At 45.7% G+C, this 266413-nt stretch overlaps 10 protein-coding genes and 4 long non-coding RNA genes across 23 annotated transcripts; 6 read left to right on the top strand and 8 right to left on the bottom strand.

Annotated features, from left to right (window-relative positions):
* The first annotated feature begins 4456 nt into the window (after positions 1-4456).
* SLC22A4 (solute carrier family 22 member 4) lies at positions 4457-28980 on the top strand. Its single transcript, XM_053956417.1, has 10 exons — positions 4457-4863; positions 10960-11063; positions 12701-12855; positions 16467-16638; positions 18540-18666; positions 20601-20701; positions 21692-21906; positions 22572-22754; positions 25178-25313; positions 26543-28980. Exons 1-10 carry the CDS (start codon positions 4471-4473, stop codon positions 26616-26618), a joined length of 1662 nt encoding a protein of 553 aa, XP_053812392.1. The 5' UTR covers positions 4457-4470; the 3' UTR covers positions 26619-28980.
* LOC128795558 (uncharacterized) lies at positions 21825-25158 on the bottom strand. The gene is made up of 3 exons (XR_008433585.1): positions 23905-25158; positions 22751-23800; positions 21825-21900 (listed from the first exon to the last, which is right to left on the bottom strand). It is a non-coding gene; the product is annotated as an uncharacterized LOC128795558 (long non-coding RNA).
* A 1433-nt stretch (positions 28981-30413) lies between the features above and the next one.
* LOC128795637 (organic cation/carnitine transporter 2-like) lies at positions 30414-56399 on the top strand. The gene is made up of 10 exons (XM_053956611.1): positions 30414-30916; positions 39366-39469; positions 42025-42179; positions 43556-43727; positions 44665-44791; positions 49200-49300; positions 52125-52339; positions 53597-53779; positions 54266-54401; positions 54955-56399. Exons 1-10 carry the CDS (start codon positions 30524-30526, stop codon positions 55040-55042), a joined length of 1674 nt encoding a protein of 557 aa, XP_053812586.1. The 5' UTR covers positions 30414-30523; the 3' UTR covers positions 55043-56399.
* Positions 56400-87422: 31023 nt separating this feature from the next.
* On the bottom strand, positions 87423-94224 carry IRF1 (interferon regulatory factor 1). The gene is made up of 10 exons (XM_053956814.1): positions 94125-94224; positions 92910-93001; positions 91838-91937; positions 91471-91647; positions 91098-91147; positions 90840-90975; positions 90546-90671; positions 89905-89948; positions 88930-89065; positions 87423-88483 (listed from the first exon to the last, which is right to left on the bottom strand). The coding sequence occupies exons 2-10, from the start codon at positions 92994-92996 to the stop codon at positions 88392-88394; spliced, it is 948 nt and encodes a 315-aa protein (XP_053812789.1). The 5' UTR covers positions 92997-93001; positions 94125-94224; the 3' UTR covers positions 87423-88391.
* An 8396-nt stretch (positions 94225-102620) lies between these two features.
* Positions 102621-106742, bottom strand: LOC128795688 (uncharacterized). The gene is made up of 4 exons (XR_008433605.1): positions 106617-106742; positions 106412-106444; positions 104180-104314; positions 102621-103846 (listed from the first exon to the last, which is right to left on the bottom strand). It is a non-coding gene; the product is annotated as an uncharacterized LOC128795688 (long non-coding RNA).
* A 6947-nt stretch (positions 106743-113689) lies between these two features.
* Positions 113690-117598, bottom strand: LOC128795687 (uncharacterized). Of its 2 annotated transcripts, XR_008433604.1 has the most exons (6): positions 117371-117598; positions 116078-116395; positions 115919-115963; positions 115751-115783; positions 114627-114767; positions 113690-113998 (listed from the first exon to the last, which is right to left on the bottom strand). It is a non-coding gene; the product is annotated as an uncharacterized LOC128795687 (long non-coding RNA). The 2 variants fall into 2 exon arrangements; XR_008433603.1 differs by having other exon boundaries at positions 115751-115963.
* Positions 117599-120927: 3329 nt separating this feature from the next.
* RAD50 (RAD50 double strand break repair protein) lies at positions 120928-139247 on the top strand. The gene is made up of 25 exons (XM_053956804.1): positions 120928-121205; positions 121609-121692; positions 121926-122077; positions 122892-123077; positions 123223-123427; positions 123842-123970; positions 124190-124355; positions 125036-125229; positions 125775-125981; positions 126833-127015; positions 127219-127376; positions 128049-128224; positions 128326-128563; positions 129055-129244; positions 130084-130210; positions 130436-130629; positions 130939-131049; positions 131588-131680; positions 131767-131880; positions 132678-132805; positions 133589-133813; positions 136083-136168; positions 136567-136709; positions 138046-138179; positions 138503-139247. Exons 1-25 carry the CDS (start codon positions 121077-121079, stop codon positions 138687-138689), a joined length of 3939 nt encoding a protein of 1312 aa, XP_053812779.1. The 5' UTR covers positions 120928-121076; the 3' UTR covers positions 138690-139247.
* A 13260-nt stretch (positions 139248-152507) lies between these two features.
* LOC128795849 (interleukin-4-like) lies at positions 152508-154773 on the top strand. Its single transcript, XM_053956916.1, has 4 exons — positions 152508-152800; positions 153016-153063; positions 154412-154543; positions 154675-154773. The coding sequence occupies exons 1-4, from the start codon at positions 152657-152659 to the stop codon at positions 154771-154773; spliced, it is 423 nt and encodes a 140-aa protein (XP_053812891.1). The 5' UTR covers positions 152508-152656.
* An 819-nt stretch (positions 154774-155592) lies between these two features.
* KIF3A (kinesin family member 3A) lies at positions 155593-174820 on the bottom strand. Of its 2 annotated transcripts, XM_053956627.1 has the most exons (19): positions 174707-174820; positions 173118-173400; positions 172319-172463; positions 171963-172047; positions 171397-171502; positions 170507-170646; positions 169644-169841; positions 169090-169264; positions 168008-168097; positions 166346-166417; positions 164486-164494; positions 162739-162895; positions 161750-161930; positions 161347-161457; positions 160456-160581; positions 159759-159812; positions 159541-159609; positions 159208-159332; positions 155593-158680 (listed from the first exon to the last, which is right to left on the bottom strand). In XM_053956627.1, the coding sequence occupies exons 1-19, from the start codon at positions 174710-174712 to the stop codon at positions 158632-158634; spliced, it is 2181 nt and encodes a 726-aa protein (XP_053812602.1). In that variant the 5' UTR covers positions 174713-174820; the 3' UTR covers positions 155593-158631. The 2 variants fall into 2 exon arrangements, with proteins under 2 accessions (XP_053812602.1, XP_053812601.1); XM_053956626.1 differs by lacking the exons at positions 164486-164494; positions 166346-166417.
* Positions 174821-178107: 3287 nt separating this feature from the next.
* Positions 178108-185125, top strand: CCNI2 (cyclin I family member 2; the record flags this gene model as incomplete). The annotated part of the gene is given in 8 exon segments (XM_053956915.1): positions 178108-178179; positions 179498-179632; positions 180574-180627; positions 180629-180646; positions 181771-181911; positions 182941-183171; positions 184008-184157; positions 184159-185125. Coding segments are annotated over 8 exon segments (1035 nt in total), but the record flags the coding sequence as incomplete, so codon positions are not given.
* Positions 185126-188885: 3760 nt separating this feature from the next.
* SEPTIN8 (septin 8) lies at positions 188886-223697 on the bottom strand. Of its 2 annotated transcripts, none has more exons than XM_053956402.1 (10): positions 223593-223697; positions 207394-207508; positions 205914-206109; positions 205066-205252; positions 199684-199845; positions 198136-198232; positions 197639-197807; positions 197255-197387; positions 196392-196582; positions 188886-190071 (listed from the first exon to the last, which is right to left on the bottom strand). In XM_053956402.1, the coding sequence occupies exons 1-10, from the start codon at positions 223620-223622 to the stop codon at positions 190017-190019; spliced, it is 1335 nt and encodes a 444-aa protein (XP_053812377.1). In that variant the 5' UTR covers positions 223623-223697; the 3' UTR covers positions 188886-190016. The 2 variants fall into 2 exon arrangements, with proteins under 2 accessions (XP_053812377.1, XP_053812378.1); XM_053956403.1 differs by lacking the exon at positions 188886-190071 and adding an exon at positions 191665-194540.
* A 12536-nt stretch (positions 223698-236233) lies between these two features.
* Positions 236234-241699, top strand: SOWAHA (sosondowah ankyrin repeat domain family member A). 4 transcript variants are annotated; one of them, XM_053957028.1, is made up of 2 exons: positions 236234-240342; positions 240544-241699. In XM_053957028.1, the coding sequence occupies exon 1, from the start codon at positions 236324-236326 to the stop codon at positions 237671-237673; it is 1350 nt and encodes a 449-aa protein (XP_053813003.1). In that variant the 5' UTR covers positions 236234-236323; the 3' UTR covers positions 237674-240342; positions 240544-241699. The 4 variants fall into 4 exon arrangements, with proteins under 4 accessions (XP_053813003.1, XP_053813007.1, XP_053813005.1 ...); XM_053957032.1 differs by having other exon boundaries at positions 236234-240751; positions 241398-241699; XM_053957030.1 differs by having other exon boundaries at positions 236234-240751; positions 241388-241699.
* A 590-nt stretch (positions 241700-242289) lies between these two features.
* Positions 242290-242549, bottom strand: LOC128795536 (uncharacterized). Its single transcript, XR_008433579.1, has 2 exons — positions 242499-242549; positions 242290-242413 (listed from the first exon to the last, which is right to left on the bottom strand). It is a non-coding gene; the product is annotated as an uncharacterized LOC128795536 (long non-coding RNA).
* Positions 242550-246202: 3653 nt separating this feature from the next.
* On the bottom strand, positions 246203-265725 carry LOC128795880 (protein Shroom1-like). Of its 4 annotated transcripts, none has more exons than XM_053956967.1 (7): positions 265387-265725; positions 253332-256136; positions 252489-252559; positions 251198-251776; positions 250667-250817; positions 249250-249522; positions 246203-246805 (listed from the first exon to the last, which is right to left on the bottom strand). In XM_053956967.1, exons 2-7 carry the CDS (start codon positions 256029-256031, stop codon positions 246551-246553), a joined length of 4029 nt encoding a protein of 1342 aa, XP_053812942.1. In that variant the 5' UTR covers positions 256032-256136; positions 265387-265725; the 3' UTR covers positions 246203-246550. The 4 variants fall into 4 exon arrangements, 3 of the variants coding, with proteins under 3 accessions (XP_053812942.1, XP_053812944.1, XP_053812943.1); XM_053956969.1 differs by having other exon boundaries at positions 250667-250814; XM_053956968.1 differs by lacking the exon at positions 265387-265725 and adding an exon at positions 265322-265336.
* Positions 265726-266413: the final 688 nt, after the last annotated feature.

The following is a 266413-nucleotide window of genomic DNA, read 5'->3' as shown; positions in this document are numbered from 1 at the left end:
TGCCCCTGTCCCCAGGCAGCACCAGCCACCATGACCCTCCCAAGAGGTGTCTAATCTGTCCTTGGAATGGAGAATCCCAGCTGCCCAGGCAGCATGTCCCAGGGCTTTTCCCAACACCTGGGGGAGTGCAGGGGATGTAAAGGAGGGCATTGGATGCATGATGTGCAGAGGAATGTATGGGATCTGTAGGGGAGATGGTGGTAAATGGGTGTGCCTGGGCGGCAGGGGGCTATAAGGGATGTGTGGGGGCAGATGAGGGGCAGAGGACTGCAGGGGGCTATAAGGGATGTGTGGGGGCAGATGAGGGGCAGAGGACTGCAGGGGGCTATAAGGGATGTGTGGGGGCAGATGAGGGGCAGAGGACTGCAGGGGCTATAAGGGATGTGGAAGTGGATGAGGGGCAGAGGAGCTGTCTCGGTGCAGGGCCATGGGGCAAGGCAGAGCTCCATCCGGGCGCTGTGCTGTCTCCTGCTCCATCTAGTGATGAAAACTGAAATATCCAGCGGCTTCGAGCAGGATGGGACAAGAGCCAGCTCTGTGAGGAGTCCCGGCATGGTGGGGAGGTTCCCGAGCGAGACCATCCAAATCCACCCAGAGGGCAGCGCTTCGGGAAACTTCTGGCAATGATCTCTCCAGGAGAGGTCGTTTTACACCGTAGTGATGGGCTTGAGCATCTCGCCTCTGGCGGTTCCTTGCTCTGGTGCAGCCCTGACCCCGGTCACTGAGCTCTGACCCGAAGGCTGGGGCCAGGGAAGCAGAACGTGCTCCTGCTGCACAGGAAGCGTGTGCTGGTCCCCACCAGGGCCAAAGCAATGTCTCTTGCCCAGCTGGAGTGACTTGCACTAGGCAAAATCGCTGAAGTCCTTCCTGAGTGGTGGATAGCTGTGGGAAAGCTGACTGCCCTTGAGTAGGTGGGCTCTGGGAGTGTTTATCCCAAATCCTCACACATGTGCTAAAGACAGGCATCCTTACTCCATCTCTTTTACAGGAGTCCTACCACAAATAAGATGAAAATTCATTCACACCAAATGCTTGTCTGCTGGGCTCTGCTTAGGAGAAGTTCATTCACCACTCCAGGAACTGGGAAGCGATGGCCATAATGCAACTAAGAGCTCCAAATCCCACAAGCTGGATTCAAGTGAGCATCAGGCAACTCTTGGCACTGCTGCAAGGGGTACCTGCACTGTATTGCTGAGAGAGCAGAAAGGCTGAGATGAGTCAAGAGCCTTTTTAAAGGCTGCCAAAGATAAGTTTTTCCCAAGTGCTCTTGGTCCAGGGGGATGTGACCCTGATGGCTGTGATCACCAACTCCAGGGTGGGCAGCAGGTAGGCAGGAGGGCAAGGCCAGGGCTTTGGCCAGAGCAGGGCTGTGCCACACTCCAGCAGGGTGGCACAGAGCCCCTCGCAGGACACACTGCAGGCTCACATACAAAATAGGTCTTGCTTTGCCCTGTTGATGAGCAAGTTTCCACGTGATCCAAAAGCTATGCAATCCACATAACTATAAATTATCATGTGCTTTCTTAATTCCTAGTTCTCAAGGGAGAACTAGGGTGACACTGGCAGTGTTCTCAAGGGAGAACAAGGGAGAACTGGGAGGGTGGCACAGCTGTCCCACCACAGCATAGGATCCTTTGAAAGGGGCTTTGCCCTAGCAGAAAGAGCAGAGCTCCTGTGGGCAGCACCACCCCACTCTGGAGCAGAGCAGGAGCTCTGATGCCAGCAGGGGCACAGTGGCACACTGGGTGAGGGTAATGTGACTGCACATGAGCAGGAGCTGGGCTCCTCCAGAGCTGGGGGCAGCTTGTGGCATCCAGCAGCCACTGGAGCAGCTTCCTGCTTCCACAAGAACCAAGTCCATGCACTAGAGGTGGTGTCTCAGCCATTCAAAGATTTGTTCCATCTCCCCCTATAATGAAGTACTCTTCCTTTGCTCTGCTGGCTCCTTGGTGTCTGACTTCAGTTTAAAGGAATCTCCCTCAGCTCATTTCCCACACACTGCTCTTCATCTAATAGCTCAAAGTGTGTTTTATAAGGCTGTGGTAAAATCATGGGATTGTTTTGGTGAAAAAAGCCCCCAGCACTACCAAGCCCACCACTAAACCATGTCACCAAGTGCCATATCTTCATGTGTGTTAAATCCCTCCAGGGATGGTGACTACACCACTGCCAGTGTCACGAACAAACTTTCTCTAATATCCAACCTAAACCTCCCCTGGTACAACTTGAGGCCATTTCTTCTCATCCTATTGCTTGTTCCTTGGGAGAAGAGACCAACCCCCACCTCACTGCCTCCTCTTTTCAGAGAGCAAGAGCCTCCCATACTCCAGAGCCCCTCCTGCTCCCTCAGCTGCTCCTCATCAGAATTGTGCTCCAGCTCCTTCCCCAGCTCTTTTGTTCTCTGGACTGACCTCTTTAAGAAGGGTCAGTTGCAAGAACTAGGACTGGTCCTTCCCTTACAGTGAATTTGCTCCACAACAGTCCAAGCCATTCACTGGTCACCGTTTTCAGGTGGTTTTCATAATCTTCATGCTTGGGTTGAAGAACCCCTGATGTTGGATCACAAGTGGGTTTTGCAAGCTGGGGAAGCACCCAGCAAAAACTCTGGGCTACGGTGATTGGAGCAAGAGCTTGTGGTGCTGTGGCAGAGCTGGCTAGAACACAAGGGATTTCTTTAACTGCTAATTTATGCAGGTTCACAATATAAGAGAAAAACCTGTGGTGTTCTCATGGCAGACACGTGAAGTTTTAATATGTGAAGCATGCATCTGCAAACCAGATAAACCTAAGCACATCATCTACCACTTACTGTGTCTAGCACTTTTGATATGCTGTTTGCAGCCTAACCACAGTTATTTCTGAGCTCTGCAAATTAATCCTCTGTAATAAATTACTGTCGACTGAATAATTACTAAGATTGCATTAACATTAATGCTTAAGATGATACACTCCACATCCCTAATTTCCTCATGGGAGCAGGCATACATTGCATTTTACTATGGTTCTTGCACAGCCTCAGGGCAGGGCAGGTGGAGGGCTGCTGCCTGGGAACCCCTGATCCGTCCCAACGGGCCCCACCCTGCTCTTATCACCGGGGACAGCTTAGACTGCTCAGTAGCCCAGGCCCGGCATGAGGATGTCCTCTCCAAACAGGAGATATCTGAAGCTTCCCATGACATGAGTTCTTTGCCCACATCCACAGCAGCAGCAGATCGCTGCCTGGCCAGATAAATGTTGCTACATGCTTTCCTCCCCCGGCACCGCCGAGCCATCGCTTGCACTCCGTGCTTCCTTCCCACAGTCCCCCGTCGTCCTCTGTGATCTCTGCTGGAGCGCTGCTTTCCAGCCTGCCCTCGCACATCGCCGGCACGGGCATCCTCGTCTGGGCACACCCTGCTCACACCTCCAGGGAGCCGCACTGTCCGAGCAGAACACTGTGCTTGTTTTAGACACCAGCGAGTTTCTGAGTGCTCCCTGAGTTATTTCAGAAGATGACAGCGTTGTTCTGATTTCTGAAATGGCTTTGACAGCTATCCACGTATGCGACTGCGGGCAAAGCCTGAGTCACGTGTGGAGCAGGAATAGTAAATGGATAGGAGATGGGAATATGAAAAGCTCGTCTCTCGAGGCCAGAGCTGCTACAGGCACCTTGAGCAGCCACTGCTGACCTTGTCTGTTGCCGAGAGTAAACGCTGCTGGGAAAAAGCACTGGGCTGCATTAGGAACGGGATTTCAGGGGCTGTGAGAACGTTTGATTCCTAAAGCAGTGTCTGGTCCTTGTTTTCCTCTGTGCCAGTGTGTAGGAGGGCTCCCATTATTGGCGTCGCTACCTTTCCTGGGATGAGCCAGGGAGAGAGACCCCGGCGGCCCCGCAGCTCCCAGCTGATGGCTCGCTGGTCCGGTTCCCTGTCCATTAGCTGTTCTCGTGATGACCGGCTGTGCTCCGCTCCCGCGGGGATGGTGCGACGCTGTGCCTCCATCTTGCAGCAGCAATAGAGGGGATAGCCTGTTTTGGGTCCCCGAAGGGAGGCATTCAGGGCTCGGGGAAGGCTGGGGACGGCGGAGCCACCGCCGCCCTCCCACCAGGCGCTGATCACACACCGGCAGCTGCTGTCTCACACCGAGACAGCCGCCCGGTCCCGCCGTACGGATAACAACACCGCCCGCTCCGCTCCGGCTGCGGCTGCCCAGGGAAATAAATGGAAAATAACCGGACACGCCTCCTAAGGAAAGCTCCGGAGCCGGCGGCGGAGCAGAAGCGGTGCCCGGGGGAAGGCTCCGGGGATGCCGCGGGGAGGCGGGGTCGGCAGAGCCCGGGGCTGGCCGAGCCGCCCCGGTCCCCCCCGGGCGGGAGCGCCGGGCCGGGCCGCACCGCCCCGCGGGGGCCGGGCCGGGCCGGGGCGGAGCCGCCAGCGCCGCCTCCGCGGAGCGCGCGGCTCCGGGGGAGACCCGCGGAGCTCCGCGCTCGTCATGCGCGACTACGACGCGGCCACCGCCTTCCTGGGCGAGTGGGGCCGCTTCCAGCGCCTCGTCTTCTTTCTGCTCAGCGCCAGCATCATTCCCAATGGCTTCAACGGGATGTCGGTCGTGTTCCTGGCCGGCACGCCCGAGCACCGGTGCGTCGTGCCCCGCGGGGCCAACCTGAGCGGCGAGTGGCGCAACGCCAGCATCCCGCTGGAGCTGCGGGGCGGGCAGGAGGTGCCGAGCCGCTGCCGCCGCTACCGCCTGGCCGCGCTCGCCAACTTCTCGGCGCTGGGGCTGCGACCCGGCTCCGACGTGGAGCTGGAGGCGCTGGAGCAGGAGCCGTGCCTGGACGGCTGGGAGTACAGCCGCGATGTCTATCGCTCCACCATCGTCACCGAGGTGCGCGGCCGCGGTGACACCCCTGCCCCGGGCCGTGCTGGGGCCGAGGCCTGTCATTCTGCCTGGGGGAGGGCGAACACGGAGCAGGAACCATCGGGTGAAGTGCCTGCGGGAAGGGGTCCCGGTGGGCACGATGCTGCGAGGAGCGGGAGGGATGCGAGAGGTAAAGGTTGACGAAGGAGCTGCGCTACCTCGCCCTTCCAGCTGTGTTTGCCAGCTGGTTTTACTCTGAAACAGGTTTGTGTGGAGGGGGAGGCAGAGGCTGAAAATTGAAGCCCGGTAGTTTCCTCCTGCCGCACGCTGACCATTCCGGTAAATTTTCTGTGTGATGGAATTGCTCGTCCTCAGTGCAGCGTTGAATGAGGACATGGATACGTTCAGATAAGCACGCACCCAGCCTGCCGGGGCTAGAGCAGAGTGGGCTCCCGCTGGCCCCGCGCCCTGGAATGCCAGTGGCTTCCGTGGCCGCCAGCGCTGGGATTGGTGGGAGGCAGGTGCCGTGGTCACTCTGCGGGAGCCTGACCTGGCTGCAGCCCGGCTGTCCGCTCGGTGTGTAAGGCTCTGCAGTGGCATCACCGGTACAGAGTGTCATGGGGGAACATCAGCGGTGCCGGGCAATGTAAGCGCTTGTTTGGGTCTTCTGGCCGTGCCGTGGTGTGGTGGCAGAGCCGCGCTGTTCCGTAAGGCTGGCACGGAGTGTGGAGCTCCGTTAGAGAAGGAAAATGATTCCTCTGAAGCTGCAGGAGTGCTGTTGCTGATCTTTGTTGTGTAAGGGGTTTCAGGGAATAACAGGCTCACCCGCATGCCAGGCAGTGGCAGCTGGCAGGCTCCGCGGTCCTTCAGCCCAGAGTGCCCCAAGCAGCCCAGGGCCACCCTCCTCATGCACTGATGGCTCACCCTCGGGGAGTGTGAGAGAGAATGGGTGGGGAACCCTCCTCACGAGTCCTGTGACTCAGCAGCAACATCTGCCACCAAAAAAACATCGAAGGATGGCACAGCCACAAAGGTTCTGATGCTGAGGCAAGGAGTCTGTGCCCTGAGGACACAGCAGAAGGGTCTGTGCTAAAGGTGTGCAGACATAGGCTCAGCCACGTGCCAGGCAGGCAGGATGAGGGCAGGAGGTGTCAGCCTCCTGTCACCTGCTCAAAGGGAGCAGGCACATGTGACACTTGCCATTTGTGCTGGCAGTTGTACTCAGTCGTTGGACATCCCTCACAATATCAGGTCAAGGCAGGGGTCCATGGGAAGCTTGTCCTGCTCCTGGCCATGGGCGAAATGAGGCAGCAGCTGCCTGGCTGCTGCCCACATGCCCGGCTGGCACAGCTGCTGCCCACATAACCCACAGGCTGGCACGGCTGCATGGCAGGTGCCTGATGGCCACCACTGGCATAGACAATGCCACTCTCACTGCCAGAGGGAGGTCAGTTTATCCTGGTGTGTCTATGAACTTGTTATCTCTGTTTTAGAGTCAGTGCGTGCTCTGGGAGAAGCAGTAAATGAAGCAAAAAGAGGAGAAATGTGGTTCTTCTTAATGGACAGTAAATAATTTATGTTGGAAGATGCCAAACAAGAGCAATCTGTGCAGTATTTGGATGGAACATAGCTGTGGGGTTTGCCATGGGGCATGCCAGAGAGGCAATAGCACATTCAGAGATGGAAACCAAGTGCCAGGTTGCCATCTGTAAGCCAGATGGAAAAGAAAGACACTTGTTTTGTTTCAAAATTGTCATGGACATTTGGAAAAAATGGAATTTGGTTTCAAAACAAGGAAATCAGGCACTGATTAAATGCTGGAAAGAGGCAGTTTAGACAAATTTGAGATGCTTATTTTTGTACCCAACATTTTTCTCTGTATTAGGGAAGACAAGCCAGGACATGCCATCAGAAAACCTCAGTGAAGAAACAGCTTCAGAACTCAGTTGAAGAACAGAACTTGATGGTACAGGATTAAGTGCTGGAGACTTCGTTTGATTCGTTGAGTTGCATTTAATCCAGTTATTAGTGTTGCTTGAAGGGAAGTGGGAGATGCCAGCTCAGCACCTGTGTTACTTGGTCTGTGAGGACATGCTAAGTAAACCCTGGGAGCAGAGAATCCCAGACTGAGTCATTTTCGTGGTGTTAAAATGGAGATGATGGGGAAAGGTGAATATGTCCACAGGTGATCTTTGGGCCAGGATGATGTAAGAAAGGGGCTGTAAGAGTAATGGGGAGCAAGTGGAAATGTGAGTCATTGTGGGATCAAGAGTGATCCTTTTGCTGAGAGGAATGGGCTGCAGGGTTTCCTTTTCCTATTGGCAGGCTCCTGGGGTCTGTTACATTAGTATTCTTTTCTGGAATATAATCCACTTTTTTTTTACTTCCAGATAATGATGTTCAGATCAAACATTAATTAGAGTCTCAAGGACAAGCACCAATTTTGCCCTTCAGAGTGGGCATTAGGATCCAGTTAGTTCCCTTGAGCCAGGCTGTCACCCATCACTGCTCCCTGGGGACACACTGAGCTGCTCTCCACTGATGGGGCATGGCATGTACCCCAGACACCACTTTGAGGTTCCTGCAAAGGGCAGAGTGAATGCCAGAGGTTCTACTGGGGCTACTGGTCTGTCACCTGTGTCATCCTGCTCAGTTCCTGTCCCAGCCCTGGCCCTAATGTTAGTGAAGGCAAAAACTAGAAGCTTTTGGGACTGGCAGAGGCAAGAGACTGGATAGGAATTGCTGTGGTTTGAAGGCATCTGAAGGTCTTTTCTATTCTGTTACGGCTTTTTTTCCATCAGTGGAGAGCAGCGCTGCCCAGCCCTGGAAGCCCCCCCTGTGCTCGGGCATGGAGGTGCTTGTGCATTGTCACTTGTGCAGTGAGCAGAGCTGGTCTCATTGCTGGACCTGGTACCCAGGGAGCAGGATGGGGCCATCTGTGAATAATTAACACTTCTTGAGTTATTCATCGTCAGCTTTACTCTTGGAAGCAAGTTCAGATTTTCCCTGATTTGCAGCCCCACCCATTTACATAAGGTTCCACTAGTGTTTTCTCCTCTGATGTGAATGGGCTGTACTGGGGGGGGTAATTAGTGATTTCTGATTGGCAGGGGGGGCACTTTGGGCAGTCAAGGCACCTTCTCCAGCATTTTCAGTTTTTCAGAAAGCTCGTCCATCTGTAGTGTTCCTACCAGCAGCACCTCGCAGAATTGGCTCTTCCAGTAGCTGGGAGCTTGTGAGAAAGGGTTGTGGGGATTTGATGGGAATAAAGTGGTTTGATTACAGCATTCTTGAGCAGCTCCTATTCCTAGCATTCAGAGGCCTTGCCTGGAATCTTACATGAACTTTGCTCCCCAGTTTGCTTTGCTAGGGACGTTACAGAATTACTTATTTTCTGGTTAATGTATAATTAGCCCAGTAGAGACATTTTGGAAGTTCTAGCTGTAGGCAGTTTTGCTGTGGCTGGGCTGTAGCTCCTGTAGCCATGGTGTGCTTGGTGCTGTCTGTGATGGATGCAGCCTCTGAGGAAGGGGTCAAACAAGCTACATTTCACTTTTCCCTATACATTGAAGCACTGCTGAAACCTTACCGTGCTGATATGTGGCTGACCACTGTGCATGAGCCTCAGTCAGAGTGAGTGCCTGTGGGGATGGGAAGCTGGAATTTGGGAAATGAGGTGTAGCTGTAGGGTAGGGCTGTATTGCTCAGGGACCATGTGATATTAGAGCTAAAATAGGTGGATTGTTCACTCAGCAGCCACAGGTATACTTAAAATCAGATGGATTTCATGTGTTTGTGTGTTTTCTGGTCAAATGCAGTGAGTTCTGTAAACAGTAACCCCTCTTTGGACAGCCAGCTGCTGTGTGTTGTTTACACATCCCCCCAAATCTGAAAGACTTGACCCTGTACAGTGAATTTTTGCTGGGTATGCAGTATGTCATGGGAAGAAGTGGAGCAAACACCTGGATAGGAGGCATTTGGCACCAAAGAGGTAATGCAATTTCATGGGCAAGTTATTATTTAGCTGGGTTTATTTTACAGCCCAAGTGCCTTTGGCACCATTGAGACATTTTGAAAACACTGATCCTTAACCTCGAGCAACTCAAGTCTGAAGGTCCAGGTACTGTGCTGGTGGCCCCAGACCAAGGTGCTCAGTACCCAGATAATTAACAGTAGTTTGTATGAGCTGCAGATTCTGCCATGCTGTCAGTCAACAGCTTTCCCTGAGTGGGGCAAGGAAGCTGCAGCAGGATGTGGTGAAGGACCTCTACAGTGTACTTTGAATGCCATGTTTTATGTAGCTGAATTTTGCTTTGTTTTAAATGCTGGACTTGTTTTCTACTGACTTTCTTTACAGAAATCTGTTTTCTTTCACAGATGAAGCAGATCCCTGCATCTATTTATCACAGCTAGCATCCTTCAGTTCACCAGAGCCCCACTGACCCACATGCTAACCTCCACCTTCTCAAAACACTGTAGATAAGTGCAGGTGTGTGCCCAGACAGGCCCACACTTCACCACCTTTCCCTTCCCAGCAGGGACAAGAAAATACCTTACAGAAAATTCTGCCACAGGGTTCTTTTTGTTCTTAATCAGATTTAAGTCTTGGAGGTACATTTTAGTCTGCAAGTCTCTTTGTTCCTGCATTGAAGACATGTGTGTTCCTCAGGAAGAGGCATGGGCCGTGTATTTAACCTCAGCTTCTTTTTCTGTCATGTAGCTGGTGTTACTTTGCAGGCTGGGCAAAGGGCAGAGGTACTTGACTCCCCTCTGCTGGCAGTGTACTTCTGTCTGAAAATAGGCATTAATTGCATCTCTTTCCTAAATTATAGTCCAAAGCAAACTGCATCAAACCACACCACCTTCCCCCTTGTTTTGGGGTTTGCCTGCCTGTTCTGCAGCAGCTGTGAAGCTCATCCACCAATCCACCTGTGGTTTGTTTTTGGCAGGGCTTGTGGTGCCATCAGGCAGGGCCTGGGTGTCTCTGTAACACAAGAGTTGCTCCTGGTTGCCTGCAGCTGAGTGAGGAGCCTGAGCAGCTCTGGTGGCAGGTTTCTGCTCCATCACCAAGCCTTTGCCTGTGCTTGGCCCATCCATTCTCCGAGCAAAGGGTGCAGGTGATGGCCCCGCTCTCTGATAGCATGGCTAATTATTACAATTATGCCATACTTTAATCTGTGATCTAACTAGCTTACCATTGTGGTAGAATTATCTGATCTGAGAGTGACATGTTTGAAGCCTCTCCCTAAGTACTCTTGGCAGGCATGCCATAACCAGGAGATTAGTCACCAGGAAGGGAGCAAGCCTTGGCAGAGACATGCTTAGCTGTAACTTCGGTGGACAGAGGCTCATGATGCAGTTTTTATTTTTTTTAAACCTTGTCTGAGGTTATGAGTAGTTTTAGGTGGAAGTTTCCACACTGGCTCCTGTCCTAAGTCTGCAGCCACAGCCAGCTGCAGTCATGAGGCTGTGAGTGATGGGTGGCAAGTCAGTGGTGCAGGTTGTGGGGTGGAACAGAATTTGGTAACACATCAGTGAAAGAAAAGAGATTTCATTTCGTGCATCTTCTTACATATGTTTTGTCAGCCCCAGAAGTTACAGAGCTGCAGCAGGTTTTGTGCTGGCAGAGGTAAATTGGGAGCTATCCTTAGCTGGGATGGTTCTTTACCCTTCTCCATTGCTCTGTTTCACTGGTGGAAGCATCTTGGACCATGGGGAGCCAGGTCCAGGGGTCTGGTGGGTACATGATGGGAGGATTGTACTGGAAACAGGTCCAGGACAGCCCCTGAGCTGTGCACATGGGCTCCCATCAGATTTGGTGTTGCTGGCTGCTTATCCCCTTCAGAGGCAATGGGGCTGTGTCAGACAGCTGCTGGTGTTTTGGCCTCATGGAGTTGCCTGGGGAGGCAGTCACTTTCCCTTCTTTTTCTTGTGCTTTAAGCAGGGTGTTCCAACAGTGACCTTGACCAAGAAAACAGTGCCAGTGGCGGGTGGAAGTGTGGATATGGGGAAACAGAATTCCATTGCATGGAAATGTCTGTGTCTCCAACCAGCAGCCCCTGTGCTGGACGAGGCTCAGCACAGCATTGGGGCTGTGTCTGAGTACAGGACTTTCTCTTGCAGTGGAACCTGGTGTGTGAGGACGACTGGAAAACCCCACTGACCAGCTCCCTCTTCTTTGTGGGGGTCCTCATCGGCTCCTTCATCTCGGGGCAGCTCTCAGACAGGTAATGCCATGGGCAGAGCACAGCAGACCTGGGGCACTTGTTTTAAGAGATTGTAAGGCATTTGTTTCACATAAAAGGAGTGAAATGTCCAGTACTTTGAGTCCTGATCAAAATTAGGTAACTGGTCTGGCTTCTTCAAAAATCCCATCCTGGTCTACCCCAGGTGAAGGATTTCTCTCTCTTGTGCACTTCAGAGCCCAGGGACTGATCTCCACAAGGAGCCCATGTGGCTGCTCTGTAGATTGATGCAGTGGGTTTCCCTTCACAACCCACTTCCCATTTGTTTCTTTATCCAGACATTTTAGTAAGTTAAAAGACACTAGGTTTTGATGCACATTAACTGATAATCCCTTGTTAGAGCTGCAAGATAGAAACTTGCCCTTTGAATGGAATCTCTGCATAGGAGAGATGGTTTGGTGAAAACAGAGTAAGGACATATGAGAGGAAGGAAAAAAAGATAACCTGAAAATGATAGCAATTGTCATAGCATCTCACTAGATAAAAATGTAAACTAGTCATTACAGGCATTTGATAATTGTCTCAGCAGTGCTGAGGTTTTGGCCTTACAAGTTGAATGCAGAATATACATTCCCTGTGCATATCTCTGCTGCATACAGCCCTCAGCCCTGCATCCATATGGTGGGATCTCTGATCCTGCTCTGACTGCTGTCTGGGAATGAGGATGTCATAAGGTAGCAGTGTTCTCTGGGTGCTTAGTGGAGGGGTTTCAAAACTCATTGGGAGTCTTAATCCCAAAGCCTCCAGCATTAAATTCCATGTGATCTGAATTTAATCGCCTGACTCCTGCCCCAGTGCAGAAGTCAGTTGGTGTTACTGTTTGAAAGGGAGATGAGATAATCACTAAATCCCAGTGGTGCCATTTCCCAGTGGGAGCATTTGAGGAAGTGTGTGTGCCCTGGTGGCAGCACAGCCACTGAGAGCCTGGCTCATGCCTTCCCACATGAGCTTCCTTGGATTATTTGGGGGTTTTGTCAGTAAAGGGTTATGATCTGAGCCTGTCCCGAAGCAATTTCCCCATGCCTGCTACAGAAGCTTTCCAAGTGAAGGGTTGCTGCAGGCAGCAGGTGATGCAGCCCATGCAGCATCTGTGCCCACAGGTGTGAAAACCTGTACTGAGCTTGTCCTGCCTCTCCAGGACAATATGCCACAAAATCCTAATGCAGAGAAACAGGTGAGAGAAAGGGGGCAGGCAGTATGTCTGGCAACTCAGACCAAAACCAGTTGACAAAGCTATTTAGCACACTAAAAGCATAATGGTGTTGCAAAGTATAGATGCCAGTAGCCTGAAATCCATAATTTCCTCACTTACAGGTGTGTAGCTTGCAGTCTGCACGTGTCTCCCTATTGTACTGTTGCCTCGTCTTCTTAATCTCTGTCTAGTGGCTTTCTGAAGTTTCTGCTCATAGCTTTTCTTCTCTGTTTGTCTTATGGGCCTTGGAAATGTTAATATTTTTTAGTTCATATGAAAATAGTAAAATTCTTCAAGATGAACAGAATTTCAGGTTGTGCTAAGAAGCATAACTTGAGATTGGATATTTGTTCTCCCTTGTGCCCTCTTACATATCCCCCACTATAAATACATGCTGTTTCAGTAATAATCTTTTTCTTTACCAAAGGTTTGGCAGGAAGAATATCCTTTTTTTGACAATGGCTGTGCAGACTGGCTTCAGCTTCCTACAGATCTTTTCCACCAGCTGGGAGATGTTCACAGTGCTCTTTCTCATTGTGGGGATGGGACAGATATCTAACTACGTGGTGGCCTTCATTTTGGGTATGAATATATTTGCATTATATTAAATGTTTGCTTAATGTACTGTTACTTTTTTTTCCCCTCTGAACCTGAATAATTTAATTAGACAGTGGTAAATCTGCACTGGTAATTCCTACTTTAAGTCTGTATGATTTTTTTTTTTTTTTTTTTTTTTTTTTTGCTCTGTGATTCTTCAAGCCTATACTTTTTGTAGGTTTAGAGAAAAAGAAGAGAGCAGGAAGAGTCTAAATAAACATCCATTTCATTCCTCTTTGGAGAAGACATTCAAGGCAGCATTCAGGGTTTAGCAGCAGATCTGAGATACAGAAGGCATTTGGGTTCATCCCTGCCTCCCTCTGCACCCTTTGCAGAGAGGTCAGTGCATACCTGAGTGCAGAGTGGAGCAAACCAGCAATTTCCAGGCACAATGAGTGTCAGGGGGACCAGAGCAGAGGAGCTGGCTGGGTGCCAAAGCCCCATTAGCCATAAAGACATTGCTCTCAGTGTTGAGATCAGTGATAATGTCCTAAGTTTTGGAAGATAAGGTTTGCTTTCTTTTCTATGGGGAGTGTAGGAAGAATGACCCAGCAGCTGCATGGCTGCAGTTGCTGCCTGGGGACCCTGCAGGGAACAAGGGACCCCATGGGGAAAGGAGACCCCACAGAGGCTCCCACTGGACACGGGGGTTTCAGGAAAGGCAACTGCATGGGCAAATTATGGGGATGAGTGATGCAGGTCTCAGGGGGGAAGCTGGGATTTCTGTCTTTAACATCTGTACAAATACATATTTATGGCCATCTATAAACCCCTGGTGTCAACATTAGAATTTGTAGATCGTAATGGGAGCTAGATTAAAATTGTACATTACTAGTTAATGCTGGTCTTTCCTACCCCATGAGGTTTAAAATGAGGGGATAAAATAGTTCAGAAGAGCATCATATGAAGTCAGTGCTATGAAGAGGATGCAGCATTGTGTCCCCAAGCAGCCACGAGTCACTGCTGCCTGTGGCACAGGGAGGATTAAGGGCAGGCTGTCAGCAGGCAGATCCCTTGTTGCCATCACCACTGTAACTGTTCCTGCCATTGCTGTCACAATTGCCACTGCTCCCACTGTCCTGGTAGTTTAATTCTTCTGTGGAGCTGATGGAGCAGGAGCAAATGCCTGCCATGGGAAGGCTGGGGGGTACAGCACTGGGTAAAGCTGAAAATCCGTGTGGAAACACATGGGTGCTGTGTAGCACAAAGGTGCAGGTTCTGATCAGGCAGGAATTTAGCTGCCAGCTCCCCTGGGAATGTGGGGCACAGCTGGATGTGGATTGGGATGCTGTCTCAGTGCTCAGCAGAAGCAAAGCTGGAAGGGAGGGCCAGGAACACCCCACTGGGCAAATGGTCCTTCTGTTGAGAGAGGAGATTGGGTTTCCCCCGGTTTCACTAGCCTTGTTTAATGGGTTAGCTGTTGTTTGCTGGCCCCATTGTGCTGTCTTTTCTGCCATCCTCTCCTCTGTAAAGTTGCCACAGCAGCGATGGCTCCCAGGGAGCAGAGAGGCAGATTCCTGGGGCACTTGTCAGCAGTGCTGGCCGTTCCCCAGCAGCCTTGAGGCTGGTTCTGAGGGCAGGGTTAAGCTGAACTAACTTAGACCTTAGCTTCCCCATTTAAGTGAGCCATCAGCTGACTGTCATGGGCAAGGAGGGAGGTACTTACAGAGGGTGGTCCTTCCCACCCTACACTCCACAGCATTTCCCCATAGGCACTGTGACTTCTGCCTGTGGCAAGGCAAACCCAGGAGCTTCCAGGAAGCTGCACATGATAGAGGTACTCAATAGGAGAAGATACTTATAAAAAGAAAAGTAACTCCTTAAGAAAACCCATCCTGATTACAGGATGTGCTGGAGATGCTCCCCTTGTTTCATCCAAGAGCAGGCAGGGCTGACCTGTGCTTGGGAGGGGAGCAGTGACACCAGCACCTCTAAAGGCCCTGTTGACCCTGGCTGTGCTGCAGCCCTGGCACCCTCCATCCCCAAGTACAGTGAGTTTTTTTCCAAGTTCAGCACAGATTTCTCTTGTCACTCAAACTCTCAACATCCAAACCTCTGTTGCCTCCCCATGTGTAGCTCAGACCCTGTTTCAATATCCTTAGCCACCCAGGCTCATGCTGCCCTTTGCACTATTGCCCACCTTCATGGAAATAGTTGCCCCTGAGCTGTTGGTGAACTTCTGTAGTCAATGTTAGAGTTTTTTCAGCCACATGCTGTGAAATTTCTCTCTTAGCTTTAGGTTTCAGTTGTTCTCTGTGCTCAAAACTGTTGTGTTCAGGTTCTGGGACTGTAAAATACTACAGAGGTTTGTGAAGGCATGTTGATATTGCCCAAGAACTGTTACTCCATGGCTACGAGAATGAGGGAAGAGGAAAGGCAGGAGAGACATCATCTCATACTGTCTTTGAATTGACACAAATTATAATGTAACATTTAACAGGCTTAAACCAGTGTTTCAAGTATCAGACCTCTCTCAAGAAAGCCCCTCTAAACAAGAGCAAGTCAAGAGGAAGATGGTAACATGTATCTCCACACACTCATTTTAGCCCAGCAAATTCTTATTTTCACGTTTTTTTACTGTGACTTTATTAAGTTACTCCAGGTTTCTGAAATGAGAATTCATGTAACTATCAAAGAGGAGGGTTTTCCAGTCTTGGGTATTTTTTTCCATCTTCTCTGCAATAATAAATGTTGGAGTTCTTGCCATGATACACAACCCAAGTACACTCTCCACACTTTGTGGCCCTCAGTTCGCTCAGTGTCGTTTGTGTTTTAATTGAGCCCAGATCAAACTGTGGCACTTATGGCCCTTGCAGTGCTGCTAACGTGAAGGAGAGCTCTGCAGACCAGGGGCTGAGAGATCAGGGAAAAGTGAGGTGGACCTTAGGGCTTCACTGGATTCTATTAAGCAGTGTCTGGGTGTTTTATTGTGAAAGAATTTAGGTGCTGTGGAAGGCTTAGAACTGTCTCAGTTTTCATTACTCAGTATTAGGTTGCTGCATGGTGCAATGGCTGTAGGGTGCTTTCCCTGACTGCTGCCTGGCTACTGGAACAATAACATTACTAGAGGATGGCATCTTCCCTGGTTCTGTCCTTCAGCCCCTAATGTGCTGATCCAACATTCCAACCTTTCTTCTGTTCCCAAAAATAGGTGGGAAATTTGTTTCCACCTCACCTTACTGTAAATTCACATCCTTCCATCCCATGCCAGTCTGCTGTGCTCAGACCTTTGCTCTTTCAGAAGTGCCCAGCAGTGAATTGCATCTTAAATCCGGATGGGTTAAGTGGGGGAGCAGGATGTGTCCAAGGGGAGCATGTGAGGAAGGCTCCTGGAAGTCTGCCAGCCATCCCCCATGCCTGTCCTTATCTGTGTCTGCCAATGCATTAATCAAAGCAAACAGAAGTAGCTTCTTTATCTGAAGGTTCCCAATACTCCCAGCAGCTTTTCTGTACAGGCCTGTCTGTACTGTGCTGCTCTTTTCTAAGATTGTTTAGCTTTTTTTTTTTTTTTTTTTGTTTGTAAATGCAATAAAGTATTTATCATGCTTGAAAACAAAGAGTTAAAATGCTAATCCAACCTCCCTTGTTTTAAACAGGCACAGAAATTCTTGGCAAATCAGTTCGTATTCTATTCTCTACATTAGGAGTTTGCATATTTTTTGCAATTGGCTACATGTTGCTGCCACTGTTTGCTTACTTCATCAGAGACTGGCGGATGCTGCTGCTGGCGCTCACTGTCCCGGGGCTGTTCTGCATCCCGCTCTGGTGGTGAGTCCATGCCGAGGCCACGCTTCCCACCTCTCCTCCCGCCTGATGCTCTTGGTGCTGGGTAATGGCAGAGGGTCAGGGAGGAGGGGCTCTCTTCTATTCACCACGTGAGAAGGCTTTGCCTTGAGGGGGCACTTTTTGTTTGGGTTTTTTCTTGCCAATTTTAAGTCGAGTAACTACCTAGAGAGCCTCGTTGGTGCTGTGTACTTGAAGCCCTGCTCTTTTTAGCTGGACAGAAGCACTGAAGAAGGGCAGATAGCCCTATCTGGTTGCTGCCTTGGGCATCTGCTGTTTTCTGAAGGGACAGGTGTTTGAAAATAGGAAAGGAAAAGCAAGGTATCACTCACACTCTTAAATTAAGAATAATTCACAAGAGGAAGAGTTCTTTCATATTATTCAGGGAACTCCTTTTTGCTACCTTGAAAAAGTTATATCTCTAAGTGAGCAATTAGCATCTTTATAACAGTTGAGTGATTTAGACACACTCTTCTATAGCCTAAAACACCTCCTGCATGTCCCAGTCTTGTTAGAAGTATCTGCTGATGGTTTGTTGGTTAGTTGGGGGTTTTTTTAGCCTGTCTTCATACCAAACCTTTAAAATGGTTTTCAGCTCCACCTCTGCTGTCACTGGATTTTAAAGACAGTCTGAATCTGTTTAAGGGTCAGTTTGCTTATTCCACTTGAAGTGTTTCAAATTCCTTCATCACAGCAGCATTTCCCTCTGCACCAAGCAGCTGTTCTCTGGGGAGGATGGTTCTGGGTGGGAGCCTCTCAGAACGGCACTGTGAGGCACAGGAAATTTGTCCCCAGTGCATGGCTTCAGAGTTCAGCTTTGAAATCTATGGGCTGGGAATTGCCAGGCCTTTTAAAAGCTTACATTTAAAAATGCCAGAAACTTCCTCTGAGACACTTTGTCTGGGGCCTGTATGGGGGTAGGTGGGGGTCAAGGTGCCCTGGCAAAGCTCTGCCAAGGCAGGTTGGTGTTAGCTGGCATTTTGGCATGTGGACCCACTGCTTCCACGGGCCATGTGACTTGCACAACCCTCTGCTCTGTACAGTTCTTGCTCTTCATCATTTCCCTTCCAAATTCTCCAGAAGGTTCCCTGCATTATTTCTACAGCCTCAAGATCCTCAGCTTTCCCAGTAAGAAGAGCAGTGGAGGCAGCTCATCTTACAGAAAGTCCCATTAGTGATTAATGATCAGATATAAATCATCTGATGTTTGTAATTATTGACCTGGCTTTGAGTCAGTCTTTAGGGCTCATCAGAAAAGGAGTGCTGACCTGCTTTTTTCCAAAGAGAGGAAGAAGTGCTGCTGGCTAAAGGAGCAAGATAGCATCTGTTAAGACCAAACGATTTAGTTAAGGAAAGTTGAAGTTTTCTGTGCTGTGTTTGGTGTTAATTCATTCAACATGTGCCTGTAATTGATTAGAAAATGTCATCAACTCTGCATGGGGACACTGCCCCTGCCCTCTGCCTGGGAGAATCTGCCTCAGAGCTGTGGTGACATGGTGAGGTTTGTATATAAGATTCCTATGACACAGAACCTGTAAATACATGCTGTGCATATTTAAAGCATTTCCACATTGAGTGCAGCTTCCTAAGAATATTTTTGATTCACACTGGCTAAGCCACCCCCATACTTTCTGTCTATCTGGTGACATCTGGTGGACATTAATTATTCCTTAAAAAACAACCACTAAGGACAAAGCATCTACTTTAGCGTGACAATAGGTCCCATGTATTTGAATTGCATTGCCCACATGCTTCTGTGCTGGGCTGTCTCCTGCTGCAAACAATCTGTGAGATCTGAGTGTAACTCCTAGGCACAATAAATATGTTATTTATAACTTGTTACTTTTGGGAAAACATTGAATCATTTATTCTGAAACTTATTATAGGATCATTCCTGAGTCTCCTCGGTGGCTGATCTCCCAGGGAAGATATAAGGAGGCAGAAGTTATTATCCAAAAGGCTGCAAAAATGAATGGCATTCCAGCCCCAGCTGTGCTTTTCGATACTGCAGAGGTATGTTCCATACATCCTGGTACTTTACCTCGCTGGCACTTCCCCGTTTGGCCGCTTGACTTGTTGGGAAATGCCAGCAAAGAGCTGGTTTGCACCAGCAGCTCTTGGGCTGGCAGTGACTGTTGGCCTGCGGTAAGTGCTGGGTTAGCGAGATCAAAGTGAGAACCCAGAGGGAGGTTTTATTTGTTTGCTTTTCACAGTGTAATTCTCTTCCTCAGCAATGTTTATTGTGATTTTCAAAGCAAGGGTGACCCAGATTGCTTCATCCTTTGGGTGCTGCAAAGACCCAAGGAGAATGTGTTTGTGCCCATTTCAGTTTGGTGCATTTTTAGCAGTTTGCAGTTTAGCAAGAGCCCTTTGCAGGGGGGCTGTGTGGGGGCCCTGAATCAGCACCCACATGAGCTGGGTCTGCGTGGAGCCTGAGGGACTCCTCAGGTTGCCCAAACCAGCCAAAGCACCTGAGTGCTACAAGGGGACTTGAAAACCATGATGTGAATGAAGACAGTGAAGAACATCAAGCTCTTCTTCAAAATTGTGGTTTTTCTGTATTTCATATCTACTGGTTAAAAGAAGAAAGTCTAGTGCAAACTTGGCAGCCCAGCAAGGCAGGGAGCAGCACAGCCACTGTGGGACGGCTGGTTCCTGTGCTCATCTCCCCCTCTACTGGCTCTGCCCTCACTGGAGCTCCTCACAGAGGCACGTTTTTGTTGTGCAAAGACTCCTCCAGCCCTGTGTCAGCAAAGACTGCCTGTCTGTCGGCTGGATCTTCCTCTACTGCCTTATACTGCCACCTGCTTTTTGTGTCTCCTGAGAGAGCAGAAAGCAAAGCACCACGTCCTCCTCTGCAGTGTCTGCAGGACAAGGATGCTGCGAGTGACCCCTCCCCCGGGCAGGATCTGTCACTTGACTGTCACACTTATATTTTGGCTGAAGATCTCTTTCCCAAGTGGAAGTTTTAGTGTGAATTGAAGTGTGTGTTCCAATTATGGGAAGCTCATTCTACACCAGCCATGGAAAACCACTTCCCTTACTTCACGGCCAGGCCTCAGATGTCTTTCAAACAGGGGATGACTTTTTTGGATTGAAGCATTTTATCATTCCTGCATATTTTCTTAAACCAAGGAGGCACTCGCCTGCTTCGTGGAAATTTTGTGTGCCAAAGTGTCTGTACAAAAAAACCTGAGAAAGATGTCTGCAAGCTAAGTCTATGTTGAAAATATTTTTCAAACATTAATAGAAAACCATCATCCTTGAAAACCATCATCTATTCCTAGGAAAGGGCATCTCCTGGGTAGTCCTGTAGGGAGAGGCAGGGTGACTTGTTCTTTGGGCCTGGGGGAAGCCTGGCCACGAGTTCTGGCTTTGCCCTAGCAAGGGCAAAGTGTGCAGGCAGAAAGGCACTCTAATGCCACTCAGAAGATTCCTGCTTCAAGCCTCAAACTAGACCCTCCATCTCCAATCTGAGGTGATGGATGCTCCTAAGATGTGCCCTGGCCTCACCAACCTTTCTCATCTGTTCCTCTCCCTGTCAGGGTTCTGGCAGGCACCAAAACTGGCTGATTTCCTATATTCACTTCACAAACCTTATGAAGGTTTAAGAGAGTTGAATGGACAGAAAAATGCCTCTGGAACTGAGGTTACTTCTGGAAGTACTGTGTGAGATCCTCAAGGAAACCTTAACTCGTCTGTCTGGTCAGCTGACACTCCTTTCTAATTAGTCTTCGTGGTGCAGTGGAAGCTCCCATGAGTACAGCTGGGTGCAAAGACAAGCTCTTCCTAAGGACTGTGCTCCCTGGTGCAGAAGTGGCCCTTGGGCTGACCACTTTTCCCCTGATAGTCATAACTTCGTAACTGCCTGCACTCTGGGTAGCAGAGGTTGTTATGCTCTTAGGTGTGTGGGAATTTTTTTGGTTTTGTTTTCCTTTTTCCTTCAGATGCAGGATTCGAAGCCTCAGCAGCAGCAGAAGGCTATCCTTCTGGACCTATTTCGAACCCGAAACATTGCAACTATTACTATTATGTCATTACTTTTGTGGTAAGGAAATGTGTATTCCTAAAGTACCCAGGCAATAGAACAGTTTCTGATTTGAGGGCACATGCCACAGGTTTAGATAATAAGTCTGAGCCTCGGAGCCCAGCTCCAGTGGTCCTTGGCTGGTACATGGCCCTCAGTGTCCTCACACCCACACTGCATTAATACACAAGAATATGGAGACAGTAGCCTTGACTCAGATGTAAAACAGTTAGAAAACTATATGTAACAACTTCTGTATTTTTAAGTATGTTTAAGTAAATTGCTTTTTTTTTTTTTTTTTTTTTTTTAATGCTCCCCATCTTTGTAATCTCTATTTGAAGAGAAATGTTCTTCTTGAAGCAAAGGCAGCAACTCAGTAACATAACAAGAGCCAGACTCATGGCCAGCATTTTTGTTCTGTTCTGTACTGTGCCCATCTCAGTGAGATCCTGGTCCCTGCCTGGGCAGCCACGAGAAATGAGGACCCAATAATGCCCTATAGAAAAACCAGAACTCTTTTCTGTCCATATTCACTCCAGCAGAAAGGAATTGGGTAGTACATTTGGTAAGGCACTCCTGAGATCTGAAACCTGAACATCCAGCTCTCTGTGAAGATTAAATAAGATATAACGCAACTGCTGAGGGTGGGAGATCTTGACACTAGCTACAAGTAGGAATGTACTTGGCTTGGGAAGCTTGCAAGAGTTTCATTGTGTTGTTGAGTCCATTGCAGTGATAAGACTTTGTGAACAACTTCCACAAAGCTTTTTACTTGGTGTAGTGTATGCAGGAAGGACAGAGAAATCTGAGGTGTCTTCAAGCTGCTGTGGATATGATCACTGAATGGGATGACAGAATTAGAAAGAGGGGGTTGCCAGTGAGACTTTTTAAGCCACAGTGCCTGTGGCAGTGCTTTGCGATATCCTATTTTTGTAACGACATCTGAGGCAACACTGGAGGCGTTCAGAGACTGCTGTTTCGGAAATAATTTGTTTTTATTGCTTTTCTCAGGTTTTTCACATCAGTTGGTTACTTTGGCCTGTCCCTCAGCACTCCAGACTGGCATGGAAATGCCTATGTCAACTGTTTCCTCTCAGCTGTTATTGAAGTTCCAGCGTATGTGATCGCCTGGCTTCTCCTCCGCTCCCTCCCACGGCGCTACTCCATATCTGGCACCTTGTTTTTAGGGGGAAGTGTTGTCCTCTTCATTCAGCTGGTTCCTGCAGGTACAAAATTAAATATGTGACTTAAGTATATGAAACATTCAAAATACGTTACGGTACTGTATAACAGTTCTGCAAAATTACTGGAAACCAGGATCAAATTTAGAATTTGAGGTCGAGTTTATGCTGATCCCTTGCAGCCTTAGGTTGGTTTTTTTTTGCATTTGTACATGCTGAGTCACACTCGACTCTCATTTATTGTATCAAATTGCTGAGCTTTATATAGTTCAGGGGGAACCAACTTCTAAAATGAAAGCCAAAAGTGTACTGTGATTTATCTGGTTGTGCTTCCAGGCTACAAAAACCTGCATCCGGATTTCACTGTGTGTATATCTCCACAGGATTTTGTGAAAAAGGGGTGGGTTCAAGCTTGTAGTTTATTGCTGTGTAATTCAGAGTTTTGTTAAATTTCAGTAATGCTGTTTTACTTGAAGACAACCAAAATCTGAAAAATACAAAATAACCTGAGCGTCTACATTATGCTTAGTGGAGAGTTTGGAGTCATCTAGGGATGGGATTAATACTTTGTATAATTAAAAAATCCCAAAGTGCCAAACTTATGACCTTTTGGAAAAACACAGCAATACAGTTTTTTGGATGTAGAAGTAATACAGGTAATAAGCACAAGGTGTTGTTTATTCACCTTGATTTTATTTTTTCTCCTCCAGAACTCAATGTCCTCTCTGTTGGACTGGTGATGCTTGGGAAGTTTGGCATCACAGCTGCGTTTTCAATGCTTTATGTCTACAACGTGGAGCTGTACCCAACGCTAGTGCGGAACATGGCAGTGGGAGCGACTTCCACAGCCTCCAGGCTGGGCAGCATCATTGCTCCTTACTTTGTTTACCTGGGTGAGATCTCGTTCTTCGTGCCTTGCACCACACACCTGCCCAGAGAAGTTGTCTGAGCTTCTGCAGTGCAGGCTCGCCTTTAAGCCCCTTCACTTGTTGTCTTTTCAGTTCCTTCTCTCAGCTTGGGTGTGAGTTCACTGTCACATGTGGTAGAAATTAAGTGGAGCTCCCTGGGCTTCACAGAAGGATCAGGCACTTCATTCCTTTAGGGACCATTCAGATATCCCTGAAGTGGGTTAGAGCTGGCCCAATACAATGATGATGTTTATAAACTGTGCAAGCAGAGTGGCTGAAATAATAATCAGATCTCAGGATGCCAGTTAGTTTCCCAGGACAGTGTGACAAGAAGTGGTCTTGCAAGTAAGGAAATGTAGCAGTAGGAAATTCATTGCATGGTACTGTCCCTGGGCATCCTGAGATGGATATGTTGCAGGTGGGATTCCAAACATTCCCAGGATTTGTGGTCTCTAAAGTAATAAATGGAAAACATACAGGTTAAGTGGCACGAAAGTGTGTTTACTTGAAGTGTTTGTTTTTTTTTTTAATTTTTTCTTGTTTTAGTTTCTAAGCCAGTCATCTCAGCATTCATTCATTTGCTTTTTCTTATTGCTTCTTATTGCTCAATACTTCTGTAAGCAGTATTATTAATTTCCTCATAGGCTTTTCTTGACACTCAATGCCATCACATTCTGAGTGCTGTGCATATATTAACTGACAAATATTTTTTGGTTTGATTTGGTTTTTTGTTTAATACGTAAAATACATGTTCCTCATGTTGCAGACAGGAAAGAGTGATAGAGGTTAGGGGACTAAGGGTGAAAGTATCTGTGAATACCTACTGTTCAGTCTGGGGTGCTCAATCTCCTCTTTCCTTCATTCACACATTATTTATTTCCTTCTGCCATCACTGGACCTATGTCAACTCTCTCTGCCCCTAATGAGTGTTGTTTCCTGCTGAGATCTTTCATACAACATGAGCTCGACTTTGCTGGCTTTGACAAAACATTGCTGGTGTACTGCTGAGGGGTTAGTGCTGATTCTCCATGCTAGGAAAGTGGAGAAGAGCTGACTATCTGTAACTAATCAGTGTTGACTCACCTCTGCATTCTAGTATAACTAGAACACATTGTACCAAAAACTATGAAAATACCTTGTCTGAGGTATTTGCAAATGTGAAGTAAAAGGGTAAGCAGGACTGTGACTCTCCTTAAGGTCTTCAGTCTCCATTGCAGCACTAAGAGAGAAATGTAGACAAAATAACATTTTTACTGATTGTTTTTTGTGGGTTTGTGGGGTTTTTTTCTCCCAGGTATCCACGGGCTCAGTCTTTAAAAAATCTTGTTCCAGACATCAAAATAGTTTCTAAAACTTTAAGAGGTTTGACGAGAAACTTGTCAGCTGCTGCTATTTGCTACAGCTAAATTAGGACCTTGCAGTTCATCCAGCTCAAAAACACAGAGGAGATCAGATCACAAACTTCGGCTCTGTGAGACATACCCAGAGGTCCTCTCTTTAATCTGAGTTTGTTCCATATGCTATAAAGCATATTGCTCTATCCCAGCTATAAAATAAAACTGTCAAGTCCAATTTGGTACTTTCTCTATCTTCAATACTTTCACTCCTAGCTAATCCCTTTTCTGAAAGACCTTTTCATTGCTGTGCTGTTGTGACTTGAGGATCTTGCATCCTGCCTAAAGAGTTGTGTGCCAGCTTGAGGCTGCTGGCAGAGGCTGCTGCCTTCAAGTCCAAAATAATTTTCTGAGTAGACTAAGGCCAGAGCCTCATGTGTGTCTCGGGAAGCCTGATGCTCTCTCCCTTTGCAGTAAGGAAGGCTTTAAAGCATTTCCCTACCAATGAGCTGTTAGTCTGTAACTAACCTGTTCAGCTGACTTAGTCTCTTCCCATTTGCATCAGCCCAGTAGGATCCATGATCTCAGGCAGTGATTAGTGCTTCACTGCTTACAAGCAATTTTATTCCCTCATATTATATTATTTAACAGAGGATTTGGTTCTTGATGACAGTGTAGTAGTAAAGGCTACAGCAGAGATACTGCCTTGCAAAGATGATGATTATCCCAGCTGAAAATATAAAAAAAACCACAAACAAACAAAAAACCCCAAACAAACAAACAAAAAAAATTACCCAAACTTTTAGCTGCTACACAAATGTGGGGGTTGGCATGAAATTATGGTAGGTTGTGGCCATCCAAGAGCACATGTTGAAGCTTTAAAAATTGAAAAGTCCCTTTGCTGGCAGGTAATTGATGTAATTCAGCTTTGGATTCACCTTTGATATTGATGAATCTGTCAGCTAATTATTCCAATTACTTCTGCATTACAGCAATGTCTGGAATATAAACTTTACAAGTGAGTTTGATAATTGTGGACATTAAGTACTGTTGGAATGTTCTGTGTTCTGCCAGGTGCCTATGACAGATTCCTACCATATATCCTGATGGGAAGCCTGACTGTGCTGATTGGGATCCTGACCCTGTTTCTCCCAGAGAGCTACGGCAATCCACTGCCCGAGAGCTTTGAGCAGATGCTGAAGGTGAAATGGTAAGGCAGCTTTCATTCATCCCACTGAGTTTAGAACACAGTTCCTTTTCACAATCAGGAAACGTGTTTCTTCAGGTCCACTGCAAAACTTCAAAGCTCTCAAAGTGAGTGCCCTTCAGATTGTTTTCTTTCAGGTTGTTAATTTGACAGACAATACAATTTCTCCAGAATGTCTAAACCTGAGAGTTGATGTGTGCTGGCAAAGCAAAGCTGACTTTCACAGCACCTCGAGGCTGTTGCTTCAGATGTCCAGACATTTTCCATCCTATTATATCATTTACTCTTCTAAACTCTTTATTTAAATTATTCCTTTAAATTATTTATTTAGTAGGATTATATTATTATTTATTATATTATTTATTTAGTAGGATTATATTACTATTTATTATATTATTTATTTAGTAGGATTATATTATATTATGAGACCCTGCATTCTTCCACTGTAAGTTCTTCAGGTACTATTCTAAATTAAATGTAGGATTTCAACATTCTAGCCTCTTCTTGGGCAGCCAGCGACAGGCCAGGACAGCTTTTGCTCTGGTTTATGTGATTTACCTGTAAGCAATGACAGTTCTCTTGTCCCAACAACATTGCTATTTAGGGTACCCCGAGCAAACATTTCTGTTCAAATCTATGCACATCCACTACAGTATGAGAAAAATTCTTAGAGCAGCAGAGGGAAACTGAATTAACCAAAGAGCAGCTGCATAGCCACCATTCAGCTCAGTGAGAACTGGTATTGGAACAGAATTTGCCCCTGTAAGCAATAATAGCTTGAAAAAGCTAGAATTCCCTGCATCTAATTCCTGGTCAGTATAAGGAGCTGTCATTATGCTTTCAGAATAAGAAAAATTCCTAGGCCAGGTTCCTGGAGAAAGTACATGTTGCTCTTTATCACAATTAGGGACTTCTTACACGTCTCACACGTGGCTTTTCTGCTTTGCAGTTGACAAACTATAGCTAGAAATCTTAGACTCAAACCAGATTCCCCTCGGAGGTTTCTTGGATCAACAGCCTGAAGTAACTGAATTATAGTTGCTGAATGATGTTCAATTTCCAAGCTGTTTGCTGCACTGCTGCTGCCATCCAGCAAGGCACACTGTAGAGAATGTTATATTTCATCTCATGTTTTTTTTAGCAGTGTAACATGGCTATTGTAGTGGTGCTTGTAGGAGAGGGAAGTGTCTGATGACACCTTGGAAAATGTTCTTTCTTTTACTTGCTTTCAGTTTCAGAAATGAGCAACAAACCACTGGCATTAGGAGTTCCAAGGAGAGTCCTAAAAGTCTGATAACACCTTTGTGAAGAAAGACACACCTCTCAGAGGGGCTGAAAGAAGAACAAAATCATCTCAAAATGCATTTGCTGCCAGAGGAAAATGAACAAAAGCCAACAGCTACTGCACCATAGTTGTTACCCCTGTGCTGCTGTCCCCAAATTATGCAGTATAGTGACCAGAAGCTGTCTGCTCCTGTAGGACTGTTAGTCTGTCATTGTGTCCTGTTCCCTGGCCTTTGTCAGCAGACACAGTCCCTGTTGAGAAACGGGGGCCTGTCTGTGCTGAGCACAAGTCAAGGAGTAAGCTGGAAGTGAGCCTTAGAAATAATACAGCAGTGACTCCAGGCAGTCAGGTACTCGATAAAAGCTGTTGGAAGGGAAAAAAAAAATAGCAAAGCTAATGCTGGTGTTTTTTCTCACTTTGTGTGTTGACTGGAGGAAGGGGAGCTGTGTGTCTGCCTTTCAAAACCTGAAAGAAAGATCCTGGCCTCCTTTGAAATCTGTGACCAAAGCCCATAGACTAAGTGGAGTCAAAATTCATTTGTAGCAGAGCAGACACAGACTTCCTTGTAAGGACATGGGTTTTAAACATACCATCAGAGTGGCTTTAGATGTCACTTGCTTTTCCCAGGACCTGGGATCCCCCTGTTCCTGTAAAAGCTGCTGTTCTTTCATAAAGCCTGAGCCCACCCAAAACCCTCAGCTTTGTGAATCTTCAGTGTCTTTGGGGAAAATCTTGAGCACTGAGTAAGGACTAGAATTTGCTGACTTTCTGGTGGGTCACACCCACTTTTAACAGAAAAGTCAGCTGTAGCAAGTCCGTGATCCTGTCCCAACGTGCCATGCTTTATAGCTTTCAGTTTTTCATGGTATATGGGCATAAGCAGTTTTTTAGCTCTCTTGGGGTGTTGTTTTTTCTTTTTCCCAAAGTATTTAATTTCTCCTTTGAATATATACCACTTTGTTCTACACCTTCAGAGAACCCTCACTGCAGTTTCAAAAGCTTTCACAAAACCTTTGTAGAATTTACAAACTTAAAGGCAATTTGATGCTCACAAAAATCTGATTTTCTGTACTGGAGATGTTAACCTGCAGCTATAAAAAATTCAAAATTACTAATTTGGGACCACAGGGATTTTTATTAAAAAAAAAACCCAAACACCAACAAAACCAGTGTTTTGTTTTTCAAATCCTACAGATTATGTATGGGTTTTTTTTTTGTTTGGTTTTTGTTTGGTTTTTTTTTTTTTTTTTTTGAGTTCAGCAAAACTAGATTGGATGAAGATAAATGTAGAACTCGGAGTTGTGCTACTACTGTTTTATGAACACTACATTGTCTGAAGAGTGTAATTCCTCTTATTTTTGTATTTATTGGCTGTATGTGCACTTCTTGGTCACTTAAAGTCTATCAGACCTGGTAGACCTGATTTTTATCCTCTATAAATAACAATTAGCCCTGATTCACCTTCTGTAAGGGCTAACAAAAGCACAGTGTCTCATCTCTAATGCCTGAGTTCAGGGCGGATTGTCTTGTGCTGGCTCTTGGCACAAGAATGAACTCCCTGAAGTTCAAGCACAAATATTAAGCTTTATAACAAATGCAAGGAACTTGTGCAATTAACTCAAGCTGCTTTTGGGAGTTGAAATACTATTTTTAATTTCCTGCAGTTATGCTTTTGCCATAAATGTAACATGGCATAAGGGAACCTGTGACTCCTGATCTTCTCATCCCTTCTCAGTCAATTTCTCTAATAACAGCAGTATTTAATCTTGCTTTTACATTTACAGACTTAATCTAAAGAAGTACTGTTTAGATGTAAGTAAATTTCTCAAGAAAGCCTTTTTATCAGCATAGGACAGGTTTGAGGACTTGAGTTAAATATAGGTGGCCATATTTTTATGAAGATTGTTGTTTTGAGACTTATTTTATGTGATTGTAGGCTTGGGTGTTTCTAAAAGGTAAATATTTTTGTACTCTTGAACCTTTCAGTATCTTAAAACCTGTTTTTCCTTTTTTAAATAAGAAAAAGTACAGTGTTTTTTAAAATACCATGTTTTAACCAGTCTCATTTTTCTTACTTAAACCATTTATCTCAAGCTAGCATCACATTTTAGTATTTTTTGCAGCAGATTTAATAATCTTTCAGGGGAGTGGAATGTCCTTATTAAAATTATGTGATGTTGTTATAAGGCCTTATGGAGTCTGAGCATAGTGGAAATGAGAGAAGCCCCAGCTGGATTGTTCTCACTGACCCTGTGCCTCATCTGTAACCTCTGTCACCTTTACTGGGGTCTCTCTGTGCAACCTTGGATCCTCAGCTGACTTGCTGGATCTGCTCATAATTTCTGTTTTCATTGCAATAAAAATGTGCACTGACATTGTTTCAAACTGTTTCCTGTGTGGATTCTATTTGAAGAGCAGGTCTCCGAACATAAACACTCAGTGCCAAGAATTTTAAATAAATAAATAATAAAATGTATTTAGTGTGGATCGGGCATGAAAAAAAAAAATCCTGAAATAAGCTCTTTCACCAATTAAGTTCTTCCACACATGAAGATTATGATGGTGTGGTACAGTTTTTCTGCCTTTCAGGTGCAAATCCCTGGAAGCTGACCCTGGCCAGGCTCAAGGATTATTTTGTGATTTAACTCCTATTATGTCATTCATTTTTCACCTTTGAGATTTTTCACAGCTATGTGATTCCAACCTGGGATAAAAGATAATTTTAAATGCAAGTGTTCAAAAAATGCTGTAAAAGGTACACTATTTTTTTTGTCAGTTAGAGGTTGGAAAAAAATAGCCATAAAAAGCCACTTGGAAGTGTGAATTAGCCTTATGAAGAGCAGGACCAAATTTCTGCAGTGATACAATTCAGCTTTTGAACTGACTTCTGTGGGACTCTGTGAACTTCCTGCCAGTACCACTAGGTACTGAGCTGGGATTTTGGGCCTAGGATTATAATATTATTTATTAAATTTATTATTTGTCAAGCATGTAGTATGCATTGCCTGAGAAAATAGTACCAGGGTCAGGAAAGGCTTTTTACAGCTTTAGCTGAGCCTGCTGAAGGGACAACGGCAGCTGTGGGAAGGTGCTACAGAGTGCCATGAGGAACCCTTTAACTCCTGAACTTGCAGCAACTGCCCTGCTTTGATGAGCAGAACGATCCATGAGGACTCCTGGCTCACACATGGTACTGACCCCAGAGAAGGTGTTACCGAAGAAGCCCCCGCAGGTTCACACGTGTGCCTTGGGGGCTGCGGGCAGCCCAGTCACCACTGGGGGAACGGGCTGCCCGGGGAGCTGGTGCAGTCCCGGTCCCTGCAGGTGTTTAAGGGAAGGCTGGACGTGGCACACGATGCAAGTTACAAGATGCTGTTCGGTCATAGGTTGGACGCGATGATCTGCGGGGTCCTTTCCAACCTCCCTGACTGTAATTCATCTGCACTTTGGTTTTTGAATGCTTTGGGCAGTAAATACGAGATCCGACGCCTGTATTAATGGCCGTTCCTGACCACAAGGCACGAAGGGCAGGGGACTTGTCCCGCAGCCCTGGGCCGGGCGGGAGCTGGAAAGCGGCCCGGAGCGGAGCCCCGCGTGGAGGGCCGGGAGCAGCGGCCGGAGCGGGCAGGCCCCGGCGCCGCCGACCGCAGCCCGCGTGCGGCACAGCCGCCGCGGAGCAGGGCCCGGCCCGCCCGAGGCGGCTCCGCCTGCCCCGGCCCGGCCCGGCCCGGCCCGGCCCGGCCGAGCCCCCGCCGCGCCCCCGGGCGGAGCGCCCCGGGCCCGCCTCCGCCGGGCCGGCCCTACCCGCGCGGCCTCCCCCGAGCCCGCCCCCGGGCCGGCCCGCAGCGCGGGGCTGTGCGGCTGAGCGGGGCCGGGCCGCTTCCTGCCCGCGCCACACTGAGCCCCGGCACCGCAGCTCGGCCGCGCCATGCGCGACTACGACGCGGCCACCGCCTTCCTGGGCGAGTGGGGCCGCTTCCAGCGCCTCGTCTTCTTTCTGCTCAGCGCCAGCATCATTCCCAATGGCTTCAACGGCCTCTCCATCGTGTTCCTGGCCGGCACGCCCGAGCACCGGTGCGTCGTGCCCCGCGGGGCCAACCTGAGCGGCGAGTGGCGCAACGCCAGCATCCCGCTGGAGCTGCGGGGCGGGCAGGAGGTGCCGAGCCGCTGCCGCCGCTACCGCCTGGCCGCGCTCGCCAACTTCTCGGCGCTGGGGCTGCGACCCGGCTCCGACGTGGAGCTGGAGGCGCTGGAACAGGAGCCGTGCCTGGACGGCTGGGAGTACAGCCGCGATGTCTATCGCTCCACCATCGTCACCGAGGTGCGCGGCCGCGGGAGCGGGAGGGGAATCCCGGGCAGCCCCGGGGTGCCGCGGAGAGCCGTGGGGTTATCGCAGCGCCGGTGCAGCTCCGCCGCCTTCTGGGCTCTCTGCCGGCACATTGATCTGCTGCTAAACTGCCATGCCGAGTTTATTTTGGGGTCTTCTGTTCACTGTCATTTGCATAAGAACGAGGAAGGAAACTTTTATAGTGAGGGTGGTGAGACACTGGAACAGGTTGTCCAGGGAGGTTGTGGATCTCCAATGTTCAAGGCCAGGTTGGATAAGGCCTTGAGCAACCTGGTCTAGTGGGAAGTGTCCCTGTCCGTGGCAGGGACTAGGTGATCTTTATACGGTCCATTCCAATCCCTTAACATTGTTTGTTTCTATAATGAGCTTCCAAGTGCAGCCTGTATCCTTACCCAGCGAAACTGGTCACACTGCAAATCTTCTTGGTTCATCAGGTATCTGTGCAAGGGGCTGGAGCAGGGTCAGCACTGGGTTCAGCTGGCTTGGTGTGACAGAGATGACTCTTTGAACATCAAGTTTTGTGTTTGTTTTCTTTCTTTAAAAAAATAAAGGTAGTAGAACTCATAGGATCACAGGGTGGTTTGTGTTGGAAGGGGCCTTAAGGAACATCTAGTTCCAACCCCCTGGCAGGAACACCTTCCACTAGACCTGGTTGTTCCAAGCCCTGTTCAACCTTGCCTTGAACACTTGTAGGGATGGGGCATTCATAGCTTCTCTGGGGAGCCTGTGCCAATGTGTCACCACTCTCACAGTTTAGAGTCATCCTGAGTTGTGCAAGATGCATGGGTTGGGAAGGCCTGGTTTGACGCTTTATTCAAAGGACCCTGAACTTTGCTGTGTGCCCACAGTGCCTCTGCTTTGGTCTCTGTGCTCACGTGCTGGGACAGGTCATGTTTGCGTCTGTGCAGGTACACCGCTTGCGTCAAGTCTGGGATGTGGGCAACCTACCAAAGGTGAAGCTGTGCTGATTGTCACTCTGCTTTCAGAAGAAAGCTGTCCAGACCCACAGGGACAGGTTAAGAAGCAAGGAAATGGATTTTGAGAAGTACTTTCGAGGAATACTTGAATTTCAATCCAAGAATAGGCCTTTTTCAGAAGGCTTACAAAGTTTGTACAGTCCCATTTATGGAGCTGGAGCTCCTTAAAAAACCTGCCATGATTTCTTGTTTTGCAAATTGGGCTGTGTTCAGATAGTGATGGGTGTGAGTACTAAATGACCATAAGCTGATCTGGGCACTAAGGTGTCTTGGGGAACATGGAAGAGGAGCCATGGCAGCACAAGGGAGGATTAGAAATGGGGACACAGGAGTCGTAGGAAACTCAGTCAAGGGTTTGAATGATTCTGACAAGTGCAAGGCATTGCCTCATCTGTTGCTAAAGAATTGCTGTCTTACTGGAGAGGAAAGCTGCTCGGAATGTCTCAGCTCCAGTCTTTGCTGAAATGCACTGTTGTGAGAGGCTCAGTACTCTCAGGGCAGTGTAAGGCAGTTGGCATCTTCTGGGGCAGGCCTTTCACAGGCAGGCACACGGGTGTTGTTCTCACTGCTGTGCTGTGGTGGTTATCCTGGCTTAGACCTGGTGCTTTCTCTTTAGAGCTTCACTCAGCTTTGGCTTGATGTCAATTAAAATGTCTTGAGCTATTGGAGTATCATCCAGGAGTTTTACAGTCTATAAGAAAAGGGCACTGCTCACATAGTGCTGAGACTCCCCAGCCCTGGCTCCTCGTCTGTGTGACTTGGCAGATGTCCCGTGCCCGTGGGAGGCAATGTTTGTCTGCCCAGGCATCATGCACTGAGGCAGTATTTTTTTCTCCTCTAATATTTATGCTTCTGAGAGAGTTTTGCAAGAGCTGTGGCCTTTCACACACTTACAGGTTTTCAGTGTTTACCTTGTTTAATTTCTTGGCTTGGTGGTGCTGCTTTTATGATTAACTAATCTTGTGTTTAGTTGCATATCTCTAACTTGTTGAATAATCATGAGGACCTTTGTCCCAGATTTCCATAGCTGACACTGGGAGGGGGAAGGGGGATTTTTTTTTTTTAAGAAAGGTTTTTGCTGAATCTTTCATGACTTTAGAGAAACCTTGTTTATAGTTCTGCTTTTCAGGGGAGACTTAAAACTTTCAGTTCTCTCCCACTTGAAGAGAGACTTTCTTTTCTCACAGACTAACAACAGAAGGTTGTTATTAGCCCGCCTGCAGTATTTAACCAGCTCCAGCATAACAAAATCCCTTTCTGTCTTTTACTTTTTGAAATGCTGTAGCTCGGGGCATAAGAAGGGCTTTATTTTGGCTCAAGAAACCAACTGTGTCATTCTAATTCCTCCATAAGTCCTGTAAAAAATGAATGTAGGAGTAGTAAAAGTTCATACATGGTAGTAAAAGGACTAAACCAGGAGTAATTAAGGGAAAATATTAACTTCTACCAGTCATAGTTGTTATGGGGCTATTCCAGGAGTAGAATTGAGCAATGGAGTTAAGGGCAGGAGTGCACTAGAAATATGATATAATGAGGTGTTAGATGATACATCAGTCAGAACATTTTAGTTCACACAAGAGTAATTCTTAGACAGTGAACCATAAACAGATGCTGAATTTTGGATACACTTATTCATCCTTAGCTTCTGAAAAGGTGTTGTATTGTTCATCAACTTGAAATCAGTGCAGGTGGTGTATGCCAGATTTGCATGCTTTGTGTCTGTTTTGCTATTGGCAAACTTTAGGGCCTGTTGGCTTTTGCAGAGGAAGGATGCACATGGTGGGAATTGCCAGGTGTCTAGAGGCTGGTTGGGTGCAGGGCTGGTGCTCCATTCTGTCTGGGTGTCCAGAGAAAGTTCTGGGCAGAGATAAGGGCCCAGAGGTTTCCATTCTGTACACCCCAGGGATTCAAATGCCCTGCTGTGCTGTCAGACCACAGTCCCTGGAGATGAGTGGGTTATGCCAGGGCTTCAGGAAGCCAGGGAGACTGCAGCAGTGACGTGTGCAGGACACAAATGGGCTCTGGGGCACAGCTGGATATCCAGAGGTTTCGATGTTCACCCTATTGGAAGACAGAGGGATGTATTGTTTCACTTTGCCAAAATAAAAACACAGGCTTATGCTAGATGTTGTAATTTATAGAGTCATAGAATCATAGACTGTTTTTTTGGGTTGGGAGGGACCTTAAATATCATCTACTTCCAACTCCCCTGGCATGGGCAGGGACACCTTCCTCTAGACCAGGCTGTTGCAGGAGTGGGGCCAGCAGCTGAATTGTAAATCAACCCTGTGTCATCCACGTTCAGCTCTCACCCATCTGTTCATTAATGTTAGTCACCTCCATTACTTATCATCTGTTAAAACAGGTACTTCTTTTTTATTGTTGTACGTTAATATCCGCTTATCACTGTGGCTGAAGTTCATACTTATAACTTTGCAGCCCCGGGAACTGAACAAGCTGTTTGCAGCTTTGCAAAAGCTTAGTATTGCTAGTGTTGTCAGAAGAAGGAAGAGAAAGTCTGGTTTTCATTTAATAAGTAAATACAAATGTCTGACAGATAAACAGAGGTGTTTGTAAAATGCTGGCTTTTTCAAGGTGTGATTTAAAAATCACATCATGCAGTAGTGCTTGGAATTGTAAAAAGTACAGCTATTTCTGACATCTCAACATAAAGTAAGATTAGTATTGTTAAAGAATAATAAGCCTGCAGTTGATATTGTTAAATGGAAACAGTGCTCTTTTAGAGGAAGTGGACAGTTAGTGACAAGGTAAAATTCACTTTATGTTGCCTTTACTTTTAAATTCAAACTTACCTCAGGTGATGGCAGTGCCCTGTTTCCTTTCTCTCCAGCCATCTCAAAAATGTGATGTATGGGGAACAGTTCCATTTCTGCACTGGAATTGTAAAATATTTGGCAATTTCCTTCCTGTTCTATGCAAGCTTTATCTCTGTAAAAAATGTAAAACAACTAGGGAAAATGAAACAGAATGTGTATTTTGTAGACACAGACTTCTGTTTGCTTTAGATGATAAGTTTCAATGTAACATCTAGATCTTTTAAGTATTTGGAATATACAAGTGTGCTTTTAGAGGAAATGGTGTTTAATAACACTCACAGCTCTCAAGTAAGCAGAGAATACTTGTATGGATATAAACAAAATCAGATTCAGCATCAAAGGCTGTCAGTACTTGGCTGTGAGACAGATTTTTTGAAGAACCTGCCTATACTTGCTGAGAGAAGCAGTGGAAGGAGGGAATACAGGGTACTGGGCCAGCTTCAAAAAGTCTTGATTTTTAAAAAGAAAATATTAATACATGGAACTAGTCACTTAATTTTTCAATTATACATGTTATTCTGAGCAAGACAGCAAAAGAGTTTTAAAAAATAAAGGAATGTGAAGACACAGTATCTTGTAGCTGTAAAAATTGTTTTGTCTATAAGGCTTTTCCTTGTAGGACAGGAGTATAACCAGGTGAGGCTCTTGAAGGTTTTTGTCACAGTCTAGCTTTGTTTAGGGTTCTTGGAGTGGCATTAGGGAAGAGTCTTGAGTTTGTGGGAGGGAAGAGATGTGACGGAGTAATTGATACGGTTCTTATTCTTCTCAGTTTTGTCACTGGGCTTGCCTTTCTAGTAAGGGATTTGGAGACATGGTTCCAGGCACCTGGCATGTAAGAGATTAAACAGAACTTGGAAAGTGCTCTCCTAGAGAGGTGTGTAAGTGATGGCTGTAAGTGCCTGGGACTGTTTGATACTCGGTCCCCAAAGCTGTGCTTGAAAAGCAACTGCTTCAGTCCCTTTCCTTTTTGGTCCCCCTGTCTTCTAACAAGCTGTCCACATTCCTGGCCATCTCCATAGCCTGTCCTCTTTTCCCCATCCCCTCTTCCCAGGTGTCCTCACCAGCAACTGGCATCAGCCAAGGATCTGCTTATGGAGGTGCAGAAGCACACCTCAGCTCCAGCACACAAGTGAGCATTTGTGCTGGGTGTGAGGCTGCTGGCAGACATCACCCCAGCCTGATGAATTGCCTGGGAAGTAGAAAAATCACAAAATATCTATAAGATGAGTACGAAGACAAGTTTAAACTGCAACAGAGGATGTCCCAAAGTAATAACAAAATAGATCGAGAATGCTCTATTCTGTTGGGTACCAGTGTTGAGCAACTCAATGCTTCAAAATCAAAAGCTGCTCTTTGAAAACAGGGTGGGAATGTTTTTCTCCTGTTTGAAGCCTAGATACCTTGCCAAGGTTAACCTTATCTTGTTCACTGGGGCAAAGGCTGTTACAGCTAGCAGACTAGTTCAGAAGATACTAAGAAGTGAAAATAGCACGTGATTTTGGAGCACTAGGTCACGGTATGCTGTGCCCAAACAGCACTACCAGCAGCAGGGGTTGATTAGTAACTACTCCTGGGACACTTGCTCTTTGCCATGCTGATGTAGCCTTGGTGACTTTCTCTTGGACAATGTGCAGTTGAGGGAAGGGTATGGTTGCAAAATGATTCTGGAAGGATGATGCCATCATCACTGACAAGCAGTATAATAGACCTTATAGGTGTGTCATTAATGAGTTAAAGACTTCGACATTTATTTACTGGGGCAAAGGGTAACAGACCTTAAAATCCCTTTGTTCTAATTGTTGTGCTTCTCTGGAGTCTGTAAATAACTGGTAGTGTACAACCAAGGTAGTTCTGCTTTGGAAATTTGATGTTGAAGTTCACTTTGATGCCTGGTTCAAGTGGTCTTCAGCATGACAGCTCCTCACTGTGCTTTAACAGAGAGGCCAGAAAAACAAGCTGGTAATCATTGCCACATTTGAATGCCCAGTATGTTTCCACCTGCCAATGCAAGAAGGTTTTGGCAGAGCTGTGCTAAACATTTTAATACCCTGAACTTTTCCAAGAAAGGTCTCCACCTCAGTGATCTGAAGAAAATGTTTGTTGTAGGACACAAACATGCCAGTGTTCGGAAATCCAAGTGTTGTTCAAGCCTTGTGCCAAAGTGCAGGGTGTAGGACAGATGAAAGGAGATGGTGGACTCACAGGAACAGGGTGATCATCTGGAAAGTATGATCTATTTAGTAATGACAGACTAATCCCCAAGACAGATTTTAGTTCTGTTATTCAGGATGTCTGACTGCAGTAGTTGATGCAAAGATAACTTTTTGTGAGTAGGCAAGTCTTTATAACAGGAGGATTTGTATTTGTGCTGTTTGTTTCTCTGGTAGGTGTTGTAATATAAAGGCATATGATAACCACTGAAACCTTTGGGCTTTATAAATTATAAATTTGTTAACAATCATTTACTGGTATTTCCAAGTTGCCAAGTATATTTTACTGAAGCTTCCTAGCTGGCTTAGCCTCTGTGGTCATGACAGACTCAAGCATTCTTTAATCTATAATGAAGTATAGCTTTTATTGAAAAATACAGATTTAACCATAAATGTTAATTATAGTTCATAATCTAAATGATGTTCATAACTGTAGCAAGTTCAGTTCCCAAGTTCATCCCATGAGTGGGATACATTTATTAACACATTAGAAAGCCACAGTTCTGGAAGGAACTTCTGTAATGATGCCTAATTGATGGTGGTGGTGGTGGGATTGCTGGAGCACTGCCTGGAGTGCTGCTACCTGAGCTCCAGGTGCTGTGAGGCTGGAAAGGCCTGGGGAAGAAATGTTGAGGGTTATGGAATCTGATAGGAGAGATTTTTCAGACATAAAATCACAAACAGATTTATCAATGGAGAGGTTACAAAATGACCTGAATACAGTTACAAATTGGAAAAAGGTGCATATTGACCTTAAAAATAGTAATTACTATGACTGTCTTATAAATATAAGATAATGTAAGGGCTGGCAGCTAAAGTTAGACAGCTGGTGAGAGTGTAGCCTGTATGAATGACCATAATTCTTCTCTGGAACAGTCCCAGTTCTAATTCAAAACTGGGTGCTATTCCATGAAATAAGGGATGGCTCAGTTGCATTTTGACACGGGAGTCTGGCAGTGGAAGGCCATTGCTGCTGTTGTTCATTTTGTGCATAGTTTTACGTGATCCTCCAGCCTTAAAACATGGCCTAGGATGTAGTTGTAGCGTGGCTGTTAACAGGCTGAGGGATTCCTGGAGTCAAAGGCTTAGTGCTGAAGAGATGGGGCTGCCAGACAGTGAAACACCAGCATTCCCATGTGTGGGACTAGGGATGAGATGGATGGGGGAGCTGGAACACACAGCAGCTGCTGTGTGTTTGTTATGGAGCGGGTGAAAGCATTGAAGGGTGTTCCCTTCAATGAATTGAAAAAAATATACTCAAATATTTGTAACTGGGGGACAAGGAGATTAATTATTCAGGTCAGGGTGAATATTTTCATTTCTGCCTTTTTAATACAGATTAAAACCTAAAATTTTCCATTGCTAAAACATCAGAAGGGGCTTTGAGGGAGCTGTTTGAATAACTGTGCTCAGAGGGTTTGGTCTCAGATCAGAAGCATCTGTTGCTCCCAGTTTCTCTCCTGCAGGGCTGCAGCACCTGCCCTCTAGCAGAGGTACTGGGAGACTCTGGGAAACTGGTTTTATGTCCTCCAGTCAGAACATAGTTGTGAAGGAGGGGAGGAGAGATCCCTGCTGGGTTTTGTCCTTTCTTCTAATATTTACACATTTTTTCCCCCAGAAAACTAAAATAGAACTAAGAGTCTTTTAATAATAGTTATTTATGTAGATGGAAAAATAACACAAGTGCTGTTTCAAAAACATCTGACTGAGCTGGGTAGGATCTTGAAAAATATTGAAGACTTTATTTAATAAATATTTTGTTTTATTCCTCATTTTTGTTTTAGCTTTGGAAATCTTTGTTTGTTGGGTGTGTATTTCAAGTTGTATTTCAAAGATTCTAACTGAGGTTAATTAGATTCCCAGTGAAGAATCAGGAGTCTCCCGTCTCTCAAAACCATATTAAAATGTAATAAAAAGGCTTTTTCTTTCTATATTGTTGTTTCTGTAGTTCAATTTTTCTTGAATTAGGAATGTGAATTTTTAATGGGAAACAGTATTATATGCAGGGAGATCAAGTTTAGGAACTATTTACAAAGTCATGCAGTGACAAGACAAGGGGGAATATCTTCATACTGACAGAGGGCAGGGCTATATTGGATATTAGGGGGAAATTCTTCCCTGTGAGGGTGGAAAGGCCTGGCACAGGGTGCCCAGAGCAGCTGTGGCTGCCCCATCCCTGCAAGTGTCCAAGGCCAGGTTGGATGGGCCTTGGAGCAACCTGGGATAGGGGAAGGTAACCCTGCCCATGGCAGGGGGTTGGAATGAGATGGTCCTTAAGGCTCCTTACAGCCCAATTCTGTAATTCTGTTCTCACTCCTTCCAAACCCAGCTCAGCAGAATTTAGGAGGGAGGGGAAATCCTGTTAATTAAAAGACTTTCCAATTCTCTCTCCCTGCAGTGGAATCTCGTATGTGCCAACGACTGGAAGGGACCCCTGAGCACCTCCCTGTTCTTTGTGGGTGTCCTGCTGGGATCTTTCATCTCAGGACAGCTCTCAGACAAGTAAAGTATATACACAGAGCTGTTGTCTCTTTGATGCTCATTTGTAGGCATTTCTTGTATACCAGCTTTCCTACTAGTGTCTTCCTGCAACTGCTAACATGTCTGTTCTGTGACTGTCTAACCTGAGTGTGCACAGAGTGTGTAGAGAAATGTGCTGAGCTAGAACAGAATGTTACAAAGATTGTTAGTAGTTGTTATCTACATCTGCTTGTTCTTGCAACGAAGTCACTCTACAGCAAACTGTTTTTTTTATGCCAGAAAACAATATTGGAGATGAGTTTTGTCTGGAAAAATCTGATCAATAACATTCTCTTCTATTTATTTTGGACTATGTTCAGAGGGATCCTGGAATCCCTGAGGTTTGTTTTCTTTTCTTTTTTTTTTTTTTTTTTTTTAGTTTAAATTGCAATTTTTCTTTTAATAAAGTATAGCTGCTCTTTCTCATCATCAAATACAACATTTAAATCCAATAATCTGTGTTTGTGGAAGCATAAATGCTGTTCAGCTGTACTCCAGAGAAGCAAGACTTTCTTGTTTATCAGTACAAACATTAAAAAAAACAAGGAAGACACCATTAATTTCTGTCATGCTAACAGTTGTTTGTATTTTGTAAAGCTCAGTTTTTCTGGTTCTCTCCCTGGCATTTGCTGTGCAATGCATTGTGTGCTGTCTTTCTGATTCCCTGAGAACAATACATGGTTCTCTAATTTGCTGGCACTTGCAAAGTTTCTGTTTCACTGAAACATAATCTGTATGCCACAAATCTTGTGGCATCATTTAGGGCCTTTCCCTAGCTTCCTGCCTATCAGGTTGGACCAATCTCGAGCTGAGGGACAGTGATCTTTAATAATTAACCAGGCCTCCTGTACTTCTCTCCAAAGCTATATGCCATGGTTTTTGTCCAAAAAATCCCAGGGCAGGCCAGTGTTTGCTCTCTCTGCGATCCTGCCTTCTGCCCGGTTCCTCCCCTCGCAATCCTGCTCTTTCCCACTGCAGAGCCAGCAGGCTGCTGCTGGCCTCCACACCCCCAGTGCACCCTTGTCTGCAGGCGTGAGGTGCAGCAGTGTCTGCCTTTGTCAGCTCCTCAGCCTTCTCCGTTAGGAAGTCATCACTAATGAGCGCCAGAAACCTCCTGGGTTGTGTCCTTCCAGTGTGCTGTGGTATGTTCAAAGCCCTTATGGTGGCCAGTGCCTTTGGACACGAGGAGGTTTCCTGTGGTGCTCTGCAGCAGGTCCTGTGTGCTTTTTTCTGAGCAGGTGGCTGCAGCAGACGCCCAGCACCCATGCTGGCCTCCCTGCTAATCCCAGCCCTTGATCTCAGCTGGCTTGTCACTCATCCCCAGGCAGTGCTCCATGGCCTCCTGCTGCCCTCCCACGTGAGAGGTGATTCCCTCTTCCCTGTGGGCAAGTCTCTCACCACCTTTTCCTGGTGCTGCTGCTTCAGAAGGTTCAGGTGCTTCCTTCCAAAGAGTTCCTTGTCTGCTACAAGGATCCTGAGTATCTCCCATGGTGACTAGCTGGCAGGTGAAGCAAGAGCTGATCTGGTGCCACAATCCATGAGCTTCCCACCTTCACACTCCTGGCACTCCTGCAGCTCCTTCCCCTGGCAGCACAGCTCCTCACCAGGTGCAGGTGAGGAGGCCATCGATGCAGCCCATCCAGTTACTTGTAGCCACTGAGGGACAGGGTCAAGAGCTCCTTCTCTCCATGAGGAGAATGCTCCAGCAAAGCTGCCTGCAGTGTTCTGCACTGCAGTGAGCCTGAGACATGAATCTTGACAAAATATTTGGGGGTTTCAAGTAACAGTTTGCTCTTCGTGTGTTGTGACCCACCTGATGCCCACAACACCAGCTGTAGACCTGCAGGTCAACATGGACTTTGGAACTGTGAAACCTGCACTCAGCACATCCTGTCCCAGCAGTGTGGGGCTGCCTGGGCCAGGACAGCAGCAAACACTCTTACAGCAGCTTGACAGGTTGAGTTTAGTTTAATTTCTTTTCTCTTTGGATTTTAGGGTTTTGTTAGTACTTCGTCAAGAGGTCTTCTACAATCCCTTAATTTGTTCATATTTAAACCAAAGGTAATGAAGATTGTGGCACAGGATCACTGACTGCCAATAGCATCTTCCAAATCTGAGTTTTACCTTTCTTCCACAAGGCTTTCTTCTTTTTCTTTTTTTAACCTGTTGATCTGTCAGGGACCATGTGCTCCTTGGAGGAGGAGAAGCATTGGATACTCTTGCACTTTAAGTAACTTGTTCCTGATGATTTGTTTCACTGCTCATACTATCAGTAAGAAAAGAGTTCCAGCACATACTTGAAGATTACTTAACTAGCAGCCCTTAGAATATTAATTTCTCTTGGCCAGTGATGTTTTTATTGTGTTTAGAATAGTTGTGTCACATTTCCTGAACCTCTGCTTTTTGCAGAAGTTTTGTATCTCCTTAAGTATGCTTATAAGTAATTTTATTTTTCTGTTTCTGTAGATTTTGTTCATGATGTTGTTTAATCATATTTTTTTCCCCTTCTCTTTCTTTTTTTAATCTGTCCATGGAAGGTTTGGCAGGAAGAATGTGCTGTTTGCAACTCTGGCAATGCAGACTGGCTTCAGTTTCATACAGGTCTTCTCTACCAGCTGGGAGATGTTTTCAGTGTTGTTTGTGCTGGTTGGCATGGGACAGATATCTAACTACGTGGCAGCATTTGTTCTTGGTATGAAAGTCCTGCTGGTCACTGCATGTGTCCTTTCATCTTGTGCTTTTCCTGCTCCTTTTCAGTACTGACTTAGGGCTGATTTGTTTTGCCAAGCAACACTGTTAAGACTGTGGCCTCACCCTGCATGAATAACTTCTCATCTCCTTGGAAGCTTCCAGCTGATAGAGATGCAATTTGAATTATTTCTATGGTTTACCGTCCTAAAAGAGGCAAAACCCCAGAAACTGACTATTTGAAATAAAGTCCATCTTCTAGTGGGAGAGATAATACATGTGAGACATGATTTTTTGGGGATTGGAACTAGATGATCTTTAAGGTCCCTTCCAACCCAAACCATTCCATGATTCTATGATTTTTCTGGGATTTCTGATGTCCATTTTGGGGCCTAAATACCTGTTTAATTTAAAAGTTGCAAAAGAACCAAGATAGGTAGAGTAATTTTTATAAAGTCTTCTTTAAACAGCCCATAGTAAAGATTTAAATGTCATCATGACCTTTGCTTTGTATACTTTCAAGCTAACTAAGAGCATATTTAATCATGGGAATGTGAATTATCTCATTAATCTGAGATTTTTTTTTAAAAATGTAATGTTATTTACAGTGACTTCACTGTTCAAAGTACCAAATGTTGGCAAGAAATTATTTCTGAGCCAAGGAAGGCCAGTTCAGGGGTGGAAGCAGTGCTTAGCTAACCTCACTGCACATAGCCTGCTGCAACTGCTGGCATCTTCTTTAATTTCCCTGGAAACAAGAAAGATTGTATTTTTTTCTCTGTCTCTTGATTTGCAGGTCCCCAAAACATTTCAGAGGAGGGCACTGACCCCTGTCCATGCATTTAATTCCCCTGGCAGTAGCCTGGTCTTTGTGACCAACATGAATTCCATATGTCTAGCCCAAAAGACTGTGAGAATTTAGACTAAATAGTCTTTTAGAACGTGATACACGTTGGGAACTTAATTGAGGCACATTTGAATTATTCTTTAAAAAAGTCACTCTGGTCACTCTTCATAAGCTGGAGAGGATTCTGGACATCAAGCTATGTTTAACTGTTGAGAATGTCAGGTGATTTCAGCTCCTCAGGTAAAATGTGAGATGCTAAAAAGATAAAACTACAGAAATATGAGCTACATATTGAGCTACAGAAATGCTATGTGGCCCAGATCTCATTCTTTTATACATGTAATTACCTCCATTGGTGCAGGATCATAGCATGAAGCAGCTTTGTGGTGCCTCTCCAGCTAGACAGCAGAGTGCTGTATCCTGCAACTCTGTAGCGCAGTGCATTTCAAAGCCAGTTGCTAGGGGTATTTTTGTTAAGTTACCTGGTTGCTATTAAGTGAAAATGCTAATAATCCCTTTGCTGTTTTGAGCAGGCACAGAAATCCTTGGCAAATCAGTCCGTGTGCTGTTCTGCACCCTGGGTGTGTGCATCTTTTATGCCTTTGGCTACATGTTGCTGCCTCTGTTTGCTTTCTTCATCCGAGACTGGCGGATGCTGCTGCTGGCGCTCACCCTGCCCGGGCTGCTCTGCATCCCGCTCTGGTGGTGAGTATACCTCACTTACAAGACTTTGGTCTTTAGGAGGTCCTGTCTGCAGATTTTTAAGATGATGAAGCTAATGCAATTCAGGAATGGGTAGGTGAAGAATGGATGTTGTATCCTTTACTCTCCCAATTGTTTAGCTGTCAGTCCGTGGCATTGTATGTGATGTGACTGATGCCCAAAAAACCTACTCTTCATGTTCTATAGGCTTCTGTAAAATTAAGTCTTGCACATGCAAAGAAAGGAAAAAAAAGTCAATAAAACTCATACTTCTGCACCAACTGCAATCCACAGGCTCTTAATTATAGGTGTGAACTAAGGGCAGAAGGAAAAACCAGTTGTTTTGGGCATTGGTAGGGTGACATACATATGACAAACTACAGCTGTGGCACTTCTGTGTTTTTTTCTGTAGTTGTTAAAGTACTACTTTTGAGTGGCATGTAAAGCTGAAATAGTCCACGTGGTGGTGGTGTTGCCTCACTTACAGTAGCAGTTGTGTTTGTGCTATCATCTCAGTTCTTATACAATTGAATGACTGGGGAATTCTGCTCTCTGATTTGCCTTTCTGTCACAGAATTTACAGTTACTAATTTTATATGTGTTAGCCTCTAAGTATATGTTTCTTAACCTACAGCGTGCTTCTTGTGTGTTCACATTTCTGAATTTCTTAAATTAATCCCATACTTGGAATGTTTGGATTGCTCTTCTTTTCTGAGTCACTGCTAATTCCTTCAGCACTTCTGAAATCCATAAGGGCATATTAGTCTGATCTTGTTCCTTACACTAGTCTGCTCTTGTAAATCTGATTTCTGTTGTCACTGCACTAATCCCTGCAAGATATGGCATGTTTAGAGATCTTCTTGCCTGGAACAATGTGTTGGTCCCTTCAGCAGTTCTTTCTATGGAAATGCAGGTTTGTTATTCTGAACCTTCTCTGCAGGGTCATTCCAGAGTCTCCACGGTGGTTGATCTCCCAGGGGAGGTTTCAGGAGGCAGAAGACATCATCCGAAAAGCTGCAAAAACGAATGGCATTACAGCCCCAGATGTAATATTTGACCCTAGTGAGGTAAGACTTGTTTAGCAGTCCACTTGTTTGCTGGACTTTATGTAAAGCAATGAATTCCATACAGATGAATGGAGTTATGCCTGCACTGCATTGTGTGCTTCTCAAGTAGGTGAAAGATCATTGTTTTCTGCTGAAAAGCACAATACCCTTTCCCTTCATTGCAAAGCCTTTGTGGTCCCGTTCCCACGGGAATGCCAACATGCATTCTAATGCAAACATTTTTTTCATCCAGTTTACAGCCACCCTTTTTCCTTTTGAACTCTAGTTTTCAGGGGAGGATAATGAATTTGAGGTGCCTATTGCTTAGTGATCTAAATATTTGCTCCAAACACATTCTGTGCTTATTCAGTCTATAATATAACTCTGTATGACACAGGGCTAATCCTGGCCAGTGACATTGGAAATATTGTTATTCTAGTTCATACTCAACCTCAATTTCTAATCCACATTAGGGAAAGCAAAACTTGAGTCCCTTTCAGGTGAAGTAGTGACAGGTATATTTCCCATCTTTCTTCCTACATGCTCCTGTTTTCTCTGGAAATCTTCCCTTTGTCTGAGCTGAAGGGTGCCCTCAAGGTATAGAAGCAGTTCCATAGGCATTCAAACGACCTTAGAAAGTCAAGACAGACAAACTGTTTGTATATTCCAGGAGAATGGACACCTCGACAGATCTCCAGAATCTGTCTGGGCAGTTGCTGGTTGACAGTTGACAGTGTCTTGTGATTGTGATGGTTTAACACTGTTAAACCCAATGCTCGCTCACCCTCTCCTGCTATAGCTGAGCAGTGGAGAGGGAAAAAAAATTAAGGTTTCATGAGTGAGATAAGGACTGGGAAAAATATTTCAAGGGCAAAACATGCTCAACTTAAAGTTGCAAAGTACATTTATTACTGACAGAGTCAGAGGAGGATAATGAGAAGTAAAATAAACCCTTAAAATACTTTTCCCCCCCAGCCCCTCCCTCCTTCCCACTGACATCACAGGGACATGGTGTGGGGGTTTAGGTCAGGTCATCACCGAGATTTTCTCCTGCTGCTCACAGGGGAGTCCTTCCCTGTGAGGCTGTGGGGTCCATCCCATGGGAGACAGTTCTCTGTGAACTTCTCCAGTGTGGCTCCACTGTCACAAGCAGCAGCCAAACCACACCTGCTGCAAACGTGAACTCCCCCCACGAGCAGCAGTCCTCCCCAAACTGCTGTGGCGTGGGTCTCTCTTTCCATGGGGTGCAGTCCTCCAAGGACAGGCTGCTCCAGCCTGGAAGCAGGTCCCTCTCTCTCTACTGGGTCTTCCACTGGATCACCTCCTCTCCTCCTCCACTGACTTGGTGTCTCCATGTTGTTTCCCTCACATGTTCTCACCTCCTTCTCTTATCTGTCTAGAAGAAAAATTGTATGTGTCTCACTTAATTTTGATTTTCTTCTTAAATATGTTATCACAGAGGCATTACCAACCTCTCTCATTGGCCCAGTTTTGGCCAGCAGCATCCTCAGAGCCATCAGGGATTGGCTCTGCTGGACAAGGTGGGAAGCTTCCAGCAGCTTCCCACAGGAGCCATCTTTGTAGCCCCCCAGCTATGAAAAACCAGGCCATGCCAAACCAATACAGTCATTGACGTGAAAGCACATATAATATATATAATGAGTATAATATACTCTTTGCTTTACAATGCCTCTGTTCTGGGCTAAGGAGAATGGGAAGCCATTAAGCTGTAGGTGTTTGCTACTGAGATTGAAACAGCTTCCCTTGTGTTGAAGTCAGCTGAGGTGCAGACAAAGCTGTTTGTGCAGACTTACTCGGAGACAGTGGGGCAAACATCCTGGTCTTACTGGAACACAGTCAGAATGCCAAGAAAACACACTCCCTCTTTACCTTTTCCTCTGGATCTTCATTAGAATACATATTTTCCTTTTTCTTCTTCTTCTTCTTCTTATGCTGTGGCCATGAAAACTCGTCTACTGCCAGCACTGCAGCAGGAGAATAGAAGATAAGCTCTGGCTCCACATCTGCCTAAGATCACTGTTCCTGGAATCTTCTCTCTTGTTCTTAGAAAGTTTGCTGTCTCTGAATGGGGATGGATAGTGAAGGAGCAGAAAGCAGGGGCAAAAGTAGGGATTTTGTCCCAGGAAATGCTGGACAAGGGGAAATGCTGATGTTGCAGCAGGGTGGGCTGGAGAATGTGGTGCATATTTACAGACGTTAGCACATCAGCTTTCAAAACATACTAAATTTCTGACCATCAAAGGAAAATGAGCTTGATGAACATGCAGAACTCCTGTCCATCTCTTTGCTTTCTAAGGCAAAAGTAATATTGTGGCCAAAAGATCTGTGCAGAGCTCCTCTGCATCAGTGCTGTGTTTACGCTGTTCTTGTGCCTGCTCTCTGAAGAGCTGGAAAGCAGAAGGCTTACAGCCTCTTGAGGGTTTAGGAAGCATGTTTATGCTGCAGAGAGGTTCTCAGAAATGTGGCTGGCCCTTTGCCTTCCTCATTTGGAATGTGTTTTTGGGATGGAGGAACCACCCAAGCTTATGGTTGGAGAGACCCTCAAGCCTGTGCAGCTGAGAGCAGCAACTGCAGAATTTTGACTCCAGAGATTTCAAGCCAGTTGAGGTCCAGCAGATGATGAATCACAAAGCAGCTGTGGAGCACAAAGAGGGTCTGGTTGGTTAAGAAGGGATAGAAATGTTTGGATAATAGGTTTAATTTCAAACGATCATTTTGGTTTCCCTGCCCTTCTCTCATAGCTTCTTGTTTGAGCCTGTCCTGGTAAAGATTATGTTGTCTGCTTATCCAGCTCTTAAAAGGCAAGGACACTTTTTCTCATCAACTGACTGAATTTTTCTCTTCCTGATTTTATGGTTTGCTTGTTCTTTTTTTTTTTTTTTTTTTTCCTAATTTCTTGGCAACAGATAGTGGCATGTGGAAAGATCATGTGATTTATGAGAAAGGGTTATGAGCTGTGAAATGACTACAGTTTGTGTGATGTAAGTTTGGCTTCAGGCAGAGTGAAAGCTATCAAAGGTAAAGGACTGTTTGGCTTTTGTAGAAAATGAGACTGATGAAAGCAAATACACAGAAATTTGGTCTACAGCAGACTGCTATTTCATTATCCAGATCTTCAGAACCAACTATCACTTGGAAAGAATTTTCATGTTACTGCAACATTAGAGAAACTCCAGGTTGCTTTATCAGAGCTGATAGTTTTAATCAATGGAATTTGTCCTCTTAAAACACCTTTTCCATATTTTGAAAAATCTTTACCTTGGTCCCCCTCTTTAGGAATCTAAATAAAGTCCAAATTAAAAAAAAAAATCCCTTTTTACAGTCTTACCAAGCAGAGAACTTGTTCTCATACTTTGTGGATGAATACCCTTGCATTGTTTACATGGAAGTGATTTTATGTTGAGGGGCTGGAAAGAAGAAGATTGTTGTCTTTTTGTTTATATTCTTAGAAGATAATCTCAAACACAGACTGGATAATGATGGGCTCTCTTCAGCTCATTAGCCAGTTTGTCTCAGTTTAAATGCATTACTCTTAGGTCCAGCTTGAGTAGTCATTGTCTAACTCTGCCCTGCTGCAGTTTATTGCAGCAATTGTTGTTAATTGTTGCTGTGTCTGCAATGGACTAGAAGACACTTTATCACTTTGTTTTCCTGATATTTGAAGACTATTCTGTGTCTTTTAAGATGTCCTTGGTCTTCTGGCCCTTAGGCTAAAGAAACCCTCTACTTTTTTTCAAATGTCTCACCATCCTTGTTTCTTCTAGTCTGAGTGCAGTTGATTCTCCAGGTGCAGTGCCCAAAACTGGATGTAAGAACCCTTCCAGGAGTGACATATAAATCGTGAATTAATGCTGTTGCTTTATAATTCAAGTAACAAAAAGCAGTTGTTTTGTGAAGACTCAGGCAAAGAAAATTATTACTGTAGAACCATAGAATGTGCTGAGCTGGAAGGGACCCACACAGATCATTGAGTCCAACTCCTGGCCCTGCACAAGACATGCCAAGAGTCACATCAAGTGCCTGAGAGCATTGTCCAAGTCCTTCCTGGGCTCTGTCAGGCTTGGTGCTGTGACCAGTTCCCTGGGGAGCCTGTTCCAGTGCCCAGCCACCCTCTGGGTGAAGAACCTCTTCCTGATACCCAACATAAATATTCCCTGACTCAGCTTCATGCAGTTCCCTTGAGTCCTGTCACTGGTCACAAGAGTTAAGAGTTTCAGTCTAAATTTTAAGTGACTTTAAATTAGAGAGGAACTTCTACTTTCACAAGTAGTTGGCTCTTACATGTGTTTTGTTAGAAGTTTCAGCAGATCAAAATACTGAGGTATAAGTTGGTGGTAGGACTTAGTTTCATAATCATTATTTTGCAGGAAGTTAAAGTTCCCATGTTTTGTTGTTTACTCTTTTACAGCTACAAGATGTGAATTCCCAGAAGCAACAGACATACACTATTTTGGATCTAATGAGAACTCGAAATATCCTAACTATCACAATTATGTCAGTGCTTCTTTGGTAAGCAAGAGTGATTCAGGAGTATGTAACTTTAAATACTAAGGTGTTCTGAAGAGATACGGACAAAAGCAGCTCAAAAATCAGTGACTAGCTGGCTGAAACAACAACATTCTGGTTACATAGGTTCTTCATCTTGGTGACAGTGTAGGAACACATCTGGGTTGGTGTTCCTTTCTGAAGCAGTCAGGCTTATCCTGAACTCAACAAGAATCCAAACAGCTGGCAATGGATGTATGGGAATGCTGCCTGATCCTGGGCCTTGGGGAATGCTCTTCTGACTGTAACAAAGTCTTTTTAGAGGAATGAGTAGTCATTCCTCTAAATGAGTAGTCATTCCTACCCCCAGTCAGAGAACTTCTGCCCAGGGATCTGAACATGATGCCTGACTTAGGGGAGAACCTTTCTATTTCTTTTGTATTGGCTCTTAAAGGGATAATGATGCCTTTTAAGTTCTCATCTGAGATTTTCCTATATTTTCCTGCTATCTGCTTTTCATCTTCAGCTTGGTTTTCACTAGCTGAAGCCATGCTTTATGCTCAATTTGATTAAAAGGTGGTTATTTTCCTTTACGAGAAATCTCAGTAAAGCTATAAACAGAGAAGGTAACTGAAAACCTGCCAAAGGCTGTACAAGTGAGGTTTAATTAGTGCATGTACCTAATGACCAAACCAAGAAGGTCCCTCAAGCACTTGGGAGCCAGCTAAGTTAATATGCTGTCTTTTTGTACAATATTCCTGTTCCTTAGTGAGGCAGAGCCTCAGAGTTCAGTCCACTGACCTGCCAGCACAGCCACAAGATGATGTGGCATCTTAGGTCAAAGGATGATTTGGCTTATATTTAAGCCAGATTCTCTGACCCATCACCAAGCACAAGGCTGCAAACACACTGAGAAGGGAACTTGTGCAAAAAACAGCTCAAAAAGAAGAGTAATGTCGGTTCCTTGCAGAAATGTCAATAAGATGTCTATAATGTCCTACTGCTCAAGTCCACTCACTGACTCTCATGTTTGATTAGAAGTGAGACTGCCCTACTCCTCATCTGCTTGATGTGGGGCAGTAGCTCCTGGGCACAGCCAGTTTTGTGTGTGTGCTTGTAGAAAACAAAGGCAAAAACCTGTTTGAATTGAACCTGCATTTCTGGTAGGATGAAGCAACTGAGAGAAGCACTGACATGACAGTATGTAATCCATACTGAAGGGCTTTTTACCACATCAAAAATCAAGTTTTGTGATAGGCAGGAAGAGTCAAAGAGTTACAGTTGACTTGCACACTCTTAACCTCCTCTTGCAGAAAACTGTTTGGTTAAGTTGGGCAATTTTTTCACTATTCTAATTTGTATGTCAGTGATGTAATCTCCTTTAAATTAATTTCCTAATATATAAAGATATAATATCCTGTGCTTCCTCACAGCGCATAGTTTTCCAGCCCATGATGTATTCTGTATCATGATTTAAAAGTTCTCACAAAAAAGGGCTCTAAAAGAGGATAGTTGCAGACAGCAATATATCAGCTTTACATAGTGCTGAGTGTTTTGTTAAGTTTGACTAAGTAACAGGCCATTAAACTATTCCCTTTGCAGGGTTTGCACCAGGGATGAAGAAGTTTGGCTTCTTGGCACCCTAGGATGTGTAAATACCACTGAAGTTTTTCTACAAAATATATAACTATATTAAGGTTTGCCAATATAATGAGCTAAGGCAATCTGCTACCAAAAGGGAGTTCCAGCATTACAGCTTGTATATAAAAATAACTCCAAGGAGCACAGGGTGTGAGAAACACTGCAGAACTACTTCTGAGAAGAAGAATGGCTTAGGGCAGGGCACCACAGCAGCAGGGGGTAACTCTCAGCTGTGTCACTTCATGCCTTCCCAGGTACACTAAGCAGCTTTATTTTAATCAACTGGACCATGAAAGCTCTCCCAATACTCAGTGAGCTGATCTTTTGTCAGTGGTGCACTTGGTGCTGTGCAGTGCTTTTGCTCCAGGTTCTGTTATAAGGTAGATGCTGGTGGAGATGAAGTGCCAAGTGTTCTGTGCCTCATGTTTGCATTTGGACATGTCCTGATCCACTGCCCATTATTTCCTTATTTACCACGTTGTACTTGGTAAAGCTTAACCTTCTCTACCCACCACCTCCCAAGATGGAAAGAGTTTTTCCCCAAGGCCAGTTGTGTATTTCTCTGGATTACATGGAAGCCAGCTGTCATCTGGCACAAAATTAAGATTGCAGTGATCCAGCCACCAAGCTCTGTCCTGATGCACTGACCAGCCCAGGCAGCCAGCCATGCCAATGTGATTTGGATGCTGCCCAGCCAGCTTGGAGCATGGCAGAGAAAATCACGGGCTGTTTGGGCCTGCCAGGATGCCATACTCCTCCTCTCTGACTTTATACAGAAAGCATGGAACATAATGACCCAGAAAAAAATGCTCTCTACCCAGAGCTCCCTGGGAAACATAGTGGAAAGCTGCTGTAGGCCTCAGCAGCAGTAAAATTCAGTAGCTCAGATTTTCAGGTTAAGGCTATAAACAATCGTAATGGCAACTACTGCATTACTGCAGTGTGAATGATCATCGCTTTCCTCACAGGGTGATATATTTTTTTTCTTTGAATTCAAGAGCAGTCTGAAAGATCAAAAGCATCTGCATGGTTTAATTGTTAACTTGCTGTTTCTGAAGTCAGCACTTCAGCTGCTTCAGAAGTGAACAAGTCTGCCAGATGCTGAGTTTACCTTAGCCATTTCTGTGCTTGATAGAAATGTGGAAGAGGTTCATGGCAACCTGAGGAAGAAGAGAGATTTGTTTGACCCTGCTTTTGTTTCTTTCAGGATGATAATCTCAGTTGGCTATTTTGGACTTTCTCTTGACACACCTAACTTGCATGGAGATGTGTATGTGAACTGCTTCCTCTCAGCAGTGATTGAAGTCCCAGCCTACATCATCTCCTGGCTGCTGCTCCGCAATCTCCCCCGACGGTACTCAATGGCTGCTGCGTTATTCTTGGGAGGCTGTGTTCTTCTCTTCATTCAGCTGGTGCCTTCACGTATGGAATCATTAGTTGATCTCACATATCTATGATAGGTGACGTGCAGTACCTTGCACGGGGCAGATGTGGAGGAAAAGTGTCCTGAGGGGACTAAATACAGACACTCATGTCCTATCTTTGCCCCTCTTCCTTGGTTCTCAGTGCTGCTGCACAAGTAACTCCACAACAGGACATTCATTTCAGTTTGAAAGGTGGGTCATTGGCTTTGGGATCTGTTGGGATTAGAATTGTAGTCCAGTTTTGCCTCTAAACTACGTCTCTGGCAGGGTGTCCTGGTAAGTTCAGGTGTAAAACCAGAACTAGACCAACCAGAATTTGGTAAGGGGGCTGCAGAACTCACTTCCCAAACAGCTATTGATGACTTCAGAGCATGTTTAAAGGGTTACTTTTAATGGAGTCATTGTGGAAGTACTTTTGATAAGCAGAGATGCTTGTACTGAATTAGTGTTGATAGTTAAAATAATGTATAGCTACTGGGAAGGGAGGGCCAAGCAACATTTATTTGATCTCAAACTATATATATCTTTAGTCCAGTTAGATTAATAGGGCTATGGAGTCATTACTGATAACAATATTGAATATAAGGGGAGGTGGTTTTGCCTAGGACTCATTTAAAAATCAAAGGTATATAAAAGAGACTGTGCAAGAGCTGCCTTGCTTATTTTATACAGGTAATATGTGTGCTGCATTCTCAGGTTTGGTGGTTTTCTTTCCCCTGTTCTTTGAGTCAATTGGACACTGATATAATCCGTTTTGATTTCCAAATCTTAACTGTTTCAGTTAAAGTCAACTCAACTTTCTAGAATTAAATTATTATAGCTAAGAGTGTTAATGAAACTAAGAATGTAGCTAAGAATGTTAATGAAAAAGCAAGCTTTTAGGAAACCTAAAATAAAATAATTTGTTTCAAATGTCTTACTTTGTTAATTTTATTTAAAAAGGCATATATGGCATTTTTTGCAATAGCAGAGATCTGGCCCCTGAATCCTGAGAGGATCTCAGCAGTTCTGGCTCTGTTGTCCTTATTTTTCACTTGGCAGGAAGCCCTGTTCTCAAGAGAAAATTGAAATGTTGACTTCTAGTAATTTAAAAAAGAAAACATTTAAAAAGAACATTGCTTATGTTTGTGGATATTTACAGGGAAAGAAGACACCAGATATTGGAGTTAATTAGGCAGGAGTTACACAAACACAAAGGAGTTAAGGGATACAGTGAATTGCAGGAGCCTAAGTCCTGACTGTGTTTGGATTTCAGATCTCCGTGCACTGTCTATTCTACTGGTGATGTTGGGCAAGTTTGGAATCACATCTGCCTTCTCAATGGTTTATGTTTACACGGCTGAGCTCTACCCAACAGTAGTAAGAAACATGGGAGTTGGAGCAAGTTCCATGGCCTCCAGACTGGGCAGCATCCTCTCACCTTATTTTGTTTACCTCGGTGAGTTACCAAGCTGGGCTGCTGGGGAGATTCTCCAAAGACTCAATGCTCTTGCCTCAATAAGGACACTTCTTACAGCTATTTATTCCCACTCCCTTAAGTTCCTACAACCACAGTTAGAACAACATACACTGTGAATGTCAGGCTGTGGTGGGGGTTGCTTGGTCTTGTTTTTACTGAAAGCACAAATCTTACACAGGTAAAGCCCTGAACCTTGGTACAAACATTACCACAGAACCACAAAATGGTTTGGGTTAGAAGGAACCTTAAATATCATCTCATTCCACTTCCCGGCCATGGGCTGGGACACCTTCCACTAGACCAGGTTGCCCCATGCCCTGTCCAACCTGGTCTTGAACACTTCAGGGATGGAGCAGCCACAGCTTCTCTGGGCAATTATCAGAGAATTAGAGCTGACGCAGCTTTTTGTTTTTCTTTCTTTCTTTCTTTTTTTTTTTTTTTTTTTTTTTTTTGTGTTTTACATAGGTGCCTATGATCGATTCTTGCCTTACATCCTGATGGGGAGCCTGACTGTGCTGTCAGGAATTCTCACACTATTCCTGCCTGAAAGCTATGGTATGCCTCTTCCTGACACCATTGATCAAATGCTGCGGGTGAAAGGGTAAGTGCCACCTGATCTTAACACTCCTCTGCTCTGAGGAATGGACTTGCCTAGATGGTCAGAGGGAGAGGCTGGTTTTGGCAGCAAAGGTAGTTGCTCTGTTGAAAATACAAAAGCTTAGCTGAAGTCTTAGTCCCTCTTCCCAAGTGTAAATGGTCATGTGTACATCTTTCAGCTCCAAATTTATCATTTGACTCTGGTGACTTAATAAAAGTACATCTGAGGAATGCATTTTAGAAGTGTATTGCTTTATCAAGGTATAGGGATATGTTGTAGGTCCTGAAAGTCTCCTAAGTGCTGGGAAGAGCTAAACTCCTCCAGTTTAGTTCAGCTGATCTAAAAGGCACTGACAACATTTTGCCTTTTGCCATGGCTCTGATTGGAAGTGACACAGGAGCATAGATGTGGTGTAAGAAAGGAACCTTTTCACATGAAGCCAACAGGATATTAAAATTAGGAGGCTGTAATGTCAGACACAACTCAGATTTTTTTTTTCCTAAGTTCTCTCATCTGTTTTTAAAGTTATTTTATTTTTTCTTTCTTCAACCCCCAGGTTGGAATACAGGCCTCCATCTAGTAGCACAAGGGATTCCAAGGAGGAAGAAGAAAATCCAGAGATTTTTAAAAGCACAGCTTTTTGATGGAACTCCTATGTATTTCCTGGTGGACTGAAACTTAAATGGACTTTTCTTCTAAAATTTATTCTAGAAAGGGCTAGTGACAACACTTTGTTTTCTGTAATTTGAACCTTATTTATTAATTTAAACACCGTATTCCCTACATTCTCTTTTTATATGAACATAAATACTTTGTAGCCTTCAATGAGATTTTTCAGCCACGGTTGAGTTCATGCAGTAGTACCATGAAGCAGAATCTGATCAATCTTTTGTAACTTTACACATACAGTTCAGCTGAAAGATACTTGAAAATGAGTTCAAGGGTTGGCAGGGATTCTTCAGAGAACCTCCTCCAGAGATAATGCTTACATCAAGAGCTAAAAATTGCCTGAAAAAGTTGCTCATTGCTTTTGGTTCCTTGACTTCTGTTTCTGGACTATTTATTATAGTGAAGGTTTATGACAACGTGCCTCTCTGTGATCTTACTCAAATGACTTTGCATGTGCTGAATTTGTTACCAAATTGAGAAAGATGCAAAGAAAGATTTTGAGAATTAATTCTAACTTGTTATGTTTTAACTCAGCATATACTGAAAGGATTGTCTTGCACAAAGTACTTAGCACTGAAATTTTGTTCTCAAAATTCACTTGATTCCAATGCTGGATTTCAACTGTACCTTCTTGGTGAAGTTGTTTACATCTGACCTTGGATATGGCCTTTTTTCAGGCTGGATTTATTCTAAATAATGCAAATGGTTTCACCTATGTGTACAGGGAGTGGTGTTAGTTTAGCATTCTCCCTTTTCAATGTGTGGTGAAAGTTTTATGTATAAATTGTTTTAATGTTTTCTGTGCAATTTGGATGATGGAAACAATTCTCCTGTCTTTGTTCTGTGTCTTTCCCACTCACATACACATGCATACAATTAATATATTTAGTTGTAAATTTTTATGTTAATCATGCCACTGCACTGACCTCATGGTGGAATGTACTGACAACAAAACTCAGAATGTATCTCTGACCCCTGATTCTCAATCTTCAAGTGTCAACTATATGATTGCTGTGAGGTCTGTTCATTCTAAGTTAAGATTCACTTAACTTATGTAATCAGTGAATTGCTTCTAAATTGTTTTAAAAAACCCAACAAAGCCACAAATCTTGTTGATGGTCTGCCAAGAAACTGTCTTTGTGCTGTGGAAGTTTGGCATTACCTGTGTTTCTTTAAATATACAATATATATATGTACACAGAGTCTCATTTGTGCTATGCTGGTTACAGTGTGACAAATGTGAGTGGTGAAAGGTTTCTCTCTCATGGCACTTGTGTTTTGTTCTGTCTTGTTAAATTAAGACAATAATAATAAACAGCCTAAACCTTTGTAGCCTAAACTCTCAGGGTCCTTACTTACTGCAGCAGCTGGTTGGGGAAGTTTTGCATTTTCCTATGGTGTTTAAATATACAGGTGGTGTTGGCTGATTCCAGTCTTCCATTAATCAATATCCCAAATTCTGACCTTGGTAACAGACTCCAGCAATGGGACTGATGTGTACTTTGGATTGCTTGTCACAGGAAGGAAGTAGAAAATGCTGTATAGACTATAGTGGTTTGGTTAAATCCTTCCTAACAGTGTCTTGAGCTCTAGGGTTTGCTTCACTTTTCCTGCATTTTCTCACCTCTTTATTTAGGATTTTCATTTATGAATGCAGCAGGAAGCTGACCAATGTCCCCAGGTCAGAGAACGATACCAACAAACACAGCGTTGTCAGCTTTTCCAAGGAAAGAAATCCAAAGTTTGGGGCAGGTTCAGTATCACTCCTGTTTAGTAGGTTGACAAGCCCTAAGCAGGCAGGTTTAAAATGCAGTGTATGATTTGAGGCTACTGCCAAAATTGAGACTCTGGATTTTACAAGCCTCACTGCACATCACAGGACAGCCTTGACATGAACAAATACATGTCAGGGTAGTACATGTAACAGCCAGTCCCCCGTGCCCAAAAACATGGCCTGATTTGTTAGACTTACAGCCTTTTTGAAATATTCATTGCAAGCATAAGAGTACTTTGTAAAACGTAGTACAGATATTTTTCTTTGTAAACCTTATGTTTAGGGACTGGAGCATTGAGAAGCAGCTTTTTTTTGTGTGTGTTGTAGAAGAATGATCTGGTAACTGCAGGGAGGCAAAATACATTTAGCTGCAACTTCCTTGTAATGAATTTGCCAGTGTAAACAACCACATCCCATAAGGCTCTTCCTGTAAACAGCTTCAGAAAATACCCTGAAATGTAAGATATGTGCTTGCCTGATACATGATTTAGTCTGGAAATTCCAGTCCTAAAGTGCAGTGTCCATTTAACATCTGATTTAGCTGTAATGTTTCACCCACTGTTTTATCAGAGTATGTGCCTTGAGAGACTTTTTTTCTTGAATATTTAAATATTTTGATGTTTACTAAAGTACTTTGTGAGGTTTTCTGTTGTTATTGTTGGTTTGGGATTTTTTTTAATTCCCAATTGGGGAATTTCCTAGTTATGACTAATACTACAAAGCTCAGTGGCAATCACTTAATGTCAAAAAAGGTTTTTTCCCTTGCTTATGTTTTTAAAAACACAAAATCTGAGTCAGAAATGTGGAACATAATTGATATAGCAGACCGAGTTATTTTTTACTTAACTGTTTTAACCTACTCTTTTCAAGTTCAGCTCTAAGCCAAGGATCTTGTTCTAGTGGGTAACGGGCATCTCCAAAAGAAACTGAGGGAATATTATATAAACAAGATATAGATAAAAGGACCTGATACAGTCATGGGCAAATCTTAGAGCGATATCCGTGCTGGCAACAGATAAGATTTGCAGCACAGAGTGACTACAGATATACCTGCAGAATAGGGAGAAAGGACAAAATTGACCTTTGGAAGAAGAACTGTGAGCTTGCTGTGGAGGAGGAAGATGAAACAGACTTTGACACTCAAACTGACCTTAACCTGGGAAATCCTGCATGGTTTGGGTGCCTGTAACCTGCATCATAGCAGCAATGCATGTTACAGTTACCTGGTTAGGGAGGATTCCCTATTGCCAGAGAACAGTCACACTGCCAGATCTTCACCAAGGGAAATAACATATGGCCTTGGGGACAAGGATCCCTTCCTTGTCATCAGCTGACTCCTGTCATCATCTCAGGCAGGTCAGCTAATCTTGTGACTGGTTTCTTTGCTAGGAAATGCCATTAACTCACCTATTTGTGATGTTCGTGCTCCACAGTCAGTAATTGTTAGAATCTCTGACTCTCCCGACAGTGAATGTAATGCTCCCATAAGCGTCGTTAGTACTTCATCTTCCACAATGAGGCAACTTTGGCTGACTTCTGACACTGTTTTGTGAAGAGGTGTGAACTCCTCCCCTCTTTCCAAGTGAGCATTTGGGGTGGATGGGTACACAGGGAGGGGGTGCATTGCCCGGGGAGCTGGACTGCAATACCTATTTCAGTATTTGTAGAATAGAACCTTAGTCCTGGCAGTTATAAATTATTTTCTTAAAACATAGAATCAGCTTAGACCATAAAGCCTTACTTAGGGACTACCTTAAACCGGTAATGGCTACAGCCTTGTATATAGAAAGATATATAAATTTCTCCTAAGAATGTAAATATTCCTAGCTGTACCTACATTGATTCTTATCCTAGTTTTTTTTATAGAGATATGCTTGTTATTTGTAAAATTAAGAATAAAATGTTTGGAATTATCTTTAAAATGTTTTTTTTTTTTTCATCTTCATGTTTAGAAATATATCCTAGTATCTATTGAAAAGCTCTTGGTACGAAGTTTCATTGTTTAACAGCCAGTCTGAGAGCTCTTGGACTGTCTGTACCCTAAGAGCTCTCCGTGTATATCCAAACAGAGCCCAGCAAGAGGTGCCAGCAGCACTTGTGCAACCCAGATGTGCTGCCTGGGACCTGAGCAAAACCACAGCAGAACAAAATACCCTTTTAGAATAACCAGTGGGTCAAGGGACAACATTCTACCCCTCTAGTCTGCTCTTGTGAGACCTCACCTGCCATGCTGTGTCCAGCTCTGGGATCCCAGCATCAGAAGGATGTGGAGCTGCTGGAGGGAGTCCAGAGGAGGCCGTGGAGATGCTCTGAGGGCTGGAGCCCCTCTGCTCTGCAGCTGAGCTGGGAGAGAAGGGGGTGCTTGCCTGGAGAACAGAAGGCTCCGGGAAGACCTGAGAGCCCCTTCCAGTGCCTAAAGGGGCTCCAGGAGAGTGGGAGAGGGGCTTTGGACAAGGGCATGGAGTGACGGGATAAGGAGAAATGGCTTGAAACTGACAGAGGACAGGATTAGATAGAGATTGGAAAAAAACTCTCTACTGTGGAGGGGCAAGTACCTACTGGAACAGGTTGCCCAGACAAGCTGTGGCTGGCCCATCTCTGGAAATATTCAAGGCCAGGTTGGATGGGTTTAGAGCAACCTGATCTAGTGGAAGGTGTTGGAATGGCAAGGGATGGAATGAGATCAGCTTTAATGTCTCTTCCAACCCAAACCAGTCTATGGCTTCATGTAAAACCCCTAGGTGCCTCTAGCAGCCTGTGCACCGTGGTTTTTGTTACATTTGGGGTCATTCTTCTTAACAAAGCCTGGGAGCAGCATTCCAGAAATTCTTGTGCAGAAACAAATGCTTCTGAGAAGAGAAAAAAAAAAAAATCCCTCAAACCAGAGACTGCGCTGTGTCTACAGTGTCTCTAGCCAGTTGTTTCTGGAGATGGATGTCCATAGCTGCAGGGGGACAGTTTTTCTGTCTCACTTGCACTGTAGATCTTTGACCTCTTAGGCCAACAAGTCTTCACCTGTGTCACTTGACTCTTTGCCTGACTTCTAACAAACTACAAGTGTACTGGCTCCTAGGTCAGCTTTACTTCGAGGCAAGGTAAATAATGAGTGATAAGCAGCAACTGTCCAAGAACACCAGGTAATTGATTAAATTCCTGAAGAAAATACCTTAAAAGCCTGCAGTAATTGTGTGAGCATTCCTGGTAGCAGCTGTTGCGTCTTGGAGTGCAGGAGGGTATTGCAGACCAGCTGAGGAGGATGTTCCTTGTTCCTGCAAAGCACTTCTGAGAGTCCTAGCTTTTCTCCCCTTGGCTGTGTCAGTGTTGGCTTTCTGCTAGAAGTGAGACTTCTTGACCTATCTTAATTGCGATCATCTGGAGAGTTCTTTGCCCCTGGGATGAACCAATGTAATTTCCTTTTGATTTATTCATTAAGTGTTCTTAGCCATAAGAACTCTTCAGGATAGCTTTATCCAAGCCAGCAGAGTTCATGTAGCTCCTGCTCTCAATTGCAGAGAGGTTATTGGTCAGAGGGAGCTCTCCTTGTTATGGGACTGCTGCTTTCCCATGAAGTTGCTCCCACCATCCCAAGAGCCTTCATGTCAAGTCCCAAGAGATAAATGACTTTGTGGGAGCTGGGTCTGCCATATCTACAGGGACTCATAGAATCGTTCAGGTGGGAAAAGGCCTCTAAAGTCATCCAGTCCAACCATTTCCCCAGCACTGCCAAGCCCACCACTAAACCCCGTCCCCAAGTGCCACATCTACATGTCTGTTAAACCCCTCTTCGGTGACCACCAAAGTGCTGCTTCACCTGCCCTACTCCAGCTCAGGGGATATCGCGATCGGCGTCTGGGGAAGAGATAAACCCGCTGTGCAAGAGGCGGGCTGGGGGAGCCGCTTCGCTCGCAGCCCAGGCGTGGCTGCTCCGGGCCGGTCCCCCTGGGCTCCCCCGCCCCTGCTCCCCCAGACCTTTCCCCGAGGGCGGCCGGCAGCCGGGGCCGCCCCTCCTTCGCCGGGAAAGAGAAAGCGAAAGCGGTGAGCAGTGTCACACGGAGCGGGGCCGCAGGCGGAGTGGGGCTGGGGGCGCCGGGCGACCCGCGGGAGGTGAGCGGGCCGGGAGCGGAGCGGAGCGGAGCGGGCGCCCCGGGAAGGCTGCGGACCCCGCGGGTCTGGCAGCGGGGACGGAGGGAGCGGCTGCCGGCGAGTCCCTGCCCGGCCCCTCGGCGCTCCCTTCTCCTCATCCTCCTCCTCCTGCCCGCCGCGGGCAGGTGCGAGCTCGGGAGCGGTACCCGCCCGTTCGGGGATCACCCGCACCGGTCCGGCTGCTGCCGGGTCCCGCCGGCCCCTGCACCCCAGCCGGGGCTTGTGAGCTCCCGGTGAAGCCTCTGAAAGTCTGACCTTAGATATATTTATCTCTCGAAAGCAGTAAGATGCTGGCATAGATGTCCTAGAGAAGCTGTTCAGGGCCAGGTTAAATGGGGCTTGGAGCAGCTCGGTCTAGTCCCTGCCCATGGCTGGGTGTGGACTGAGCGAGCTTTAGGGTCCTGATAACCCACACCACGCTGTGGTTCTGTGATTCTGTTCGGGGGGTTTCTTTGGTGCAGGTGTTCCCCAAAGTACTGGGGAGCTGGTCGCTGCTGCCCAATGCTCTGATGGCTCAGTTTATCCCACAGCAAGTTCCTGTTTTCAAGTTCCCAGCTGCTTACAATTCTGCCAACTTTACTTGTTTGAGCTGAAAGTGTTGTGACCTGGGTGACTGCCTCAGCTTGGCTTTCCTTTCTGTGTTCGTTTATTTTCTTCCACCCAAGAGGGAGGCAAGGACCGATCCTTGGCTCTTAGATGGCCGTAGTTCTGGTGACCTTTCCTTGAAGCAGCACTGCCTGCCCAACCTCCTTAACTCCAGCAAGGAATTTATATCTGGGAAGGGGGAAGAGATTTTGTAAAGATCTCTTGCCCAAGTATAAGCTGATTTGCACAAATTATAATAAACTATAAATTTAATTTCTTTCTGTTCTATCTCAAGTTGAGTATTGATTGTAGCTCTGGTATACATTGCTGCTGGTGGAGCCAGAGAGTGAAGAAAAGGTCAGGAACCTGAAGGGGGTGAGGCATTAATGTGGGTTTAGCAGACACTGCTGGGATAAGGAGCTAATGTTGAGGTTGGACTAAGACTACACTGTAAATTGCTCAGGATGGAGACCAGTGAGGACAGGGTGCTTTACCCTTGCCTTGGCAGATGAGATTCAGTTTGTTCCTCTAGCAACAGCTGTGATCAACACATAAATGTGAAAGCCAATAACTATATTGCCATTTATAACAAGAGGAAACCTGGAACAGAGATGCGGGAGAGCAGAAGTGGGCTGGGTCTGGTAGAGAAACTGCAGGTGGATTTGATTGAAGAAACAGACAAAGGAGATGTGAGGTGTCCTCCCCTGAGGGGCAGTTAAGCTGCTGCTAAAAGTGCTCCATTATTTCAGAGGAGTTTGAGTCAGTCCCTTTTGCCTTATCGAGCCTTTGCATTTATTTTAGCAAAATACGTCTACAACTTAGGCTGCCCAAGTAAACCTCTCCCGGCTGAAACCGCGTCCACGGAGGAAAGGGAACGCCTTGTTAACTTCATTGACTTTCATGGTTGTGGTGAATAACCTCAGGGCAGCCTCTCCTCTCTCTCTACCTCTGCCAGCTGATGGGAGGGACACTTCTGGAGAGAAGGTGGTTTCTTGGTTTTTGGTCTAAGTGAACCCTACTTAAGGAGATTTATACAGTAGTTATACAACTTAAATGGTGCTCATCTCCTATACAATTAACACAGTGATTAACCTGAATAAAGCCCACTTAACTGGCTTTCCCTTACAAGCACCTTATTTTCCATCAGCAAATGAGCATGACTGAAGGGCTGCAAAACCAGTTTTCTCAGACTGTTACAGTGAAGGGATCGTCTTGAATACCATATTCTCATAGCACTATGTTGAATGGGTCAGAGGTGGCTGCTGACACCTGGACATGGCTCAGTAGCTTTGTCTGCTCATGGCTCCACAGATGAAACAGCTTTTGCCTTTGCCCTATCTGATGGTGGAAAGCGCAGAACAAGAAGATTTGGACGTGACAAACTTTAAAACTCTGCCTTCTTTTCTCTGGGTTTCCTATAAGACTTGTTGAAATGCATTTGTTATATTCTGGCCACCTAAAGCATTTACCTGGTGACCATGTCCATGCAAACTTAAAAAAAATGTCATTCCTGGGGACAATTGAAATACTGCTCCTTCCTGGGAAATGTGGGCCGTGAGGCTCAGAAATTAAAAATGCACGAGTCCCGGGCTTCATCCTGCCCCAGTCCTGCTGAGCCGTGATGCTGAGGGACAGGCTGCATGGTCCTGCCAGCACTGGCCTGTGGCCCTGGGCAGCCTGCTAATTACGTGCTTGTCATTAGAGGCAGTGACACCTGCTGATGGGAACAACTGAACTGGCCTTTCTAGAAGCATGACATTGATTTTAACATGGTGTCACTGTGCCTTTAATTTATTAGACTATCACTATCCGTGTCTGCCTGGCAAGGCTTTTCACAAGCCCGTGGAAAGCTGCAGGAATGTTTGCCCTCAGGAGCCCAAATCCAGCTGCCATCCTTTCTTTGTTGAGGGGTGATGTAATATTGTCATGGCACGAGGTTAGTGATGATGGAAGTGACTGGAGCTGATAAAGCTGAACTGGTTCTATGCCCCTGTAAGAGAAGGGACTGCAAGCTCCAGAAAAAAACAGCAGGCAGACATTATAATTCCAAACGAGTTACTTGGACGGGGCAATGTTCCGTTCTTGGAAGAGTGTAGCAACCTCTGCCAACAATGCCAGTGGAGGATGGACCAGTTCCCCCCAGCCCTATTTGCATCTCGGGCAATGCCGTGGCTGCTGCTGCCTCTGAGGGAGTTTAACTGAGCAGTGGAGAAACCAGCTGTTTGTTTGTGCTGAGATAATGCAGTTTACAAGAGATAAGATACAGAAACTGATTGTCTCATCTGCTCAACCCTTGTAGTTCAGCCTCTGGCAGAAGCCAGAACGGGTGCAGAGGAGGAGCCTGATCAGGGACAGTCCTGCTGGATTTCTCCTCTTAACTACCATACACAAATTTTCTCATCCTGATATTTTCCCCTCCCTTAGAGGAAAGAAAAGGCACAGCCAAAAGCCTTCTTGAGGAGGTCAGTAAGCATGGCAGCAACCTTTCTGAAAGTTGCTTTTCTGAAACAATAAATAGCATTGCATAAAATAGCTGATGCTTCCCATGCAGCTGTTGCATCATCTTGCTCTGGACAATAAAATTGCAGTTTGGGACAGCCTGGTGATAACAAGCATCAATATGGGAGGTCCCTTGGCACATGAAGGAAGAGAGCTTTAATTTATACCAAATACACAGTGCAAATAAAACCAGCTCATGCTGTGCAGAAATCAAGGCAGTGATCAAGGCAAGCTCCCCGTGAGCTGGGTACTGGTGAGGCCACACCACACCCCAAAACCCTGTGTTTGGTTTTGGGTCCCTTGTGACAAGAAAGACATTGAGGGGCTGAAGTGTGTCCAGAGAAGGGCAACAGAGCTGGGGAAGGGTCTGGAGCACAAGCCTGATGAGGAGCAGCTGAGGGAGCTGTGGGCACGCAGCCTGGACAAAAGGAGGTGCAGGGGAGACCTTCTCACTCTCCACAACTCCCTGGCAGGAGTCAGGAGCCACGTGGGGATCTGCCTCTGCTCTCAGATAACATGTGATAGAACAAGAGAAAAGAGCCTCAAACTTGAGGGGTTTGGGTTGGATATTAGGAAGAATGTCTTCACAGGAAGAGCTGTCAAGCCCCTGCCACGTCCCCGACACGTCCCTCCCGCACACGCAGCACTCGGAGCAGCCGCTGTTCCCAGTGTAGGGTCACAGCTGCTGTTTTCAGGCACTGACACCCCAAGTGAGTGTCACAGCTGGGAAATTACTTTGGTTTTTGCAGATGGGTTTGAGTGGTGAGCCATCCCTTCTCTCTTTGAACTACCCTCTTTCCTGGTTGGGTGTAGCCTAAAGGAGATGGAGAAAAGTCCTGGTTTCACCCTGATGGGGCGGAACTTTGCTGCTGCAGCACAGCTCTCCCTGTGGCTTCCTCTGCAGGAAGCACTCAAGATGACCCTCCAGATTTCCAACTTTCCTCTTTTTTTTGAGAGAGAAAAACATTCCCTAAGTGCTTTTCCTCCTGTTCAGCAAATTACTTAAATTGTTGATACTTAGTCCATTTTAAATGAGGTTTTGAGTTCTGCCCTGGGTACAGCATTCAGTGCCTGCTCCAGCAAAACCAGGCCCATGACCCTGATTGCAGGAATCACATCATTAGCTCAGAGTTGGTTTGTTGTTTGAGGAGAACAGAGGGTGCTGTTTCCCAGCATAAACAGAATTGAGACAGTTTTAGGCAAAAAGAAGTATATCTATTTGTTGAAATACATCTTCCTCTAATTTATTTTGTCTGCTTTCCTTTGTTTGCAACTAAGAACTTACATGGAGAAAGGGACAAAAAAGACTATGTGAGTGCTCAATGATAGCATATTTCTCTTTTATAGTCATCAAACCTGCTTGATAAGGTCTGTTCTTTTGCCTTGGAAACATCATGGGAAAAAGAAAAAAAAAAATCCCTGGTGACTAACACTATTTTTTTAGGCAAGTAATACAGTTGGAGTTTAGATATACTTTTGGACTGGGAGTTGTGTCTGTAAGTGTTGCTCACTCCACACTGTGGGCTGTAGAATCCTGGTCCTTGGTCTCCCTGTCAAGGCAGAGGTACCCTGTCCCCCTTCTCCCAGTGCCTTGCTTTCCATTAGAGGGCATTTGGGCTGGGCTGGACTGGAGCATCCAGCTCTGTGTCTCTTCACTAGACACACAGCCAGGCTTGCTAGACCATCTTGTAAATTCACTCAAACTCAAGGCTGACCTTGCAGCTGTACTTCTGACCCTGGGCATGTCTGGGATGTGTTCTGCCTTCCCAATGTGCTCTACTGGCCCCACCACAGGAGCCAGACTGGTGCTGCTGGTGCGGTTGGGTGTTGGTGTCAGCTGCTCTGGGCTGGGGACTCTTGGGCTCTTTTGAGCCCAGTGAAGGTGAGCCTGAGAGCATGACTGTATTATGGCCTCAAGCAGGAAGGACTGTAGCTTTCAAGTGAGTTTTTTGTTTGTTAGGGCTTGTAATGTTGACGTATTTGATTTGGACCTATTTGCAAAAGTGTCAGGTTTCCTCCTGGCACTGGTGTTTGTAAGGACAGATTGCATTGCAGTGCAGAGACAGCCCTGGGGACCCGAGTCTGTGTTAGCAGAAGCTTTCCTTTGTTAGTGTTGTGTTCTTGGAGGACACACCCTGCTAAGGAAAGAAAAAACAAAGATTAAAAAATAGGAGTAGTATTCTGTGTTGCCTTTAGTGCTGGTTTGAAGCTGATCAGCAAATGTAAATTTGGAGAGGGTCTTCTGACAAGGGCCTGGAGTGACAGGACAAGGGGGAAAAGGACTTCAAACTGGCAGAGGACAGGGTTATATTGGATTTTGGGAAGAAATTCTTCCTTGAAAGGGTAGTGAGGCACTGGCACAGGTTGCTCAGAGTAGCTTGGAAGTTCTCAAGGCCTGGCTGGAGGGGGTTGGAGCAACCTGGTCTGGTGTAAGGTGTGCCTGCCCATGGAGGCGGGGTTGGAACAAGATGAGCTTTAGGATCCCTTCCAACCCAAACTATTCTGTGTTTATGCCACTTTGATGATGATAAAAGCACAGAGAGCTGGCAGGAGGCAGGCGAGGTGATAAAGCTGGGCTTACTGCTGCTGGGTCATTCCTGTTCCCGTGATCTGGTTGTTACTGCTGCTGCATCTTGAACTATGTAATCAAATCCTGTAAAGTTTTAGTGTAACTTGGGAAACCTGGCAATAAGGGAAGGAGAAATAACTCAGTGCATGCCAGGTGCTGGAGATGTTTGTGTGTGCCAGGCCAGCAGAACCCCATGTTGTCACTGTCACAGCTGTGCTGTGGAAGCCTGACCACAGAGGCTGCATTAAGAAAGAATGAGACACCCTGTGAATAAATCCTGTAGTCTGAAGGAACAAACCCCAACCACAAGGATCAGGGTTACTGTGTTGAGGAGCGTCCATGATCGCTTTAAACCTGACAGGGTGGGGAGCCATGGGAAGGGTCACTGTGCCATAAATAGGGAATTACGATGTGCTGTGTGAACCATGAGTCATGAGAATGTAAAATACTGCTTCCTGTAGATCAGGGTGAGGTAGCAGAGACATGCAGAGCTGAGGGGTGAACAGGATGGGGGGGGGGATGGGGGCACTGTTTTGATGTGGTCTGGATAAAGAAACAACTCAGCCCAAAGCGAGGTACAAATGTGTACCCATGTGCCAGAAAATGGCAAAGCTAAAGTGTTTTACTACTCACAGAAGGCTGCAGCAGTGTTTACCCACTGAAAATTAAAAATATCACCAAGGGAGTTCTCCTGAAATGAAAATAATGGCTACAAGTAAACAGTTTTATAAAAAACTCAGGTGTTTGCTAAAAATTCCTCAGATTGGCAGGAAAGTTTTGGCTTTTCCTTCTGCTTGCACAAGGAAGTGGGCAGAGTGGTTCATAGCTGATTAGTTGCAGCCTAAAAGCAATCATAATTTTGGCTTCTGGACTCCGTACAAAAAAACCTACTCTGATATCCAGGTATTATAAAATAAGTTCATAAAAATTTAAACCATATTGCTAAATGAATTCTGTTCTTAAAGCATGGTAAGTTGCTAATGGTGATGTATTTGATTTAATGGTGATTATTTAACAATAAATAAAATAATAATGATGATTTATTAACAAACCTGGTTGGCACTTTGGGTTTGCAGTTGTGTTACAGCCAATATTTCCTAGAGTTATTTATATAGCTTTAATTTAGTCATACTAGTTTAACCCTGTGATAACCATTCCTATTGCCCTGTGGAGCATCTTTTTGTGTCCCAGACTCCACTGACAGGAAGAAATGATCCAAGAAACTCTGACCTTGCCTTCAGTCCACAAAGCAGGTACCCAGCAGAACACTGCCTGGGAACTGCCTTCCTCTGGGGAAGCCCCCAGATCCATGCCCTTTTAGCTCTGGAGGGACTAAGTTTGCTCTACAGAGAATTTTTGATGGGCTCTTTGTGAATACGTTGGGTCCACCCCGCTCCACCCACCTGGGAACTGGCACTGGCCATAAGAACTGCTGCAAGTGGCCCAGGCAGATAGGAATGGTGCCAAGGCTAAATGACTTCTGGTTGACCCAGGAAGAGTAAAAATGTTGAGTTCAGAATAGAGGGGAAAATCGCATAGCAGAAGACATTCCTAAAGCAGCCATTTCTCCTAGCGGCGTTTAAATTGCGCGGAGCGTACTGGGGCCACGCACCTTCCTTCTCACGTGTCAGACTGTCACATTTTGCGCTCTCGCAGCTCTGTTGCAAACATCCAGCAGTGGCCCTTGTCAAATAAACTCCAGAAGACAAAGGCATTGCTCCCCCTTGCCACACGTAAGTCACACCTAACTCACCGGTGCACTCTGTATCTGTTCCCCGCTGTGTCTGCCATCGTGCTGTCTGGATCTCAGCGCCTAAACGTAAGGGCAGTTATTTCCACATAGAGCTGGAAGAGGAATAGGTGGCTGCACCGTGAACTTGGCAGGCGAGCGAGTGGCAGCCATGCTCCTCTGGCAGCCTGTACGCTGCTCACACCAGCCCGGTGCTCTACGGCTTCATTCTTTGCCTTTTTAACTCGTTGCACATTCATTCTCCCGGAGGAGAATCATCGTCTACTTCTCGCACAGAACGCTCTGCCGGCAGCAGAGCGCTCCCGAGCATTGCTTCTGCCAAAACACGCCCGGGCCATGCACTTTCCTTCTAAGTGCCACGTGCCTCCACATTCTGCCTCTCTTGTTGTCTGAATATAAACAGAAAGCTTCTCGGCTGCATCTCGCACAGAGAACAGTGCCAGGACAGCAAGCTTGGAGCTTGCACCTGAGACTTGTGGAAAGCTGTATTTGCACCACATTCGAGGTGCAGTCCGCTTTCCTTCCCGATGTGCAAAGCGCTGTCAGATCGCCGTGTTCGCTGCACGGTCCTTCCCAGCTCGAAGTACCACTGTGCACATTACAGCCTCCCAAGGACTGAAAATCCAGAGAGACGTCTCGCACAGGAAAACGTGCCAGGACATGCATGTGAGAAGGAAGGCCTTGTCCCAGTATGCTCTGCACAATTTAAATGCTGTCAGGAGAAAGGGCTATGTTAGGAATGTCTTCTGTCATGAGATTTACTTTTCTGTGAGCTGCTTGGACTCGGTGACACTGAAGCTCTGTGAAAGTGATTGAGCTGTGAATATCTGGTTTCTCAGGGAAAAGGGAAGGTTAGCAAATGCCTTGTCCCCTGGCAGATCTTTCAGTCTGAACTTCAGCTGTAAATGCTTTGATTGACTGTGCTGATGCTCCTGAAGGATTCGATTTGGCATGTAGCTCCCACTTCTCAGAGGCAACCTTCTTGAAATTCTGGAAGTTGAGAATATGTAGTTGAGAAGGGAAGTGTGAATCACTGGTGTGTTTTGTCTAGTTTACTAAGGACTATGAAGGCCAGCACTGGCTTTTTGCTGAAGGACCTTTTTTGCGAGCAGCTGCTGGATGTTTTGAAGGGGCTTGGGATCTGTAAGAGTGAGTAGCATGGTACACAGAGCTTGAGAGAAAGTGCATATTTCCAGGGCGGTGGATACAGTTCAGAGGGTGCACATGTTAGACAGCTGATGGCACAGAAAAGGCTCTAAAAGGAAGAGGCCGTGCTGCAATTGTCTTTTCTCTTGCAGACGATAAACTCTCAGCCAGCAATTAAACGATTCCTCTTCCTTCTCTGCTACATGCAGGATCACATTCTGTCAGTGCCCAAGATCCAGGATCCGCAGCGGAGCTCTTGCAAGAACTGCTCCCACAGGAATGGGCCGGGCCAGAAAAGCGCTTGGCTTTGTCCTGGGCACTGTCAGCGCTCATCAAAACAACCACACGATGGTGGTGTTGGCTCACAAAAGAAGGACAGTCCCCCCCAGCCCAGCTCAAATGCAACCCTCGGGAACAGAGCCAAGTCGGAAACGGCCCTGCTCTCAAATCAACTGTGTCAGGACAAAAACGTTTGGCTGATCTTCCCCTTCCAAGTGCATACTCTTCTTTGCACCCCACTCAGAGGGCAACGTGAATTCCTTTACCCAACAAAGCTTTTCACTCTCATAGAGTCTGCTAACAAACTTGAAAACATCTGGCAAAAACAGAAGTGCCAGCTGAAAAAGGTCTTGCTGCCTACAATTTCAGCTGCACCCATCAAGTTATCAGCACACACCCTGCTATCAGCACTTTCCTTCTCAGCTCTAGGTACCATCCTAAGCCTTCAGTCTCACAGAGTCAGGATCCAAATGAAACGGGACTGGGGAGTGCTCACACACCAAGGCTTACAGGACAGAAAGCTCAACAGCTTGGCTTCTGCATTCCCACTGACAGTTCAACAGTTCTAACCCGGAGAACTGCTTATTGGGAAAAGCCTTTAAATTCACTAAGCCCACCCAAAATGTGCATCCAAACTTGTTTTCTTTGGCAAAGAGAGGAACTAGAAGCCCATCTCAAGAGAAATGGCGTCCCCTCCTCCAAAATACAAAACTTCCAGTGACTGATCCCATACAAAAATGCCAGAACACTGTTACTGGGCATTACCTGCCCGGGGCACTAGATCCGCTGCACACCAAGACCCAGCTTAGCTGCTTACCTTGTCCAAAATAATTGTGCTGGCAGAATTTCAAGAAGGTCACCTCTGAGATGTGGGAGCTACATGCCAAATTGAATCTTTCAGGAGACCACCTTCCAAAGACGGATACCGCCTCCATAATTGTACACATTGAGGCAGTGCTTTCACACCAAATATGCCAGGACAGAAAGTTGCTGCTGCCGTTGACCTGCACGACGCAGCTTCTTATCTGCACCTCCAACACTTGGGTTACATGCTTTCCTTCCCATGAAAAAGCATTGCCATTCTCGTTCAGGAACTTAGCAAGCAGAAGTTGCAATACCATGTCTCCAGTGTTGAACATGTCCAACAATGGCTCCTACACAGAAGGGGCCAGGACAGAAATGTCTTGCTGGGCTATACCTTCCCATAGTACCTTAACATCTGCTCTACCAACACTGGCACTATGTCCTTTGCTTCCCAAGGAAAGGCACTCCGAGGCTCTCGGCCATGCCTTGCCTTCAGTGCCATGCCTAGTTTTCATAGCCTACCCTTGCTTTGCTTGCCTTGCCTACGTCAGTCCTGCCTCGCCCTACCAAGAGATTCCTGGTTTTGCTTTGCCTTGCCTACTGCTCTTTATCTTGCCTTCCATGCAGGCAAGGCACTGCAAAGCAAGTGTAGGCACTTGTGGGCAAGTCAAGGTACAGGTAGGCAAGGTCAGAGCAGTGAGAGGAAAGCAAATGGAGTGGTAGGCAAGAGCAGGCCCAGAAGTTCCAGGCAAGGCTGGTCCTAGGAAGGTAAGCCCAGTGAAGGGTAAGTCAGGCAGAAACAGGAAGGGCAAGGCAAGGCCTTGGAGGAAAGCAGTAGGCAGGTCAAGGGTGGGGCATGGACAGGCAAGGGAGTGCGAGGCTAGGGAGGGTTTGCAGGGTAAGGCAAGGAAACTGTTGGGATTGCCAAGGCAAGGCAAATGAGATGTGCCTTCAAGAATTGCTGGTATACGAAAACAGCCAGGCACAGAATGCTCTGTCTGGCCTTGATCCTACATGGTCTGTCTCTAATCTACACCTAAAGCACTTGGGCCACCTGCTTTCCTATGTATGCAAAACAACTGTCATTCTGGTCCCAGAGCCTAAGAGCAAATTTGGATTGCCTGTCCAGAATTTAACACATGCAAGCACTGATCCCACACCAAAAATGCCCAGAAAGGCAGGTCTGGCTTCTTCTCACATGCTTCTGAAACACTGGGGTTATATGATCAGCCTTGGGAGTCCTCAGGGGAGCAAGCAGAGCAGGACAGGGCTGGGACATGCCCGGAGAAATGGGGTCTTGAATTCCAGGTGAGGGAGGGGTGAGCAAAGTAATGGAAGGCAAGGCAGAGGTTCAAAGGTAAGGCAGGACAACCAGTGGCTTTGCAAGAAAAGAAAAGGGAGAGGTAGGCAAGGCAGTGAGAGTCTTAGAAGGAGAAGGAAATGAAAGGGTTGACCTGGACAAATGGGAAGTCAGGTGGGGAATGGGTGAGCAAGTCAATACAGAACAGTGGAGGGAAGGAAGGCTAAGGGAAGGCTACAGACCAGACAGCAAGGCAAAGTAAAGGAAGGGACAGGAAAGGCAAGGAAATGCAAACAAGGTGTAGGCCTGGAGGTAAGGCCCTGGAGGAAAGCAGTAGGCAGGTCAAGGGTGGGGAATGGGCATGCAAGAGAATGCAAAGCAATGGAGGTTTAGCAGGGCAAGGCAAGGAAACTGTTGGGGTGCCAAGGCAAGGCAAGTGACAGGTACATTCGAGGATTGCTGGTACACAAAAGCAGCCAGGACAGCTCGCTCTGTCTGGCCTTGATCTCACATGGGCCATCTCTAATCTGCACTTAAAACACTTGGGCTACCTGCTTTCCTATGTATGCAAAAGAACTGTCATTCTGATCCTGGAGCCAAGGGCGAAATGTGAATTTTGTGTCCAAAATTCAAGACATGCAAGGATAGGTGCCAGAACAAAGCTGCCAGGACAGATGAGTGTGCTTGCACATGACCTCCTCTGGGCTTCCTCCGGGCTTCCTCCCACATGCTCTTGAAACACTGGAGGTATGTGAAGGCCTTGAGAGTCAAGGAGGAGCAAGCAGGGAAAGGCAAGTTGAAGAAATTCCAGAAAAAGAGGGGTGTTGAATTTCAGGTGGGGGATGGGTGAGCAAGGTAGTGCAAGGAACTGGATTGGAAGCAAGGGCAAAGGAAGGATATGGATGGGTCAGGAAAGGAAAGGAAAGGAAAGGAAAGGAAAGGAAAGGAAAGGAAAGGAAAGGAAAGGAAAGGAAAGGAAAGGAAAGGAAAGGAAAGGAAAGGAAAGGAAAGGAAAGGAAAGGAAAGGAAAGGAAAGGAAAGGAAAGGAAAGGAAAGGAAAGGAAAGGAAAGGAAAGGAAAGGAAAGGAAAGGAAAGGAAAGGAAAGGAAAGGAAAGGAAAGGAAAGGAAAGGAAAGGAAAGGAGAGGAGAGGAGAGGAGAGGAGAGGAGAGGAGAGGAGAGGAGAGGAGAGGAGAGGAGAGGAGAGGAGAGGAGAGGAGAGGAGAGGAGAGGAGAGGAGAGGAGAGGAGAGGAGAGGAGAGGAGAGGAGAGGAGAGGAGAGGAGAGGAGAGGAGAGGAGAGGAGAGGAGAGGAGAGGAGAGGAGAGGAGAGGAGAGGAGAGGAGAGGAGAGGAGAGGAGAGGAGAGGAGAGGAGAGGAGAGGAGAGGAGAGGAGAGGAGAGGAGAGGAAGTGCAAGGTTGGGTAGGAAAGGCAAGGCAATTTAAAGGGGAGATGGGGAACACAGTGGGTGTCTTAGAGGAAAAGTCCATGCATGGCAAGGCCAAGAGAAAAGTGGTAGAGAAGTCAAGGTCGGGGATAGGTGAGTGCAGCTGAGAAAGAAAGAAACTGCATAGCTCTCTCTGTGTGTGTGTGTGTGTGTGTGTGTGTGTGTGTGAAGTCTGAAGGATGTAAAGGGAAGAAAGCTGTCATTTGCAGAGTGAATGGACATTTTTGAACGTAAGTGGCAAGGTCTGAGCAACCTTTCCCTCCTGGCACATCTGTGTGTGTGAGACGTAGCCAGAAACGTCTGGGTTCAGATTGAGCAAGCAGGAGACAGAAGGTGACGGTGCAAATAGCTGAGCAGGAAAGCACACAGCATCAGCATGTTTCAACAGAAGCAGTTTGTGGGAGAAGGAGATGGACGCGTGGGACTCCAGCAATATGACAACACACTCAGCTGAGAAGCAAAGCACAATGCCTCAGTGCATGCTCTGAAAATAAAAGGCTGCAAGGAAAAGGCAAGGGGACAGGTCAGTGAAAGATTTCTGTCCTGGCACACTGAGCTGTTTGAAGGTGAACCGTGGTTGGGTTTCACTAAGGACTCTGCAACACTGAGAGGATGTGCTTTTCCATGTAGCTGAGAAGGAAAGTGAGAATCACCAGTATGTCTGGCAGTTTGTAGGCTGCAAGGGGAAGGTGAAGGCCAGGCTTGGCTTTTGGCTGTGGCACTTGTTGCAAGGAAGCAGATGCTGATGCATTAGAAATTGGATTTTTTATGAATTAGGAAAATAAATCTCATGTTCCCATAGGCACAAGTGCATGAATGTATACATTGTATCTTAATTATCTGGTCTTCTGGGACTGTTAGACTTTTTTGAGGAGGTTTGAATCAGGGATCAGTTCTCACACCAGGCTTTCTTTTGCGTCTTCACTTAACTATCTGTGGGACTCCATATAGATTTATTATCCTAAAAATAGAGTACTATACCCTAGTCAGATATTATCTAGAGATTGTTTGGCTGCTGCACTGCAAATTAAATTGTGTTTAAAAGGAATTTAAATAAAACGTGTTTTGGAAAAGGAGAACACCTATTTTAGTATTTAAGTGTCCTCAAAGATATTGGTAGGAGTAATTTCTCCTTTGCATATATGCCATTATAACATATGCTCCTTTCAAGGATATGGTTCACATATGCTCTTTTTAAGCTGAGTGTTATACTGGGATACAGCAAAAGTCAAATTTAAGATAGTAAACTGGAAGAAACCCTATTTTGTAGTGCATAAAATGCACCTCTGGAATTTTCAGTTCTTCTTTTCTGCAGTGTTACCAATACCTTTATAAAAGGTATCATGGCTAATGAGCTAAAAAAACAACCCTAAGAAGAGGAAAAAAAAAAAAAAAACCCAACCAAAAACCCTGTGGCTGCGGTATGTTCATTTCATGTTTGTGGTTAATATTTCCCAGGCTGCTTCAAGGTGAGGGTAAGTTCAGTCATCACACTGCCTCTTGCCAGTCTGCTGGTGTTTCTAAATTACTCTGATAAAAGACTGTGGAAAATGAACCTGTGGTAAATTGCATCATCCTTGTTACATGTGTTCAGATGGGGACACAACACAGAACCCTCGTGTTCAGGTCACGCTCAGCACCCCCACAGTGGGGGCAGTCCCATGTGTTCTGCTGTGATTTACCCAAATGTCCCTGCATTGCCAGCTGTGCTGCTCTCCTCCTCTGCACTACACATCTTGCATCAGCTCATGGTTGTGGATACACCAGATTTCTCTTCAATGGAAGGTAAAAAGCTGCTCTAGGTGGAAGCCCCGAGCCACTGAGCACAGGACCCCACTGAGCACAGCTCCCAGTGCTCAGTGGTGTGAGGCTTTGAATGGGAGACTTTGAAGTGTTCTAGGCCAGGTTGGATGGGGCTCTGGATCAGCCTGGTCCAGTGGAAGGTGTCCCTGCCCATGGTGGGCTTTGGAATGAGATGGTCTTTAAGGTCTCTTCCAGCCCAAACTATTCTGTGTTACTATGAAGCAGCTGCTAGGTGAAAATGTGAGTTAAAAATTGGTACTGAGGAAACACTTGCAATAAAACAGCCTGTCCAAACATGTCTTTAAACAAAGTACATCAGCACAAGTTACTGTAGGAAGAAGTGGGGAGTACCTGCTTGGCAGAGTTGTTAGAAATTAAGCCAAGCCCGGTCTCCGTGGGAGTAGCTGGGTTTGCTGGCTGTTGGGGTGCTGGAGTATATTTAAGTGGTTTAATTATGTGTAAATATGAGAAAGCAGAAACATAAACCCTTCTGTGAATTTGGCTATTCTAAAATAAACCCACACAACCACATACTTTGAGGGAGGTAATGCAGATGCTACAGCCATATCAAGCAGGAGTACCCCTGCTGGCAGCTTGCTGTTTTTGCATGAGAGGAAAAAATCTCTCTTAAATAAGAAGTGCCTCATAAATCAGTCTCCACCTGATGATGTTTCCATCAGCCCCATACCCTGGGCAATCTGGGGTTTGGCTCCAACCTCCCACTTTCCCACCCATTGTAAAGCAGGAGTCATTGTGCATGAAAGGAGATGCCTGGATGTGAAACCAGCTGAGAAATATCCCAGTCACTTCTCTTTTCCCATCAGATATTGCTTCAGTTCCTGTTTCCTAATACTGCCTTTTTCACCGTCTCCAAGCCCTCTCCCCAGTTTCTAGTCAAGGATTCCTGAGCCTTGGAAAAAGACAAAGAACTATTTTAAATGAATCTTTGAGGTTCCTATGGCATCTTGTCTTCAAAAGGGTGTTTATTTTCCTTTCTACATATTTTTTCCTTCTTTTATGACTACAAGCAATACAGGCTAGAGTAAGACATTTGCACCATGCTATCTGTAGGGCTCTGGCCAGAGTTCTTAAAGGACTTTTCCACCCTAAATGATGATCCTATGGAAGTGGTGGGTCTATGGTACATGGCTCCTGAATACTCAGCCAGTCTCACAGCGGCCTGATCATGAGCAACAGTCCACAAAAGCCCCAAGGCCTTCTGCAGGTATAATTTTCAAAGCTGTAAGGAAAAGGAAATAGGAAGTAATGCTGCTGTAATGCATTTTTTGCATGCTTCAGTGTAGTGCTGTTTACCTTGTGAAAGATTTTTATTTCCATTTGCATTTGAGTGTCGTAACCAGCAGCTGCAGCTCTTCAGCTGAGCTCAGCGCTGGGGTTTTCCATCATGCAATTGACCCAGGGGCACTTCTCAGTGGCTGCATCCTGCCACCAGCCAGGGTTTTGCAGTGATGTTATTTAGCACAGGGGGAAGGGAAAGGAGCCAATAGATCCATTTATGTGGAAGCAGGAGGCAGGAGCCTCCCAAGGGCAGCAGAGCCAGGCTGGGAGCTGGCAGCACATCAGCTCCTCTCTGCAAAGGTACTCTGATATAATTTGAAATATTTTATTGCTTGTTACCCAAGCATCGAAGTGGTTGAGATACCAGAAGTGCAGTCCTGACAGTGGAGATGCACTGGAGGTTTGCCGATATCCTGGCACTGGAGAGAAGAGCCCAAACTAATTTACTGGGACACTGGGGAAGAATTAAGGGCAGGTAAACCTAGACCCTGTAGCTTTAATAACTCTTGATCAGGCAATTCCATCTAAGGAAGTTTGTATCTTGTTTGAACTGCAAGTAGCTTAAAGCTGCTGCAGTCATTCTTGGATTTAATTCTGGTTTACCCTCTGAAGATCAGTAAAACAGAGGTTTCCATGCAGTGGGTGCTGTGGGCTGTCATGGGTTGGGCATGAATCAAACTAATTTAGGAGCAGTACTGAGTGCTCTGAAAAATAGAGGGGAAAAAAGGAAAACATTCTGGTGGAGCTGCCTGCACAAATGTGTCTCTGGCACAGTAAGTGTTGCATTTTCAAAATGAAACCTTTTGGTTTGGTTAGATTTTTTTTGTTTGTTTGTTTGGTTTTGGTTTTTTTTTGTTTGTTTTGTTTTGTTTTTTGTTCATTCATAGTGGAAGTCAAATTCTACCGATTTTCAACTTTCCTTTTCTATTTTTTTGTTTCTTCCATATTTCCAGCTTTCCCCATCTTTCACTGCACATGTTCTTTTTTTTCTGACCTTATTTTTTCTGTTCCTCTGTTCCAGTGGAGCATGAGGGCAGGCAGTGTCTGAATAGGAATATAATGCAAAAAAAAGAGGAACTTCCAAGGCACCAACTTCCTAATTCATCTGTGCCAATTACCCTCCACTCCTATATTTTTCAGTAGGAAATGAGGAATTGTCTACTGTGGCTTATTTTAGCAATAATGAACATTAAAATTGCCTTCACAGAACTCTTTCACATTTTATAGAGGGCAAGGGGCCTCTTGGGCTTTAGTTCTTACATCTAGATCGTTTGAGAAAATAAATTCCTGAGAAATTGAAAGCACTTGTGATCACAGCTGTGCTAGATCAGAGCCCTGAGCAGGCTGGGCTTCTTAGGGCTCTGCTGAAGTGATGGCTGTGCTCATCTCATTGTCTCTCTGGAGCCAGATACAGGGCAGCTGATGGACCTCTACTTCTTCCTGCAGTAGTCTCAGCCTGTGAAGGTAATTCCCCCTTCTGGTTCAGTCAGAGCTTTTGGTCCAGTATGTCTTGGTTTGGGGGAGGAGGAGGAGGGTGTATTTGTTATTGATGTTTCATCTTTCCTTGGATAACAAGTTTGGAATCCTTGGTCAGTTTTGGGGTGTTTTAAAGCAGATATTAAGCCAGCACTTTAGTGTACAGAATGCCACAGCTGGTGTGGCAGGCTTTGGTAGAAATGCTGTGTACATTCTGTTGGATTCACCTCTGCTTTTGGAGCTGATATGGATGGGCTCACCTGGGAGCTTTATGCTGTTGAACTTGTGCAGTAAAGAAATATGCAACAAGTGAGGGAACTGACACTGACAGCAGTGTTGCTGTGTCTGGCAGGAGTGGAAGAACAGAAGGCTTACCATAAACCTTAGAGGAAACATCACCAAAATCAAAGAGGAGAACAGCTCCTCTGTAAGTGTGGTCTGAAGCTGGCAGCTGATTAAAGAAAGATGATTAACAGGTGGTAAATCCATGCACTAAGCAGGAGGGGGAAAGCAGAGAGCTTCTGGTGGACTGCACCACTTGCAATGATCTGGTTCCTGTATGAAGAACATGGCAGAACTAGTCTTATAAAAGATAATTTGTATGGGAAGGGACCTCGGGAGGGCTGTGCTTCAGCATCCTGCATGTGGTCAGCCACTAGATCAGACCAAGTTGCCCTGACCTGTTTCCAATCTGGGAAACCTCTCATGAGCTGTCCCACTCTTTGACTGACCTTGCAGGAAGAAACATCCCCTAATATCCTGGCTAAACTTGTTAACTTGTTATTTTGGCTTTTGCCCCTTGTCCCCCTTCTCTTTTATGCTCCTACTGTGTACCCTGGGCAGAGCCTGGGTCTTCTCTCTCAATAAGCCCCTGGCAGGAGAGTGTTATGAGCCCCCAAAACCTCTCCTTCTCCAGCAGAACACCTCCTCTCTCAGCCAGGGCTCAGTGGCCTGGTTGTGCTGGTGGCTTCAGGCTTTTGGGGCTTTTTTTTTTTCCTCCATTTTGTCAGTGTCTTTCTTGTATTGGAAGAACACAAAACTGGGCACAGTGTTCTAGTGTGGTCTGCTGTGTTTGAGGTAGAGGGGAGAATCCCTTCCTCCCATCTTTTGGGTGTGCTTCTCTTGGTGTATGTCCTTGTGGAGGCCTAAAGAGAAAAGGCTGTGTGAACTGGAGAGCCAAGCAGGAGCTGACTTGGTGGCCCCAGACCACACTGGCTGCTGGCACTTTTGGGTATGGAATTGGTGGGATAGTCAAAGAGTGCCTGGAGGGATAATAACAAAAATAAATGCTTCTGCAGAGATCAGCCTGCCATGAGCTCATGAGTTACAGCTGAGTCATTTCCCACTGATGAGATGTGAGGTGGAAGGAATGGATAAATCTGTGGATAAATGGGGAAAAAAGAAGCATGTTCTTGGTTCTTCAGACATGGCCTTACCTGATGGCCACAGATACTTCTGGCAGTGCTGCACACTACAGAAACTCTTGGCTAGAAAGTCATTTAGGCTCAATCTACACTGGCTACACAAACATTTTTGCTGCTGCCTCCCCAAGCAAGACAACGAGTTTTCAATTACAGAATCACAAACAGCCACATAGGACACACCCTGATTTATGCATTAAATACCAGGAAAGGCTGAAGTTCTGTTTGTCACTTAGCAGATGGTGGCGGTTGCTCTCGCATGTGAAATATTTCATGCCTGACACCTCAGTTCAGGAAATGGTGGTTTGCTCAGCAGAGGTGCAAGAGGCTGCAAGTTGTTATCGAGTGTAGCATGAGCCTTTTTCATAGTTTTTCTCCATTTTCTGAGTTTATTTTCCAGAGCAGAAAGCTGTGCTGGGCTCTTCATGGTGCACAGTGGGGTACCCCAGCAGGCACTTGTGAGCTTGGGGTGCCTGCAGCAGGGGATGCGTCCTGAGCACCAAGTTCTTGAGTTTTTTATTGAGTTTTGACAGTGTAGCAAGTTCATTTTCCTGCAGAGCTGGGTTCACATCCTGCAGATCTCAGTGGCTGAGGTTCCTATTCCCCAAATGCAGGGTGCCTGAGGTTTGCTGAACCGCAGCAAGTTCATTGTGAAACTCTGCCACAAAGGTGGCTCAGCTGCCCTGGGCTGTTGTTCTGTGAAGGGGTTGCAGATGAGCCTTTGCAGGCCATGTCCTAATGGTAGGACCAGGTCTGTTCTCAGGGGTGCTGTGCCCATCCCGTGTGTGGGAGGGCACCTGTGGGTTTCCTGCACATCCTCTCTGCTTGGAGGAGAGTGCCTTGTTAAGGGCAATGTCACACTCAAGCCTCACTAGGTCCTGCTCTGAAAACAAAAAGAAACAAACTGGAGGACCAGCATCTTCCTGCTAGTATTTACAAAGGCCATGTGAATAGGTCATGGTGATGATGGGGTGGCTCCTTCCAGCCAAGGCTGTGGGAGGTGGGAGTGCAGCCCCTGCCACCAGTCACCCTGGTGGCTCCCAACACTTCTGCAGATACCTTCTAATTTCTAAAACAGGGAAACACCTCTGCTCCAATATGAGTCCTCAGCCTTCAAACATGGCTTAGGGAGCAAGTTGTTGCTCTTCACAAGAAGGACCTTCCCCAGGGCAGTTAGCTGTTTTCCCTGGAATTTTGTCTCTCCTTGGATCTGTTTATGTGGCACAGCATTAGTGCTCCAGCCTTGGCACTGGGAATGGTCAAATGTCAGTCATGTGCAGCTCCCCTGACCCCTGCCTCCATCCCACTGTGGGGGTCTGTAGCTGGAGAATCCCAGAATAATTTTGGCTGGAAAACCCTCTGAGATCATTGAGTCCAACCATTCCCCCAACACTGCCAGGCCCACCACTAAACTGTGTCCCCAAGTGCCAGATATACATGTCTTTTAAATCCCTCTGGGGATGGTGACTCCACTACTGCTCTGGCCACACCATTCCAGGGCTTGGCAGCATTTTCCATGTAGAAATTGTTCCTAATATCCAATCTAAACCTCCCCTGGCACAACTTAAGACCATTTCCTGTTGTCCTATCACTTACTACCTGGGAGAAGAGGCTGATCCCCTCCTGCCTCCACCCTCCTGTCAGGGAGTTGTAGAGACCAATGAGGTTCTGTCCCGAGCCTCCTTTTCTCCAGAACATTTTACTGCCTACAGAAGCTGTCAGAGCAGGGTCATTCCTGATCCTGGAGACACTGCCTTGGTGGGACACCCACTCAGCCTGGCTGTACTCCTTGGCACTCACTTGATGGAAGGAGATGTCACCCTGCTGTGGAACCCAGAAAAATGTTATTTCAAGGCTTCCTCATACCTGTGAGTACATAAAGGGCTGTTCCCACTCGTAAATAACCCGTGAATGCTCCTGTTACCTAAAGGTGTGTGCATTGTAATCAAACACCTTGGTGAGCTGCTTCTCTCAGAATGCTGATTAGGTAGAATATTTTATATAAAATACCTGTTTAATGTGAGTAAAATACTGCAGGGAAGTGAGCTGAGCTCTTCATTAGGGATGGGACTGAGGGGTTCACTTTCAGCAAAGCTTCTCATGTTTGTCTGTGGGAAGCCTGTTTGGGGGCTTACAGAAGCATGGGGTGAAACAGGCTAGGCAGGAGAAATCCCAGTGATGCTGCTCCAAAGCTGATGGTGAAGGATTGCCCTGGGTAGGAATGGCAGCTGCTGGATAAAACAGAGAATTATTATTTCTATGTGAAATATAGATGTCTATCATGGTTCACTTGCTTATTTTAAATATTGCCACTAGTAATCTATGCCATATCCCTCCAGAACTGTTAAAAATATCCTAAGAACTAGCATGTTCCACAAGGCTGGAACAGGCCAGCACAGTCCCCACTCTGCTCCCTGCTTTGTTCAACAATAAAGCTGGTGAAAACAAAGCTGTACCTGTCTGGACTTGTCTTCCCAGTTAGTTTCTGCTGCCTGAACACTGTTGGTGAAATCTTTGTAATATAAAGCTACTGAAAGAACAAACTCGGTGAAACATATTCTTGCAATGGAGATATTGGAACTGGGCATATTTAGTGGATATGCTGTGGTTCACCTGGCTCTTGTTATTTAATAGCTGATATGTGTAATGCTTGTGCTCAATTCAATTTGAATTAGGGCCAGTATTCTTATGCTGTTTGCTGTCCTTCATTCTCTATGTTATCAATGCCAAACCACCCATGCTTTGAAAGGAGCAAAACCTCCAGCTATTTTCTGGTTGCCCAGAGTTCCTCAGGCCATTCTCAAAGGGAGGAGAACCTGCCCTTTACCACTCCCTTGTTTTTGTGTTTTCAACCATTGATCCATACAAACAGAACAAAGTCCTTCCCTCTGCCTGTGGCTGGCAGGCAGCTGTTTCTGCTCAGGCTGTCCTGTAGTGCTGTTGAAGCTGAATTCCCCTGGAAGGTCCCCAGAAGATGCTGGACACATCTTGGCTTGCCCCAGCTTTGATGCTGTGACCACGTGCCCACAGGGTGTTGTGTGATGGGGAACAAGCACAGCAGGCAGGAATCCTTGGCTGAAGCGTGACACTGTTACTGCACAATAGGTGGTGAGCTCATCTGTCCCCGCTGAGCACCCACCCTCTCATCACAGCTCAGGTAACATATTTTGGCCCAGGGGCTGAGTGCCCTGGCAACCTGGTGGGCCACCAACTCTGCCTTTCCCCCCCACTGGTCTGTGGCAGCTGGGAGACACTGGTGAACTCTGAGATGCTGGTCTGTGCTGTGAGGGCTGACAGCTTCTCACCCCTCATCCCACCTGACATCTTGGGCTGGCTGGGTGCTGACTGCCAGGCTCTTCAAAGGCTTCATGGTGAGGTTTCTGTATGAATCATGAGCAAAATGAAGGGAGTAGATCATTCTGAAGTTTAAAAGGCTGAGGAGAGCTGCACTGTTTGTGACAGCTGTCAAAAAGCAAGGAGAGAGGCTGGGTTTGCTGTTCTGTTTTCTCTGCAGATCAGACTCCTTATTCCTGGATATGTCCTGCTAACTGTTTCCCAGTGCCTGTTTCATCCATATGTTTGTGTCAGATTGCCAGCCTCATACACCAGAACAGATGGTTACTGCCTTGGTGTTCATGCAGAGACAAACCCTGGTAACTTCTGGCACAGAGGTTTTGGTTGGATGGTTGGATGGTTCATCTGATCTGCTCCTTGCCAGTCCCTGGCCCTCCTCGTCTCTGAGCCCTGTGGCTACAGATCCTCCTGGCTACCCCACCTTCCTGTCATGCTGCCTTGATCTGGCATTCCACCATGGTCAGCAAGGCAGCCAGTGGGTTGAGAATGTTCATGCCTGGCAACCCTGAGTTTTCCATACTGTGTGTGACATCTCTGCTCATAGGCAGTTGAGGACCAAATCCAGCAGGATGAGCAGATTTTCTAGGTTTTAGGCAATTTATTACTTCTGCTGGCTTGGGTTGATGTGTCTTTGAGAGTTCAGCTAATGGCAGTGCATGCCATGCTCTTGTTGGAACTTTGAAAGGGGCCATGGGAAGTTTTCCCATTCCTTTCCAACTCCTTTCTCTGGAGAAGCTGTGCTGGGACAGAGTGCATGGCAGGGAGCCACGCTGGCTGAATTCACAGCCTGACCTTATCAGGACAAATGAGACCAAAGGTTAGTGGGGAATGATGTAGTGCAAGTAACTGGAGTTACCTGCACCATGCTGCTGCACCAATGAGCTTTTCTTGTTTTTATTACTGTCTTGGGGTTTATTGCACATAGGAGGGCTGGAGAGGAACAGACATGAGTTAACAGTGAGAGAAATATTGAAGAGGATAGAAAAATGTGGGAGAAAGAGCAACTCTAAAGTGCAGCACTGTGGTGGGAGAGGGTACAGGCAGTGGACTGAAGCAGTTGGTGAAAGGGAAAACACAACTTAGATACAATTGGTCCCTGAAAATGTGACTTTCCTCCCTATCTCCCTTTCTAGGAAAGATGCTTCCCCAACTAAGCTCTAACACTAACTTTTCTACAGATAACACTTCTTTCCTTCTCTGAGAGAGTCTTTTGCCCTGAGAAAGTGTCTGTCTTCCTTGTGTTGTGTTTTTACAAACATGAGGGAAAATTGAACCCTTGTGGAACTGAGAGGAGGAATGATCCTCAACAGCAGAAAAGTGTTTGTAGTCCAAGACTTCTGGTTGCTTTCTAAGCAATAATTTGCCTTTGCACCACAAAGAAATATCCCACTGTTTTTTGCAGTTATAAATTCAAACCTGTGGCACTGCTATCCATTCCAGGTGTGATATTGTAAATCATGTGACTGCCTGGAAATGTGTGTGATTATCAGGATTCAATCACCACAGCAAATAAAGGTGAAAGGATAACTGCAGGATAACTTTCTGCTGCCTAGAAGGCAAAGTTTAAATGAGGTGCCACTGCTCTGGGCAGCCAAGAGCCAGAGGCTTCTCCAGGCACTGTTGAGCCACTCACTAAGAATCCATTTGGACAAAAACTGGGGGCAAAGCAACAACTCCTTGTGTACAGGTCCCAGGTTTTCCCTGGGAAAAGCTTCAGTTACCAGATGTGTGAGATCCTGCCTCTGCAGCACTGAAAACCTCTGCTGGCATGAACCAGCAGCTTCTTCCACCTTAATGCAGGATGCTGAGAGCAAAATCCGTGCTTGAGATGCTGCAGAGCTTTCCTACATACAGGATGTGGAATGATATCTGAGACTGTCTATTTCAGGAGATTTTGTCCTGCTGATGGCCTGAGGCTCTAAAGCTAAATAAGGGGATTTTTTTAGTTTGTTTTTGAATGGTTCCAAGGCTCACAAGTGAGCTGCAGCCAGTGATGGTGTAAGGATGGGGTAGGTGATGGAAAGCCTTCCAAGCCTGCAGCAGTAGCTCCATTCATTTCCTAAATGGCCAGTGATTACATAACGACTCCTTTTTGTTTTCCACCTCAGAGAAGTTCTCTTTATTTTTACAACAGCTGCACTGCCTTCAGATCTTTCTGTCATGCAAGGTTCATGGCACAAGAGCTTCTTGCCCTTTGAGCCCTGCCCATAGGAACTTTATTGCTGTGGCTGGGTTTGAAAGGGCTGAGCAGCTCTCCCCAGGGACCTGCTCTCCTGCGATGTGAAGACTTCCCAGGTGAATTTAGCTGTGTGCATGTGGCAAGTGAAAACAGCTCTTACTCCAACAGAATAAGAGTTGGGTTTATGAGGAGTTTACTGGGTTTATGAGGAGCTTGATTAGGATAGGCAAGTTCAGAAAAATCCAGTGTCAAGTTTCTATCACGTAGCCATTGCAGGAAAGAGCTGATGATGCTCCTCTCTGTACAGGTGGCCTAAAAGTCTCTTTAATCTGTTGCTTCTGCAAGTCCCACCTGCCCTGGAGGTGATGGAGGAGCCAGTCAGGCATCAGCTCAGCATAGCAGCCCCCAAGACACCCCTCTCCTGAGCTGAAGAGCACCACTCTCTTTTCCTTCCCCTCCCAAAGAGTTCAAAACAACATAACTGGCAATATATACCTGGGGTAGAATTTATCCATCCAGATGCTTCAATAGCTGAATAACGACCAAATTCTATCATGGGACTTTTCACTGGTAAAACACCCAACATGCAGTCAGACATGCAGGTGTCTTGGCAGGTAACAAGGGAGAGCATTTCCAACATCCTGATGAAATAGTCTTGGGGCGTATCTCTGGTTCCAGGGTGTGAGGCACTTGCTGCTGCTTTCTTCTAGTCTCAAAACTTGGTCTAACCTTTTATCTGTGAACATTTCAGTGCTGGGTTTTTTTTGGCATGTAAGCATATTTGTGAAAAGCATGCCCCTTTAAATGCATGAATGGGCCAATTAATCTCTACCTTATTTTTAGCAATGCTTGCATCATAGAAAGTTTCCCATCTCTCTCCTGCCCCCTCCCCCCACATGTGGTAAATTTGCAAGGGCTCTTAAAACTGATTTCCTCCTTGTGTTGGTGATGCTGAGCTGGTGTCCTGTCCCAGGGCTAGAGGCAGCTCTGGGCCTGCAGCCCCACATTCTTTCCCTGGTAGAAGCTGCTGCTGCAGCTGACCAGGACACAAATCTGGTCATGGAATCACAGAATCATCAAATGCTTTGGGCATTTGGGACCTTAAAGCTCATTTTTCTCCAACCTGCCATGGCACAGACACCTTTCATTAGACCAGGTTGCTCCAAGCCTCTCTCAACCTGGCCTTGAACACTTCCAGGGATGGGGCAGTCACAGCTGCTCTGGACAGCCTGTGCCAGGGCCTCAGCACCCTCCAGAGTCAAGAATTCTTCCCAAAGTCTATTCAGTCCAACCCTACCCTGTGTCAGTTTGTAGCCATGTCTCTTGTCCTGTCACTGTCTGCCCAAGTTGCTGTCTCTTTTAAAAGCTCACTTTAAACACTGGAAGACTGAGAATCAGGTGGGTGATTTCTTTGCTTGTGCAAAAATGTTCCTGCTCTAGATCTGCAGGATTTTAGGTGTGTGTGATTTAAGGCAGCCCAGGTACTCAGGGATTCCCAGCTGGATGGGATTCCCAACATGGGGACCTTCAGGCCAGGTATCCTGCCAGGCAGTGTGGCAGCTCTGGGGGGACAGCAGAGTCCCCACACTCCCAGCTTCCTGCAGGGCCAGGCTGCAGCTGGCAGAAGCTGCTCTCTGCCCAAGGTGCTTCCTGGGCTGCCACGGGGGCTGGTTAATGATTAACATGACAAAGGGACCTCCCCAGGCTGCCCCTCCACTTTACTGTGCTGGATTTGAGAGCTGTGACCTGGCACTCAATTTTCCCTCTTCCCTCAGTAACCCTCCCATCTGTCCCTGCCCCGCAGGTCAGGCTCAGCAAAGCCTGTGCCAAAGGCAGTAGGAAATGTCCTCTTTGTTCCAGCCCCTCGGGCTGGGTCTTCCTCTCCTGCAGCCCTTCCTTCTCCTCGGCCCTGGCCCAGAAAATGAAGTTATTCCCCAAAGGCCAGCCATGGAGTTTTCCTGGGGTTTTCCAGGCAGTGTCAGTGGCTGTGGCTCTCACACACTGCCTCAGCCTCTCTTGTATCCAACCACACGTGATGCAATGACGTTAGACCCTTACAGCATGAAAAATAGCAAATGAATAAAATATTCAGGGGAAATCCAGCTTGCTTTCCCCTTGTATTCTGAATTGTGCCTGTGCTCTCTTTTTAGGCAAACCTGAAGTCTTTAAGTAGGGCTTCACTGCTGATCTAGTACCAGAAGCCACTGGTATTGCTGATAAGAACATCCATAGCAGGGACTTGCTGTACAGGATTTTCTAGCATAGCCTTGCTCTGATGATGACAAGTACAGAATAACTACCCTGCAGTGTACAGCACCACGGCTCCCCTTCCCTGCCATGCAGGATTCCACCCAGCAGCTGCACTTGGAAGAGGCTGGGGGGCAGAAAATGAGAGCAAACTAAATTCTTTGTGCTTTCATGAGTCATGAAAAAACCCCTCCAACTGTCTGAACAGCGCATCTGTTTGGGTATTTTCAAGGAAGCTGGAATGCATCCTCAGAGCTCTTCCATGAGAAAAAGTAAACATGTAATATATAAAACATTTTATTAAACAACATTTTATACACTTTATATACAAAAATAAAATGTACAAGAAAAATAATCTTTTCCAGCTTAGTGATTTGATTCCTATTACACACACACACATTAGAACCTCTTCCATCCAGCACTTGCCTGCATATGCTGATCCAGAGGATCTGTGGGATGTTACAGTTTGTGTGCAGTACTGGAGGAATCCCCACAGAGTGCCAGAAGGAATCTACAAAAGGCATGATAAAGACCTCTGCCCCTATCAGTGCAAAATTCTTTCATGCAGCACTTCTTGAACTCTTATGAGGAAAGGGATAGGGCATGCCTACGGCAGAGAGCATCCGAGGAGTGCACCTGGGGAACGGACTAGGTGGAAGCAAAGCCTAAACTGAATTTTCACATTTTAGTGGTCTATTTACAGAGTTGAAGGGTCTGAAATATGAACTATATGATGGAGTAAATAAAAAAAAAAGAGATGGCCCATTAGCGTAATTTTTCTCCGAAAGTGTAATAACAGTTGTCAAGCTCAATGTCACCAGTGTTGCACAGGTAAGCAGCAATCAAAACTAACAGAGACTTATCTAGAGTGTCTCCTCTAAGCACTCTGTGGGTAAAGTGCTCATCACACCATATATAGGGAGGATGGTAACCTGCTCCCCAGGCCTGTGGGACCCCCCAGGTCAGACTCCATGGCACAGTGACACCTTCCAGCAAAAGCTTCACCTCCAGAGCAATGAGGTGGGAGCTGCAGCTGAGCACCTTCAGCACCAGAGTCCTGCTAGGGAGATGGGGTTCCTTTTGAACATTGGTAATGGTGTTTTTCATGCTAACCTTTCCAGGCCTACAATTGAAACGGAATAAAAAAGCTACTTTCTTCCTTCAGTCAGTAACAAAACATTTCTCCGTTCTCTCCATGCTAGTTGAAGTTTTGATCCAAGAGCAGTTTGTGGTTGGAGGAAGCCAAAGGTTTACAATCCACAGGGAATGACTTGCATGGTTGGCCTCACTGTATCCAGCCAGGAGAAGTCTTTCTGGTCAAAGAACCTGAAATCCAGCTCTCCTAGATGAAAAGAACAGAGAATGGGCACTGAATTAATGCAGAAAGAGCAAACTAGTGTACAGATGTATTAAAAATAAGTATCAAAAATGGAAAGATTTCTCAGATGAGAGTAAATACTTCAGACTATTATTTTTCTAAAATACTTCAATCACTTTCTATTAAACTGTTTCATTTAAGCTATTGCTAGAGGAAATCCTTCAGTTATATTCCAAGGAGTTCCTGAAAGCTGACCTAACTTACACATGTATAACCCTGAAATCTGTAGAGTTGCTTACTGTGAATTTTCCTTTTTATCAACAAATTCCTTACAGCCTTCCAACAGGATTCTTGGGAATCTCAGAACACAAGGGTGGTGAATTCCACCATTTCCTTTGCTGCCTCCCATTTAGTGTCTTCTCTGCATCATCCTGTGCCCTTGACTGTCAGGGACAGGCCAGGAGCTGTACCTGATGTCGTGTCGATGTCCCCGTCCTGCTCCTTGTAGCTGTAGGTGCTGCACAGGGTCTGGGTGCCTGACTCATTGGTGAGAAAGCCTTTCCCCCCAATGCTGGTGTTGTGCCAGTCTTGGGCTGGGCCAAGCAGCTGGAAGAGAAGAAGGAGATGGTAAAAACTGCTCCTTCCTGCTGTGGGTGCAATGTCTACTTTGCCCTTAATTAGACGACAGGTAAGCAACAAGATCTATTTTCTCATGCTAAGTTATATAAAACTTGTTTTGTCACAGTTAAAAAAAAAAAGTTCATGCAAAACAGCAAGGACTGGAGCACCTTTTCACATCTTATCAGTGGGATGAGCATGACATGTCTGGAAATGCAGATTAGGAGCTAAACATGTCAGAGGTGGAGGGAAGGGCAAAATAGAAAAGTCTAGAGGATCTTTGCAGGCCCTGATACAACAACCTGAGATCAAGGAAATGGCCTCAAGTTGTGCCAAGGGAAGTTTATATTGGGTATTAGGGAAGAAATTTTCATGAAAATGATTGTCAAGCATTGGAACAGGCTGTCCAGGAAATGGTGGAGTCATCATCCCTGGAAGTGTTCAAAAAACAAGATGATACGGCACTTGAGGACATGGCTTAAAGAACATGGTGGTGGTGCTGGGCTGATGGTTGGATTTGATGTCTTAGAGACATCAAGTCTCAAGTCCAACCTTAATGATTCTGTGATTCTATGAACTTCCAGTCCTAGCAGTATTCAGTAACTTCCTCTGACTTTTACATGAAGGGTAAATATTTCCATATTTCTGGGTGTGTCCTCTCTAGTTCATGTTTGCAAAGCAGCTTTCTTTTTAATTTTGCAGGGTTCCTCATTAAGAAAGAGTATGTTCGGCTCACATGAGATTGGATCAGACACCTGCTTCCCTTCCTTTCTTGGTAAAACACCAACTTTGGACAATTTTATTCTGACCAGAAGGGCTGGTTTTACCTTAAAAATATCCGGGTTTATTTCCTCTTCATCTTCGTCTGTGACTGTTTGGTAAGCACATAAAAAAAAGGGAAGAAAACATAGATGTCAACTTTTAGCCCTCATACTTCTGCTTCTTCACCACAGAACCTGCTTCATATTCTCTTGTCACACAACATAACCACTTTTTATTCATGCCCACCCCAGACTCCTCACAGCCCATCATCTCTGATTCAACAACTGCATGTTGAGGTGCAGGACTCCAGCCAGCTCTGATGCCTCCCCAGGGCTCAACAGAGCAGAGCCCACTTGCTGTGGAAGATGATAGGAGGAAGATGATTTGCACCCCGAGTGAAGAACCACCCTGATATATCCACGTTAATTATTTATTTCCCCAGTGATAAGCATGGCTACCTCCACCATCTCTGTTGGAGCAGGAGGCATTTCAGAGCCTTTCACCCATGGGTGCCAGCATGTGCCAGCTCTTCCCTTCTGCACCCTGGTTGGTTTGGTAACTCCAAATTCCCAAATCTATCAGGTGGGAGTTGTTTTTTCTAGAAAACAGCTCTTGTTTCTCCTGTTGGCCCAGGCACTCCTTCATCCTGCTGTCTTGCCTCCAGCAGACCAGTGAAAGACTGGGCTAGGAAAAAAGAAATACCCACCCTCCGAGGAGGAAGCCAGGGGAGACACCTGGAGCTGGTAGAGGTCGTTGGTGCTGTCAGCCATGGTGACCTCCATGGGTGGCCTCCAGTCGGTCAGGGAGCCGCTCACCTCGCAGGAGGACAGGTCTGTGGGATGCACCAGGAGTTGGCACTCACAGGAGAGAGACAGCCACCCCTGTTTCCTCCCTGCCAGTCTGACATTGCAGCTGCCCCAGCCCCAAGACTCCTCTCTGACCGTGGGTTTAGCACAAATGGCATTTTCCACTCTGCTCAGACCTAAACCCAGCATCTCACCCAAGGTGATGGCTGTGCTCTCCACCTCCACTTCCTGCCCTGCGTAGTCGTGAATGGTGTAGCCACTGTGGTCATCTGGCAAAGGAGTGTTGGTTAAGCTTTCTGCTGACTCTTTCAGCTTTGTTTCTTCATAACACTGAAAACAAAGGTAAAGCATGAAAGACTTGTCTAAGAATGTGCAAGTTCCCATATGAAAAAAGTTAAGAAAGAAAACCACCAAAACCTCTATCTTCTTAAGCTGCCTCTACAGACACATACCTTTCTCTTGCTCTTGTTTCTTACTTCTCTTGAAGACTTTGACTTCCTTTCTGTGAAATAAAATAAGACCAATGTGAGAAAGGGCTGCACATTTTAGGCCAGTGTGAGCTCTTGCAGCCTTGAAACCTGCTCAGCAAGCTCAACTACTGCCCTCACCAGCCAGTCCCCATGACCCTCTGATGCTGCCTTTAGGCATGTTTAAGGAATTTGGGATAAAATGAACTGTTTGTACAAGCTGTTCCCAGCAATAGGCAGTGAGCAAGCCCAGTAGCACCAGTGCTGCCAACAGGTCTGTCAGCCCCTGCTTACATAGAGCAGGGCCTTTAAGTGCTGTTTAAGCCGTGTAACTCCAGCTGGATTGCCAAGGGTTTACCTTTCTTCTGATGCTTTGTCAAGGGTGGCAGCATCCTGTAAACCCTGACAGCACTGGAGCCCCTGTTGATGCTTTTATCCTTCACTTCTTCAATGTCAGGCAGGGAATTCATGGCGCAGCGGAAATTTGCCTTCCAGGTTTTTGGATCAGGATCTTTCTCACCTTCTTTATACCTTCCTGTAAATAAGAGATGGGTTGTGTATTTTAGACTTTCCAGTGCTGGTTTTTCCCACCAACATAGATACCAACATTCTATTTTCTGACATACATACTAGTAGTTAATCTAACTACCAGTGTAAGTCAAGGCAAAAAAATGCCTTGTTTAAGCTAGTCCTGGGACTGATGGGAATGTAAAGCCAGCACACACCTGTATGAATGGCCCAACTCCGGAAAAGGCAGGCATCCTTCTCCATGTCCCAGCCATGCTTAGCTGCATGTTTCCATGGGATTTGAAAGATCCTCTTATCCTGAAATTTAACCAAGAGAGATTTGAATTAAAAAAGAGATGTCACATGCCAGTTTGGAATGATGGATTTAATCAGAGTTCTCAGTTGCAGTTCAGAAATGTTCTAACAACACCCTGCTCTATATTTTAGAGCGGGGGGGGGTTATAACTATTGGCATATAACTACAATGGTTATTTAATCTATATTTTAATTAAATAGCCATTGTTCCATCTATTTTGTTCATGGAATTTAAGGCTTTTTATGATTTCTGAAATTGGAAAAAAAAAAAAAAAAGGTGCTACAGTACAGTAGAAGTGAGCAATATTATCAACTTTATCCCCAAATAATTTCAATATATCACATCTAACCTATTAGTATGTCATAGATTACAGGATTTTTTTCTAGATACACTTCAGAGAATCCCTTTTTTAAGCTGCCCATAAGATCCTGCAGCAATCCTACCAAAAAATGTAGCTTAAATATCCTCTTGGGGTGGATATGGAAACTTCAGAGACTTGGTTCAATAAGCTCAGTGATCTTAACCTGTGCTACACCCTGGTAACAGGGTGGCCTTACAGACCAAAAAAATACAACGTTTCTTTCAGGCTGAATCTTAAAAATGGTAGCAACTGGAATATAACAGCAACTGCTTATCTGGAACAGGAGGTGACTTGGCTCAATGAGCAGCAGGATTTAAAAGAGATTTTGAAGGTTTCTTCGTTCTCCAACATACAAAGAATGTTTTCTTTGCAATTTATCATTCCCCTCCTGGGAAATTTCTGAGGGAAAAATTGGACTACTCCACTGTGTACCAAGCAGAGCTACCTTTTCTGCAAACAAAAACTGTTCCTTCTTAAACATAGTGCTGGCAAATTTTCTCCATGTCTTTTCCTTTATGATCTTGACTTGTGTTTAGTGTCATTTAAGAACAAGGAATGTTAATGCTATACAAGTAGTATTACGGATGATAATAATAGTACAAAGCAGCCTCACCTTGTTAATCCATATCAGTCCTGGTATTTGATTGGAATCAATCTGCATTTCCAACCACGGCCTCATGCGCATTCTTGACACTGGCATGTTGGCTGTGAAAGAAGTAACAAACAGGTCAGACAAACTCTCATCACTGTTTTAACCACTCTGCAGTGCCGCCCCTCCCATACTGTCTGTGCTCAGCATCACCACCAGTGCTACCGAGAACTACTTTTCAGGAGTCCTAACTCGTTTAGTGCCTGTCACCGCTCCTGAAAGGAAATGCTTCCTGCTCCGCCTGGCTCAGCTCCAAAACACGGCTCAGGTTTGGAATTCGGCAAAGAGGCCGATGGCAGCAGCGGGTGTTCGGCCCGTGCTGCGTGGGGAGCTCTGGGGGGGCCGCTCAGGCCGCGGGGAGCCCGGCTCCGAGCCCCGTTCTGGGTCCCGCCAGCACCGCCACGGGGTGCGGGTGTCCCCCCGCTCGACAGCCACGGAGCGCACCGACCGCAAAATCCTCTTCTTAAAAGTTTATTATTAATTAAGTTGCGCAAGCAGGGGGCAGCGGTCCTGCTGCAGGTGGGTGTCCCCAGTCCCACCACGACCCGTCCCGAGCAGCGGCGCCCGGCGCTCCTGGCGCTTCCTTTGCACAAGTAATTTCCTGTTTGCGGTCTTTTTCCAAGACACACGGCCCAAGATTGCCCAAAGAACAAGTTTCTAACTTTCACCAGCTCGGCGGGGGCGGGACGAGGTCCCGGAGAGTGCCCGCCCCGGGCCAGGGTCTGCCAAAGGCTGCTCCGAGCAGCGGGGCTCGGGCCGCCCGCTCCGCCGGGGCTCCTCGGCCGAGCGGAGCCGCGCCCGGGCCGCGGCTGCGCAGGGAGCCCGCCCAAGCCTGTCCCCCCCGGGGCTTTGCGTGCGCCGCGGCCGCTGCCCGCAAGAGGCTGTGCCGTGCCGTGCCCACCCCGACGGCTGCCGGGGCAGTGCCCCCGCTCCGCCTCCAGAGCCGCTCCGCACCACTGAGGCCGGCGCTGCCGCCTCCTGACCAGCAGCGCTGAGTCGCGCCGTGCCCCCGGCACCGCTCCCAGGGACCCTGCGGGGCGCCTTCTCCTGGAACGCCCGTGCTGCGCAAAGTGGGGGGCTAACGGTGGGATGAGATAAGATAGGATGGATGGGATAGGGTAAGAGAGGATGGGATGAGATGAGATGGGATGGGATGGGATAGGTTGCACCGGGACCCACCTCGCTGTGCCGTGCAGTGCCGAGCTGTGGCTCTCCCGGCCGACGCGCACCCTTCGCCCGCCGCCCGGCTCTGGCTGCCGCGGGCCGCGCCCGCGGGTATAACGCGGCGGCTCCGGGATTCCCCGCGCCCGGGCCCGGCCGCCGCTCGGCCAATCCGCGCCGCGCCGAGGGGTGGACGCGCCCGTCATTGGCGGCCGCCGCAGCATCACTTCGGGGAAATCACGCTGTTGTAGCACCAGCGGCTCGGGGGGCGCGGCTCCCCCGCGGCGAGCTCCGGCCCCGCCCCGCCGCCCGCCCGCCCGCGCTTCCCCCGGATCCAGCGCCGCCCGGCATCCAGCACCGAGCCACGGAGGGATTCAGCCCCTGTCCCACCGAAGGATCCAGTTTCTATCCCATGGAGGGATCTAGTCCCTGTCCCACAGAGACATCCAGTCCCGTCCCATGGAGGGACCCAGTCCCCGTCCCCCCAAGGGATCCAGCCCCTGTCCCTCAGAGATATCCTGTTCCCTTCCCACAGAGGGATCCAGCCCCTGTCCCGCAGAGATATCCTGTTCCCTTCCCACAGAGGGATCCAGCCCCCGTCCCGCAGAGTGATCTAGCCGTGTTTTCAGGAAGAGATGGTGGCGTTGTCAGAGCAAGTCCTGTGCACATCATGGTGCACCTGAACCAGGGACCAGCGTTTGTCAGGTACCCACCTGGCCTCAGCAGACCAGTGGCAGGACAAGGGGGAATGGCTTCACGCTTAAGAGGAGGATAGGTTCCGATTAGACATTAAAACTAAATTCTTCCCTGTGAGGGGGGTGACACCCTGCAACAGGTTGCCCAGAAAGGATGTTCCATCCCTGGAAGTGGTCAAGGATAGGTTAGATGGGGCTTGAAGCAACCTGGTCTGGTGGAAGGTGTCCTTATTGCAAGGTATTGGCACCTTTAAGGTCCCTTCCAATCCAAAACACCCTGGGACTCTGAGATTCTATGATAAAAGGTGACCAGTGGTATGGTCCCCTCTTATCCCTCTTGGAGGAAGCCTGAGGAAGGGAAATGGCAGCATGACAGAAGGCTACTGAAACCATCAGGATTTCTCTGTAACTGTATGACAGGGAGATTAGATTTTCACCCAATGTCTTCAAGGTGCATTTCCTTCAGCAGAATATTACTTCCATAATTTCAAGGAAGGTTTGTAGTCATATGCAACAGGAATTTATATTGGGAGAGAGGTACAAAGATGCATGGGCAGCTGAGACAGGAGTATGACACCACTACACTGGCTGCCTGCTCTGGCAAGTTTTCTTCTTTTAATATAAAGATAAAAGAAAAGCCCCAACCTGGTTTTAACTGCAAGGAAACACCCTGTAGGAGTCCCATGCTTTCTCTTAACTAATGATTTTGTCTGCTTGACACACTTAACTTGTGGTAGGATCCCCCAGTCAGGTCTTTGTGCTGAGAGAGGCACCATTCACCACTGAGATTTCACCATCGGTAAAGTTACAACATATTAGGTAAATAAAAAATATAATCAAAGGAGAGATACTAGATATTACTACAGATATAAGCCAACATAAACGTAGCCTGAAAAAGACAGAAGATATTTGATGTTTCAGTGTAAATGTCATCTGCAAAAATAATCACACCACCTCTTATACAACCTAAATATTGACAAAAAAAGATTGTGCTTTTGAGTTACAACCTCCCATGGTTTGATTTCACCACTTACCCAGCTTTAGAAAAAATGAATTCTGAGCTTCCTGGTTTCATGGGTCTGCACACGCCAAGTGCATCAAACACCTTAAATGACTGAATTTTGAACAGAAACTTTTTTTTGATCTATGACTTCTTTGAGACCCTTACTGGCTTTTTAGTCTATATCTTGTCAGAAATTGACATCAGACACCAAATAAATAGACCTAGAATAGAAATGCATGAAGGAAAGTTAACAGCCCCACCCCTCAATCTCCTTTCCTCGTGTTTAACCTCAGACAGATCCTACATAATGAAACCTAATTGACCTTTCTGTGTCCTGTCCCACATCTACATGGCACGTTTCCATGGAGCAGGACCTGCCCAGCCTGAGATGCCCTATGCTTGTTTGTTTGTTTGCTATCTTTCTGCTGAAACAAGGAAATAACTTGTGTCTCCACAGTGTTATTGAGTGTCAGACTCCTTTATACCACGCTTATAAAACCTTCTCCTTATTAAACTGGCTCCTTCCTCTCATTTATCCCACTACACTAACCACCCTTTCAGCAGCTTCCCTAAGGTAGCAAGATTATGCATTTACATTTGTCATGTATAAAAGTATAATGAAGGAATAATCTCAGGGAGTCATTAAATGGTTGGCCATAAAGCCCTTCTGCTCCACCCAGTTAATCACCAAGAATTTCTATAATGTCAACATCTTTATTCTCTGCAGAGTCATAGCCCTGCTCCAGCTTTATTTCACAGGTGTCTTACCTTGGACACCTTTTTTTTTTTTTCATATTCCCTCCATGAATTGCCAATTCCCTTGTTTTATCAGTAAGCTGAGACACAGAGAAGCAGATCACTGACATATTTTATCACATTTATTTTATCCAGGGGCATACCAAGTCTAGGATTGATTGCTGAATGCAGAAGTAATATCTAATAGTATCTTTATTTAAAACCAAATTAAATCCCAAACTGATCCTCCAGCAAGTTGTGTTTGTTATCCTATAACACATACCTCTCCCTCTCAGCCAGTGCCCTGAGATAAGGAGCTCCTAGGAAAACTGTAATTTAAGTGATACAAAAAATGTGACCTGGATGACATCAGCCATGGCATGGCCTCTAAGGAGGGAGGTTATAGATCAGATACAGAGGCTCAGACATGGGTCTTTTTTCTCTGACATCATTGCTCTTCTTGTTTAAGCAGCTCAGGATGGCTCTGATCCTGTGCTGAATGGAAGAAATCGTGGTTAATACAGAACCCCATGGGTTCCACGTGCCATGGGGTGAACCTGAGGCTCCAAACATCCAGAAACACTTTGAGAAGCTGGAAGGTAAAGGGCAGAAGACCAGCACACTTCAGTGCAGGCATGCTTGCCAACATGGGTACAGACTGAAGAGCTGCATTCACCTCCAGGTGAGCCTCAGGTTCTAAATCTCTAAGGAGTCTTGGGGGAAAGAGCTTGAGCATTGTACCAAGTGCTCATGACAGTCTTTGCTTTGAAGATTTTCCCTTCCCCTGTGAACCCAGCCGGGGAGAAGGTCCACAGCAGGGAATGTGTGCTCTGACAATGGGGAGAGGGGGAGATGGAGACAAGGAGAGATGGGGTTGGAGCTGCCACAGAAAACTGCCTCTGGTGACTTGGTAGTGAGCCCAGGGAGGCAGCAGAGCCCTGGGTCTGCATGCCCAGGCAGTATTTGTAGCGGGGGGAGTGAACAACCACAGGATGGAGCAGGGGTTTGTGGAAGGCAAGAGTCGGAGCACTGTGAGAGGGAGCCTCTTATCTCTTTCCTCGTGGCCCTGGCTGCTTCCTTCCATCTCTGCATCAGGACCTTCCCATGCCCACCAGGCCTCAACAGCCCTTCCAGACCCCACTCTGTGAAGGTTTGTTTGTTCCTCTTTTCTACCTGCTTTAATTCAAGCCCTTTCCAATTTCCCCCCTTCACCTGCCTCTGTCCCCTTTCCCCATCAACTCAGAAACAAACCTTCCTTTTTTGGAGCAGGACTTAAAAGTGGGTGCAGAGCTGTTCCTGTAAGCTAGACATTGTCATGGCTGCCCACTAAGGCACCCAACTGCTGTCACAATTTGGTGACTGAGGTCATCTGTGGGCAGGAAATGCCTCTTCCTCCCAAGGGCTTTCCAGGTAGAGAGGGGTTGATGCAGAGTGATTTTTTTTTTCAGGAGCAGGGATGGAGTATCGGCCTTAACAACTGCCAAGGGGCAGCCAACCAAAAGTAGCTGCTGCTGGATCAGAAGCTGTGAGGGTGCAGGGCTTGCTGCAAGCTGTTTCCATTTCTTAGAAATGCCTATTTTACAGAAAGGAACTCTGGTTGAAGCACATGCAGGAGAATGAATGTCAGAAATGTTGAAACTCTGCCCAGCTGGCATGATGTAATCGCAGCAAGTGCTCTGATCTGCAGGCTACAATAAATATATCCTGGGATGGGCCATTTACAGTTTCCTGGAATTGGAAAGACCTATCTCAAGACTCAAAATTATTCCAGTTCTTCCCAGTGATAACACAGCAAATTTTTTAATTAGACCAAGCAGAGATTGTGTGCTTGTTTTGGTGGGAATAAAGGGAATTGCAAAAACTTCACTTGTGGTCTTGGATTTTCCATGCTCCTTGAAGGAGAACACAGACATGTCATGAACAATTTGCTGAGGGAAATTCTGTGAGCTGCAGGCACCTGACAGCTCTGGCAGTTTTGCTGACAAAGGTGCAGACCTGCAGCAGCCTGAGCTCCTTGAAAAAGGCCAAAGAGACTTGGACCCTCTCACATGGGTCTTCACCCAGGGCACAGTGGAGCAGCTGTGGGACAGTCAAGGGGCTCTGCTGCCCCAAGGTGCCCTGGGGTCCTGGCCAGTAACCCCCAAGTCAAATGGGAATCCATGCACTTGAGACTGCTGGAGTCCTGCCAGTGAAGCTGGGGTGAGATCAGTAGAAAAAAAAGTGAATTGTGTCTTCAAGTTCTTTAATTTGCCCTTAGAGTATCGATCTGAGAGTGTGAATGGACGTTGTGCCCAACTAGGCATCTGCAGAGCAGGAGTCAAGCCAAAGGGACACGCAGCACATGGTGGGCAAGGCTGTGCTCTCATCTGGCTCCTGGCTGGGAAAGCTTGCTCCATCCTGGATTGGAAAAGGTGCCAAACTTCCCAGCTGTCAGAAGGGAAGGACAGGCCAGTGCCTGTGGCAGTGTGGTGCTGTGCCTCCAGCCCTTCTCAGGGGCAGGCAGGGGCTTCTGGGGGCTCATGGAGGCCAACCCCACCTCCTGCCCAGCCCCTGCCTGCACCTCCTGCCCCTGCCTGCTGTTCCTGCCTGGAACAGGCCTGCAAGCAGGAGGCAGGGACACCCTGGGGATGGACGCTGGCCCTCCAGGAGAAGTCAGCTGGAAGTGGAGGCTGCAGTGCAGTGACCTGTGAGTGTTTCACCTCTGCTTCATCTTGGAAAGAATGCCTGCTTTGTTTGAAATAGTGTGTCCTTGTCCTTGTGCAAAGAGGGTGCCAAAAGGAAGTGGAGGCAGGATGCAGTGGGAAGGGGGCTTCTCCCAGCTGGGACAGACTGTGGGTGAACAGCAGGATGGGACCTGGGCTGAGCTGGGCTGCTGGTCCCATTGCTGAGGGCAACCCTGGTGGCATCAAAGATCTTGTAGGACCATAGCAAAGACTGAAAATCATAAGCCAAAACATCTGAGTTGTATTCCCTATATTTTAATTATTGATTGGCTTTTAACCTTGATGCCAACTGCAAACATCTCTGCCCAGACACAGACCATGAGGGAGAAGAGCAGCCTTAACATATAATACCACAATTTACATAAGCAAGACTCAGATTTGGTGCTTGAAAAACATCTGCCTGAGGCAGGTGTGGTGCTCCTGTCCTGCTGGGCTCAGAGCAGTCACAGCTGTCACTTCTGGCTCTCAATTTTTTGATGCTTTCAAAGGGGGTGCTGTAAGCACTGGTTGTGTCCCCCCCAAGAAAAAAGGAAAAGCCAAGCGACACATCCAGCTGGATGCTGGAGGAGGGAGCTGGGACTCAGCTGACCCGTGGCTGAGGGACACCGGCGGATCTGCAAGGAGGGGAGGACCTTTTGCAACCTTCTCCCAACCAAGGAATGAGGGGCAGCACCTCCCTTGAGCAGCACCCAGAGAGAAGGTACCAGCTGTCCCACACGACTCCTTGTTCAAACTCATTGCCTTCCCCTGTTTGGTGGGAGTGATTTTTTTCTGAAATAAACACAGATTTAATTTTTTTTATTTTTAACATCCTCTGCAGTCCCAGTGGAGATTCCCAGCCACCAACTCTCCAGTTGTGGCTAAAATCTCAGATCAGAAGGGTTTTGTTGTCCCCTCCCTTTGGGTTTGTTTTTTTGTTTGTTTGTTTGTTTTTTGTTTTGTTTTGGTTTGGTTTGGTTTGGTTTTTTTCTCCCCTTTTTTTTGTATCCACCTTCTATTTTTGTGTGCACCCACTTTTTTTTTGTATCCCCTTTTTTTCCTGTCCCTCTTTATGTCCCCCCTTTTTTTCTGTCCTCTTTTTATGTCCTTCCCCCCCCTTTTTCCTTGCCTGTTTCTTTCGTCCTCTTTTCTCCCCTTTTTGCCCTGCCTTTTTTGCCCTCCTTTTTCTTTAACCCTTCCCCTTCCTTTTTCCCTTAACTTTCGTGTCGCCGTTGTTTATGTGTTTATATTTATTTATTTATATAGTTGGTTAGTTAGTTAGTTGGTTGGTTAGTTAGTTAGTTAGTTAGTTAGTTAGTTAGTTAGTTAGTTAGTTAGTTAGTTAGTTAGTTAGTTAGTTAGTTAGTTGGTCGGTTGGTGTGTGTGTGTCTGGTCCCGGTGTTCCCCGACGCTCCGCTACCCTCCGCTCGCCCGTCCCGGTTCTCCTCCTCCCGCCCCGCCCAGTTTCGGTTTCCTGCGGGAGCGGCGGCGGCGGGAGCGCCTTCCGGGAATCGGCGCTGCCGGGCGCGGCCGCGGGAGGGCGCTGCCGCGCGGGGCCGGCGCGGCTCGCCAGTGCGGGCAGGGACGTTTGGGATGCTCGGGAATTCCACCGCCCTGCCGGGAATCCCCGCCCGTGCCGGGAAACCCCCCCGCGGGGCACCGGGCCGCTCCCGCACCCGCTCGATCCGCTGATCCCTGGCCGAGCCCGCAGAAGGAAACCAGAATGGGGCTGGGATGAGTAATGCTGCTCGGCGGGTCAATTCAAGTGTGAAAGGGAAGTATGAAAGGTTATTTGAAGTTAGTGTTGTTTCACATTAAGGGTATGCTGTTTTCCCTGGCCATGCTAGACAAGACGATTTATATGTAAAATAGTGAAATTGCACAAAATATTGTATCTAAATTATATAATAGACATGTTATTAATTATATGTATATTTAAAACATAGTCTAGAACTCCCCGGAATATTAGCATATACTATATATAATATATATTACACTTTAAATACAAAAGATAACTATACATAATTCAGCACTTATTTGTACTAGCTATATGATTTCTTTTTTCTCTGGGCATGATAGAAAAGATGATTCTTTTGAACTTTTTATATAAAGTCATAGTTAACACTAAATTGCAGCTGGAGCACTTCTCCCCTGAAACAGGATCCAGGTAGGTCGGAGGGCAGGTGTCTGCAGCGATCGGAGGGTACAGTGACCCAGACAGAGCTCCCAGTATCTTTAGAGTTCTGAAGTTCCTTTATTTTTGCTGACCCTGAGCTCGTCCTGCTGCCTCGTGCCAGCAGCGTGGTTCATTTTCTTCTCGTGGGCAGTTTCATCACGCCCTGTTCATGCTCATTTCTCCTCACCGTTCCTGGGTGTTTTCCACGGCCCGCTGTAGCTGGAGCCAAACGAACTCATTCCTTTTTCTCCACTTTTTGGCCCCTCTCAAGTGCACGCTCTGATTCCAGGAAACCTGTCCAGGGAAGTTCCCCGTGAGCACTCGCCTGCCTGGGTTTGACTTGTGTGTGGCTGCACCCGGGGCTGAACCGCTCTGCTGATGTCGCCTTGCTCTTTAGGGAAGGACTTTGGGCTGTCACCTCCGTCCTGCTCCAGTGAAACCCGAGGCAGAGCGTTCACACGGATGAGCCCGGCGGGTTGTGCCCCACAGGGATCGCCTTTCCCTGGGTGGCACTGGGGGCACAGGGATTGCTGTGGGGATGCGTTGAGCACGAACGGGCCTTGGGCTCAGCTCAGGAATGGCATCACTGCCAAGTGGGGCACTCGAAAGGAACGAGGGAGCTCTGCGCGCCAGAAGGAAGGAAAGCCCTGTTTGAGTTCTGCCCAAAGGCTCTCCCGGCAGATGCATCGAGCATTTCTGGTCTCCTGTTGCCACCTGCCGTCAGCCGCCCGCAGCCGCCTCCTGCTGTGAGAGGCTGCTCTGCTTTGGGGATTGAGCTGCGGCAGGTGAAGTGTCTGACAAACCAGCGTCTGCACGAACAACTCATAAGTAATGATTTTGCTGATTAACTCTTGCTTCGCCAGCAATTGTTCCTGCTTTGCCCATCGTATGGAGCAAAACTGTAAAAAACTGTATTTTTCGTTCATAAAAGTTGGATAACTCTAGAAAGCACTGGGAAAATCAGCATGTGGCAAGAAAATGTTTTGTTTCTGCATATTTGTTCTGTCATCACAAGATTCTCACCTGTCTTCCCCCCGGTGTTCCCGAGGATGCCTCTAAAAAAGGACAAGTGCCTTGCTCATCTGCTCAGCTTCTTTTTTCATGTTGTCGGAATTGGTAGATTTTCAAAGAAGCTTCTCTTATGATCAGAAACACTGGTGGAACTCACCTCTCTATCTGACCAAAAATCTTTTCTCAATTTTGTTCTTTCTCCTATATATCTATTTTTAAATAAATTAATTTATGCTGGGCTATTAATAGGGAAAAAAAGAAAAGCAAACATCGTCCAGGGACCCAGAGGGAACGTGTGAGCTCAGCTCTGTTGCAGAGGTGGGTACCTTAATGGACTCTCTGGTTTTTAACTCATGTATAATTGGAAATAGCTTTCAGTAATACATTTGCTCACTCACCTCAAGGATCTAATTCCCCTGACTGATAACTAGATTTCCTGAATAGCTTGGAAGAAATTGGAGGGATAAGAGAAGGGAGAAAGGCAGAGACAAACAATTATTCACTTAATTAAAATTAGTAAAAATACAGAATAAATATTTTCTCCAAAACCCTTTTGTCTATAAAATATAACTTAATTGAAACAATATAAATAAATGTGTACTGTTCTAAATACTCCTATCCATTAACATTACAAAAAACCCATTAATTCTCTAAGTGCTGTATGTTTAGATCCTTACACATCTTTAGTTGTCAATTTTACACTGGTGTACCAAAGCTGCAGGTAAGAGTAAAACCCCAGGATGTGTTTCTCAGTGCTTATGGAATATGGAGGTTATGTGAGAGCAGTAAAACATTCCAGTAGAAACCTGACCTTAAACTTCAAAGTTAGAAGGGCATTCTGAGTGTCCCATGTTGCTGTTCCCCCTGCACTGGCCCAGTCTGGTTTCCAGGCAGGGCAAAGGGGACAACATCCACATCCTGTATCATCTCTCACTCGGTGCTGATGGCACAGCGAGGCCTGGGGGCCAGGTGTGGTCGGATGAGGGGTGTGCTGTGAGCCAGCTGCTCCTGCTCACACCCACCCCTACTCGGTCTCCCTGTGACTCAGAAATTAACTCTTCATGAGAAACAGAGATTTTATGCCTAGTCAGGTCCTTCTGTAATCGCCTGCATGATTTGGTTTTTCAAGCATTTAAATGTTTGTCTCAAAGTACAAATGCCATTTTGCCACCAAATACTTTGAGATGCCAAACACGAACCAGTGCAGTACCACTGACACTGAAGGTGTGCCCTGCCAAATTTTGACGCAAAGGAGGAACACTTCTTAAATAAGGAAAGATTTTACTGCTCATATAAATTTACAGCAATTTTAGAAACTTCTAATTCTCCCGTCTTGTGTTTTTTAACACTTTTCGGATGAATGTCATCAGCTTTTTTATAAATATTGTTGTGCTCCTTCTTTCTGTATCACATTTCCCCTGAAAAATAAATCAAGAAAATGAAATTGCTTAATATGTAATCATTATGTAGAGCTTTTTAATCTAAAATCATTTTATAAATGATACAATTTTTCTTTAATTTGCTTATCACACATATGAATCCTTGTTTTAGAAGTGGATCAAGCTGAATATTAGAACAAGGGAAGGATGTAAGCATGAAATAATGCCAGGATTTATTCTTCTATGTACTAAAAACAAGGCAGTAAGAAATTACTCTCTTTTGTAGATGTAAAGACTAGTTTGTGAATTATAGACCTTATTTTGTTACATCTCTGCTGTATGGTCTCTGGCAGGCAGCAAATAAATGCCTACCTCTTTTGCCATGTTTGGTATGAGCCATTGCTTCAGTTTTTCAAAATTCTGGAAAAAAGCACTGAATTTTTTCATAGCTGGATTATTTTTCAGCTGTTCCATTCCTTCGAAGATTGTGCTGATACAATTCACATCCTAAGATGGAAGAAATAGAAAAATTGAGATACAAGTATTCATAACCACAAGCTACAATGAGTTTATTAAAAAGCATGGTGAGTTTTGCCCAGCTGCCTGGGTGGCAAATTTATTCTTACTGACTTTTGGGCTTGAGTTTGCAAACAACTTAGGCAAGCATGCTTCTCTGCTCTAAACATTTATTTATTCTGCAGAGAGAAACCTGGCAAAGGACATTATCTGCTGGTGTGTCTTTAATGTCCAGATGAAAGATTTCATTGTCTAAAAACTCAGCCCTGCCTCTTCTGAAGCCATTTGAAGACTGGTTTGATTTCTCACATCTGCTTCTGTCTCTTCAACACAAGAGAAAGAAAACAAATGAACTTGAGGTTGCTCCAAACATTAACCCCTGTGACATCTGACACCTGCATGCCAGGAGAGATGGGGACAGGGGTCACCCTCTCATTTCCTGGCCCTTGTCCCATCCCAAGGGTGGCCATTCTGGTCCTCTGCCACAGAGCAGTCACTGGCTTTGGTCTCCAAGACCTTGTGGTCTGGACAAGGCCACCAGAAGGGGGAGAAGGGATGTGGGATGGGAGCCAAGCAAAGAGTGATGGATGATGGTTGCACTCTCCAGTGTGGGGTTGTTTTGAAAGAGATCAGCTGAACTCACAGTCCTGGATTAGGAAAGAGAGGAGAGGACACGACGATCAGCAGCAGGAACAGATTTAGATGTTATGGGAGAAGAAAGTGGTGAAAACTGAAGAAAAGCCTAATCACTGAAGATTGGAGGAAATGCAGGCAACTGCTGAAGGTCAGCATTGCACCCAGGATATTCTTGACCAACATGTATCTCCTGCTCGTCATTCCTGGATGCTACATGAGGAATAAGATACCTTTTTTCCCTCAGCCTTGCCTGGGAAGCACATCTTTCTGCCACTGACAAACAGCAAACACAGGGACACTGAGGAAGTCTCTGTCACCTCTGGACCCAAAGAACAGGTGAGAGGGAAGCAGCTCTTCCCCTCAAAGGAGAGCTGGGCACTGGCACAGGGGGCTGTGCTGGCACCACCAGGGACCCCATCAGGAAAAGGGACAACTGAGCTGCCTTCATTGGGCACTGCTGATTCTGAGTCAGAACTTCAGAGCTAAAGCCCCAGCCTAGGAAGAGAGCTCCTCCAGACTGGATCCAGAAAGCAGTGACAGAGCTGGGAAGTTTACATCTAATTTGCAAAGAATGGGCTGGATTGGGATGGAATGGGATGGAAACCCTAACCCTCCTGTTTAGGGCAAAAATGGGAATTAATCTGCTCCATCAATAAATCTATGAGTCAGATAACATTTCCACAAATAGCCATCTGGCCACACTATTAGCAGTGCTGGACTGTGGTCTGTGGAAACCAGGATTCTAGTAGATGCACAGCAAAGAGAAAAGTCTCATTAATGTCAGCACGATGAGGGAGTCATTTCAAATTATCCAAAAAAGAAGATCTTAGAGGGGATAGGAGAAATTTATTGGAGATGCAAAAGAAGATGGGAAATGCATAAAGGGGAGTTTGGTCTTTAAGACAGACCCTGTTCATGGACACCCGATCACAGTGTGCTGTTCAGGGGCATGAACATCATCCTTCAGAGAAGATGAGCTAATACAACTATTTAATTCACTAACTGATGGTAGGAGTATAAAAAGACTTTTCTAGAAATGGACTAAATGAAAAAGACTAAATGGAATGATTTTTCAGACATACAAGCAGGAAGTGTGATTGAATGTGTTCTTTCCTTTTTAGCTGTATCTCATTCAAAAAACTGATTCAGAAAATCATTCCATGTGAGTGTGTTCTGCAGATTTACAAAAACATAGAACAAGTATAGTTCCTGTCCTTTTATATTACAGCATCTTTTTTTGACTCATCATTTGATTGGTTTTAATAATGTTTTATATCTAATAACACTTTATATCTTATAATTAATTTTATATCTTATAATAGCTACACTTAATATAATTGTTTGCTCATAAATACAAATAGAGTATTTTAGGAGACAATTTAAGAACTACCTTAATTTCCAGTGAAGAAATTAACCAAAGAAGTTTTATTAAAAAAAAACCCTTTTACTTACATCTATATTGTTGGGAGTTTCAATCCTCAGATTCTGAAAAATAACATATTAATTCAGCTTTTTAAATATCTTCTTCATTAACACTGATAAAAATATAATAGATAAAAAACATAGATTGTTTTACTTTCAAAAAAAGTTATATATTCAAAAACAAGAGGATTGAGTATATTGAATTTTAGACTAGGAAAATGGAAATTCAATTTACCTGAATGTCCTTTGTCATCACTTCACACATTTGCTGTAGTAGTGTCAGTAATTCAGCCATGCTGCTCATCTGGGGAGCAGCAGAGATGCCTGCAGCCAGCAGGAGAAGGTAGAGATGGGTCTTCATCCTGCTGATGTGATTAGAGAACCTGTAAGTGGTTGTGAGCCAGTCCTCTATCATTTAATGGTCTCTACAAGGAAGTAACTGTTTAGGTTGAATTTAAAACTGGTAAAAAAAAAAAAAAAGGAAAAAAAAAAAAAAAGAAAGATAATTTTTAAAAAGCCATTCATTGAGACTTTCTGGAAGAGAAAGGTTCCAGTAAATTTGGTGTTTAACCTTGGGACGGCCTCCTTACCCAATCAGCTTTTCCATGGAAAGTAGGTATTAAATATATAATGAGTGACTTTTCAACATGAAAATTAATAAAGCGTAGGATGACCCAAACCATGATCAAGCAGATACATCACTTCTCTAGAAATCAAAACTTCTTTGTTTACAGAGTGTGATCATGTGCTAGACAATAGGAAAAAGACTGGGATAAGAAAAATCCCCAATAAAACCCCATGGAAAATATCTGGCCCATTGCCTACAAAGGAAAAATTACAGCAGTTGTCCAATATTGGTGGCAAAATTGTGACAAAATTCAGGTATTCTGTAAGAGTTAATTAATTTACAACAGGAGAAGCCACTGCCCTGGAGCATCAGGGTGACCCTGGGGATGGGCACAGCAAAGTGGCCCTTTTTGGGTGGGAAGGAGGGATGCAGGGTGTCTTGAGCGCATCACTCTGGACCTCATGGGCACAGTCAGTGCCCCAGAGCTGATTTTGTATCAGGACAGTGGTGCCCTGACTGCCAGTCTAAGGTCTTCATTAATTGAAGGCATTGTGGTGTGTTACTTGGCCAAATCAGCCAGAGACTTGTGCTTCCCTCTTTCCTGGAGGGAAAGATGGAAAAGCTCCTTTTTTACTTCTTTTTAAAAAGTATGATGTTATTTTGCAGAACTGAAGGCAGCAGCCATGGTGGCTGCAGTGTAGCCCCATGTCTGCAGATCTGCTGGCTCCACTCGTGGGGTCTGATGCCACAGCATTTCAGAGTAAGCATGTCAATATCTAAATACTTTGAATTGGGGAAGTCAAAACTCAGTAGTGGTTATGTGGCTTAGCTCAAGCTAACCTGCAAACTGGCTGCTGCCTGTTTTGCTGTATCCGTTTGTCCCCTCTAACAAGATGAGGGGTTTTTCCACAGTCCACACTGATCTGTAGAACCTTCTCATCACACAGCTCTGAGGATCATATCCTTGTAGGAATGTGGCAAGTAATAAGGAGAAAACTTTTTACAATGAGGAGGTAAAAAACACTGGCGCAGAATATCTGGAAAAGCCTCATCCCTGGAAGTGCAAGACCAAGCTTGGGTGGGGGCCTGAGCAAGCTGGTCTAGTGGAAGGTGTCCCTGCTCATGTTAAGGGGTTTGGAACTGGATGGTCTTTAAGGCTCCTTCCAATTCAAACAGCTCCGTGATTGTGTGGACTCTACATAAGTGCATTTCTGGGAGATGCAAAGAACCTGCCTGGCACTACCAGTTGCCCTTGGGCTGAATTTGTAAGCCATAAAACTGAAAAGAGTAAGACCCCACTCTTGGCTCCCTGTGGTTTTGGTGTTTCACAGCTTGCTTCCTTTGGTCTCCTTCAAACTCATACTGGTTTGCAGGCAAAGCCTCCTCTCCCCTTTGGCTGGTACCTGGGCTGCACCTGCCAGCCAGGCTGATGTTCAACCCCACCATTAGATACCTCTCTGGACAACTCAGTTTCAACTCAAGGTTTGTTGGAAAACCCCACTTTTTTCACCTTTTCTTTGGCCAACAGCTGGCCCATCCACTGTAGCACGGTGTTTCCTGTCCCCAGTGCAAAGGATTGCCCATGGGGCTGCTGGACACTGCTGTGTCCCCCACCTCAGACCTCCCCACGCCGGGGCCGCTTAGCACAGAGAGCACATCTGTCTCCAATTCCATTCCTGGCCAGCACAACTGCCAACAGATCTTGTGTCAGGCTTTTTCTTTTCTTCCCTCTCTTGCATTTGATATTTGCAACCACTTCTGCAGAATCCCAGCACTGTCCCAGAACTTTATATGACCTGTATGACTGTTCTTTTCCCTTTGATAAACTTAGTCTGCAAGAGATAATTCCCAGTTCTGAAGAATTAATGGTATTTTTGTTAAACACAACAGTAGCATGAGCTGGTCTTTCAGCTTTTCCCAGCTCCAAAGGAACAAGATTGGTCTTTCACTACTTGCTGTTTTACCACTCTCTCTGCTTGTGACATACTCCAAAATTACTGTACTTTTCAATGCAGGGATTTCTCCTTCTCCTCTTTTCCTCCACTTTTTTCCCTGTTTTGCCTGAGGTAATAGAACTGCTCAAGTGCCTTTTATTCTTTCTAAACTGGCTCAGTGTCCCTACACAAATCACAGTCCCATCTCTCGAGAGGTTCATTATTGTACAGATGATTTGGGGTTTTGTTTTTAATGTGAATGTAGGGTTAAGAAGTTGAAGAAAGATGTAAGAAAAAAATAGGGCAATGTGAGCAACAGGTCCTGACCTCAATACTGTAATCTCTGTCCAGAAAGACAGTTCTGGAATTTATCTGATCTGGGAGTATGAGCAGAGTGAAGGCACCACAAACACAAATAGAACTGGTAGGAATAGGAATAAGAATAAGCAAAGAAAATATTTTAGAAGAAACTCTGGAGACTAGAGTAACAGACAGCAAGTGGAAATCCACACTGCTGGATTTGTCCAAAGTATCTCTATTTCAGTTTTGAATGATCAGGAGGATGGAAGTGAAGTGAATAAATAATCTAGTCAGTTAATTAAAGACTTTTAATACTAATGAGAAAGGCATTTTGGTGGGAGTCAGGGTGTGATAAGTGTTCACATTAGAGCTGGTTTAGGAATATTATTTAAGAAAATAATCAGGTGAGACGGAGTGTGAAAATAAAGTTATCCAAAAGGTTGTGCAAGGTGCTGCTGATTCCAGCTGGGGTCATCCCAGGCAAGGGCTTCTTTGAGTCAAGAAATGCTGATGATTCCTGCAGGTATGTGCTTGCATGAGGTTGATGGACTCAGAGAGTGCCTTGTAAGAACTGAGCTGCAACTCTTTGTAGGAGCTGGTTTTGCTCTTTCATGTAGAAGCATGTGAAGTTATAATATTTGATAAGGTTTCTTTACTGGTGTGAGTACAAAATGCAGCACTGCTATGGTGCAGTATTTTGTGCCTCTCTAGACTGCCAGGCTCAAGAAAATGGAAATTTCTGGAAACTAGGGAACAACTCCTGCAGAGATGCTCTGGAATGCTTTCTCACATAGTTATGTTTCAATATTTTGTGCTGGGAACTTAGCTTAAAGCCAACAATTTGAAATGGAGTTTTCTCTTATCCTGAAAAAATTTCTGATCCTCAAACTCATCCAACCTCCTGGGGTTGTAGAATCTGTTTTAAGCTTTAGTGATACTCTCATTTGTAACAGAGAGTAATGGAGAGAACCCAGGTGAGTGCAAAAAGCAGGTCACTAGGAGGGAGTCATAGTCACTATATTTAATGAATGATTTTTTAGCTTTTTGCTGCCTTCCAGCAGTACATGCCCCCTGTGAGAGTGGCTGATACAGCAAGGTAAACAGCAAGTGCATTTCTGAATGCTCTAGCAGTGAGCAGAATTCATGCTTCCTACAACAGACAGCAAAGATAAATGCCTGGACTTAGTTCTTGCATCCCAAAGTAGTGCTGCTCCATAGTGCTGCTCCTGGAGCATCTCTGTCCCAAAACTGCCCTGGTGATTCTATAAAGGTCACTTACAAGCCAGGGAAATTGTGAAATTTAGTGAAGACTGGTTTTGACCTAAATTACATGAAATAAAACCTTTTCCTGGGAAATAGGCTGTTGGGAGACATTTTATTTACAGTTTTGTGACAGTCCGTGGGAGTGGCTGCTTTCTGGAAACAATATGTGCAATATCTGGCCAGTTTTTTCACAGCTCCCTTTTAGCACTGGACACTGCCATCAGTGGGGACCTGTCAAATCCTATTCTAAGACCAGCTTGACTGAGCTGTTGCACAAAATGGGATGCTTCCTATAGTGAAAAATAAAGGCAGAAGAGAAAAGACAATGGAGGCAACTGTTGCTCAAGATTCAGACAAAATGTGGATGTCATCTTCTGCTCGCTCTCTGCCCTGGGCTGGAGCAAAGGCACAACTGCTGGCTGGCCCAGACTGTATTAGAAAGCTTTTAAGCACCATGGAATGTGCCAGTGGAATGGTAGCCAGAATAGTGAAATATTTAAAAAAACCCTGAATCCATTGTCATGTATCTCCCTGAAGTGCCAAGGAAGAAGAACAGTAGTGGGATGCTTATTGCTTCAGATCTCAGGATTTCCTTCCGGCAGCTTTAGCATCTCTTCTGTTTTCTAAAATCCTTTGGCTTCCCTCACCATAAAATGAAACTTGTAGGAGCTCAGAAACCTGTGATTATGATTTTTTCAGCCTAAATCACTCAGTATATTTGTCCTTAAATGTTTTGTTTCTTTGTTTTCTGATTTTTACAGTGGCATCAATGCCCTGGCTTTCAGTTCCCCCAGGATCACACCCTGCAGCAGGAGCCTGCCTCGGCTTCAGGTGCCCACTGCACTCAGCAAGATCTTCCTGAGAGCAGACTCTGCCTATTTTGAATGGATTTTTTGCTTATACATCCTGAAAATGAAAGTCTTAAAATGCTTTTCCTCTTCACTCACAAGGTAAACAGCACTGTGTATATTGCATGTGAATTTTAAAGTTTGTATAGCCAATATTGCACCTTTCTCTGTTCTTGTGTGTGCAGCTTTTCCCTGCCAGCACTCCTAAAAACCTTCTTCAAGTGTCTGGATGACTCTGGTTTGAAAGACCACCTTTCTTTTGTCCTTTGAAATGACTTTTCAATAGGTTGACAGCATGGTAAATGGATAATACACCATGTTGGCAGCACACTAAAAATGCATTTCTGCCATTCAGGCTACTTTAGAATGCTCCTGAGGATTCTAAATTGTTTTATAATCCTGTCCACTGCTATTTCTGAAAAGCACAGAGCATAAAGCAAGAATTACATGTGCTCCAAACTCTGTTAACCTGTGCTGATGCAGGAAAACACTTCCAGAAGAACAAAATGGAAAGAAAAGAGATTTTGCTGCATGGATGGACCCACTGCAAGGTAATGAGACAGAATAGTGAAAGAATACACTTTAAAGTATGAGCTGACCTTATGCAAAGTTACATAATTGTAATTAGAGATGTCTTCTGCTTAATTAGCTAATTAAACTCCAGTCTGGGTATTTAAGCACTTAGTAGCATTTCTTTGTGCTTATCTTGTGAGGTTTAGCTTCGTGTGGGTGAGCATCATTGTCCCCAGTGCAGGTACAGCACATTGTAGCTCACACTTTTAGCAGGTTTTAACATGTTTTGGAAGGAAAGATGAGTTCTTAACATGACCTGTGTTAATATTACAATCGCTCAGCAATGGTTGGTTGAAAGGGCTTTGTTTTGATTAAGGTTATAGAGCTTCTGCAAACTTTGTGGTAAAATGCTGCCTTTGCTCCTACTTTTCAGTTTTATGCAGAAAGCTGGAGTGAAATGTACAACACTAGAAAAAAAGTGATGTTTCCCAGTCTTGCCTCAATTTTAGGAGCTGTACATCATTTACAGTTACTTGTGAGAGCTGATGTTGAAGTACTTAAATACCTCCTCTGTGTGAGACAGGTTTCCCTGCTTCCTGTGTTCCTCTGGATGCATTTTTGATTCCTTGGGAACTGTGTCAGAAGGACCCTGTTTAGAGAGATGTCTTCTCATGTTTGCTCATTCAAAGTTCATTGTTTCATTCTTGTCTGCTCTTGCTAAACCTCCAGCAGTGACTAACAGCATGGTTTCGTGGGATGGCATTCTCCAGGTTTTCTCATTACCACTCTTTGCTCTGGAGAAGATTTATTAGTTTCAACACGGACTGGATTAGCCACTATCACTCTGCTAATACCAATGTCTGGATTTATCCTAGCTTTTCTCAGTCACCAAGATCACATCTCTTTGATGTGCACCCTTTCGCTTCTTGTAAAATCATACCCTTCTGCTACAATCATCACAAACCAGATGGTTCCTTGGACATAACTATGCTTGATTACTTAATCAGTAGAGATGGCTACAACTTCCCAAAAATACGTCTATGCCAAGTATTTTTCACTTAGGAGTTACACAATGTCTAGCTGGGCAGGTCTTCAAACTGCTTCATGCCCCAAAAGCCAGCTACTGCATTTCATTTGGAATTCAGGGAATACTTCCATACACTAGCAAAAGTGTTGTTTTCCTCTGACACTTCAGGTTCTAGAAAAATGTCATCTTTTTATTTAGGAAGAGTGACTTGTAATCACATTCTTCATAAAAATTTCAGCTTTAGGCAGCCCTGAGAAGAAAAACCAAACAAACCAATCCAGCCTAAATTAGACAAGCTTTGCTACCACCACTGTGTCTGTTTGATAATTATCACTAATTTCTATGGCAATAACCCAGAGACCCACTAAGGGTTTTGTTTTGGCTTTTCACTGAGCCAACAACACTAATTCCTGACTCTACCAAAAAATTTGAAGATACCATGGTTGAAAATATATTTAGAGTAATATCAAAATAAATATGATCTGCTCACACTCTAAATATTTTAGTTAAATAAAGAAGGTGTATCATGCACGTATAACGCAATGCAATCATGTTGTAGAATTATAGGGAAACACATTGTTCTCAAACTTAATTATGAATATATTTAAAAGCCTTGTCTCCTTTTTATTCCTGCCTTCAGATGGTAAATATTTGACAATTTTGTAAGGGCCTGCAGAAGAGCACATCAATGGATCTGACTCTTAATCTGTATATTTTTTTGATTTTACTCATATAGCCTTGACTAATACTCTAGTTATTATAGTGCACAACCTCCACAATATAATATTATATAGATTACTATAATATTTTATTATTTTATATATAATATTTTAAGTTCTTTTATTCATGATCACTTTTAGGGTAAAAATATAGAAGCTCTCTATAAATTAAATAAATATGCTAATGAGTGCAATAAGACATAAATATAAGTCATATATGAAACATTCATGTTAATGTTGTGGTGTCTCTTTGTGGTGCTCTGTCTTCCATCAGAACCAGCTCTAGTGTTGGTTAAGAGTTGTCACCAAGTACTTGGTGTGCCAACACCTGCCATCAGGACTCCCAGCAGTTCTCATTCACCTTCTGAAAATATCTATTGAAGATATTAAGGGCTGTCTGTAGGGTCTGGTCTCTCATTGGACAGTATATGATGTTCTTGGGTTGCTACAATAATGATAAAACAAAAAATAGCAAAAAGTAACAGTCAAAATAATAGAGGAAATAAGAAGAACATATCGCTGAGAAGGTGTTGGTGGTTGTTCAGGGGAATGTTTAATCAGAAAGAAAGACAGATCTGCATGAATGAACAGAGGGAAGGCATTTGAGTATTGGGAATACTTCCTGGCTGACTTTGCTTACTGAGATGTGGCTTAGGGCCTTTTCTTACTAGTGTCCTGGCTAATGACAAGTCCCAGGATTTGTCTACAGGTGATGCATCTTTTAGGAAACTCTAACTTCCATCCAGACTATGAATTCAGGTAATTCCTGTAAAACCACTGCTGAGCAGCAGCCATAATGCTCAACACTGTGAAACTAAGGGTGTTGTAGTGGTTTTGCAGAGATGCCATCAAAATTTTACTGTTGAATTTAGTTGGCCAGGATGCTGAGATGATTAATTTCATATTTTGAAAACAAGTTCAAGTACATTCAAGTACATTCACATAATTTCATATTTTTACCTAGGGTGTCCCTAATCCAGCCAGGGGAGTTGGAACTAGGTGAGCTTTAAGGTCCCTTCCAACCCAAACCCTTCCATGATTCTATGACTACAAATAATTCATGAGAAACTTACTGTATTTGTTCTCTGTAAAGTTGATGTTATGTGATCCATGTTTTTCTCCATCAGAGAAATACGGGTTCTTGCTCGATTATTCTTAAAGGAAACTTTCAGTCCTTCTATGGTTTTTTCAAGTTGACAAGGAACATGACTGCACTAAAAAAAAATCAAATAACAGCAAAATTATATTCTGCCAAATGAGTTAACTGTTATCTTTCAGTACATTCAAGAACTATTTGCATGCAGAAATTCTGTATAAATCCAGAAAGAGGTACTATCCTATGTTTTCTGGGATTTGATAAAAAATCTACAGCAGGAGAGAAAAGAAACAAATTTTAAAAAATTGTTATAAAGGAAAATAGAGAAAAGAATTGTAAAGGCAGACTAAAATCCACTGGGGTTGCAGCTTTATCAAAACCACACTGAGTAGCTGGAGGATGTTAGATCTGCCAACTCATTCTCCCAGCTCTACCTCCCACACAGGACAGAAGCACGGTATCCCTCTGTCTATATCTTAGCCTTTTCTAAAGCTGCAAGCTCTAAACACTTTTTCCTCTAAAACAACAGGCTGGCTGTTGTTAATTATTTTTCATGAACCTTTTTCCAGTTCTCAGAACTTGAGAAATCTGCAGACCACAAACTGAAACCACTGATCAACAGGTTTATTATTTTGGGTAATAACTTCTTGTGCCAACAAATTGCTTCCTTCAGACACAAACGTTATAGTGCTTTATAACACTCAACTTGTTTGCTTGCCAAGTAAGAACATTTTAGTGCTTCAAGTACTAATGCTATTCACCCACCTTCGGTTCTAAATGACAGCAGGTGATGTTCAGGGTCTGCACCTCAGACAGTAATGTTGAGAACAGCCTCAGAAGTAATTTCTCTGCAAGAACTGAGATTGCCTTCAGCAGGAGTACAACCAAGTCTCAGAGACCTTGGTCACAGAATTGGTTATTTATTTCCATAGCTTCACTGAATTTGACAGAACTGCTCATGAAAAATTGGCATATGTATTCCCTTTTAGTGGGATTTGGTCTTTTTTTGTAGTGTCTCTCATTCCCTCAAGATCTGCTACAAAGCATCATCATTTTTCAAATAATTAATAACAGCAGAATAAAGAAGTTTGAAAGTCTTACCTGAAATTTCCCCTTGGGTACTGGAAGAAAGATCTAAAATTTTTAAAAAGAATATACTGTTAGAAGGTATTTCTCCTCTAAGTGACTGCCACATTGTTAAACATCTTGAACTACGTATCATCTTCATCAGGTTTTCTATTTCTGAACTTCCTTTGGGGAAACAATTACCAGCTTCTGAGGAAAGCTTGACATGCAGTGCCTTGAGCATCTCAACTTTAACAAACAAAATACAGGACATACAAACTAGAGTTGAAACTAACCCAGACTTCATTTTATATTTCCATCAAAAGAACTGTAGGAATTGAAGAAAAAGAGATAACGACCTACCTCTTTGTTTGCTAAAGCTACTAGAGCCTTGAGGTTATCTTGAAATTCTTCTACTGCATCTCCCATTGAGCCAGGTAAGCAGCAACTCACCAAGAAAATAGAGAGCAAGAGCATTTTGGGTTCAAGGAAAGCTGTGTTTGATTTATGCACCATACGCTGCCTATATATACCTTGAACATTAGATGAAAGGGAAAGTTGTCTCATATAGGAAAAGGCACAAGAACGATCGTGTGAGTTATCATAGGTACTGTGGGATGCCTCAGTGGGGACCGGTTGGGGGTTTCCTTCCTTCTGACATCAAGTAAGGGGAAAATACCTCTGTGGATAAGAGATGTCATTTTATTACATGATATCAAAAACTCATCACAGGAAATAGGAGCATTCCTTCTGTAACATAGATTTTTATGTGGTTTTATTCTTACTTTTGCATCACACAATCAGAGAGATGGAGATCTGAAAAGCTATCTAGTTTTTACATCTCACTCAGCAATATGCCATCCTTTTTTCAGTGGGATTTTCTAAGGTGAACTGAGTAAAAAATACCAGTAACTTCTTAGACATACACAGACCCTAATGCTACTTAACCAGTTTGGATTCTTTACCCTTCCTCCCTCACCCTCACTGTTTGGGGAAATTCAGCATAGAACACATGGCTGGAAAAGGCATGGATTTAATTGACAGTCCAGCAGTGAAAGCATGGCAAGTATTAATGGCTGGAATTAGCTGTCCCGGCATCAGGTGAAAACCTTGTCCCTTAACGTAAGTGGAAAAACTATCTACTGAAAAAAACCAAAGTGCTTAAAAATGGCTGAAACCTACTTTCAGATGACTGGCAAGGGCTTATGAGAGGGTAACACTCACTCATTAAAAGGTTACAATTTTCCAGCAAAATTGGACAAATCATTCAACTATGTGAGAAGAGTCATCTGGTTTTCCATAGCTTGAGAGCCCAGAAAGAGAAAAGACCTTGTGCACATTGAATTATCAGTTTCTCAACACATAATTTCATGAGCAGATCTGTTTAAGTTTTGTTGAAAATACTACTTAACTAAGTTTTTAAATAGTGTTTTTAAAATTCTTTAAAATTCCGCAAGAAAAGCATAATTATCAGTTTAAAAAGCCATCTTGAAATGATCTTTTGATCCTAACTGAAAAAGCTTCAGATAAAGCTTTTAACACTAAACTTATGAAACATTCTGTTGTCATGCCACAGCCAAAGAAACACAAGAGGTCCCCAGATGAAAATGTTGGGCTCTTAGAAGAGCATGTAGAAATAATAAAAGATACACTTACACTCCTCTGCAGAAATCAGCATTTGGATGCTCTTATAGTAGTTTAGACTGGAGAGATAAAAGTGTGTAACCGCTTTTGTTCTTCTACGTAAGTTCCAAACAGATTGACAGATTTCTAGGAGGGATGACATGATAATGAACATTGCAGGAAAGAGGTTGTCCCTTCTGGTTCTCAGCCTTTCATGTTCACACTCATATTCATAGATTTATAGACTCTGAAAAACGGATAACTGTGCTGGTCAAAGGAGAACAATCACAAACGAAGAAATAATTCCCACTAAGCCATCCCACAGCAGCATATACACACACACTATCAGATTTCATATTGGTGGGAAGATAGTGTGTGTGAAAAGAAAACTCTACCAGGAACAGTGCCAAAAACTGTCTCCTAATCACGAACTTTCACAGAATATTCCGGATGAGCGACTGGCTACAGAATCAGGGTATGATGCATGCATCATCTAAAGGCAACGTGGAAAAATATTGCCATAGAAAAAGTATTGTGCTGCTGACAACTGAGTCATAGCGAGGCAGCTACAGGGCAGGAGGCAACACACAAATGGAGTATAATCTGGTGTCTCCTCTCCAGAGGAGCTGTACTGGCTTCTCAAAGATGGTGTGAACTTTGGCAATATTTTTACATGGCTGTTCGGCCAATATGGACACTAATTTCTTCTTGTCTCAAAATCTGAAGTGGCCATAGCTTATGTTTTGTGAACCATTTTTAGACTCATAAAAGGTAGGATTATCACCAGAGTACAACTGCAGTGAAAGCCTGAATTGTTGGCCACAAAACCACTTGCTGGCTACCAGCTTCTGATAAGGTCCAGGCTTACTTCACTTATCATCTCTGTTACTCATTTTAATTACAGATGATGCTGAGATTGAGCACAAAGGGCTGTTTTCCAAAGTTTGCCTCTGTTACCTCTAACCATGAACCTGATCTGACACAAGAACTACTTGTGTTGTTTCCCTTCACTGCGAAAATACAGCATGCACTAAAATATGCTGCCAAGTTATTAATCAGTTTTGGAGTTGGCTGAAAATATAGATAAATTAGATTCCTAATGCTGTCAGCTCATACAGTGAACCTGAGATGGCTCCCAGCTGGCCAGGTGGGTCAAGGTAAGGGTGCACTTGGCACATGAAGCCTGACCCTAGGTGTTGTTCTGGAGGGACTCCTGGTCCTCATAACAAAGCTCCAGAGAAGCAGGAGGAAGGGGCAGTCCTCTGGCTTGGACTTTTTTCCTAACTGGATGATGAATAGGGTATAGGGAGCAAAGAGGAAGAAGATGTGTAAGAAGACTGGTACAAGGGGGCAAGGAGCTCTCTTGGCCCTTGAGAGAAATGAACATGGCCAGCCAAAGGGAGTGATTCCTTTTCCTACCCCTGATCATCTCAAACTTTCCTGCAGTCCCAAAATCTGCCTGTCTAGGTTTCAGCTTAGGTGGAGCTAATTTCTTCTCAGTATATGGTACAGTGTTATGTTTTGGATTCAGAATAAGAATAATGTTGATAGTATGTTGATGTTTTGGTTTTTTCTAAGTTGTTGTATCCTAAGTTAAGGATTTTTTTTGGTGTCTCGTGGTCTGCCAGGGAAGAGGTACAGAAAAGAAACAGCGAAGGAGCACAGCCAGGACAGGTGACCCAAACTGGCCAAAGTGATATTCCACACCATGGAACATTTTGCCCAGTGGATAAACTGGGGGAGTTACCTGGAAAGAGGCTGGCATTGGTCAGCAGGTGGTGAGCAATTTTATTTGGCATCAGTTATTTGGGGTTTTTCCCCTATTTATTTTCATTTTATTATTTACCATTATTATTGCATTTTACTTTGTTTTCTATTATTAAACTGCTCTTATGTCAACCTACAAGTTTTAGAGTTGATTCTTCTCCCCATTCCACCTCAGCTGGGGGGGAAGAGCCAGTGGCTGTGTGGTGCCTCATCTTCACAATATAAGACAGACATTAAAGCTAAAGGGAGTGTCCAAGGGAGGGCAATGAGGATGGGGAAGGGTCTGGAGAAGAAGCCATACGAGGAGCAGCTGGGGGTACTTGGTCTGTTCATCCTGGACGAGACTGAGGGTACATCTTGCAGCAGGGTACAGCGGCAGGTACCGATCTCTTCTCTGTGGTGAACAGTGACAGGTCATGAGAGAACGGCCTGAAGCTGTGTCAGGGGAGGTTTATGTTGGGTATCAGCAAAAGGCTCTTCACCCAGAGGGTGGCTGGGCACTGAACAGGCTCCCCAGGGCAGTGGTCACAGCATCCAGCCCGACAGTGCTGAGGAGCCGTTTGGACAAGGCTCGAGGCAGATGATGGGGCTCTTAGGAATGGTGCCGCGAAGGGCCAGGAGCTGGACTCGGTAACCCTTGTGGGTCCCTTCCAACTCAGCTTATTCTGTGATTCTGTGACTTCCAGCTGGGTTTAAACCACGATACCGCCTCAAAACTCCATCGCTCCTTTCCTAGCCCTCAGAAGCCACGGCAGCCCCGGCAGTGCCCTCACGGCGCCCAGGCGGCCCGGGGGCGGTGCGAGCGCGGCGGGCGGGGCCGCCATGGCGGGGCCGGGGCGGGGCGGGCGCGGGGGCTGCCGGGGCGCGGGCCGGCGGCGGCGGCGGGCGGAGGTGACCGCGGGCATGGGGGAGAGGGGTGGCCGGGCCGGGGGCGCGGTGCCGCGGCGGGCTCGGATGGGCTGGGCTGGGCTGGGCTAGGCTAGGCTAGGCTAGGCTAGGCTGGGCTGGGCTGGGCTGCGCTGCACTCCGGCGGCGGGTGGGGGAAGGGATGTCTCCCTGGAAAACGTCCGCCCCCGGCGCGGCGCGGAGCTCCGGGCGGGAAAGCCCCGCTGCCACCTCTGCCTCGGCAGGAAATGCCTTTTCCCGGGCCGAGCCCCGCCGGGCACCCCCGGAGGAGCCGCGGGAGGGCCGAGCCCGAGCTGTCGGCCTCGTGAAACACCCCCGGAGTACGCCACCACACACAGAGCACACAGGCGTGTTTGCCGCGGGTCGGGACGGGCCTTGCAGGCGGAGTTGCCTCCCCCAGACCTCTCCAGTGCCCGGGGCAGCTCCCACCCCTGGCACCCCAATGGTCTGTGCCCGCCCCAGGGCCAGGGAGGGCTCGGGTCTTCCTCTTCGCAGCACGAACTGGGACAAGGTGCTGGATCTGGTGCTGGATATGCCTCTGAGAAACAGGCATTGGCAAAGCTTGCCCGGTGTTGGCTGTTGCAGTTCAACAGTGGCTTGTCAAAGGGGAAAAAATACCGGGGCTTCTCTTGTGTTTGGGGCATTCTGAAGGCACCCTCTTGTGTTTGGGAAGTGGAATAAAAGGTTATTTGGGGCTGTTGTGTTTGATTTCATGATACGTAGTATGGAGCTTAGCTTGGAGTTGATTGATTTCTCAGTTTGAAAGAAATAAGGTTTTGCCTTCATATGTTTTGTACCTTGAACAGTAACTGAAGAACCTTAGCTGCGTTTTTAAATATATTCATCATATATGATCCATGATCCAGTCATTCCATGATTCCGTGATTGTAGGGTACAGTTTGAAGTATCATTGCGTGGAGTATGTAGGCTTTCCTTGCTTGTATAGGTGTTTAGCCAGCTTTCAGCAGTCTATTGTGATTTCTACCTACTGGATTTTTCACAAAGCTCTGTTTTACAGGATTTACAGTGTTTTCACCTTTGACTTTATAAAAGAAGTTCAGCAGAAATGTCGAGGATTGAAAAAATGAGTATCCTTGGAGTGAGGAGTTTCGGGGTAGAAGATAAAGACAAACAAATTATCACTTTCTTTAATCCATTAACTATTTTGGTGGGACCAAATGGTGCAGGAAAAACGGTACGCCTCGCTTTATGTTTGGATTTGAGCTGTAAATAGGTCTGGAAGGCCATAACATGTGAATAATAATTCCTACAGAAAGCTATTTAATAATATTGTAAAAGTCATGCTGTTTGCTATAAATGGTGTGTTGTTTAGTGTTACTAGAAATCTGCTTTCATGCCTGGAATTTGCAGAGCGCTAGTTGATATTTTTCATAGGAAATTGATCCAGATCCTAATTAAAATTGCTTTTGCAAAGTATCGTATTTTTATGGTACTCAAAAATTAAAATGTTATTTCTCTCTCTTTATTTCTCTAACTCATTTGTAAGTGTTTGGGCTGTTACTGTGGATTTGCCTGTAGTCCATCTTGGTTACTCTAAATTTGTCTTTATAACTATATACTTCATTCTGTTTTCTTAGACTATCATTGAATGTCTTAAATATATATCCACTGGTGATTTTCCTCCTGGCACCAAAGGAAAAACATTTGTTCATGATCCAAAGGTAAGTCATAATGACTAGGTGCAATGTGTGTTTATGCCTAACTAAAATACTCCACTGCAGTCAGGTTGTGAATAAAACAGGGATGCTCAAGTCATAGCCAGCCTTGAGCTGAAATGAGGAAGAGCAGAGAGCTGGGGGTGATTAGAACATGCTCCACAGCTGGAGAGGCACATATTCCTGTGGACCTTGAGAAGAAGTCCCCTCATTCTGTTTTTTTCTTGCTTCTACCAAAGGTTGCCAATGAAACCGATGTTAGAGCACAGATTCGGTTGCAGTTCCGTGATGTCAATGGGGAGGTCATGGCTGTCCAGCGCTCCATGGTCTGTACCCAGAAAGGCAAGACTCCAGAATTTAAAACACTGGAATCTGTCATTACTAGAACAAAGTAAGTTGTCAAGTGTTTCTTCTTACTTTGGCATGAAGATAGGTTTGGACTTGGTATATTTTTATGCATCAGATAAGAGAAAATTACATAATATATTCCTTGACATAGCTACTAGTGCTTTTAGATTATAAAGATGTGTGGTTTCATTACTTTATCTGTTAGGTGATTGAAAAAATCCCACATCTGATAGCCATGGTGTTAAGAAATACTTATATCTGTTGACTTGCATTTATTTGAAAACTTTACTGGTAATAAGGATGGTGAGGCAATGGCAGAGGTTGCCCAGAGAAGCCGTGGCTGCCCCATTTCTGGAAATGTTCAAGGCCAGAGTGGATGGGGCTTGGAGCAACCTGGTTCTGTGAGTAGCATCCCTGCTCATGGCAGAGGGAATGAGATGAGTGATACAGATGTTTCCAACCCAAATCATTCCATGATTCCGTGATTGTAGGATACAGCTTGAAAGTATCGTTGTGTGGAGTATGTAGGCTTTACTTCCTTTAGTACCATTTTCAGTTTCACATCGTTTTTGGCCCACGTTTAACTCCCATCTCCACTGTTTAAGTATATTCCTTTAACTCAAGAGCTGTCCTGCCCCCTCTGGTGGTTCCTCAGAGTTCTAATATGTGAAACAGTCTGACTTCAAAAATTGGCAGTGTTAAATGCCTTTGTTGAGCATTGTTGTTTTGTGCTTAAAAATTGTTACTTGTTAAATTTTTGAATGGGGATGTTAAAATTAGGTTATACTGTTAAAATGCAGTTCACTTTTTGAAGAACGTGCCAGTAACTTCTTTGGGGATTTTCTTTGTCTCCACAGGCATGGTGAGAAGGTCAGTCTGAGTTCCAAGTGTGCTGAAATAGATCGGGAGATGATCAGCGCCCTTGGTGTTTCCAAATCTGTGCTTAACAATGTCATTTTCTGTCACCAAGAAGAATCCAACTGGCCCTTAAGTGAAGGGAAGGCTCTGAAACAAAAATTTGATGAGATCTTTTCAGCAACAAGGTTTTTCCCTTTACTGTAATTTAATAAAAACTAAGTAAAAAGTGTCTTCTCATAACATAAATGTTAATAAAAATGTCTAAGGCACTGCTTCATACATCAGTATTGCTGTATTGTCAAAGCAGCTGAAATTTTGTTTTTTTTAAAGGTATATCAAAGCACTCGAAGCTCTGCGTCAGGTACGACTGAAACAAAGCTTGAAAGTAAAAGAGTGTCAGACAGAACTGAAATATCTGAAACAGAATAAAGAGAAAGCACAGGAAATCCAGGATCATCTCAGCAACAGAGAAGCTCAACTGGCTGCTTCTAAGGAGAATGTAATATCAATTGAGAACCAGCTTGAGCCTCTAAAGGTAATTTCCATGAGGATTATGTTAATACTTTAATACAAAACAATAAAAGAAGTGAAAGGTGGATTAATTTCTTGGTTAAAGGTCTTGCACTTTTGTATCTAATCCTTAGCCCTGCAGCAGAATCAAGCATACCTCAACTCACCTGGCAGATGTTGCTCTAATCTGTAAACAGTCATTGAAGAGTTAAGAATAGAATTCTTGTAGCAGTATTGGGTTTTTGTCAGTTTAAAATCTCTCAAATTTAGCTGGCAACTAAAACCATTTTAAGCTATAACTAAATCAAAAACCAAACTAAAACTTAACGTTCCCTATTTTAAAAATATATTGAATGAAACTGGAGGTTTTGCACTTAAAATAATTGATTATGGGGTTCCTAAACTGATGAGATATTTTACTTTCCACATTCTTTTGCAGAGCTCTCTGGCAGTAGTTGAACAGAATCTCACAAAAGTAATGAGGTTGGACAATGAAGTGAAGGCCCTCGAGAGCAGGAAGCGGCAGATGGAAAAAGATAATCAAGACCTGCAACAGAAGATGGAAAAGGTTGCCTTTATGACAAAAAACTTAGATTATTTTACTTTATAAGTCTAAGAGAAACAGTTTTCCAGTTTTACTTGCTGAAAATTTTCCCTCTGTATGTCTTATTTTAGAAATTCTGCATGTGAGGTGTTTAAACTCTTATTTCTTTAATTCTGTTGTGCTAAAAACTATATATTTTTAAAACATCAATAATTGACTTAGAAATTTGTATGTGGTGTGCAGGTTTTTCAAGGAACAGATGAACAACTAAGGGATAGATACCAGAACCACCAGAGAATCGTGAAAGAGAAGGAGAAGAGATTGTTGGACTGTAAGCGTGATTTAGATAGAGCCACTAAAGAGTGCCAGAGATTTAACAGTGAGAAATCAGAGCTGCTTATTGAACGAGGTATTTTAGACTTCATTTATAGTCTTGTATGTTTTCTAATGTAATTAAATCTGAAATGGAACTACTGATAATTGAAGTGATCTGAACCGGACAAAACTTCTAAAATGTGTGTTAGTTCAGGTTCACCTGCACAGTGGGGTAGGAGAGTCTTGCTGGTGGAGAAATTTAGGTGTTTTTCTCCTGGAGTTTCTAACGTGCATTTTTTCTGAGCTATAATTACAACACATAGTACATTTTATCATATAACGGAGAAAAAGCATGAAAGCTGAATGCCTAGCATTCTCCATGTCTCATGTGGGGAATGGGGACAAGTCAGAGGGCTTGAAGTTAATGTTCTTTCAATTGTGTATCCTTTTTTGATGCATTATGGGAATTTCAGCAAAGCTGTCGTAGTTGAGACACAGAATACATGCTTATATAAAATACATTTGGGCTTTGTTTTTTTATCAGAATAATATTTTTAATGATTTTAGGGGCTTACTTTTGAATTATTGATTTCTTTAATTCATAAAAATTAGTTACCTGAAATAGCAATCCCTACCTATAGCTTTTTATTCCATAGCTCTTTGTGTTGTTGAAAAATACTTCAAGATTTCAAAGGCTTTAAACTGGTTTTGAATCCTAAGTGTGTCTTCTGCCTCAGTTTTTGAACATTTATGTCACTTTTTCTTTTTGTGGAGGTCGTCTTCAACTGCAGGCAGATCGTCACCAGGAGCACATTGTGACCAGGGATTCCCTAATTCAGTCTCTGGCAGCACAGCTGGAATTAGATGGGTTTGAGCGAGCACCTTTCACTGAAAGGCACATTGCCAGTTTTAGCAGGTTGGTGAAGGACAGGCAGGACAGAGATACAGAAGCTGCAAATCGTATGATGGTAAGAATATGTTGTTTAAGTAGTGTAATTTATATGGGCCATTGGTGTTTTATTGGTCCATGTGGGTCTTTATGGTGCTGGGAGAAAGTGTTGGTGAGGGGGAAACCAAAGCTGTTTTTTTTTCTTGAATTCTTGGTTATGTGTCATCTTTCCATGGAAATTAGTTTTGGAATTAGGACTGGTCACCAGGGCTATTGAACAGGCAGTTCATCAGAAGTTCTTCTAGCAGTCCTCATGCAGGTGGATCACTGATAAGCTCAAAAACCTGAGGAAGAATTACAGTGGGTACCTGGTTTAAAAATAAAAAACTTTTTGTTGAAGTCATGTTCAAAATGGAGTTGCTACAAACAGGATGCTACTGGTATGATGATGCATCTGCATGTTCCTATCAAAAACATTTCAGCAGATAATTTTGGACAAGTTGTAATTTTCTCAGTAATTCAGTGTTTTACTGTGGTGAATATTGGCACACTAGTGTGAAAAAGTATTTTAATATATTTTCCTGTGAAAAAATAATGAATATATTATTGCTGATCTTCTTTCAGAGAGAATTTGCACAGAAAGAAACAATGAAACAAAAACAGATAGATGAAATAAGAGACAAGAAAACTGGATTAGAAAGAACCATTGACCTGAAATCAGACATTCAAAATAAGAAACAAGCAGAGCTGAAGAATGTCAAATGTGAATTGCAGCAGTTGGAGGGGTTTTCAGACAGGATTAGTGAGTTGGATGAGGAGATTGGCAAGATGGTAAGTTAGTGTGTAACTGAAGAAATTATAGAACCTTGAAGTAAAAACTTGTGACTTTATGATAAAAAAATATACCAAAACCCATAACCTCCCCCTTGATGTTTACTCTTTCAGATGTGTTTTTGCCCTTTTAATAACCCTGTATGCTTGTCTGTTCAGACAGTGCACCCTTTGGGGCAGAGTCTGTTCACTACCTTGTTTTTGTACAGTCCCCACATAGAATGTGCTGCTTCTGCTTGGTGAGTTGTAAACAGGGTCATAGCACAGCTGGCAATTAGGAGATTGGTTACTCTCAAATTATTGGGCCAGAAACTTTGAATTGAAAGTTCCATAATACCTTCATTTTTGGAGATAACTTGCCTGTGAGATGGACTAGTTGTTATAAGTTTTTTATCTGATGAAGTAAATTTAAAGCATTTTATGTTCCAGCTGAACAGCTGGTTATGCCTTTGTAGCCAAATACTTTATGTTTGTTAGCAGTATATGAATTCTGCTTGACAGTGTTTTTTCTAGCCTCCTCACTAGGGTAATTCCAAATTTAATATACAGTAGATGCTAAAATACAGACTAATCAAACTAAGTATGAGTGAGATTCTGGTAAAAGCATGAGCAAGTTGGGCAGTGCTGCATTCCAAGACTGCATGCAGTGTCTGTCTGGGGCTTTTCTTGCCCCATACCAGTCACAGCCTTGGTCCTTTTGCATTTGTTTTTTACAAATCTTGTGTCATTCCTGTAACAGCTCCTGATGCTGCTGCCAGGCAGCTGAATAGGTTTCTTCTGTTTCCTTTAGCTGGAACTTTATTGAGTTTTGTAATTATTTGTGTCTTCTGGGCTTTTTATTTTTTGTATAGGAACATGAACTGGAGAAGGCTGAGAGGAACAGCAATGTAGAAGCACTGGAACAGGAGGTACAGACTCTGCAAAATGAGAAAATAAACCTGGACAAAGCTCTTAGGAAGTTGGATCAAGAGATGGAGCAGTTGAATCTACACACCACAACAATTACCCAAATGGAGATGCTGAAGAAAGACAAAGTAATGTTTTTATCAATATCTCATAAGAGACGGACATGAAATTGATACAGTTGCTCCAACATTTGCATATTTTTCAGGTGTTTATCAACAACCAGTTATAGAGCTTCTGTCTGATTTCATAGAAGCTATTAGCTTAATAAATGCATTGACAGTTATAAACCTGAGGATAGGAAAATTTCATTTAAAATGCTTCATTTCCCCAGGCAGAGAAAGAAGATCAGATTAGAAAAGTCAAGTCAAGACATTCTGAGGAACTAACATCACTGCTGGGATACTTTCCCAATAAAAAACAACTTGAAGACTGGCTTCATGGTAAAAATAAAAAGATTAATCAGACAAGGGATACTCTTGCAAATCTGAAGTAGGTATTAATTAAAGAGATTATTTCTCCATAAGTTTTTATGTAATTACGAATTTAAGTGTTGGAAAGTTTCATATGTCCAAAATACTTTTTACTTTAATTCATTAGTGTTTATTTAGGTATCTGCAAAATCAGAGAAAACATCCTGCAGAGTTCCTGTGATACAGAGCTGATACAGTTTGTGCTAGTTAATAAAATCACAACATTTGTAGCGTGTCAAAGGCAGCACTAAAAGCAGATAGCAAAATAGTGATCTGGAACATCCTTAGTTGTTTGTAGTAATTATAGCTGAATGAATGTGCCTGGGGCTGGAAATTGCTGGTTTTCTGATTTTCTGATAAGTCACAAGAGTGTTTAGTGACTATATCACAAATTCATGTGTGATTACCTGTTCTTGGTTTCATTTGATTATATAAAATAATTAGTTAGAAAGAGTAGGAAGTTTCTCATCAGTAATCATCTAGAAAACAAAAGGGATTTAAAATTAAATACTTATGCTGTACTTGGATGAATAAAAAGTTCATGCTATAGATCACGTGAAAAATCAGTAAAGAAGAACTGATGAATAGTTCTATAATTCCAATTTCAGATCACCTTTCCATGGTTTTTGGTTTTGCTCAGTCTAAATCTTTGTGTTTAGGTCATAAAAGTGTTTCTGCATTAATATTTCAGCAAGCGACTGGCGTCAGTAGAATATGATAAAACTTATGCCAGTAATGAGCTAAAAAAAAAAGAAGCCCAGTTGTCCAGTCATGAAGCAAAACTTTTTGATGTTTGTGGAAGTCAAGATTTTGACAGTGACCTGAACAAACTTCAAGATGAAATTGAAAAAAGTTCCAAACAGCGAGGTAAATTCATGTATAGCTTTACTTTTTTTTCCCTGAAATACTAATTTAACTGATTATGCACCGTTTATCCAACATAAGTCTTCTGTTTGTTTTTCACCCAGCTGTGCTTGCTGGAGCCACTGCAGTTTATTCACAGTTCATTACCCAACTGACAGAGGAGAGCCAGTCTTGTTGTCCAGTTTGCCAAAGAGTTTTTCAGACAGAGGCTGAACTACAGGATGTCATTAGTGATCTGCAGTCTAAACTGCGGCTTGCCCCAGACAAGCTGAAGTCAACAGAGTCTGAGCTTAAAAGAAAAGAGAAAAAACGTGATGAAATGATGAGTCTTAAACCGCTGCGGTAAAGTGCTTAGGAAACCATATTGCTGCAGGCTGGTTTTTTTCAAATGTGTGGGTTTGGTCATAAAAAACTATGCAGACATCAAGGAGGCTTTATTCTAGGGCTGGTTAATTAATTTCAAAATGTCATTGTTGGGATAAGTATTTTGAGAGAATTTGAGAACATACGAGGGTAGAGCTTTCCTTCACAAGAGGGCACTCTTGTTTAGTGCTTTGTACCTTCTCCTGAGCACTTGCGGTAGTGAAGTTAAAAACCAAAAGAGATTTTGTTTGCTTGTTTGTATAATCTCACCCAAAATGAGGGATGTATTACCTTAGCTGGATATGTAACATAAGATTAGTTAAATGTGGGCAAGATTAAGGGGATACTATTTTAGCTAAATTTAGTCTTCCACTACTAAATCATATCACAGATTTTGTGATCTTGAATGTCTTCAATTTATGCTGCTGTTTCTGACCAAGGAAATTTTAGGGATTTATATTTTATTTAAGGCGAACTGTAGTTGAACTCCAAGATAAGGAAATTCCAGACCTGAGGAACAAGATCCAGAATGCAAACAGAGATTTAACAGGCCTGAAGGGTGAGATAGAAGAACAGGAATCACTCCTCCAGACAGCTTTGTCTGAGGAAGAAGGTGCCAAAGCACGTTTACAGGATATAACTCTGATGGAAAGGTATCAGGTATGCTTTGGTAACTTTATTAGTACATAAAATGATACTCCCTTGCATTTAAATATATAATTATTTACTAATATGACAGAACTTTGAGGTCCTTATTTTAAAATACTTCCAAAGACAGTATAACATAGGTAATCTTGTACTAATAAAACTTCAATTTACAAGGTTTGTTGTTTTTTTTTTTTGAGCACCACAGAGTCCCTTGAGTTCTGATTCAATTCTGTGCTATATGAACTGAAAAAAGAGGTGAAATCCAGAACTGAGCATAACCACAAGTACACCTAAGTGTTTTCAGTCCTCATAGTCATTATAGGTCGCTGTATTCCCAGCATCTCACGTGTGTTTCCTGGTTCTGTGCCATCTGAATATATGGTAAAGGGAAAGAGAAATCCTGCACTTTTTATTATCCTGGCATAGGAGACTGTTTTGAGCAGTCTTCATGTGTGTATTACCAACACAAAATCTTTGCTTGACTGAGAACCTTCAGAGGAGCAATTAGGGAACCTGGGGCCAGGCAGAGGACTGAGAGCATTTCACAGGGTGATGTCAGCATCTCCTGAGGCTCCAGCAATTCCAGTGTTGCAGGGACAGATTGCACATAGGACTGTCCTGAAGTGGGCTGGGGATGTTAAAGGCCTGTGCATCCTTATTGGCTGATTCCATCCACAGTTAGGAATTCCAGTTCCTAGCAGCTGACATAATCCTACTGCTAATGATGTGACATTGCTCTACAGGAGAAGGTAAATAGGAAGTTCTTGAGTGCCCAAGCCCTGTGCCAAAGGTGAAAAAATACATTGTTAAAGACTACTACAGTAGTAATGTACTTTCCCTCATACTTTCAGACTGATATCAGGGATGTTGAACGGAAAATTGCTCAGCAGGAGGCTAAGCTGCTAGGAGTCAATTTAAGTAGAACTGTGCTTCAAGTAAGCCAAGAGAAACAAGAGAAGAAACACCTGTGGGATACAGGTAAGTGCTACAAACCTGTTACTTCATTTTTATACTAAAAGTAATGTTCCAAAATTCTTGCCATTAAAATTTAGGTTTATTTATTTTATGTTCTCAAATAGCTGTATTCTCCTAGTTCGTTTTACTAGTTTTTGGAGTCATACCAGCTTAATCTAGAGATGAATTTTGTAAGGATTACAATAATGGTTTTAATAACAGATTGACTCTGTTTGTTTTCATCTGCAGTTACTAGTAAAATTGAGTTAAATCAGAAACACAAGCAGGACCAGCAAAGCCAGATTCAGCAGCTGAAGAGTGCAGTTAATGACCTCAAGGCAGAGAAGCTGCAGATTGTCAGCAGCATGCAGCGGCGGCGGCAGCTGGAGGAGCAGACTGTGGAGTTAACCACTGAGGTTCAGTCCTTGTGCAGAGAGATCAAGGTGAGAAATACTCTCAGTTGTCTAACCCTTAGCTTTGCTGGCCTTGAAATAAAAAATAATAATCTTGTCATACTTAATATTGTCTCTAGTCCTAGACAAAGGGATGGATTTTTAAATGTTTATACTGTGCTGCAATTGTGTATCTTTGGGAATTTCCAGAACTTTTTAAATACATATTTTCATATTTCCTTTTTTTAGTACACACAAAAAAGAAATAAGTAACCACATTGCTTTTTTTTACTGCTTGAAAAATTATTGATCTTTGCCAGAATGCAAAAATAAAAACAACTTTTCCCAACTACTTTTCAGGAAGCAGAAGAACAGGTACTTCCTTTGGATGCCAAGTTAGACAAATTGCAGCAGGAGAAGGAGGATCTAGTGAATAAAAGGACTGCAAGTAATAAAGAAACACAAGAGAAGGTTTGTTTGCTCTTGGCATAGCTGTGAGATAGGATACTGTTTTTTAGTGGGTGGAAGCTGTGGTACTCAGTTTGCTTTTAAGAAACATCAATAGCACCAGGAGGTGCTTTAGATTGATGGAACTTTTAGGGAAGAAAAGGAACATGTCAGTCAGGACATGAACTCAATTGTAATTCAAATTCACCTTTGGCAGTCTTGAAAAAAGACTTCTTGGGATATTTGGCAATATTTATTGGCTGATGGCATTCAAAAGCCCTTCCTAAATAGACCCAAGGGAACAGCAGAGATGACCTTCAGCCATCCTTGCCAAGACACACACTGGTTCTTCCCAGGTTAAGTGGCCCTCATTCGTTTTGGGAAACATTTTCATGCCTGTAAGAAGTACTGGGATTGTAGAAGCTGAAGACTTTGTTAGAAAAGTAAAGGGAGTTACAATAAGGAATTGGACTTTGGTGGTAGTGTTATCCAGTATCTTTGATACAGAGCATATCTGTTCTTGGACATAAGACCATATTTAATTGATATCTTTTCTCTGCAGATGAACAGCATAAATGAGAAAGTTAAAGATATAAACAAGTACGTGAAAGAAATTGAAAACTATATTCAACAAGGAAAAGACGACTATAAAAAGGTAATCTAAAAACCAGTCAATACAAAGTTAGCATCAAAAGTACTTTTGTTTTTAAATCTTATGCCATTTTCTTAATCTTTCTTTAGCAAAAGGAGTCTGAACTTGATGAAGTAAATACTCATTTGGCTGCCTGTGAGAAACAGAAGGAAAAGATAAGTAAAGAGATGGAAATGACCCGACAAGATATAGACACTCAAAAGGTGGATATATTGTTTAAAGTATACTTGGCATAGTTTAAGTAATTCCTAGTTCTGGTTTGTCTGCCTAGGTCTGTAGTGGTGTGAAATTAGCTTCCTCTTGATTTATTTGATCAGTTGTTAGTCAGGGTAGTTGCTATACATGCATTAGGCTGAAAATAGTCTTGAGATTTGTATGTGGAAATTTAAAAAACATTTATCTCTGACTATCATCTGATGGTATTTCTAAGAGTTAAGTCTGGTGGGATAGTAGTCAGCATTTTCAGGAGTATCTCTATGTGGAGGATACCTGCCTTTATAAGTAAAGTACAAACTGCAGGTACCAAAAGTTGCTTGCTATTCCAGATTTATCGTGTACTTTAAATTCTTATGTATATGTTTCAAATACTGTTTACATTCCTTATAGGAAATATGTCTTTCCCCGTTCTGCCCTTTCAGTTACTGTCTACTGTTGTAGAACTGCAATAGGGAACTTGGTTAAATCTATCCTTGGTTAAAACTACTTGTCCTGAAATCCCTGGTTGAAACATGGATTCATATTCTCAAAAAGAATCACTCTTGTGTTCACTTATGACAGTAAACACTACGAAGTGTTATTCCAGTTTGAGAGATGAAATAATACTGCTGATTTCCATTTTACTCTATTTCTAGGACAAGGTAAGTTCTCACTGTGATAATTTTTGTTGTTTTCGATTATTTTATCCTTGCAGCATGTTTCAGAGTTGTGCAGAACCGATACATTGTAATTGATAACCACCATGCTGAAACATTATACAGTTTCTTGCTTTCTTTGGAGCTAGATACAGGAAAGGTGGCTGGAGGATAATCTCACTTTGAGGAAGCGGAATGAAGAGCTAAAAGAAGTTGAAGACAATATAAAACAGCTTATGAAGGAGATGGGAGAAATGAAAGTCCCCCAGATGAAAAAGTAAGCACCTTCAAAAAGGAATGGTGTGCTTTGCACAAGAATTCATTGAACATGTGGATGTAGTAGTCACTGTGTTTTAGTGTGTCCTGGTCCTCTTTTCACCCCATTCATGCTGACCACTTCCTCCTTCACACCTGTGTTTGGTTCATATCCCTATGACAACAGTGTAAATGACTCTGTGAAATCATACAGTGCTAGAAATAGAGGTATCTGCTCATACCTGTTCCAGTCCAAGCCTTTTCATGATGTTTACTGAGAAACCCACATTTAAATCATTCATGCTTCTGGATGAGAGTATTTAGTTTTTATTTTCAGTCTGCTCACTTAGTTCCCAGCAGCAAATTTTATGTTTACTTCAGTAGTTTATCTAACTGCTTAGATAATAAACACTTTTGAAAAGTAATTACCCCTTTGCTGGTTCTTGCATGTGAAATATTTATTTAGCATGCTAGAGCTTACCCAGTAATTCATCTTATTTTGCTCAGTATCCATCTACAAAATTAATCTTTTTTGCTTCTACATATAGCACTTTAGCATTTGAACTTGACAACTTGCTTCTCCCATTCAGAATAGTGATTAGAATATATTCTTAACAAACGTAGAACTATTTTTATTTCAATAGTGTCTTCATTTCAGTAGCATTAGTACTATAATTTTAACTGTTACAGACACTATAGATATGATACAATGAGCTGTTTTCCAACATAAACTCAAAATTAGAAGCCTGATTAAAAATTTGAAACACTAAATACAGATACATGTGTATCAATTATGGTTTGACAGTGAGCAGAAACATTTGGAGGAGAAAATAGAATCTCTGAAAAGGAACCATCACGTTGCTCTTGGCCGCCAGCGTGGGTTTGAGGAGGAGATTGTTCGCTTCAGAAAGGAGCTCAGAGAGCCACAGTTCAAAGATGCAGAAGAAAAATACAGGGACATGATGATTGTCATGAGAACAACAGAGCTGGTGAACAAAGATCTGGACCTTTATTACAAGGCTCTTGATAAGTAAGCATTGTCAAATGAGGGTGATTCTTAAATGTCTTCATTTTTATTGATATTGATCTTTATTGATAACCTTGATGCAAAAGCAGCTTTCAATTTCAGGCTTCAAGGGTGACTTAGAGGAAATTGATGTGATTCCTTGAGATACATAATTTCTCTTCACCTATTCTGTCATTTAAATATTAAGAAAACATAAGGTATAAATAACTTCCTAAGTAAATTAGTGAAACTATACTGGAAACTGCACAGGATTGGTATGATGTAGGAAATTTGTAAGTTAATGTCTATAACGTAGATATATTAAATGCTTCGATGGTAATAATTGGAATTTAGTAGATAAGTCTGATCTTTGTATTCCCAATTCTCTGAAATACTTATTTGGAGTTTTGATCATACATGTTAGGACTTATATTTGCAGTACAGCAGTAGGAGGGAGATAAGGAAGGGTGAAATCGATGTTTGAATCCTTAATTTTTAACCTGAGCCCTTCTACTTTCATTTCTATAGCAATAGATTTTAGCATCTTCTGGTCATATCTTAACATGAATAACATAGGCCAGGTAGATTTCTTGTTTCCCATGGCATTTTCTCAAGTAAATAATTGTGTTTTAAAGAATATTACAATGTAGAAGTTTTTTTTTTTGCCTTTTTCCAGTGTGGGTGGTTTTGTGTTTATATTAAAGAAAGTAAGATCATAAGAAACATGTCTGGCGTTTGATGGAAAGTGTAGCAAGTTTGTTCTTGTTTCTGTTTCTTCTGGAACTCTGTTTGCTAGTCCCAGACTGACTGGGCAAAAAGGGCATCTCAAAATCGGTAACCATATACAAAATAAAACATGTGGCTCCCTAAAAACCCTGTTTGTTTGGTTATAATGACAGAATAGCAGTGAACAGCTTGATGGACAGTGGGAGAGGATTTTGGAATCAGTGGATATATTTCAGGTAATAGAAAACTGGTGCTCAGTGGCAGAAAGATAAATATTAGAAATGAAAAAAAGAGAAAGAAAGAGAAATATTTTAGCCACTGTAGGAATTCTCAATACACCCATGTCTTGGAAGAAGTATGTAATTTTGGCCTTCTCTTTAAAATGGTTTACTAGTGCTGGAAAAAGGAGCACAAAAGATTAATTAGGTGGTTGAAGATAGAGCATGATGGTCAAGAAGAGAAACAAAATAAATGAGAACTTTCCAAGTTGAAAGGACATTCTAGAGGAACTCTGTTCTAAGCTGATTTGATAATAACATTAAATAAAGTAAACTAATATTAGAATGTAAGCTAATCCAAAATTGATTATGTGAATATCTAAGTTATTCAGAGCATGTATAAGTCTTCCCTTTCAGGTGTAATGGAAATGCTCTCCAAGAATTTCCTTTTTAGAATTTTTTTGTATGATATCAAATCATCTATTGTTTCTATTTAAGGCTAAACAGGAAAACAGTCTTGTAATTTCAAGAAAAATAGATAAGCATCACTTAGCGGTAATCGTCTGAAAAATCAGCGAGGCAAAATGCTAACTCTGATGGCCAAAGCTGTATCTGTAGCTGGGAAAACCAGCATTTTGGGTGTTCCATGCTATCAGATGATCTTTATTGACTCTATTTAGAGATTTATGATAAATATTGATGAGGAATGCATTCTTGGGACTAAGTAAATAGTTGAAAGCGCTTCATTTTACTTATCTAAACCTATTAGAGTTGATACCTCAGTATTCCCCAGATCAGGTGGGAGAGCCAAGGTAGAAAAAGCATATGTAAAAGTCCATTTCAAAAGGATATTTTATTTCCACCACATTTTTTGAAAGAAGCCATTGCCATAAAGTGAGTGAGCATTTATTCTCTGCTCTGAGGAGGCTTCAGGTTCTCCTTTCCTGCTGTTTGCCCTGTTGGCAGACTGTGCCAGAATAACACTCCTGTTCTAGAAAGCTTAACATCAAATTCATCTTCTTGGTGTCAGGCCAAAAATAAGCCTCACATATAAATCATAAATCTCTTAAAGAGTCAGGTAAAGTCATTCTCCGTTGAGTGACTGCAAATATATTTGTTGTCATTACTTTGCTACTTCTTAGAACTGAGCTGCTTGTGAGCATAGAATTATTTATGCAATGACATTGTTATTCTTTAGACTTCTCTGTCCAAAATAAACTAATATTTTCTCAATTTTTAGTAAAAGTAGTAAGGAAATGGAAAGGGAGCTGCCACTTGCCTTAAAGCCCCTAGCAGTCCATAGCAGTCCATGGTTGCATCTCTAACAGCTTACATTTTTTGTTTTTAAGAGCAATAATGACATTTCATAGCATGAAAATGGAAGAAATTAACAAAATAATTCGCGACCTGTGGCGAAGCATTTACAGAGGACAAGGTATGTAATAATATTTTTTTAAGTTTTACCCATATGTATCCATTTGATATTGGGCACTGCATAAGGAAGTGTTTATTTGCAAGATGGGAAATAGCTGGTTCCGTTCCAAAGTCTGTATCTGTTCTTCACCACTATAATCTTTTTATTGCACATTATATAGTAACATGCAGGATAAATAGAGTTAATTTTCACTTTTCTGCGTTTTCCAAAGGTTAGGTTTCTTTGTCAGAGGACAGTGCATGAGTTCATTCCTTCCATTTTGGAAAAGTTAAATTCCAGTGGGAGTCCTGAATGGAGTTTTTATTGTTACTACATATTATACCTCTCATCTCCCATTAATCCTATGATGTTTTTCAAGATTTTTGATAATGTACAAACTCTCTCCTTCCCATTTTCAGATATTGAATATATAGAAATTCGCTCTGATGCAGATGAGAATGTCTCAGCCACTGACAAAAGAAGAAATTACAATTACAGGGTCGTAATGGTGAAGGGAGATACAGCACTGGATATGCGAGGAAGATGCAGTGCTGGGCAAAAGGTAATGGCTCTTTATCTTCAGTACACAACAACATGGATTCTGAAAACTGGCTCACATGAAGGCAGAGGAGTCAAGTGACCATAGAACAGGCAGCTCCAGCTCTAATTTATTATTGTGTAAAATTTCCCTTCACTCTCTCTGGGTGTTACACAATATGACTCAACATCTGAACCCTGCTTTGGGCTGCCAAAATCCTTTGTTTCAGATGGGCACTAGGCTGATGCCCTGCAAGAGTGAAGGGTTTGACTTCCTCTGTCCTCAGGTTCAAGTCCTCCCATTTTGTCTCTTCCTGGTTACCACTGAGGTTACCTCAGCTTCAGATCTGTTGATTTGCTCCCTGTTTTTTTTTTTTCTTTCTGAGCCCTTGGTTGTCTTTTTGCAACTGCATCTACTTCTGAGTTGATAGGACCTCTCTTCCTCCAAATTATGCTGCTTTCACCTGCTGCTGACTACAGCCTTTCAGTTCATGTCACCAATATCACACCTAGCCATACTTCCAGGTATTGTATTTCCTCCTGTGCTGTCAGCTTGCAGCTCTGTGGGCTGTCCATTCATCTTCAATAACACACACTGGCCAAGTGGCCTGATGACACACCAGCTGTGACAATACCTCTGGTCAGAGTTCATCACAGTTAACCACACCCACACATGTTGAGGGTTGTTTCCACCTGTCTGTTCTATTAAATGTGTCCTCTCCTAGAGTAGTTTAGGATGTTGCGTTAGAGTCCTATGTAAATGAGAGTGAAACTTGAACAAGTTTCTTAGCTGAAATTCTGAGAATTCTTCTTTGATGATGAAATGTGATGCCAGCAGTCGTGATAATTGGAAAATATTTTTGGCAGCACAGTTTCCATTGAGTGTTCTGTAGTTTTTAGTAGTTTGGGAGATCTTGTAAATATGATTATGCATGTTGATGCAAAACTAACATAGAAGGTGGTAAATCCTACTGTTTTCCATTATAGTAAGAAGTTAGGAGTTCAGTAACTCAGTAATATGCAGATAAATTTCCACCTGCTGCAGTGGGGTGGGCTCAAGCAGAGTGTAGGGGTAATGCAGATGGCAATGTCGTAGTGGCTTCACCTCAGATCAGAATCCTTACTTCCAGTGTCTTCTGAATTTTGAATGCTTCTTTGTAGAGTCAACCTTTGAATTCAAACTACAATTTTAATGTAGTTTTTCAGTAATTAGTTAGCTACTGTAATTTTGTGAACTGTCAGCACATTGTTCTGTAAACCTCAGTCATGGTTTGTAATGGCATTAAAAACAGGTTGTCACGTGTAGATCCTCTTTAAACAGTTTGAAGCTTGAGATTTTTGTGTTTTCTCCTTTCCCTCAGGTGCTTGCTTCTCTCATCATTCGCCTTGCTCTAGCAGAAACATTCTGTATCAACTGTGGCATTCTGGCCCTGGATGAGCCTACAACCAACCTTGACCGAGAAAACATCGAGTCCCTGGCACATGCTCTGGTAGAGTAAGTGAGCTCTCCTTGTGGTGCCTTACAGTGGGTATTTTTCAGTGCCCATTTCACAGTAGTGAATTATATTTTAAGCTGGCATGTCTTTGTTGTGAGTAATTTTAGATTCCCTCTCTATCTGGAAAAGAAAAAGGTATTTTTTATATAATTTGAGGGTTTTTTTTACATGGTTAAAAAGAGTGGGTAATCAGCATTAGATTACTCAGTGGTTCATATCACTCATTATCAATAATGAAATACTTTTGTGCTATGTGTTGGCAAGTTCTCTGATGCTAGCATGGGATTTAGGTAAATGCACACTCAATAATATCTCTTTGTAGGATAATAAAGAGCCGCTTACACCAACGCAACTTTCAGCTGCTGGTGATTACTCACGATGAAGATTTTGTTGAACTTCTGGGCCGTTCTGAGTATGTGGAAACATTCTACAGGATAAAGAAGAACATTGACCAGTGCTCTGAGATCATGAAATGCAGTGTCAGCTCCCTAGGCTCCTATGTTCATTAGAATGCCAAGTAATTACATATTATAGACAGCCTAACCTGATTATACAGTGCCTGACTTGATAGAGCTCAGTGTAAGTGTCTGGAAATGTAGTTCCTTCCTATCATATTCTACTGAAGCTTTGTAATGATTTTAGCCAGAGTCTAAAACTGTGAGACTTTTGAACTTCTTACCTTTCTACATATTTCTGTGCCTGGGCTTAGGAATCACCATAATTTGAAAGAATTTAAATGAATGCCACACAGTTAAATTTTGATGTATTTTATGCTTTAAAAGTGAAAATAAAGTTGTGATGTTCTTTTTGCATGTTGTGTGGGACAAATTGCACAAGTTGCAGATTCTCTGAAATAGCTGCAGCTCTGCCCGGGGAATACAGCTTGCTCTCCATCTCTGGCAAGGTCAGCACTGTTGGGTGTCACTTTGGTTGAAGGTGTGTTCATTGCTACCACCCTAATCTACCCAAAATTGACAAGCTTCAAAGAGAACTTTTACTACTTTCTCTACAAGCTAACCTAACTCTGGCTGTTCAAAGACAGAATAAAGTTATGTCATGTTCTGATTCTTCATGGCAGTGTCTGCAAATGGGAAAATGGAGCCTAAGTGTCTCAAATTTAGTGTGGATGCTGAGCTTTGCCCTGCTCCCAGCTCTTCCTGAAGCTCTTTTCCTTGGTGTGACAACATCTAGGGGCCCTCCAGCTTGGCAGCCCCAGGGAACCTGCTTCTCAGTGGGAGGGACAAGGAAAGCCATGGGGGTGGCCTGCTGCAAAATGCAAAGGGCTTTATCACAAGTCCTGAGGTTGCACAAAGCATGCCTTGCTGCTTCCGAAGCCATGCAAGCCCTGAGGGAAGGAATTTCTGGATCCCTGTTTCTTTGTAAGCAAGTCAGGGGCTACCTTGAGTTCTTGGTAGGAGTCCACAAGCAGAAGCTGGACTTGCAATTCTTTAAATCCTTGTGATCAGCAGTGATGGGCTGACCCTCCTCGGCAAACAGTGTATGACCAAAGCACAATTTCAGAGGAAAAATCATTAAATCACTATTAAAGAAAGTTAATTTCTGTAACATCATTTCTCTTTGGCAAATGCTTAAATGAGCCTAAGAACATTGTCAGCCTTCTCTTCAAGGGTGCAGGAACCCCTTTATTTTGCAGGGATAAGGAGAAGTTGGCAGGGGAGGGGTGCGGGCAGGCCTGGCTTGGGCCTGGGGCTGGCTGAGCATGATGGACCAGGGCCTTTGCCCCTGAGGATGGTGCAGCTGAGCCCCTCCCTTGACATCACACAGCTGTCACACCACCTGCTGAGGGGTCTGGATGTCTGCACAGAAAAGGACAGAGCCCAGTATCCCCCAGCTCTGGTTCTTCTCCATGGCAAAGGCTCTTAGGCCTCAGCCTGGCCAGGGTCAATGGCGGTGGGTGCCATAGAGAGTAATGGCAGAAACCAAGATCTTCAGCTAAGGATTATTTCTACCTAAGTTTTCTGAAACTGCAAGTCACCAGTGTCAGGGTGACCCCAGTCATTGGGAAACCACTCAAAGATAAGAAAATGAACGGGACTTCCTAGCAATTATGCTTTCACCAATTCCCCAAAAAAGCAATGAACACACAATTGGCAAGGGTGGGGGGAGAGCAGGGATAGGAAAATGCTACTAACTTGCATTATGTTTGCAGTTTTAAATAAGAAGCTTCACTGACTCTAGTACTACTTCCTGAAGGGAAATTTTCTGAAAGATACTATCAACAGAAAAAAAAATGCTTTGTCTTTTCAAATTTGTCTGTACAACCTGTTTATTTTAGCATGACATGTACACCCCAGCTCTGCACCGTCACCAGAAGTGACTCCCCAGCCTTTGTAAATTCTGTCCTGCCATTTTTTCCAACTTAAGGCCATGGCTCACAGTTCCTCTATGAAGTACTTTGGGCGCATTTTTGCCTAATTGGCCTTTCCCAAGTTTATCCTCACATGTACTTTGACATTAAACATTGTTCCAGAAGATAGGGAAAGTGCAGGAAATGTAGTGGGAAACAAACCTCCCCTATATCAAATCAATTAAAATTATTTCAAAAAATTCACTGAATAATTTGAATAATCCATAGGCTCCTTGACAGCCAACAGCATGGAAAAGAGACTCTGCCAGCCCCATGGTTTTCATGTGGCCTGGATAATAAAAAATGTGTTTATGTGAATCAAATGTAAGAGAAACTTCAGGCACTTCCATGATACTCTGCTGTTGATGGACACCTTGGGAGAGTGAGGGCAGAAATGGCCCTGACTGCTCTGGTGGTGGCAGTGCTGCCACCTCGGCCGTGCCCACGGGAAGCAGACGGGCACCGCGGCAGGGGGATCCCTGCTCTGCCATGGCTCCTGCCCTGCCACACGGGGACAGCCACCACCCGCTGTGGGAGGGCTGCAGGGAGGGTGGCACAGGAGCAGGACACCCCAGCAGAGGGATTCTTGCCCCTACGTGATAATACACAAAGTGCAGAACCAAGCAGAGACTTTTTATGGCAAACAGGGCACAGATTCATTGTGGTAACTCACTGGGCTGGTGGCAAAGTGGTGAAGAAGGTTTCTGTCCAGATCCCATTTCGGTGGGACTGGGGGTGGTTTTCCAGCAGGGAGACCACAGTACCCAGCCTCCAGACAGCAATCCACACACACTCTTAACCACACTGTGGTTAAGAGCCAAATGTAACAGCTGCAAAATAAGAAAAATATCAAGTCAGTGGTAGGGAATTGAGCTGAGATTCAGGCACTTGCCTGGGGTGGTAATTGCAAAGCCACTTGTCTGAGAGCACCAAACACCCACTGTGCCTGTTGGCCTGGAAGGGTTGGCTGGGTGCAAATCCCTTTCCAGTAATTTTGTCTGGCTGCAGCCTCAGCCCAGGCAAGTGCTTTTGAAGCCAGGGATCTACAGGAGATGGAGGACTTTGGCATGCACCGCTCAGGTGAGAGACTTTCCTTCCACCTCTGTGCCACAGCATCCATTTCTTCAGTACCATGACTATTTTTGCTTTATCTGCACTTAGTCAGCAAGAACTACTTTCACTAGGAAGAAAACCCAGAGGTCTCCAACACACTCCTGTCTAAACACTTTGCTTCTAAGTGGAATTTACATTAGCAATAGAAAACAAATACTTAGATTTTCTGGTGCTTCCTTCAGTATTCTGCAGTACAACTCTGCTGCCTGTTCACAGGCTGCTGCGTAACACCTGCCCTGAAGTACTTTGGGTTTGAAAACTTCAGAGAAGATAAATTTTTAAATTATTTTTTTAACAAAAACTGCTTTATGACCTGCCTGAAGTAAAAAGCTGACTTACTTAACTCACTACTCCTAGGTGCAACTTCTCCATGCAGCTTTCTCCTAGGTGCCACATTTTAGGCACAGAGCTCTTACATGCCCTAGAAATTACATTAAAAAGCACAAGCAGATGAGCTTATCTACAAATAAACACCACAAACCAAAGCAATAAATATAGATGATGCTTTCAAAAGCTTAATCATTTGCTGTCTCCCTGCCACTTTGCATTTAAATGTCACACCAAGTATCATCTCATCTATTTCAGTATGACAGGGTTTGCTGCCCTCCTGGGCAATCTACCAGGAGACAGCATTTACTCTCTGCCTACTGCAAGATGACACCATTGGGGAATACCATGCAATTTGCAAATTCTCCTTCATCTGGCTCCATCCTATTTGTGTCATTTGATCTATGCAGGAAAAGTAAATTTCTGGAGCTGTAGAGCACCCTTCCCACCAGCTGCAGCAGCTGAAGGAAGCAGGAAGGTTCCAGCACTGCCAGCCCTGCACAAGGGAGAACTCACCGCTTGTAAAGCCAATAAACCCAACCACTGATTCAAGAGATACTACATGTGCTGATGCTATACATTGTGCTGTGACCCACATTTGGGTTTTTTCAGCTTATAAAATGTTTTATTTAATTGCTCTGCTAAGTAAGGAACAGCACAAATGGGAGAATGGCCTGGAAGACATGTGATGGCTTCTCCATGAGGATTTCATAGAAGGCAACACTGGAATAGTGTTGGAAATGAAAAAATGGTTAGTAGGGTCATCCAAAATCAGGCTATCAAGGACAAACTGAAGTTACTTATATCACCTCAATTAAAGCATTCCCTGGACCTCCTGAGTTCTGACGTTGTTTCTGAATGCCATGATCCCATCCTGTCCCTCCACAAACCCTCCACCTGCCACAGGGTTGAATTTGGCTGCTAAAAGGTGGGAAGGTGACTCAGCTGCCTCTCCGTGCTCAAACTGCCAGGGAGAGGGAGCTGAGCATGAGGAGACTGCAGGGAAAGGAAAGGCACCTGGGAGAAGCAGGTGCCTTCCTTGCCAGCTGTGCTGGGGTCCTCTTCCCATGCTGAGCCAGGCATGGCCAAAGCAGCTGGGTGGGATCATTTCCACCCCTCCTGCTGCCCAACAGCCACTGGGATGGCCCAGTACCAAGGTGAAGTTACTGCCTGTTTGACTGGGAAGGCACAAATTCAGCCCAGCTAAAATTATGGACTGGCATTCCCCCATTTCCTAGAGAGCCCAGGCAGAGAGGGGAGTACTGCCACAGGGAGCTGTAGCCCTGTAAATCTGACAGTCATTGCTCATCCCCGTTTCTTTCCACTGATTTCCATCCATTCCATCCATGTCCACCAATGCCATCCCATGCTGATCGTGGCCATGACTCCAGCCAGCCCCTCTGCTCTTCCTTTGTGTGTTGTGATTGTGGCATACAACTTTGGCTTTGATGCTGGAAAAAAAAGATAAAACAAATAAAAAAGCTTTGGCTTTGGGTACAGAACAAAGCAAAATTTTTGGGTTTGGTTGCATTAAGGGTCTCTTCAGATGACTTCTCTGTTTTCTGGTGTCATCATCAGAGATGCAGCTGTGGAAAGGCCCAACCAATGCTGGTCTGATGTTCACCATCACCCCCTGGGCTTTCCTCCACATGGCAAGGGGAGCATGATGTACCTAAAACAACCACTTGGATAATTTCTCTTAATTGCTTGGGACGTACTTGGGGTGGCTTAAATCAAGCATGAAGAGCATGGAGTGGCAAGGCAGGGTGGGCACAGACCTCTGGGACCCCTCTGTATTCTGCCTCTGGCTGCAGCTGGACATGCATAGCAAAAACAGCAAAAGCAAAACCATCTCTTCTATGACAAGTAGGATCACATACCGGGGGTTCAGTGTCCACTCTGATCAGCAGCACTGGGCTGGTTGTGGTGTCCCAGCACCCCAGTCCCTTTGGGAAGGACAGTTTGACTGACCAAGACTCTTGGAAGGAGCTGTTTTGGTTCCCTGCAGCACCCTTGCTCCCAGTAGCTCTGATCCCCTCTCACATGAGCCCCCCACCCCCCAGCACTGTTTCTCAGAACTGGGCTCCACTTTCTAGGTATCATTTTCTACCCCCACAACCCAAACTGGTTGTCCCCTCAGCAGGTTCATGCTGCATTATCAGTAGTTTGGGGAATGACTTTATCTGCCTTTGGGGGTGGTGGCCGATACTCTCCAATGCATGGTGTGCAGAGTGGGGTAATCCAAACCCATGGGAACATTCTCCTCAGGCCTCCATAGCCCTGTGACCCCGCTGGGACACTGCACCAGGGCACAGTGGTGGGACCACAGGATCTTTCCTGGGGTCATGGTGCATCCTCCTGCAGCAGTTTGGCTCAAGGGAGGCAGGGACAGTGGCTTGGGACAGGTGGACATAACACACTCTGCACTGTGCAGCCCTGGATATACTCCAGCCCCTCCACCTGAAATGATGGGAGCACTCCAGGCTCCCACCTGGCTCTGACCCAGCCTCTCAAATTCACAGGAAATTCAATGTCTGGGAACTGTCACCATCTTTTTTTCAGGAAAATAAAGTTTGTCGGGCTAATACAGGAACAAATGGTGAGTGCTGCAGTGCAGTCCTGCCTCTGCAACCTCAAGTCAATGGTCATCCCATGGAGAAGGAGCGCAGTGCAGTGGGAAGGGGTTTGTTTGAAATATGAAGTTCAGGCTTCCTCAGGCTCCCTCAGGCTCTGTGACACCTCAACTTCACTGAAAATTTGGGAGAAAAAAAAAAAAAAAAGGTTTGAGCTTAAATGTTTCTATAGTTTCTAAATTCATTTAACAGTTTGCACTATTTATAAGCCTCTAAGCAGGTACCAGCTGAAGTTGGGCTTCCCTGGCCAGGGTTTGCCCCAGCTGGGGCAGCAGCACTGCAGGGCCATGGGGAGCTGGTGGCAGCAGAGCCACAAGGTGCTGCTTCACTTGTGCGTGCAGGAGAAAGCAGCAAAAGTAGTTTAAGAATTTGGAGAAGAAATGAGCCATTTTGTCAAGTCAATCTTATTCCCCACAAAATTTCTGCTGACAAGACCAGGCATGGTGGGTAACAACTATGGGTTTTTGTCTGTTCTCTTGCTCAGGAATATGGTGGTTTGAATCCCTGAGCTACTGTTGGTTTGCTGATGTCCCCTTGGATACCATGAGAGGGACAACGTGGCATGGCATGGGATGGCATGGAACAGCATGGGACACCAGGGGATGGTGTGGGACGCCAAGCTGGGTGCTACCGGAGCCATCCTCCCACAATGGGATTTGTGCTACAGAGCTGAGTAAGTCCTGCTTGAAACCAAATACCCACATGCCAGAAAACACCCTCAGCTACCTCTTCCTTTACAAACAAGAGCACTTTTTTTTAGTTTTGCATATGTTTAACATCTTGATAAAAGTTTTGAGGTTTTCTTTTCCTTCAAATCTTTGACGACTTGAGCTTGCTGGGGCTACTGCTATTATGGCCAAAGGACATGAATATTTTCTGGCACACAGTTCAGCCCTTCCTCTCCAACAGCATCCCTGTGGCAGGCCCTTCCCTCAAGGCTGCTAATGCCCATGATTCCCCTTTCTGCTGGTGGTGGCCAAGCTGTAGCACAGGGCACTGTGGTCCCAGCATGGCCCAGGCACCTCTGGGAAAAGTTATTTAAATAACTTTCCTCTGGGGAAAGGAGCTTTGCAGGAGGAGAGGTCCAGGCACCCGCTGGTGCCATGCTATCCCTCATGATTCACCAACACCCAAGGCAGGAGCCTGGCAGGCATCCAGCCATGCACATGCTAGAGCTGATCCTCCTGCTTAACTGTTTGTCTTTTCCATTGTGGAGACCAGGAAAGCACCAATGGATATTTCCCTGCACATAAGATCATGCCCTGACTTTACTCAAGCCCTGCAACGTGCTTGGTTCAGTCCTGCACATGTCCATGGTTTTCCACATGCAGCACATTACAAACACGGTCGATAGTAAATAGATCCTTGAACACTGAAAAGAAATTCTCATCTTCTCATCCCAGTATCTCCTTGCCTATCAGTTAGGTGATTAAAATCTGCATGTATATATAGAAAAATAGATAACACAGGGAGAAGTCTTTGCCACCATTACATAATGCCCTTCTTTGGGGTGTCACTTCCCACTGCATCCTCTGCTGCACCGGAAGACACCTATATTTGGCAGTCACAATGGAGATGCAGCTCCTTCTTCACACTATAAAAATGGTGCCGTCTCAAGCAGAGAGGCAGAGAGCCCCTGGCCATCCAGCCCAGCCAGCACAGGACGTGCTCAGACAGTGGTGACAGAATGCTCCCCTCACTGAAGGCAGCTTTCACTCTCCTCTCCCTGATCCAGCTCGTCTCTTCCAGACCCGTGGCTCCATCTCCCCAGCAAATGCTGAAGGAGGTCATCCTCCTGATCCAACAGCTCAACTCAGGAGTGCAGGTAAATGCTGCTGCACCTCTCAGCTTCGCTTTGCTTTCTGACCTCGTTATTGATGATGATGATGATGTTCTTCAGTGTCCAAGGCCAGCTACTGGACTGCCACCACAGGGACTGGTGCCCATCTGGGTGGCAGGAGCCCTTCCTGCTGGCTTAATCCACTCCATCCCACCTACCACTTGGGGCACCCTGGCCCAATCCAGCCTAGACTTTGTGTGATCAGTACTTGACTTGGCGGTACAAGCAGCTCCTGGGGTCAGGTCAGACAAAGTTTTCCACCTGACATTAGCTACTTTGCAGAAAAAAAGTGCTGAGGAACAAGAAAACCTTCTGTGTCAGGGTGACAGATGCAGCTTGGGGACATGGACATGGTGGTCTGGGTGGTGTGAGCTGCTAGGAGATCCCTTCTCTACTCCCACTGAGCACACAGGGATTCTCCCGTGCCTTCCAAACAAGTGCTGTGCAAACCCAGGTCCTGTGTCCAGGAGCCTGCTGGGAAAGAATTTGCTGAAAGATGGATCTCAGTGCTGGCAGCACCAAGGGTGCATCCATGCCATGGCCTGCTGGAGAGGGATGGACACGTGACGCCCCTTCCTGGGAGAGGGCACAGCGGGTGACTCCTTGGGGAAGGTCTCATAGTGATGGTCTTACAATGACAGCCCCATAACCATGACTCTCCCTTGTGTTGCCTCTTCAGGTCCCCTGCAATGACACCCGAGTGCCACAGGTTGCCTTCACGGATCAAGAGGTAAATACCTATGCAGACATAGCAGAAAATGTATTTATCATCAGTCCAGACATAGCCAGGGCCTTCTTCCCCATGGGGCACAGCACCTGTAGCTGAGGAAGCTTTATCAGTCACTGAGGGGCTGCTCAGTGCCAGTCTCTGGGGTGAGTGTGCAGCTCCACGCTGGCTGTGCCGAGCACCTGCCTCCAGCCCACAGCTCTGCCCCCAGCTCCCCCCAGCCCCAGCTGTGGGGCACAGCCCAGGCCTCTGCTGTAACATGAAAACACGTTAGGAAGTCACTGTGGAACCTCCTGCCAGCCCTGGACACCTGAATAAGCAACTTCAACTTAATTCAGCTACATGGTTCTAATGATTCCCCTCTGTGTTCCTCAGGTGCCAGACCAGGAGCTGCTGTGCCAGGCAGACATGGCACTCACTAAAGTCACCAGGTGCAGGGAGATCTACGAGCCTCTCACCATCAACCTGAAGCGCCTGCATGGCAAGAAGGTAAGCAGGGGGTGCTCCTCCTTGCTTGTGCTCTGCTCCACAGCTCTGCCCCAGGGTGTCTGTGCCCCCACACTGAGGGTACCACAGCGCTGATCAGAATTTGTTCTCTTGGATGGGGCCGGAGCTGGGCATTGCAAACCTGCCAGTGCTTCGGGTTAATCTGCCTCTGTGAGAAGAGGATGACAGCTCCCAGCAGCCCCAGCCACCCCAGGCCAGTGGCCATGGGAGTCACATTGCTGGGCACAGGGGCCAGGCACTTGTTCTGAGCAAAGGACAATTCCTGACCTCCCGGGCAGCATCCCTACCACTCTGAGTTATTTGCTGAGTTATTTATGAGGAAACGGAGGCAAACAAAGCATTTGTCTGGGCTGGGAGCCTAGCTACTCACCGACCCAGCTGCTAAATCGTGCTGCCAGCTCTAATGTATTTACACTCTTCCTTCCCCAGAACTGCTTCCTGAGAGATGAAAATGAGATCTACCTGCGCCACTTCTTGCCGGCGCTGGGGAACTTCACGCAGGGGATGTACAGGCGCAGGGGCCCGTCGGCTGCACAGTGAGACGGGCACCGCTGCCAGCCCCGGGATCTCACTGCTGGTAGCTCTAAAATAGGTTCTGCGGAGTGGTTTGGTTTTGTTTTGTTCTGTCTCTTTTTGCTCCTCGTTGCGTGCACTTCCTCAGCCCTGCTGCAGCCCTCCCAAACCCAGCCAGTTCTCCCGGCAGAGGATGCGTCCCAGAGGGCTCGCCGGGCACCGGGCTCCTCGGCTGCGACTGGAATGTGCGCTGCGCGGCGGGCACTCGGCATCTCCCAGATTTTCCGCGCAAGTGCCGTGTGTTCGACTCACTCAGCCTTAGCAGGCGAGGTCTCGTTTGTACGAGGCTGCCCTGAACTGTTCCCTGCGGCTCATCCAGCCGGGATGTGAGAGCCGCCCTCCCCGGGAGGAGGGATGCGGAGGGCTGGCCGAGCCGGGAGGAGCAGAGCATCCCGGAGCAGCTGCCGGGGAGCTCTTAACTCATTCATCTGCTCCTGCAGCACCTACCGAAACCAAAGCGAGATTATCTGCTTCCTGTTCCCCTTAGTGACGGGAGGGTTCTTCACAATCATCTTCTCTTCCTAAAGAGATCAAAATCTAGTCTGAGATGATGAATTTTTCACTGATGTGTTACTGAGTGCAGCTGAGGGGGAGGCCGATTTCTGGGAGCAGAGCAGGGGAAGTGCAGCATCCGAGAGCAAAAGCTGGGAGGGGAAGTGGGTCAGAGGGGCTGGACCTGTTACTGCCATTTCAGTGTGTCTCTTCTATTGTAGGTGGCTTTTAAGTTATTAATACTGAAGACAGGAGAGTCTGTAGGATAACTTTGAATCTAATGGGTGCTCACTGGCATCATATTTCTGAAGTTTGTTTATTTATTATTATATGTTATTTAAATAACTTATTTTTATAGTGTGTAACCTAAAGATTCAAGACCAAAAAGTCCTGGCTGTTGAAAGCTTTTCCTTGCTTTGGACCTAAAATAAAAAGGAAAAGCCAGTATTCAAGGTTTATTTTGAAATTACATGGTAGTTTTGTGGAATACAATCATATTTAAAATACTGCTACCTCATTTTAGGGAACTATTTTTGTCTGATTGCCTTTGCACAACAACGAATGAACATGAGCTGATTTGTAATTTATTGTTCTTCTGTCTATTTAAAATATTGGTATTATGAGAGTTAATATATTCAAATTCCCATGTATTTGAATGTCTTCATTTTATTATTTTGTTAATATCAACTTTGCACTGATTTTTATTGAAGTGTCCCTGGGCTTAAGCAATAAACAACTGAGTTAAGGGCTCTTGGTGTCCATAGTTTATGATATCAATTCCCTCTTACCTTCAGCAGTTAGTGAGGAGCACTGGGGGAGCTGCCTCCTGGTCAGGAATGCTGGCATTTTTGGGGCAATGTACAGTAAATGTACCCACTCTGCCACCGAGGGCAAGGCCTCGAGAAAGGAAAAGGCACCAAATAACCCTCCTGGCTTGTGGCTTAGGAAATTGGTGAAAGGAAGGGCTGGAGGAAGAAGGATGAGAGCCTTTTTTGGGGAAGAGGGCCTTGTGCATGGGGCCACAGTGGAGGGGGGTTTTGGGGTGCAGGCTGTGGTCTGGGGGCAGTGGGGGCTGAAGGGGGAGCCAGCAGGAGCCAAAGTGGAGCTGCAGGCAGGGGAAGTGGTGCCTGTGTGATGGGAGAGGGAAGGGATGGGGCTGGCTTACGGACCAGAACCTGCTTGGTGCCAGCAGCACACACGGAGGAAACAAATCCACAAAATAACTGCTGGGAATTGTTATACATGCTCCAAATGCATGCAATAGGGGCTCAACTGCAGCCTTGGGATTTGCCCTGGATAAACCCCAGCACTATTAACACCAGGCATGGCAGCAGCAGAAATGCATGAGAACATGGACAATACCCTTGGGCACATGGTGTGACTCTGGGATGGTGCTGTAGAGGACCAGGACTCAATGACCCTTGTGGGTCCCTTCCAACCTGTTCTGTGGTTCTGTGATTCTGTGATTCCATGATCACTGCTGCCATCAGTGCCCACAGGCAGGATGTGACAGCTGGGCAAACCCTCAAGGCTCTGTCTCAGTGGCTGTCCTGGAATCTTTCTGGTTGGGGCACAGAAGGGAGATCTGAGCTGGTGGCTGTGACTTCTGGCAGAGCCCAGGCTCAGCAGCCATAGGCAGATTGGTGCTTGAGAGCCTGGGCAGAATCCTTGTGGGATGGGAAAGGCTCCACAGAGCCCAGGGAGCTCCAAGAGGAGAAAAACTGAGGGCACATTTCTGAATCAAGCACCTTTCTTTGGTAAGGAAACAGGGCAGGTTCATCCCTGGGATGGGATGAAGGCACAGAAACAGTGGGGACCCCATGGGGGCTGTAGCTGTCCCTTCAGAGAGCAATGGGGCCATCACTGCCATCAGCTCCACCCCATCCTTGGGAAAGGACATGGGAATCTTTTCATTTGCTGTTTTGTGGGATTATTGACCCTGGATGGATGTCAGTTTCCCACCACAGCACCCCTGTCACCCTCAACTGGGCAGTGGGGAGAAAACATAACAAAAGGCTTGTGAGTCAGAGTAAGGACAAGGAAAGAACAATCAGCAATTACTGTCATAGGCAAAATAAATTCAACTTGGGGGAAAATTAGTTTAATGATTTAATTATTCAATTTGTTGTCAATCAAATCAGAACAGGATAATGAGAAATAAAAACGAAATCTTAAAACACCTTAACCCCACCCATCCCCTCCTCCCAGGCTTAACTTTCCTCCTGATTTTCTCTCCTTTCTCTTCCAGCTGCAGCTGTGCAGGGATTTTCCCCAGGGCACTGCCATTGTTGCCAATGGGCTGGGCCTGGTCCAGCAGCAGGTCCCTCTTGGAGCAACTGGAGTTGGCTCCATCAGGCATTGGGAAATCTTCCAGCAGCTTCTCACAGAACCCAGCCTTGTGGCTCCCCAGTATCAAAACCTTGCCATGCAAACCCAACACAGCTGGTGACTTTCTCATCACACAGCGATGCAGTTTTCCACCATGATTCAGCCTGAGTAGAGCAAAGGTTAACTTCTTCTGTGATTTGAGCATTTTCTCTTCACTGATTCCAGTTTTAGAGCTTTCCACCATGATCACTGGGGAACCCCTGTGTCTGCAGGATGGGGCTACTGCCTCCATCACCTTCTCCAGCATCACTTTTAGGCAGGGATCCTACCACCACCACCACCACCACCACCACCACTCCTCCCAGACCAGTGGGACAGCTCTGTGCATGCTGGTGAGGACCCTCCATCCCTGGAGGCCATGGATGCAGTCACACAGCCAGAGCATGCCCCTTATCTGTTCTCCATAGCAGGGAGATAGGAACCAGCACAGCTTTCCACTGGCAAATCCCTCGCAAAGATCTTTCTGTGTCAGTGACTTCACCTAACTTCATCCAGGGCATCTCGGAACCAGACAAACAAAATTACTCTCAGTCTGGCTGCTCCCGGATTCATCAGGTGCTCACAAGTTGTTATCTGGTGGTAAGTTGCTGTTTGAGTTAGAAAAATCCCTATTAGTTATTACAAAACTCCAAAGTTTCCCAGCTCAGCGTTTCTCAGTGCCATTTCCTGTGGCAGCACCGTTTGGTGGGGCTGGCAGAGCCCATTGTCTGAAAACTCAGGCTGCTGCTCCCCAAGCGGGACAGGATGGACAGGGCAGCCTCCAGCTCCCCAAAACTGTGGCATAGGGCCACAAACCCCCAGTTTCCCAGCATCGACACAGCAGGACCCTGATTCCAACACTATCTCCCTGCACACAACCCTGCAGGATGCCACACGGGTTTGGGGATCCTGTTTGGTCAGGAGGGCCCCCGGCTCTCCACAAACCCCCCAGGCTGATGCCCTGCTCCTGCCCAGGTTTGTCCCCACACGGCTCTGCCATTCTTTCTGTTCCTTCTGAGTTAAGAAACTCAGGGACGGAAATCAGTGTGCAGATGAAGGATGCTTTAAATGATCTGGAGATATTCAAATGAAACGTGATAGAAGAACTTGCAGGTTACTCAGAGGAAAATAAAAAATGTTGCTATTGGAGAGTGTCAGAGCAGTGGGCTACCCAGTTTAACCACTTTAAATTCACCATGTAGAGAAAGCCTTGAGATATGGAGAAATGGAGAATCCCCAAACCAGGCTTATATACTGTATGCGACCTGACTCCTGCCACTCTCACCTTACAGTGGAAATTTCATAATGCAAGATCAGAAGAAAATTTTGACTTGCACGAAAAAGAGCCGTTGCTCTCCTAATCGGGAGCAACTTTGGAAAGTGCCTATAAGGGAAAAATAAGTTTTTCCTTCTGGTTCAGCAATTTTACAGTAATAAATTGAGGTGCTTCCTCCAGAAAAGTGCACACAGTTACAGATCACCAAACAATCCAGAGACTAAGAGCTGAAGGGGTCCAGCCAAAGCAGGCCATGAGTATCCTGGTCCAGGTCCTGCTCACCCTCCTGGTGCTGTCAGCCTGCCTGGGTGACGTGATTGCTCCATGGCCACACCCACTACGGACCAACATCCTGAAGGAGAGCATCAAGCTGCTGGAGCAGCTCCAGCAGAGGGAGGTAGGGCTGGTTGGTGCTTCACTCACTGATGGGAGGAACAGATTGTTTCACCAGGCTCGGAGGGAGCGATGCTGAGCCAGAGGAAGGTGATGAACATGGCGTTCACAATGCTCCTGGGGCCTGGAGGTGGATGGATGTGTGTCTGTGTGTGCGTGTCAGGATGGATCTGTGTTGTCTGGAGCCTGATTGCTCTTCTCCTTTGTGTCTTCATAAAGGTTTCCTGTAACAAGATGAATGTGATAAATATTTTTGCAGATCATAAGGTAAGAAAAAAAACAGCCATAAAGCCCTGACGGGTACTGGGAGGGTGCTGGGGGCCAGAGGAGAGCACAGGGAGGTGGGGGGCAGGTGGCAAGCCTGGGATCCTGCCTGTCCTGGTGTGATGCTGTGGGGGAGCAGGAGCCCACTGTGAGCCCCCAGCACAAACGTTGGGCTGCCCAGCTGGTTCTCACCACTCCCAGTGCCCTGCACGGGTGCCCTCACCTTCCCACACCCAGCTCTACCTCCGGCCAAAGCAGCACTGGTGGCTTCTGGCCACCCTGGCGACTTCTGGCCACCCTGGCGACAGGGAGAGGCCAGAGGAAGGGCAGGGATGGGCACCTGTGCTTGGACAGCAAACAGAGGTTTCAGCTTTTCAGAGGGAGGAACATCTCCCTTTGCCTTGGAGTGCTGTCACCAGCTCAGACACCCACACACACCTATTGCACACATCCTGAGCACTGGGTATCCCTCTTTAGCCCCTTATCTGGGGAGGCTCTGCAGTTAGCACAAGATTTAATAGCAGATAATAAGGCCTCTTTCTGCTCTGAAAACTGCTGCCTAAGCCAGCTCCCCAGCTCCTGAGTTCCTGTTTTCACAGAAAGCCCATGCCCTCACCTCATGCCACTCCCAGTGGCATCCAAGGGGTACAGTGGCCTTCACTGGGGGGCTGGGGCTCAGCACCCCTCAGGGGACCCCCACACCCCTTCTGCCACAGGGAGCAGCCCTGGTAGTGAGAGGAGATGCCAGAGATGCTGCACAGCCCCACACTCACCATTGCCCATGCTCACAGGGACAGACTGGCCACTTGTTTGAAGATACTGTTCTGGTGAAAGCTGAGATAGAGCAGGAACATCCCCCAGGGAAGAAAGTCAAATAGTTTTTTTTTATTGCCACCAGCACTTTATTTATTAACTCCTCATCTTCCACGTGTCTCTGCCATAGGACTTCTCAAAGCCTCTAATGAAGGCAAACTCTTCTTAGGTGCTTTTGTTATTCCTGTAGCCTCCCTGTCTGCTCAAACCAGCTTAACATGCAGGGAGCAGCTTCACAGGGTCCCACAGGCACATCTGCAGCAGGAGCACGATGCTCCATCACAGGGGTGCTCTCTGCTGTGCCACACTGCCACAGCTTCTGCCAGGGGTTGATTCCTCCTCACCAGGAAAGGGATGGGACCAGTGCCAGGTGGGCACAGATGGAGCTGGGAAGCTTCAGGGAGGCTTTGGCACCTCAAACCACAAATTCCACCTATCCTTTAGAATAGAAATTTATTATTTGTAGTGTTTTAATCTGCTGCTAATGAGCCATGACTATACAAAAGAGTTTTTAAAAGAGTCACGTGTCTTTTCCCAGAGAGGTAACAATACGGAGCTCTTATGCAAAGCTGCCACAATTGCTCAGGAGGGCCAGAGCTGCCACAGGTACCTCGGGGGCCTTTACTACAACTTGCTCAGCCTGGCCTGGGGGAGCAGAGCAAGGCACAAGGTGAGGCACAGTTCTCCCTGCACTGCCCACATCCCTCAGGTTTCTCCCTTGGTCACCCTTAGCAGCCCAACCCAAGCTGCAGAATCCAATCCCACCGCAGCAAGCTTAACAGTCCCTGTTTCCCATTCCAGGAGCCATGTCCTGTGGCAGCAGGCAGCACCACCTCTCTGAAGAACTTCCTCAACAAATTACACCATGTCCTCCAAGAAGAGTATAAGAATCAGAAGTGAAAAAACACTTCTTTTGTTTTTAAACTATGACCCTATTTTTCAAAGATTATGTATAATAATTCTTTAAATAAATGTATTTTTGGACTAAATGTGCTGGCATTGCATAGGACATTACACAAGGCAACAGTTTCAAGTTTATGGAACAAGGGTAGTGTGACTAGGAATTGCCAAACTATTTGTCCTGCTATGGCATTAAGCTCACGCTAACATGAGAAACACAGGTCTAAACAGAAAGAAAAGCCCAGGAGGGGAGAAGCCAGGCCACAAATGGGGAATGCTCCTGAAAGCTGGCAACTCAAAAGTACATGCTGGAGCTGCAAAGGGAGCAGCCAGGTCTGACATTCTCTGCTCACTTGACTTACAGCCTGTATAATAACCACAGATATGGCACAGCCCTTTGTGGCCCAGGAGTGAAGAGGCCAGGACTGTGCAGGGCTTGGCTCATGCATCAGCTGAGTCACAGGACTCTGGGGAGCTGCAGAGGCTGCAGACCATGGAAAAACTGGTACCTAGGGCTGAGCAGGCTGGTGGGCCATAGACACTGCCAAGCAGCACAGCTCATGCAGCAAACAGAGCTGAACATTTCCAGCTACTGCAGGTAAATTCACACCATCCGTGCACCTCTTCCACAAGGCCTTGCTGCCCATTGCCCTGGGACTTGGCAACAAGGCTCCAACACACCCCAAACACTTCTCCAGAGTGCTGTGCAGCTCAGAGCTACAGAGGCACCTCACCCACCCTTCCTTACCCAGCTCCTGACACAACTGAGTTAAAAAGATATGTTATGTATAATATGATTTGGAAAACATGCACACAGGGTGGAATTAGGAATCGAGAATTTTATTTCATGGTATGAACATGCTCCAGGGACACAATATTGATATATACAGTATAATGGATTAACTTTAATAAAACAAGAAATAGTCAGAAATAAACAGAGTTAAAAAAAACAATAAACAGAAAGACAAATCATACAGACTAGCAGTTTTCCCTCTATGCAGGCCTGGCTAAGCAGAACTGTGGAGAAAGGTGAAAGCTGGACATGTGCAGACAGTGCAGTCAGTAAAAGGCACTAAGGACCATTTCCCCTCCTCTTAAAGGATTAGGAACAAGTTAAATATTAAATAATTCATTTACACAACATCAAGCAAAAATCTCATTGTTAAGGTCAATGTTCTGGAATGAGGAGAATCTTCTGTTAGCAAATGCAAAGATGAGCACACAGAGTTATGTAAGATGAGTTTTGATAAATACCATAGAGCACATACTGACCTGCAACAAGAAAGGCTGTATTAAGCTCCTAAAAGTCCATATAAATCAAATCCTTTCCTTATTCAAACACATTATGGGCCCATTAGACATTCACAAATGGGCAGGGCTATAGAGAGGGTCCATCTGGTAAACCCACAAGCCAAACTCCCTGGTTTTACAAGAAACTTCCCAGAACTTCAACAAAATACACCACTTAACAGGTGAGCCCAACTGACAGGGCACATGACCATGAGAGTGTTCCACTTTATTTAAAATCCTCTTACAGAACAAATAATTTGTCCTCCAAGCCTCTATAACAGGAGATAACAGGTTTCTCCAATCTGCCAATTAAAGGTGTGCAAGCAATTACTTATTGTTTACCCCTGCTCCAAGGCTCACTTAAACATGCAGAGCACTAAGGTTTTCAGCAGCAGGACTGTTATGTTAATTGTAAATCACATGCCTTTATGTTTGAAGTATTTTAGATATTTCAGTATTTTAAATGGAGTGACATGGTTCACAGCAGTATCTTGGAGTGACTGATACCTGCCAGGTAAAAGGATTTTCAATGGTCTTTTTGAAAGCACAGCTCTGGCTTAACTCCTGCTAAACCAGATCATTCAATAAATGTTAGCACAAGATACAACACAAAAAGGAAACAGAAGTTATCCCTGGTTCTGAGAACTAGTACAGGCCACAGCTATGCCTCTACCTGCTTGAACTCAGAACTGGAAGACTTTAAGCAGCATTTAAGCCATTTTCAGTCTGGATTTTTTGATGAGAAGTATGTATGTAATAAGAAATAACCCAACTCTATTCAAGCACATTTAAGATAAGTTCAGGTCTTCACAAGCAAAACCAACTACAGCTTCAGTCAAGAAAGTTTCTGAACATTTACCCCTAAATGCTAGGCTAGAAAAAAACAAATGCTAGTGCTTGTATCTGTATGTTGTAGGAATTCAGGTGACACTCCCCCCAATAGAGAGGGCAGCATGTTCTTCCAGGTTATGATTCTGAAAAAAAAGCATTAAAAACACCAGAAAAAAGCTTACAACTTGATTAGAATAGCACTGAATATATCCTTCAGAGCAAAACATGTCCTTACAAGACCAGTTTTAACTATTATAGATCCTGTCACAGACCCCAAGGTACCTCCAGATAACCATCATGATAGGAAGAAAGGGCATTTAACTTCTTCAAGTACTTCACAGGAACATTCTGGTAAAAGCAGATGTGGCTACCAGCAAGGACTCAGGACATCTGAGGAGCTGTCTTGTTTTCTGTCACACTGAAGGACTCCATTTCTCCTGTCAGTAATCATAGCTTTTAAACCTCCAGGTAACACTAAGATGAGGTCACAGCTCATCCCTCCACCCTACAGAAGCTGCTGAGATACCCACAGCTGATGTGATGAGTTATAAAACACATCCAGTCTGAAGGAGATGCATTTTCTCTGTGACACAAAAGCAACACATTAAAGTGATATGTGTCTATTAGCAGCATAAATATCAAATATAAAGAGCAGCCATCACAAATAAATGGTTATTATTAGAGACCAAAAATTTTTTCCTCTCATCAGAGCACAGCCAGAGATGCACACAGTACACACAGGAACATAGCACCAGCTATGTCAGGGTATATTGTTCTGGGAAAATTGGACAATTCATTCTGTTTTACTGAAGGAGAGTCAAATTTATCCTCAGTGTAGAGCAGTGGCCCAGCACCTTGTAGCCAGGGATGAGGAAAGAGAGCCACAGTGCTCACAGTGCCATGGCTGACACCAAGTCCTGGTGTTACAGCATCTTCCTTAAATCATCTCGGCTGTTCAGATTACAAAACTACTCACAAAAATACCAGCCCTGAAGCATAAAAAGCTGCCAAAGTAAAACAGCCTTAAAAGAAGGAAAAACACTCTCTTCTGTCTTAATATCCAAGGTCTCATTCTCCACAGTGCCAGCAGATCACAAACAAAATGATAAAAATAAAAGAACTATTAGACACCCATGGTCCCTTTTCAGAAATCTCAAGACTTTTGTGGTTCATGTTTTTCCTACCCAGCTACTTTCTCTATACAGGAAGACAGCAAAAAGAAAAAAGGACTGCGTATTCAACACATAACAGTGTGTTAACAGCCACAGTGAGGAACATTAAATAAAAAGATTTGATGCTCTTAAAGGTTTGCAGCAACTACATTCAAACACAGATCAGTGCAACAGAGGACAACAGTGAAAGCTGCCAGTTATGTGCAAAGCAGGGCATAAATCAGATTACCAGCCTTAATTTCAGGATTTCATTAACTGTTTTGAACTAACACATCTAGCACTTAAACACACATCTAGAACCCTATTTTCTATACATTTCAACAAGGATTACCAACAAGTTTCCCTGCACAACACATTTAATACATGGAATTTCACAACCACCAATCATACATACCAGTTTAATATTATGTTAATATAACATACAATATACAGGCAACTAATGAAAAATACATTTTTTTAAATAAAAAAATTATAGCCATGTCAAACTGTGCCATCTCTTGAATTCCATATTCTGGCCAAACCTTATACACTCACTGATTTTTACAGGAATTCTGACCAGGTCACACTACTGCAGCAGGGAATCAATGACAGCTCCTGGCTTGGCCGAACGTTTTCTGTTTGGAGAGCAGAAAGGAAAGGGAAAAACAACACCACACACACATCATTATGCTGTCTAGGAAAGACAGGGACCAGCCACATTTCAAGGCACAACCACATGACATGACTTCTCCATAAGCAAAACCAACCAAACAAAAAGCACAAGCAAGCATATGCTGAAATCTCCCCCAACAGCCCCCTCCTCTCCACTGGTACCAGTGTTTGCACTGGCAATGTGCCAGATTGTGTTAAACTGGACCACCAAATGCAGCAAAATAAAGCAAGGAGCTGGAAGAGGAGAATGCAGCAAAAGAACATCAGAAAATCCCCAGACAAGTCTTTCTGTACAAGATCTAGTGCAGTAAAGAGCTCTCAGCTTGGTTCTGTTACACCTGGCAACACTGAACTATACCATGCAAAAATGTTGTCCTTTGCCTTCTCATTAAGCAAATGTTTGAAGACTTGTGGTAAGTTTGCACATACAAACTTCAGCCTTCCCTTGGGTAAATCCCTCATTGCATATAAATACCCCAGAGTTCTTCACCTTCTACCCGTCTTGGGCCTGGATCTTCCTTTTGAAGTCCTCGGCCTCTCCAGCTTCATCAGAGATTGCCTTAAGCTTTCTTCAGTGTAAGCTAAGTAAACATGGGAAAGGTCCACTTCAAAGGGCTAGAAAAACACCAGAAAACCTCGTAAGACAAAGTCATCAGAATAATTTTATACACTCATCAATGGTGCTTTCGTGATACTACAAAGACTCATTTCTTCAAAAGAAAAGAAAATTGAGATTGGACAGTTTGGCTGTAAATACAGAGTGGCAGTCTCAGGCAGGACTTGGGCCTGTACAGTTCAGTACATTAATTCAACAATCACTCACATCTTTCTCTTTTTTATCCAGGACAGGCGTCTGTTTCCTCATATTGTTTCCTGTATATGCAACACATTTCTGTAAGCAGAAAAAAAGGTTTGTCAGTAAAGTCTACTGTGCATAGTAAAACTGACTACAGCTTCACCAGTTTCTTCCTGGACTCAATTAAACCCCTCAGAAGATCATACTAACATTAGCTTGTACACAAGGCAGGCAACCACTCTTACCAGCTGCCACTCTCCTATGTCTTCATTCCAGTGAACGTAGTTCTCAATCATTTCCTGCAAAGAAGCCAGGACAGCAAGTGTTAGACCTGCACAATCTATCCTCCAGGTGCACTTTCCAGAACATACATCCTAAGGCCTGGACAAGCTGCTTAAGAACAGTCTTGACCCCTTACAGGTTGTTCCTATCAGGACAGATACATCCTGTGCAAAAAAAAACCCCATTTATACTCTGAAGTCTACAGAAGAGAAAAACACCACTCCCAAATTGTATGAACTGGAGAGCCCCCTAAAGTATGGGGTTTCCATTATGCCAACACCATCAAGACAGCAGTAAGCAAACACTGTAATATGGAAAAAATGAAACCTATAAAAAGAATTTCCCTTTTCCCATTAAATAGTGTGCATTATAGTTAAGCTCATTATGAATTTTCTGTATACTGGATTCACAAAGAATGTCAAAGATTTAAAAATCCAGTCTTTGTGTTAATATCAGACATTAGCAAGCACAACTTAAAGCCAGTGGAAAAAAAAAAGATTTTGAACAGACTCACTGCATGGGCACACTGTGAATACACCAGTTAACAACGTGGTCAATGTGGTTCTCTTATTTTTATAAGCCTTTAGGAAAATATGCTGCAAGAGAACTGAAATTGGGACAGCACAACCCCTGCCTCAGGCTCAGATGCTTTGCTTTCACCTGGTAGTCCTGAGGAATGAAGTTGTCTATGATGAGAATCTGAAGACGAAGCTCCCTGCTCAGCTGCCGAATGTTTTCCAGCAACCCTTCAATCTCTCTCTGATGCTCTTGCTGTAGATCTGCCATCTGAAAACAAAACAGGCATTTGAGAGGCATCAGACTTATCTTAAGACATGGTAACAGCTTAAAGAGAACTGTCTTTTGTCTGTATGAGGTTTTTGGAAAACAAAAGCAAACTCTGGTTCCTAGTACCAAAATATCTCTGAACAATAAATCCTCTAAAACATTTCAGCTCAGAGATGGCTGAAAACAACATTAAGTTCTCAGTTTCATAAACCCAAAACTGGCCTTCTGTCAATCCAAGTTGCTTCAGTTAAGACTAGATGAAGAGCATGAGACAAGTTGTATCACTGGCAAGGTTTTAAGGAGAATCTCTGATCCCAAAGACCAAATGCATTTTTTATGAAACGGGAACTCCAGCTACCAGCCAGAGGATACACTGATCCAGTGACTGAGGATGAGGTAACAAGGGCATCAGTCATAAAGGACGGGCAGCTCAGAGCAGAGAAGCCTTTGGGTTGCAGCAAAGCAGGACATGGGGCTGCCAACAAGCAACTTGCATTTTATTTCAGTGGTTTTCTTTGAAGTTCTTCTTGTTATCTTAGGGTCTCACACATAACCCCTTCTCAGCCTGGCCTGGGGAAAAGATCTACGACTGTTCTAAAGCTCCAACTCCAGACTTAGTATTTTCAAATTACATGAGCCAAATGGACAGCACAGAAAGACATTTCTAAACCTACAGCACATTTTCCAGCATTACAAAGCTAAAGGCTTTCCCTTCCCAGCTCTAGTGCCTCCCAGGATCACTGGCTGAGGACTTTAGATACTAACCTCTGACTTTGCAGCCATAAGCATGGTCCAAACTTTCTTCAGTTTTTTGGTTTTCCCCTGTGCTTCCTCCTGGAGGTTGGTGTACTTCTCCTCGATGTCCAAGCGTTCTTGCTGTGGACAACATTTAGCACAGACACACACACACACACATATTAACAATCACAGAAACTCTCTGCAACAGCATGAACAAGAGGAAAAACTACTTGAACAAACAAAGCATTTGCCAAGAGCACAGAGCCCTGACTGAGCCAGGCTGGCTCAGACCTGCAGGGGTTGCACAGCCAATAAGTGGCCTGTGGAGAGGCAACTCCTGCAATGCTTCCAGAGCAGAGCCACACCTGGGTAACATATCCTGGTGTGCCCTCCACTGCTGTTTGAAGACAGCCACAGCAGATAACCCCACCTCCTTCTCCTCGAGCTCCTTGCGAAGTTGCTCTGCTCTCTTCCTTCGTTCCTCCAGTTCCATGTTTGATTCTTCTAAAAGCTTCTCTTGCTCCTCTGCTTTTGCCAGCAAGTCCACTCCTCCCACAATCACCTTTTTCTCTAATGCAGACAATTTCTCCAACAGGGACTGGTGCTCTTGCCTAGACAGACAGGTAGGTGTGAGACTTCCTGTCCTACAGTGCTCAGCAGGCATCAGGTCCAGCTTGGTTTTACAGCCCCAACAGCACTCACAGGGCTGGAAAAACTTGCCCTGCTGCTTTAAGTGGGGGTGAGGCAGTGCAAATGAAAGCAGCAAATTCCCCAAGCTCCAGCTCCCACCACTTTCTCTCAAACAGGGAAGTGCCTCCCACTGCAAGTCACCTCTGTGAGGGGCTGCAAACACCCAGTGACATCACCAGACTACTCAAGGCACCCTCTGCCCAAAAGGGCCCTGCCAGCACAGCAATGCCCAGAGGCAGCTGTTGAAATAGAGGGGAGTGAACAGAGATCAAGGCAGCTGCTGAAGTGCAAACCAGGAATGCTGGCTGCTGCTGGAGCAGTCTATTTGCATAGGGTAGTGTGACCTTAGCAGCTTTCTGGCTTCAGAATAGAGACTCCTACACCCAAAATTACATTCTTGTGACTGTGCTGCAGGAAACCTGGCCTGTTACAGAACAGTATTGCTGCTCCTCACAGGTCCTGGGAGATTAATTTATGTTTCTAGGCTGCTTTGCACAACTAAGTAAAGTTAAGAAAATAAGCAGAAAAAGGATAAAAGTTTGTCTTTCCCATATACTCTACACTCTCAAAGCAGAATAAGCTCCTCTTTCACCTTGACAATAGCAAGGGCTGATGTTCACTTTTCTATGAAGTTTGACAGGCACCTTACCATGCATCTTCAGATATTTGTATGATTAAGGAAGGAACAACCCACACGACCACACAAGCTGCTCAGAGCATGGTACTCACTGAGCTTTGAGCAAGTCTTTTTCTCTCTTCTCCAGTTCAGCTCTGGCTTTATTTCTTTCTTCTTCTTCCATATCAAGCTTAGTTTCAAGAGCTTTTCTCTCTTCTTCAATCTTTGCTTGCATCTCTACCATCTTATCAGGGGAAACTTTCTTTTTGCCTTTGAAAGATATGAGGAAAAACAAATCAGTTCACTGAAAAGTAAAACAACCTCTGTATCACAGCATTTTTTCCAAGTTCAGATTCAATACTTGCATTTAACAAAAATTTCATTAAGTATCAGCTTCAAAATGGGCAAAACTTCAAATCCCATTTTAACATTGGCCAGTTGTCACCAGTTCCTACTGAGCAGCAATGCTGTGTAACTATCACTGGAACCTAACACCCCCAAAATATAAAACAAAAAACACCTGGAGAAGGAACACTGCCTGAAGGAAAACCCAATCTGGAAACCCTGATGTTCTAATAGGATTAGGCCACAGGAAGGAAAACACAAGACTGCCCGGACCTACAGCTACAAGAGCTCAGCTACCAAGAGTTACATACTCAAATTTCAGATTAGCATCTCTACCATTCCACTTATTCACTGCCCTCCTCACAGGCTTACCTGTTCCAAAGTAGGCATGTAGGTATTTTTAAGACTGCACTACTATGGAAATAGAGAAATTCAGAAGAGTCCTATGAAAACCAGGCAACTAAAGAAACTTCTTGATGATATTTGGTCTATGTAACAGTGACTACCCACAGATTTGAAAGTACCAAGGCTGGCTCTGGCTTAACCAGCTGTGTCTTTACAACAGAACTACCACAGCAGCACACCAGGTCCATGTCTTGTAGGGCTACAAAGGGAGTGGCCACAGCAACTCACTGAACCTACTGAGCTCAAGAGTTGGTCCCAAACACCCCAAATTTGAAACAAAGTGTGAGGCTGCTGCTCCTGAAAGCCACTCTGCAAGTCTTGAGCCAACTTTCATTGCAATCCCAGGAGTGCCCAAGGCAGGTGAACATAGAGACCCTGGGGGGTTATGTGGAATAAGAATGCATTTCCTCAAATCCAGAACTCCTAAATATCCATTTACTCACAAGCAAATCCATAGTTTTCTTGTTTTGCTTTTCCAGACAGGAAAAAACCCCACCCTGTAGAATCCAGCTGTACTTGAAACTAACAGGAGCCACTGACTGCCACCTGACTGTCTTCACAGTGACATAATGCACACAGTCAGAACATACTCAAGGAAGCTGTTCAGTAAAAGGCTTCTACTCCTCCAGTCTTCAAGATATTCAGCTTCATTTATATACATGTATTTCGTTTATAATCATATATACATTATACACATACACATTCCAGCAAAGTGTAATGCATATGTAAACATGCATGCACATGTTTTCATATTTGCATATATATTTCTTCATGTGCACAAGAGCTTTAATTACTTTTGTTGCAAGGCAAGGATTTCACCACTACAGCAAACATCTTCATTGCCATCTGCTACACTTCAGAATCAGATAATGAGCACTTCTTTCTGGGCTTGTGGTGCAAAAATCTCTCACTAATTAGTCTTTGAGTAAGAAGCTTTCTGGAAGTGCTATACAGAGCTCATCATATGAGCTAAGCCAGATAAAGGCTTCTTACTGTTAGGACATAACCCTGTATATTCTCAGTTTAGGAGAAAAAGGTAAAGTGAAGCAAGTTGTAAGATCCTTTTACAAGCTTTGCACATGTAAGGAGGTGAAAATCAATTACACCAACCTGCTTGATCTTGCATTAAGAGGAAGTAGAAAGCGAATCGCAGAGAGGCAGCAAACACATAAAAAGAGGAGGAGAGAAAATGTTATTGCTTTGATCATTTTGGACAAAGATCATCAGCATCAGAACAAACAACAAATTTTATATTCATGTTTCTAGGGTAGAAAATATGAGATAATCATAACTAAAAAGCCCTCTATTAGAGCAAACACTAATGCATCATGTTACTCTAAAGCAGAGAATGTGTCTGTACTTCAGAGTGCTTTGCAAATCCAGGATAATCTTCAACTCAGTCTTGCATTCTTCTGCCCATTCAATGCAATGCTGGATCTAAACACAACATTAGGAGCCAGCTGCAAGGATCATGACCTAAGAAACAATTAAAGGGGGTGGATTTCTCCTTCAATTAACAAACTTAATGCTCCCCACACTCAAGAGAGCCAATTCTGCTATAATACCTGTAAAATATTAGCATCCAGAATACATATTCTAAGTTTTAACCAGATTTCCTAGCCAAATCTTTGCAAGATACATGACAATTGCACACAGGGAGTCTCAACACAAGATTTCTCCATTTAATTACACAGGGGATTAGTAAGTTAATTTGCAGTAACTGGTGCTTCCATAGAGGTATAGAGCCACTTTTGGTTATTCAGGCAAGTGCAACAAAAAAAGGCAGAATAGGAAAGGGATAATGAAAGACACCACATGCAGAAGGGTCATACTAGAGGACAGTTAATATCCCAAACCATAAAAAGCTACACTTATCCCAATTGCCAAAAGCCCAGCACAACTTCTCCTACAGAAGTCTCCAAACTGCAGAAGATGGACTCATCCACCTGCTGACACATCAGCAGTTTGCTATTAACTGTCCTCATCCAAATAAAACAGGTTCCAAGCAAGCTTTAAAGGAGCAGGACTGAAGCAATTGGAATTCCCAGGCTACAGTCATACGACCCACCAAAGGTCTCCCCTGGGTTGTGTTCCCTCTAACCCTGCTACTACCCTTCTCTGAGCTGAGGCTTTCCACTAACATCACTAGTGCAAAAGTGAGTGAACTACCCAGCAATACTTTCCAGGGTCTCTCCACACAGTGGAGTGCTTCTGTCCATAAAACACCACCAGGTGAAATCCCCACAAGCCGAGTGTCAAGATATGATTTGTTTCCTCAATCCTCACTGATTGTAGCGTTTTTACAGGCACAGTGACCTCTCTGCCCAGGAGCAGCCCAGACTTTCCTTACTTCTAGACCAAAATCTGGATCTCCTGTTCCTCTGAACTAAGTCCACAGAGATCAAGAACTTAGTATTATGGGGTGCTTAAACCCCAACCACCAAGGATATTTTTTAAAGTATCTGCAAAAATAAAGCCGATCAACCAAGCATTGCCACATTTTCTTTGCTAGTATAAGCCTCGTGCTGTTTGACTGTTCTCCAATACTTATTTTGAGAAGGCAGAATCCAATATAATATAGAATATATATCTAGCAGTCCTTTTTATGAATTCATATTGTAGCAATTCCCATTAATAATTTAGCTCAATTTTTCCCCTGTATTTTAAAAGGCACATTTAACACAAGCTGCAAACTAGATTTTTTTGACCTATTATTTCTCAATTACCTTTAAATCTAGCTCAAGCAGCCTACTACATTGTTTCCTATTCTCTCACATATCTGGCTAACAATGTGCACATTGAGTAACTGTTTCAAACATGGAAGCAGCAAAGGAAAGGCATGCTTAGCAGAGTTACAGCTTGAGGTTTATCTTTCCAACAGACAAAGCAGGGAAGAGTGCAACATTGCAAAATGGAGTGTGCAGATTATGGAAAGGCCAAAGCTTAAAGGACTTAAGAGCTCCCACTCACTAGTGAAGGACTTATCCAGAGGTTTCTCTATGACAGAGCATGTGGAGTCTGAACTACTGCTGCTGCTACTGCCTGGAAAACAGAAATGCGTCCCACAGAAAAACCCAGAGAGGAAGAAACATGCAGATGGGAAGTTAGTTCTAAAGGAAAAACCCAGAAGAGACAGCAACCTAGCTCAAAAAAGCACAAGTTCCCATTAGGAAGCACTTGCTAGGATCCCTCCCAGACTCAGCTTGCAAAGCCACCATTTCCCAGCACAAAACTGCATGCTCAAAAAGACATTTCAGTTAAAACCCATCTTTAATCAAACTACAGCTTAAAAAAACATGCCAAGGCAGCTTCCATTTCAAGCAACAACAGCAGAGAACACCATAGTGGAGAAGGCTGTGGATGTCTGCCATAGCAGAGGATTCAGTGACCATGAATCCTTTCCAGTCTTACACACATGGCAATGTGCAGTTCTCACTCTGGAAGGCAGAATCAGCTTACACAGGGACAGTCAGTGTGTACTCCTGTGAAGCAGCTCCCTTAGGGAACTTAGAGTAACTTGTCTGGGAGTTGAATAAGTCAGTTATTCACCCTCTACTCCTTCCAAGCAGCATTTTGAAGGTGGTCTCCTCTTGGGAGGAGATTTGGGCAGGACATTTGGAGACAGTGGTCAAACTTTCCACTTCTAGAAATAATCAAAAGTTGAAAAATGAACTTGTTACAACTATCACCAAAGGCATGGCAAAAGTAATTTATGACTACCTGGACAGACACCAAAGTGAAAAGAGTACACCTAAGAGCAGGAATGCTTTAACAGGACTTTTTTTTTCAACAGATGTGGGTGTTCCAGGACAGGAAGGCAGTTTGAATGTCAAAATAAGTTTAGTAGAGAAGCTGAAAGTTGGGACGTAGCACTGGGCTTGATTTCTCTACTATCCACAAGGAATTACCAGCAGGGTTTCAGGAGAAGAGCAAGCTCCCAAGAAGCCACAGCATCCCATGGTACACAGTGACCTGCAGCTCCAGGTTCAGCAACATCCCCTGGAGTTTATATTATACACAGCAGTTTAACACTGATGTGGGATGAAGGAAACTCCACCATGTGATTTTTTTCAGACTGCTCCCAAAAAAAACATGTGCAGCTCCCATTAAGCTTTTCAGTTAGCAAAAAGACACCCAAAGGTCAAGTTTTCCCTCTATCAACATAAAATAGGACACCAGAAGAGTCAGTTACTGAAGATCTGTAAGACAGATGAATCCTTTGCCTAAACCACAGCCAAAATTCCCCTCCAATCATACCCATGGCTATAAAAACCACACCTGCCTACAAATGATCTTTGGTGTTTTCTTCCTCCCACCCCTGTAAGCAGGGGAAGTTCCACACCACCACAAGCCATACGCAGCCACCTTGCGGCACCCAGGGAGCCACCACAAAGGATGATGTCACGACAAGCACAGCTACCCAAGTGGAAGCAGGTACTACACAGCTTTGGAGCTGTCCCTCTGCAGAGACGGCACCAAAGGGCTTCATTTCTAGGAGAGGCATGATAATTGCAGCGGCATAGGGCATCTCTACAACTCCTCTTGTCCCTGCCTAACTCTGGCTACACTTCCTACACCAGCTGGTGGGTAAGAGGAGAGAGGTGGCAATGACAGGAATCCCTACTGCCTTACCCCGCCGTTTCTTCCGCTTCTCCTCTCCAATCTCCCCATCTTCATCCTCCTCTTCAGAATCGCTGGTTTCAGAACCAGAGATCTCTTCTCCTAGAAGAAAAGAGTGAGCTTTTATCAAAAGTTTTCCTTCACCTCCTATCAGCTTGTTACTCTGACAGCAGCATTTATCCAAACACAGCAGTACCTGACATCAGCTTATGAGTACTTGCAGAAATCCTTAACTGTTGCACAAGCAGACAGCTTGCCATGGCTCAGGAAACTTAAGGACAATCAAGATAAGCAACTGAATGATGTGATGTCAGTGTGTATGTATTAAACTCAAGAGGCTACTTTCCATGGAAAATAGAGCATCTTTGCACAGCTGAAGCTATGAAGTTTTCCTGGCAGGATTCTACCACACCTTGTCTTCCACCTTACACTTCCATCTCAGAGGAAATAAAAAGAAAGAAGCATTACTGACTATTTCCTGCTTCTTCTGAATGGAGCAGACAACAAATAGCAAGTCATGCTAGAGTTACTGCTATGGCTGTTCTGTGAGTATCTCCGGAGAGAGATGTTGTGACACCTGGTCACTGCTTAGAAAGCATCCCTCTAGCAGGGTCACTCCATATTGGTGGACTAATAAGAGACACGAGGCTATGGCTTAAAGAGGCTTCTTGTTGCTCTACAGTGTTTAGAAACCCAGCTCGAGCTCCACAAATTTGGTTCAACTTTCCTCCTGATAAACGCATCCCTCCTTCCTAGTCAGAGAAGAAGTGTGATCTGTTTTTACAGCTCAGTTTAATTCCCTATACCATGTCAGTTGTGCTTGCTAGGGAAACCCAGGAAAACCTGGGCACACTGATCCCAGCCTGGGGGCCACCACTCACCCTAGTGCCAAGTGCCACCTAGTGGGAAAGATGGACCCCCACGAGCAGCCTTAGACACCTCTCCTGGCATTCAGCAGGGCAAACAAAACCGGAACACCGACCTGCACCAGCAGCCAACCTCATGTGATACATATTCAAGTAGCAAAGAATGTTCCCATTCAAACAGAACAAGCATCGTGCAGAGAGGAACACAAGGGGGAAGGAGAGTCTCACCTTCTTCCAGTTTTTTCTTAAGCTCTTCAATTTCTTTTTGGAACTGGCGGAGCATAGCATCCTTGGGATCCTCATTAATCCTGGCCTTGTTCTTTATGTTCTTGGCTCTGTTTGCATACCTGAGGGTGCTGATGGTCTCATCGTAGTTGTAGTCTGCTGGTCCGATGTTTGCACACTGCAACACGTGGAGACCAAGTTACTGGAGGACAGTGTCAGAGCCCAGCACAAGGCACTGCAGGAACCCAGCCCCAGCTCTGACAGTCTCACACTGCTACTCTTTCCCAAGCTTTCCTGCTGCTTCTACACTGAAGCCACTTCTGACTACCCAAGCACAGGTTCTGTTTGATCTTATGCATGTGTGTACACGTGTGCTGTGTTTAGAATCTCATCTATACAGAGGCAAAGAGAAAAGATAGAGATGTACACAGAAGGTTCGCTAAGCTGCAAACAGCTTAGGATTAGTGAGGTAAATGCCAGGCTGTTCAAGTCACTATGCTATCGCTGCAAAAATGCAGCCCAATAACTGGGACTGGAAAAGGCATCTCTTAGCTTACCATCATGGTTTTGGAGTTGCCCCCCAGGGAGTCCTGCAGCAGCCGTGTGAGTTTGGAGTTACGGTAGGGCACGTGGGTGCTCTTGCCATCCACCAGTGCAGAGATAACATTGCCCAGTGTGGAGAGAGAGAGGTTGATTTTTGTGGCTTCCTTCAGTCTCTGCCCTGTGGCTCCAGTTTTTGTCTGTCTTTCAGAGCCCTACAAAGGGAACATGAAGCAGGAGTTAAAACACATCCTCTAATACATCTCCCTCCAAAGGGAATCAGCTACACGTGAAACCTTGCTAGTAGCCATATCACTAACCACTTCATCCATTATTAGAGAACCTGGCTAAGTATCTCAGACATTGTTAACGAGACAAGGCAAACAAGTCTTTAACAGAAGCTTTCAGTGCCAGCAAATTCTTGATTGCTTAAAGCAATGCCGCTGGGAAAATAGAGATTTTCCTCCCCATGAACAAAAACGTTATGGGCAGTCAGTCAGCAGGTAAAAGGCACCCCAGCTGGAGCTGCCAATTGCCATCTACAGCCTTCCTATCAGCAGAACAAGAGCAAACAGCAACACCGCAATTATTTTAAGGAGTTTCATAGAGCATCCTATACACACATCACATAAATAAGTTATAATGCATTTAAATAAGTTGAATGCCTTTAGTCTCACTTTTTCAGCATCTTCCCCAAGGAAAGGTACCTCAGTGTAAATCTTGGGCTAAAGCCATGTTTTACCAGCACAATTACATTGGTTCAAAGTGTGACACTGAGGGAAGGAACCTGCAAGTGATGAACAATATGGTCACAACGCTCTGGAAAAACCTCAACAACCCAAACCAAATTCTTGCCAAAGACCTGGCTGGTCCTACTCACAGCAAGATCAACGAGGTGCAGCTTGCCCATGCGCACGTGCATGTTGCCATCTACGCCCTTCTCACTGCACTCAATGGTGATAGTGAAGATGGCGTGTGAGCGAGAGCTGTGCTCGTTCATGTTTGTGGCACCAACAGAACCTTTTAATAGAGAAAAAAAACAGTGATGTCTTCAGAGTTAATCACATCTTCCTCTAACTCTTCCTGCTCTCATTCCCACCTCTTTACCCAACCCTGCATTCCAGAAGATAGCAGAGGTATGCTCAGACTCAGCAGCAAAGTCTATTCTTGGACACTGAAACTGCAGTACACTTCCATCCCGGACTAGGTCCTGCAGCCTGCTATAGCTCTAAGCCAACCACAGACTGCCAAGACCAGCAACTGTCCTCATCTGTTTAAAGATCAATAGCTTAAGGTGCTCACACTAGATCCCTGAAACAGTTGTATTTTGGGAAATAAGAACACAGCAATCCATGCCAAGGGCAACAGGAGCCAGAACTTTAAGTCATTCAGTAATCTGAGCTTAACTAGGAAGTCTTCCAGAACACAAACTACCTCCCACTCACAGCATAGGGCTGATGTTCATCCTGATCAGAACTGAAGCGGAAAAAGGGCCAAGAGACACACAAGCAGTTCTGACAACACCGACTGCCCTCACTGCATCCTCCCTTTGCTGATCCCCACTGGCACTGGCCGATGTGAGAAGCACAGCCCTCTTTACCTTCTTTACCTTTTGGCCCTGCACAAAAGAGGCTTGTGAGGAGATACCCTTTTTGTTCTGTTCAGCCAAACACTCTTCCCAGCAACAGGACTAGGACCTCCTGCTGCAGTCTGGCAACCAGACCTTTACTCTGTCTGAGCTATAAACCTGCCCACAGCAAGGCTACGTACGGTTCTTGTGGCCCAGAGTCATGATTCTGTCCATATCATCTGCATTGTTTACAACATAAGCTGAAAGGTCTTTGATATAAACTCCCACATCAGGTCTCTCTTTCACCTAAGAGAGAAACAGTTCAGACTGAGCATCCCTAGAGATCCCCGACAGCAATTCTAGTGATACTGTAACAGTATAGTGGTTTACTCCTCCATCTTCTGACTTGCACATAAAACACTCCACTTACAATCAGAGCAGATAAGGAATAAAGACCCATGCATGACAATATGCTACAGTTTTCCTCTGTGGGAAAGACATGATTTTAAATCCCAGTCTCCAACTCTCAGGACTGCTGAGGGGCCTTTGGGGTAGAACTGCAGGTACAAAACTGCCTCACGTGGAACAGCCAATTTGTGCAGCTGACCAAGTGGAAGAGATTCAAAGAAGCCAGCAGTGCATCACAAAGGAAAGAGGACTGCTGAGGAGCCCAACCTCCCACTTCCCTGCAAGTGCTTCTCTAAACTTTAAAAGAGAACATTGCTCTGATTCAAAACAAACACCACATTCAGAAGAGGAGGCTCACCTCTAACCTCTGTGTCTGGTCCTTTCCCAGCAGGTCCCGCACTTCCTCATTGTAAATTTCCAGGTAAGAGACACGAACTAAAAACCTGCAGATGAACAGCTGGGTAGTTCACTTAGCAAAACATTTGCTGAAGTCCCACAGAGTCACAGAGTGCAAAGAAAACAGTGAAATACCAACACAGTCCTGCTGCCCCTCAAGAACTGCCTAAGTGGGAGCCTTTCATCTTGGGAGAGATACCATTTCTGTTGTCATTGTCAAGGTCAGGCTCCTGCTACACATGGACTCACATTAAAAAAAAAAAAAAAAACCAAAAAAACACAAACCAAAACCAGAAGCAGTCAAGGGAAGGCATTTACCTTGTATCCCCCTCTGCCTTGGCAATGTGACCAAATATATGGGCAAAAGAATTGGGAATGATGCCTCTGAGCTCAGGAACTGCTCGAACCCCTTCCATGGTGAAGGTTTTGCCTGTTCCAGTCTGCCCATATGCAAAAATAGTACCTGAAGAATAAGATAAAAGAACAAACTCTAAGAAGTTGAGTCTTCTCTAAACTCTAACTGCAGTTTTACTTCATCCCTTCTTAGCCTGATAGCACCACACACCTCTATTTTTATGGAGTTAAAATTTTCCACCCACTCCAGTAGCTACTGGAGTACAAGGCTGGAGCAACAGAAATGCTGGGCAAACACAGCAAACAGGACCTATCTGCTGCTTAATCCAGCCTGCAGGATGTTTAATAAAAAGTCAGCTTGTTTTACAAGTGCAGAGTGACTAAAGCATGAAATGCTAGTACACTTCAGTTCCACTGGGTACTGAAATTGTACAGTGAGGAGCCACTGAGAATTCTGATAATGACATAAGTGCATATCTTTTGCAAAGAGATGATAAAAGGATAAAAACATGCAGCTAACTGATCTCAGTGGAGTCTCCTTCATCACCCATCTACCACTGTTAATGACAGTAGTGGGTACAACCACAGAGCACTCAGAACAGCAAGTACCTTCAGGCTATTTTAAGTTAGAGGCCATAACAGAAATGATCTGAGGCTACAGCCCTCAGAAGGTGAAACACCCTTAAACAAGATCAGCAGGAATTTTAACAAGGCAAAGAACAGGAGACAGTACAGGATCCTTCCCTTACAACAAGGGACTTACCATTGTATCCCTCTAGAACAGAATCTATAATAGGTCTTGCTGTTAAATTATAGACATCCAGCTGTTTACTCTCTGGTCCAAACACTGTGTCAAACGTGAATGTCTTTGGAGGCTCATTGGACGAGTCAGTTTTATGGACAGTTATAGTTCCCCTCATCTCATCCACATTCACTGCCATTTTGTAGCCCGTAGCTTTCTCCCGGTCATTGAGAGGCCGGCAGCGCACAACCACCTTGACATTGTCACAGCTTTCCGGCTTGTCCGGCTTCTCAGGCTTGTTAATCTGTAATTATTTTAAACAAGTACACAAGCTGTAGCACTAGTGTTAAGATAGAATCACAGAAAGGTTTGGGGTGCAAGAAACCCAGTTCCACCCCCTGCCATGGGCAGAAATACCTTCCACTGGAGCCGGTTGCTCCAGCCTGGCCTCAAACACTTCCAGGGACGAGACAGCCACAGCTGCTCTGGACAACCTATGCCATGGCCTCACCACACTCACAGGGAAGAATTTCTTCCTAAGAGCCAATCTAGCCCTGCCATATCCCACTATAAAACTATTCTATGTTTAAGCACAAATACTGTTGAATCAGCTTGGGGAGCTAGATCTCCAGAGGATCATGAACTTGGGGACTTAAAACCAGGACTGGTTTATAATTAAAGCTGAGAGAATAACACACTTATTCAGACAATAGGGTTTTCTTTGGTTGGCCAATATGGAAACTGAATGAGTAAACCTTGAGCATTTCACATTCAATGTCAGTCAAGATTTTTTTCAAGAAACAACTTCACCTTGCAATCTGCAACAAGCTTGGTGGAATTCTGTGCAGCTGTGGCATTCTTCTTCAGTAACACTGACTATACACTCTCAAACCTCACAGGGCACACAACCAGATACCAGGAAGTGCTGGCTGAAGGGAATTCATTCTAATTACAACCCTCAGTATACATGCTTAAGTTTAATTCTTTAGAATACCTGAATGTTGCATTATAAAACCTCACATTCATTTTCTTTCATGTAGTTACCAAAACAAATTTTGAATCACGGCTGATGCATCTAGTTAAGAGACACTCCCGTGGGCTAGAGGTGCTGCAGCTGAGCGTTTAACTGCTCCCAGAGCAGCTATAGTAGATGTCAAGCCGAAACAAACCCTTTCCAAGCGCCTCTCCCTCCAGCTGCCACCTGCCCCGATTCCTTTCAGGCCTCAGCAGCGGCTTTTGCCGTCCTGCCGAACGCAGAGAGCAGCTCAGCCCCACTCGGGCGGGGGAGGGACGGCACACGAGGCGCCGGCCAAAATCAGGAGCGGGATTCGGGGGTCTCCACCCGGGCTATGCGACGAGACCCTTCGAGGCGGCCGGACCTCCACTCCCCGCTGCCCAGGCGCCGCCGCCTCTGCGGGGCCTCGCGCCGCCCGCATCCCCTCATCAGCCCCCGCCCCGCCCGGCCTGACAGGCACCGCCCGCCCTGCGGCTCCTGCGCGCACATGGGAACGGAGGCGACGGGCTCTGCGAGCCCCGGGCGCGGCGGGCAGAGGTGCGCAGTGCCCGGACGGCCCCGGGGGCCACACCCCGCGTCCCCCCCCGCGTCTCACCGGCATGGCGATAGCGATGGCGGCCGCGGCAGCCCGGGCCAGGCGCTGGCACGGCGGAACAATAACAGCACCGCGCCTGCGCCCGGCCCGCCCCGCGGCCAACCCCCGCGCGCTGCGGCGGCCGCGCAACCAACGGCGGGCGGGGGGAGGCGGGGCCCAAGGGAGCCCAACCAATGGCGGCGGTGGAGCGGCGGCGGGGGCGGGGCGCCGCGTCGCCATGGGAACGGCGGGAGGGCGGGGCGAGCTGGACACGGCCCGGGGACAGCGGGGACAGCGCGGAGCGGGCCGCGGGCCCGCGGGCTCTGAGGGGCTGACGGGCTCCAAGCGGGGCCCCAAGCGGGCCCGCGGGCTCTAAGGGGCTGACGGGGCTCTGAGGGATGTCCAACGGGTTTGACAGGGCTCCAGAGGCTCTGACAAGACTCCACTGCTCTGGAAGGGCTCCAGGGGGTCTGAAGGGGCTCTGGGTCTCCAACAGGGCTGCAAGCTGCTACCTGTTCCCCACACATGGAAGAAAATCCATCTCCTTCTTTTCCTGTCTGTAATGCTTTGAATTGCTGATGAAATAGAGTTACTGCAGAGTAACCTAATAGAAACAAACAATACAGTCCAAGTGGCACATAAATCAGTTAGTCCCGCACTAATGAGGCACATTTCCAAGTTACTTGTTATTTAGTGTAAAGTTTCACAGCATGCTGCTGTGCTGGGATCCTCCACAGCCTCACCTGCTCCTCTCCTACTCGCAGTATTTCAACATCACACTGTCCATGTGTCACTTACAGGAGTTAGATTAAATTATTCCAACCATCTGACTTTGTCCTTTCATAATCTATGTCCTTAAGAGCCAAAGACAATTTTACTCAACAGGAGAGGTCCATTAATAGTTTCCCCAGTACCTGATGCCCTGAATCACACTTGTCTCGCTTCCCCCCAGCTATTTCTGCACACCCAAATCCTGTTGGCAGGTCACAGAGCATTGTTCCAGTCCCACTCCCCTCATTGCCTTTTGCTGTGGACCACTGGGGCCTGGGATCCCCAGGAATTCCAAGCACCAGGCACAGACACAAACTGAGGGCTGTACCTCGGTTGTGCTGTATTTTTGCCGGAGGGATGTAAGCAGGAGCAGGAATGTGGACAGAGCTGATCTGTACCTGGCAGATCTCCCCCACCAAACTGACCGGTGTATCACAGGGCCGGGCACACACGGGTAATGACAGGACAGCGCCCTTCCCTCGGCCCCAGGTGTGCGCAGTCAGCTGAGTCAGGAAGCTTGAAGAGCAGCAATTCAGCAAAGTCTCTTTGCTCTTTACACACTGCCGCGGTGTTACTCAGAGCTGTGCTGCACGCACAGATTCATGCGCTAATAATTTAACACCAGGAAATGTATAGCCCAAGGGGCTGGTGAGAGAACAGAGTCGTGTGTAGGCGGGCAAAGCCGTGGAACGAGAAAGCGTTTAATGTCATATATTGGAACCAGCTTCCTGCAGAAAATGCTGCAGGAGGAAAACAAAGTGGTCAGGATCTGAGGGGAAAGCTGAGAGTGGCTTTGAGACATGGAGAGATACTGGGTGGAAGAAAATGTGGGCTGAAAACACAATTGCTGGCAGACAGGTCCAGCCCTCTGAGTGCATATGCTCCATGAAACACATAGAGAAAAGATACTTCCTGTGACTGGAAGGAAAATAGGTCCTGGTGGGTGCTGGGATTGTCTGGATCCAGCAAATATGTGTTTTGGAGAAGGCCAAGTTGCGGAGGGACAGCACATCAATCAAGGCAGTAACTGCTGCCAGAGAAGGGGGCAAGCGGATGGTTACAGAAGGGAGCAAGCGGATTGGGGGTGTGCTGAAGGTTACAGTGTTTATCACCGCGGCAGAATTTCATTCGGATCCGGGAGCGCTTTGCCTGGCACAATGATCTCTGCACAGGTAGGACAGACCCACACGGGCCGAGACAGCGCTCACCTGGGCGGTCCCACGCGGACCCCGAGAGAAGAGCTGGGTGTTCCAGCCGAGCCGTGCCCCGGAGATCGGGCACCGAAGTTCCTGGCGGAGGCGTCCAGCAGCCTTGGGGCTGCTCCCCCGCAGGTATCGGCCCCGCTCTCCGCCGCCCTCCCGGGCCGACCCCGCCGCGGAGCCGCGCCGAGCGCCGCCAGTGCCCCGTGCCCGGTACCCCGGAGAGGCGGGTAAGGACGCGCTCGGGACGGGACGGGACGGGACAGGACGGGGGTCCCCACCGCCTCCCGGGCGCTCTGCAGGGCTGGAAGGGCTGTCTGAGCGCTGGCGGTGCGGGAGCTGCTAGGTGTCTTTCTCAAGGACAGTCGAAACTAGCCAAAGGGAGAGATTTTAATTATTATTCCCCCCCCCCCCCCCCAGCTACATAAGAGTAAACTTCTCAGTGCATCAAACCGGTCAGATAAATCATTGCCAGTTCTCCTTCTGTGAAACGGTCCAGCTTTGGATGCTCTGACATCCAGTGGCAGCCGAAGTTAGTCATGTGTGGTTCCTGCTTTCAGGGAAACCTCACAGAGCTCCAGCTTTAGAAATGCAGAGCGGTTTCCAGAGGATTCATGTCACTTTGGGTTATTTAATGGAACTGCCGAGATAATGGTGTGAGCTTCCAGAAAAAAACTGTGAGGAAGCCCACATTCACCACTCCTTGGAAAGAAAAGCAGGAATTTTTAATCCAGTAAAATCTCTTTTCTGTTGTTAAAGAGACATCATATTGTAAGCCTTGAAATAGATTCAGGCTGGATGTTCTCATTCACTTGGTACTGATGCAATTCAGAGATGTTTATTTCCTGTAAATACTCCCCTTAGTCTGGAGAGGGGGATTTCCAAAGTGGTATCTCCAAAGATTAAACTGCTCTGAGGAAAACGTTTAATTGGGAATTCATAAACCTCCTAAGAACAGTCATCTTTAACCCTTTGTATGGAAATGGTAAGCCTCTATTTGCCAGAAACTTGAAATCAGGTTATAACAGGTTGCAGGGTAATAGCTTGGCAAATGGAAAGCCAAATGTGTGAAACAGGATAAATGGAGTAATCTGGACTGCTTGACCCAAGGTTTCTCTAGCCATTACACAGCCCAGGAGTGAAGAAGCCGGACTGTGTTGTTGTTCAGCCATCTGACATGTTTTCTTTCATCAGGAACTTCCATGGAAAATGCTTATCGGAATTGCTCTGTCTGCAAACAAACAAGTCCTGTGGCTGCTTCTCAGTTTTCAGCACTGGAAAGGCATCAAAAGAGGAAATCATCCTTAGTACAAGGAGCTGGGATGTTTTATAATTTTGTTTGTTTGTTTCTGTCAGTGGCTCCCATCAGGAAACTGGCTCAAACAGTTGCCATGAAGTGTCCTGGACATATAGAGAGCTCATGACTTTTTTTTTTTTTTTTTTTTTTTTTTTTTTCTGGAAAATGCCTTAGCCAGAGAGGCTGGGATTTGGAAAATGCCAGTTTTCCAGAATCCCACCATGAAGGTGGGATTCACATCCTCTCTTGTCCTCTTTGGAATTCCCTAAAGGACTCTGCAATGATGCAGTGCTGGTCATGCCATCTGATTCACCTGAATGCAAAAGTCATCCCTCACAGGTTAGGCTTAAGGAATGGAGGGGGAGGAGGGTCTGTATTTATCCCATTTTACATTTTATTGATGCCTTGTATAAAGCAAGGGCTTTGGATTTTGCTCTAGTTCAGTCAGAAAAGTAGTAGTTTTGGGAAATGTGAAATAGTGTGGGATAATGTGGTAGGGCAGGTAAGAGCAGACAATTGATGGTAAAACCATAAATTTGACATATTAATTGTGTTCAGCACTATCTGTGAATTTCATCTGTTAAGGTGGGAGAAGATGGAATTCACTGAGGCCTAACAGAAACCCAGCCCCATTCCAAGCTACCTTAGGAAGCTACAAGATTCCATGGCCTCTGTGTACAATGCAAAACAATTCTGCTTGGCTGCTTCTGTAAGTGCATCAGCACCATGGAAGAATGCACAGAAGTGCCTTAACAGCCTTGTCTCTTCTTTGCAATAGTCTAGAAATGCTACTTTTTGCCTAGTGCTTTTACTACCAAATTAAGCAAAACAGTGAAAACAGATAATGGGATGAGTAATATTAAATAGGTTGATGTTTAGTCTTATTTGTTCTGTGTAGCTGCTTGGCCTTTTTACTTCTCCTACAACAATGCTCAGGTGTGTTCCATGGCTCCTGGGTGCTATTCTCACAGCAGCCACGGTCCTCCCATTCACCTGAATGCAGCTTCAAATAAGATTTAAGAAAGAAAAAACTTAGTACATTTTGCCATGTACCTTTGAGAAGTCACAAACCTGGCTCTTTTCCCAACACTCAGCAAATTCAAGAGCTATTAAAACTCTTGCAGAGTAAGTCAAAACCTAATCCTGACTGCAGTTTCTCTGTTGAGGCTGGCTGAGTGGAACATGTGCTGCATCGAGGCTTCAGCTTTCCCAGAGTGGGAATAACGAGCACACTCAGGACCTTGTATATAAGATCTCAGTTTGGGAAGCCTGGGTGCTTCCCCACTCAGCGGAGTACCAGGCCTGTGTAAGCACAGCTAGAGCCAGATGGGTTGGGCAACACGAATGAGTGCTTTAAACTGCTCCAAAATGAGCCCTTGCCCTCCCTCTTTTGACACAGCTGACAACTTCCTTAATTTCAAGCCTCCAGCCATCTAAAATGCTAATTAGAGCACTTAAAAAGATTTCAGTCTTCCTTTGGAGATATGTTAACAAAATCATCAAAGCACTAACTGTATTTTTCTTCTAACTTTTCCTTCCCCTCAGGGCACAGATATCTCTCTGTCAGGTTACAAAAAAGCAGTTCTCTGGATTGCAGAAATCAGCTCCCAGTTCCAGTTTTACCCATAAACGTTCGCCTTAGCCACCAGCATCTTCAACAGGCTGTTGGCATCAGTAAAGGTAAAGATTTCTGTCAGCTTTTCCCTGTCTAGATTACTGACTGGGAATGTAAGGAGCATGTAATCAGTTTATACACAAAGCAGGGATGATGTTTGGCAGTAGATTTAGGGAGCAGTCAGGGTCATTGCTGGGAAAGGCCATTAAGCAAATATATATATATACACACACATATGAACTTGAGTGTTCGATGAGGTTCCACTGACCTCATTAGAATTGTTTGTGTGAACTTAGTCCAACTGCTGTGGTAAGTACAAAGAACTCATCTGGTTTTCTCTGCTAAACAGAAATGACTCCCATTATCACTTTTAATATTCTGGGTTTTAGATTACTATTTTTAATTAAACGGTGGGGCTGTTCTTTTCTGCCACGGAAGCTACAGCAAAGGTAGGAATTGAGCTGAGCCTTGCAGCTCCCAGTTCTATATAGGTTGATACTGGCTTATAGAATCACAGAATCATTAAAGTTGGAAAAGGCCTCTAAGATCATCGAGTCCACCATTTGACTGATCACCACCCTATTAACTAAACCATAGTACTGTGTCACATCTAGTTGTTTCTTGAATGCCCCCAGAGATGCTGACTCTCCTACCTTCCTAGGCAGCCTGTTCCAATGTTTAATAGCCCTTTCCATGAAGAAATTCTTCCTGAAGTCCAACCTGAACCAATATCTGAAAGTGAGGAGCAACATTGCAGTGTAAATACTGTGACATTGCCGAGTCTAAAAGTTGTGAGAGACATGAATAAAAATGGCACCTGTAAGAGGATTTATTCTGCTTCACTTTGAATTTTCTTGTTCTATTTCCAGCTTCTGTAGCTAAACTAATTCAGAAGCAACTGTAACTTAAATGAAAGTTTGAAACTTGTGTATGTATCATAGAATGACAATTATTTCCCCCAAGAGTCTTATCTTCTTTACTCAGTGTTTTCTTCTTCTCCCTTCAGGCCCAATTAAAATATCTGCAGTGCATTGCAATTTCCTGTCTTGTCCTTGCAGCAAAAAACCAATGACGATGAGGTCTGTATGTTTCATTTTAAACACACTAAAAGTAGTTCATATTTCCAGGTCTTTCAACAACTTTGACATAATGAAAAAATGTCAAATTGTTTACCCTAAGTAGTCCTAAAGAGGTGAGAATAGCATTTTCAGTCCTATTTCATTGTTGCTCCAAAGAATTGTGACCTTTAGGGATGAAGGACTTGTTTTTGTTTTGTTTATGTCATGGATGTGTTTGTGTCCTGCTCCCAAACCTCTCTCTCCTCTTTTCAGAATCCATGGCTGACAGTAGAGCTTAGTCTGAGAGGACAATCAAGATGCACATCAGAGGGCTGTAATTCCCATGCTGTAGCTCCTGGGAGGGCACAGCAGGTGTGACAGAGCAGAGGCTTTTCAGAGGAAGCTTTAAATAGATGCATTTGCTCAGAGCTAAAACTGGTTTCTGAACCCAGTGAGGAACTGACTCAGGTCTGCACCTCAAGATGAGAAAGTAAAGTCAGAAGCTAGTGAGAAATTACACAGGATATCTCTCATGGTAAAAATGCAGTGATAGACTTCTGCAGGCACTTACAAGCATTAGCTAAAAGCATTTCAGATTGCATTCCTCCTCTTTCCTTCCTTCTGCTTTGCAAAAGAAGAGGAAAGCCAGGAGCTGGAGTCAGATATACACATCTCTTCAAACAGCCGCTGTGGCAGTGAAATGTTCTTCGCAGCCTTTCTTAGGTGGTGTTACAATGAAGTTACTGATCTTTTCCTCTCAGCTACAAAGGATAAGCTGTGCCAATGACCACAGGAAACAAGACAACCACAGCAGGCCTTGTAAAACAGGCTGACAGGAAGCCTCCTCTGAGGAAAACTAGTGGTAGCAGGGAAGGTGCATCACTGATGCCACACTGGGGAGGCTCGCAGCAGCATTCTTGCTGTGGGCTGGGTCCGCAGCAGCTGCCCTGGGGTCAGCAGGGACCACTCTTCATTTAGGATGGGAGGTACCTAGGATGAGATCTCCTGAATGAGCATTCTGCTTAACAAAAACTTGTGTAAACTGGTCAGGTCCCTTCACAATACAGAGAAGCGCACACAGCACTATATAGGACGTTGGTTTCTTTATTTATTTTTTTTTTTTAATTTTAAAAATGTTTTTACAGGTAATACCATCAGTGCAGACGCTAGCGGTGCAGAGCAGATGTAAGCACTCTCCAGCCGAGATCTTGAGAATGGAAAGAATTTTACTGGATAAGCTTCAGTGGGATCTTTACACAGAAACACCAATGGATTTCTTAAACATTGTAAGCACTACGTTTTGCAATGTTTTTTCTTTAAAGAAACAACTCCTTATCAAATAAGACTAAAAAACACAGATGCACACACACACCCACTCACACATCCTTCCCAAGATGCTTGGCAAACTACCTATTTCCTATCTATCTTCAAGCCTTTTAAAGAATATTACAGAAATTATATTTTAATTTTTTTAAATTTTCTACTATTTAAAACCTTCTATTTTGCTCAAAAAAACTTACTCTCATCTTTAAAGGAGAACTGAAGGGACATTAAAAAGATTCTCATAATGCACAACTATATGCCTTCTTTATTTTTTTTTAAATACAAGCTGCAAAAATATTTCTAACTATTTCCCTTCTATTAATACTGTACATACAAAGCTGTCAGAGTTTTGCTACATTTCCCACATAGGTTTTTTTCTTAAACCATTTTCCTTTTCATCCTACTAATTATTCATTTATGCAATGAGAATACCCTGGTCTGGCACTTAGTTCACATTGCAGTTACTAAACATTTAATAGAAACAATTAAACTTCGTCTTCAAGAAACGATCATGTACTAGTAAGGCAAAATTCATGTGATATGAACATATCCTGGATCCCTATTTTAAGGTTATGTGCAAATATTAAGCCATTTTAGGCTGCTGATTGTTAAAACTGCCTTTCCTAGGTCATTGTTTCCTTGGTGAATTCAGAGTGCAGTATTACTGGTTTTACTGGATTTGGAGCTGCTGTCCTGAATTGAATCTCCTGGATAGCATTCTGGATAATGTAGAAACCTCAGAAATTGTTAGGAAACATAGACCTTGTACATTCATTATCACCTCAAAAAAAAACAGTTCAATGATTGGCAAGTACGAACACAAAACACACAAAAAAAATGGTGGGGGAAGCCTTCAAGTTTCCTGATATGAGATGAAATTCATCTGTACTTCTGGGTGATGACATGAAAACATAAACTTCACTAACCTCTGCTTTTCTTTTCATATATATATGTGTGTATATATATATATGTACACTTTATCTTCTCTGCAGTTCCATGCCATGGTGATGTCCAGCTGGCCCCATCTCCCACCCAGACTGCCTCAGAGGAATCCTTCCCTCCACGTTGCACTCTTGACCAAGCAGCTGCAGCACTGTATGGCCTGCCACCAACTTGTGCAGTTTAAGGGCTCCACGTTGGCTTTGGTGATCATCACCTTGGAGCTGGAGAGGCAGACTCCTGGTTGGTTTCCTGTTATTACTGATCTGCTAAAAAAAGCACAGGTAGGAAGCAAAATGGCCTTTGGTCACAAATCCTGAAGGCAGGACATGATAAATGAATAAAGCCATGTGTATTTACAGCCAGTATTGCATTTCAGCAGCTCCTGAGACTTGTGTCCTTGTCCTGCCTTTGCTGCAGACCTTGCTGGTGCTAACAAAAGGGAACAAAAGTGCAGTTCAGGGGTGGGACTGGGGAGAGGGATGTCCCTTTGGCAGGGAAGGGAGGGTTCCAAATTCTTGGCCATGTATGCCTGCATCCTGAGCCAGGAGAAATTCTCTCACAATGAGAGAGCCTGAGAGCACCTAGAAATCTGCCCAGTTTCCTCAGCCTCCCTCTGAACACTGAGAAAACTTTTAAGTACAGTCACATAGGTCTAAAAATAGAATCAGTTTGACTTCTAATGATTCAATACAAGCTCTATATTTTTTCTTTCTTTTTAAAGCTTTTCCCCAGTTTCATAAAACACATGCCTTTTAAGAGAGCACACTTAGAAGGCTAAAGACCCAGGCTGTCAGCTTGCCATCCACCCATTTTAAGGTCTTGAATTTGTCTGAAATAACCTGGCCTCCTGCTATCCCTGCTGCCTTCTGTTTCCTGCAAAGAGGAAGCACTTGCCCAGGTTCTGTGTAGTAGAAGGAGTAATCACAGTTATAGGAGTAGTTACCAGGAGCTCCTGGATAAGTGTTTTCCATCAGGATCAACAGCATATTGCTGCTATGCATCTACTGAGGCATACAGCCTGTCCCTGCCCTCCCCCTAATTACAAAGTGACAGGAGCAGTGGCCAGACAAGAGTCATTTATCCAGAACTTACAACAAATCTGCATCTTTCTTTACAGGTGAACAGCACTGAATTAATCCACTGCAAAGAGCTTGTGGATCTAGAGTTAATGTGCTTGCAGCCACCCAATGCTGTTCATATTTTCTATCCCATCAGCCAAGGTGTGCAGGGCCATCCCAAGGCAAGGCTACCCTGCCATCACCCTTCTGGAACAGAAAAGCCCCCAACAAGGGAGGTTGAGGGTTGCTGTGAGCCAGCCTGTTTCAGCACCTTTCACACCTACTACAGCCCAAATTCCTGATCAAACCACTGAGACTGAAGAATGCTGTGATGGATTCAGACACCTGCACAGTGAGGATGGGGAAGTGAGTGCTGGAAGGATGAACACAAGAGGCTCGTGCCCTCAACTGAGCTGTCCCTGTCCTCCCCTACAGCCCCCCTAACAGGACTAGTGGAGAATTACTGCCTTGGAAGCAGCACCTGCAGAACCAGCAGGTCCCAGCAAACAGAACAGCCAAAACAACAGGGCAAAAGTGTCACTGTGCTTCTCAGAGGATAAAGACACTTTGTAGTATCAGTCTATTTTTTATGTCCTTCCTAAGCAGTGTGTGCTACCCCTCAGTTTTAAGATTATGTAAAGACAGAAAGCTGGGGAGGGGATGGACTTGGTCACAGTCCTGCAACCCAGGGATCCAGTTGGCAGGCAGCTACAAACTTCATGGAGAACCAAATGCCTCAGAGTTTATTTTTAAAACAGCCATGATGAAGTTTGACAGATTGAGCCTTTCATCCAGCTCATACTATTGTTCTCTCATTAGAGCTAATCTGGCTTGGCCCATGGGAGCTGAACAGGAGCTGCTGTCGAGGAATGGGCAGCCCCCACTGCTGCCTCTGCAAGAGTTCTCAGATGGAACCAAGGTTTTGATTCAACAGTGAGAAGCTTGAATCAAACTTCCAGTTTTCCTTAAGGCCTTATCTTGTAATCCAGGGGTCTGGGATCTGCTTTTTCCTGGTTAAGCCATTACAGACTCTATCACAGTTACTTTGAAATGTGGGAGATGACTTCTTGTCTACAATCACCATTGCCTTGGGCTCCCACCAGCATGTGCTGGTCAGGATTTTAAAATTTATTCTGTTTTACCAGACTAGACAAAATAAAATGCCTTTAATAATTCCCCTCCACCACTACAACCACATTATTTCTTACAAATTGCTTAATCTTCATAGCAAAGTGGTTTCACAAAGGTCAGATTAAACCACTCTTGCACTTTAAAAAACCAGCTTCACACATCCTTTAAAAATTAGTGGAGGTTTTGTTTTAAACAATAGGCATTTTTAGATGATTGTTACCCTAGCTTGAGGGTATAATCCAGCCAGTATGGGATGGGTAACAGCACCACACCTGCCATCCTGTCACGGAAGAGGAGGGGGGTTCATATGGACTGGCACAGGCTAAATACTGAGCAGGTGTCTCATGTAATGGCGTGGGATAAATAGGAGACAGAGATGGAACAGGAGCAAGGAGACAATGCTGTGTAACAGCAGAGCTCATCAGTGCAAGAGGAAAGTTTCTGGCCTTCTCCCTTCTTCATTGTCTTATCTTGTAGGAGAGGAAATCCTGCACCAACCATGCAGGACTGATGTGCTGAGCAGCTGTTCACGCTTTCTCAAGTGTTAAATTTGCCAGAGTGAGCTCTGTGTGTGAAGGGAGAAAGCCATGCAGCTCTTGAAACCACAAAGGAAGTCCCCAAGCGTTCCAGTAGCATCCAGTAATGGAGATTTAGTGCAAATAACCTGTGTGAACAGACATGACTTGAACCAGCAGTGAAAGCCACAGAATTCCCATCAGCCAGGTCAAAGCTACCTCAAGCTGTGGATGCTGTGCTGAGGGGGGGCCCTGCCCAGGCCTGGGATGCTGCAGGAGCAGGACTTGGGGCTGGTTTAGACCACATGAGGTTTGTCAGGTCCCCACATACTCAGGGGTCAGGCAGCAGCATGCCTGGAACATGCTATTTATTTATGCTACCACAGGGAAAGTTCTCATTTAATGGTAGGGCTCTTCCCTCCTCCTGAGCAGTACCTTCCTTTTCTCTCACAAGCTGTGAGTTGACTGCCTGGCTTTTGCAAGGAGGCGAGTTATCTTTTATAGTTTCTAAATAAAATCTACCTGTTCTCTGTGGCCCTGGAATAGCCCAGCTGAAAGGTGATGCCCACACCAATCCCTGCAGATAGCTGGGCTGTGTGATGGGCTCTGCTTCCCTCCCATCCCTTTGCCCTATCTCAAGCATTGTCACCAGCTGTGTGTACCCGTGGAAGTGCCAGCAGCAGAGTTCTACACACAGTAATTAACATGCTGTAACTACACCACAACAATCATAACCTTGTGTTTTCCCCTCACAGCTGTGAGCCTATGGATCTAGTTCTTGCCTACAGCTGGATGACGTGTTAAAACCTGTGAACAAACTTGCTTTTCAAAATCTCTGCAGATCCCTATGAACATGCAAAAGTATACATTAACAGGGGTTAATTCTAAAAATAAAGGCAGTGGTGGAAGGCCCTTCAGGGCTCCATGTTCCCAATCAGGGTGCAAGATGCTACACTGGGATGGGAACAGTTCACCTGGAGCCTGCTTGTGCTCCCAGGACACACTGCTGCTCCTCTGGCAGTACAGCTCCCTCCCACACACCTATTCCAGCACTGTAGTTACCAAAAAGGAACAAATATTTCTGTCTGAACTTCAACAGGCGAAAAATGTCACTTACCTTTTCATTCTGCCATTGCTCAGAATGGAGCTCCTACCCCAAAGAATGAGCTGCCAGTACAGGAAGGAGCTGCTCTTGCACAGGACCATTCTTGTTACAGGAGCTTTTTGGATAGTGAGAATAGCACCAATTCTCTTTTTTCCTTGCAGAACAGGGTCAGAAGCTTTAATACCTTTCCCCTCCCTGCCTGGGCAAGTAATGAGTGACAAGATGAACACTCCCCACCCACAGCAGTGACAGGAACATTTATTTTGCCCAGTGGGAGGATGACAGCTCACCTTTATGCCTACCTGTTTGGACTGTGTACAACATGAGTTTATTCCAACTACAGCTCAACTCACCACTGCAGATCCCATTTGCTACACACCAGCTACTGGTGAAAATGTGCCAGATTCAGTGAGTGCTGGCACAGGTCTGATGTGGTTATGGCTAGCTCTGTGAGAACTGTTGTTTTGGGGAATATTCACTCCCAGAAAAACTACAGAGAATGCTTACAGAGTATTTTCAAAGAGCTCTGACCTGGTAAAGTTCCTTCCCTTGGGGGATCTTGGCCCAGGTGAGGCATACCTCTCAAACCAGATTCTTCTTGTTGTTGCCTCAATTCAGTCCAGATTTCCAGATGCCTGAAGCTACCACCACCTTGTAAACAAAGCTGCAATTACACCTGAAATCCCCTATGGTAAGCACCCACAGAACTGTTTTCTGTGGCTGTTTTAAACCACCTACAGAAACAGCAAAGCATTTCATATCCTCCCATCCACCACAATGTCCCCCATTCATAATCCCCAGCTAAAGGAACCGTGTCACAGCTCATGCAGTTGCCCAGAAACTATTGCAGGTGAGGAGGGAGCTGCCCCATTTCAAGACAGCACTCACTGTCATATTGTCAGACACACTGACAATAAACCTGACTCAGTGTCACTAATTGTGGAGGGGATGACCTAGGATAAGAATTCATTTACACAGTTGCACAAATAAACAAACTCCTGTGGTCAGAGAGATCAAGAGACAACTGCAAAGGGAAGAATAATGCAATAGTTATACCTCATTTGTGGCATTGCATCTCTACAGTTGTTGGTTTTTTTCTCCTGCTAATTGACTTTGGTGTGTTAAATTGAATTTGAGCAGTACTTACAGTTCAATTCTTTAGGAAGGCAGAACAGTGCACTGAGATGGAGAGATGCATTCACTTCTGGCAGGTCTCAGAGCCCCCTTCCATTCCTCCTCAGCAAGACAACCAACTGGAACCCCCCTGGTGACCTAACTATGGTCATGACAAACAACTTAATCAAATCTTCCGAGCAATTTGGAAAAAGAACAAAAAGCTTCTATTCCCAATTCACCTATCCTGCTGGGAATCTACTGACAAAAGCTCCAAGTTGGATGAAAGCTTTGCCAAAGGAATTAGGCTGGCCTCAAATGAGAACACAAGCAAGTTTAAAACAGTCCTCAAAGCAGCAGCAAAGGCTGTATCATAGCTCAGCCTGATAGTCACACACAGCTTCAGCTTTCCCACATTCTGTGCAGGGCACCACAGATGTGAAGACAGACAGAGCCCTCCTAAGAGACCTCCAGCTCTGAATTCATGGCCCCCAAGACACAGCTGTGTCAGACCCTGGTGCTCCCCACCCGGTCCCACTTCCCCTGACACAAGTGGTGTCTCATCCCTGCCCACTGTGGCAGCAGGGACAGGCAGGGATGAAGAACATGGGGTGAACATGTTTGTCACGGGGTTTCATCCCTAATGCCTGCAAGAGGCAGCAGTCTCCACAGCTTCTCCACGTCTCCAGTTTAGTCCTTGTCAGGCCACATAGCTGTTACAGCTGCAATCTATTTCCCAGTTCTGATTTAGGCTAAGGGCATCCAGAGGGTTTAGAGACTGTCACTTGTCACACACCCTAGGGACAGGCACTCAGGACCTCCAGCCTCTCTGTCTCTTGGGATGTCCCCCATGGGAGCCTCGGAGGGCTCCTGTCACATACACCCACACTCCCCATTCTCAGCCTTTGTCCCACTGTGGTCACAGCACCAGCACGAGGTGAGACTTCTTCAAACCTCCTGCCAAAGACTGGTTTTGGCCACTCCTGCCCTCCCAGCCTCGGGGCAGTGGGGAAAGCAGCAGTTGGGAAAAAGAGAGGGAGACTGGGGACAGCAGCTGCCAAGACACAGGGGTGCACAGGGGACATCACACTTTAATCAGAGGGCAATGGGGTTAATGAGGGGAAACTGGGATCACAGAGGGACAGAGGACATTTTTTCTGGTTATACCTGGTGTACAAACCATGGTTTTAACAGATGTTTGTTAAACAAGTCAGTTTTGTTTTTATTCAACCCAGCTTTGGTACAGGTCATTCCTGAGATTCATTTACAAGGCTGTTTAAAACAAAGATAAACTGGGGCCTCTCCCTGTTCCTGTGTCAAGTTACTGGGGCACAGACATCACACTTTGTTTTTCCCTTTTCCTTTTTCTTAAGAAGAGCATTTGTGTAAGGGGAAGTCAGTCTGTTACAAACACAGAACTTGCACCAGGAACACAGAGTCTCCAGCTTCAAACCATTTCTCCTCCATTAATAAATAACATTTAGTTGTGCTTTAAAATGGTTCCCTTCTCACCCATCACATCCCAGAGGGACGAGCAGAGCCCGGACTGGCCAGGCAGGGTTACCTGGCCCCAAAAGCAGCAGATGGGAGGTGGGCAGGGAGCTCTGGGGAAGGGGTTACGGTGTGAGGCACCACGTGCAGCCCTCAGAAGACTAAAGAGATGAAGGTTGGGGCATTTTGGTTAAAGAACCTGTAAGTACACAGAAGCAAGCTGCACAGAAGAGTTACTGTTATGAAAGGTGAGAATCCAGCTGAAAGACTAGGGATGTCAAACTAGGGATGTCAGGTTAGGGACATCAGGTTCCCCAGTTACACCCCAAAACCAGACTGAGGAGAGGACCTGCAGGACCCTGTTACCGCAGCAGCTCGAGCAGCAAAGCTGAAAGCTCCTCACACTACCCCAGCTTTGTCCCTCACCTCTCTGGAGTCAGTGGTGTTAACTCCCTTGGGGTAAGAGCCCCAAATAAGCATTCTGGATTTAGTGCCAGCCGTGCAGCAGCGTGAATTAGCAGTTTACCTTTTGGCAGGTATCTTGGATTTCAACTTTACCAAGAAACCTGATTAAGCAAACTTTTCCCCATCAAAAGACATGGTGAATTTTAGTCCTTGCTACATATTCTCTTCTGTGCAATATATTGCAAGCTTAAAGGTGTAAGCACCAATTAATTTCTTCTGCATGAGATGTTTTGGCCTTAATAAATCTTCTAATTAACATATCTTCCTGTTGTTATGGAGTACGCACTGGGAAGACTAAAGAAGCTATAGAAAGAACAAAAGAGAATCAGTGTTTAAGTTTCAGTTATTTACATTAAGTAAAGACAGCATGAAAGGTCAAAGCACCAATCTATTGTACAGACATTTGAGTTTAACCCATTGCAACTTGGAGAAGCTCTCACAGCTGCCAACATCTTGTTTGGAACTGGTAATCAAAGGATTGATTTAAAATCTTAATGAAAAGACTGTGATGGAACATGAGAAAGGACTGCTGAGGGAACATGAGAAATTCCAGGTGACGGAGACCCGCAAGAGCGGCCAACCAGCACACACAGATGGAACAGTGGCTTTGCAGGGTCCTTGCCTCATTCCATCCCTCACAGCTGCAGAGTTCTCCAGAGGGAACAGCTGAGGACAAGGCTGGGTTCGTGGGGCTGTCTCCTGAAGGAAAGTACCATCATGTCCCAGGGCCTTGGCCACCAGGCTTTGGCTCTGGAGCTGCGAAGCATGGGCAGCACCTACCTCACTGCTTCTCTAACTATGCACTTCTGTCCTCCTCAAAGCATCTCCAGGAGCTTTGCACAAATATTAATGAATGCTCTTAACACTGCTCCTCTGGAAAGACACTTGCCAATGCACATCATCTGAATCACCAGGTGGCCCATCTTTAAAAGCTCCACCACCTTCGGTTCCCTGAATTCTGATGTACCTGAATGCACGTGCTCCTCTCTGGTCTCCTAGATTTGGCTTTAAAATGTATTGGGATGGAAAAGGATGTAAACATATCATACAAACCAGTTGGTATCAACTGGTAATTCCCTACTAAACCTTTTGCCTAAAAGGTTTCCAGCTGCATATTCCTAAAAAACTCTGAGAGGCAGCCAGGATCACCAGCCCGGTTTTGTTCTTCAAGCTGAGGCTGCAGAAAAACCTCCCACCAGAAGCACTGCTACAGCAAACACTGTGCATCAGCCAAACTCCACATTGGCAGTGTCTGAAGTGCAGCACTGATCTCAGTCCAATACCAAACAAACCCCACAAGGGCCCAAAGTTGAGTGAATGTAACTTGGTATGTAGCAATGGCCCAGAGAACAGACACTGAGAACACATCTTTGGGTAAAGCTTCAGCTGCTTTCTGAAAGCAGAGCACCAAACTAAAGCTGTGCTGTTTTGCTGGCCTTGACCTAAGTGTATAATGTCCTTCTCCAGACAAGGAATACAGCTTTGGATGCACCACCAGGAAACCTCTCCACCTCTGCTCCCTTTTCACTCTACCTTTACATCACCTCTTTGGGCACCATGAAATCAGCAAAGCTGCTGGTACATCCCCCTGCTCAGTCACCAGATCTCACAAAGGAGATGTACCAACAAGCCTCAAAGCTCCTTCTGCCCAAGCATAGAGAGCTTTTGGATTAATACATAAGAATTTCTCCTCAGATTACATAGGAAGTACATACTCCGTGATTAGCTAGTTGTTAATTAATTAGCTAATTATATTCTTGAATGTCCCAAATAGTCATAAGACAGCCTGTGACTGGTAAGCTTGCAATCATGACACACTATTGTTGTGACAGATAATACACAAAAGAACTAGATTGCATAGAAAATGCACCACTAAATAAACGACACCACAAAAACTCAAAATACATGTGAGATTTAATAAAAGAAAGAAAGTACAAAGTGAGTGGAAAGAAAGTAAAGGAAAAAAACCAAACCATGAACCCCAGCATGCTGGGAATGACAAAGCAAAGGGATGCAGCAGGTCCCAGAGGGCTGTGTCCCCCGTGCAGGTCCCCAAGGTGCCTCCACGGCTCCAAACCACCCTCATCTACACCCCTGGGGCAGCCACCACAGCCAGGCATGACCTCCCCCCAGAGACCCACAAAACACAGTTTAATTTAGAAAACACACAACGTACAGGACAGTAAACGTTTAAATGATAAAAAAAAATGGATAGTTTTTCCCATTAATACCAATCTTTTACAGATAAATATATAAAACAGCTGAAAGATGTGTAACTGGATGGTTTCAATAATTTTTGACAGGTATTTCTTTCACTTTTTCTAGCCTACAAGATTTTAAGTCCTCAGACTGGGTGAGATCAGCATCACAATGTATTTGTAATTTGTTAAATAAAAATAAGATATAGAACTACCCTACCACAATACCTAAATCTTGTCTCAGCTGAAAGAAAAAAACAAGTACTCGGGGGAAAAAATATGACTGAGTCCCCTTGGGGAGATTATGATGTTGAACAAGCAACTACAATGACAAGGGATGTCCATCACAACATAAAGTCAAAGTATATAATAATTATCATCATGAAAATATTGTTACATACATTCTGAATGTCTTCTTCAGAAAATGCTGTGAATTTCTCCATAATGCCCATGGGTTTGAAGATTTTTACTCTTTGTTATAATAATGTTTTTTAACTACCTGTTATTCTAGGAAAAAAAAAATTGATCTCTGACAAGCCAGGGCAGAGGGAAATCATTTGCATAGATCTTGCTGGCTGCAGCATGAGATCAGGAGAGAACTGCTGATTGGGAACACACTGCTGAGGCAGCTGGATGCACACCAGTACCACCAGTTACTGTTTCATCCCAGCATTGGCCTTGGGAAGCAAAACAAAGAACCAAAGAGCATGGCCTGCTCAGGCAATTAGTGCACCACAGATTCTCCCATTAGCAAAAGATTAATAAACAATAATCTGCTACATGATTGGTCTGTAGTCAGAGGTGAGGTGGAATTGTCTTCTTGCATATAACAGAAGGTTGGGTTCAGTGTACATGTTTGAGAAAACCACACTAACCCTCCTAACACTTGATAGTTACTCTTTAAAATACATCTAACTTGGAGGCACAGCCTTAAAAACTAAATGTCCAGCTTTCAGCAGATTCCAAACAAGTGCAGAATTTTTATTCTTTCAACAAAAGCCTGTTCTAAAAGGTACCAGTGAGATCTTTGTGAGGTTCTTTTCTAGCACGAAGCAGCACTGTATATCCACAGAAAAGACCAATGTCCATTGGAAAACAGTTTAATACCTGAGCATGTATTTAGAAAGGGAAAAAAAAAAAGCTGCTTTAATGGAATATGAGAGTTTAAGAACCTCAGAATCCAGCAAAATGCTGCCCTGTGACAGCTCAGACCGAGGCCCTGCATTTCCTTCTGCACAGCACATCAGGAATTTGCTGACAGCTTAAAGACAAGTCTTTAACAAAAAATGTATCAGAAAAATCCTGTAACATTAATAACTAAATAAAACTGCACACACTCACAACTAACACTTAGCCAGCCAGTGTTTTTATAAACTCTGAAGACACTATGTGAGGGTTAATATATTTCCTTTCATCTAGCCTAGGATTGGATGGATGGATGGATGGATGGATGGATGGATGGATGGATGGATGGATGGATGGATGGATGGAATTGGGTCCAACTATTTTTCCATTACAACACAGCTAGTAACTCTCTGTTCAGTTATTGCCTTGCCTATTCACAAAATGGTTTGAGTGGAAAAAATTAATATTGATCCTAATTATTCCTCTAAGCTCAGTTGCCCAGGAAAACAAGGCTGTGATTTCTAGGCATGAGGGGTTGTCAAAAGAAGCACCTTCTAAGAGGGACAGAGCCTGTCAGCATAAATACAGTGCACAGCTCAAGAGCAGGGGATTCTCCTTATTAGGCACATATTAGGTTTAAGGTTAAAAAGTAAAAGTAAAGATGTTGGCTTAAATAGTTTCCACAACAGTAAATACATTGGTAAGTGACAACTGAAATGTTACATGAATCCTGTAGTTCCACTTTGTACAACAAACTCTTATGAAAAACCTCTCTATAAATGTTCTACTTTAGCAGTAAAGAAAATTCAAAACATTGTCCCATTAATTTTATTAACCACTTTCTCTCTCCTTATATATATATATATTATAAATGATGTAGATAGTGTTTAGAGTAATTCAGGAATTAATACAGAATTACTGGAATGAGGGTTACTCTGAGTAAGATTTCTGCAGAAAGCCTTAATGTTGTGTTTTTCCACCCATTCTGAAAACTACTTGAGAATTTTGTTAGAAAAACAAACATTTCAGCATTCTTCAGACCACTCCTCTCACTGTGCATGTACAGGGGAGGTCAATGAGTCTCCAGCAATCACCTTAGCCAATTAAAAAAAAATGCAGAAAGTAATTATTTAGCTGGTGGTAAGATGAGTTCAGTTATGGTCACTTCATACATGGCTGCTCCATCACTGGGTTTAGAACAAAACATCTTACTTGAGGGATTAGTTGGCTTTGTTTAACAAAATGTAGATGTAAGGTTACTTCCTGCAAACCTCCTGATAATTCTGAAAAGAAAACAGCAGGAACACTGCAGCCACTGGAGATGCTCATTTTCACTTTGGTCCACTCACACAATGTTATGAGAAGGGTCACTCAGGGTGGGAAACTCAAGCAACTTAACACATGAAAGCACCAAGTCCACTCTTGGCCTGAAAGTCTGTGTGTGATTAACTGAAAGAAACAAAACATAAAAAAGCATGAATTAAAGTTATGAAAATCAAACAAAAGCGAAGTGTAGTGAAGTATGTTAAAACAAAAAAAGGAGGAGGAGGACAAACACTGCTGGGGCAGCTGAAAGCTTCAGGTGAGAGCAGCCTGGCACAACCTGCTCAGCACCACAAACACTTCTCTTTCCCCCAACTTCTGCAATTTTTCCATCACAATTTTTTACTTATTAAAGCCACTAAAAATACTGCCTTGAACCAGGAGATGATAAAGACTTCAACTAGCTTTCCTAAATACTGCACTTGAACAGAAATCCCAAAACCCCATATTTTGAGCTAGCTCACAGGTTTGAAAAAAAAAAAAAAACAAAACCAAAAACCCCCAATCCAATACAGTCCTGGTGATGGTGCACCTCCTCTAGCTGTGCTCCAGAGCGAGAGCCCCCTGCCCCAGCACCATGTGGGGTCCCCCAGTGTGCAGAGCCCAGGCTGTGGGTGCCCCTCGGACCTCTGCAGGCCACCAAGCTGCCACCCAGCCCTGCTCCTGACCACAGCTCGTCTCTATCACTACCCAGAAGAGGAATGGTCCAGACTCACACCTGGAGGTGGGCTAAACCCAGCAAAGTACAGGAAAACCTTTTCTGTTGCAGCCAGGAGGAGCAGAGGGGAAGCTGCAGCATTTCTTGGCCCATGTTCACAGTCCTTGCCTGCTGCTGGCATCACTTGCACAAGTTACCACTGTGCTCATCTTCCCCAAAGCAGTCCTGGGTCCAAGAAAACCCTAGGATTCAGCTCCTAACTCAGATTAAACCCTATTTTCAGCAAGGACTTTTACAAACCATTTAGATTCTGTGTGTGAGGTGGACCACGCCCAGAGCATGTCAAGCAGTCTGCAGAAGAGAGCGCTTTGGTTTTAGCACCAACACATTTACATTCCAAGGAAACACTCAAGTAATTTACCCCATTATCTTCCAGAGGAAGAAACAAATTGCTAGGATGTCAGTATACAGAATGAGCTCCTCTGGTGCTGCAGCTCACAGCAGGGGAATGACAGACCACAAGATCTCATCAGCAGTGAGAAGCTGAACGCTGTGCTGTCAAGCACAAACTTGGGTGATGCTACCCTTTATGATCTTTTTTTTCTTGCCATCATTAAGAGGCTCAGAAAGCCTTGTCACCAGCCTGCTCTGGGTTTGACAGAATGCACTTCTGACTCTTGAGCTCCTTCACGCAAGGGGAAGTAACAAAAAATGCTGCAATAGCAGAATTACCAGTTTGCATGACAGTGCTCCATTTTGCTCCCTAGCCAGTGTTCCTTAGAGACTGGCTTGAATTGGAAGCAGGATAACCCCCCCAACATCTTTTCTTTTTAAACCTGTCTGTCCCATTCCTGGTCTACCACTACATGATCAGGTGGCTGGAACAGCAATATTTACATACCCTCCTGCTGGCTTTAGCAATGTCAATTAATGTGCAGCAAGCTAAGATAAGAACTCTGCCTTTAGGGGAAAAGAATTTTCTTGTAATCAGAACTGCGCCTTGGAGCCCCATTTCACAACCTGAAACAGCCGTCACAGAGGCAAGAGTGAACCCCATAGGACCATAACCCCTTAGAGAATGGCCCCAAATTGCAAATCCCTCCCACCTGCAGCTGCCCAGGCTTCTCTGGCAGTGCTTGGGCACAGGAGGGGCTCATCTCTCCTCTGCTTTAAGCAAAGAATCAGAAGGATGGGAATTAAGATTCCAAAATCCCCTTTTCTCTGTATGATGTTTAAACAACTGACCAAACATTAAAGCATCTGAGCAGACTCCTAGCTTTCCAGTGCCAGAGGAGGAAGACTCCAGTTCAGACACTTACTTTTTCTTGTCTTTGTCCTTCTTCAGCGGCTGCTGTGAGGTAGCCTGCAAGGATTGGGACTGCAAGGTTTCCACTGCCACTTTCCGCCTGTTGAAGGCGTTCATCTCTTCCTCCAGCTCCCTCCTTTTCTCCTCCACCTTCCTTTTCTCTTCCTGGTGTATCCTTTTTAAGTGCTCAAACTTCTCGTGCAGCTGGTAGGAGACAGATCCCCTGAGCATCACATTCAGCTGTGCTAACCCTGCCCCAGGAGCCCTGTCACACCTCCCACACAAATCCCCACCACAGCGACCAATCTGCTGGCACAACACAGTGCCCACCAAAAGCAGGGAAGACACAATAAATTCAGCTCTGCCTGACACCACACAGCAAACCAGAGGCAGCATGAGCCCTGGAGATGAGCACAGGGGATTTTGGCCCAGGCTGTAGCCCTGCACGGGGGCTGGGGACATTGCAGATCTTTTGTTCCTCACTGGTTTGGAGGATGGGCCATTTAATTCCTCCCCAGTCACAGCTGCTTCCTGAGGCCTCACACTGGAGACTTCACTAAACTCACTTTGACTGGGGACCCCAGCCCAGCTGCCCCCTTTACTCTGCTGTCCAGTGAGCCACAAGAGGCCAGTCTCTGTGACAAGGATGCTCACCTAAACTTCCTGTCACTGGCTTTCACTCCCCAGACAGCAGCTGTATTTCCACATGGCACAGGACAGGGAAGACTAGTTTCTGAGGCACCTAAACCAGTGATGTGTTTGTGCTTTGGCTGGTGAGGTTTGCTGGAATGTGCTTTCCAGGATTCATGCATTGCCCAGACCCAGATTCCGTGCTGGCTGCTGTTTGGGTTCCTTGCAAATTTTTGGCACACCCACCTCTCTCTCCTTCTCCTTCAGCTCTGCCTCTGTCTCCTTGACTTTGTTAACAAACATTTGTCTCATTTCTTCCTCTTTCCTCTGGAGCTCACCCAAGAACTCTTTCCTTTTGGTCTCGTATGTTTCTTGGAGGCTGGGGAAGAAAGCAAATGAAATGCAGACTCTCTGGATACTGATGAGTTAGTGATGGGGAAATGCATGCCTGTCTGTGCTGCTTGGAAAAACAGGCAGGGAAGGGAACATCCGAATCAGCTGCAAAGGTCAAACCCAGCACTGGCATTTTCCAGCTGGCACTGTAGATTTCACCTAAAAAACACCCATTTTTTGGGGCTGTCAGCACCAAACTCTCACTCTAAACTGATGCAAGATGTGAAGCCCACTCACCTGAAGGGCTGGTTGTCTGGATCGGTGTCCTTGAAACCCATCTCCTCCAGTTTGCACCTCCGGTAGAGCTCGTAGTGGCGGGTGTGGGTCTGCTCCCGCAGGTCCTCCATGTTCACCCGGATCAGCATTTCCCTCAGCTTCACAAAATCACAGTGACTTTCATTCTCCACTGACAGGAGGGAAGGGACAAGTCAGCAATCTGCAGGTGTGGTGGGGGAACACAGGGGCACACATGATTGGCTCCAGATAGTCGCATCCCGAGGAGCCCGTTGTCCTGCCCGGGGCACAACTCAACCCCCTGGCTGCAGGGGTTCCTGCTGACCTTCCTACCTGCCGTAGGAATGGCAATGCAAAGGGGAGACTAGCAACCCACAAAGGCTGCAGGGGACCTGCACCGCTTATCAGAGGGCACCTTCATGCAGAGGTGCTGCTGGAGGGCAGAGCTGGGAGGGTTTGCCTGACACACACAGGGTTTGGGGTGGGCTCGGGCCCCTCACCTTGCACCACTCCCCACGGGTACTGCCGAGCTCGCACCAGCTTGTTCCCAACCTTCACCTCCTCCGTGCTGCCGACCACAGCGAAGGGCAGATGAGCCTGGAACAGAGCCAAGGGCAGGGACTCAGTGCACGGGGCAGCCCCCAGAGATCAGCCTGAGCCTTAGCTCCCCCTCACCCAGGCACAGGGGCTGCTTCCCCGAGTCCCTTCTTTGAACCTACCAATTTCTGACACTCGGAGCAATCTCTACTACAGACTGGGATATTACTACAGAGAGTGGTGAGGGGCCACAGCACAGCTCACCAGCAATGCTGTCTGGGCTGCACCAGCTGCAGAATACTGTAGGAACACCGTGGTCTTTAGTGCTCCACTCCACCCCTCTGCCAGGCTGCACAGCCCAGGAGTGGGGCACTCCTGCCTTGCCGAAAGCACGGGCAGGGACATCCACAAGCAGGCCTTGGCACAGCAGGGAGTGTGTGGGCACTGCAAGGGACTTGTGCAGGATACAGCATGTACTCACTGCTCGCCAAGTCTGCAAAGCAGCCGGCACGGGGAGGAAACAGGACACCCTCCTCGGGACTGCAGGGAAGGAGTGGGTGCTTCAGGAGGGTGATGCTGACAAAATCCTTCACGTTTGAAAAGAAATGGATCCAGGAGTGTGGAACTCACAGAGAAATGGCCAAATATATTTTCATTGGAGGAAGGAAGGGGGAAAAAAAAAAAGCCAAGCAAGCATGACTCCTGTTTTTCTCCCCAGTACACACAGCTTGCAAGTATTTAAGTAAAAATGAATCCTCCAAGGTTTTTATGATTTCAGCAAAAAAGAACTATTATAGTGAAAACATGTATCTAGTCCACCCAGAAACCAACTGGTGATTGAATTTTTTCTTAAAAATGGTGGGGGGAAGGGTGAAAGAAAAGACAAAACATTTAATCAGAAACAGCTATGCAGGAAAATGGTAATTTTGATGAAAAAGCTACTTTTGATTTATAAAATTAACATGGAAACATTTCAGTTGTTTCTACGGCCATAGCTGCACTCTGATTTGGGAGACAAGAAGCTTAAAAGTGTTTTTGCATGTGCTTCAGTCAGGTCTGAATTTGATCTCTGAATTTCAAAAAAGACAAAATAGAGATTAAAGATTTTTCTTCTTTACTTTAAATTTGGTTTACTTTAAATTGGGTCAGCCTCCTTAAGTCACAAGACTAATGTAAATCTTAACTGTCAAATTTTATTAAAATTCCTTCTTCCTCAAACACAAAGTAGCCTAAGAACAGACAGAATTAATTTTCAGGAAAGTATTTTTCAAAAATTCAATAAAAGTAATTCTAGCTCTAAGTTTCTCCAGAGCCCCCAGATTAAACACGAGCCACATTTTAATTAATTCTGTATGCACCGGCCTTTGGCATCTGTGAGACCCACAGCTCGGCTTTCCAACAGATTCAGTGTCTGGACGTTCCCAATTCAACTTGCCCATCAAATGTGTTTTTGTGCAGCAATTTAATTTGTCACAACTCTAGGCAGCGATGGAAGCGGCAGCGTTACCCACGTTCATCACAGAGTTGATCTCGGCCACTGCCTCGTCGTCCGTGGGGAACTGGTAGATCTGCACCCCGTTGCTGACCAGCTCGCTCATGATCTTGATCTTGAACTTGTGCAGCTCGCTCTTGGAGATGGTGTCTGCTTTGGCAATGATTGGGATGATGTTCACCTAGAGCACAGGGGAGGAAGGAAGGAAGGACAAACACCCAGGTGAGCAGCAGCAGTTGGGTGAGCAGCTGTGTAGAGCCCGGGGGTGACCCAGATCCGGCCCCACTGGCTGTTTTACATCTCCCAAAATCACCTTGGAGCTCTGTTGACACAGGAGCTGCAGCCCAGCTCAGCTGAACACTAGAGGGAAGAGTTCTCCAGGACTCACTTGGCTACAAGACTTCAGATAAACCACACACCCTGCACGAAGCACACAAGGAGCACATCAAAGCCCTGCTCTCGCCTGTGCTTTGTTACACACCAGGAGGGAGGCAGACACGGTGTAGCTGTCACATCCCAGCTGTCACCCATGCTGGCTGTGCTGACAGGATGTTTTACATGACAAGCACAAGGGTGAAACGCACATTGAGCTGATGTGAAGCCTTCCCATGCTCAAGTGGAAAGAGCAGGGACCCCTCAGATGCTCTGACAGCAGCTGATGACCCTCCGCAAGGACTCCGTGAGCCTCTTGGTGAGGATCACAACTTGGCTGTGCCATGTGGATTATATGGAGAAAGGAGCAGGGTGCCATACAGCAGACATTTATTTTCAAGCTGTTCTTGCTCAGCTTTGGTTTCACATCAGCCAGCAGTCACTATACCCCACACAACTTCATCCACCTGGGCTTCAAAGCCACCCATGAGCCGCACAGTGGGGTCTCCTGTGGCCAGCACCCACCTAGACCAGAAGTAAACAAGGGCCACATCCATCAGAAGTGATGGGGTTCATTATGGCCTCATGCTTAAGAGAGCTACAGTGAGGCTGGATCTATCACAGGAACCTGTGCTAGATAATGCTGCCGTGCCCAGAAAAGCCACGTGTGATATTGAAACCACTGCTTAAACAACCAGCAGAACTCATCTGTCTGAACAGCAGCCAAATTCACAGCAGTGAAACACGAGAATTTAGACAAATAAGGGGAAAGTCTGATTTGCCATCTAACATTTCCCAACAGCCAACGCTTTTTGTCCTACAGAGCTGAAATTCACAGCAACCAGTTGGTCTCCAGTGGTTGCCCATTAAAATAAATGGCTTTGCTTTCCCAGCACGAGTTCTTTGTAGGTCAGTGTTTTTTCCACACTTCTTGGGTTCCCCCCATACCACCGCTCTCCCTCCCCTTTCTGTTCAGTGGTTTAGCACTCACTAAACACAAAAGCATTTACTTACTCCGAAGGAAAATAGTCTAAATTTATTCATTGCAAATGTATCTGACAGAAAAAATTCCTCTTTTTCTCAGCCACTGACCTGGACTCTTTTACCAAAGACCACAGCCCCCCACAGAAAAAGACCTGCTGCTCTCTCCACTGCTCAGCAGGTCCATGTCCTCATTACAAAGGTAAAAGGGCCATGACCACAGCTGGGTGCCTCTCTGACCTGCTAAGACCTGAGGAGGCTTGGATGCACCATCTCCCACAGAAAAAGGGTCAGCTCAGGATTCACATCCCTTTTCAGTCAGCCTGAGCAACTTCCCCTTCTTTTTCCAAGGGACTCCAGTTCAGCCCTGCTTACAGCAAGTCAGGAGGTACAGAGCCTGGAGCAGCTTTCTAGCAGCAGAGGAAACAGGCTCTGCTCTGTGGTCACCACTGTGGTCTCAGCACTACTCAAAGAAATCACAAACCAAGGCTGGCTCAAGTGCCCTCAACCAGATTTCTTGTATTTTGAAAAGGCAACTCAGTGAACACCTGCTGACACAGAGTTCACAACACAAAGGGGTTTTACAAGTTGTGTTTCCAATAATCAATAGCCACCTCAATACTAGGAAGGCATGGATATGGCATTTGAGTGTAGTCCTGAGTCTAGAATGGGTTCATTCTTTCACAACACAGAGAAGGGAGGGAAGAGTTTGGAAACAAGAAACCAAGGAGACATGAGATGGTACTGAACTGCATGTCTAACCCTACCTCCCCACAGCACCTTCCACACACACACCTCCATGCCAAGGCCAAGTCTGTGGCACAGAGACTAATGGCAAACTGATATATATCTAGCTAGAGAAGAAAAGTCACCTCTTCTCCTGGACAGGTTTTAAAACCCCAGTAAAAGGAAGGAATGCCAGAACTACATGAGGGTTCTCTGTCCACTCTTTTTTTACATAAATAATGTTGATCTTGGGTTGAAGGCAAAATCCTAGAGCAACATTCTTATATCTATGGAGGAAGAGAAGTGTTTTCTATTTGAAGATCTAGTAATAAAATCATGCAGTTGACTACTGGCATGTCACCCCACTGAATGTGACAGGGGTCCCCTTGTGACAGGCAGTGTCCCCTTGCCTGTCAGTCCATATGCTGGAGGGCTTTGCTGGAGCTGGAATTATGACCAGAGGAATCTGTGCTTCAGACAGGACAGGGAACTCCCATGCACATACACCTCCTTCTCAAGTCTTTCTGACCAGAGTTGCTTCTCATCTCCAAAAATAAAACCTACAAGAACTTGTCATTTGGTAGAAAATAATTCTGCTGATGCAAGAAGACTGTAGGCACTTCTGCCCTGAGAAATACAGCTGAATTTTTTCCCATCTCCAAACTGTTCCTGAATGCAAGTTGCAGTGAAGCCAACAGGCAAATCCTACTTTGGAAGCCAAAGAGCTGGGGCACAGGCTGCCTGAAGCATCCCCACCTGCCTAGGATGTGTCATCTCTCGGAGGGCAGGCACTCAGCCACAGCTCAAACAGCACATGGCGACTGGAAACCATCCAGGACAAGCAGGGAGCTCCAGGACCCTTATGGCTGCACACACTGCACCACCATTTCCCTTGACAGGGCTGGGTTTTAAATCAATAAATCGCCTTCTCATCTGATACAAATGCACTATTATTTATCTCCTCCTTTTCCCAGGTTACACCCAGTGGAAAGTTTACACCTGCCAGGCCCTATGTGCTTCCCACTAGCAACCAGCCAAATTCCATCTACATACAACCACTTCTGAAGATGCTTCTGCTCTCTGGCTGTAACTAAACACCCCAGATAACAGCTGGCCACGAGCTCAGCCAAACAGATATTGTCTTACAGTACAATGGAAGATTTTGTTTACAAAACAGCTTTACCCAGAAGAGATTTTGTAGACTTTACACTAAAACCAAGATTGGTTACTGAAATTGTCAGAGTCAAAAGCCTGTCCAGGACACATCATGCCACTTGTGGGCTAAAGCAAAGGTGGAACTGAGCCAACAGTGCTACAAACTCCCTGTTAAACCAGTCCCAGAGGCTGAGCAGCAGAGCAGCAAAACACTGCCTCTGATGTCCCTCCATCTCCACAAGCTCCATTCAACTGTAAAACAAGGGCCACACAAAGCTCTCAAGAAGAATGGCAGGTTCAGGTGTGCTCACACAGCAGCAGACACGAGCCAGTGCACATCACCTCTGCTCAGGAACCACCCACTGCTCCCACTGAGGGCAGAGCTGCCTGGGCTTCGCTGACAGCCCCATTCACCCTGCCCACACACCAGCCCCCAGCACAAATGGCTCATCTGGAGTGGGAAAGGGGCACAGCACTGCCGTGCACAAACCCTCAGGGAGCGCCTGGAAAGCACTCCCATGTCCTGGGATGACACCAGTGCAGAAATGCAACATAAATCCCTGATGCCCAGAAAATATCAATGGGCTCCACGTGCTTATTCATTTCCATGTACCCACTTGTGTGAGGCCACCACAGCATGAAATCCAGGATGTTCTCATGCTGTGGTAAGAAGGGAGATGAGAACAAAGGCATAAAATTACTCCAGAGAGGGCTATTAAAGTGGAAATTTGAAAATATAAAAAGTTTGCCTGCACACAAAGTTTTCATCTGTGCACAAGCACAAAAGATTTATTCTGGTACTACCAAAGGACCACATTAAAGGCAACCACAGGGAGATGTGAAAAGCAGGGAATGAGAAGGAAAGTAGAGAAATGCTTTGTGGGACTACCAGCACCAAGGGGAATAGTGCAAAAGCTTTCCTCCAAAAATATTTCTGGGAATATGTAATGCTGGCACTGTACCAAGAGACAAAAGTTTATTAAGGGAAAGTTTTTGGATTCCTGATGAAGTCAGTGTAACAGCCAAAGCTACAAACAGCCCACTGCAATAGGAAGCCAGTGCCTGCTCTGGACTGGGGCCAAGGAAAAGCAGGCCACGAGCCCTAGGTGCAAAGATCAAGCAGCAGAGACTGCAAAGGGGAACTCAACCCAGCAGGAAAGTCCAACAGAGCTGCACGTGAACAACAGCCAGAGAAGAGAGGAGAGTGCTGCCTCAGTCAGGGGATCCCCAGGTCCTGCAGGGTCCCACCTGCCATGCCTGTCCCTCTGCAGGCTGAACAGCATCTGCCACCTAAAAGGAACCGGCTGCTAAAACACTGCTCTGAAAGACAGGAAGTCATTGAGAAGAAAAGCAGAGATTCTGCAGCCACTAGTGACCTTTGAAGCCTCCTGCAGCTCCCTGGAAGCCAGCTGGAACACCCAAAACTATGTCAAACTTGCTCCCAGCTGCAGGAATATAAACAAGTAGTTGGATAGGTAACATCCTGCCCCCTAAGGCAGAATAGCTTATGCACAAAGAAACAACCCCAGCAGACCCTCTCATCACCAACTTTTAGGATTCCTATGACATTGAGAATTCCTCACCATATCTACACTTTAAGAACATACTGTGATCTCCTATCCAGATCACTAGGCACTGCCAGCAGTGACAGCTCACACACACCCTGTGCACCAGCACACACAGACAATGCTGCTCCTCAGCCCTTGTCTCCTCAGCCCTGACCACCACCTTAGGACAACTACAGTTCTGGGGGCTCTCAGCCCCTCTGTTCCTGCTGACAGGTCAGGACAGCAAAGGGGACTCCACAATTTAACTGCTGAAGCTGGAAGGCATCCTCACCTGCACACCCAACAGCTGCAGCTGATGGCTTTGATAACTATCAGCTAATCTGGGTAAGAGTCTTACAGTAGGAGGGACACTGGAATTTACACAACCAAGTGAAAAGCAGGCTTTCCCTGACATTCTTCAGGAAAGTCAGTGAGAAAACAGGCACAGGACCTCAGCAACCCCCAGGCCAGACTAAGCTTTACCACAGTCCTAAGAATGGCTCATCTGCCATGCAGGAAGGAGTCCAGCACTTGCACAGAAGGAACAAAACCTTCCACAAGACAATCAGTACCAGCAGAAGCATTGCAGAAAGAGGGACCCGTAGTCCCCAAGCCCCTACCTTGCTATCCAGCTTCTTCATTGTCACCAGGTCCAGGGACTTGAGCGAGTGCCCGGTGGGGGTGATGAAGTAGAGGCAGACGTGAATCCTTGTGTCGTGGTAGTTGAAGAGAGACCGGCGGATTTTCAGCTCTTCTTGCAAATAGTTTTCAAACTGCGTATCAATGTACTCTACGATTGGCCTGTAACTAAAACCATCCCATTAGCAAACCAGCTAGTGGAGCACAAACCTAAACCATCTAAAGGCTGAAGGAATTCTCCTAGATGTTCCATGATATCACTTAAAAACAAGTTATAAGACTCAAACAATTTAGCTTTACAATGGGAAAAATGTGGTGTTTACACAAAGACCTTATAATCCAAAGGTTGCTGGAGATTCTTGAGGTTGCACTGCAAAGCCTAAGGACAGTGGAGCACAGAAAGATGACTACTTCCCCACAGGAAACTTTGCCCAGATTTCAGGGCTCAGCCATCTGTCTGTAGCAATGCAACATGACCAAGGAGATAGCTTGGAATCCCAGAAAGCCTTTACCTGGGGCTTGAACAAGATGTCTGTGTCGTTAAATGAGACAAATTCAGGACAGGTAATTCCTGACCCTGCTCCGAGGGCAGCTGGTTTACAGCTCATGCTCCTGGAGGACAGCAATCTCTGCTGGAAAGACCTCCTGTGACCTCTCTTTTTGGCTGTTCACCCTCTACCCTTGGTCCCCAGAACCAGAGCCACTACAGGCAGCGACTCTTTTAGCAGAGACACAGACACTCCTGCAGCGCTGCAAGGGGAACTGCAGGCAGTTGATGCCTAAGCACGAGGCAAGCCCAGAAACGCCGAGCAGATGGCACAAGACCTGCCTTTCGTCTTTATTGATCTGATCCCCAAATCCAACTGCATCCACGATGGTCAGCTTCAGGTGGACATTGCTCTCCTGCAGGTCGTAGGTGCGCGGCCGCAAGCGAACCGCGCTCTCGTAGTGACTGGCTTCCTCCGTCTCAAACGTGGTGTTGAAGAGGGTGTTCATCAGCGTGGATTTCCCAATGCCAGTCTCACCTAGGGAGGACAGACCATCAGCTCACTGCAGCGTGAATTTGCCACAGGTACTACTTCAAAGCACATTAATTGGAGAACTGAATTACACCGTGGAAGGTCACCACGAGCTGCTCGGGGACAGACATGCAATTGTCACACAGGTGTCACACAGACAAGTGTCTGCCTTCCTGAAGGTCTCCCATGTTTAATGCAAACAACATAGAGCATTGGGTTTTGTCTCCCAGTATCACACAAAACACAGCAGCACAGCAAAACACACTACTTTCCTTTCCATGACCCCTGACTTTGCTTGGGATTCTGCACTAGAGAAGCCGTGAAGAGGATTTTAGTAGCCACTGAAGGACACCTGGGATGCATCACAAAAACCTCTATCCCTGAATATTTGGCTGACAAGCTGCTTGTGAGCAGAAAGGCTTTGAACTGCTGCTCCTGGTAATGAATCAAGACTGATATTTTCCAGTTTGGCCTAGAATGGGTCTCATTTAAATTCCTTATTCACTACACACAGCCCTATTGGTCATGGGGGTGAAGAGAGGCAAAATCTAAGAAAATAAGCTTCACTGCACACCTATACAAAGCCACAGGAACTGCTGTATTTCTGCTGGTCTAGCAGGTTACAATACTTCAGACCTCATACACCATACAAGAACCAGCCAAAGCAGAAATTATGCTCATCTCATCACTGAAAGGAATTGGTCTCCAGTACTCCAGCCAGCATTGCCTGCTAGATCACATCAATAGCAAAATTAAAAGCCAAGAACAGAATGAGGTTATTTTAAAGTCAGTAAGGAACAGTCACCCTCCCTTTCTGAGCACAGAGATGACCATGCTTCACGCCCACTGACACCTGGAAAGCACTGATTAGGCACAGCTCAGACACAAACCTCTTGTGCCCAGACTTGGGGTGCAGGCTTACACTCAGAAACGACCAAGTTAGCAACAGCAGCTCTCACACGACCCAGGGTGCATCTGATTGTACGTACCTAGACATCATACCCAGCAAAAGCTGCTCATGCCAGCCACCCCACTTAGCATATGGAAACACTTAACTTGCTATATACAGCCTTCCTTTGATCCTTCCTATTGCAAAGCTATTGCAGCAGAGACAATGACCAATACCATGCTGATTACAGAAATTCTCCTGGCTAGACTCGAAGTGTTTTTTAAGAGTTTGGCATTTCTGACATGCTGAAGTCGCTGCCAAGGCTTGTGGCATAAGTAGGACAGTCAATAAAGGCTGGTCCCAGCCTCCCCCCACGCCTGCTTGCAGAGGACTGTGCTCACCCACACAGAGGATGTTGAAGCTGAAGCCTTGTGTGACAGACTTGCTGACCAGCTGATCCGGGAGGCTGTCGAAGCCCACATGGCCCCCCAGGGAAAGGTTCCTCTTCTCTTCATTCTGCCAGGGAGAAGAAGCCAGATTAGCAAACTGCACTGAGATGGCAAATCAGGCTGATGAGACCGAGATCACCCACCCTCCTGGGTACTGCAAAGCCCAGCAGTGCCCCTAAGGGCTTGTGTTTGGCACACCACAGCACAACCCCCCCAACAGCCACCAATGACAGGAAAGAGGGTGTGAAATACTGATCTTCATGGGGAGCTGGGAGAACCAAGCTACCAGGCTCCAAAGTAAACACTAGTGTGAGCTTCAACTACACGCAGCTGGGAGAGATTAGCAAAGGAAAACCAACCACTCATTTCTCTTCGATTTTTTTATATTTTATTTTCTCAAACCCACCAACAGTGAATTCAGCTTGACAGACTGTGCATTTTTCCCGGAGTACTTGTCTTTCCCCCTTTGCTATGGCCACAAGCAGCGAGGTTTGTTCACTCAGGCGCTGGGGGTGCCAGTGGCACAGGCAGGGCAAGGAACCCTCTTGCTTTACCATCTGTGACCACACAGTTTCCACTGTTCCTCTGCTGTTCCTGTTCCTGCCTCCCCCGTGTGCACTTTGCTCTCCCTTCTGTTCCCTCCCTCCCCCACAGAAGCTGATCACCTGTAGAGGCTTTGCTTAGGAGCTAAGACGACAAAATCCAAGGAGACAGCAGCTCTACAATGTGTGCTATACAGAAAGGCAGAGCAGCTATAAAGTCCAGCAAAGAGGAGCTGACAGAAGGCTAATTTCTCTTTCTAGTGGCTAAAACCGCGAAAGTTTTGAATTTTAACAGATGCACACCTCTCTGCACAACTAAGAAATGATGTCTGAACCCAGGAACCAGACCACGATCCCTGGAGCCCCTCAGGCACTCTTACCCACCCATGGAAAAGCAAGGAGACAGGACTTCAGAGAATGAATTGTGATTAATTCATCCTCACAATTTCTTTGGGAATTGACTGTTTTTCTTAATCAGCAGCATATATAGAAGATGGGAAGGAAAAAATGTCTGCCCTTGGTTTGGCTCTGGTTCTTCTGTCTCTTCCTGACAACTGGAATTTAATGTCCCAGCACTAAGACTGAGAGACAAGAGCATCCCTGAGAAGAGTCTAAGCTGCCTGTCAAATTTAAATGAAGTCAAGAGGAAAATAAATTATGTGATAAGCCTTATGCATTGCTCTGTGCCTGCAGCAAGGTTGCTAAACAAAACACAAACCTTTATTCAACTGCATCTTGAGTCAAAGCCTCCTTTAGCTCTGCCTTTGGTAGAACAAATATTCTCAGTCTTGTAAACCATTTAGATCACAAGAACAACTTGTGATCAGCTGAAACAACTTCCATGCCTCACACAAAAACCTTCTGGCTGTTCTGTTCAGCATTTTTTACCCACTTTCAGATTATTTTAGCCCAGTGCTCTCCAAGGGACTCCCTGGACAAAAACACAATTGAATCATCCTGGGCTCCTGTGATCCATCCTATTCTGTCCAATCAGGATCAATCACACTCACTTAGTAGAAAGAGCAATCATTTAAAGTTTCCATGTGTAATTGATGTCAGCAATCAAGGTTTTGAGATGGCCAGAGTTTAGGTGAATTAAAAATAAAAACAGCCCCTAAGACAGGGAGATCTCCAAGTTTAACTCTCTTCCATTCACCTGTCAGTACAGGGGGATGCTACAGCTCAGACCCCAGGACAGAGGGTGTTTTAAAAGTGAATCTGTGCTGCTCCAGCCAGCCGAATGCTGAGCTGTGGGTCTCGCATGGATGGCACAAGCGCACTGGGAAGGGGAGCTCGGGACACGGACACGTGTGTGCTGGGCAGAGACTCAGAGCTGACCAGGTCTGGTTCTGCCCAGAGATGTCACAAGAGGTCTGGTTCTGCCCAGAGGCTGCCACAAGGCACAGGAAGCCACTGCAGGCACCAGTTGAGCTCGGGGGGCTTTCTCAGGCTCTCAGCCCAATCTCTCAGCCCCCGCTTCTCATCCTCCCCGTGTCCCTCTGAGCCACCACTTCACAGAGCTTAAAATGCCAGTTCCCAGCACTGCAATGCGGTGACAGCCGGGCAAGCTGTTCCCACAGAAAGCCACTGGGTTTGACGGTTACACTTTGTGTCTTTTCATTTTACATAATAAACAAAAACAAGCAAACAAAAACACAAACCAGAAGCCTGGAATGACATTTTGGATGGGAAATAAATAAAGGCTGCCGATGGCTATGATTAGGCTGAAAGTGCCTGAAGCTGGGAGGAGGTTTCCAGGCAACAGGCAGCACCAATGCTCGAGATTTTAAAATAGGCTCCAGCTCAGCAAGGCTGCATTTAAATAGGCTCCAGCCAGGCAAAGCTGCATTGAGAACTCAGTCATGCCTTGGCTGCAGGATACCCAAATGCATCCACACAGGGCTTCTTCTCTTTTTTTTTTGGCACTCAGTCGCTGTTCACTACAGGACAGGAATACACCTACTCAGAAGTGCTCGCCATCTCTCAAAGCTGTTAAATCAATGAGCCAAACTTCAGTGGAATAATTTTGCCAGTGACTTTGAAATGCAGTTTCCTTTATTTCTGTAAGCAGCAGAAATAACCTGGTTCGAGTTCAAGGCACTGCTGATACCAAAGCAGAAAACCATTTTCTGTGCTTGCAGTGTGTTCAGCTGTCATTCAGCTCCAAAGGGATTTTGCTGTGTTAGGATAAACAATGGCAACAGCTGTTGGGAAGTAGGAAGACTAAGAAAATAAAGAAAGGGGGGAAAAAGTTTTCACAGTTTTATTCTTTGCCTCCAATCCATTGAGCTTGGAAACCTGACAGCCTTGTGAATATAACTTGTGGAGTTTGGTGTGTGGACCTGTGCTGGATACCCTGATGAGCAGCCCCAAATGACCAGCCCTTTTGGCCAGCTCCCACATGCCAGGGTGGCCCAAGGACAGCCTGAAAGTTCACCTGCTAGGGAAGACAAGGTCACACTCCAAATAGAACCCCTTCCAGCAGAAGCAGCCAGCCTGCCACACTCAGCATAAATAATCAATCCAGAACACAAATGCTGCAATAAGTGAGGGCAGCACTAATGCAGCAAAGTAGGGGGGTTTTGTTTGTGCTTTAGTTTGTTTTAAACAAAAGCTAAGGATTTCAGTAGAGCTTTCTCCATACTTTTACCAGCAATGAGACAGCCTTGCAGGATAGGAGCTGGGCAGGTCATACAGCAGAGCCAGCTGGGATCAGTCATGGCAAGAGCCAGGCAGGAACACAGCCCTGCCCTTTCCAGTTGCACTGGTCCCTGCACACTCCTACCTGCAACACTCCTACCCTCCACAGCACTCAGTGTGAACGAGGTCCCTCCATCTCACAGCCTGTAGAGACAACTCTGCTGCCTCTTACCTGGCAGGACCGCATCCTGGGGCTGCAAACAACCACAAGGCAGCCAACCTTTCCTGAAGCCCATTTCATCATTACACAACATGACAATTAAGAGTCTGCAATGGCTCCAGGTGGCAACTCTCACCTGAAATAGCAACTGCAGCCCTGAACATCCCTTCTTGACTCATTAATAACATCCTATGATAGAGCAGCTGCCAGGGTTTTACTTGCAGTCTTTGAACATGCTCTTCAAACATTTCTGTGCCTTGAGCTGACTTGAAGCAGAGAGCCAAGGGGATAAATCATATTTTGAATCTGGAATTTTGTGGGAAATGAAAGATTCATCATAAGGTCAGAGCAGAACTTATGTATTTCCAAGTCCCAAGACCTTACATTTTCACAAATGTTCTGTCCAGGCAACAGGGACAGAAATGGCATCTAGGGGCATGGCCACAGGAACAACAGCCATCCCAGAGGGATGTATCAGGTATCTTATGTATCTTTACCTCTGATTCGACAGCAACACCACAGAACTCTTTTCTTAGCATGCAGCAGAAAGACAGACATGTCCTTGGTAGCACAGATGGACACATTTAGCTGAGCAGCACAAGAACTGAAGTGAAACCTCCAACCACAGTGCTTGAAATGCACTGCAATGCATCAGGCACCCTGGCTCCTGGACACACCCTGCTGGAGGCTGAGCATGCATTTGGGATGCACAATGGCACACCAGCCCATTCCTGTGGCCACACCAGCACAGAGCTGCCCAGGGAACCAAAAAGTGCTCTTCAAACCCACAGCAGCTCGCGAGCCCCTCCCCAGCAGGGTCGCCAAGGCCGTGCCCTGCGGCAGGACGGCAGGGCTGGCAGGCAGAGGAGCAGTACTGCTGCGGGCAGCTGGCCACACACCACAGCCACTGCAGATGATGTGTTATTTGGCCCTTTACTGCAAGTCAAACAAGAAAAGGCAGCAGAGAAACACAATCAGAGAGACCAAATCCAGATCCCCATAAGAGGATCAACACAGCATCGCATACTAATTTGGCTCTTCTTCATAGACAGTGATAAAAGAAACCTGTGAGAAGTGCACAGGCTACAGCTTCAAACTGTGAGCCTATGATTCTTCAAAAAATAAAAATCTGATCACAGTTTCTCTTCATGCTTCACCTCCAAATTAGCATCAGTTACTCTGCGTCATTACATTTTTTCAGCAGCTTGTTCCAGGAAAAGTGGTTTTACCACTGCCTGCACAACCCAGGGGAATGTCAGCAGTAGGACCAGTTCCATGTTCAGCTGCCCCTCAGCTGCAGTGTTCCTAGCTGGGGCTCCTGGTGCAGAGCAGAGCAGCTGACTGCTTTGACATGTGCTGCCCCTGCTTCCTTTGCTTTCACCAGGAGCACTATAAACAGAGTGCACCTTGTATAGAGAAGATCATTCTGATATCAGTTGGTTAAAAAATAAGTATCTCTAGAAATATCATTTTCCAATTAGTCCCACCACAAAATTCTCCTTAGTGACATATGCTTGTGTTTCCTGCTTGAGACAACCCTCGGGCTTTTTTTCCTGAATGATGCAGGTGAAAGCATATGGGTAAACAAAAGCGTAATTGAATGCCACAATCATAAATGGTGATAATTTTTTTTTTAATGGTGAACCTGGCATGATGGGACTTGTAATGTAAACTCTGAGCCCTGCTTCATCAGCGTACAAGCAACTGGTTGAATAAAATTAAGAGGGAAAACAAACCACCACATGGTTTAGCTGATAAACAGTGATGACTCCTGGATGTTTACCCTGAGGGACGACACAGAACTTTTCTGTATCTGAGCTGCCCCTTCCCATTTCTACAGCACAACAAAACATAAGTGAAAAGATGAACAGCTGACATTTTCCAAGGCCAAACAGCAAAGACCTACAGGGAGAGAAGGAAGGAAATTGAGTTTTCTCTCCTTTCTGCTACATGAATAGAGCTTACACTTGAGCAGTGACCTTCAAGCCAAAGGTGTCTGCTGCTCCCAAACGCTGCCTCCAGTACCTCTGTATCACCAGCCCGGGATCTGTGGCCAGGCTGCAGCTCTCCACATGCCAGCCCCACACAGGGGCTTATGTCTTCCAAGAGTTCACTAGGCAGCTGTATTTCAGGTCCTTCTCTTCCCAGAGTTTTCCCATTTACATTTTACATACACAGTTAGAAAACACAAAGAGGCAACAACATGGCATCTGCATGGCGCTTTTCAACAGCACTTCAATTCCCTCTACTGAGGCAGCCTTTTGTTTCTAAATTCCTCAATCCTGGATGTCACCTTGACCTTACACCACGACAAATCCTCCAGTGCTTTGCAGCCTGGGTCACACCCATGCCTTGCAGCAGGTCTGTGGCACTGGCTATTCCCAGGGGAGCATTGCTTTGCCCTGCAGGGAACACGTGGACACAGATCCTCTCCCCTCCGATTTATAGTCAAATCAAAACAGAAGGAAAAACCAGAGCTAGCAGATTGCAGGTTCCCAAGCAGAGTGAGTCAGAGAGCAGCAGGAGGAAGAGCAGGGAGGGCTCCCAAACCCTGCACAGCCACAGTGTGCTGCAGAGCTCCGAGGGGCTGGCACCCGGCACAGCTGGGCACTGCTGCTGGGCACAAAACAATGACTTCACCCTCTTGATGCCCCATCCACAATCCACAACAGTGTGTGCAACACAAAGATTAATACATGCACCAGTGGCGTTTGTAGGACGCTATTCCCTTGTCTCCTGCATGGAAAGACATGGGATCAGGAAATCATTCCATCCTGATGCAGGGAGTCTTATTTTGCAACTGAGCAGAGAAAGGACTGAGTGATAGCTGGCTGTTTGTCCAACCCAAGCAGGGCAAGCTGGTCCCAGGTACAGGCTCATGTGTGCTGGCACCACAGCAGCTGCCGTGCCAGCTGCAGGCACTGCCTGGCCCCTCTCAGGCTGGGCACTTTGGGCAGCAGCTCCAAAAACCATGAAACAGAGAGGGGCTGCTTCAGAGTCCAGCACATGCAGGTCCCTCACCCAACCCCACAACCACCCCCAAATGCCCACCACTGCAAGATTCCTTACAAAGGCACTTGCAGTTATCATCATTTCACAAGTACACTGAGTCATGGAGCAGTTGAGTACTTGCCTAGAGACCATTGGGCAAACAGTGTCAGAAGCCAAATTCAGCTTCTTTGTCCAAGCAGGCACTCCCTGGGGCTTGGCCCAGCTTCTGGATCAATGCAGAAAAATTTGACAAATTACCTCTCTCTGGAGAATCTCTCCATCTCTGAATGCTGGTTCAATAAATGCCACTTAACATTTGCAAAGCGACAGCAGTGAGTACGGACTCATGTTTCCGTGAAGAAAATACCTCTTTTGCTTAGCTCAGACCTGAGGGGCAGTTAACAGCACCACCACACCCCACATAAGAAAAACACCTCTGTGGTGTGAGCAACATTCAAAACACTCACTAACACACATGAAAACATTACCTGTCTTGTACTCACAGGCTAATGACTATTAGATATACAAGAGCACCAGTGAATGAGATTGCACTTTCCAGCCTATTAAGCAGAAGGAGATGGTCCAAGAGAGGTAATGAGACCAGATTTGACAGTGAGAGGATTCTGAGCATAGTAAGTCTTAACAGGGGACTCAACAGAGGTGGAGTAGGAGTGACCTTGTGGGTGCCTTTGGCGCTGGAGACAAAATGAAGCACACTCAGCTGGGGCTGGCCAGTGGATTGTCACATCTAAATGGCACCTAATCTCAAGGAGATTTGCAAAGTGCAAGCACACAGCCAGTTCTGAAGGTTTTCAGTTAATCTCAAGCATGGGCTTAGAATTTCAGATCCCCATTGTGGAACACTTAATAACAGGCTGGGGAACAAAGAAAGGAAGAAAAAACAAGCCCACAGATGTGGGGTTTCTGCTGATTTACCACTTGTCTTACAATACCAACAATAGAAGATGAAGAGCTTCATCTTCTCTGCTGCCTCCTGCCTGCTCTGGTGGTGGTACATGGTCAGTCAACCAGGATGCACCCGAGACCCTGAGCCTTCTATACCTGTGCAGGGAGCGCAACTGTCATTTTTCGCAGCTGTAGCAACCCTAAAGAGCTGTAAAAGGTAACTTGGTGATGCCTAGCACTGCTCTTCCCTCCAGCAATGGCAGGGCAGTGCCTTCCCTTCCATCTGTTTTCCAACACACAGCAGCACAGCCACATCTAAGCCAGCTCTCTGTGCGTGGGACGCTGTGCCAGCCAGCCATCTCCAGTTGCTGCATGCTCACAATAAGCTTCCAGCCTACACTGGAGTCCCCCCAAAAAACCTCACACTAAACCAACACTATTCCCAGCCCCCCTCCCCGTTAAACCGCTCTTCTAAGAATGCCAAGAATTTTCCCAGACACTCAAGCCTTTATTCATATCCCTCCTGGCTCCCAGCTGCACTGCAGGCAGGCAAAAACATCACTGAAGAAACCACATATGGAGTCACCACCAAGACATGCCAAGTAAAAATCAGAGCCACTTTATATTACAGAAGCAAGAAGGGTCAAGAGCTGAGGCTCTTGCCTTTAACTTCTGGACCCATTTTTAAGAGCTATTCACAAACTTTAAGACCAGCAAGTGACCAGTGAGTGCGTTGTGAAGTGCAATGCTCAGCACCTATGGAACAAATATTTCAAAATATCACTGGGCCAGTGCCAAGGTTGCACAATGTCCCACGTGCCCCAGGGCAGTCTCGGGGCAGCAAAGGCTCTGCAGCGCTGAACACACACTGCAGCCTCCTCCCTTAAGTAGGTGGACAGGGATTTCAGGGAGCAAGCCAAGCTCCTTTGAAGGGAAGAACTCCTTAGGCAAACTCCTTAACTGGCTTCCTGTACCCCCGGCTGGTGCCAGGCCGCTGTGGATTCCTGCGGCACACACACCTCTGCTGTACCCGGCAGGCAGCCCGCAGCAGGGACCCGCAGCCTGCCCGCTCCTTCCACCCTGAGCACGCGGCTGAGCTCAGGGCACTGCCTTCGGCTTCACTTCAGCCCCAGCAGCTCTTCCTCCTTCAGAAAAACACCACCAACCACAGAACACAAAAATCCTACACGCATCTACAGAATCAAATGGCACAGGCTTAAAACATCAGTTTTTGCTGATGCTCAAAGCCAAGTCTCAAGGGAGAGTAAAGCTCCTCATCTTCTTATACCACACACATCCAAGTTGATCCATTCACAACCTGTGAATGCAACATCAGTTTTAATTTTCTGCAAACAAACTGACTGTTTCTGGCTTAAATTCCTCTCTTTTTTTCACCACAAACAAAATTCCCACATGCTTCTTTTCTTAACCTGTTATTTAGTGATTTCCCTATAACATTTATAAAGCCTAATTAATTAATTGTGAGGTTTTCCTTAATCAAGAGAGGATTAAATGGGCATTTTGCCTCTATCACAAGTCCTGGATGAGAGTATACAATAGAGCAAAGCAGGATTTACCAGGCATTATGCATAGAGTGTTTTGCAAACATGAAGGCTGCCTTTGAGAATAAGGAAAGTTGGTTAAAAATAAAGCAAGCTATGGAACCAAAAATGAAAGACATTTCCTCCAAAATGACCTTAAAGGATGAGAAAGTTCAGCTTCTCGGCAGCCTGAGAATTCCATCCCCCATAAGCTATTCAAAACCAAGGAAAGTCCAAAACACAAATGAAACTTTTTAAACAGACTGAAAAAAAAAAAGATCCTGAAATACAAACAACGCCAATGAACACTGCCCTAGTTAGTTTCTTTTTAAAATTATTGATTCAGAAGCTGCTGAGGCTTTTCATTTAATGGACCTCCCAATTAACCCTGTCAAGAGTCTAATCTTAGCACCTTATCTAGTACAGACTTTCTCCAAGTTCACCCAAGGCAGCGATGATGCATTCCCAGTTTACTCAGCTGCTCTAAGCTGAGGAATCTCTTTGGTTTCCCAGCATCCTTCCACGAGGAAGAGGAGACACTTGGCAAACACAAGTGGCTGTGGGACAACGCCAGGAGATAAACTGAGTGCCTACCCTTAAGGACTGGAATGAAAAAGGTTTGGAGCAGTTCAAAAGAAGTGTGGAAGAAGGGAAAAAGGATCTGGATCCCCATCACTCCAAACAAGCCACCCTCGATAGCAGTCACCAAGATTATTTGCTTTAGTTACCACTTAAAATAAACATGACTAATTCCCACATACATTTCCAGAATTTATTGCCTAATTACAATAAATACTATTTTCCAGTATATTTTTAGAGCACGGAACAGAGATATAATGGGAACCCAAGAGCTTTTGGTCACCACTGTATGCTGTTTCCCAGTTTGCCTTATGCAACCATCCCACAGCAACTCCACCACCAGATCTTCCAGCTACTGACCGTATCTTGTAATAATGCCTGGAAGACACTAGAAAGAGAATATCCCACAATATACCACAGCAACTCAGCTCCTCTGAGGGCTACACCAGAGTCATCATAATAATAGGATATATAGCAGTCAGCTTATTGCTAACACATGCCTCCAGAAAGCCTCTGAATGTATTAGCACAGAATGCCTTTAATCTGAAGAATCAAGGCAGTGGAAAAAAGGAAAACAAAACCTCTATTTGAAAAATACTTTTAGCAAAAAGATAAGCTGAAAGGACTATTTGTTCTGTATGAAAATACAGAATAAATCTATATTTGGAAGCACCTTTGCTGCAGAAAAAGGGAAGGGGAACGTTGCTGGGAGGCCAGCTGCCACCTTCCTCAGGCAGCCTTTTCCTGTGCACAGCTGAAAGCCAGGATCAGTGCGGCTCAGGAGGGAAGGCTGCTGTAAGCAGGGTCTGGAGCAGAGACCTGGCAATGCCCTCCTGCCCCCAGCTGCCCCCACAGCCCGGGCACCCCAGGAATGCACACACTGTGCCACACAGCGGGGATGGTCTCCTCTCCCAGCAACACGCCTGAGGACGGCAGGGAGAGCCTGGCAGACACGGGAAGGTTCCATTTTCCAGCATCACCACCAGCTCTGGGAACACGCTGCACGGCAGCCACAGCTGAAGGCATGCCTGTACAGCCCAGAGCAGGAGCTGAGGGCTGAGCCTGCCTCTGTTACAGCCAGAGCCAGCTGAAGCACCGGCTGCCTGTGGGGGACTTGATGCATTCCCCACATGTTTCCTTGCACACGGAATGCAGACTCATCACAGCATCGCATGCAATGGTGATGGGAGAACCCCAACCCTCGGATGGAAACCCAGCCCAGGCTCTCTGGCTCCACAGCTCCCTGGGACAGTCTGGGTTTGAGGCGGTGCAGCCACAGAGGGCAAGAGCCCCGAGACAGGGCGCTCGATGGGAACCTTGCTCGAGCTGTCTGACATCCCCGGAATTTCATGCCTGTGGGAGACAGACACTTTTCGGTTTCACAAAGGAATCTAAACTTCTACAAGTGGTGCCTTCACAGCCCTGACCTGGTCAGCCACAAGCCGAGAGCGGCGATTAGGGCTGTGTCCAAGAATCCTGTGGTTCTGACTGACACCACTCCTCTCTGAAAGTCTCCCATCACCCCATTTGGAGGATGCTGATTCCCTGTCTGGGTTTATCTTCTGCATCCCAATGTCACCAGCTGGATGAGCATGGCTGCTTATGCCAGAGAAGAGGCTCTGGAAGGAAAGCACGTGGCTGGGACTGAGGACAAAGAGCACTTTCAGGATTTTTTTTTCACTTGGGCTACTCTAGGAGAAGAGGTGGGCTCTCTTAGCTGTCTGACACTTTTACAATACGTGAATACAAATGCAATGCTTCAGATATAAACCCAGAGCTTGCTGCAGCTATGCAGATGTGGGGAAGAGGAGAAACAAGCAGATTCTGCATAAACACAAGGCCTACCTCAACAAAACAATACAGGACAGGACAGTGTTATTTCCAAAGGCTGCACAAACAGGGCAGCTTCTCCCATCACAGCCTGAAGTATGTTGAAAACATTCTGAATAATCAAAACTAATCTCATAAACGTGCCTTTACCCTACACAGGTGGGATGAAGCATGCAGCATGCCCACGCCCTGCACGTCTCCCTCAGTCCCATCACCTCCCAAATTCCTCCTCTTAATTGCACAACCCAGGAAAAGCCAATTCAGCATCATGCCAGTTTCTCCCCTCCCAAGCTCCGAGCCAAAGGAGCTCGAGAAGGAAAGGAGATGAGCGTGACTGTTGCTCCTGCAGACAGAAAAACAGCCCAGTGATGGGGCCCTTGGCTTGCACAGTGGTGCCTTGAGATGACAGGACTGGGGACAGCGGGGGCACTCAGAGACAGGGCTCTGCCTCTCCCTGCAGCTGGAGACAGCACTGGTATTCTGCCACAGAAGATAATATTTAGGGAGCTTCTGGCCTTCCAGCAACTCTGGGGACTGGCTGACAGCTGCCACCACAGCACAGACGACAAGCCCTGACACCGTGCCGGCCTCCTGAAAGGGAATTATTCTTCAGGCTCTCATTTGTTTTGCCGGTGCTGAGGGCACACGCGGCCTCAGCCTCTGCCAGCTCACGTCCTTCCACCCACTGCCTCAGCACTCACTGCAGTTATGAGCGGTTCGAGCTCTGGAGCTCCCACGCAGAACAACATGTTGCATCTCAGCTGCAGGAGGAAGAGACACCCCGGATTCACCAGCAGTGACAGCACCACAGCGGGGAAGAGAAAAAAAAAGCCCAAAAACCATCTTATTCTGGGCAACATTTGTACCCAGCGCATACATTGACAGTAAGTGTTTAACTGCCATGGGCTGCGGTTGAGTTAATTGATTCTGTGGTTGAGGCAGTCAGAGCTGGCTTCCTGCATGAGGACAGGCAAAATTCCAGGGGAGGGATCGCAGGCTTGGAGATGCAACCACCAATTTGTCCCCTCCAGTGGAAGGCCATTTTCTGCATCGTTCCTTCCCAAAAAAGCATACGCTACAGGCAGAAGAGCTGGCCAGCGCAGGGGGGAAAAGGGCTGCTCCTGCTGGGCTGGCTTTCTGGTGCCTGCTACCAGCTTGGAGAAAAATCTGTCACTTGTGCTCCACACTGCATGGGGGACCACTTGAGTTTTTCCAGGCAAAAGGTAAAATAACTGAATAGCAGAAACAGACAAAGAGATTTAATACTGGAACTTCCAAATGGTGCCAACTGCCTGGGCGAAAAAGAGAGCAGAGGGAATGTCTGAATTCAAATCAACCCCGTTTTCCACTGGAATTGAGCCATGGAAAGGTTTTCCTTGGGAGTTTATTTAGAAGAAAATGTAAGCCTGCGCTTAGGACCTGCAGCGGTAAGACTTCACAGAGCTGTTCTCAGCTCACTCCTCAAGCCCATCTTTCATGGACTAAGGCATCCTGCTGGCCCCTACAGAGAAGAGTGGGTTTAGGCTGTGCAGTCATTAAGTGAACCCCGAGCTTACAGAAAGCAGCAGCAGCACATGAAGTCTATCACAATGGCAGTTGTGGCAGGAACAGGCACCATCCAAAGGTTCCTCTCCTCCCACAGAGCTGGGAGCAGGTGACAAGAAGGCAGTGGTGTGTAAACAGGTAGCACTCACAGCTGACAAACTTGCCAGATCCTCCCCAAGCTCAGCAACTCTCTGCGAGAAAGCAAATCCCATCATCCATTTACAGCAAAGAAATTGCTCTTCAGCTTTCCTCTGTATGAAGTGGTGTTTTTTCTGCAAGATCTTCTAAGGGACATTAATTTATCATAAAGCTGCCAGTACCAGCCTAGCTGTCAATCACTTTCATGAAGGGAAATCTCAGGATTGCATTTGGACAGCTGTCCCCAGCCACAGCTCACACACTGCCAGGTACATATGTCCAGTGCTCTCTGCCCCTGAGCATCAATGTTCACACATCCCTGTCCATGCAGGCAGTCACAGTGTCCACACACAGCAATCAAACAAAGTTAGTTTTTCACATTAAACTCCTATCTGAGCCCAACCCTAACACTGAGGACACCTGCTTCTTCTCACAGAACTGCTCAGTTTGGAGCCCACTGCCTTTGCACCACCATGTCAGGCTGTGGGTTAGTGCAGATAGTTAACCAGCAGCATTTTGTGAGGTCAGTGTGTTTTATTTAAAAAGAGAGAAAACAAGATTTGGGAAAGCAGAAGTCTTACAGTCTCAGTCTCACATCTCATCCCATTTATTTTCCACTGCATCTCCAGTCACTTCTCTGTCACTTTTTCTCCTTCCAGCTTTTCCAAGCTTCTTCAGAGCTTCTGCATTTCAAGCACCTTCTGGCTTCCACTTGCACGAGGCGGTTGGGCTGTTTCCCACTCAACATCCCAACATCCTTGCTAATACTGCTAGTGTCTGCTCCAGTGCAGTCACATGTGCTAACTCAGCACTGCCCAGCCCAGGCAATGGAGAAACTATGAGCTTTAATGACAAAATAAAAGTATTTCATAAATTAACCAAACTTTATCAGCTCTCCTTCCACCCTGATGGTGAGCAGCCCCAGAAGTGATGCCTGCAGCCCAAGCCCTGAACACAGCTGTGGCTACCAGAGCAGATGAGCACAAAACTTCAGTCTCCAGGGCTTGAAGCAAATCTCTCTCACAACACAAAAACAAAGGTGGTGTTGAGCACCACTGGTGTGATCCTGCTGTATCAGAGGCAGCTTTCCATGGGTGAGCTTCCTTTCATTTGTTTTTGTTGGTCATTTCCAACAGCAGCACTTGAAAGGAACTTTATTGTGCTGGAGACAGAGGCAATCTGGAGGACTGTACAAGGGAAGCGTGCATCTGGGGAGTTTTCAAAACACATTATCCAAACCTAAGGGTCACTACATTCCAGAATATCATTGTCAGCTGGACACCTATAAATAGCTTCACCAGTCACGACCCATTGTCTATCTCCCCTACTTCAGAGGCTTTTTCAGCATTACTTCCTACAGCAAATACAAACAGCTGGTAAAAATAAGTGGATTTATCATCACCTTTGCTTGGCAGTGACAAGCTACTCCCACATGGACTTCATGCTCAGGAAGCTGAGGTATGGTAATCTAAAATGGCAACAAGAAACCTGTAAGCCCTGAAGAAAGAACATCTCAGAATACCTGAATCATGAGGTTTCCATGATGCTGCTGGAGGAGCAACGGCTGAGATGCAAGCTAGGGGTAAGGGAAACAGCAGCTGGCACAAACATCTGCCCCACACCAAATGGAAATGAGATGGTGCTCTCCTACCCACCTCCACCAGATCCATGGTTCCAAGCAAAAGGCAAACTGAGACTGTCAGATCTACTACACCTGTAAATCCCTATAAACCCATCCCTGCTCACTGCACAAAGCAATCAGATTTCTTCCTAATGGAGGTGGAAACTCAAGCCATGCTGGAGCCCAGCCATTTCCCTTTGGTGCCCAAATAAGAGCCAAACATCTTCAGAAGGACTTTTTTCCCCTTTCTTTTTTTTAAATCAAAGTGACAGAGTATTGATGTAAGTACACACACACAAAAAAAACCAAGTTAATTTAATTTTCTCCAGAACTAGGCAATAATTTAGGTTCCTGTAACACCTATCAAAACCTGCACAGGCAACAGCAGGCACACTAAATTAATGTTAAAAGTATTTTTATATTATACAAATGCAGAAAGAATTGCAGTGAGAGAGCCTTGGTGTTTTCAATCTCTGCCACTGTAATTACCTTAATCTACTCCTCCCAGAGCCTAGAAACATTAGCTTTCTTAAATAAGAGCCCCAGTTCAATCCTCCTTTTTGCAGGTTTTAAGTAAGTTACAATCTTGAAAAGTCATTCCTGAATTGGAAACTTTTGGGCCAGGATTCAAAGAAATGAAGCAGGGTTTGAGATCCTTGGCAAAAAGTAGCTTACAGAGAAAACAGTAGCAGGGACTTGTTTGTGCTCAGAGGGCATGCCTATAATTCAGACAGCCACCACTGCTGTTCCCATTTATTGTAATATCACAGCAGACTATTTTGACTTTGGAGAGCTATGCTATTTAATGAGGTAAAAATGTTTTTAGCTCTGAGAGCGTACAAGACACACCAAGCTATTTAACGAGAACAGCCCTTCCAACAACAACAACAACAAAAAATTCAAGCAGTAGACAAAGAATAGTTTTGGGCCGACAGATTTTAGCCAAATTGACTTCCGATAGCAGTTATACAACATGTGAGCTGCAGAGAGGCGGCAGTGCACGGGTCACGCTCCATATTTGCTGTACAGCATTCCTCATACATTGGCTCAGAGAGCAGCCAGTCTCAAGGGTTTGCTTTACCCGTGTTTAAATCAGCGTGTCTCTCCCTGTATTGTATACACACCGCTAAGTTACTACTGCAGAGTGTTTGGATACCAGCGGTATGTAAACAATTGGTATTTGGGGAGGTCTGGCCCCATTTCCTGCCGCCTGTCTTTGCGGGGTGATGCGTGCCTGCAGACACACGGGTCCCGGATACCCTTTACGAGCACCCTGGGCATCCCGGCCGGACTCCCCCAACGTGGCGGCGCCGGTGCCAGCACCAGAGGCGGCTGCGAGGCCCCGAACCCTTCACCCGCTGCTCCCTCGGCCCACGGCGCGGGCAGGACCTTCCCGCAAGGACTTTCCCCGCGCCCGCCGCGGGCACCGGCATCGCCCCGCTCCCTCCCGTGCTGCCGCCGGGGCAGCGGCTGCGCATCCCCCGCGGTGCCCCGGACCCACCACCCACCGCCGCGTTATCCCCCCGCATCCGAGCGGCAAAGAAAGCCCAAGTTGTGCGGCCGAGGAGAGGCGCGTACGAGAGCGGGGCGGTGCTCACCGAGAAGCGCTCCAGGTCGGTGGCGGCCATGGCCGGGGCTGGCGCGGCTCCGGCGGCGGGAGCGCTGCTGCCGCTGCCCGCCGCGAGTGGCTGCGGCTGAATGGATCCAATATGGCCACTTCCTGGAAACTCCCTCCGCCCGCCGCAGGCGCCGCCCGCCCGCCGGACCGGGGAACCGAGGGGACGGGCACCGCCGGGGCGGGGCCGGGCCGGGCCGGGCCAGCCTTCTCTCGGCCGGCGGGGCGGTCCGGCCGCCCGCAGCACGGCGGGGAGTGGAACTGGGGAGCGGCGGTCGGGCTGCCCCGGAGGGCTTCACGGCCCTTGCCGGGGGTCAGTGCCAGTCTGGGGGCGAGCACAAGACACGGGTGGCCCTGGCAGGAGAAGGGGCCGTGAGCGCCCTCGGAACGGGACAGTGTGGCTGCGGAAGGGCCGGGAGCATCCTCTGCAGGTGTCACACAGAGCCAGGACATCGCATTCCACAGGGCAGCGGTGCCTCTGCGCCGAGGTGTCTCTGTAACACGCGGGAGCCACACCAAAGTGGCAGCCACAGCGTGGGTTTGAGCCGGGACACAGCTCACGGCCATTACCGCTGCCCGTGTTGACGCTAATTTAAAGTATGCAACAGCGGGCTGTGGAGTCTTCCTTCGTCGTTCCTTCCCACCTAAGGCACAGAGCCAAGGCCACCGCCAGTCTCTGTAACGCAGACATTGGTATTGCACTATTGGTTAGCACAGAGCGGGTTCTGTTGCTTTGTGGTGCCCTCTGCTGCAGTGCAGCTACCCAGGCACAGCTCACCAGAGCCGTGTGTGCTCTCGGTGCTGCTGGGTCACTAGACCAGACCTGCACCGCTCATCTCTGTTGCCCTGGTTTCGTCTGACGCTTTCCCTTCTGTCCCTACTAGGTCCTCACCTTTCCTCCTCACCCTCTCTCTTGGAGCAATCCACTCTTCAGATTTGGAGAGCTGAGTTTGGTCAAAGAGACCAAGTAATTCTGCCTACAACGCTCTTTGCGACGAAGGGACTCACGAGGATCATTTTGAACCCCCCAAGAAAATAAGTCCTCCTACCACTTGTCCCGTTCCACTATAAAAGGGGGACTCGGGGAGGAATATTTTGATAGATTTCTCGGATGAAAATAAAGAGCAAACACAGGAATATTATATCTGAGAACCGTTTATTGATAAAAAAGGGTAAGTGTTTTTACTAAAGGGAGATAGGAAAAGGAGCAGAGAGGGGAAAAGAGAGAAGGAGAAGGAAACAGAAGACAGGGACAGCGTTACCACAAGAACCCCGGTCGTCTGTCAGCATCAGCTCGGCAGGTGGAACCTGTAGCTCCCGGGGCGGGCTGGGCGCGATTTCCGAGCAGCAGCAGGCTGCGCGTTCTTCCGTCGGCGGGGAACGGGCTGCCGTGGCCACGGGCGCGCTCCTGGAGCAGTTCAGGCTCCCAGGGCAGGGGCGCGGTTGCGGCTCGGTGCAGGCGGCGGCGACAGCCCGGTCACTACGGGCTAGTGCCACGGTGGGCAGCGCAGGAAACACAGCAGCGGCGGTCACGGTCAGGTACGAGCAGGCTCCTGCTGCGGACGACGGCGGCTGCGGCTGGGCTGGGTGCAGGCTGGCAGCAGCGGCGGCTGTGCCCGACAGCACGATAGGGCCGCTATGCCCCGGTATCACGATGGGGCGGCTGTGCCCCGGTACCACGATGGGGCGGCTGTGCCCGGGCAGCACGATGGGGTGGCTGTGCCCGGTACCACGATGGGGCGGCTGTGCCCGGTATCATGATGGGGCGGCTGTGCCCGGTACCACGATGGGGCGGCTATGCCCCGGTATCACGATGGGGCGGCTGTGCCCGGTATCACGATGGGGCGGCTGTGCCCGGTATCACGATGGGGCGGCTGTGCCCCGGTATCACGATGGGGCGGCTGTGCCCGGGCAGCACGATGGGGCGGCTGTGCCCGGTATCACGATAGGGCCGCTATGCCCCGGTATCACGATGGGGCGGCTGTGCCCGGGCAGCACGATGGGGCGGCTGTGCCCGGTATCACGATAGGGCCGCTATGCCCCGGTATCACGATGGGGCGGCTGTGCCCGGTATCACGGTGGGGCGGCTGTGCCCGGTATCACGGTGGGGCGGCTGTGCCCGGTACCACGATGGGGCGGCTGTGCCCGGTATCACGGTGGGGCGGCTGTGCCCGGTACCACGATGGGGCGGCTCTGCCCGGTACCACGATGGGGCGGCTGTGCCCGGTACCACGATGGGGTGGCTGTGCCCGGTATCACGATGGGGCGGCTGTGCCCGGTACCACGATGGGGTGGCTGTGCCCGGTATCACGATGGGGCGGCTGTGCCCCGGTATCACGATGGGGCCGCTGTGCCCCGGTACCACGATGGGGCGGCTGTGCCCGGTACCACGATGGGGCGGCTGTGCCCGGTATCACGGTGGGGCGGCTGTGCCCGGTACCACGATGGGGCGGCTGTGCCCGGTATCACGATGGGGCGGCTGTGCCCGGTATCATGATGGGGCGGCTGTGCCCGGTATCACGATGGGGCGGCTGTGCCCGGTATCACGATGGGGCGGCTGTGCCCGGTATCACGATGGGGCGGCTGTGCCCGGTATCACGATGGGGCGGCTGTGCCCGGTATCACGATGGGGCGGCTGTGCCCGGTACCACAATGGGGCGGCTCTGCCCGGTACCACGATGGGGCGGCTGTGCCCGGTACCACGATGGGGCGGCTGTGCCCGGTATCACGATGGGGCGGCTGTGCCCCGGTATCACGATGGGGCGGCTGTGCCCCGGTATCACGATAGGGCCGCTATGCCCCGGTATCACGATGGGGCGGCTGTGCCCGGTACCACGATGGGGTGGCTGTGCCCGGTATCACGATGGGGCGGCTGTGCCCGGTATCATGATGGGGCGGCTGTGCCCCGGTACCACGATGGGGCGGCTGTGCCCCGGTATCACGATGGGGCGGCTGTGCCAGGTATCACGGTGGGGCGGCTGTGCCCGGTACCACGATGGGGCGGCTGTGCCCCGGCAGCACGATGGGGCGGCTGTGCCCCGGTATCACGATGGGGCGGCTGTGCCAGGTATCACGGTGGGGCGGCTGTGCCAGGTACCACGATGGGGTGGCTGTGCCCGGTATCACGATGGGGCGGCTGTGCCTGGTATCACGATGGGGTGGCTGTGCCCGGTATCACGATGGGGCGGCTGTGCCAGGTATCATGATGGGGCAGCTGGCTGCGGCGGCGCCCTCTCCGTCGGGGAGGCAGCGGAGCACGAGGTCGTGCCGGTGCTGAGGTGGTTCGCGGGCACGGTGAAGCAGGGCAGAGCAGGGACGCGGGCCTCCGGGCAAGTGAGGGTCACTCACAGTCCGGGCCTGGAGACTGCGAGGAGAAACTGCCAGGGGACAGGGCTGCCAGCACATGTACAGCCCCCGTGAGAATAGAACGTATGTCGAGGCATACATAAAAATCAGATTGGTCGCTCTCACCACTACCCATAGGAGTCCAAGAAAAGCAGTGTGCACAAAAATGGAGCAGTTACTGTGCATCTTTTGAGGGCCCAGTAGAAATCCCCCAGCAGCTTTGGGGACTCACAGAGCCCTCTCTCCTTTGCTCCCTGGCATCATGTGCTCAGCTGAGCTGCTGAAAGCCCATCCTCAGGGCTGCTTCTCCCTCGGTGCACACATTAGCCACGGGGCAGCCGCGGAGTCGCTGGCTTACAGCAGGTGTCCGTATTTTACATCTCCACATCTTTGATTTTTCCCAAGCCTCCTTGTGTTCCACCTGCACAGTGCTGCAGGAGTTCTGGGAAACCCTGATCATTTCGGAAGGGCACTGTGCTTATGCTGGAGAAATGATACAGGATATAAACTTAGATGTAGCTAATTGAAGGGGAGGGCAAGGGTTAGAGGGATCAGAGGTTAGGAAGAAGGCTGTGTTCTCCCTTTAAGCAATTTCAAGACATTTTCTGAGATGGTGTAATCCAAATTATGTGGTAGTATATTTCCACAAAATTATTTGCTTTTTGAAATATGATAGATCTAGTGCAGGTCAAATGAGCTGTTTTTCTCTTTCCTGAGAAGGCTGCCTACAACCAAATTAATTCTGCTAATCCATGTATTAGTTGTGGATAAAGACAGGTTTTTAAAAATGTACTTCTCTAAAAAGGTCATTGCTGAACACCGTCTGTTAATTTATGTTCACCAAAAATTACCAAAACCACTCCCAACCTTTTTGCTGTCACAGCCACAGCTCTTAATGCTGCCAGGGACAGCAAAGCCTGAGCACTGTTATAAGCTTGCTGAACCTTTTACTCATTTATCTCTTGCAAGTGAAGTGTTCCTGCAGGCTAGACATTCATTTTATCACCTTGTTTCTTTGGCTGATTCCCAAAGGTTCTCCAGTTCTCCCTGGCTCTCTCAGTAAAAATGTGGAAGTTAAAATCTGGTATTTCTGGTGTACAGATGCAAGTCAAACAGTTAATACAGAAGCAGAGTTAACTTTCCAGGCTGCTTTCATATATCACAAAGAAGCAAAAATAAACAGATAAAAAGACCTGAAAGTTTTTGGGTTTTTGTTTGGTGGGGGTTTTTTTTGGTGGGGTTTTTTTTTTTGGTTTTTTTTTTTTTTTTACTTTACAGTCAGCTTTGTGAGTCCTTACTTAAGACAATGTAAAACTCTTGCTTAACACATGCCTGAATGTCATAATGCCAGGTACTTTTGGAGAAGCAATTGACTTTGATTCATTAAGAGCTCTGTTCCATTACAATAAAGTGCACAATGTAACGAGACAAGGCTCACAAAAGCTGATTCCTCTCAGGAGAATTAATCTACAAACACCAGAAGTTTATGTCCAAAAAAGAGACAGAGGAGTCCTGTAACTATTGGAAAAAAGGGAGAGACCATGGGGCATTTCCCCTGGGGTCTCCCAACATTTTTAGAGGATGCAGCCTCTTTTTTATCCTAATTTCCTGGCCACATTTCCTTCTCTCTTTCCCCATTGGCTGAGGTACTTGAGAGGTACAGACTTCCCAAAATGCCTAACACCCCCTTCTAATGTATACCCACCCCCTGTTTTCCTTTTTCCTTGTGTCTCTGTTCTTTTTCTCTGAATCCAGAGATGTAGCACAGTCTGGAGTGAGTAACAGTCTGTGTCAATTAGTGGCATTCCTATGGAATTTATGGTTACCCCCATTGCTTCTTTCACCTCTCTGTATCTGGCCTTATGGACCATGAGCCCACAGTTTGTTTGTAAAGACACCTCCTTCTTGTTCCTTTCATTCCCAAACAGTTGCTGGTTTCTGTGAGCTGCAGGTCAGATGCAAAGATCCACAGCACAAAGGAAATTGTGAGACATTGCAACAGATTAAGAGCCAGCCCTGCTGCCTCCTGGCTCTGAGCTGTGCTGCTCAGACCTCCTGGAGCTGGACTCCTCTGTCCCTTTGTCCAGCAGCACTGCCACCAGCGTGGGGCAGATCTTTGTGACAGCAGAGCCCTGAAAAAAACGCTCACAAGTTATTTTTAATCACCTTGTTATTTCAAAAAGCACACTGTTTCTAATGCCAAATCAAGAGAAACCCTGCTGTTTTCAAAAGGTTCAGTTGCATAAAAACTGCTTCAAGAGCAGTGACTTGGATTTGGTGACTCCTTTAATTGCTAATTGTTATGCAAATTATTCCTAATAGCTCCGTAATTAAATTTATATTATAGTGCTGGATGCTCCTGCAAGGACTTTAAATTTCATGGAATATTTGTACCTGCTAAAACCACAGTGAATTTAAGATGTCCTGTGGGTTTTTTACAGCTGAAGACCTGGGGCAGAGAGCACAAAGGACTGGAGAGGCACAAATGTGTCCCTGGAATCTCTTTGTCCTGGGGAGAGCAGGGGAAGTGCCCTTCTCTGCATGGGTGGTGGCATTGCAGCAGCACGGTTCTCATGGCTGGGGAGATCAGCAGGAGGTGCTTTACGTCACATTGTGAGCACAGGTGTAAGAAAATTAAAGTAGAGAGAGATAAATGTCATCACACAGCCCCTTTGACTTCGTAGGGAAACACAGAGAGCAAGAAATCATCCCACCTGCCACATGAGTACAGAAACAAGACCAAGGCCTGTTGAGGATGGTTCCAACTTTTCAGGGCTGAATAAAATCCTTGATTTTTAAATCCAGGTGCTGCAGATAAACAGATCTCCTTCAGGGTTTTCAACACAGGCCAGAGGAAGCAGCTTTTGGATAACTATACATTTTTCACTGTTTGTCCTGGGGATTACTAGAAATCAAATGGTTTACAGCTACCCTTTTAGCATCAACACCACCAAGCATTTTATTAAACTTTCATTGGTTATACTGACAATATATGGAGCTTATAAGGCATTTGTACAGAAGTGCTATCTTTCTAAGCTGGACATCAACAGGAGCTGTAGGTTCATTTCTGTACAGAAAGAGACCCCACGTTTCCCTGCCACCTAATGCTGAAGTGCAGCAGAGGGTAGATTTAGATTAGCTGTTAGAAGAAAACCGCTTCCTGTGAGGGTGGTGAGGCCCTGGCACAGGCTGTCCAGAGAAGCTGTGGATGCCACATCCCTGGAAGTGTTCAAGGCCAGGCTGGATGGGGCCTCAGAACAACCTGGTCTAGTAGAAGGTGTCCCTGCCCATGGCAGGGAGGCTGGGAGCTTTAAGGTCTCTTCCAACCCAAATCATTCTATGAATTGATGATTCTATTGCCATACTGAACCTCACACCTTTATCCTGCTAAAATCCCATCAAGTTCACAGGCATCATCTGAAAAACAGAGGATGCTTGGGATGAATCCTTGCCTCATCTGTGTGAACAAGCAGTATTTAATAAATACAGACTCTGAGATACACAGAAAACTGTGTTTGAATGGCTGCTGCTAAGAAACATCTTCTGAACTGGTTACTGAGGTCCTTGAGTTAGAGCTGAATCCTTCTTGTTTATGAGAAAATGCCTTTTATCTGTAAATAAACTCCCCTCCCCTTTCCCCCCCATCCCCCCACCCCTTCACAGACTTTTGCTCAATGTTTATCTATGGAAGGTTACTGCATTTCTCCATGGAACAAAGAAAGAGCTATTTTCCCTCACAATGTGCGGTCTTTGTTTCACATGAATATATCAACAAGAAAAGTGGGAAATCATGGGCTTTGTCATCCTATTTATTCTGGGAACCCTGATTTCATTTTGGAGGAAAGTAAGTTTTCCTTGAAGTAGAAGTCCCATCTGTAGTCATTAGCAGCTAAGCTTCACCTTTCTACAAAGCAGCAGCAGCATCCTGTCTGACTGGGACTAACCTTTCACATTCCCTTCTCTTCCTCCTTTGCTTCCAGCCTGGCATCTCATCTTCCCTGTGGCTCTGAGAATATCATGTGGGAAAGCGCGAGATCTAAAGTACCATTTCCTGCAGTTTTGGGCAGTAGAAACTTCTTTGACTAGATACTGTGCTTGATCTCCCACTTTATTTCCTGGTTTTGTGTGGTGTGGATAATTGCAGCCTTCACCTTCCTCCTCTGAGGGGGTCAGAAAAGCTCCCAGGTTCACTATGCAGTTTACTTCACTGTAATAACAATAATTTGAGTTTGGGAAAGTTCTTCACAGAAAAGGTAACTAACTCTCATCAGTCACATGGTTATAGAGGCCAGCTCTCTACAGCCTATGGTGCAGAAATAACAAACTGCAAAATTTGTGTTTAAAAAAGTAGTAGTAAATTAATCTAATCATGGGCTTCTGTGTATTGTTTTTGTCTCAGCCAATACATGAAAAATATCAAGACAGTTGGCTTGAGCTCTCCTACGAAGCAGCCCACGGTATTCTGTAAATAGCCCAACAAGAAATACTTGCTTTGTAGGTTTTTGGTGACACAGAAAGAGGCAAAACTTCTCATACTTTTTTAAGGCTGGAAATTTTGGATGACTGATGAATGTAACACCCATAATGTTCCAGGATTTTATTATCTATATTAATAAAATTCATTCAAAGGGTTTAATTTCTGCTCCACAATCTGATCAGTGTGACCAGCACTCAGCAGACTAAGAGGAGCTCTCTGGGAGCTGGTCCTCTGGTGCTTGGCACTCCTCCTGAATGGTGGGCAACCAAAAAAGCATCAACAGCTAAAGGGAAAGGCTGGCAAACAGGATGTGTGTGGTCTGAACTGGTACGGGTGATTAGCCAGAAGTGTTGTTTTCTTCTTTATTACAAATAATATAGGAGGTTAATGTGTTAGGTTACTAAAACCCACTGACAGATTGTGAAAAGGAGCACAACCACATTCCATGGGTTGCCCATGAAGAGAGTGTGTGTGGAACAGGTGGCTGGAGGCATTACCTGGGCAAAGAGGTCATTGTGTCAGGGCAGTTAAACCAGAGCAGCCAGTTCAGACTTGCTTGGCACGAGGTGCATACGTAAACATCCTGTCTCCTCTTCTATGACCTCCTGGCTATGTGTCCTTCTGCTCTGCAGCAGTGGGAATGCCAGGATCTGCGAGGGAAACAGTCTCAGTGATTCCCCTTTTTTTGGACCTTGACCCAATGCAAGCACTCAGAGAGGCTTGGCTGTGTGGGTGTGGAGCAGTGAGGTGCAGGGAGCCTGGTGCAGGGACATCCCTCTGCAGGAATGGTGCTGGGCTGGGGATAAGACAGATGGGATGTGACAGCACCCTTGTGGGTCTCAAACGATACAGGGGCGTGATGCTGTGCAGACAGGGACAGAGTGCAGTGAGCTTGAGATTCCCCTCTCTCCCCCTCCCTGTGCTTGAACCAATTCAAGCAACTGGAGCAACTTCTCCCTTTAACATTTGGAACACAGGAAAATGTTTTTTTATAAGAGCCTGCTCTTGTGAATCATTTTCCCTCCTCCTTGCTCTCATTTGCAGATATGAACTATAATCCTAGGGTACAGCTGAAAGTTTGCAATGCAAAAATCACAGACTGCTGTGATTTTCTTATGCCTGCAAGGGATTCTAGTAAGGATCTGAACAGTGAAAACAAGGCACAGCAATTAGTATTTGGATGCAGGGTCATTTTTAGCTCTCTACGTAGGTTAGGCAATGCCATGAGCAATAGCTCATGAGCACTGCTCAAGTGGCTGCCTCAGCAAGGGCAAGGTTGCTGTTCAGGCCATGTGAAAAGGCAGTAATAGGAGGTGTGTGATTCACATAGAAACACAGAACTAATACAAGATTACACACTATTATTATGTGAAAGAGTATTAGAGCAGCAAAATTATTTTGAGGAACTGGTTCAGTGCCAGCTTGTTAGCGAAAGATGAAATAGTTTTACAGACATTTGCACAAAGATGGAGAGAGAAGGGGAAAGAATGGCAAATGCAATCTGTGGGAAAAGGCTCTTCTACCCTCAGTAAAGGTAAGAAAGAGGCAGAAGGGAAGTCAGCATCAGCGAGGACACACTTCACACTACCTTCAAAATGGAGACTTTGACACAGACTGATCAGAGAATCATTGAAGTTGGAAAAACCTCCAAGATCATCAAGTCCAGCCTTTGACTAACCACCACCTTGTCTACTAAACCACAGCACTAAGTGCTATGTCCAGTTATCCCTTGAACACTTCAGGGATGGACACCCCACCACCTCCCTGGGCAGACCATTACAGAGTTTGAAATCTTTACTGTAAAGAAATTCCTTCTGATGCCCAACCTGAACCTCCCCCGGTGCAGCTTAAGGCCGTTTCCTCTTGTCCTGCCTCTGGTTGCCTGGGAGAAAATGCCAAACCCCACTGTCTTGGTTTGAAAAGACAGGAGTCTGCGAAGGAAGGCAAGGGCCTCCCATGAAATGGAAAAGGTAAACCCCCTCCCTCCAAAGTACCACAAAGTCAAAATAAAAAGGCTCTCAGGCGAAGATATGGGAATAACAGTTCTTTACTAGGAAAAAACTAAATAATAATAAATTAGTACAAACAAAACTACTGATAGAGTCAGAAACCTGACACCCTGAGGAGTTAGGGTGTTGGTGATAGTCCAGTTAAATGGTGGCTGCTCCTCCTGGAGTGGCAGATGAAAAGCTGCTGAAGCAATGATCCTGTAGAAGGGTGTAGTTTTCTCTGAAGGTCTGGTGATAGAGTAGATGTGTCTGGTCTTCCTCTCGGAATCCAGTGAACAGATTGACCTGTTGTCTCAAGAAATGCTGATTTTATGCAGGTAGGGATGATTGGCTCCTCCCTCTGGGTGGAGCATCTCACAATGGGATGATGTAACTTTATCAGTCGTGCAGTGAGCTATTCAATGGCACATTAACAGCAGATATCTCCCCGGAGGGAGATATTGTTCTTGTAAGAGATAAGAAAACTGCCCAACTTAACAGAAGATACCTGCCCCACCTCCGACAGATGGCAAATGGAATATATGCTTATCTTACAAGCCAGGACACCCACCTTCCTACAGCCTCCTTTCAGGTACTTGTAGAGTGACAAGGTCTCCCCAGGCTAAAAACCTCCAGCAGCTCAATGTCCTTCCTGAACTGAGGGGCCCAGAACTGGACACAGCACTTGAGGTGTGGCCTCACCAGTGCTGAGTACCTGCCCTGGGACCAGAGTACCAGACCTGCCCTGGTCCTGCTGGCCACACTACTGCTGACACAGACCATTGGCCTTCTTGCCCGCCTGGGCTCATGCTCAACCAGCACCTCCAGGTTCTTTTGCACTGGGAGGCTTTTCAGCTCTGCCCCAGCCTGTGGCTCTGCAGGGGGGTGCTGCGGCTGAAGTGTAGCACCTGCCATTTCACCTTGTTGACCCTCACACTGTTTGCCTCAGCCCATTGATCCAGCCTGTCCAGATGCTTCTGCAGAGCCTTCTTACCCTCCAGCACATCAACACTCCCACCCAACATGGTGTCATCTGTGAACTTACTGAGGCTGCTCTCCAGCCCCTCGTCCAGATGATTAATAAAGAATTAAACAGGACTGGGCCCAACACTGAGCCCTGGGGAACCCCACTAGTGACCAGTCACCCACTGAATGTGGCACCATTCACTAGCACTCTCTGGGCTCAGCCACACAGGGAGTTTTTAACTCTTTAGAGAAGAGTGGGCTCCAAGCCATGGGCTGCCACAGCATCTCCAGGAGAATGCTGTGGGAGACAGTATTGAAGGTTTTGCTGAAGTCCAGGTAGACTACATCCACAGACTTCCCTACTAGGCAGGTGACTTGGTCATAAAAGGATATTCCATTTTATTAAGTTCTCAGACTGAAAACAACTCCAGATCTCTTTGCATTTTCATACCCATCCTCATATAGTTACTTTTATCTGTCTTCATACCACACTGACTGTTCATTCTGTTCTTAGTTTCTCCTGCTCTTCTCCTAGACAAACTGTTCAGGCATTGATAATGATCTTAACTGCAGCATTCAGAGGAGAAAACAAGTTTGTGGGCTGAACATCCCTCCAAGAGGTCCTCAGTCCTCCTACTTTGCCTAGAGAAAAGCATTTTTCTGGGATTTATTTTCTCCTGTAGAGCAGAGAACAGTAATGTTGAATGCTTAGGCACAAGTAATTGATAAGACAGCCGGACAGCTTCTCTATAAAAAGAGAAGCTCTCTCTTCTCCTGGTGGACATGAACAGATGCAGCCATGCTGTAAATATTTCATTGTTTAAATAGACAAGGGTTTGGGTTAGGGTTTGGGTTTGGATTAGGGTTAGGGTTCAGGTTAGGGTTAGTTTAGGGTTAGGGTTTGGTAAGGATTAGGGTTAGGGTTTGGATTAGGGTTAGGATTAGTTTTAGTGTTAGGCTCAGGGATTGGGTACGGGATAGGGTAGGCTTAGCTTTAGGGTTAGGGTTAGCGTTAGTGTTAGGTTTACGGTCAGGGTCCTTTAGGTTTAGGATTAGGGTTAGGTTTGGGTTCAGGTTAGGTTCGGTTTAGGGTGTTTCTCCCCCCCCCCCACCCCGGCCCCCCCCCGGCCCCCCCCCAGGGTTAGGGTCGAGTTAGGGGTTAGGGTTGGTTTTGGGTTAGTGTTGTGCCATTAGGGTCAGGGTTAGGTGTTAGGGTAGATGTAATATAGTTAAAAGACACCGATAATAATATATGGTTAGGTATATATATATACATACATATATATATATATATATATATATAAAATATATAGTATCATACAGTATCACATAAAGGTGAGTATATTTCAAAAGACTGACCCATTCGCCCATCTTCTGACTAATTTTGAGGCATTAGCCTCTTGCCCAGCAGGATCACCTGTCCCACAGAACTCCTGGGCTTTTCTAGGAATGGAGACCAAACTCTACAGAGTGACTTCTACCCAGTGCTGCTCCACTTATTTGCTACTGAAACAAAACAAAAACCAAACCCAATCAAACAAACAAACACTCTCCCCCCTCCTCAAAAAGATCGTTTTAGGAAGCTGGAAGACGAGTAAATGGATGAAGCGTTCGGTCCTGCTCGAGGAGTCTCCGGTACCCTCGTGCCCGCACCGACGCTTGGTTCAGGGCCGGGTCCGCGTCCGCCGGTGCCGCCGCCCCGCTCCCACCGCCCGGGCCGGGCTCTCCCGGCAGCGACGCCCCGCGGGCGGGGCGGGACCGGCGCCGGGGCCGCTGCGCTCCGTGTGCGGGGCGGGGCGGCTGGAGCACCTCCGCGGGAGCGGCAGCAGGTGCCTCCGGCCCGCGAGTCCGGCCACCCCCGCGGGCTCCGGGCATCCTACGCCGCGCGGAGGCGGCAGGCGCGGCCGCGGCTCCACCACCACCACCTGTGGCGGCGGGATGGCGGAGCTCGACATCAGCGCGGAGGCAGTGATGGGCTTCCTGAGGGAGCGCGGCGGACGGGTGCGCAACACCGAGCTGGTGAGCGCCTTCCGGCCGCTGCTGGAGGCCGCCGGGGCCGGTGCCGATGCCGGGGAGGCGGAGGGGCGGGCGGCGCGGCGGGAGCGGTTCAAGGCGGCGGTGAACGCCGTGGCCACGGTGAAGGAGATCGACGGCGTCAAGTTCGTGGTGCTGAAGCGGCAGCTCCGCGCTGCCCCGCCGGCGGGGGGCGATGCCGGAGCCCCCGTCCCGGTTCCCGTCCCCGACCCGGTTCCCGTGCCCGACCCGGACCCCGCCGGGACGCCCCCCGAGGAGCCGCCGGGGCCGCGGGCCGTGGCCGAGCTGCGGGGCCTGTTCCAGGGCGGCGGCGGCGGGGTGCCCCTGCCCGGGGCCGCGGCGGGGGCCCGGCGGGAGCCGCCGCCCAAGCCCTGCATGCTGCCCGTGCGCTGCGTGCCGCCCCCCGCCGCCCCGGGGCCGCCCGAGGAGGCGGCCAGCCCGCTGTCCCCGCCGCCGCTGGACGAGGATGCCGGGTCCCGCTCGCCCGGGCTGCGCAGGGGGCCCAAGAACCACCGGGCCAGCGAGGAGACCGTGGTGCCCCTGGAGCAGGCGGAGCACCAGTGGCTGGTGCTGGCGGCCGACGGGCAATGGACACAGCAGCTCCACGGGCTGCTGCTGGGCGACGCCAGCCTGGCGGCTCGCAGGGACTTCATCTCCGGCTTCACCGCCCTGCACTGGGCCGCCAAGAGCGGCAACTGCGACATGGTGACCAACATCATCCGAGCGGCCGAGAAGGGCGGGTCCCGCGTCAATGTGGATGCCCGGTCGCATGGTGGCTACACGGCGCTGCACCTGGCTGCTATACACGGCCAGGAGAAGATCATCACCATGCTCGTCTACAGCTACCATGCCAAGATTGACCTGAGGGACTACAGTGGGAAGAAGCCGCACCAGTACTTAAAGGAAGGGACATCCCTTACAATTCGGCGTTTGCTAGGGGACCCCAGCCTTTCCCAAAACATGGAACACTCCGTGCCCATCAAGAAGTCTACAAAGCTTGCGGCTTCAATCTTGAGCTCCACTAGCACTTTCCTGGGAGTCATATCCGATGATATGGCTTTCTATGATCTCACCAAAGGTTTAAGGAAGCCCTCAACTTTAAACAAGCTTCTGACTGCCACTACGGGCCCGAGGAGGAAGCCAAAGATCAGAGGGGGCTTCCCTTCATATTCCTCACTCTCTGAGGTAGCGGAGGAGGAGGAAGAGGTTGTTGTGAAACGCAGACCCGTTTCTGAGCTGTTCTTTGGCCACTAGCCTCTGCCTTACTGTGATCAAAATGCTTTAATAGCATGGCTGCTTTCTCAGCTTTCTCTCGCAGAAGCAGTTTGGATTTTTTTCTCTCCATGTCTGTCTTTTCGGGTGTTTAACTGAATCAGTGATTGGGTCTACATCCAAAGCCCACAGCATGAAACCCAACCCCAGGTGCCTGTGGAAAGGGAGCTGCCAGGAAGTGCTATCCATGCTGTATGTACCATTGTGCTGATCTGTTGGTGGAGACCACAAACTATACTTAATGGTTGAAAAACTAAAACAGCTTTTGTGTGTGTGGACAGGTCAAAATGCCAGAGGTACAGCCTTCTTGATCTGTGTTCTTCAGCTGGAGAGCAGAAGAAAGATAAAAGATTGCATATTTTACACTGTGAACAGCGAGTTGGTAGCTGGCTACTTTAACAGGATTAAATTACCAGAGGAAAGATGCATAGTTTTCTATGATGTTTCTGATTATTTTGGTAATAGAAGAAGGATATTTCTATTTACAAAAATTGTATACTTTTTCAAAACAAAATTTCTCACTTTGAGAGCTTCTCACTCAGTATTTCACATCAGAAATACTAACATAACAATCTCAATTGTTGCCTGATGCATTTTATTAGATAAAGTACTTTAAAAGATAGACCCTGACCTTCAGCACTCGAGTCTCCATTACTTGTCTACCTCAGTTTGGAAGCTTGGCTAGTGGTTTAAGATTTTCTCAATTCCTGAAAGACTTTTTGACCAGGTGTTACTTACCACATGTCTTGATGATACTGTGAACATTTAAACTTCACTGTTGTTCAATCAACTTAAGCTGAATAAAGAACCTGATTGATAGTGAAAAATTGAACTGAAAAACTGGGAATTGGATCTGTCAGAGTTTCTGAGTAGCCAACTGGAAACAAAGTGGCTTGTATGTCTGATTCTTTTTGTTTAAAACTTGGCCCATTTTGACCTATTTACAGTAAATATTTATAAACATGGGGCTTTCTGTAATGTTAGGTGTTTCATGATAGAACCTCTGCATGACCTCTTGAAGCAGTGTTTATCTCAACAGCCTGAATCATTGACCTAAAACGAACTCTTCTTCTTTTATATGATAAACATAATTGTTCTATATATAGAACCACACATAGCTCAAAAAGCATGCTAACTGCATGTTAGGTTTGCAGTAAGATTATTATTATTTTAATTACTTCTTGGTTAAAGTTAATGCAAAGAGGCAGAGCTATGAACAGAATCTGACCGACTTCGGGAGCAAGTCTGCTAAAACAGCACGTTTTCTCTAAAGCTGTGATAGAAACCTGTATCATTGAGAGGTGCTGAAGGTGAGAGCAATGCTGCACTGGCTCTGTTTGGGTTTCTGCATTGAAACACTAGTTTGCATTCTTTGCCTTTCCTTCCAGGTCAGCGACTTCAGGAATATTTGTTTTTTTCTGCCTTGCATTAAACCTAGTACTTGTAATTGGTTCTAATTGGCTTGTCCTAAACACTCACAAGGAATGCTGTAGGACTGAAGATGGAGGCACTGCCCTCTCTACTTCAAAACACTCTCCCTGAAGTTCCTGGAGTTGGTGACGTTCGTTGGGAGTGCGATCAGAGGTTGCAGCCAGGTCTGATGCACCTGTTCTAGGAAGAGACTGGATTATTCTGCACCGGTCTGCTTCTGGATTGAACTAATTAAGTTGTTAAGCAGAGGTTAATGATCAAGCACCTCTCCTCATGACTTCTATATCTGGAATAGGGTTTAAAAAAAAATAAAATCCAATTTACTCTCTAGCTGTTGGTAACCATTGACCAGCGTGGTCCTTTGAAGCCATGATTTGTGCTGCACTCTGTCAGCTTGCAGAGTTCTGGGAAAAACAGGGCTCTGTTCTAAGGTGTATTTCCAAGTGTATGGACATAGAACTTTTTTTTTTTTCTCTCCTGAAACCACAAAAGTGTGTGTGTGCATTCATGTTACCTCTGAGGCACTGACACTGCCTGATGAAAGTGTTCTGTTTCTGTGGGAATTGCAAACACTCCAGTTTGGCTTGGCCTTATTGAGAAGTTTGTTCAATAATTATGAGTATAGGCTTGATACCTGTTCAGACAACATTGCTGAACTTTAGTGCTCATTCAGAGTCAAGCCTGCATGAGCCAGAGGCAGGGTTCAAGGATGGAGTGTTTTGTGTTCAAAAACCCCACCTGACTAATCTGGAGAGCATGCTTGTGATTTCACCCCAGGAAAGTAGGGAGAAGGTTTCATTGCTTCTCTATTGTTCTGTTAAAAAAGTCACAGTTGAGATAAGACTTCATTGCAACACATATCACCAAGAAAATTCTGCATTACTCCTTCCTCAGAGGCATCTAAGCGATTAGCTGGTGTGATAGAAAAATGGCCAGCAGCAAGAGCCCTCTTCCAGCATTCCCCAGGGAGTGCTGGAGGCTTGGCAGGGGCGTGGTGTCACAGAGGTGTCACAAGGCCAGGTGCTGTGGGTGGGGTAGGCCGGGCCAGGCTCTGCCAGCAAGTTTGTGCAGTGACTCAGCTCATTCCTCCTCCTTGTAGAGCCGGTGAAGGAAAAGATGGTATTTAGGGAGGCTGGGATGAGTACACCAAGTGCAGTGCAACTTCAGGTGCAGACGAGTACTGAGAGATATTGAGAACACACTGCTCCCATCCTACAGCTGTATGTAGTGCCTTCAGTTTGAAGTAAAACCAGTCTGTCAGCCTGGCTGTGTTTTGGGTTCCAGTGTCACCCTTTAAACTGTGGGAAGGGACACTGGAGGACAATGAGTGATCATGAGAGTGTTTTCCTGCAAAAGGCTAAAGCAGGACTGTTTTATGAACCCCTCAGCTTGACTGATTCTCCCTAATTCTCATTTTCAAGCCGAAATCTGGCCAAATGCAGTAGGATTTTCACCTGAACGAATGACAGCTGTGAAGTTTGGCCAGGATGTTTTCACAGGAACAGCTGAGAGGAGGACTGGGTTCCCTCAGCACACTGGCCTGGGGCACAGCCCACAGCCTTTGAATCCCTGGCCCAGCCCAAAGCTGGGAGCTGCCCAAGGGCACCATCAAAGCTAAGATCAGGAAAGGTAAAAACCAAAAAAACTGAGGCCCCCCTGGCTGTACTGCACCCTGGAGAGGGCTTAGTGGTGGGGAAGGCTGGAGATGGAAGGCACAGACCAGGCACAGGGGCAGGACTCAGCAGCTTGGTGGCATTTTGCCTTGGTTATTAGCCTGCCCTCTCAGCATGTCTCCGTTTTCCTGCTATAAAATGTAGATAATCACCTTGGTCACTTCTTTAAAGTACACAGTCAGTACTGATATGCAAATTGAAATCAAGATAATGTTTTTAGGCCTGTAGGCAGCATGAGCAGTGTCATTCCCCCACCCTGTGATTGTGCATTCAGTGGAGCGCCTACAGAAATGAAAACTAGCTCAGATTTTAGTTCAGCAGCACTAGGGATCAGGAAAGCTACTGTTTGCCTGACCCTGGCCCAGTCTGCCTGCTAAGGATAACTTGGTTTGTCTGTTCCTTGGCACATTTTGTTCTGAGGAGTATCAGCTCAAAAACCTGCTCTGAAGAGCTCTGCAAACAAACTTCAAACCACAATTCTGCACAAAGAGACAGACTTTGTCCTCCCGGATGTGGCTGTTTGAGCAGTGTGAGGCAGTGTGGTTGTGGTCAGGCTTACAGAGATTTTTAGCTCTGTCCATTTTCTTGTGAGTGCTGCACAGAAACGTGGACTGCAAAAACCCAGGAAACCCCGTTCCTGGGGACTCCTCCTGCAGAGGAGACTTAATGAGATTTCAGCTTCATCACAAACCCATGGTCCAGTGGAAGAGTCACAGTAACTCTCAAAGACCAATGTGAGCTGCAGCCGCCAGCTGGAGGTAGAGGAAATATTTCTAGACAGTCCCCTGATTCCCCATTGCTCATCTCTTGCTCCCTCTCTTCATGTTTCCACCATGACCTACATTCCTTGGATGTACTTGCCTCCTGATTTGCATATTAATCTGAATAAAATAGCAGCACGGCAGTTTTTGCTCTTTCCAGTTGTTTGAACTATTGTGGGACTCCCCAAATTAAGAGGTTGTTAACAGGGACTTGGCCAGCATATAGCATGGGCACAAACAGTGTGGCATTTGTTTGCTGAAGGGGGAGAGCAGGGGCAGAGCAGGACAGCACAGATCAAAACCCTGCATCCTAATGAAGAATATTTCTATTCCAGTTTCAAGGTTTATTTCAGTAATTTAGAAGACAAAGCAATTCATTAAGCACACTGAGCCTTTATACTGTGTGTGTAACCTGGAACCAGGCAAAATAGATCCACACTGTTAATATTAGCACAGCTTTAGTACATCTTCTTCCCTTCCTTTGAAGAGAAAATAGAGATGTGCACAATAAAAATTATGCTGGCAGTGTTCAGCTTTCCCTTTCTTGGTAGAACTTCTGCTCTGTGTTTGTCTCAGGTAGGGCATTACTTTTGTTCACCTGAAAGCATGAGTTCTTAGCCAAACCCAAACCACCATTTCCCAAGAGGAAAATCATCCATCCCCATCCCTTGAGACCCTCCAGACAAGAAGAGGGACTCTAGCTGAGAAGCACAGCAAGCACAGGAGTCACAGCTGACACAAACCAAATAGCTTTCATTTCCACGGAATGGACCCTGATACCCAAGTGCACAAGCCCTTGATGGGAGGTGATGGTATTGGGGTGCCAGGCCTTCCCTGGTGTCCTCACCCACAGGCTCCTGCATGAGGCAGATGGTCACACCAGTAAGATTCTCCAATATGGTGACAACAACAAACTGCAGCAGTACAGACAGACTTTCTCACCATGATTTTTGTCTTGTATTTTCTTCCATCACTCTCCAATGGTAGTTTTCCCCTTCACAACAAAGAGCTACAGCTTCACTCGAGGCTGGGATCAGCTCCAGACCAGACCTCTCCAAGCAGCCACTGTGACATCAGGTGACACTGACCCTGCACTCAGCAGGGAGCAGCTGAAACCTAGAAAGGGGTCCTGCAGGCACCAGCCATGCCATCAGGAGCTGTCACAGGGCAGGGGTTTCTGGAGAGTTTATTTTACAAGTGGTTCCCTTTTGAGGTAGTTTGGGATGTTCTTACTCTTCCACTATGGGCTGAGCCCATTAGAAAGACCTCTAGGTCTTTATTCACATTTTTAGAAATGTGTCTTATTCTCTAAATCAAGACTATCAGTGCAGCCCATATTGTCTCTCTGTGGATTTATCTGAGATGACTCAGCTTCAAGGCTCATGTGGCATTTTAGAGTCTCTGATAACCTTTAATGCCTCTCTTCATTTAACAGTAAAATTCAAGTGCTGCTTCTTGAGAGCCTTTTGTGAACCCCAGAGGCTGCATGATTCCTACAGGCTGATTATTCCTTAATGTCTATGTGGGCTCCCTCCAGGCACAGAACATTAGTTTTGCAATGCTGCTCTGAGTTTATTTTAAAAAATTTATTCAGATGGTTGCCATGAATTCTCAAAGCAGAGAGAACATCCTTCTACTTATTAAATACAGCTCTCACAAGCACCAAACAGATCTTTTTGCAGAGTACATTTGCATTAACTCCTCCGGCTCTCTGTTCCTTAATTAGTTCCACATGCAAAAGTCCCCCAGCACAATGCCCCAGCGAAGAAAGTGGAAAGTGAGGCTAAGGTTTAAAACAAAATAATGAAAATCCTTCATTTGAGTGTGCAAAAGGCTGAAACAGCAGCTCCTGGTCCAGCAGCGATTCCCACACATTGAAGTGGATGTTAAACGAGTTCCTGTGTCTAAAATCTCTCACTTGCTGCCAGGACACTGCTGTCAGCCGGGCAGGATGCACTGCTGCCGCTGAGTGCTCCTGCACCACAGGCTCATGCTGTGGCCCGGGCAATACCAGCCATCTCCTTAGCCAAAGTCAGGCCCACCTGCTTCCCCTAGCTCAACAGAAGCTATTGCAGTCTCCCCCCACGCCACCTGTGTGTGGGTGGCCAAGCAGAGATCATTCCTGGAGTCCCACCAGCCTCCCACCGCCGGCACGCCACGGGGAGATCTGGGCGCTTGCATTTTGCCTCTTTCACCTCCTCCTTCTCCTCAGCCCTGCTGTTCTGCACTCTCCTGGCTGCAGTTGTCATTAATTCACAGAGACAGCTCCCCGCAGGGCTCTGATTACAATTCTCCATGGAGCTGGGCTCACATTATGTGTTACCTGTGAAAGGATCAGGCTGGCAGGCAGCAGCAGGAGACTCCCCAGGCTGGGGTAGCGGGGATTTCCTGCCTGCTCTCCTGGAAGGTCAGGTACCAGGGAAATTCCTTGCATTTCCCCAACTCGCACAACCTGACTTCGTTTACATAAGAAGTCTCCCGGCACGGGGGCGTTGCTGAGGTGCAGAAGTCTCTCGAAGCTGATACTTTGCAGGGCCCTGGTCAGAGGTAACCCATGGTCAGAGGTAACCCAGTGCCGTGGCTGCAGGTCACAAATGGAAGGCTGGTGAGTAATGGTGTGAGCAGTAATTATATACAAGCACTGCACAGGATTTTATTTCCATAATACCTGTTATCTGCTTCCCCAAAAGACCTCCAGTTACTGCTATTGAGAGTCCAAGTCTTAATTTTGTCTTCTGATGGTAAAAGGTCAGAAAAAACTGTGTGGAGCAGTGTGGGATCACAGTGTGATCCCACAGTAAAATGAAGACGCTCTGTATTTCTGGCCATCTTGCCTTCTACGCTGCACGAGTTGAAGTTGGGAAAAAGCTGCCATGTGTTGGTATGGGGATGTAACTAGTGCTCTAAATACCAAACTTTCAGCAAAAGGCAGCAAGATTCAAGAGCATATGCTTAAACTCTTTCTTGCCTTCAGTCTGTAGTTTCAGAGGCCACAGCTGACCAGAGCAGAAAGGGACACTTACCATGACTTAGTATGTTGGTGTGCCAGGAATGCTGCTGAGGTCCCTCCTAATAATTTTTTAACAAATTATCAGTATCAAAACTGAGACCCACCTGACAATCCAGACCTGCTGGTGCTTTGAAAGGGGGTCTCTGCTTGCCTGCAGAGAGGTTCTGATGCTGCCACTGTGACCATTTTTCACTTTGCCTTGAATTTACAGTCTAACACTGTACCAAGGAGCCTTTTTTTTTTTTTTAACAGAATCAAAGTTATTTTTAATGATTGCTCTTTGAAGCATACGTGTGAGTGCCAGTTGTGGAAGGGGTAGCAATTGCCCTCCCCATGGGCACAATGCCCTAAAAAGATAAGCTAAACAGGGCAGACCCATTTTTCCCCTTAAAAGCAAGCATTAGCTTCAATTACAAAACACCTATTTTCAATCAGGTGTTTTTCCCTCAACTTGGAATAATAAGAATAAAGTGCACCTTTATTCTAACCTAAGTCAGGCTTCTCAAATAATGTAAACAGCTATGCTTGTATTTTATAAATTCTCCATTCTCCATTAACATTGCTTCTGTTATTTTAAAGACCATTTTCAAAAGGCAGCTTTCCGATTTATGTATTAAAAGCCTGTATTTATGGCCTTCTGAGAACCACTGTGCAGATTACTCACAGGCTCTACAGTGTCTGGCCATTTTCCCTCAGGTATTAAGACAACCACAGTACACCTGGCAGCTTGGTCACTGTGCTCCCAGAGTTCTTGTGCCCAGTGACATGCAATTCCAGAGGAGATTCCTCAGGAGCAGGACAGCTTCTCTCAGTGGTGGGGATACTGTAGCCAGGACACACACCACTAGTAAAACATTTCTTGGTAAAGCCCAGCATCATGGCACAATGAACATCTGTTTTGGCTGTGGAAGAAACCTGAATTTAATTAGTGGCTGCCGTATTCATGGTCTAGGTATGTAGTTTAGGCTGCATATTGTTCTCACTGAATTCTTGCAAACAAAACACACTGAGATTTTAAATACAGCAACATCACTGGTTTGACTCAATGCAAACACTGGCTTAAAAGAGTTTTGCCAAGGGATTTATATAAAGTCTCATTTAAACGGATTAATCTCTTCCACTGGCTCCTCCTGGCACAGTCTGCAGCAGAGCTTTCCCCCCATGTTCAGGCTTTTTGTGCATGCTGACAATTGAAAACTACCTAGAAACAACCCCCTGAAGGTGCTGCTTGAAAAAGAAATTCTTCAAAAGCACAGCAAGGACTTTGCAAATGACTGTGCAGGAATAAGCTCAAGAGTTTGTGATTCCCAAAACTATTTATTTAAACTGGCTACATCACTGATTGTCTCTTTGATGTCAGTGAAGACCACCCTTTTTCTGACCTCCTCTGAACAGCATACAAGGATTACACAGAGCCAGGAAAGACTCATGGGTGACAACTGCCAAGAAAGGAAGTCATTATTTTCTTTCATTACAGTGTATTTTTACTGTGTCACACATATAAACAGTAGAAATGGGTGCAGGAGTTTCACTGAAATGGTCCATAACATTTCCTATGGCTTTGTGTAATCACCAATTCAAATCTGAACACCCACATAATTTTTCATTTCAAACACTCAACCCACCCACAAGAGGCAAATATTTGTATGGTTCTTTTATTGAGATGATGATGTCAATCTGGAAACAGATGCACAGACAAGAGGAAGGGGAAATACACATTCAGTTAATAGGAGCAATGAATCCTATCAGTCATGTCCACAAGGCAGTTTGCTACACACTGAGATGCTGTCAGTTGGCCTGTCCAAGTGGAGAGCATGTCCAGAGTGTGCCTGGAGCATCCCAGAGCATCTGAACACTTGTCAATGCTGTGGCACAAAGAGGATTGGAGGAATCCACCAAACTGAGCCCTGGGATGGGAGTGCGTGTGGCTTTCCAGGGAAACATCACATAGTACATATAAAAATGTCTGGCCTGGTGGTGGGTGTTAGATGGGGATGCTTTGCTTGAGATTTTCTAATTGCTCTTCGAAAAATTTAATCTGCTCTTCGAGGTCCTTCTGTTCAATCAGCAAGGAGGTCTTGACTTGAACAAAGTGTTGGTAGTCCTGGAGCTGCTGCTCTGTCAGGTATTTGGCAAGGATTCCAGAGACCACGCGTTCTCTCCGGTCCAGATTCTCCTTCAGGTCCTTTGCATCTTCCCGCTGTCGAGACAAGAGCTTGTGCCGTTCATTCAGCGATTGCTAATGGAATAAAAAAACAAAGCAGCACACCATGAGAACCCATCATTCCTGCCAGGCTCTGTTTCTTCATTTGGAAGCCACAGTCGATTTAATTTAATTACTTCCTCTTGTGGGCTTTCCACCTGAGTTTTTTCTCAATTGAATTACTCATTCTTGTGGCTTATAAGGTAAAGACATGATAAATGCCATCAAGGCTCACTTCTCCTATGCTGCCCTCATGAAAAAAAAAATCAATATACTTAAAATTCTGGTCATTTTAATGTATTCTGTAACAATCTTCATTCAATTAGAAGCTCTTCAAGATATGTATCTTTGTGTTTTGTGTGTTGCATGTGGCCAGAGTGCCACTGACAAATTAAAAAGATAGAATGGATTCTATTAAAAGGTCCATATTGATGCCAAGGTGATTTTTTGCCTTTTCTTTTATATACCTTTTATATATCCTCAGTACTCTTAGCATGCATACTTGTAATTCCTTAAGTCTGATAACTGAGCATAGTCCTGGCATTCTGTAACAGCCAAGAGACCAAACCCCTGGACGCCTTGCTGCTGGATCTTGGAAAACCAAGGTCCTCTCTGGAACATATCCTGTAAACTAAGATTTAGCCCATCCAGGGGGGAATTCCTCGGGATGGGGGGAGATCACGCCATTCATCCAAGCCTCTCATTGGGGCATCTTTGTTAGATATGCTAATTTGTAAGGTCTATAAATTGTATGTGCCATCTATCGTGTGTGTGCATTGCAGTACGGTCCACCTTAGCAAAGTGGGGCACCACAAAGATCCTTATTAAATACCAAAGTAAAGACCCTTTATCACTTAACCGTATCTGGCTCTCAATTTTTTAAGACCACGAAAAGGCATCAGTGTGATAAAAAAACTGTGATGTAGACAGTAACTGTTCATCAAAGGCTTCTTTTAAAGTGTTGGGCCTTGCTTGTTCTACAGGATTTTTGTACCTTTCACCTTGAGTTAATTCTCATTCAGCTGTAATCATTTTCATGGGGATTACCCTGATGGAAAATGTGCTGTTTCAGGACAGTGTCCATAAATAGAGCACAGAGCAATGGTCATTACTGACACCCTAAAAATGGAGTCAAAAACTGAGATTGCTGGTTTTGCTGACATGAGGGCAAATGCAGTTAGTGGAAGAAAGTTGTTAAAAATTGTTGGCACTTAACCAAGTCTTTATTATGCCAACAGTTGCTGGCACTTAACCAAGTCTTTATTAGGCATTTTATTCAAAGATTTGAATAAATTATTTAAATGTGTTTCCTATGAAGAATGTAAATGTAATACCAGAGAAACAACACCCTTCCTGCCTACCATAAAGTGAAAGTAAGCATGTAATACTGTTTAAAATTATTCACATTAACACAACGGACATTTTGGAAGAGGTGAATCCTGACTCTCTATGTCACACTGCATGAAAGGACCTTTTTAGTGCTATTCTGTGTGTGAACTATGATGAACCTCCAGAGATACAGGTCAGCAGCAACACAGCTCCAAAAAATCCCTGTTTTTGTAACTCTATGCTTTTCCAATTTCCAAAAGAGAGATAACAGCAGGTATTGTGTTGATAAAAACATGATTAGAGCAATAAGCATAGCAGAAAAGCATAATTCCTGGGATAAATTTGGCTTTTCTTCTTCAGCAAAAAGGAGACTTTGCAAGAGTTGAAATTACTTCCTGGTGACATGAGACAATTCCTCATTTTCCATCAAAGCTGGCTAGTTGAGTTAAACTACAGTGAGCTTTATCTCAAGTTATGACCACACCTTCCTGCTCACTAGGACAAACCCATTTAGTGAAATATGATTTCAAAGGCAAGTAATTAATGCAATTAAATTATCAGTGGAGAAATAAACCCACGAAAAGCACAGGTTTGGAGCTACTCCACTGACGCTGTTGAGCAGGACGGGAACAGAGAACTCTAGATTAGAAGGCTAAGAAAATGAGCTCTCTTTTATTTCAAATGTACCGCTCTATATATAGAGAACATCGAGAAGACTAATTTTATTGGTCTTAGAGTAAAAACATCCCCCACCATTGGTGTGCAGTGAATGACACACAGTAGCAGAGCATAGCTATAAAAAATGTGAATAACAAGATAGATTAGAGAATTATTTACATTCTTTCCCAACTGTTTCCCAGGCTGTTGCTTGGTTAGAAAACCTTTCTCTTTCTCTCTGACTGAGCTGAGAATATCCACACTCCACAGGGAGCAGCCCAAGGGTCCAAAGGCACCCCCATGGCTTGAAGCCTCTCAAGGTTTTACTGTTGGCCCCCAGCACACAGCTGCAGGCTCACTCTGCACTGCTGTGCTCCAGCACTGTACCTGGTCCTCACCAGGGACCTGCTCTGCTCTGCTTCAGCCCTGGGGACATAAAGAAGTCACACCTGGAAAGAAGTGAACTAAAATTCAGCACCTCTGTTGTCTCTCACCTTCTCCTCAGGCTCTGTGTTGCCATCCATCCTGCTCATGGCGTTCTGGACGCGGGCGAGGCGGCTGGACAAGCAGAGCAGGAGGCTCACCACCTTCTCCAGGTCCCCAATGAACATCATGTAGCGCTCAAATTCGTTGGGCTTGCACAGGTCCCGCACCAGCACCTCCAGCTCCTCGCCCCACTTGGCACATTCCCTGACTTCCAAAAGAACCAGCTCCTGTTCCTCCCACAGTGCCTGCAGCCTGGATTGGAGATTGGCCATGAGTTCCAGCTGCAAAAAGAAAAAAAAAAAAAAAAAAGAAAGAAATCACAGGAACTGTTACTGCCAAAGAGAATCCTTATCACTTCTAGAGAATGGATTTTCTTCACATTGTCTTTGCCAAATTTTTTGACTTTTAAAATAATTTTAAGCTGCAGGAAAGGAAAAAGGGGGAAAAGCCGTGATATTTTCTAAGCTGTACTTAATTCTCAAACTCTGAAGAGCAAATTACTGGTAATCACTTTAGCTGGTGGTATATTCTCTGGCTCAGAGAGCTTTCAATCAGTCAGAAGGGAACTGCAATAAAGATTACAACATGATTACACAGAACTGTTGTTCTAAGACATGAGCATGAAGTCCCAGCTCTGTACCAAGCTTTGGAAGAACTGATTGGAATTTCACTTATACACACAGAAAAAGTCAGTTCCATGGGCAATTCAAGCAGGCCACGGTGCCTAGGTAGAAAAGCAATCAGAGGAGGCTGTTTCACAGGGAAATTATATGGAAAAAGTCTTCAAGACTTGAGTGGGAGCACACCATCAGCTTCTTTGGAAGCTGGACAATGCCACCATGAACAGGAGCAGCAGTAAGACAGCAGGTAATGTGCACAGCAGGAGGAGCCTCGGGAAGGCAGATTGTTGTTACCTGAGATGGAGCATGTCCAGGGGAAAAGCCCATCTAACTGTGCAAAGGTACATAATCACCCTTCCAAGCTCCATACTTCTGTCACTGTCCAGCTGTGTCCCCCATTCTCTGCATGTATGGAATTAACTGGACACTGGAATGTGCAGAAGCTGCTGCCTGCTCTCAGAGTAAAGAGTATTTCTTATTTAGGCTGCCAGTTCTGATTTATTTTACAGATTTTGAGATTAGATTAGAGTGTTAAATTGGGAGTTTGCTGCTGCTGCACAGGAGCTGGCTGTGCAAGAAAACCTTAATGATGACAGATGAGAGATCTGAGTCAAATCAGGCAGGATTTAAATACCACCACTTATGATCAATATGCCAGTTTTCCAGTACTTTGCCTACTGTCAAAAACTGATTCAAAGTTACCTGTGAAATGTTATTGGGATAAAAATATCCATAGTAATAATGGCATTAATAAGAATTTCTTTGTCATGATGAACAGTGGTTCTTGTGAGGGTTATCTACATACTTTCTTAGATGTGATGTCATCTAGCTCATTTGTGCTGTCTCTGTTCCTCTTCAGGACTTGGTTTCTCATAGAGGCAGGATCTTTGTTCCTTTGCTTGGTTTCATGTTCAGATTTTGGACATTCTTCTGGTCCATCTCCATGACTTTTCCTGCTATTGGAGAAGAAAATAATTACCTAAAGCAAACACTTACAGTTTTCTTCACTAACACTGAATTCATGGTTTTATCCATCTTGATTCAGGATCACTCTCCTCTCTTCTCACCACAGGAGATCTAAGTTTTTGGAAGACATAGAGCAAAAGATTTGCAGCCCAGGTCTGTCAGAGTCCCTTTAATAAGGAACCACTGAACCACTTTTCTTCCATTATACACCCTTAGCCTCAGACATTTCTTGGTATGTAAATCAGAAAGCTGCGTTCTCTAATGAAGCAAAAATGAAACAACGTGCTCAAGTTCATCTTACTACCAGTATTTATAGTATCTATACATTAAAACAGACCAAAGTGCTACATAATTGGTTTTGTCTGCTTACTCATTCTCCTGAACATGCTGTGGCTTTCCCCTTTTCCTGCGCGATTTATCCAGCATGGAAATGTTAACAGGAAACAAACCCTCCATCAGGTCCAAAGCAGTTTTTCTAAGAGGATGAGGCATGAGAATGTCCACCAGAGAGCTGTCTTTGGCAATGATCTCCATAGCAAGCTCTTGGCATCGCTGGTCCTGAGAAGACTGCAGCCTCCTTTGGGGCAGGTGTGTCTCTCTCTCCAGGGGAACATCATCGTGGTTGCTGTGCATGGATGTTTCCTGGGCAAGTAAACCCTTGGCTGGATGTTTGTGTCCTTGGTGAGGCTGAGCTGGTGCTGTGTGGAGATGCACTCCCTGCCCTGGAGAAGCTGCAGGATGCTGCTGCTCTGGATGCTTGAGTGCAGCATTCCCACTCACAGAGTGAGTTCTGCTTTCCTCCTCCACTTGAGCACTCTCCTTGCTTCCACTTCTTGGGACAGGAATGGAGGTTTCAGGAGCCTGCTTGTTTTTATCCTGACCACACACATGTCCAGTTATGTCATTTTGTTCATGATTCTTGGGTCCATCTTTCTCAGGATCATGGAAACTGTGAGGAAGAAGACAGTTCCTATTATTTGAGGCATTCCCTCTATAACAGATATTTTTGCAGACTGTTTAGGAGCTATGATCAAATGTTTCTGATGTTATGGTTCTGCCTGAACTTTCAGTTACTTTTATGCTAACCTTCTAAACTATGAAATTTAAGAAAAAGTTTTTTTTTTTTTTCCCATAAGCCATTCAAGTCTCCAGAAACCATTGGGATATTTTTGAAAGAGTGGAAATTCTTTTACTACAGAAGAGTCAACATCACTGCCTCGCTGAGACAGATTTCAGATGTTTATCTCCCTTGGTGCTCCTCAAACTGGAAAGCAAATATGGAGAGTTAAAACACAAATTTCCTAATTAGGGATGTGTAAATGGCACAGTTTTTTTTATTTCCTTTGAAAAAACACACCCAAATCCCCTATTGCAGCAGTCCTGATCACACATCTCCAGGACTGGGCATCTCCGAGCTGTTGGAATGCTGTTTGCTCCGGAGCTCGGAGGAGGGAGCTGTGATCCCAGAGATCTGATGGAGCGCGGCTGAGCAGGGACAGCTGCTCGGGGCACCTGGCACTTCAGGCGGTAGAAAGGATTTTAAATGCTGACCAGACAGTACGGGTGAATATTCCCATGTGCACAAGCAAGGGTCCCGAGAGAGAAGGCGGGGAGCAGCGCTGGGACACGGGCTGTAGCCAGCGCAGCTCCTGCAGCCTTACCTGGAGGAGCCGGGGCAGCTCCCGCAGCGCCGGCACGGTGCTGCCGCACCTCTGGCACATCTGCACGTGTCCTGGAAGGGAAAACAGCACACTGGGCCAACCAGCATTTCAGGCGAGGCAGCTGCTTAATTCTACTCCCATGTTGGTTATCCCCAGAAAGGGAAGCTGATGGTACAGCTCCAAGTAGGTTCACTGGGGTTTGTGCTTTTTTATTTGTTTGTTATTTTCTGTTGTGTGGGTTTTTTTTTTTTTGTTTGTTTGGGGTTTTTTTGGGTGTTTTTTGTTTGGTTGGTTGTTGTTGCTTTTTCTAGGGGGAAAGGTTTGGGTTTTGTTCATTGTTTTGTTTTTAATCTTAGGGGGTATTTTTGTCTACCTCTTTTTTATTAATTAAATTGGTACTACACTCTTACTAAGTAGCATCAATTTTTTTCCCCCCTAGAAAACCGAAAGAATAGCTGTCAACAAAAAATACTTTTACTCTCATAACAATTCAGAAATTCAGAATTAGTGGAAGTTTGTCAGTCTCTTCAGTAGGGTAATTTTAGTGGTATGTTTAATTATTTATTTTTTGGCCCTTTATCTTCTTTATTCTCCTCAATAATATTGACAGCTACTGTCCTTCAAATTCAGGAGCCGAAAAAGGTTGGTCATTTATAAAATTCTTCCTAGAATGACCTTTTTTGGGATAGGGCTCTAATGAAGTTGCTGTCATTAACAATAATGACTGCTGGAGCACAAACAGCCTCATCCTGCATACACCACGTGTTCTCTGCAAATGCATTTTCCAAGTGCCAGAGTCCCTCTTGACTTTCTTTATACCCCCTTTAGGTGCTGGTTTCTTACCTGTGTGGAAGAGGGAGTGGATTTTGGTCTCTCAGGAGCTTTCCCAGGTGCAGAACCCCCGGCCTGTGGGAGACTTTCAGTTGATGGACACTTGCTGGTACAGCTCCTGTCCCCTTGGTTGGGATCGCACCTGGTGGTCACACTCAGTGGGGGAGCAAAAGGCAAAGGAGGGAAAACATCTGGTGATTTTTGTTCAGGGAGAAGTTGGCAGAAAACCTCATCATTTTGCATCATCCTGCTTCCATCTGGGTTGGAAATCTGGACAGGAGGAGCTTTGGGATTTGACAGCCTCTTCTGCAGTGGGAGGTGTTGTGAACCCCCTGGTCTTTGACTGATCTTTCGTTCCATGTATTTGATCAGTGCACTGTGCTGGATTTGTTTCAGCTCTGTCCTGGAGACACTTGAACTGGAAAATGCCTTTCCTCTGTTCTCCAGATCCCTTCTCCTGGATGCCACTGTACCTTGCTCAGTGGTTTCATCCCTAACTTGACTCCATGATACTTCTTTATCCATTAGGTGATTGAGCTTCTCAGGCTCAGAGTAGCAGAGTTTCTTTTGCTCTTGGGTTACCCTTTTCCTTCCCCCTGCTTGACCTTTTTGTGGCCTCCTTATTTCTTCATTTCTATTGAAACTTTCCAAGGATTCTAGATGAGAAGGGGAGCAAGGAACAGGTTTGGCATCCTCGCTTGCACTGGATAACGAGAAAGACCGAAGGTGTTCAACTGATGGCCTTTTAGAGGATTTCTGTCTCAATCTGACAGGCAAACTCATCTGTAAGTCTTTTCTTTTAAAGGAGGTTTCTTTCAGAACCTTTTTCTGAGCTACTTTTAGTTTCTCTATGTAGTCATTCTGGAAACACTCTTCTGTGAATGAGGCAGGACTCCTCCAAATGAGATCTTTGTTCTGAAGCTGGAGATCATCAGCACTGCGCTGATGGTGGTGGCTGCTCCTCTCAAGCTGATGGCCTTCTCTTTGTATCTCTAGACACTGTGCTGAGGCAGCATAGCTGCTTGATGGAATTTCCTTTGGTGAGCTCCTTGATTCCTTGTTGGGGTGCAGGACGTTGGTGGTTCTCCCTGCAGAAAGGTAGTAAAGCATGGGAGTTGCCTGCCTGGTTATTTGTTCACCAGCCTGCTCCTCCCGAAGCTGTCTTGAGAGCTGTGTTTGAAATACAGGCTGGTGTTTCTGAGCAGGAGGTTCCTCCTGTTCCAGACACGTGCTGAGGTCAGGACTGCTGTTGTTACCCTGGTTTTCTTTTTGGACTTCACGTAATGACTGAGATGTGGAATCTTCCTTTGGTCTGAAAAAAGCCATTTGGCTTGTGCCATCACAACAGTGCCTCCTTCCCTGATCCAACTCCTCACACTGAGGGTGCTCTACTTCCATAGCTTTGCAGCTGCAGGACAATGGTGATCTCTGCACTTTGTTTCGCTGGTTTGGGACTAGTTCCCTAGTATTGCTCATAATTCTTCCTTCAGAATCATAGCACTGATTTTTGTCTGCATAACTGCTCAGCTTCCTGGGAGCATTTTTATTTAGAAGAGCATTCTCCATATATCTTAATTCCAAACTGTCCTCAAACACATCCTGATCCATGTCTGAATGCCACTCAGCATGGAGTGGGCCCTGAGCACAGGGCAAGGACTCTTTCCTCTGGCTGGGCCCTGGCACAGTGCTTGGCAGAGCTGCTTCTCTGGCACATGGCTTACACACACCCCTGGGACACTGTTTGACTTCCTGTGTATCATTAACAGCACTGGGCTTGGAATGTGCTTGGTGATAGGACTTGAAGTTCATCTCTTTGGGAATTTTGTTAGCATGACCTGAATTATACGCAGAAAGTGTTTTGGGAACATTCATTACAGAGTCTGTCTTTAAATATTCTTGAAAAATGAATGAAGAAGGTCTCCTGAAAATGTGTGGATTGCTTCTCTTTGCAGGTTGTTGTGATAGGCTGCACTCTCCATTTTCCTCTGTCTTTAACACCTGAACCTTTGATACCTCATTTGTAAAATCAGAAGAAAGGCCCTTGTTTTCCAGAGGCTTTTCCCTATGAGGCCCTACATCCTTCTCTGTAACTGCATCCCAGGGCTGACTCCATGGTCCATCTCTGCCTGCTGGCTGGCCGTGCTGCAGGCCAGGAGCTGGCTGCACACTGCCCTCAGCATGCCCTGCAGAGCCTCGGCTCTCCCTGGGCTTGTCCAAGTGCCTGTGAGTGATGTTACAGCTCTGGGGGCACCAGGGAGGGGACAGTGCGGGAGGGGACACTGCCAGGGCTGCAGGGCCCTGGTTTGAAGTCCTTTGGGAAGGAGTAATTCCACAGCTGTGGGAGTTGTTGCGGGTGCTCAGGTCTGGTGCCTTGTACGGCTGGGGGGATCTGAGGGCAGAGTGTGCAGCACTGAGATTACAAATTCCTGTCACATATTCCGAGTCCATGTACGGGCCCTGCTCTGGAGGCACACAGAAGTATTCACCATGGCACGATGGTGTGGGGTATTCTGGAATGTTTGATCCTCCTGAGAAAGAGCTGTAAGCAGAGTCTGCCCTTCCAGGGAGCTGCAAGAGATGCTCCATGCTGCTGACTGACTTCACTGACAAAAGATGATCATTTTCAGGAGAGGCCACAGGCTCTACCAGCTTCCCAGTTCTGCCACCTTGCCTGTGAGTCCCTCTTTCTATCTCATTCCCAGCTGAAGTCATGCTGTAGTATTTCCAGAAATCCAAGTCTGATTAAAAGTCCACAACTGAGTTGTTAGAAATTAACATTTTTCTTTATAGTTACATTCCAATTATATCTAGAGGATCCTAAAAAGAAAGAGAAGTGCATGAAAAAAGACTCAGTGGGAGGATTCTCCTGACACATCTTGGAAAACCTTTCCCAGAGTCCTAGAAAAAGGTGTTTGAGACTGACAGAGCATCTTGATGAGGCATTCTGCTGTCAGTCCCAAGCCACAGATTTTAAAAGATGGCCAAATGTTTATGGCTGCAGCCCAGAACTTCCCTGCAAACCCCCAGATGCACTAGGAAAGAGCACCAGCATAGAGTTCACGTATGACAAATACAGAGATTTTGCAGAGTCTGGAAAACAGCCTGTGTTTATCAGCAGCACTCGACAGTTGCTCTCTGATTGCTGTGCATGATGCCATAGGTTTAGTTTAACACATGGATCTCCACAAGCAGCAACCCAACGGGCCAAGGGAAGACAAGCAGGAGATTCTCACACCAACAGCCTGACCCTGTCAGCCACCTGTGCCAGCTTCAAACCCCCTGACCTGCTCCCAGGCAGTAGCAGCCCCAAATAAAAGACTGAACCTGGCACCAGAGTGGTGCTATCCAGCAACCTTGTTTAGTAATTCTCATTTAGACCAGCTCTAGAAACTGATTAGTTATTACAAGAAAGCAAACAAACAATCTTGCAAAGCTTCATCAATGAGCTGCTCCAGTAAAAGGCCTTCTGAGGAGACACAAACACTGCCCAGATCCCTCTAGAATATTACATGTCTGATTTATTCATAAAGGTTGAACTCACCAGACACTAATCTGCCATTCCCAATATCGTATTTCTGTGGTGGGACCTCAAAAAGCTGGCAGAAAGAGAGGTTTCAGGGTGATGTTTCTCTTTAATTAAAAAAAAAAAAATCACATTCCTTCCTTGTTTCAAAGACAGTCCTGGTATCATTCATTTTGAGCCAAAGGAAGAGATGGATAGGAGCCAAAATACACAAGTTAATCTATAAATGAAACTTGGACTGGTGGGGCACACTAAATAAATTAACTAGTTTCTGGGAAATGAAAACAGCCTAACACCACAAAGTGGTAATTTGCCTGCTGTTTTTTTTTTTTTTTCTTTTTCCCTGGATGTTTGTCTTGTTTTTTAACATTTTAGTAAGACACCAACTCAAGGATGTTTGGAGTTCTCTCCCTCTTTACAGATGATTTAAAACACAGTTGTGAAATTTAAATGTCTGTCCCTGAATAACAGGGTCACAAAGGAAACAGGAAGCATCAGTGGCTGGTGATGCCATTCCCCATCCTTTTCACCACAGCGTATTGAGGAATTTAAAGAAATAAAAACCTTAGATACTTGGTGAAAGGAAGACCTTGGATTTTCTGAAACCACTGAGGAAAAAAAAACATTGAATGACTGCAGTGACACCGAGTGCAGACTGGGAGGGTACCACGGGGTATCCCACTGCAGTTACATTTCCTAGGAGTGCCCTGGAGGTCTGGCCCATGGCAGTGACCACTGGGAGAGCTCAGAGGGACCTGGAGGTGCTGAGGGTGCACAGGATCAAACCCCACAGGAGCCACACTCCACAAGAGATCCAGAAGACAGATTGCTCTGTCATTCTTATCTCCCTTGTTTTAATTAAATTTTTCTCCCAGTAGAACCTCTCCAAGCAGCTCTTGCTGATGGTGCTGTAAATAGATGGAGCCAAGTCTTTGTCTGGGATGTGCTGGCAGAGTTCCATGGAAGTTCATGGAGCCACCCTGATTTACAATGAGAATTTGGCTCTAACTTTTCACAGCAATGTGTAGAATCCAAGTAACTGTTGTGATTTAGTTCATGTCTATCAATGGCAGTACTCTCCTGGTTTCCTATACCAGTCATTCCCAAGTTCTCTTTTCCCCCATTGTTTTAAGCTCCTCATTGGGATTTACAGTGGAGTTGGCAATACAGAGAAGAATTTATGACTCAGGTTTTTATGATGATACCAGAAGTAACAGGAAATATAATTTCAGTATGTTATAATACTGAGGTAAGAAGCTCTGACTGATACTGAAACACACCTTAGGGAAAACTTGTCTTATTTCTTTTGAAGAGGATATTTCCTAAACCCTGGCAGCAGAATTGTTTACCTCAATGTCTTCAAAGTACTATGTGGAAACTGCCCTCTCTTTCCCATGTAAGAGAAAATCATGAATGTCCTTAAAAGTCAACTGACATGAACAATGACATTATTGATCTCATGGGGAGGTGGCCTCATGGACTGTGCTGTCTCTGGGTCTCAGATACATTCTGGCAAGGCTGGAATACAATGTGCCATTCCAGACCCGCTTCCAATACCTGCACTGTAAACCACCAAAAGCAAGAAGAAAAATGTTAAAGTGTATCAGAACCAAAGCCACTGAAAGATGAAGGAAAGTGTAGTAACAGTGTAAGAGTGCAGGGAAGTATATCCACTCCATGCCCAAGGAAGAAATAAAGCCACTATCAACCTATTAAGTTCCAAAGTTGTTTGCTTGTTCTTTTTTGTTGTTAAAAATAGAGGCTAACTTAACTTCCATCCATATCAACCTGTTCTGTTCTAGGGAAAGGTGATTTGCATTGCACAATCTTGAATTCTTTGCAACAAACTCAGTATGTCAAAGCCTCATGTCTGGCAAATTAACTCTGTACAGAGAAAACCTAGTGACTCCAGACCACAGTCAGTGAACAATTTAGCTGTCTTATAAGGGAAAGATTTATTATAATTACAGTTTGGTCTTGTTTGACCTCATTTAGAGTTTGCCAGGTGCCATAATTGATCTGTAACTCACCTGCACTTATATACAATGCTTGCCCAAACAAATCATCACCCATCAGAAACACAGGTATTCTCTCTATCAAGTCTCTGATTTGCCCTCAACAACCCAGGAAAAATGGCCCCTAGCACATAACACAGTCTGAAATAATTTGTGCACTTGTGGAGTTCCCTTGAAGTGACCAACACAATCTTTCCATCACAGAAGCAAGAATGAGAATTTCCCTTAATAAACACAAGCAAAGTTCAAACCTTCCTAGCTCTGTTTTTATACAAATGTCTCCATGAAAATAAAGGGGAAACCCACAGCTGTTGATCTGGATCAAACTACAGTACACCAAGTGCTCTCCAGAAGAGAACAAGTGTGCAAAACACAGAGCAAACACCTTGACAACCTCCCAATATTATGTCATGTCCACATTAGTGAATGACCTGTTCCTTATCAAAGGGTAAACACTGGATGTAAATATTAACTGAAATTCTTCAGATTCCAGTCTGTTGCACAGGCTGCAGCACCTGACCCATCTGTTCCCCAGACCCTGAGATCTCATTGCTACCAAAAGATCACCTGAGAGACTCTTGCTTTAGCAGGTGATCCTCCTGGCTTTCCCAGGGCAGCCTAGAGAGGCCAGAATCCCGGGGAAGTCAGGTGCAGAATCCCAGGGAAGTCAGGTGCAGTCTCTGACATCCCAGAAACCTTCAGGAGGTCACTAGTTGGTGATCTAGCACAGGTTCCCAGGCCTCCATCCAGGTATTCCTGGACAGAACCCATGCCCCTGCACAACATGGATGCATTCTCTGAGATACAACATGTCTGGAAATAAGAGCTGCTTCTTTGACCAGACTCTGAAATATCCAGAAATTCCAGACAAATGCTGAAGTCTTCAAATTCCATCACTTTGACATGACTGTTGAAAGGGTGAGAGAAATGCAAGGATATTACATTCAGGAAAGTGTGGCTGGCATTGCCTTTGTGCCCAGCATCTCTGAAAGTTACTATTTCTCTCTTTCTCTCCCTTTTCTTTTTAGTAGATACTTTCCCTTTGTTATTCTTTGTTTCTAGCCTATAATCAACAATTTTACCCCCTGAGCTTTCGACTAGGTTTCTAACAGGAAGGCAAACATAGCAGATGATACTGCCTTTGGTTGACTGAAAAAACACACTTTCTGCTAATCTGTATTATTTTGCTAAGATTTATGAAGACTCTAATCCCTGTTTTTCTCATTTAGTGCAATTTCCATAACTATTGTGCAGGTAGGTAATGGTCATCAAGGATATTGTACATCAACACCCAAGGACAAAATCTCACATTTGGCTTCCAGGCCCAGTGGAAGGCTCACCCTGCTACTGGGAAGTCAACGTGTCACACAGTCCCAAAACAGAGCCTAAGTGGGATTTAGAGGAGGTTTATGCCTTGTGTGCACAGAAATAAATTTCACCATAGTTTGAGGAATGTAAACATTTCCAGTAAAACCCATGGATACACAATTGAGGCTTTCTGGGGCTATCAAAGTGTCATGAGAAATTTAGAGAAGGATGAAAGTAATAATAATAATAACAATAACAATAATAATAATAATAATAATAATAATAATAATAAAATGCATCTCAGTATCCCCTTTTTTTGTGTAGGGGCACAGACAAACCTTCCTAAACTTCCTCACCCTGCTATGCCAGGCTCTCTAAGGAGGAAGAGATCCCTAGTGACCAGCAAGGGAGCTTTGCTGGAGCCACAGTACCAGAATGGGTCCGTCCTACACCTTCCTGGCACCACTTCCCAAAGGGATGACATCCCACTGGTGGACAGGAACATCTGGCATTTGCCTAACACGCCTCCTGGGTGATGAAAAGCTATGGCCCAAATAAACTGCCTTTGGAGGAGAGCTATGGCCCCATCTCTGGCCAAGGAACTAACGAGGAAGATGAGGTTTGGCAATTCTTCACAGCCCCATGAGAGACCTTTTCTGAGCACCCAACAGAGTCTGACCTTTTAATGAGAGCAGTCACCCACTACATACCTCTCCCTCGAATTCCATTACTTTCTTTATTCAGCCTTAAAAGTTTCTTTTGGTTTCCATTAGCATTAGTCTCTCTTCTATTAAAAACCAAACACTTACTGTTTCTTCTACCTCTGTAAGTGCTTCTCAGAAAATGATTTTGCCAGAAATCAGTTTCATCCCAAATGTGTGCATTTCTTCCCAACTATTTCCATTTTATCCCTTTTAATGTCATCATATTTTCCTTATTTCTTTTAAAAATCTAATCAAGTTCATTTGATGCCATAAACTTAGCCCCATAGTGTTTTTACAGGCTACAAAAACACCACAAGAACATTAAAAAATTACGGACTTCAAAGTACTAAAAATCAAAAAGAAAAAAAAAATCTAATGACACTGTTGATTTTTAAACATATGTCATTAGAATTACTATATATATTATTAAATTAACTATTTAATAGAATAGAATTTAATTAATAACGATAATAAAGATGTTTTCTCATTTCTACATGTTGACTGCTTCCCAGCAAGGCCGTCCAAGAAACATCAGGGAAAAATAAAATTCTCATGGTCCCCCTGACCTGCTCCTTGGCTGCACTGAGCTTCCCACAGCTTAGGCAGCAAGTCAAGCTCACAAGAGAAGAAACTGGCCTTTAAATAGGGGTAATTCAGTTCAACATCTCCTTCCACTGACATGGTTTTAGTCCAGAATCCTCTGAGTTGGTAGTTGGTTAGCAATCTGTGCAAGCACAGTTTTAAAAACATGTTCATTATTAATTGCCTATAATTAGAAAAAACCCAAGTGCTTATTACAGGCAGCTTCACCAGCTGCCACACATCCCAAACCCAATGTACTCCCAGCACTGCCTGGATCAGAATTTGCCTTTTCCAACTTTATCAGAGCTCTGGGAGAGCTGACGCTCACTCAGACTTACTAGTGAGGGTTGGCTGGCTGGGAAATGTCCTGAAGTCATCTTTGAAGAATTGTGGTTTTCTGGCACCTATATATGCTTTATTCTAATATAAAACTATTCTCAGAAGCTTTATGGATGGCTCTGTAGTTGCAGTCCAAGAGTCCTTGCCAGAGCAACACTGCAGATTCCAATTTCTACATGCTGTGGTTATGTTTTCCACAGACAAACCTGCAATGAGGACAAACATTCCTGCTGCAGCTCCAGTTTTAGGAAAGGATGGATCCAGAGGCACTGACCGGGGAAGGAGCAGCGTCCAGTTCACCTTAATGAAGTGGGATTATAGATATATATTCTTTAGGTATATAAATATATGTGTTTATATAATTTAAATTGACTTCAAATGACTTCAAATGGAACAAAAAGTTCATTCTCTGGTCCCTTAATGTACAAAGAAACTTTTTCCTGAACTTTGCAAGCTTTAGACTGTGTGCTATGAACTTCATGAAGATACAGAAATATACTCTCTTCACTACATTCCCAAAGTCATTTCCATCTAGGGAATACCGACAGGTAAAATATGGAACAGAGAATCCCACCAGACCTTCCCAGAGGAGAGGGTGACATGGTCAAGCTGGCTCACCTAGATTAGCCCCGAGAACAGGAGAGCACAGGAATCAGCTTGTGGTACCTGGAAAACTTCCCAACACTGAACACAAGTGAGGAGGAGGCTGGGGATGTGAGAGAAACAGAGAGAAAGCAAGCACAGATGTGGAAGTGGAGCTCCATCTCACAAAACAATCTCCCTGAACCTCAGAGTGTATTTTACAAACTTCAATTCTATTCTGCCACACCAGCAGGACTCTGCCTTACATGAAACCATTTGAGCCCCACATCAGGAGCAGAACCCAGGCCTCTTGCCTTCTCAGCACTCCTCCTAACTAAAAATTAATTTTTTAATACCTTACTATCCTCAGGACATCATGTAACTTTTCCAGTCTTTCATAACAGCAGTCTAAAATACAACTGGCAATTAATATTAGCACTTCCATTTTCTTGTATATAAATCAAGGATTATGAAGTCAGATCAATTAATGTGGTATTTTATAAAAAGCCATTAGCTCTTTCTTATTTTGACATAGGAGACAGAAACTGTTCCTTTCCAGAGGATGTCTGTTTTCAGCCTAATTCATCCAGATGTTAAATATAATTATGCCTGCCTTTGGGCTGGAGCAGACAGTAATGCAATATCCATTTACTACAGAACATTCCACTGGAACAAGAGGAAACCACCAAATATACACAAGAAATAATATATTAGACTGCTCTGTTCCTTTGGCAAATATTGCATTCCAGTATTTTCCCACAGCTTTTGTTTGGGCAGAATTCAAAAGTGTTTATGCTTAATCTCACTAAACATATCTTTGGTCTCCACAACAAAAAATGAAAACCTGGATTAGTAGTTAAAAATAATCTGGAAATATCCAACAATTACATTAGAGCAGGTTTAATGGTGGGGTGAGGGTTGCTCGGAATTGGGGGGGCGGAAACCAAACCTTTGGTCCACAAAGAGCATCACAGAATGGTTTGGGTTGGAAGGATCCTTAAGAATCACCTTGTTCCACCCCCTCCCGTGGGCAGGGACATCTTTCACTGTCTCAGGTTGCTCCAAGCCCCATCCCACCTGGTCTTGGACACTTCCAGGGATGGAGCAGCCACAGCTTCTCTGGGCACCCTGTGCCAGAGCCTCAGCACCCTCACAGGGAAGAATTTCTTCTCAATATCTACACTAAACCCACCCTCCTTCAGCCTCCCTCCAGACACGCTGCAAGACTGGCAGGAGATGGCAGAGGAAAAATGCTGGGGAAGCACAAATTAATTCAGTTCTGGGAAAAGGCAGCACTCAGAGCTTTTGTGAGAGACTTTCCCTAAGCAGGTCATTGCAGGACAGGTGCTCACCTCTGAAAACAGGTGAGTAATTCAGAGAGCAGTGGCAGTTTCAGTGAGAGGGTCTGCTGGGTACATACAAGCAAGGGACCAAGTGATTTCCTGTCTGGAGCACTTCATACCAGCTAGTCCCCATCCAAACAGAAAGGTGTGAGTTTTTGCAGATCCACCTTTCTATATTTAACCCATTCTACAGAAATTCCCCTCTGAGATCCCAAATCAGTCCTCTATAATCTACATTTCACCGTTAGCATCAAACATTGCCTGTGCTGGAGAAACATTAAGTACATTTTGTACCAAAGTAGCTATTTTCAGTGTAAAAATGTATACCTGCCAGACCCTTTACCTGATCCATTTACCACAGACCTAGATTTTATTTATTCTAAAAAAACCCACATAATAATACACTCGAGGATAGAGCAGAGCTCCTGTGGCTGTATTAGACTCAGGTGACAGTCTAGGCTGTCCATGTCCACAGCAGGGATGCGATTGGTCCCTTACACACTAAAACACACTGATAATTTCAGGATTTTAAAGATAATTTTTCTGTTACAAATTCAATTCTGCCCTCAATTATTTGGTTACATTCACACATTTCCCTATGAAAATGCCATCTTTCACAGTCAGAGATCCTGAGGACAAGCCCTGAAGTTCAGGTGGCCTGGTGCAACCACATGTGCCTAAGACGGCTTCCAGCCCCAAGTTAAACATTTCAAAATGTGGTTTTAATATTTTCCAGCATACATCCTGCCCCTTCCCCTGTTTCCAGGCTGGCTCTTACAGAGGGTGCCTCAGAAGGGAGCACATGGACTCTGGCAGCAGATGCACCTGAGAGCTGAGTCTGCCCTCGGTGGGGGGAAAGGACTGATAGAAAACACAGCACCTGCACACCTGTTTGTCCAACATTTCTTCTCTCACCACCACCCAGCAGCTCGTGCCTGGCCCTGGATGGGCTGATGCACCATGTTTAAGTCATCCCTCCCCAGCAGGACCTTTGGCTCTGCCTGCCCCACGCTGCCCGGTGGGGATGGCACACGCTGCACCTCCTCTTTTGCTGAGCCCTCCAACCCTCCTGTGAGCCACTGGTACACGTGCCACAGGGCCACCAGCACCTGGCACGGCTGGGTGCGTCTCCAGCACCCAAACCCACCTGTCACAGACTGCACCAAACCCTGCGGGGCCAAGGACATGGCTGGTGTCCCCCAGCTGCTCAAGGGACCCTGCTGAGGTAAAGGAAAATCCGCGCGTCAGGAGAGACAAGTGAGCTCATCCACCACGCACTGCGGCCCTAAAGGTCTGCAGCTGGGATCTCGCTGAATCCCTCCCCAAACACAGGCACTTATCCACAGGCTAAGGAGCAGCTACTCAGACCATGGATCAGCAGAATCATGTTCTCCAGACTTAGAGCAAACACAACACAAACAACAGAGTAACCAGAATGTTCTTTTCATTCTTTTCTCGCATAAAGCAAATATACAAACAGCACAGCAACGGCTGCAGACAATATGTACCAGGTATAGGCATCTAAAATACACACACACACACACAGAGATGTTGTTTGGTTTTGTTAGAATCACAGAACTACAAAATGCTTTGGTTTAGAAGGTACCTTAAAGCTCATCCAGTTCCCCCCTGGCTGCCATGGGCAGGGACACCTTGCACACACCAGGTTACCTGTTAGCTCCAGCAATCTGAAGGCACGCTCCCAGTGAGTACAGACAGTGCACATTTTCTACCTCCAGTATTCTCTTTATGAAACAGAAGCCAATGCTCTGGTGCCACAGTCCAGCTGTGCCCGCAGGGATCTCACAGTCACTGAAGCAGAACTCGTGCAGATCACAGCCCCAGGAGTTCTCCATGCACTCCCAGGTGTCAGAGGCCATTCCCTTCTCTCACCTGTCACCACAGCAGCGGGATGTCCCCGGGCCAGCGGGAGGCTCCAGGGCCATCCCGGTGCAGGGTGACAGTGCCGGGCTGGCACTGCCCTGGCTCTGTGGTGCTCTGGTGCACAGCACGGGCACGGAGCGGGGAAGGGAAGCACACCGAGGGCTGGGCTATTGCATTATCTCACCAGTCAATCATTAACAACGGGGCTGTTCCTGCCGGAGCTCTTGGCTGGCCGCCACGACTCCCACGTGGGCACGACTGAAAAATTCCATAAATGTGCTGCCAAGGCCACAGAGGAGAGACCAGGTGAGGCCTCTCTGCCCTGCAACCCAAAGCGCTCCTGTGCATCCCACCAGGATGTCCCTGCTCCAGGAGCATCCCTTGCTGTCCCCAGCCTGAGGTCACCGCACACGGGCCAAGAGCCCTTGCTCTGGGGCAGTTGAGAAGCGCTGCTAGACAAAAACTAATTAAGTCCAACTGAAAGTAGTTAGATTTAATACAACAAAGGAGTTAGATTTGATTTTCTTAAAAGATTATGCACTGTTTTCTTAGGGGGAGAGAAAAAGGGTTGTTCAGTAAAAGTTAAAGCAGCTCAAGGCAACAGCTGAAGCTCTGTTTTATATGCCACAGTTCTTGTTTTGTGTGGCTTTTTAATTATTTCTAAATATTTTGTTCATAAAAGTGCACAGAAGGCACACAGAAGGCTTTCATCTATGTTGTGTGACTGAATCAACTCAAGCCTCTGCAATAAGTTCTTTCTGCCTCCAAATATATGTCATGAAGCCTGATATAATTTATAATGGCCTTATTCGGT

Source organism: Vidua chalybeata, chromosome 15 (genome assembly GCF_026979565.1).
Source record: "Vidua chalybeata isolate OUT-0048 chromosome 15, bVidCha1 merged haplotype, whole genome shotgun sequence".
NCBI lineage: Eukaryota > Metazoa > Chordata > Aves > Passeriformes > Viduidae > Vidua > Vidua chalybeata.
The sequence above is the reverse complement of the archived record's forward strand: the minus strand, read 5'-3'. Positions and strand labels throughout refer to the sequence as shown.

What these genes read in the sequence shown, in the direction of transcription:
- SLC22A4 (XM_053956417.1), top strand. Translation starts at nt 4,471, where the DNA reads ATGCGCGACTACGACGCGGCCACCGCCTTCCTGGGCGAGTGGGGCCGC. An exon ending in ATTATGTCATTACTTTTGTG is followed by an intron (nt 20,702 to 21,691) that starts GTAAGGAAATGT and finishes TGCTTTTCTCAG; the next exon opens with GTTTTTCACATCAGTTGGTT. An exon ending in CATTCAGCTGGTTCCTGCAG is followed by an intron (nt 21,907 to 22,571) that starts GTACAAAATTAA and finishes TTTCTCCTCCAG; the next exon opens with AACTCAATGTCCTCTCTGTT.
- IRF1 (XM_053956814.1), bottom strand. Translation starts at nt 92,996, where the DNA reads ATGCCAGTGTCAAGAATGCGCATGAGGCCGTGGTTGGAAATGCAGATT. An exon ending in TAAACCCGGATATTTTTAAG is followed by an intron (nt 89,066 to 89,904) that starts GTAAAACCAGCC and finishes CTTCTCTTCCAG; the next exon opens with CTGCTTGGCCCAGCCCAAGA. An exon ending in GGACATCGACACGACATCAG is followed by an intron (nt 88,484 to 88,929) that starts GTACAGCTCCTG and finishes CTTTTCATCTAG; the next exon opens with GAGAGCTGGATTTCAGGTTC.
- LOC128795849 (XM_053956916.1), top strand. Translation starts at nt 152,657, where the DNA reads ATGAGTATCCTGGTCCAGGTCCTGCTCACCCTCCTGGTGCTGTCAGCC. An exon ending in AGCAGCTCCAGCAGAGGGAG is followed by an intron (nt 152,801 to 153,015) that starts GTAGGGCTGGTT and finishes GTCTTCATAAAG; the next exon opens with GTTTCCTGTAACAAGATGAA. An exon ending in GGAGCAGAGCAAGGCACAAG is followed by an intron (nt 154,544 to 154,674) that starts GTGAGGCACAGT and finishes TTCCCATTCCAG; the next exon opens with GAGCCATGTCCTGTGGCAGC.
- RAD50 (XM_053956804.1), top strand. Translation starts at nt 121,077, where the DNA reads ATGTCGAGGATTGAAAAAATGAGTATCCTTGGAGTGAGGAGTTTCGGG. An exon ending in GAAAAGACGACTATAAAAAG is followed by an intron (nt 131,681 to 131,766) that starts GTAATCTAAAAA and finishes ATCTTTCTTTAG; the next exon opens with CAAAAGGAGTCTGAACTTGA. An exon ending in AAGCATTTACAGAGGACAAG is followed by an intron (nt 136,169 to 136,566) that starts GTATGTAATAAT and finishes TCCCATTTTCAG; the next exon opens with ATATTGAATATATAGAAATT.
- LOC128795637 (XM_053956611.1), top strand. Translation starts at nt 30,524, where the DNA reads ATGCGCGACTACGACGCGGCCACCGCCTTCCTGGGCGAGTGGGGCCGC. An exon ending in ATTATGTCAGTGCTTCTTTG is followed by an intron (nt 49,301 to 52,124) that starts GTAAGCAAGAGT and finishes TGTTTCTTTCAG; the next exon opens with GATGATAATCTCAGTTGGCT. An exon ending in ACCTTATTTTGTTTACCTCG is followed by an intron (nt 53,780 to 54,265) that starts GTGAGTTACCAA and finishes TGTTTTACATAG; the next exon opens with GTGCCTATGATCGATTCTTG.
- SEPTIN8 (XM_053956402.1), bottom strand. Translation starts at nt 223,622, where the DNA reads ATGGCCGCCACCGACCTGGAGCGCTTCTCG. An exon ending in CCGACCTGGAGCGCTTCTCG is followed by an intron (nt 207,509 to 223,592) that starts GTGAGCACCGCC and finishes TCTCCCTGGCAG; the next exon opens with AATGAAGAGAAGAGGAACCT. An exon ending in AGATCAACTCTGTGATGAAC is followed by an intron (nt 198,233 to 199,683) that starts GTGGGTAACGCT and finishes GCTCTGTTCCAG; the next exon opens with GCTCATCTGCCCTTCGCTGT.
- SOWAHA (XM_053957028.1), top strand. Translation starts at nt 236,324, where the DNA reads ATGGCGGAGCTCGACATCAGCGCGGAGGCAGTGATGGGCTTCCTGAGG.
- LOC128795880 (XM_053956967.1), bottom strand. Translation starts at nt 256,031, where the DNA reads ATGACTTCAGCTGGGAATGAGATAGAAAGAGGGACTCACAGGCAAGGT. An exon ending in ATGACATCACATCTAAGAAA is followed by an intron (nt 249,523 to 250,666) that starts GTATGTAGATAA and finishes TTCTTTTTGCAG; the next exon opens with CTGGAACTCATGGCCAATCT. An exon ending in ACACAGAGCCTGAGGAGAAG is followed by an intron (nt 246,806 to 249,249) that starts GTGAGAGACAAC and finishes TTATTCCATTAG; the next exon opens with CAATCGCTGAATGAACGGCA.
- KIF3A (XM_053956627.1), bottom strand. An exon ending in AAGGCAGAGGGGGATACAAG is followed by an intron (nt 172,048 to 172,318) that starts GTAAATGCCTTC and finishes GTTCATCTGCAG; the next exon opens with GTTTTTAGTTCGTGTCTCTT. An exon ending in AGGCCCAAGACGGGTAGAAG is followed by an intron (nt 158,681 to 159,207) that starts GTGAAGAACTCT and finishes CTCTCCAAACAG; the next exon opens with AAAACGTTCGGCCAAGCCAG.